At 39.5% G+C, this 288,358-nt stretch overlaps 1 protein-coding gene across 1 annotated transcript; it reads left to right on the forward strand.

The window, feature by feature from the left end:
• The first annotated feature begins 14,813 nt into the window (after positions 1-14,813).
• On the forward strand, positions 14,814-182,924 carry PKHD1 (PKHD1 ciliary IPT domain containing fibrocystin/polyductin). The gene is made up of 59 exons (XM_089499223.1): positions 14,814-14,817; positions 15,883-16,027; positions 16,863-16,947; positions 23,421-23,478; positions 23,840-23,918; positions 24,574-24,648; positions 24,741-24,805; positions 24,961-25,000; positions 25,585-25,655; positions 25,957-26,058; positions 26,468-26,557; positions 27,153-27,291; positions 27,602-27,716; positions 29,272-29,547; positions 29,854-29,943; positions 31,696-31,826; positions 32,256-32,434; positions 32,542-32,680; positions 32,775-32,935; positions 33,144-33,328; positions 34,027-34,149; positions 35,152-35,257; positions 35,701-35,979; positions 36,913-37,037; positions 37,734-37,872; positions 38,392-38,587; positions 40,864-40,931; positions 41,236-42,840; positions 42,960-43,106; positions 43,666-43,786; positions 46,742-46,813; positions 53,888-54,038; positions 78,172-78,328; positions 88,929-89,141; positions 97,367-97,574; positions 98,067-98,221; positions 99,063-99,257; positions 99,661-99,786; positions 100,255-100,388; positions 102,411-102,523; positions 102,999-103,098; positions 103,514-103,648; positions 106,457-106,592; positions 107,119-107,365; positions 109,926-110,103; positions 113,666-113,861; positions 131,292-131,420; positions 137,979-138,116; positions 142,678-142,791; positions 144,271-144,358; positions 144,842-144,996; positions 145,287-145,439; positions 146,194-147,072; positions 147,708-147,873; positions 148,056-148,204; positions 166,623-167,637; positions 174,583-174,718; positions 176,011-176,098; positions 182,863-182,924. Exons 1-59 carry the CDS (start codon positions 14,814-14,816, stop codon positions 182,922-182,924), a joined length of 10,926 nt encoding a protein of 3,641 aa, XP_089355349.1.
• The last annotated feature ends 105,434 nt before the right edge of the window (positions 182,925-288,358 follow it).

The raw sequence follows: 288,358 nt of genomic DNA on the forward strand, positions 1-288,358 counted from the left end.
TCTGGCCAGCCCATTTCTCTACCTTACTTCTTGGCCTTGTCTGAGCCGTAGATCTACCCCATGTAGCCTTAAAGTCCCTCGGTGAACGAATGTTATCTACTTCTGCTGGAAGGCTGTTCCACTTATCAACTACCTTCTGTAATGAAAGGAAAGGCATGACATGCAATGCAATGGATCCTGGCCTGGGTGAGAAGTCCAGATAATGGTAGATGGCGTAATATAGGTAATGAGCATAACCTGGGAACTTGACGGGGTGCAGATAAGTGGCTGCTTCTTCAGCGCCGATGGTTAACGTCTTCAGTCTCAGGGCTGGGGAGCAGCCTTCGGTCAGCAACTCCCCGGCTACTTTTGGCACATTAGGCAAACACTAATTGCGCCCTCTGATGTAATAAATCAAACGAACCTTGGCACATCTATCATTGTATTATTTCCACTGGAGGTTTAGTCACACAAAACCATTTAAGGAGGCGTTTTAGTTTCTATGGCATCGCCCCATTAGTGGCTGCCTTTGTGTCACATGACAATTAGGTGTTCCCAGCAAAATAGCAGCAGAATCACAACAATAATCACAACGATAACTTATAAAGCTTGTTTTAGGATATATATAATATAATTATTATTTATTTATTGTATATATATATATATATACAAAATAAAAATAAAAATATAACAAAAATTTAGGAAGCATGTTTGTGGATATGTATCATTATTAGTATTAGTAATTTATATGTATATATATAATAAAAAACGAAATATAGCAATAATTTGAAGTAAGTATAACAATCATTTAGGAAGCATGTTTGTGGATATATATATATTTTTAATATTATTATTAGTAGTAGTAGTGATAGTATATATATAATAATAATAAACTAAGTATATTAATCATTTAGGAGGCATGTTTGTGGATATATATATATATATATATATATTATAATTATTATTAGTTGTAGTAGTGATAGTATATATAATAATAATAAACTAAGTATATCAAACATTTAGGAGGCATGTTTGTGGATATATATTTATCTTTATTAGTAGTAGTAGTAGTAATATTATATATATATATATATATATATATATATATATAATAAACTAAATATACTAAGTATACAATCATTTAAGAGGCAGGTTTGTGGATATATTTATCATTATTAGTATTAGTAGTAGTAATAGTATATATATATATATATATATATATATATATATATAATAAAGTAAGTATAACAATTGTTTAGGAGGCATGTTTTCTGGTTGTACGAAAGCCGTCTTGATGGACGCAGTTCTGTCTGTTCCCAGTTGTTGCGCTGGAGGTTTAGACAGCTGTCAGTGAGTCAGGGGATGGGGGATGGGATGGAGTGAATAAAGCCCCACATCATAAGTAATAAATCCCAAGGGGGGTTCACTAGAAGGGGTCAGAGGTGAAAAAATTACAGCCTAGGAACAAAACAGGTGCAGAGACAGACAAAGGCAAAGAGTAACACTTTTCTTTACCCAACAAGCGAGTGTCAGCGGCATCTGACCCTGTCAATTGACAAAACAATCTGTATCTATTATATATATAATAATATATATTATATAATATAAACATGTTTTATGGCAATCTAATTTTTATTTGCGATCCAGGTTTGCTTACTAAGTGCATTGTATTCCCCCCAAAAAAGAGACAGCACTCATTAACCCATTAATGACATACCCCTACGCAAAGCTACTCTTAATGTAAACATCATACCTGGGAACTCTCTGGATTTTTGCCCCAATCTCCTGGTCTCAGGGTGAAGGGGCAGATTCTCGGGGTGACACAATCTGGATCTGACTCCTTTCTATTCTCCCCCGCTGTGATCATATATAAGACTCCCAACTGGTGCTTTTGCTCCCAGTGTATTATGGTCGACATCCCTGCTTGAATCCAGGTGACTTCATTGTGTATCTTTAATAATGACAAGTCAAGGTTTCCTTGAGGGCCGGTATTACAGCCATTTGGTTCACACATGTGGCAGGTCACTATATAGAATCATCACAATGGGCTGGTAAAGGGTTAATCTCAGGGCCCGCTCATTTAGAAAGTCCCAAGATTTGATAAAAGTGTCAATTATTTTATTTCGACACTTTCTTGTTGTATGGGAGGGATTAAGGATGAGACCAAAGGGTTATCTGATGTAAGAAGGACTCTCAACCATCCTTGGTTTCAAGTAAGTGTGTCCTGAGTGTTGCTATTGAGGGCTAGCCAGGGCTTCCATCTAGAAGACTGGGGCTAGAGCGGCAGGTCCAGGAGGGGCAATAGCCCTTGAATGGGCCAATTAAAAGGGAGATATCTGATCTTCCTAAATAGCCCATTCCCTCTAAAGGCCGGTACTTCCTCCATGCACTGTGTTAGAAGGCCTAGGGCTGCTCCTGGCTCCGGGCAGAATGCTAGACAATAGGGCCCCATACTTACTTGATCTGCCTCCCCGGCCACATGATGCATGAGTATAAAAACATAACTTGCGGTGTTGGGTATCCAGCTGGCGGCCGGAAATACATCATTTAGAGGCTGATGACCATATAGTTCCGGGGCGTCTCCAGCCCAGCCATGACCGTTTGGCCTTTCCGTTCTCTGCGAATTCCAGCAGAAATATATTCAAAAATAGCACTGTGCACCTAAGATTGTCTCAGGTTCAACCATCAGGGGGCCCTATGTATGAACCCAGCCTTTTTATTGAAATGTGAGGTGTGGGCTTCAAAGCCAATGAACCTTGAGGCCTTGCAATCGGTTCTCATTCCAGGTTTTAAACCTGAAGAGTTTTCAGATAGTTCTGTACAACTTACAATCTTTAGGTGTCAAGTTTTAAATGGCCTTCATCAGGATACTTCGTTGGTCAGGGAGATCTTGGGGACCCTTCACATAGTAGTAGAAATATCCCAGGAGAAATATCCCAGAAACCCGAACAACCAAAGAATTTACCAGATACCACAATATGTGAAAAAGTAAGGAGAAACGTTGTAATAATACATACTGTAATTCTATATAATTGTGTCTTTTATTTATTTTTAACCAAACACACAACCCAAACAGTATGAGGATTACAACTATGACATAAGTCAAGAAACGTTGGCTTATTCCATAAAGTGTTTACTGTGTACCGTGGACAACAGCTTGACGATATCATGTGATTAGTAAAGACAGGTTTGCTGACTGTTCTGCTTCGTCACGCGTCTGGTAGAAACCAAGAACAAACAATTAGAAGTCACTGTAGACTTTTCCATTCAAAAACAGATTTTTTTCCACCTGTTCTGTTGTTTGGCGCGTGGCTCGATGGAACGTGGGGACTGTGGTCATGGAATGTTGCCAGTGTTTACAGTCAGGGATTGTTCTGAAACAAATGGGGTGTGTGTGTTTTCCGAGGCGGAAAATTCAGATTGAATAAAAAATGGAAGTCTATTCAGTGTAGGGTGACCGTTTTAGAATTTCCACCCATTGCTGGTCAGTAACTGTAATGTCCTGCCCTGCAGTATGTATAAACTCAAGGAAGGGAATCATCGCCCAATACGACTCCATACAGGGGACAATGGACAGTGATCCAAGACTCACAGACGTGATGAGATGACCCAACCTTCTAGGAGACTGAGATCCTTGGCGATGTTAATGTGTGAAGACCATCAGTGACTCCAACTTTGTACTAGTCAAGATTTGATACCGGTTCAGAGACTTTATACTGACTTGAGCCTCAATACAGAGCCTTGGATATCTTCGAACCTTTGGATCACTATATGGAATCTAAAGGGGTTAGGTTTCGATGCCTCACATCTTTATGACTTTAAAAGCTCCATGGACTTACGTGATGTTCATTCAGGTGGTCGAATTGGGATTCGCTGAGGGCAGGGGGTGCTTTCAGTCATATTACTGGTTTGCTAAATGTGAGGCATTTGGTGCCAGACCTCAATAAAAAATGTTATTATAAATCAAAGGAAGGGAATCATTTACTCAGTTATACATCACACATAATGCAGGGAAGCACTCTTTAGAATGATGTTTGACCACTTGAACACAGACCTCAGATCTGACAATATTTCATGTGTGGATAATGCTATTTAGTGTTCTATAGAGGACACTCCATCCATCTTATACACTTTAATGCATATGATATCTGAGTATTCCCTATAGTTGACACATTCTACCCCTTGCAAATGCATGGAAGGATTCAGAAGGAGCCATTAAGCGTCAGCTCAGTGCGGTGTCTGAGCAGGAAAAGCCACCCAAAATATCACGTTTGACAACAATGGCGGCCTTCAGGTTTGCAGATAAAGAACCATGGGCGTAACTAGAATCCATGGGGCCCTGGTGCGAAAATTCCCCTGGGCCCCCCAACTTCAACAGCTAGTCTGTGCCATAATTGCCCCTTGCCCCCTCTTCCAACATATGTAAACATACAAATTACACACACTCATACTCACTAACACACACTCCTTCACACTTACACATCCATGCTCACACGCAAGTACACATCCATGTATATGTACCGTATTGGCCCGAATATAGGCTGCACTTTTCCCCCCACTTTAAGTCTTTAAAGTGGGGGTGCGGCCTATATTCGGGGTCTAGCGCCCGATGCCCGGAAAATGCAGGCAGCGGGGTTAGGATACAGATCCCCCGCAGCGGTGCAGGGGACCCGTATCCTACTCTCTGATACGCTCAGACAGCCTCCCCTGCCGGCACTTTCCACGGGGGAGTCCGGGCACGGGAGGTTGTCTAAGCGCATCGTGCAGACGTTCCGGAAGCGGATGTTGTTTACGCGCATCGCCGCAGCCGGTGAACGTCCGCACGATGCATTTTAACTCTGCCCCCAAGACTTACCAGAGCAGACTCCCGGGTGTCTTGCGGGGCCGGCGGGGGACATCTACGCAATACGCGTATACAACTTCCGGTGCCGGTACATCCGCTGAGTGCCGGCACCGGGAGTTGTATACGCGTATTGCATAGATGTCCCCCTCCAGCCCCGCAAGACACCCGGGAGTCTGCTCTGGTAAATCGGGGGGGCAGAGTGGCAGCATATCTCGGGGGGGACAGAGTGGCAGCCTATTGGGGGGGGACAGAGTGGCAGCATATCTATTAAAAAACTTTTTTTTTTAAAGCACCAAACTTTTAGGGTGTGGCCTATATCCGAGCCAATACGGTATATATATTTATGGGGTCAGAAGGGCCCTTTCTAAACAATTTTGAACCGGCAGGGGGAGACAGGAAGAAGACCCCTGTAGTTAACCAAGCGCTCAAGGAGCACATTACACTACAGGTGGGCTACATGGAGTTAGAGGTATAGTTAGTATTATTTATTATTATTGTTTATTGTTTTATATAGCACCATCACATTCAGTAGCGCTGTACAATGGCAATTTACCTTAAAGTTACATGTATCAGATGGGAGGTTGCATACAGCCAGCACGGTTACCCTCGGCCGGACACGTCAAGCGTTTTGTGGCGTTGAGTAGTTTGACTGGTGTAACCGAATAACCCTTAAACCTGTTTAAAGCAGCTGTGATGTGCAATAAATGTGACAATTAAGAGAATCTGTTTACCGCGTGATGGAGAATACGCAGCGAGTCCGTGATAGATTTCTGTGTGACGAAGCAGAGACGCAAACTCAACGTGTCGGAGTTTAGGTATAATCTCAAATTTGCTGTAAATTGGTAAAAATGGGCTATAAGGCGATCACTATGCACCTGTTGATAGCTGATGAAACTAATGAAGGAATTTAGAAGAATTATGTATTTTTAGTCACACAATTGAATTTATAAACATGCTGTGCCGTTTCTATACACCATATTGGGGCTTTTAGGGCTGTAGAACCCTGCGATACCCTCATACCCAGCAAACATTCTGACCTCCTAGAAAAGAGTGGGAACAGGGGAGGAAGGCGGGCTTTCGAAGAGGGACTGGCCTTCCTGAAGAGGGACACTTGGGTGGTGTACCAGAAGTAATCAGGCAGGTTCTGAGAGCAGGAACCCAAGATGGTGGCTTCCATTTTCATACATTTGACATTTGTTGATCATTGTCTTGGTTGCCGAACAATGTGTTTATGTATTAATATCAATTTTGGTGCAATGCAATAATATGGATGGAGCCGTTACCTTAGTAACCAATAGACCATACCGGCTTTTTGCACCACATTGCACGAGAATTGCCCCTTATATATTATTTCTAAGACCCCCCCCCCCGTTAATTTAAAATTGTGTATTGATATGAAGAGGATGGGGACCCTTAAAAGTAAGATTGATGCCCCCCATTTGTACAAATATTTCATTAACTTCCCGTTAGCTTTGTCAGGGGAACGGGATTGCGACTGTCAGCTTTTTAAATGTTTAATATCATCACAATTTATGGGCCGCTTCTTCCGGGACAGATATACTGTACATTTTCCATGTTTCAGATGAGTACATGCGAGGTGCTGTCCCCTGCAGTATCAGAGGGGCACCAGTTATTGTACTTGGTTATACATCATGCACACCAACTCGTATTTCTATAAAGGCCACGGCGGTCTTTTTGTTGACGCATCCCTTTCTGCTGGTTATAGTGGCCGATCCCGCATTCCTACGGACACCTGTGTGCATTGTATGTATCAGCTGTAGCCCGGCTTGCGGTAGAAAGGGATTAAACAGACTTACACCCTCCCCGTGTTACAATGTCACATATGTTCCAAACCTGGGTGTTCGATGACAGCGTATCTCAGCTGCTTTCTCTTCTGCTCCTCTATCGCTGCTCGAAACGTTCTGGGAAAGAATTCCAGATATTGAGATCTTGTCTCCTGGTTACATTATTTAATTGAGGGAAGTGGGGCAGCTAGGTGGGACAGTGCCCAAAAATCAGGAATGCCTGCCAAAAACTGGGACACTTGCGAGGTTTTATGCACCGAATTTATACACTTACACACATAAAGTGAAAGAAGGTGTTAGTAAAGCACACAATGCCCCCTTAATACAGCAAACTAGATCCAGAATGTCAATAATATAAGAGATCAATCCCCTTTTGATGTCATACAGCCTCTGTGATGTCATCACTGACATTTGGGGGAAAAGTTTCGGACTTAAAGTAAAAGCAGTGATTTACAGGATTTGTGGAAGTACCTGGGACAGAGGCCGTAGCTAAAAACCACAAACAGCCTGCTTCTGCCATCTTTGCCCCCAAACAGCCTGCCTCTGCCATCTTTGCCCCCAAACAGCCTACCTCATGATGTACACTGGATCAGAATACTTGAAGTAATAGCGATCACAATGGCGTTTTGTCAATTTGGCCACTAAATAATATATATCCACCCTCTCCGAAAAGGCCAGCCATGCACAAAACGATTCAGATAATGACATATTGCAGCTTATATATATAATTGTATATACATATAAATATAAACATTTTAAGAAGGCATTGACATGTGTTTATTACTTGGAGGAAGGACTGTCCACTAAGAATTATTTTCTATTTTATACCAAACAGTATATAGTATGTTCAATCAATGTACTGTGAGTGTGGTAGATAAGTGGAACAGCCTCCCAGCAGAAGTGGTAGAGGCTAATAGATTAAGGGAATTTAAGCATACATGGGATAGACATACGGCTCCTGAATCTAAGACGAGACCAACGACTGATTAAGGTTTAAGTCTTTAAAGCAGGAGAAATGGGGCCGATCTGCCGGCAGATTTCATGTTTTTGAGTTGAATCTGTCAATTATTAGTGAATAACATCGGGGTGAATTTAAAATCCATCATTACTGTTTTCTTAATATTAAGCTTTGTAACGTGGCCCGTGCTGTATATGATACATCACAGAATCCCGAGCATATGACATGATGTAGGTGGCAGAGGCCGTCCCGTGACCTTTCTCCTCGTGTGGCACAGTCGAGGGGGGAACATGAGACGGGGTAACGGAATCCGCAGTCCCTCCTCCAAGACAGTTGTTCCCGTTGGAAAAATCAGCACTTCTCCATCTGTGTGACTGTCAGTGTGAGGGAGCGAGCGTGAGGTCCTGCAGATGCCTTTCCCTCCGCGCTCTCCCCTCCGTCTATTATCAGCTCTCTCCTCTATGCCTGATGCAAACCATCCACCCAGCCGGGGATCCATGCAGAGAATATCCGAGATTAGTCAAGATTCCTCCTATAAATAAGCCGGCTTCACCAAAATGTACGTCCCGCGGGAAAAAACGTCATTTCATCTAACCGTTTCGGCCAAAACAAGCAAAAAAAAAAAGATATTGATTGTTTCGCAGGACTTTAAAAGTTTAAATGTCTTCACGTGTGAAGGTTTGAATGAAATGATATCAGTCGTTGGCAGGGCCGGCCCAAGACTTACTGCCGCCTGGGTCAAAGTTTAAAATAACGCCCCCCCCCCTGCCGACGCCGGGGGGGGCGTCATTTTAAACTTCGCCCACGCCATTATCTACCCTCCCTCCCTATTATCAACCCTACCCCCCCCCCCCTTTTACTTACCTTTAAACAGTCCAGCGGCGAGTCTCCCTGCTCTGCCACGGTGCCGGCTTGTAATGCTGAGCGCCGGAAATTGACGTCACTTCCGGCGCTCAGCATTACAAGCCGGCACCGAGACTGAGCTAGAGGGCTCACAGAGGAGAGAGAGGGGCGCCGAGCGGGTAAGCTAAAACCACTCGGCGCCCCACTCTCTCCTCCGCTTCCAAAAAAAAAAAGCGCTTGGGGCGGCAATTGCCCCACTCGACTCCATTGTAGGGCCGGCCCTGGTCGTTGGTCTCGTCTTAGATTCATGAACCGTATATCTATCCCATCCATGTTTAAATTCCCTTACTGTATTGGCCTCTACTACTCCTACTGGGAGGCTGTTCCACTTATCTACCACTCTCTCAGTGAAGAGAAACTTCATGGAAGCTTCTGACCCTGTAGTAGTCGGTAAAGGGCAGAACCTCTTCCTGCTACTCATGCCACTTGCCATACAACCCAGCACCCCGCGACGCTTTATTGTATTGTCTGCTTACCGTTCAGTCCTCGGAAAGACAAGCAATACAAGGGGAGGACAGCTGTAGAGCCAATGAAACGAAAGGCTCTGCGGTTATAAAGGAATCTGCCGTCTCTAATAATAAAACCAAACAAAGTTTTAAGCAGATCTGTAAAAAAAAATTTATAATAAAAAAACCAGAGTAATGGATTTCTTTTAACAGCGGAAAGGAAGACAGCGTGATGGTCAAGGAGGGGCAACGGTCCTAAAATAGAGGTTAATAGTCATTAAAACTCTCAGGGTTTCAGGAGTCTCTTGGTTTCGGGGGGATGGGGCAGATTCTCAGGGTGATGGGGCAGATTCTCAGGGGTATAGGGTAGATTCTAAGGGTCTCGGGGTGATGGGGCTGATTCTCAGGGTGATGAGGCAGATTCTCAGGGTCATGGGGCAGATTCTCAGGGGTATAGGGTAGATTCTAAGGGTCTTGGGGTGATGGGGCTGATTCTCAGGGTGATGGGGCAGATTCTCAGGGTCATGGGGCAGATTCTCAGGGTCATGGGGCAGATTCTCAGGGGTATAGGGTTGATTGTAATGGTCTCGGGGTGATGGGGCTGATTCTCGGGGTCACACAGTCTGGAACTGACTTCCTATTCTACCCCACTGTGATCATATATAAGGTGCTTTTGCTAGCAATATGTTATGGTTGGCATCCCTGCTTGAATGCAGGTGACCCAAATAAGTGTACCTTTTAATAGTGACAAGTGAAGGTCTCCATGAGGGCCGGTATTAGAGTCATTTGGGCAACACGTACGGTGAGTTACTATATAGAATCATCACAATGTGCTATTAACGGGTTAATATTTCAAGAATCTCAGGGTCTGCTCATTTAGAAAGTACTTAAAGAGTTATTTAAAGCAGATCCTTTATTTTACGGCTCTACGCAGTTAGTAAACGTACACATTAAATACAATTTATATATGTATGTATTACAGGTTGTATGATTTCCCTCGTATTAACCCCGTGTGATTCATTAAGCAGTTTAACATAGATTTGGAAAACAAACCAGACTTTTTGGGCTGCAGCACCTGTTTGTGACAACTGGTATGCTGATCAGCACGGATTCTGCCCTTTCCGTGAAAACAATCACAAAGGATGCTTTTCTGTGCTTTTCACCTGCTCCCGGACAACTGTTTAAAGGACACAATTAGCCCCAATTTTACCAAATGTTTCAGTTTGAAAACAAATCATCAGCGGGCAGCCTATCGCAGCAAACACTTATTAAACGTGACTGTCTCTTACAGCCATCACCGTCTCTCCAAAATACAGACGAATTACATACATTGTAAAGGGGATTATATATCTATATACAAAATATATATTACACCCACTCATACATACTTACACACACACATACATACTTACACACACACACATACTTACACACACACTCATACATACTTACACACACACACACACACATACATACTTACACACACACATACATACATACTTACACACACACATATATACATACTTACACATACATACATACATACTTACACACACCCGTTTAATAGTTTGGGGTCACTTTTTTTTCATGTAAAACAAGGGCATTTCTGGCTGCCACATAATTGTAAAAGGGGTTTCCTACGATCAATTAGCCTTTTAAACTTAAACTTGGATCAGAGAACACAACGTGCCATTGGAGCACAGGATTGATGGGAGTCATAAAGGAGTGATGGGAGTGATAAAGGGCCATTGGAACACAGGAGTGATGGGAGTAATAAAGGGCCATTGGACCACAGGAGTGATGGGAGTGATAAAGGAGTGATGGGAGTGATAAAGGAGTGATGGGAGTGATAAAGGGCCTCTGTACGCCTATGAAGAGATTCCATTAAAAATCAGCCGTTTTCAGCTACAATAGTCATTTACAGCATTAACTCCACCTGCGCTGGATTTTTTCCATATCATGTTATTTTAATGGACAAAATTTGCTCTTCTTTAAAAAAAAAAGAAAAAGGGACATTTCTAAGTGATCCCAAACTTTTGAACTGGAGAGTGTATATATATATATATATATATATATATATATATTATTCAGGCAGACCAAACACCACCGGTTTGTTTACTTGGGTAATTTAATTTAATGATTGAGCACTAAACTGCAGTATAGAAACCTAGAACCCGCCGGCAGATCGGCCCCATTCGGCCCCCCTCTAGTCTGACCGTTTCTCCTGCTGTAAAGACTCAAACCTTAGTCAGTCATTGGTCTCGTCTTAGATTCAGGAGCCGTATGCCTATTCAAATTCCCTTACTCAATTCAAGATCTCACCGCATCTCACTGTGTGCTTTCTCCACTTGGGCTTTCCTGGTGACCCTGCCGTCCCCCACCATCCCCCCAAACCTTTCCCCCCCAAACCTTTCCCCCCGCCATTTATTAATGGGGGAAAAAACCATGGACAGATGTAGATCAGTTGAAATATTTTTATTAAAATACAATCTAAAAACAGCTGAAGTTTTTATTTTTATATATAACACCGAGCGCCGTCCACTTTCCTGTCCACGGACAAATGGTGGCAGTTAATTATTAGCACATGGGGTATAAAAAGGAGCTAAGAATGAAATCCTGGGGTCATGTGAGGCAAGAAGAATGTTAAAACCGAGGCCGCATTTGTTTATATATCATATTACGAGGATTATGTATTCTTCAGACGTGTGCGGGATGGTGAACCCAACAGGGGGGTATCGCTCGGCTCTCGAGAATGACCAGGGTATAAGGTATAGAATGCTGAGGAATTCTAAAATACAGGAGAAAAAAAAACATTTTGTCTGATGGAAGCCGTTTTAAAAAATTTAAATATAGTAAAGTAAACATCTCAAAAAAGTTAATAAATAATAATAATAATAAAATCCGGCCTTGTCTATAAGATGTTTCTAAAATGTATAATAAAAGTCACACAAATGGTATTTTATTGTTTTGTTAAATACGATCCGGTTAACTTCTTAATAAAGTCTTTTTCCCCTCTCAACAAGGGCTGCCTGAACCAATCAACAACAGTCAGCAACTTCACAACAGGGGAGAGATACAACCTGAGAACGGCTTAAAGCGGATCCGTCCAAAAGAAAACACAATAATTTGTTCCCTGTCACCTTTCAAGCCAAGAGCAACGACCTAAAGAACAAAGCACAACAAACCCAAGACACACAGTAGGGAAACATCGGCAACTAGCTTCGATTCCGGAAGTTTCCCATGCCAGAAAGGCTCCTGTCTTCATCGCTTGAGTAACATTCGTCTCCCGATAAATTAGGGGGTAGGATAAATTGTAGGAGACGTTCCGGTACTTTGAGGACATGATAGTTCTGGATGATGGACCTGGGTTTTCTTATAGATAAACATTGAGTTAATAAACTTTGGTCTGTTTGTACCTGATCTCGTGTCGTTACTTTGTTCCAATGACCAGAGGGGCTACCCATCTGTAGCTGGTCGGAGTGTGAAGAAGGTGGTAGCAACGGCCAGGGTAGTCCTTCTAGACCCTCTGGTTCCCACTACAGTGGGGGTCGTTCCATGCAGCCTTTACTGGGTGGGCAGAGCGAAGACAGTAAGTAGAAAGCGGGCAGAGAATGAAGAAACCGACCCGGAGAGCCAGGGAAGCAGGGCTTCCTCTGGAGACTCTGCTGGGTCAATCATAGACAGATCCCAGGCGGGATAATGGAACATCTAAGGAACGTACAATAGGTTTTAATCTAGAACGTTTTAATTTGGTTTCCGTTCACAGGAATCCAGAAGTCTTGGATTATCACGGTGGTCTTGATAATCACTTATCTTTGTTGACTTGAATTTCTACATTTTTTTGTAAAAACCGTAGATAAAATACAAAAACTTTCTTGAAATGTTATTTAACATATCCTGGTCAATAAGTTTTAATAAAAAATGATCGTATCTGTAGTTATTTCCCCGGAGGGTTTTTTTTTTTTTTCTTTCTTTTCGCATATTTGACCACAAAGGTTTAAAACTTCTGTAAATCATTAAGCTCCTTTCGGTTGCAGGTAAGAGTTTGATTTCCTTTGGAACGTAACAGCCACACATTTCAGTGGCGAAGCAGCAAGGGGTCCAGAGAATTTAATGATCCGTTAAACAGAAACCGTAGCTAGATTTTTAATATATTATTTTCTTCCTTTATGATATGATTTTGCTTTTATTAACGTTCTGAAAAATGGCTGCGTGTTGGCAAAGCCGCTAACCTCACCCGGCTGGACTCGTGGACAATCGTATAGACGGAGTGGACGGAGTGAGATCTAATGCTGGGGTCAAGCATGGTTCTTTCTGGTATCCAAGCAGAAGACACTTGGACATCATGGGTATTGTGAGTATGGCACCTTTGTAAGTGTCTTGTGAGTATGGCACCTTTGTAAGTGTCTTGTGAGTATGGCACCTTTGTAAGTGTCTTGTGAGTATGGCACCTTTGTAAGTGTCTTGTGAGTATGGCACCTTTGTAAGTGTCTTGTGAGTATGGCACCTTTGTAAGACAAGTGTGATCCTTTTTGTAAAATGACAAAAGACAGAGATTTATATGTATTCCTGGCATTAAAGACATTCTGGATGCATTTGCAGAATTGTCTTCATCAATGGTCAGTGCTGTCCAGCTTTTCTGTAGAGGGGCTTCATGCCATTAGTCCTCATCTGCTGCTCCTCTGTGCCAATCGCTCCACTGGCTCCCCATACCCTCCAACTTAAATTCAAACCTTTGACCGTGACCTACAGAGCCCTCAACAACTCTGCACCCCTCTACATCTCTACCCTCCTATGCAAATACACCCCTAACCGCCCTCTTCGTTTCTCTCATGACCGTCGTCTCTCTTCTACTGTCATCCCCATCCAAGCTGTCCTCTCCTACTGTTTCACTTCACCCTCAACCACCGACTAGATTGTAAGCTCACAGAAGCAGCGCCATCTTCTCCTTTTGTACCAGGTTGTTTCCGTGGCTCTGTTGTGACACCACCAAGGATTGTTGAGGCGCTGTATAAATAAATGTAATGTAATGTCTGGTGAGGAACAAGAACACCGTTACGGAGTCTTTAAAGCAGTAGAACCAATTGGTTTTTAAGACTGGGACTGTAGGGAACTTCTGATTCATGGACCACCAGGTAGACCACCTAAAAGGCATAGGACTAACATGAGACTTGCAGAAGGTCCCTCGAGAGATGTCTCTTACTTGACCGTACGCAGACCACCTGGAGTCTTTAATACCTTCACTGCCAGGACTAAATAACTACCCTATAACAGAATTCATCCACAGCTTCCAGAAATGATGGTTTAAGGGTATTTATTGGGAAATACTATTTCAAATGATAAAAAAGTCAGTTAATAGTAAAGTAAATCTAAAATATTTTTTTATACATGAAAACTCTTGCAATCTTCCCAAATATTGCGTTCTATTCCACTCAAGAGTAACGGAAGCTTATTTTAGAAGCTTAGAAGTCAACAGAAATAGACTTAAGAGGTGAATTAACGTATGGGGCGTATGAAGAAAGACATTATTTTTCCTCTGTAACTAAGAATACATAGAAAGAATTACATATTGTATAATTAAATACATTTATATATTTTATAATGAAATAAAATTAGCTATAAAAATGATATATATTTATATATATATATATATATATATTGCAGAGGTCAGTATGTGGAGCATCTTGCATTTTTATGCAAATAACATTTATTTGATAAAATAAACTAAAACCGAGGTTTTAAGTATAAATGACTTCATTTTAGTACTTTCAGACAGATGGATTGTGAGGTAAAAGTATAAACGAACGAAGTCCCTGCAATCGGAACCAAAAATGATCCATTTACTATCAGCTCTTTGCGTTTGGCAGATATTAACGTCTATGGGTAAGTACATTTCTGTTAATTGCAGTTTATATAATTTAATAACTAATTTAATTTAGTGATTTATTGATGTCATTATTTAATAAATAAATATTTTACATTCATTTTCTTTTCATTTCAGCCTTTTGCATTAATTTCACCATAGAGCCAAGAGAGGGGAGCATTGCAGGGGGGAGCTGGATTACTATTTTATTTCATGGTAAGGAATGGATTTTTTTTCCCGGTGTAAATCTAGAAATAGAGATTTTTTTCTTTATTATAGTTCTTAACGCATCATGCTCTCGTTCTTCTCATGTTTGCTTTGTGTGTGTTTTGTTATACCTTAATGACGCATTTAATAATTAGAACAAACCATTCCAACTACAACTTTATTAATAAATAAAAAATCCCATTAACCTGGTCATTTATTATAATTTGCAACAAGGGCGGAGGAATAATAGGAACCCAAACTAGTCTAAGGCTTTTTTTCATTCTTGGTGCTGTTCCATATATTCTGTTGATTCTTAAATTATGTTTATTTTTTCAGGGAATGCTTAAATGACATGTGACACCTGCGGGGGCGCTGATTGGTTGTTGCCATAGAAAGACATGTTAAACATCTGTTTGGGATTATTATCTTAATGTTGGAATGTTGCTCCAATTATTATCCAGACAATATAGTAGTATGGCTATTTTTAGCATCCAAAGGCAAACATATGGGGTGCCCATATCGTAGATATTGAGGTATCGTACATCTTAAGTAGCAATAGTGAGGAGAGTCTACCATGTGAGTGGTAGATAAGGGGAACAGCCTCCCAGCAGAAGTGGTAGATGTTAATCCAGTGATTGGATTTAAACATGCATGGGACAGGCAAATGGCTAGAAGAGCCTTCTGCTGCCCCTAGTGGAATAACAGAGCTATAACAAAAGCGTCCACGATTAGTGATTTATATGGCACAAACATACAATCAGAGCATCACATAACGACATGGATTAGGCATTTATTGGTTTTGCGTGACACTATATTGTATACAGATTAATTTTCTAATTATTAAGGGTTTTTTGTATTTTTTATTTCTCAATCAACAGGATGCGACCAGAGCTGTAATAATTTTACATCTTTTGGAAAAAGATCCCAAATTGAGGTTTACATGACAAGTCCACGGCTGCCCCCACTGATGTGTGACGTTTGCCCCTTTTTGTCTGCTTCAGGAATCATAAAATGCAAAACAAGGTACGTTCCCTAAATGCTGATAAACAGACTTCAAACCCAGTCATTAGGGTGGGCTACCTGGAGCGCTCGATCTTCCAGGGCAGTTAATCCATGACGAGGCAGGGCTAGTCACAGGCAGGGACAGGGCTACCCCAAAGACTTCCTTCAGTAGGTGTGGAGTGGGATGGAAATGGGCACTCGGAACATCCCTCCCCTACCTAGAGAAAGAACAAAGCGTCCCGGAGACCCAGGGACACAGGGCTTTACTCGGAGACCCAGGAAAGCATGGCTTCACTCGGAGACTCAGGGAAACAGGGCTTCACCCAGAGACCCCAGGTCAAACCCACAGACCTCCCAGATATGCTGATATGGATAGCTATAGAAAGAACACTTACTTACATATACCACAAGGGGGCAGCATAGCAGCTGCACAGACCAAAGCCTCATATATACATTATTAAGACAGAAACAGCAAATTACCTGAAATTGTGGATTTCCGCAGACAGTATAATGAACCGTTTGCCGGAGCAAGCACAGCAAGTGAATCCCTCTTCTACGCGGCACGCGGTCTCCCTCACACAGTTAGCTTTCAAGATTGTGAAAATTAAATATTAAATCTATTTAAAAACCACGTAGAAGAGAGATTATAGCCTTATTTTATATATATATATATATATATATATATATATATATATGTGTTCATACCGGTGTATATATATATATATATATATATACATTTTATTCTATTTGGATTTACATCCAAATTCATAGTCAAATTCATGTCAAAAGTTCCAATTATAATTTTGCAACGGATACATTTTTTTTTCTCTATTTTTAAATCCTTTATTATTAACAGGAGTTCAAAGGAAGAAGCTGTTTACCAACTAGATGTATTTTTTGGAGGAGAGTCATTGAAGCAGCCAACTAATAATACATTTAAGGTAACTTGTTTAACAACAATATTTAAAGGGACGTTCCAGTCCCTGATTATCGATCGGTTTAAATCTCTATTGATGTAGAGGTGGGTGGTAGATAAGTGCAACAGCCTCCCAGCAGAAGTGGTAGAGGGTAATACAGTGAGGGGATTTAAACATGCATGGGATAGGCATACGGCTCCTAAATCTAAGACAAGACCAAAGACTGATTAAGATTAAAGTCTTTAAATCAGGTAAAAAAACCAGGCAGGCTAGATTCTATTTCTATGAAATTCTATGTTTCGATGATTATTTTCCATGTAGTTTCATTATGGAAACACAAACATCCATCTATTTTTAATTGTAGTTAGAAGATGAGACACCTGTCTCCTTATTCTTGCTCCACCTGCGCGTACATGTTTAAATTCCCTCACCGAGTTAGCCTCTACCACTTCCGCTGGGAGGCTGTTCCATATACCTACCATTCATTACCTTTCAGTAAAGTCTACGGCAGGAAAAACATTGCTTCTAACCTGATTAAAGGGATTGAACATTACTGCGACTTTGTTTTCGTTAATGGTATTGGCATGCCATAAATGTCTCATGAACGCTGATTAAATATCACCGGGGCATTAAGTTAATGAGTCACATTCCTAGCCGAACGAGCACAACGCGCGTCATTGTTTTCGGGCCGTGTTCCTGCCAGCTCTTTCCAGCTTGCTACAGGCACTGACAAGTTTAAACAGTAAAAGGTTTACCTGTCAGCTGGTGGTAATTCCCTAACGTTCTAATCTGCTTCTCGCCTCTGTCCCCCCCACCACCCCGTCGCGTATAATTAGCAGCATCGCCGGCAACTTGACGTCCGTTGCGAGTTTTGTTGGCCGGCTCTTCAGGGCTTCAAACTCTCAATGACTTCAGTACAGAATATAAACAGTTAAAAACCTGTCGGAGCCTCACGTGCTTCTAGAATGTCCAGAATAATGAAACCCGTCCCAGATTTTTTTTTAATTATGTAAAATTCTACTTTATCAATATTTTTAAATTGCTTAACTGTCATTTGACAAAAGGACAGGCACTAATAGGTGATTTCCACACTTAAAGACACACACTCACGCACACACGCACACTCATGCACACACATCACGCACGCACACACACTAACACCTTAAATGTTTCTTTGTGTGTTTTTAACCATCCAGAAGAAAGAATAAAGAGACAGATCTGTAAAGGTTTATTTGCTTAACACGACGGAACGGGGGTGCACGACTCCAGTCCCCAAGTGCCAGTTTTTTGGATTTCCCAGCTTGAGCACAGACATCCCGGCTCACAATGTGTTAAGATACCTATTTCATGAATTTATATATACATTTCTTGGCTGGTTTGCAACTAGACTTGGACACCAGGGGGCTCTTCGTGTTCGTCTTCGGCAAAAAAAAAATCTTCGTATTCCGCGAATATTCGCCCGTTCCCGTCTTCTCTTCGGCCGAATATTCGTGGACATTCTTCCTGTTCGTTTATTCTTAGTTTTTTCAGTTTTTATAAGGGGCTAATACGCAGCAGCTCTGGCGTCAGGAGTTTAAATGTCCGTATGAGCAACTCTATTGGTCGCCAGCAGGGGGCTCGTCTGACATCAACCAATGGGGTCTACCTCTAGGGGCTTGCCTGCAGCTTAATTTACAACAAAAATGGCCTGGCTGATGGGTACCTGGAAGAGATAGAACAGACTTTGCAGAGCGGCAGTTACATGCCAGCTATGGCTACTCCCAGCATCTCTGGGATTTATTTACTAAGGAGAGAATTGGCAGCTTTGTTTCCAGGAGAGCTGACATTTCAACCCACGAACTTCACGCATTATGAATGGCAATCCCAAGTGAGCTTCCACCGCAAGAAGGGGTGCCTGATTGAACTATACATTATGCAGGGCCAGCTCAGTCCTTCTTGTAGCAGAAACTTGTCAGTGTTGGACCTTCGCATTAGACATGAAGTTGGTTTCTTAATACAGCTCTTTGGTATCGTAAAGTAATTTCCTATCCTTCTCCATTTGGGCATGAGTGGCTATGGCTGGGAAAGGCTGTGGGGGCAGATGCCTTCACCTGGGTCAATCCTAGTTAATTTCTTGGACTAGTTTGATTTCACTGATTTGATAAACCTGTATAACTATGTAACATTCCATGTACTTATGAATTGTACAAATATATTTTGGATGTTTTGGCAGTAACTTTTATAGTTGATGTCATGGCAGCAGCAGGACCTCACCAGAAAATGGGAACAGGGCCGGACTGGCCCACCGGGATACCGGGAAATTTCCCGGTGGGCCGGAAGGTCCGTGGGCTGGGCGGCCGGCAGACTAACCATGAAGACAGCCGCTGAGCGGCTGCAAATGGCATTAAACGCCTCCCTCGGTGCCAGGGGCGGGCTGGGCAGGGGGGCAATTGCCCCCCAGGCTGCCCGAAATCTAATCAAAGCGGCCGCAGGGTGCTGACGCGGCCGGCCGGCATCAGCACCCAGCAGCCGTGTGCGATGGCCGTCTAGTGATGGGAGCAGTGTGAGGGGTGAAAGCTCCGCCCCCTCGCACTGACCTTTCACCCCTCACGCTGCTCCCATCACTATGCGGCCATCAGATTGCTGGGAATGTAATCTGAACGGCCGATGCGTGCTGATGCCGCCGGCCGCCTCTGCTTCAATACTTTTTTTTTACTTTATATGGCAAGCCGATCCAGCTTACCATATAAATAAAAAAAAAGTGTTAAAGTAGCTCCGGCCGGCGGCATCAGCACGCACCGGCCGTTTAGATTACATTCCCAGCAGTCTGATGGCTGCATAGTAGTGATGTCCGGATCATGAACGAATCGTTCATTTGATCCGGTTCTTTTTAGTGATCCGGATGAATCGGTTCACTAGACTGAACGATTCATTTGTAGCGGTTCAGTCTGTGAATCATGCAGCTGTAACCTGATCCTAGAGCTGTGAGTCATCTGCAGAGCACTCAGACACAGACCCTGGGGTCAGGTTACAGCTCATTAATTCACACAGGAACGATGACTCATAGAGTCAGAGAGTCGTTCAAAGAGTCGAATGATCCGAAGAGTCGAATGATCCGAAGAGTCGAATGATCCGAAGAGTCGAATGATCCGAAGAGTCGAATGATCCGAAGAGTCGAATGATTCGAATCTTAACAGGGATCCGGATCTTACAGAGATTCGAATCATTCAGAGAATATTACTGATACCATACTTTTATAAATAAATACATTAATAATGTTCACACTGTCCCCAGGATTTAGATTCCCCTGAGTTTGCCCCCCTTTACCTATAACTGCACCTACAGTTATTAAATTAATTAAATTAACCCTCAGTCATCAGCATAAAATTAACCCTTATACCCCATCAACCATAACTGCCCCTGAAATTAACCGTAAAGATCCCATTAACCATAACGGCCCCTGAAATTAACCCTAAAGACCCCATCAACCATAACTGCCCCTGAAATTAACCGTAAAGATCCCATTAACCATAACGGCCCCTGAAATTAACCCTAAATACTCATTAACCATAACTGCCCCTAAATTAATTGCATGTACTCCAGATAAATTACCTAATAAATTGGTATGGTTGATGGGGTCTTTAGTGTTAATTTAGGGGCAGTTATGCTTAATGGGGTGTTTAGGGATAATTTAGGGGCAGTTATGCTTAATGGGGTCTTTATTGTTAATTTAGGGGCAGTTATGCTTAATGAGGTGTTTAGGGTTAATTTGGGGGTAGTTATGCTTAATGAGGTGTTTAGGGTTAATTTAGGGGCAGTTATGCTTAATGAGGTGTTTAGGGTTAATTTGGGGGCAGTTATGCTTAATGGGGTCTTTAGTGTTAATTTAGGGGCATTTATGCTTAATGAGGTGTTTAGGGTTAATTTGGGGGCAGTTATGCTTAATGGGGTGTTTAGGGTTAATTTGGGGGCAGTTATGCTTAATGGGGTGTTTAGGGTTAATTTGGGGGCAGTTATGCTTAACGGGGTGTTTAGGGTTAATTTGGGGGCAGTTATGGTTAATGGGGTGTTAAGGGTTAATTTTAGGGGCAGTCATGGTTGATGGGGTGTTAAGGGTTAATTTTTTGGGGCAGTCATGGTTGATGGGGTGTTTAGGGTTCATTTAATGGTGAGGGTTAATTTAATTAATTTAATAAAGTTAGCTTAAGGTGCAGTTGCAGGTAAAGGGGAATGTAAATCCTGGGGGCAGTGATTATTAATGTATTATTTATAACAGTATGGTGATATTCTCTGAATGATTAGAATGCCAATGAAGGCAGAGAGTCGTTCAAAGATCCGGATCTTACAATGATCCGGATCTTACAGTGATCCGGATCACTGTAAGATTCGGATCCCTGTAAGATCCGAATCTTTGAACGACTCTCTGCCTTCATTGACATCACTGGAGGCAGGGGGGAGGATTCATAATGAAAGGGGCGGGGCCAATCGTTAGTGTGCCTGCACGGAGTTACTGGACAACAGTAACTCCGTGCAGGCACACTGAGTGATCCGAAGATCCGGATCATGAATCGGATCATTTCAGTGAACGAATCGAAATGATCCGATTCACTTTAATGATCCGAACTTCCCATCACTACTGCATAGTGTGGGAGCAGCGTGAGGTGGAAGCTCCGCCCCCTCGCACTCAGACTGCTGCAGCACCGGATGTCAGGTCAGTGGCATCCTGTCAGCATAGAGGAGAACAGTGTGCAGCTACCAGGAAGTCAAGAGAAGTAGAAGGTGAGTAAAATAATGTATTTTTTGTACTGTATAATGTTTTTTGTATTTGTTAAAAACAAAAAAAATCGGCATGTGTGTGTATGTAAGTGTGTCCCCCTATATGCTCCTCTGCCTCCAGAAATGCCTTATACCCCCCTATATGCCACTCTGTCCCATGATATGCCTTTTAACCCCCTATATGCCAGAGTGGCATATAGGGGTATAAGGCATTTCTGGATGCAGAGTGGCATAAAGGGGGTTAAAAGGTATATCATGGGGCAGAGGAGCATATAGGAGGGTATAAAGCATATCGGGGAGGCAGAGTGGCATATAGGGGACATAAGGCTTTTCTGGAGGCAGAGTGCCCCATGATATGCCTTTTAACCCCCTTCATGCCACTCTGCCTCCAGAAATGCCTTATACCCCCTATATGCCACTCTGTCCCATGATATGCCTTTTAACCCCCTATATGGCAGAGTGGCATATAGGGGGTTAGAAGGCATATCATGGGACAGAGTGGCATATATTATTTTTTATTTAATATGGCAAGCTGGATCGGCTTGCCATATAAAGTAAACAAAAATGTCCCATGATATGCCTTTTAACCTCCTATATGGCAGAGTGGCATATAGGGGGTTAGAAGGCATATCATGGGACAGAGTGGCATATAGGAGGGTTGAGGCATATCAGGGAGGCAGAGTGGCATATAGGGGGGTATAAGGCTTTTCTGGAGGCAGAGTGCCCATGATATGCCTTTTAACCCCCTTTATTCCACTCTGCCTCCTGAAATGCCTTATACCCCCCTATATGCCACTCTGTCCCATGATATGCCTTTTAACCCCCTATATGCCAGAGTGGCATATAGGGGTATAAGGCATTTCTGGATGCAGAGTGACAAATAATGAGATAAAAAGAATGGCGAATAGTGTGACGCGGGTATGTATAAGGGGTGCGTGTGGGTAGAAGAGCTTCACCGTGAGATAAACTATATGGGGCTGGTCTCCAAATTTTTCCAGGGCTGCTTTTCAGTCCCAGTCCGGCCCTGAATGGGAAGAAGATCAGTTTAGTAGTTGGAGAAAGGAGACGTTCCGCTATTTCTACATAATGTATTATATGAGAGAAACCCTACTACAGCCCAATGCTAGATCACTGCATATATTGCCCTTTCTTCAAGACACGGCACAGCCAGGATGGATGGCCGGGGCTTGTAGACATAATGACCATGGTTCATGGTTTGGAGTTTGGGGCTGCGTCCTCTCATGCGTAGAGGCAGTCCTAGTACTCCCTTAATGACACGACACATCCATGATGGACTGCTGGGCCTGTAGAGAACGTGACAGCCCATGTTTATGGCCTGCAGTGTGGGTCTGTGTCCTCTCATGGGTATAGACAGTCCCAATACTCTCTGGTGGATGTGAGGACTCAGTGCTGCCCTCACCTGGTGGTACGAGCAGAAGAATCAATGGAAGAACATGAGTGCGTAGTAGAGTTTCTTAAAATTAATTTTCTTCCATGTAAAGTGCTGGCAAGGTCCTATTATTTTATGTATTAGAAATAAATGCTGTGGCCATTATTACCCGCATTTTGTGTCCGAGTGGTCATGGCCATCATTGTCTCAAGTGAGTTTTGTGGGGAATATGGCCAAAGGGAAGTTGAGGGTTCCACTAGTCATGCAACCTTATCTTCAAACTCCCCTAGCATGCTGGGAATTGTAGTGATGTATATGTTGCTAATCTCTCTCTAATGTCATTTCTTCTCAGTTCTCTGCGGAACATACACCTGTCATTTATGGTGTCCACCCATCGGCCGGCACACCGGGTACGATTCATTTAAGTTTGTTACTGTTGAAGGCAGCTAAGGTTTATTTCAATACCCCCTAATTCAGGGGCGTCCAACCTGTTGCCCTCCAGGACTACATCTCCCATCCTCCTCAGCCAGCTCCTTAGCTGAAAGAGCATTATGGGAGATGTAGTCCTGCAGAAGCTGGAGGGCCGCAGGTTGGATGCCCCTGCCCTAATTGGAGCGTGTGTCATATGGGTATTCACTAAATTAGTTCCTCCAAATGGTTCTAAACATCTGAAATAACGCAATCAACGCGCCCTTATACCCTTATATAGTAGAGCTTTATTATTTTGGGTTGTTTTCATAACTTTTTTTAATTGATTAATTGATTGTATAGGAAGTATTATTGAAGTGTCTGGGTGGATCATGACGGATCAAATTGAAAGCTACGACTTTGACGGTGAATTCATTGACGGGTAGGTAGTCAAGTGAGTTTTTGCGATTTTTATAAATTATTGTATAAATCAGAATCAGAATAAAATGATGGTGGATTTTAATAACACAAATGGGTTTCGAGGTCTCTATTCCGTACGATTCTTTCACTATGGATATGATAGGTGGTGGCGCCACATCCAGGTTTAGGTTACAGGCACTTTCATTTTATTTATAATAAATATAATAAAATAAGTATAATATACATAAAAAAAAAGTTATGCGAACGTGTTTTGCCATTCGGCTTCATCAGAGGGGTAAATGTATGGAGTAACTGTATGTGGCGCTAACTTCTATCATATCAATCATATCAATTGCCACAATATCAATTTTTTTTTAAAAAAAATTCCCTTTCCTGTCCTTATCTGTCTATACCCTCTTATAATCTAAATACTCCTCCAGTCCTACCCCTGGGGCAGGCCGACACACGATATCTCATCGATTCCTACACTTTGACAGGAAAAAAACAACCTGAAACATCATTTCCTAAAACGTTGCGTGTGTTGCATCATAAAACACATGTGACATCATCAAGCTGGTAAAGCTGGAGTCTAACTCAGATTCTCGCTAAATATTGATATTTACTCAATCCAATAAATATTTTAATGCGCTTCTCGTCTTCCATGTTTTTATTGTTAGTCCAGTAATTATGAGGTCGGAGGGGGATGGATTCTTCACAGTGTGCTCGCTGGCTAACAAGGACACGCAGAGCATGTAAGTCCCGAACTAAAGCCACCTCAATGGCTCCGAGCTGACGTAGAAGCCATATTGAATGTTTTGTAATATGCCCCCGTTGCCCACCATAGTTACCCCGTACAACTGGAGCGTGGATACGGGAAGCTAGCGTGCAGAGTCGAAGGAAGCCATATTGGTGAGCCAAACGACTGATGGGATGGGGGGTAGTTCTCTGTTCGCCGCTTCAATATGAAGAGTATCAACATCGTGTTATATGCATTTGTGTTTGGTATCCATGGGAAAACTATGCTTACATAAAAAGAAACTCCTTGACTTATTTCTCCATTTCAGGTTCACAGAATATCAGCTTTTCCGTATTTAACAAAGGCATGTAAGTAAAAAAAGATCACGTAAAAAATCATTTTCTCCTCTAGATCTTTACCTGACCTTGTCGGTTTCTGACCCCAGATGATAACATATCGGCTTCAGGCTAGGAGGACCCCAGAGCTTTCACATCTACTCCATATTATGAGACCCAGTACACCGTCCCGTCTTCCATGGGCTACAAAGTCCTACTGAAGACTCATGAAGCCCACCCCTTAATATCAATAAGAATGAGTTATCATCGCTCTGACCCTGTTTAGGAGTGAAAGCCCCTCTTTAGTACCCACATCTCTTTGTTCTTTCCTCCTCTGATGCCCCTCTATTCTACCCAACGCTTGCTGGGTATGAGGGTATCGCAGGGTTCTACAGCCGTAAAAGCCCCAATAATGTGTCTAGAAATAGCAGGAAATGGGTTATAATAATTTATGTAAATAAAATGTATTCTTCTTTTAAATGTCTTGGTTACATAAATTGGTATGAATAGGTCACTGCTATTAGAAAAATGCCCCCTATGCCCATATGAAATGTCTGGTGGCATGATCATGGTGACGAGGGTCTTCACGGCCGCCCCTAACCCCCGTTGTTTTTTAGGTCTACGGAAAGCAAAGACTCCTGGCTTATAAGTGCAAAGCATGAATTATTCATGTTTCAGACACACTCAGGTATGCCTTCTTTGTAATTTTTCAATGGTGTTTATAGCCTCTTAGCATAATAATTTAGGTTTAAAAGTCGCTGTTCGAGTGTATATATTATAGTCGGGCTGATTCCAAATATCTCATAATTGTGCTGGGACATTCTAATCGTGGAAATCGCAAAATGTGTCCAGGTAGTAGCCTTTTAATTGTGGTTGAATTATGGCTCTATGATCATTACACAATATACTATATATATATATATATATATATATATATATATATATATATATAAATGTAATATTCACCTTGAGTATCTGTCCTATTGTAGAAATACTTTCAGTAACCCCCGATTTGGGAAGTCTTGCAGGAGGAACAGATATTACTATCTTTGGCAATTTTTTTGAGCGCCCGGCTAAAGTCAGCGTGGCAGGTAATGGAGAGTTACTGACAGCTTGATAACATACTTGAAAATACTATATAAGTTGGCCTGTGGTGTCCAACTCCAGTTGTTGTAGAGTTGTTGACTCTACAACAACAATGCCCTCCAACGCTCATTTATGGCGATAAGGCCCAATTTGCAGAGCTGTAAGTAGGGGCCCTTGGCACCTGGGGCCAGAGGTCCCATTTGGATACAGGGAACCTGTTCTGAGCCTCGGTAGCGTGTCATTGTTCTCTTGGTTGGCGGGAGTGGGTTTAGGCTTCACCCCTTTCCCCTCCTAGGGTGTCGAGCCACTAGGTAGGAAATCCCTCAGGTATGTCAGAAAGAACCATCTGATACTTTGTGAATTTTTTTGGACATTGATAGCTACGGACGTGTTTTCACTTGCAATTTGCCTCAGGTGAACCATGCGAGATTAAAGATATATCACCAAAAAGCATAATTTGCACAACTGGACCCAAGAGTGGAAGCCAGAAGTCTCCGCATCCAGGTACTGAGTTATATTATGTTTAAAATTATTTTTCAATGAACCTACCAAAAAAATTGAAGAAATTAGAAGTATGTTTCATGTCAAAAAGAGGATTTTATCCCCTACATTATATAAATTATTTTATACAAGTCTCTATTCCTAGTGCCTTCATGGGTTTGGGTTAAAGGCCTTCAGGCTGACAGAAGATACCATGGTTTGGGGTCTTCAATATCAGGGTGCCGCTTTTGCTGGCCGAGGGCAAGAACGAACGAATGAACGAAAGAACGAACGAATGAAAGGAGAAAAAATTGATGGGGAAGTTTGGAAATAAACTTGTCAACTGAAAAATAGAAAGAAACAGGAAAATCGAAAAGAAGAGCTGAAAATATTATTGGAGCTACTGGCACAGAAAAAGGAGACAGAAAGGGGGGAAGGATAAAAGGACAAAGGAGAAGGAAATAAACTTTTGCGAAAAGGAAAGGGACTGAAAGCAGATAAAGTTGGTATTTTAATACCAGGGGCTTCAGTAGAACTCACACAGGTGATCTAGACTAGAATCCAAGCACTCTTTATGCTTCCAATTGATAAATTATCTGTTTTTCTCCTTTAATCTCAGGTAATCGAGGACTGCTGTTTGAAATCTGGAATCGATCGAGGGAAATGCCTTTTCCAGACAAAATGACTCACAAAAGTCTGTTAACGGCCAACGCCAGCTCTCCGGTGGGAATCAGTCTAGAATTAGAGCAGAATTTTAGGTGATGATTGGAACTATTTTTTCTTTGCCTGACTCCTTAACTGCTCCTTTTCAAGCTCTGCGATCTTTACAAATAGCTATAATGATCGGTAATATCACTAAAACTTGAGTGGAGCATCTATACCCCGCAATTGGGTATACATTAACCCATGGAAGGGAAAAGAGCGGTTTCTTAATTATTGCAATTGAAAAGTTATCAAAAAAAAAACCATATTAAGGGGAAGGACAATTTTCATTTCATTGCTCATTCAAAATAGAACTATTTTTTCGGGACCGTATCATGCTTTATTAATATGAATATTCATACACAGAGCAAAACTGAGTGGCTTCTTTGTGGCACCAGAAACAAACAACTATACATTCTGGATCCAGGCGGATAATGCTGCGCAACTGTACTTTAGCCAATCAGAGGATGCAGGAAACAAGGTATAGAGAGCGTTCGCTAAATTGGATGCAAAATATACTGTTATCTCTAAAGAAAACAATAAAACTATCAAAAGGGTGTCATTAAAAAAATCTAAATAACAAAATAAAAATAACTATTTCACATTATCTTTGGTTTGGTCATTTTTTGTAGCTTTTAGTTTTCATGGAAAATATTTTGTCGGTGATATTCAAACAGGAATTTTCTCCAATTTTTTGGCCTCTCGTACGAGACTCTTTTAGTTTTTTTGTTTGCAGTAGTCACCTGGTAGTCTTAAAACTAAAGGACCTTTTTTTAATCTAAAAAAACTATGATCACTGGATTTTACAAAATAAAAGTGTCCTATAAAAAACATTTTTTACAAGTAATCTATTCTCCTAAAGGGGGGTAGTCATCTGCAGGGTATTTAGCATTCATAGACCATAATGGATTTGGAATGTAAAAAAATAAAATAATAAAAAATAAAATAAAAAACCTTAGAAAACTCTGAAAAAGGGAACCCCAAAAATATTTTAAAAACTATAAACAAAAGCTGAAACAAAATATAAAGAAGCGTTTTCTGTGTACCTTTTAGTATATGCCAAGGATAAAGTCCAAAGCATATTTGGTATTTCAGTACTCAAGTAAATTAATATATTTTGAGTTTTTTTGTTCATTTGCATCCGCTGTATAATATCTATATATTGGATTAAAACAAAATGGCAAAAAAGGGTGTTATTTTTTAATGTTTGCCCCCATTGTTAGATTTTAGTACTAACCTAAAATTAACCTGAGATCTATGCCTCATAAAAATGTCATACCTTTTAGGCGGCGGTCTGAACCTGTCTGAATCAGCAATTAGCAACTTAACACCAGGAGAGAGAGTTAACTTACTGTAGAGGTCCTGAGAATAGGCAGTAAAGAGACAAAAAACATTTTTTTTACATATATATTACTGATTTAAACTTGCATTATGTAAGGGGTTTTAGTCCAGAAATATGTAAGATTTGGTAAAAGTGAAAGATCCACTTTAAAAAAATAAAAAATAGAAAAAAAAATTAAATACACAAATTTAAAGATTTCTAATGTATAAAGCACAAAATAACAGTAATATATAGTTATTTATTTTCTTGTGCTTTTAACCATTGCAGTATTGATGAATTATTAGCTTGCTTGAACAAGGAATGCTACGTTTATTCAAATGTAGATGATAAGAAGAATAAAGAGGCCCTTAAACTCAAAAAAAAAAAAAAAAAAAAAAAAGTATGCATTATAGAAAAATGTTCTATAATGTTCTAAAGGAAGACAGGTAGAAAAAGATACATAGTATTTCAATTTAAGCATAATTCTATTGAAAAGTTATTAAATAAGCATAAAAGGGACACATGGAGTAATAACACCCTTTCAGGGTGCTTAATAAACTCAGCAGAACCACCCTATGGTGCATTACACCACCTGACGCGTTTTGCCTGTAATTATTCCCATGTCGATGCACAAGTTTAAATACTGGATCTTTTTTTATATAATATAGAAACTCATCAAGGATATTATTTTTTTCCCCATTGGTTTTTCCTGCAGGTCCAGATAGCTTCTATACCAGATGGCATTTCCGCTTGGTCTGATCACTGGGAGGTGAACTGGGGTTTCTGGTGGCAACAGAAATCTCCTAAAATTGAACTTGTCGAAGGAAAGAAATATTACATAGAAATGGTACAGCGTGGAAGAGGACCACGATACGACATGACAATAGGGGTGCAGATCCACAATACCTGGTTAAACCCAGATATAGTGAATAGCTACAGGAGAGAAAAACATCAAATAGAGGCAAAATCATCCCAGCTTCCAGATATCCAGGTGAGGAGCCTGTGTACTAAGATGCCCCCCGCAGGTCAAAAGGTGACGCTCTACCTCTACAAAGTATCAATTGAGCTTTCCAAGCTTGAGCTTGATGGAAATCGACCGTAACAAACAACATAAAAAAAACATAGCTGTTTAGGAGTACCCATTGAGTATGCAGACTATCGAGATTACCATCAAGAATATTATGTTCAGGAGTCACAGATACAGACGTGAAATCTGGACAGCCTATTTTGCATTATATTAGAGTTCCTCACCACGTTCTCCTAGCCTGATCATTTTAGCATCGTTTTCTTTCCCCAGATTCTGACTCTTTCTGGAGAAGGACAGATCCGGTTTTGTTGGGGCGATGCATCTAGTAATCCCGTCCCAGTCAACGCTACAGCCGACCAAGTGAGTACAGGAGCCTGCAACACAGTCTCAAAGTCAAATTACTCTTGGGTTGGAACGTCCACAACAAGATCAAACCCCATAATTAAGGCCACTAACCTTGCGGAATTCATTGACCTTGTTCCCGATACTCCTACAGCGTTCTAGAACAAAATATTTGGTTACATTACCACTCAAATATTAAGCATGGGTCATGCAATTGTTTGCCTTTTTTATAGAATATGTGGTTTTATGATAATTGCGCAATAATTTCCAGAATGCTTTGCTTAATAGAGACACCAAGAGCTTGATCAATAATTAAAATCCAACTCCCATGGCACAAATCCAAAAAATTATCCCTAATCGTTCACATTCACACAACTGGCAGGCTGATAATCGCAGCACAATGTGTGCCATTCCATGTCCGATGAGATCAGAAGATGACTTTTAATGATGTTGGCACAGGTTACTGCCACAGCTGAAGCTCATTACAGCCCATGTTGTTGAACCAGTGGTGTTATAACGTTTAAATATGATTATGTTTGCCCTTATCTCTCAGGCAGATGCCCAAATACATAATCTGGAGCCAACTCCTTTATATTTTACTCTGTATTAATGATATCAGAGCCTCCAAGTCCTACTGGCAAATCATAGCTGAAATCCCTGCTTGAATACAGATGACTTCATTACGATGTTAAAATTATTAAAATCTCCTAGACTCAGGGATGTTAAGTTTGATGTTTAAACATGGCCATATGATTCCGAGACGGTTCTCCTTTCCTCTAGATCCAAGCAGCCTTGGAGGACATGCTTTCTGTCCATTGCGCCAGAGAGGACTCCTCCGCAGATATATTTCTACACAATGGATTTGAAGAAGGTAACATGCAATATCATGGTATGAACACAATCCTAGAGGGAAGCATGTTAAGAGGTAACACAATGTTACTGGGCAGAATACCGAAGGGTATTGTGAGAAAAATCTGCTCTACAGAAGGGGTAGTAGATATGTAGAATATATTTTCGGTGGAAGTAATGTAGATGTGGTAAAAGAGTTAAGGAGGGCTTGGGATGTGCATAAAGCTATCCAAAAGGGTAACTGAAAAGGGACAGATTAGAGGGGGCAATAGTTTTTTCTACCATCACTATCTATATTATCAGAAGATCCATCTCCTTTTGCCCAGACACTTAAATGTACTTTGTCAATATCCCTTAGATGATGACAATGGGGTCTAAATGACTGGTAAGAAGGATTCTTTAATATCCTTGATTCTAGATAGTCCGCTGTTGGTTCAGGAGACAGCGCAGTCACCATTCATGATATGTACTTACAAAGCGCTTCCGTAGGCATTGTTTGTTTAGAGCGCCAACTACTGATCTCCTGGAAATTCCATGAGAACCTCAGGAGACCTCGCATGGTAGTCTCGGCAAGCTGATGAGATGGGACCACTGTTTGCCGTATCGCTTTGTTTCAGTATTAGTGGTCGCTTGTCTTTCAGGCTCGGCTGGACTAGGAGGAGATCGTGGCAAATGGACAGAACCTCACTGTGGCAGAGCCAGCACTTTCATGCCAAAGTATCTTTTTAATGGGTCTCACTCAACAGTCTATACGTTAAATAAATACAGTCACGTGAGTATGCACAGTTAGGATACCGCCTTTGAGATGATTGGGTGTATAATCAATATAAGAAATATATAAATACAAGCATTTGAACACATATATATATATATATGCAAGTCTAAGAAAATAAACAATATCTTTTTTTCTTTCTTTTTTAGTTGTGCTTTGCATACAAAGGATATGCGGAGATCACTCTGGTGGTCTCGTTTTCATACAATAATACCTTTCTAAACACAATAAAGAAAAACAATTCATGTGAATCAGGATTTGATATGAGAAACACGGACAGGTACGTTAAACCTTATTCAGGAGCCCGGTACGCGAACCAAAGTCTACTTTTATTTGTTTCCTATGCGTCCTACTTAAATTTGGAATTTTCTATACCAGTAGAGAGATAGCTACAGCTAAAATGCTAAATGGTTAAAAAAAAAAGCAAATTTTAGGTCTCTTCTATAATATAAGAAATGATATATATATATATATATATATATATATATCATCTTGTGTTTTGATTTATTATTTCGACCAAATATTTTGGGTTTTGGCAAATCCAGTTCTGAGTGGTTTTCTCAAAGTTTTTATGTAGAGTTCCCCAAACAGCACAACTTCATCTTCCATTTCATTGAATCGGAAGGTGAGAGCAGAAATAGAGTATCGCTGTTTAATACAATTTTCTGATACGAAAGTTTTCTTTGTGGATAATGAGACGCTTGTTCAGGTGGAAATTTGGCTGCGTCGATCTGTGGGATTGTCTACAAAGTTCGGGATCGTTGAAAGACGTACACACGGAGTCAGCGGTGTTGGTGGATCAGATTGCTCTGGGGTATGTGGAAAACGGAGAAGACGAGAGTTGGTTTTATGTCGATGACGTTATGGTGACAAACAGAAGCACGGAAGGTATCTGCCCCGCTAATTTCATTGACAGCATACAAAGTTGTGGTATGACATTGATAAGAAAACATATAAAAGAGCTCTAGAGAAAACATTATTCTGTTCTTGTATAGTTTTTCAAGTGGATCCAGAGCCAGCCCAACCTGGTGGACATTTTCCTGACGCCATTTTTATCGCTGGGAAATACCCAACATACAGCTTGACTTCATTGGTTGGGAATTGTGGCATCGGTCTTCCTCTAATAGAACTCTGGTACGGTTCTCGTGTTTTTTTTACAGGTTTAGTCTGTACTCACGTCGTTAATATCTGAGAAAGTGTCATGCTGTTGGTCTTTTGTTCAACACAGTAATGGTTCCACCGTGGCGGGGTCGGGAAGAAGCGATCAGCTCACACAGTCAATGAGATACGGAGATGGGACTATTGTTTTAACCGTCCAAAGGCTACAATCAGCCAGCCCGCCAATCGGAGGAACATTCTCAGTCCACGTGTCAGACGTGGTCATTAAAGGTAGAATCGACTTAGCTGTGTTTAGTAAATTAACGAAAGGGAGAAGTACCCAAATGGGGTGATATAAGATGAGACCTAGATGTCTCTGTATGTCTAAATGTGAGCAAAACTGTGCCATCTTGGAATATTTTGTCGATTTGGCATGCCCGGTGGCTGACCATCCCAGCTGGCTAATTGTGATTTCTGTTTAACTGCTTTTTATATATAGGTATACCTGTGAATATCTCTCCTTCCCGTCTCAGAAGGCTATTGATAGACAATTCAGACAATTACACTTCTCCTTATATCAATACAAGCGATTTTACTGTCACCAAGGACCTGGACACATGTTTCCACGTCATCTGGACATTATCGTGGACTAGCAGAACAGGGGACCTACCCAACCTCTTCACTGTAAGATTCTAATGCCAAGAATCTTATATATTTTAGAGAGTGTCTCACAATTGATAGGGGAATTCTAGCCTAGAAAATAGTTTTTTTTATGTGTTTAATGCATATTGGATTATATTTTGCATAGACTCCAATGCTTTTTTCCGCATTCAATATTTAGTTATTGAAGTTAGAAAATAAGATCTCTGTATCTTTCTGTAGATGTCTGTATTATTTCTCTCCTGTCCTGTTGCCTCAGAAAAGTGTAATCAAGAAGCATATTTAACTAGACTTACTGCAAATGGCCTGTAGGACCTCTGTTTAAGCCAATAGGGTGCTCCTATTAACATGATTGGGTGTAGCTACTGCCAAGTGGATGTCGAACATCAATGTTCAGCTAATGTACGTGGAATTGACTGCAGCTACTCCCATTGGCATCAGTAGGGGTTCAACAGAGCATGTGCAGAAAGCATACTTAAGTATGCTTCCTGCTTTCAGCAGGGGCAGCTGGAGGAGGAGGAAAATGAGGCAGAACTTTCATTTTCAAACTCTAAAAACTTAAGAATGCCTGCGTTAAATTACATTTAGGAAAATAGAGATTAAAATAGGGCTGGATTGATATTTTAAGAATAGACAATATATTATTGTTTTGGAAATTCTGCGGCCCACTAAGTTATAGGTTGACTGTAAATGGCTTACTGAGCCATACAATATCTTTCCAGGTATATCCTGAAAGTCTCACTGGTGTGGAGCCCTCTATCAGAACCCGAGTTATTTATGATGGGGGAGTTTTTATATGGCCCATACTTGGAGACATGCTGGCCACGGCTAACACGCTACCCCAGGTAGGTTACACAATAACATAGCTTTTCTCTTTGAACGGTTTTAAGTTGCTTCTTTTAAGATATGAACCACTACCATTTTCTAACCCGCCTGATCTGCATTAAGTCAGGAGAGTGATATATTTTTTCTTGAGCATCAAGGGTGGATGGTAGAGCCTTCTTAAAAAGCTTCTGGTCTGTTTATGATCCTACAGCTCCCCGAGACTGGCATCATGCTGGTGGCCGTCTCTGCTAGATAATCAAAGTAAACATAAGTGAAGTATCTCCAGCAGGAAAGAACTTTACATGGTGACATTGTAAATTGCCCCGCATGTTAAATTATAGAAATCTGCAAGCAATGAGTTAGGATATGAACTTCAAGAAAATCCAGGATTTTCTGTCTATATTACATCGGTTGTAATGAGCTTCATTTGTGGCAGTGAGATAGGTGTGTGGCCGTCTGCTGTATATATATGTCTACAATTCTACATCAACATAAAATAAAATGCTGTCACGTTTATCAGCAGCGGACCATATGCTACATTATTACACTGGCTGCCAGAGTGGTAATGAGAGGGGTTATTGTAATCCGGCTCACCGTGGCGGTCGGAGCCTGGGGCCGACGACCTGCATTAACAGCAATAAGGAGTTTTCCTTTGATTTTATCCGACACAGTGGTATAGATATGGAATCAGCGCATGCTGGGCTGCGATTCTGAGATCTGTGTATTTAGGTACAATTTTCAGATGCAGTCCTCATTTTCAGCAAAAGTCTGGATTTTAGATGGGCCATTGAATGGAGATCATGGTGTCCAAGTGTTCAATGTCCATACTGGCATTCCATATCACTTAACGTTTCCATGATTTTTATAAACCATGTTATCTAAGGACCTTTTTTAAACATTAAAATCATCCTGTAATCTCATCCAGCGAGTTATGACCTTGAACAGCTTGCACACGGTCTGTATCCATCCAGTGAACGGTAGAGTGGATTTGGTGACACGCATTTTTATATTACTATCCGTAGGTCGCTGTCCACGTGAATGACATTCCAGCCGGCTGCTCGGGGCGCTGTTCCTTTCAGCATCTTCCCGAAGTGACACCGCTCGTGATGGATGTTCAGTACACTGAAGGTATTACCTAACAACAGATAATACGAACGTTCAGTCTGATCCACGAAGCTTCATAGAAGACGCTGGGGTTTATTTAATGTTCTCCCTTGCCCCTGCCTAAGGGTGACCCTGATGCTCTCAACAAAAAAGGGTGGAAAGTAACTCTTTAGGGGGGACTCATGAGTTTCCAGAGCTCAAACAAGTTTTGTATACGTTTAAAATAACTCACATAACACATGCAACAGTTCCAACCACTTTGAATGGTGCGCTTTCGCCACTCCTCATGTCCTCACCTTAAATTCACAAAACATGTGATGATGATTAAAGAAAATAAACTCTTTGTTCAATGTAGGGAAATATATATATATATATATATATATTTTTTTTTTTATTTTAAAGTACCCACACTTGCTATTATATAAACATTAACCCACTGATGCTATGAATTCACATTTTGTTTTAAGGCAGTGGGTGTGAAAGGCAGGTCAGTATTACTGGATCTGGTTTTAGTGAAAAGATTGAAGACCTGACCATAGAGATCAACCAGATAATATGTAATGTTATGAATGCAACAAGATCACAGATCATATGCTGCGTGGAAACATCCGTACCCCTGGGACAGCATAGGGTTAAACTTCAAGTCAAACCCTATGGTTTTGCAGCCAATTCTACCGGCACCCACCTCTTGCTTCAAGTGGCACCCAGCCTTTTAGTTGCTACTCCTTCATCAGGTCCACAAACGGGTGAGTCTAAACATCTTTCTGCAGTCACAAAGCATTTTGCTTTCTCTCTAAAAGTTGATAACACTATCACAATATGGAAAGTGAAAATTAACAATTACTATACAATGGACAAATAACTTAATTGGCCATAACAGAAGAATAAGAAACCCTGAGCTCACAATCTATATCACTCAAATTGTTCTTAAAAAGTTCTTAAATTACTTTTGAAACATTGTATCACTCCCATCACTCCTGTGTTCCAATGGTCCTTTATCACTCCCATCACTCCTGTGTTCTAATGGCCCTTTATCACTCCCATCACTCCTGTGCTCCAGTGGCCCTTTATCACTCCCATCACTCATGTGCTCCAATGGCCCTTTATCACTCCCATCACTCCTGTGCTCCAATGGCCCTTTATGACTCCCATCACTCCTGTGTTCCAATGGCCCTTTATCACTCCCATCACTCCTGTGTTCCAATGGTCCTTTATCACTCCCATCACTCCTGTGTTCCAATGGCCCTTTATCACTCCCATCACTCCTGTGTTCCAATGGGCCTTTATCACTCCCATCACTCCTGTGTCCCAGTGGCCCTTTATCACTCCCATCACTCCTGTGTTCCAGTGGCCCTTTATCACTCCCATCACTCCTGTGTTCCAATGGCCCTTTATCACTCCCATCACTCATTGATGGTTAGAAAACCCTTTTGTAATTATGTTACAGCCAGAAATGCCCTTGTTTTACATGAAAACAGCTAAGAGACCCCAAACCTTTAAACTGTGGTGTTTTTAATCAATGTCAGTAATTATTTGGGGACTAATTAATCTTAAGGCATTTAATTTGATAAAAAAAATTTAAACTGATGCCCACCATGTTAAAATATTTTAAATGCACTACCTTGACACCCCATAAAACAGTTTTTCTATAAAACCATCTTTCAATGACTTCTGTGCAGGAGGACAGTTGGTGCGACTAAGAGGTTTTGGGTTTGGTAAATCGGTCCTGGTGTATTTTGGATCTCGACAATGCCCCCTCAATTCAAGTAACTCGGGCACAATTGTGTGTACCTCACCACCTCAGGTAAATACGTGTATAGAGTTATATATATATATATATATATATATATATATATATATATATATATATATAGAACCAACTGGTTTATAGGCATTCTAAAGAACAAAAATGGATATTGGCTTCAGAAAAGTTTGTGATACCAACATTCATAGAGTGAGATGTAGTTTTATGTAAACTTTTAAGACCACGGAGGTCCCTTCTTAATTACATCTGCAGAAGAGACGTCTGAGGCCTTGGAAGCTGATGGGGAAGGGGAAGCTCATTTGTAAAGGCAATAAAATAATCGCATCCGCTCGCAGCCATGAATTTAAGAAAGATTGCAAAAATATGATTTTTTTCTAATTTAGTATAGTTTTTTTTTTTTTTTTTTATTATTATTATCTCTAATAATTATGATGTTTTATGTATTTATATGATTCTAAAAGAAGAGACCTACTTCTCCTGAACAAAATGTTGTATAATTTGCGTGGATACATCAAATCTGGGAAAAAGAGGATTCATTAGTTTAACAAACATATGGTAAAACATGACAAAAAAATATTTTGGTCCTTCGGTTATGAGAACCCCCGGGACTGAAGGAGTTAAAGTGAGGTTTTTACTTGTCTGACGCGACTAAAGAGTTGTTTTTTTTTAATTTAGTTTAAACCATGAAGACTATTTTCCCTCGACTAAACAGAATTTCTGCGTCCTGTTGTGTAGGAGCCTGACACGAGCTCTGACGTGGACATAAACATGAAGATCGGAGAGCGGTGGGTCTCGTTCCCGGGAACCTTTAAATACGATCCTTCCTTAAATCCCGTGATATTATCCTTGAATCCCAACGCAAGCAGCCCTGCAGGTATTATGTCTATTTCTGATACAATAGATACATTTTAGCCGTCACATCTTATACGAGTCCCTGAATAAGTACGGTGGGAACTTCCCCAGCTCTTAACGTTATTCAGCTGAGGTTGTCCGTTGAGTCCAAGGCTTGAGGACCTTCTGTCGATATAAAGTGTTAGAGTGAGTGAGTGTGTGTGTGTCGGAGGCAGGCGCATCACTATGAATTATGGGTGTTGATTCACTTAGACAAACAACCTATCAGCACCTGCTTTTTTTTTGTCACATGACAATTAAGTGTTCCCGGAATTTTTACATGGATTAAGCTGTACTTTGGTTTAAAATACTGCATTTTGTTCTCAAAGTGTTTAATCCAGAGGCTTAGGTAGAACAACACCTAAAAAATAAAATAAAAAATTGGTTTTATTATCATCGGAATATTGTTGCATTACCTTTTTCCAGTTCAGTATCGAATATGCCTCTTACGTCCGGTGTATTTAATTTATATTCTCGTTGCTCTGCTGTATTCTTCATCAAGGTGACCAGGAACTTCTCATTACCATGTCATCCTTTGACGCCGAGGCGAACTGGGACGTAAAAGTCACGGTTCACAACAGCGTTGCTGAGATAAAAGGCATGACACCACATGGGGTGGAAGTGACGCTGCCTCCCTTACCCACCGGCGTCTACAACGTTACTGTCACAATTCATGGAATAGTTATCAAAAGCACTGGGTATGTATCCACGTTCTGATGGGAGTTGGGTTTTTTTATGTGTTCATGTAGCTGTCGTTTCTCCTTGGTGTTTCTTTCTTACCTTTCTCCTTGCTTTACTGGTTTCTTGGCACACGGACATAGTGGTACTGACATAGTATTTGTCATGGTGGGATCTTGGACCTCTGTCCATTTAGATGCCCCCACCACCACCACCTTCTATAGAGAGTATAAAAGGATCTGTGGCGCAGGTACAGATTGGAAGCGCTCCTGGAGAATCTGCGTGTTCACGACCAGCCGTTCTGTACTCTCGGTAGTGAGTGTTGGCTGATGCTGACACAGGCTTCCCCCACGTTGTTAAAGTAACCAAGCTAAGTAACTTCTTCTGACATAATAAATCACATTTAATTGGATGATCGTGTATCTGGTGTTATGTTATTTAGGAATCTGCTTTAGTTTGCTGACTTAAAGTCAAAAAAAGGCTATGAAAACAAACATGAGCAAAATATAGGGGCTCACTCTACTGTCTGTTCCAAATTGGCTGTAATGAGCTTCAGCTGTGGCAGCAAAAGTTTCCTCAGACGTCATCAGGTGCACAGTAGTTTAGGTGTGAATTCAGCACATACTGGGCTAAGATTATTAGACATTCACTAAATTAGTTTGTGCGTCTGAAAAGTTAGCAATTTTTTTCTAATCAAATTTTTTGGGGGGGAATTGCTTACCAGTGAGTCTGTTTTTAGTGAGTAATTCTCTTTTTTCATTAAATGTCCAGTTTTTCCAGGGGTTACTGAATCACGTCTATTATGTTTTATTGACATGTGCATGAGACACGATAAGCTGCTCATTTTTTTTAATCTTTATTATTATTTATTGATTTATATAGTGCCCTCATATTCCACAGCGCTGTACAGTGGTTTATAACACAGTCTTAAGTTTTTGCAACATGTTTTATCAAATAAGGAAAGGTTGGGTGAGCACCCTGCTAAGAAATACTTTTTTTTTTAGTTTAGTTTTTAGAAACGTATTGTACAGAAATATATGTAGGTAATAAAATTCTTTCTGTCTTTATTGATTTTATTTCAAGTCAAAGCAACTAAGACCCGGATATAATTTTTATCGACTCAAGCCAATGTTCACCGTTATTCCCATAGCTGTTTTTCTGTGGCTACAAAAAAAAATAAATCTTTCTTTTTTCTGGATAATTTTAAATTAACATATTTTGTATTGAAACTGCATTATAATCAGACAAGTGCTGTGGCCTTTCTGACAATCACATTATCCTAAGGAAAAGACAGGCACCACCACAACACAAGTTATACGTTTTTTTAAAGGTTATACATTAAAAATAAAAACATATGTGTTTTCCAGAAATCACGTAAAAAAATAATGAAATGGGTTTTTCATTTTTTAGGTGATAGATTACAATGGTCGAAATATGTTGCTTTTTGAAAAACGTATATACTCTTTATACTTATGTGCAACGCATTTTACATCTGTGTGTTGCTCAGAGGGTTAAATAAATAAATATATATATATATATATAGATATATATATATAGGTATATATATTTTTATGCAGTCTATCTATATATCTAGATTTATACATATATATATATATATAATTTATACAGTCTATCTATATATATAGATTTATATATATATATATATATATATATATATGTATCATTTATACAGTCTATCTATATACGTAGATTTATTTATTTATATATATATATAATGTATACAGTCTATATAACTAGATTTATATATGTATATATATATATATATATATATATAATGTATACAGTCTATATAACTAGATTTATTTATATATATATATATAATTTATACAGTTTATCTATATATCTAGATTTATTTATATTTATATAATTTATACAGTCTATATAACTAGATTTATTTATATATATATATATATATATATATATATATATATATGTACATAGTTATCTTTTGACTTTAACCGTTGAGACACTTTGATGTTTTAAATTATTCTTTCTAACTACATATTCACAATTAGTGGAATTAATCTGCTTTGAAAACCCTCTTTGACTTTGTTACAAAAGGACAATCCTGCGGAAAGCCACCGGCATCGTTGCTGTTGGCAAGGGCGCTACTTTCCCAGATCATTTCCTTTTCTAAACAGCAAAGGAAGGTGACCGGCTAAAAAATGACATCATTTTTTAAGATATTATTACTCGAGAAATGTTTGGTAAAGTCAGCCCGAAAAAGAATTCATGTTTTCCACTCATGCTTTACTTTCACTTACTTTTTTTCAAGTTCGGCGCCAGTTATTCGGTACGTGTTGAATACGTTTGTCGTGGATCCATGCTGTGGTTCATTCCTGGGTAATTATCAAGATTTTTTGTTATCTAGTAAGAAAAGTAATGTTTCTGAAGGCAGGTGAATGTAAAGTAAAACATCTTTACATTAAACCCAAGCATCTGACCCTACAGTTTTAAGTCCATCAAGTTCAACCGTTTTACCTAACCTTCCTATTCTTGATCCAAAAGAAGGGAAAACCCCCCCTAATTAAGCTACTTCCAATTCTGCCATCGGGGGGGAAAAAGTTCCTTCTTGACTCCAAGAGGCAATCGGATTTCTCCTTGGGTTATATTTTAAAGTTAGTATTTCCCTCATTTTCTCCTTTAGGTGGAACCATAATCACAATTTTCGGAAAGGGGTTCAGCACCAATACGTCCCTGATATCAGTCAGCATTGGAGGACAGCCGGGTAGTGTTATAACATCCACTAGAGAAACAATCACTTGTCAAACCCCTCCGTACTCCGGTCTAAGCCCAGAGCTGGACGGGATCCCTGCGGTTATAAACGTTTCCGTTTCAGGCTACGCGGCTACGTATATAAATACCGGACTGCCAAACACGACGGACCTTTTCTTCTTCTATCGAAAAGATTGCACCCCAGTGGTCTCTAATTTCTCCTGGTTCATAGAAGACAGAACCTTACAGTTACATTTATCGGGTTTGAATTTAACCCATCTCCTGATTCTGTTGGAGAACTCCCGTTACCAACCGAAATACAAAGAGAACTTCACAGAATGGCGGGAATCGAACATTCCGATTCCGTTACATGACTTTGAGGCAGGGAGATACCTTATGAAGTTCTACCACGAACCAATGGGGTACGCAAACACGACGTCACCGGGCCAAGTTCTTGAACTCTTGCCTCTCGTATATTCAGTATCCCCTGATCACGGACAGTTGTGTGGTGGAACTCTACTGACTATATCAGGCAGTTTCTTTATAACCCCCCAAAGTTACGTTACCGTGAATCTGTCACATGACTATAGTTGCCTTGTTCGAAGGTTTAACTTTAGTACGATCGAATGTGTCGTTCGGAATGATGGCATTCCCAGCGTATCATCTCCTGCGCATCTTAATGTATCGGTTATTGTGAACGGACTCACCGGGGTTTGCAAAGGGAGCTGTCGTGTCTACCTGAGTCCTGAACAGACCCCTGTAGTCAACGGATTTGTCCCAATATTTGAAGGAAGTCTATGGATTCTCCGATTTCATGGTTACGGGTTAATGAATGCGACGGAGACCCTTCATGTACATATGGACAATGACATACCATGTTACGTGACCCTGATCAATGATAAAGTGGCAGAATGTCATATCCATAACATAGCTGCTGGCAATCACACGGTTAATATTCTAAATGCGGCCAAAGAGGATATCTGTTTTCCACTCATTTCTTTTAACTTTTCCATAACTCCTAAAATAACGTCTTTCTCGCCGATTTATTATGGCACAAATGGCGGGGGTCTCCTGACAATAAGGGGCTCAGCTTTGCAGGGGAAGAACATCACACTTGTCTACATAGGAGCTGAGAGCTGTCATATCGTAGATATGAACTACACAGTGATCTCCTGCATTGTCCCATCCGGAAGCGGAACATTCTCCGTAATGATCAACGTTGACCGTTTTAACCATTCCATTGGGTCTATACGATGCCATGAACAATATACCCCAGTGGTGTATTCCTTACTGGAGAATAATAAGACCTTCAGCTTAACGGTATCAGGGATTACTATTCCGGAGAACGTGCAAGTTTTTGTCGGAGACTCAAGTTGCGCTCCAGTATCTGGAAACGCATCCACCCTGCAATGCCCGGTCCCCCGACTTCCAGCGGGGACTTATCAGGTCAGATGCCTCGATCGACAAAGAGGATGGGCATCTTCCAATACGACCTTCATATCTCCCCTCGGAGTAAGGGCAGTGAGAAATAACATTGGTGAGTTATCACACAGCAAGTTATCGACATAGTGAGGATTGTGGTGCTATCCTTACCGATCTCCCTTTTAACCGTATTTTTAACGTGCAGCTAAACTACTTTTTTTTTTTTACTTCCAGATTGCATTGAAAATGGGATTTTACATTTTTGCGGAGAGGGGTTTTCTCCGGGAAATACATTGATTACCATCTGTGGGACCCCGTGTGAAGTACTAGATCATCTCACATCAGTGACCGAAATCTATTGCTCTCATTGGCAGCTGAACGGTAAGTTACAATCTTAGAAATCGTGTTTAGGGAACATTTGTTATTTGAGGAAGTAAATGTATCTGGTCAACAAACCTTAGAACGGTGTGAGTTTGACCCGGCGTCTCTTGGCAAAGCCACTACCCCCGGAAAAGGGGAGAGCTCCCGGGGGCAATTCATATGTTTACCTCCCAACAAGACATGATTTTACTAGATTTGTGCATTTAAATTTGCATGAATGTTAACAAAATTGACCAATTTTGTTTATTTATTTGAATTTAGTTTTCCGCACTCACTCTCTGTCAGGCTGTTTCTCGCATGCTCTCTCAAAGTCTCCCTACCTTGTCTGTCTCCTTTCTTCTGCTTTCTTCTCTGGTGAGCCGAAGCATTGCCCTGACCTCCTCGATCACTTCCGCATCAGGGTGGAGGCTCGGCACGCGCCACTGGGACATCTCTTCCCTGATTGGAGGAATGATGGAGAGGTTGCCGTCATGGTGTTTGCCGAGGCTCTGCCCCAATGCAGAAATGCTCCAGGGGGCCAACATAATGCATACAGATCTGTGGGGATCTTTCTCTGCAGATCTGTCTACATTATTTTGGCCTAATGGAGACTCAGGAGCCTCGGCACACAACACAGTCACAACTTCCAATCGGGCAGAACCTTTCCCTGACATGATGAAGGTGTGCTCCAGGAAGCACAGGTAAGACAAGGGGATCACTGGGAGAATAAAGAAAAATGAAGATGAAGGAGAATAAATGGAGAACAGGAAGAGAAAAAGAAGGAGTGGAGAACAAAAAGGGGTGCTGTTGAAACATGCAGGGAGACAGCCCTCTGGATTTTGTCTGAACTGAAACAAAAATCATTGCCCGAAAACAAATGGACCAAAAACAAAACATTTGTCTGAATCATTTTTCGCCATTTCACTAAAGTAGAATCTTTGTGATGGGATTCTAGCGCGTTTGATGCGTCTCAGCAGAATCACTCATTTAGGTAAGCTTATGGAATATTTTAGTTTTCCAGGCATGTGGCAATCTGGGCAGAGAAAAATAGGATTGAAGTAGAACATTTACTTTTAATGGATAAATGGGTCCTTTAAACAGATTCCCATCTGTCCAACCAATTTCTTCTGAAAAAAAGAAAAAAACAAGGAATTTTATGATAGATGTATAGAATAATTTATTTCTTACACAAAAAAAAAGAGTCTAGTTTCAAAGCAATGATTCTGTATTTTAGAACCTGCACTGCGAAAGGCTTCAAACTTCCAGACAAAGCAACCCCCCCCCCCTCCTTGGGTTTCCATAATGTGGCAATGGGGCATTTAAACGTTGGGTTTAAGAAACTGGTACCCCTTGAACCAAACCTCAATGTTCAGCTGACTGCCCCTTAGCAGTTGAGCAATGAATACCCTAGGTAACTTTTCAAATTTAAGCCACATGGCCGATATCAGGGAGTTCTTTTAGTAATCTTAGGTTTTTTGGTATTCTTTGCTGGCGGATGGATGTTGAAAGTGGCTTTTAAGACCTTCTGTGTTTTTTTACAGATTGGGTTTTGATTGCTTATATGAATTTCCTTTTTATTCTATTGTATTTGTAGTTAACAATCTACACAGACTGTGTTTACTAGTAACTGCCACTAGGTGTCGCTAAAAGATTGTATATTCTTTTATAAAAGTTCCATACTGACCCATCCCCAGCCTGCTACGGATACCCATAGACCATCCATCACTGACATATCTACCATAACTACATTAAAGGAGTAGGTGCGATGATTGCTGATTAAAGTATTGAAAGTGAAATGGAGTTACACATACCTTACAAGTGTCCCTCTCTAGGCACCTGAGGACGTCTCCCTCTTTCCTCCCCTGATGCCCCTTTTTTGTAGGAGCTCAGAATGTTTGCTGGATATGAAGGTATCGCAGGGTTCTACAGCCATTAAAGACCCAATAACGTGTATATAAACAGAAATAAAAATATAAACTGAGAAAATTACATTTTTCTTTTAAATGAAACTTATGAAGAACCACGAGTAGCTACCAATCGCTTCTCGGCACTTTTGCTAAGATCAAGTGAATACATGGGAAAGCTTGGTCCTCTGGCCGAGTGGTCATTATGGTCCCTGAGGGTCGCAATGGAAGCACCATATGCACCCCAGACCTATGATTTTGCCCGTTCATTGCTCATGCCTCTCACTTTGTGCAAATTACCCCAGTCCGTGCCTGGAGGGAGAGGGGTTCTTTCTTAAATACCAGACATTGAGGGCACTTGAACCCAAACTAGCACTGGAAGGATCATCATCTGGGATCATTGTCATGATGGCTGGGGTGTCCCTGTAATTGAAGAAGACCCATTGTCTGGCAGGTGGATTCTGACCAGAAGAGGTCAGCGTTTCCCCTTCCTTAACTAAATGCCGTATCTTCACATGACGGTGCAGAGCAAGCTGACGAGCCGTCAGTGACAAGAGTGACTTGTAATCACATGCTAAGAAATAAAAACCGAGTGCTAAACGAAGCTTTAGCATTTTAAGCAGATCATAGGCACCCGACTGTCTTGCGACTAATGAAGCTAAATCATTACTCACGTTAAAGGAGATGCTTTTTATCAGCTGGTATTTTGGTTGCTTGCACGCGCTGGCAGGAATACGTAACACGCAATGCTGCCCTTTACATTACTGTATTTGCTCGATTATAAGACAAGCTTTTTTCTTAGAAAACAATAATCTGAAACAAAGTCCTTCTTTTAATCGCTGAATCAGCTCTTCTGCCGCCTGCCATAGCTGCCGGAACACATTATATGCATTCAAAGACTTGCCAGGCTCTGAACTGCAAGCCCAAAGTGCAGACACGTGTGGGCACAGGTCACGTGTGTTACTCACGTGACGCCACCACTAAGCAAGAATCTTCACAAAGTACATGCTGAATAATGCAGCCTGATCTCCCACTGCGCTGCCTCAGGTACAAGGGGGCATTTTGACAAATTAGACCTCTTGAAATCGTCTATAATTCTCACTTCTCCTTTACTTTTATCTAATTGATAGAGCTTTCCTAATACTACCTTATAGCTGGTAGTAAAAAAAAAGTTTGGGGTCACTGAGCTATTTTCAAGTAAAACAAGTTTCTGGCTGTAACAATAATTACAAAAGGGTTTTCTAACGATCAATCATCGTGTACCATTGGAACACAGGAGTGATGGGAGTGATAAAGGGCCATTGGAACACAGGAGTGATGGGAGTGATAAAGGGCCATTGGAACACAGGAGTGATGGGAGTGATAAAGGGCCTCTGTACTCCTATGAAGATATTCCATAAAAAATTAGCCATTTCCAGCTACAATAGTCATTTACAGCATTAACCCCGTCTGCTCTAGATTTCTGATTCAATTTCATGTTTTTTTATTAGACAAAATTTGCATTTGTTTCAAAAACAAGGGAATTTCTAAGTGACCCCAAACTTTTGAACAGTAACGTGTATGTATATCTTGAGAAACTAAAATGATTTTCTTTTTTGCTTCAACAGATTCCTTGTCCTTTCTGTGCGACTTGACGTACGCCGGAACTGATTGTTACACAAATTTAAACACATATCTCTGTTGTGATATAAACATACAAGTGGGGACCATCCAACTGACACAGCCCTTGGCGTACGTTCATGTCTGCAACAGGAGAAAATGTGCCTTACAATCCGCGGCAGACACAGAGGACACCGAGGTCCATTTATCGGGACTGTTCATAAGGTATTCCATTAACAGCAAAGACATGTTTCACGTTACACGTTAGCATCCTTGGGAATCCCTCGTTTGGCTTCTCGGAGCTCCCCATCTCCTGGAACGGAGTGTGGCTATGATAAAGGGGGTTGAGCTAGCCACACATAACGTCGGGCGGACCAAGTTCTAGCACCGGGCAGGGGCATATTCTTAGCAGTGGAAGTCTTCACTAGGTGAAGCTCACCCCATTGGCACCTTCCGTGCCTCTCTTTCCTCGCCTGACCTCAGAATGTTTGCTGCGTATGAAGATATCCCAGTATTCTACAGCCCCAGTCACAATAATGTTTCGATAACATGGCAAGGAAATGCAGAACAATTGTGTATAAACATAATGCTAAAAAACCATGGGGAGTACCAAAGAGTACTCCTTGCCTGGGGTGCCGTTTCGTCTATTACTGGCCCAGGTAGCCCCAGTTAGATGTTAAAGGGGGTCAAAGGTCACGATGTCGGGGTATCTTTTAAGTCTAGGGTGTATTAAATAGAAAGAGAAAACCAATATCTACCTCCAGTATGGGAGCCACAAGTGGACAGATGAAGTCCCTATTAAATTATACATATGAAGTGTAGGGGGTGGAACTGCCAAGACCACTTCCACCACTGGAGAAATAAGAGACGCTCCTGAGGACCAGAGTCAAGTTAAGAAGTATGGAGATGAATATTACTGCATTCTAATACCACATATTAGGAAAATATAAGGTGGTCAGACTATATCACAATTATCGTATCTCACTCTGGTTTAGGAAGCACCAATGAGCTCAATTAGCTCATCCTTCAAGAAGGAGAGTTAGCTATACATTATGCAGGGCCTACTTGGCCTTCTCATAGGACAACCCTACCGTTCATAATGCAAAGTATAGTGGGTAAGAAGAGTCTGTTAAAAAGATATAACATAACTAAATGCAAGGTGCACTAAGATAATAATACAAAAAAAAGATATTCCATAGTATCCACCATATAACTCCCAAACAACGTTAAAATAATTCAGTGATGTAAGCGAATGCCGTGAAAAAGATTTAAAAATAAAAATACTTCATTTTATATATATAAAGAGAAAAAAGAAGGTAAAGAGAAAAAGGATAGGTGAGATAAAGAGAAACGAGAGATAACGAGGGATAAGGGGAAAGGAGAAAGATAGGGAGAAAGAGGAGAGATAATGAGAAAAGGAGATAATGATCGCCCCTCCCAGCCACATATAAAGCACTCCAAGAAGTGCTTGCCTCCTTAAGTGTGGTTGGCTAAGTGGCATGCTGGATGTAATTTGTTCAGGGGCGTGGTTAGGGGTGTGGCTATGGCTTCTCCAAGACTTTTACGCAAATGTGTGACCTTTTAGTAGCCACATATGCAAATTAATAAGAACCATGCATCTTAGCTACACAATTTAATTTGTAAAGCAATCTCCTCTTGTTTCTATACACATTATTCTGGCCTTTAGGGCCGTAGAACCCCTGGGATACCCTCATGCCCAGCAAGCATTCTGAGCTCCTAGAAAAAAGGGGCATCATGGGAGGAAAGAGGGGCATCAGGGGAGAAGGGTGGGACATCAGGGGAGAAAAGAGGGACATCAGGGGGAGGAAAGAAGGACATCAGGGGAAAAGGGAGGGACATCAGGGGAGGAAAGAAGGACATCAGGGGAGAAGGGAGGCACAGAGGGACTTGGGTGCTAAAGAGTCACAGAAATAATTTGTCTTTTCCCAATTTTCTTAATCAGTTCCAATCATGATTAAATTCTGCATCTTCAGTGTAATTAATTAGCAGCTGTGTCATTACTCGGTGTTCTGCTATCCTGGTGGCACTGAAGGGGTTACGCCTCGCTCTCATTAAATAGTACAACTCTAATTAAATGCTTGCTAGCTCTAATTAGTAACAAGCAAAAGCTAATTAAAATCAATTAACCCCTTCATTTCCAGCTTGGGAGCTAATGAATGGCGCCAGGATTCTAACTAACAAAACAAATCACAAGTAGGTCCGTTAAGAGACGGATTTGTGAAGCATTATAATATATAATATAATTACTATTATTATTTAACAGGAGACAATATTTTTGTTTAATTTTGGACTTTTAAGGGGACATTCCCTTTTCCTCATTCTACTGATGCTGACAGGGTCGGTGATGTGTTCAGGCCTAGGGTCCGGGGGGCGGCAGTCCCCTGGCTGCAAAACCAGGGGGCAGATTATCTTCTTGGCAGTCATGCCCCCCCTTACGAAAAATTACTGCAGTTTTTTCTGAAGTAATACTGCAGTTTTTTGGACATGAAAAAACTGCAATACTGCACTTTTACTGCAGTATTACTGCAATTTTTTTTTTATATTGCAAACCTACAGTTGTACTTCAAAGTAGTGTAGCTTTATTGCATTCCGTACAAAAATAACTACAGTACAACTGCAGTACAGTGAAGTACAAATGCAGTAAAACTGCAGTAAATGTGCAGTAATACTGCAGTAAAAGTGCAGTATTGCAGTTTTTTCATGTCCAAAAAACTGCAGTATTACTTCAGAAAAACTGCAGTATTTTTTTTGTAAGGGCCCTGGTGTGCCACTGCTGAACGGACATGTTTTGGCCAAGTCTCGGCCTGGCACAGCCTCCATACACTTATCAAAAGGTCCGTTGCCAGGTCTCCAAAAGATCCGCGTCTGGAGCCCACAGCAGATTTGATAGCAGCGGAGTCCGCTTTGGGAGCAGTCGCTGCGCACACTGCTCATATACACGCACATACTTACAAAACATTTATAAATTAACAAAATTCTGATTTATTTCCAGCAACCTCCGTGAAATGAACAACCCAGTGTATCTGCTTTAGACATCCCAGTGTGCGAGTGGCCTCACTTTAGCCGTGGGGTTACGTGACCTCAGGTTACATGACCACGCTCTGTTCCTGCTTTCCTCAGCTTGGACTGGCCCTTTGTAAACAATTTTGCACTGGCCTGAGGGGGGCAATTGTGGGAACCCCTCACCTGGTGAGTATCACCCGGGGCAGGCTGCTCCCCCCTCACATATGCCACTGGTGCTCAGTGCCAATATATGGGGTCATATCCCAGCGCTCCGCATTAACTCGGGGCAGGTAAGAATAGCCCAATACGGGCTATAAAGTTGAGATTAAGGACTAACCCCCCTAGTAACCCCACTGGCATCGCCAATCCTGCCGGCTCCCGACTCCTTCATAAGGACAGCTATGGGTCAACAAGCCGGTCAAATTGCCTGATACAGCGGAATATTTATTCATTACATACTTTGTATGCGAAAAGGTTTGCATTTCTGGTTCAACGGGGTGTATTTTTGCTAGGTCGGGTGTTTTCGGATGAAATAAAAACCTTTCGGATGCCTGACATCGCCTCTCATTATCAAAGTCAGTGAGCTTCTCCTAGTGGCTTATTTTGTCTTGGTGCTACCCTAGGCCACCACATATGGCCGTGGCTGGTGGCTACCTCCAGGGCTGGACTGGTGATGAGGAGATGTCCCCATCACTTTAAGGCGTCTGATGACATAAGTGGGGCTGACGGCCAAATATGCGCGGCCGCACGCTATGGTTTTATGCCCACATAGTGTGCGGCTGTACATATACAGACAGAGCACAGATCGGGTTAGTATGCGGCGATTTTGGCCCATGGGGCATTTAAATGTCTCACTGTGCCAGCAATCTGCCCGCGGTTATATGGCTCCTCTTCCAAGATGGGCTTAGCTGGTGATGTGTAATTCATGATTTACCCTTCATGATATAAAATGTTTCATCTTCTAAAAATCACCGTTTAGTGAATAATTAATTAATTATATTATTATATATATTATTATATATTAATTATATAATAATTATATTATTATATTCCTCTCTCCGTGACTCCTTAAAACATTGATCAAATTATACTATTTGTTAATTGTTTCAAAAAAATCTTTATTTCTACACAAAAAAAAAAGCAGCAGGTTTGGTCCTGTCTGCCGCAATTTGATATTTATCTCCGTCTTCCACGGAAACATCTGGTGAATGCCAATGGGTGAAAAAACATTTTACAAGAATTGAGAGAGAATGCTTTAAAGACATTTATTTAAAAAGAAAGCTGTTGGAAATTCTCATTTCCATTGAGCGTTCAGCAGATAAGTAATATTGTGAATTATCAGTCGCAATCAATCATGGCTGCTACATTTTCATGGCTTCTCGAAAGAACTTCTGTACTATAGACTGCCTGGAACATTCAGAAATCACCAAAATAAGGCCCTCTCGGCATACCTGGTAACTCTAGGGGTTTGCTCGCCCCCCCCCTGAGCTTCAGTGTTTCCGCTCCGATCTCGGGGTGAAGCGGCAAATCTCAGGTTCATCAGATAACTCATTCACTGATTTAAGGCTACTGATTAGTGCTTTTGCCCCTTGTAAGTTATGGCTGATATCCCTGCTTGAATGCAGGTGACTCAATTAAGTGTAGCTTTAAATGATAAAAAGTCAAGGTTTCTCATGAAGATATAAGAGCCATTTGGTGAACACATTTGATGAGTCACTACGTAGAATCTTCACTATGGGCTACTAAGGGGTTAATATTGTGAGAGTCTAAGGGGGCAGCTCATATAGAAAGTTCCCAGGAATGCCTCTTGGGACTCCTACATTTACACGCACTTTTTTCTTGGGTCATGTAGCGTGAACCCACCTCCCAGCTACAGCAGCATGCGCAGTGTGGTTACTGCCCTTCGGCTGATGGTGGTGCGTCTATAGATTATCTACTAGAGAACTTCGGTTCCTCAGGGCTCGGAGGCTCCTAAGCACTTGCCTAGTGTGCCTAATAGATAACTCGCCACCGATTACCAAACAACCTTTGGTGCCCTCCACCAAGAAATGACCTGCCCGTACTTACCAGCACCTGGTAAACATCGTATGAGATGTCATGCGCAGGTGGCCACTATACCATACTTTGGCCATTCTCACTCCTCACACAGGTCCTTCCCACGTCCCACAAATCTGATTGACATTCCCATAAAGGGCATGAGAGGGAGAGGGGGACAACCATGGGGGTAACCCAGATATGCAATTACCCCCCACAGACACACATACATAGGATGGGCGGTGATGGGAAATCATGACATGATCTCCCCATGGAGAGCCTAATTTAGCCCCATGCAGACCCAGTATGGACACCACACATAACCGGCCGCCAGAATCTCTTAGGAATCAGAACATAGGTCTAGTTATAGTGCCGTCAAATTCTATATTTCTATGTTCTCTGGCCGCCCATTATTACTCTTGTGAGTGAATGTTGTCAGAGTTTACACTCACGGCTCTCCAAACAAACTCATCATTTGCAAGCTAAGAATAAAAATACAGATACATTTCAGAAAATGTCGTATTTTTTCAATGGCTTTACTAAAGATATGGGTATCCAAAAATATTTCGTTTAAAGGGCACTTTTTTTCATAACTTGAGAATAATGCTTAAAATTAATAAATGCTTAAAATGATTGATTTGAAAAAAATTGTATTTAAATGAGATTCCCATCTCTAGTCAATTTCACGAGACTTCAAATCTGAGCGCTTAAAATTATTGATTTGATTGATATTGATTTATTAATCAGAAAAATGTTTAAAAATACTGTTTTTTTTAAATAACAGTATTTAAATAATATTCCTATCCATAGTCGATTTCATGGGAATTCAGGTTAAACAACTAATATATTGTAGGCTGCCACTTTTAAGTAATTTTTTTTGCAAAATTTTCAATTCTCTTTATTGACCCGGAAACAAAAGTATCAGGGATCAAGCCCGAATTGGCCATCGGGCCCACCCGATGAATGTCAGGACGGCCACCGACATACTTGCCTGATCAGCAGCTCCAGTGGCACATTGGCCTACCCAGAATCTTTCAGGCTCTGGTTACCAAGACTGGTATGCGAGTGGACTGGTCAGTCAGCGTCAATGGGGGGGGGACCCAGTAATGGGAGTGGGCAGGGTCAATAACTTCGTGGGTGGGGGTAGCCCCATAAAATTGTATGGAGTAGGAGGGAAAATGGGTGGGGAATGGGGTGTGTCTAAACACAGGTCCTGTGATCAGCAGGTGAAACCAGGTACGCAGATTGGGTCACTGGCTGGAAATGCCCGGCCACAAGCTACGTGAGCATAAAACCAAAATGTATCCAGCAGCCGGCCACAAATTGCCAGGGCCGCCTCGTCATCACCAGTCTGGTGCCCTGCCAAGGACTATACGAAGTATCAATGGACTAAGGTCTTTAAAACACCCAACGACTGTGCCAACACAGAGCTAAAAAAAAAAGCACGGGGGGTTAACATTCCCGCTCCTTCATTTTTATTTTATTTTTTGCCTCTTTGCACGAAGAATACATTAAATTCAGACTCTGGCAATATAACTGGCACATATATCGAATCTGCTTATTCTGGGTTGTTAAGTAAGTTTAATTAAGTTAATGTTCCACGCTATCAACGGAGGATCGTATCGCAATAAACCGAGAGCCGGGGAATAAGGATCTTAAATTGGCTCATTTTTTTCACAGTTGGAATTGGGGAATTGGAGAGCCAATTGTAATAAAGGGTTTCCCTATTTCTCCGGCGCCCTGCAGAAATACAGGTTACTTAGCGGCAGGCGATAATACCGTTTAACTGTGAACAAAGTATCCGAAGATATTATAAACTTGCTAGTACATTTTTTTTTTGGGATATTAAGCTCATGGCTGTTTAATCTTGCAATAATTTAGTCCACGGACATTCTAATCAGAAAGAGCAGAATATAACACGCTTAAATCGTCGGCGTGTATGTGTGTGTGCGTGTGCGATGGCGGCTGGCATTTTAACAGATTTGCTAAACAGATAGAAATCGTGTAATATATTTAGCACATGTGTTGTTTTTTTTTCCCCCCGTGTTGAAGCTGCGAGACCGGAGAAAACAAATAACGCAATACAAGAACTGAAAACAAAATTAAAGAAATTTGCAAAGTTTGACAAATGGTAGCCCGGAGTTGCCACAAGCTAATTTCTTGCAATGATTAATAAGAGCAAAAATAATTGCATTTCATTAAGATTGATGACACCCCATTTGCCCTCCCTCCTCGTTTCAGCCCTAAAGTGGAAAGAGATGGCGTTCTCATCTATAATAGCTCCTGTAGCATCGCCATGGCAACAGAGGCAGAGATGGAGTGCGAGTTCCCTAATCAGCCAATTACCGCGAAGATTACTGAGATACGGAAGAATCGGGGCCAGAACACTCAGGTATAATCAAATTTCCTTTACAGACTCGTTCAAACAGTTTAAAATTAAATTTCTAATGGTGTGTACATTAAAAAAAAAACTATTTCGGCTTAGCTTTGGTAATATATAATGCTAAATGCCACGGAAGGTAGAGCACTCGTTTTAATGCAAGAAAAGTGAATTTATGGCTAATCAGAAGTGGCGGGAAAAAAAAAAGCCCAGTTACTCATCTAATTTGCGCTAAACAAATGAGGGTTTTTCCTTGCCGTTTTCGTGTTCTCGGCTAAGCTCATTATCGGCCTCTTCTGTTTAACTCTGTCTGTACCAACAGCGACGTTCATATTAAAAGTATCTAAAACGTGTGCAGATGAACAGAAATATTAATTATTATGAACTCATCGCCTGAAAAGATTGTAAAAAAAAAAATCTAAAAAATGATCTACAAATCCATATATGTTAAGTCCTGAACGAGGAAAATAACCTTTTTTTCTATACTTATATTAGCGGTTTGTTGGAATCGCCTTGTTGCATTTTTGTTGTTTATTGAAGTGATTTAGGTTAAAGATTGGACAATGAGCATTTGTGACTTTGACCATGTGCAATTTCCACCCAGGTTCCGCCCACTTCCTGTTCTAGTCCCTCCCATGCTCCACCCCCTTTGTTACAAATCAGCAAAGTTGAGTGGTCTGGAGTCCAATCCCATTGTTCTTTTCATGAGTGGAGTGTCAGTTGGCCAGTGCCATTGTGTTCCCCAGCGTTGTACGATGGGTAAACAGGACATAACAAGCTGAGTACCATGTAACAATTTGGACTTTTGGAAACTAAAGGGAAGGAGGGTCCTGGTCAAAAGAGCTTACAATCTAGAAGGAGTTGGCGGTATACCACACAGGCGGTATACAAGTCCCAGTGTTTGAGATGGACCAGCCACACAAGTGCATCTCATTGCACTGATTCAATACATAATAATACTGGTTTATGGAGTACAGGCTGATGGCAGGAGTGAGTCTAGGAGAGGTGAGGATGAGTTAGGTGGTGCCCTGTTACCCTGTAGTTTCACCCTGAAGAAGGAGACAAGGGAAGAGTTGGATAAGATGAAGGAGGGCACTCCAAAGGATTGTGAAACCCATGAGCAGTCTTATATTGGAGCAGGAGAGATACATATTAGAGCAGAGAACAGACAAAGACAATGTCATGAAACTCTAGAATGTGTAGACTTCTAGACTTCTGAAGTATTAACATAGAACCCCCCTTTTTATAGTTCTGTTTTGCTGTATGTGGAGGTTACTTTCTTGGTGCCTCACCATAAGGCTTTACAGGGGAGATGCGTTCAGCAATCTTTAGTGCTAGAGGCTCAGTCTCTGAAAACGATGGAGAGAGAGTCTAGAAAGCAGGTAACAATTTCCTAACTGGATTGACTGTAGGATTTTAATGCAGAGTTCACCAAGGGATCATGGGGAACAAAGTCACATTTGGCTTCATCTCAAGTGTGATTGTTCCTTTTAAGCATGTTGGCTTCAGTATCGAGTAAAAATGTAAAAACATAGGAACCTAGAAATTGATGGCAGATAAGAACCATTTGGCCCATCTATTCTGTCCACTTTTCCTGATATAGAGACTCAGAACATGCATGTTTAAATTTCCTTATCGCTTTAGCCTCGACCACTTCTGCTTTGAGGCTGTTCCACTCGCTACCACCCTCTCAGTAAAGTAAAACTTCCTTACGTTAAATTTAAGCCTCTGACCCTCTGGTTTTAGATTATGACCCTTTGTTCTCCTCCTTTGAGATATATCCTGCACAATGGTGATGTTTCTACAATTCTCAGCACGGTGATTATTTACTGTTTGTGACAATGAGAAATAGTGGATTTTACTCTTCATTAAATGGTCATCATGCTAGTTGTGGAACGATGTCCTTTTATGCTACGCATGCCCCAGTAACCAAAGCTAATCACTCTGTGTCGTCCATAGCTGAGGAGACCACCATTTTTCACAGAGGTCTTCATCTTTAACCTTGGTAATGTTCCTCGCTCTCTATCAATCAGAACAATAGCATTTGTTAACTGTCAGAGAACCTAAAACGTTACAAAATAGTTATGCACGGATCAATAATGCATTCCGAGCAATTGATTGTGGCATTCCACTTGTTTTATTAACAGTCTGGTCGTTTAACGTCCAAATTTATTATGGTGCGTCAATACATCATACAAAATAAAAACGACTTCCATATTTTATAATATACACGAGCCAATGGAATGATCAAGTAGACCAGATACAGAAAAGTTCTGGAGGGTACGTGGACTTGTTCCTCCCAGTTTTATGTTCTGATAAAATTTGCCATTATGCTTTGATATTCATAAAGCACTACAGGTAAAGCTATTTGTATCTGTAGACCATTTTAGAAAGGGATGGGAATTCAAGGAATCTCCTTACTACAATATTCTACTATACTAGAGATGGCAAGTTAACTCTTTATTAAACTCTGGGCTCCTCGTCTCCTGACAGACCTGACCTCTGACTTTTGAGAGTCAGCTGACTTAACAGACTGAATAATCAGGTCATATAGTTGAGTCTAACTCAACAGGAGCCTTGAGTGGGCAGCTGGACCATACTTGACTCAACTAAACCTTGCCAAAGGACAAATTGCAGTTATGTTAGTTCTTTACCCTGTCACACACTTCACACTGTTCCAAGGAGACCACTGGCCAGAAAATATTGTTTTCTTTATTTTTATAACCAATAACTATTCCAACCCAGAACAATGTTCATAAATCACAATGGGGTGAACGCGCAACTGTGTTACCCAAAGAGCCAGAACGCAAAGCAGATTTAGTATTCTTTATCTTTACAGTAGCATTTAAATGCAGTTTTTCATAATTCAGGTTTTGGCACATCATAATGCTGGAGGATTTAACCTATGATCTCTAAGTCCTCTGCCGTATTTTTAGTATGACTTGTGACTACTAATAAGCTACATTGTATTGTGAAAGAAACTTATCTCTGTTGTGTGACAATTGCCCTTCCGCAGATTCCGCTCGAGAATGTCAAGGTACCCGACTACCAGCTAGGGGGGCCACATAGTCCTGATTGCTTAGGACATTCCTTTGGATCCGAGGACGTTTCCCACGTCCTAGGCAAAACTGTACACTGTGCCAGAACCAAACATGTCTCCAGTGGTGTATTTAGGGCAATGTTCCCTACACTTACCTCCGTAGCGATGCCAGGATGGGACATCATATCATGGTGTTCTTCTCAGGAGGACACGCGGCACTGGGTACAGAGTGCCCTTCTAACTGGCCTTATCGAGTGGCGGTTTACTGGGGAACCTGACTGCCCAACAGCACAATCTACCCTGGGTTTTGCCTGAACGTATAAGGTCTCCTGGATGTATGCCCTGGGGTGGCCAGGGCCCTGCTTGGGCTAGGTTCAAGACAGTGACCCTGATTAATCCAGCACTGGTGATTCCCTGTACCAACTCAGTGCCCTAGTCTGCCACCGTTTGCCACCCAGGGCCAGTCCTGGGGCTTTAGGTACCCTATTTTGGTATCTACAAATCCGGAAATCCCTCCTAGCCAGCTTCTTATGTCAGGTTCCGAATATTCACAAAGAGAACAAAGAGTGGAGTATACATTTTATTTATTACCCCCCTCTCTCTACACATGGTTCATAGCAAGGCTATCACAATTAATCACAGGGTTTATTTATAACGCATCTGTTTCATCATCTTCCAACAGATTGCCTGCAAGTAGCATGATATTTTCAGAACAGTAGGGTTTACACAAATAAAAAAGGAGCAACCCTAATGCGCCTGACATTAAGTTTGGAATAAAAACCAATGATGCATCAAAAATCAGGAATGAAAAAAAAAACTACCCTAAAATATTCTGCATTGGCAGGGAAAACTTTAGCACTGGGGGATATAAAAAAAAAAAAAAAAATACCCATTACACAGTCTCATTAAAGTAGTTATTCTTTGTTCAAATGTGTTTGTTTTTACAATACATAGAAAAATGAAAATGATAACTAACCCAAATTAAATTATGAAATTATGGCAAGTATGGAATGTCTATCAAATCAATTAACTGGTTTATAGTTTTATTAAATTGCTAGCTTTTTAGCTATTTTTAATATATATATATATATTTTTTTTTTTTATATATATATATATATATACCTATCTATATATATTCTTTGAGCTCAAGCTAAGTTTATTAATGGGAAAGGATCTTAAAGAGTTTTACACTGCCACATTGTATCAGCCTGAAAAGTAATATAATTTAGCTTACTACCAAAAATGCACTGATTGTGTATACCCAAAGGACTTAATTAACTCAGAGCTATATGTCATAATACCAAGAGGGAAGGGGAGAAGAGCTACGCGTTACAGACTACCTGTCCGCGTCCATCTTCAATTTCTAATGAGATGTCATTGGGAGTGACAATGATGGGTAGTGTTAAAACATGCTGAGTTTGCAGGTTAAGTATATTTGTCGCTCTTTTTTTTATAGGAAGTTTTGGTCGGGATCAGTATCTCTGGTAAAGTTTTGTTACTTAGTTTCAGCATCTCTTTCCTGGACTACAGAAGCAAAACCATGTTTCGCGCATTCACAATTAACAAAGTTCTAAATACCGCGTGCGGGGATTTAATATAACAGCCCGCTGTAGCTGGGTGAGCTGGTGTAGACATTGTCTGGCTTGTCAAAAGAGGAGAACATGGGGATGATGTCCTTGACCAGCTTCCCGTATGGTAAGGTGACCACATCTGTATCGGTTCCTTACAGTAGGTACAATACCCACAGAAGTTGTGCTATCAAATTCAGTTGAGACCATTAAATATGGGGTGGGTGAAAAATATACAGGGTTCAATGACACAATTATTTATCATGTATCACTTGATTTAGTGAGAAATCAGAGGCCATTTTGGAGTCAACAATGATTTTTTCTGCTTTTGCAGCATAATTGGAAATCACTTAATTGTGGGTTTTCTGCCTTTTTTCTGGGTTAACACTGGTGTTGTACTAGATGGACCGCATCAACACTGGGGTTGGACTTGATGGACTGGGTCAACAATGGGGTTAGGCTTAATGACACTGCCAAGGACTCTGCAGTATGCGGGATGTATTGGTTCCCTTTTGAGTTGATATCTCATATTAGATGAGATGATATCTCATATATTGCATGGGGCAGAATTTTACCCGTGCTGATCAGCATCTGTGAGAATTATATGTGTCGTGGAAGACATGGCAAACCTACCCTTGGCTCATGTGAAGTTCTACCATGCTAAGGTCAAACAATCACAAGGTTGATATCAAGTACTGAATTCTAAGTCACTCTCCTCTTGAACTCAAATCCCTTATAAATGGACACATTTAATGTTCCTTTCACCAATATATCCTCAAAGAGAAATTATGTTGAAAATGTGAGTTGTTGTCTCTGCAATAAGCAGTGTGCCAGAGGCTCTGTTATATCTATCTCTGTAGTGTTATTTACTCTGGCACAGAAAATTGAAGGCTGTTTTGCTTGTCTGCAGGAGTCTACTTTGAACAATTTACTGTGCTTATGTATTACAAGGTAAATTCACAGACCTTGAAAGAGACATACCTCCAAGTTGACCATTGTTAGGAGGTAGAGTCCCTCTTTAGGATACAAATTCCTCTTTCCTCCTCTAATGACCATCGTTTTAAAGGAGCCACATCGCAGTGTTCTACAGCACTATAAGCCACATGAAAGTGTAAAGAAGCTGCAGAAAGCATCTTCAGAAAGTAAAAGTCTCAGTAATGCAACACAAAAGTGTTCCTCACTGGCTATTTGAAATGCTAGTGGGTATGAAGGGTGTTTGCAATGCATAGTCACGGAAAATGGTAATTGGTTTGATCTTAGTCTGAACAACTCAAAATCTAGGGTTTCTGTTGTGATTTGCCCAAAACGAGCCATTCCAACTGTTGGCTGTAGTGACTCTGTGGGCTCGATGGGTTGATTTGGGGTATTACATGGACAGAGCTCTTGATGAAACAATCCCCCCCACGTATAAAGATAGTGAGAGTAGAAGGGAACCAGCTGGCCCATTTGCCCTTTGTGAATCACATTTAGTTTTTAATTCTTTAGGATAGCTTTATTCACATCCCAAGCTTTCTTGAATTTCTTCACTATATTTGCCAGTACTACTTCCACTGGAAGTCGATCCCCACCATCGACTACCCTTTCTGTAAAATTGGTGGTGCTTAAAAAAAAAAAATGGTTGCGGTGGATGTCCTTGGAAACTTTGTGATCCCAACTAATTTTTTGCAATTAACAAATAAAGCTGGAACTTTGTACAGACAATTCAACGAGGTTCAGGAGAAAAGTCTGGGTCTTTTTCCGCACCAGTAAATGTGTAATGATAATACGGTACAGTCTGTGTGCTCTGCCAGTTGCTGCTTTCAAACATTGAGGCGCAGGCTTTAATTAATGGCGTTGAGAACTACTGCAAGACTTCAAGATGGATTTAGAGGCAATGAAATGGAACTATGAATCTAAGGAAAAAAAAGTCAAATAAACCCAGAGGCTACTGTTACCATTATTTGTTACAATTTGGCAGATGTTCAGAAGAATCCAGAATTTGATAAAGGTGACTAAAAAGTGAAAGCTTTAATGTGCTGTTTAAATGTGATAATAGACAAGAACTGAATCTCTGAATGCTTTTTTTATTTGTTCATAACAATTCCTGAAGCATCTGCTGTAACAAACTACAACTCCTATGATTTTTGAGTAGCCAAGACCTAATTCCACCCTTCTTACTAGCTGAGACCAGACCTTAACCAGATACCACGGTACAAAAATTTGCTCTGCCCCCCCCCCCCCCGGCGACTTCACCAAGCAACATTACCCACAGTCCTAATTTTGTCCCCCAAATAGTTTGTCAGTGCCAACCTTGTCTTCAAACTGCTTCTATGTGCCATCATCACCCCTAAACAGTCTGTCTGTGCCATCTTAGCACCCAAACAGCCTGTCTGTGCCATCTTAGCACCCAAACAGCCTGTCTGTGCCATCTTAGCACCCAAACAGCCTGTCTGTGCCATCTTTGTCCCCAAACTGCTTCCCTGTGTCTTTATCGCTTTGTGCAAACTGATCCAACATGCAGGATATGGATGTGATGTCCCTTCCTGAGTGTGAGAGATCATCCAATCTGTTACCTGCAGCTAGCACCTTTAAAGGGGCAGTTAGAGGGGCTGAATCACCCAATCAGTGGCAGGAAAGCCCTCCTAGTAATTGTCTCGTTAGACATCCCCACAAGTCTTACAGAGACGGTGCTGTAGCAGAGATCTCCTGGAAGCCAAAAAGGCTTGTGGGTGTGGAATGGGGCAAATGAATATGAGGAGATTCTTCAGATTCCTTCAATGCATTTGCAAGGGGGTCCATATGCTATTATAAACAAAGTGCATATGATGGCTAGAGCATCAATTTAAGCCAGACTAATCTCGGGGGATATTTGTGAGACTGCATTTGAGTCCCAGACAGGTATATCCAAAGAGATGTGGCTGCTATTATTGTGTAGAAGAGTATTTTCAACAACGTAAATCCCCAAGCTTAGTCGCACCTTATGTGCCCAGCGGCATCTTTTTTATTTATACAAAAAACTGGCTACACAAAGAGAATTTTCTTCAAAAAACTACATTTTTATTGAACGTCACATTTAGTAAGAACCAAAACAGAAAATTAAAAAATCCTTTAAAAACTAGGAGGTCTAATATATAGCAAAATAGAATCGAAGTGCACAGTAGAACCGTCTGTTCTGTTTTGAGTGTCAAATAATTTATATCAGAAAAAGAACAAATGTAATAAATAATAATAATTCCCATTTATATAAAAAATATATTAAACAGCAAAAGGAACTTAGTGTTAGTCTGCTACTTATTATTTGAGTACTTAAAAATTATAAAATAAGAATAAAGCATGATTTAGCGACAACTCTAAAAAAGTTTTAAAGATCACATGCCTTAAGGGTGCTATTCCATCTTCTCTGCTTAATTTAATGTTTTGTAACTCAGTACTACTGAATGCTTAAAGAAATAATTCTTTCATCATACAAAATTTTGCCTGATTTATAAGTTTTGCTGGGAACACTTAATTGTCATGTGATGCAAGAGCAGACACTGATAGGTTGTTGCCCTATATATTGAAAAAAGCTCCTGAAAATATTCGGTGTTATTTTTAATTCTTCGAAGCAATTAAGAAAATAATTTTTTTCTCAACTTTACGTAGTTAACATTTTTTGGATTAAATTAACCAATGGCCAGGGCTTGGCAAAAAGAGCAAATGCATATGGAGAGGGGGTTCTGGATTATTACATTTCAAGGGGGATTCCGCATACATTTTAAGGGACCTCTCAGCTATCATATGTATTAAAGTGCATATGACGGCTTGAGTGTCCATTTAAGTATGAAAGTTTAAAAAAGTGGCCCGATACACATGCATTAACTCCTATATTACTCTGGGGAGACCATCAAAATGCAACAAGGCAACCTCCTGCAGGAAGAACACTAATCCATATCAACCTTCTGCATAGAATGTTTGCACAGAAGGGATCCAGGGAGTAGCTTGTAGAAGATATAGGAGAGTTTCATCTGAAAAAGCTGTTAAAAAACATGCAGAGAGTCAGAATGGCTTCTGCACTAACCACAGGCAATGTGCAGAGATAAATGGTTGACCCCTCGCTCTGTCAGGTTGGGATTGATGCACCTATCAGACCTTTTGCCTTCCCAATGATTTTCTTAAAAATCTTTGATAGAGTGTATTATCTAGTTACTGGCATGAGGGCAAGGGACCCCCAGGCAAAAAAAAAAGAAAGAAAAAAAAGAAAATAGGTCATTTCACACGAGGACACTCGTTGTTGGACTAAATGAGAAAAGGGAGCTCGATTTGGAGAAGAAAAAATATATATAAATATAAATAAAATATAAATAAATAGCATGCTTAAAAAAATATCAATACTGCTTTTGCCCGGTGCATGGCATCGAATAAGATTTTTTTTCATTTTATTTATTTATTTTTTTATTTCTAATTTTTTAAGCTACAGTTTACAAACTATTTCATATTTTTAAGGTACATTTTTTTTTATAGAGATTAACTGTTTATTTATTTTTGTACTTTTTTATTTCTAATTTTTTTTTAGCTAGTTTACAGAGTGAAATTTTACTATTTCATATTTTTTAAGCTAAGATTATTTTTTCTAACTATTTCTCATTGGCAAAGAATAAAAAATCTAATCTCATTCAATTAACCCCAGAGAATGTCGATGCAATGAGAATATAGTTCATTTACGAAATGGGATTGCTTTAGGGACAAGGGATGAATATTTCTTAAGGAACAGAAAACTACGATTTTCACGTCAAGTGTGTCTGAATATTCAAAGTCTGCAAGAATATTGTAACTCGGAGCGCGCACAGCTTCCTTAAGGGCGATTCCAATGTATTTTCCTATTGCGACTCATTGCCTGCTTTAATTATGATAGAGATTCTCACTGACTCTATTAGCATCCAGGCAAAATAGAATAAAAAGAAATCTATAGCCATTTTCAAACATTTATACTGTAAATGCCTGATTACTTTGCTCTGGTTAATTTCATTTATTTAGTCAATAAGGCATCTGTCAGTCCAGGATTAAAAGTTTGAATATTTGGAACATTTGCAAGGATTCAGGGATAATGTTTCATTTTGTTGAAAGTTACAAGATCTGCTTATTTTATTTTTATCTTGAAGTAACAGTACAGGTTTACATACAATAAATGCATGACTGATCCTGGATCATCCAGAATATTTCCTATGAAATATTTGTCCTGGGGACAGCAGGTGCCACTGTAGATCTGACATTAGTAAAGGAATATAATAATACACCTTGTTTAAAGTAACACAGAATCTGATGGCAGATAAGAATCATTCAGGTCTGTCTATTTTCCCTGACTCAAACCATTATCAGTTGTTGGTCTTGTCTTAGATTCAGAAGCCATATGCCTATCCCTCACTGTGTTAGACTACGTCTGCTGGGAGCCAGACACAGATGAGGGTACACTATAACTCCTATCATTATATAGTGATCCAGACTCAGACAAGGTACATTATGACTCCCATCATTATTTAGTGAGTCAGACACAGACGAGGGTACACTGTAACTCCTGTCATTATACAGATAGTGGGACAGCATGACTCCTATCATTATATAGTGATTCAGACACAGACTATGGTATAGCATAACTCCAATCTTCCATCATCATCATTTTTGGTTTGGAGTCCTATTGCAAAAGTGCACCAAGAAGGCGGAGAAAGAGAAGTGTAGAAATACTTCTCTTTTTGTGTGCCAGTCTGCTAGATGGGAAAATCACATGCAGTTTGCAACAAGGTGACTGAAGGATCATTTGCCTGAACTGATGGGGTCAACACTTCCAAACTACAAAAGATAATTCCAAGCTACAAAACAATTAAAGAGGGAGCTCTACTTCCATCTAGGGCCCCAACAGTGAGTGCATCAACGTAACCCCACGGGACGGATTTTGGGATTATTAACATTTTTTTGGAAGCACCTGCGGGGAAGGGCAGATATTATGATTACATTGTTACCTATATATATTAATATATATATAATATATATATTACCATTTATATTGTGTTATGATTGTTCTTGGATATGTTTTCTCTGTTCCTTTTGATTCACTGTAATACGCATACCCAAAAATCATATAACTAAGGAATTGTGTATTGTTTTGCTTGCTCTGTATATCTACATACTAGTGTCCATGTACACTATAACCTGGTTTTCTGGAGTTTTACTAGGTGCAGGCGCTGCCTGCCATATAGAGTATACCCCCTAACTCTCAACTGTGTAGAGTCCAGGATCTCCTGAAAGTGCCAGCAAGGATGTAAACACCCTTAGGGATGGCAGGCCTAAGGAAAAGGGTTCTACATATGGTAATCTTTCTATGGTTCTTTTATTGCTTTTGTGCATATAACCGTGTGCTGAAACCCATTGGGCTGTTTCCTCTTCTGAATTGTATGTATTTCTTGGAAAGGTGTAACGTTGTTTTATTACTATCACTGTTGGTCTACTGATGATCCAAGGGGCTCTAGCTGCATGAAGTGCGGCAGATCTGGTAGAGGCGACCACCGGGTGCACCAGCATTCAGTGTCCTCCACCAGGACACATCCAGGTACTGTCACACACACAGTTTAGCAAAGAAGCCATAAAACTAGGATTATGATCATACCTGGGAATTCTCCAGATTTGAAGCCCTGCTTTCCTGGGTCAGTTTCTTCTCGGGAGTGGTGTTGGGCAATACTTCTCACCTAACAAAGTCTGTGTACTCTTGCTCCTACACATGGATAACCACCACAAGTGTGATTAGGAGTCATCCAGCCAGGAGGCAAAGAGGAGCAGGACCATTGGTGGGAGTGGTGAGGCTTAAGGCAGGGTCACCTGCCCACCTTACCTAAAGAGCCACCTTCTGGCTGCAGAGCATCACAAGGTGGCCACCTGGGAGCTGTGACGGAGGTATTTGCTGCAACACCACCACTTTTACAGCTCCTTGGGGTGGTCATGGGATCAGAGGATTTCCCCAACCATCTCATGATCCCTACTGTCTGAAAGCCCGAACTGTCCTGCTCTAAATGCGTCCCCTGGGAGGTATCGTATCAGGAAGAAACATGTCTACATAAAGAAGATAAAACATTTTTAGCTACTGTGGAAAATCAGATCGGTTCATAGTGTGGCGTCAGAGTGTAAGATAAGGCTTCACGATGGTGACATGAAATGGGATTATTGTCTGGCTTGGACACTGAGTGCAGTTTAGATCCTGCTATCTGATGATGCTACGCAGCTTCTGGACGTCAGAGAGCCCTGGTTACCGAGAGCCTGTTTGAGGACAGAAGACCTTGAAATATAGAGCAGATAAGTATGTCTAGCTGATCTAGCAGAGGGAAACGGGAGGTTAAGTAGGAAGTATGTATACATACCCCAGTGTCTGGGGTAATTTTCCTTTGCCTATCCTGCCACTTTAGGACACAAAGGATTAATCCTTCCGTTCTGGTTAAATCTTTTAATTCATTGCTCTGCAGATCGCATACTTAACAACTTTACCGGGTCCAACTTCTGCACACTGGAGCATGTTCTAGTCCGGACATAAGCTCAGTTCTCTGTATTGCCTTTGGAACTTGAGACAGTTGGCAGCTATCACTTCCCTTAAGTCATAAGCAAAAACCTTAATTGGCAGCCAACAGCAGCTCTGTGTGAGTTCAAGGTTAAGTATTTTGAGAGCGTTTAACAAACCTCTGCTAGGGATGTTGAATTTGTTGAGTTTGGGTTTAATAATAGAATATTTGATGTTTTGCATGCTGGCAGCTGATATATAACCAGATCAATTTATATATATATATATATATATATATTTATATATATATATTTTTATATATATATATATATATATAACTATATATATATATATATATATATATATATATATTTATTTATAAAATATAGTTATAGAACTAGCAAAAAGATCGCCCCTGTCTAGAAAGCAAGAAGAATAGAATTTTCCTCGAACCAGTCATTTTGTGTTCAAAGGAATTGGATAAGTTTTACCTCCTCATTCAATATGCAAAAACACAGATATCAACAGAATAATTTCTAGTTAATAAAATGTTTCCTCCTGCCCAGGCTCTGTTTCCTATGAACATTCTTCTCAACATATTTACGGTCACTGTCAACCTCCTGATATAATGCGGAGGACCACCTTGAAATTTCCTTGGGAGCGCTGGCCCCCAGACATCAGATTAATTACTGATGTCATGTCACAATTAAAGTGTCCTATGTATGTCTTTTATATTTTATAGAAAAATTTAAATCATATAGTTTTATGAAAAAAAAATAGTTTGAAAATGATCTTTTAAATTTTAAGTTTGTATTTAAAGGTGAATTTTATAATGCTAATTACATTTAATTAAAACACAAATTAACTTTAGTCCTGAAAAAAATCCTGAAATTAAATTATATTATTTCTCTTTTAAAATGATATTTTTGGCATTTGTGCCAAAACAACTACATGTGGGGTTTGACCTCTTAATTTGTAAAGTAATCTTTTTTTTTTTTTGGTTTAAACTACTTCGACCAGTTGAAAAATGGGTCTGGGGGGTGAATATTTCACTGTCTAAATTATTAATGCCATTGTACTTTTTTGGGGTCTTGGGTTACAAGCCCCTTAGCTCCAGGGTTTTTCTTACTACTAATTAATATAAGGTCATTTGTAGGATTGAAATGAATGAATAATTAAGTTGTTATGATGTCTTTGTGGCCAGCTAATGGTGATGCATGGCCAAATCCTTGGCATCAATGCTGCAATACTATACTTGGGGATTCTGATCCTTTTTATTCCAGATAACAATTGTTTTATGACTGGTTGGGTAAAGATATTTGGAGTATAATTTCCTGGTTATTGGTGGTTTGTAGAGAAAGCAGAAGAACTTCATTATTTTCCACTGTGAAGGAATGAAATGTCCTTTAAGGAAAGGATGGCCTCTCATCCCTTTAACAATGCGTTGTTCAAAGTAAATTCTTTTTATTTTTAAAAACCTTGTTGATACAAACTAACAGACTTTAAGGGAATTCAGGGTGAGACAAAGGATAGAATACCTTACTTCTTCAAACTACAAAAGACTTACTCATGGACCTATTCTATGGAACCTCTGTAATGCATTCCTGTTGATGACTGGACTCCATGTTCTATGGCTTCTTCTAGACTGTTCGGGGTGGGGGTCAAGGGGTTAATATTGCTGGTGATGTACTTACAGAGGGAGCTGCCTTTGGCCTGACCAAGGTCAGCACCCTTTGGTAAAGCAACCCCGATCTCTTATTCTGTTCCTCTTCACATAAAACAGGTGCCACTACTTGGCATCTCCCATTAAAGGGAGTGACATTTTGTACTCACTGCCACTGACATAATGTCATTGTACAAAGATCCATGATATATCGTCATATTGTGATGCTCAAACGATTGGAGGTGGTCTGACACCCCTCTCAGTGAACTGCCAAGAGCGAGTCCTCTGGTAGATACCTCTGGTTTCCTGTTGTCTGGTGGGGGTATACCTGTCATAGGCTATGCATTTGGCATTTTCCCAAAGTATTTATCATAGCAAATCGGTGACCTATAAACAAAACGATCAAAACTCAGTATTCTATAAAGAAGTGTCTTTGATGAAAAAATTCTGCCATTATCTAATTTGTAGTAGCATCCAGTCAAAAACTGTTGAGTTGAGCCAGGTGGGCTATTAAGTTCCTCTGGCCCAAGTTGGTTGAAGTACCTGAGTCACTCATCTCTTCGCTAAAGTGAACTTGACTGCAAACTCAACCACAGAAACGTGATGTTTTCAGTGCAACTCAACTGACTTCAAGGGGAACAGTAACAGCATTTGTATCATCTCGCCATGTTTTCTACTTTAAACATGGTCGGGTTGCCGTATATGTATAAGAAAACTCCAAGTAGGCCATCACTCTTGCACTTGGAGTTATCTGTACTGTGGACAGAAGTCACTCTACGAGAATAAAAGTCACGCTCAGGACAAAAATGAGTAATTGAGCTTCTCCTTGGACTTATGTATGAACATACCTGGGAACTGTCTGGGTTTTTATCTCGTGTCTGCAGATAGCCTTTTTTCACTCCGGTTTTCTACTTTCTCTGGGCAGGTTAGAGATATGTGGCCATGCGTACTCACCACCCATGTTCTACGTTCTTTCCTTGCCCAGTTCCTCTCAATAAAGGCTCTCTGGGGCTGGTCATGGCCACCACAGAAGGCTCTCACCCAGAAAAAAAAGAGAGGTCTCTGGGACGTTCCCATTTATGTGTATGAGACGCCCCCCAGATATGTTTATACATACAATACAGGCAAAAGGGCAAAAAAAGCAAACTCTGGGGAGAAAGATATGCCCAGATTCAGCCCTCTATTCAGCTAAGTCATGGATAACCCAACAGAGCTTGCGTAAAAAAACACATAAATACCCAGACATGTTAACTTAACAAAAAAAAAACAGAATGAAGCAGAACAAATATATAAATGCACTGCTGCCGCCTTTAACAGAGGGGTTTGTTTGGAGTGTTTAGTATCTATTTATCTCTGTTTTTGTACTGGATCGATTGTACTGTCCCTTCGGGTCGGCTTCAGAGCATCATATGTAAATGCTAGGTTTTGAAGGGGGATCTGGATGCGCCTTTTATTTTCTCCTATAATTTCAAACATTACTTTCAGCTAAGATCCAGTCTTGATGCGGTGATGCATGAAAAGTGAAATAATGGTGCTGCTTGGCAGGTGATATTGTCACAGCGAGGCGGCGCGGAGTAATTGAGAAGCTGTAGCAGGGTTGCCCGAAGGCTGAGTCTGCTCATTGATTTAGTATCAGCTGCACAATCCAAATCCTGTGTATTGTAACCAAGGGATTCTCACCGAGCCGGCTCATCTTTGATGTGTATGACTGCTGCTTGCCCAGTTTTTGCAAGAGCTGAGTGTTTTTAGCAATGCGTATCGCCGGCGCGGACAGAAGGCACACAAACCGATAGAATAAGCACCGGAGGTCACATTAAAATTATAATTTATTAGCAACAGATCAATATCTTTGTCGTGAAGGTCGTTGGTAACATTGAGGATGCAATTGTCTAGGTATTCGTTAAAGCTGAATATTATTCTTTTTGTTATGGTGTTGAATTTGGTACAATTGTATTCATTGGATCAATATATATATATATATAATATATATATATATATATGTATGTATCTATATATATATATATATATAATATATTATATATATATTATATATAATATAAATATATTATATATATATAAATATGATATACTATAAATATATTATATATAATATAAATATATATATTATATATAATATATATAATATAAATATATAATATAAATATGCTCCATTGATGTTTTTTCAATTTTAATTATAAACATCTGTACCAATGATGTTGTAAATACAAGCGGCAATGTGTATGAGACTCATAGCTGCGAACAGTTCCAGATAGTCCCAACAACCAGGCTTATGTCCCTGCTGTCATCTGGCCTGATGAGTACAGGTACTGTGTGCTAGAAGGGGAGAAGATGAGTTATTCTGTGGATGGAGCTTGAGGTGGCATCATGAAGCAGCCCTCTAAGTATGTGTAAACTTGAAATCTATCTATCTATCTATCTACATGCATGGAGCGTCTGCATGGAGCGTCTGCATGGAGCGTCTGCATGGAGTATATGGGCCGGTTGGGGAGATCTGTCCCTGGGAATTATTAGAACTTTAGTAACTCCCTGTACCCTGGATAAGTTGTCTTCTGGAACACAGAGATACAAAGAATTAGATGGGTGATCAAAGCCATTTGGTCCACCTAGTCTGACCATTTTTTTTTCTCTGCTGTCCTTGGTCTTAAGGATCCTCTTATGTATATCCCATGCCTCTTTGGGTCAACCTCCACCACTTCTGCTTGGGAAAAGGATGAGTGCGTCTGGGTGGGGCTTTTGGGTTGAAGGCCTAATGTATTTACCAATTGCACAGCTCTTTTGTAACTCGGAGAATCCACATATAGTTCACATTCTAATTGCCAAGATTTTGTCAAAGATGCAATGGGGTGAGCAGAGCATTAGCGCTAGTTAAATGGATACATTCTTACTTCCATGTTCCAGATCATAAAAACTTGTTCTAGAATCCACAATGCTTGTCTAATGAAATTTAACCGACCATAGAATGCTGTCATCAACACCCTGCACATATGCAGCTTAATGAATACCATTGACGGATAAACCGTTTCCATGTTCATCCATGGACTGTAGCATAAAAAATAAAGGCACTGAGCTACCCTCATGCTAAATTATGTGCCATTATTACTTATGACCTCATTCACAGGCACCTCCATCAGCTTAACACCCATGCATATAGTTTCATTTCTATCCCAATATCTAACACAAATATAATAATTTTACTATACTATACTATTAGCTGGGAACACACACAAAAAAAGTCGACAGAGTAAGCAGCGGCAATAATTTGAGCCTCTAAACTCATCCCGAGAGCATGGACAGTAATTGTAATAACATAAAACATTTGACGGCAGAAAAAAAACATTCGGTCCCATCTAGTCTGCCCATTTTTCCTGATGTAAAAAATCTCAATCACTCCTTGGACTGGTCCCATAGTGAGAATAGCATAATGTCAATGTCATGCATATTTAGATTCCCACGCTGTATTTGCCTCTACCACGTGTGCTGGAAGACTGTCCCAATTATCTACTACTCTCTCAGTAAGTAAGAACTCCCTAACATTACATGTAAGCCTTTAGCCCTCTAGTTTTAGATTATGACCTCTTGTTCTAGCATTTCTCCTTCATCCAAATAAATTTCCCTCCTGTACGTTATTAAATCCTTTTAACTATTTGAATGTTTCTATTGCACCCCCACCCTCTTCTTTCCTCCAAGCCGGACATATTAAGATCCTGTAGCCTTTCCTCATAATTTTTATGGTGCAAACCATTCACTATTTTAGATTCCGTCCTCTGAACTCTCTCCAGAGCGACAATATCGTTCTGATGACGGGGTCTCTAGAACTGTACGCAGCACTCTAGGTGAGGTCTGACTGTAAAGTATCAGAACCTCCTTCTTCCTGCTATTAATGCCGCTGGCCATACACACCAGCACCCCGCGACACTTTTTCTGACACTCTGATTGTCTGCTTACATTTAATCATTGGAAATGTAACTCTCTTCCGTGGTCCCCGACAGAATAGGGTCCCCAATGCTATATGCTGCTTTGGGATTTTTTGTGTGCCATTCTTGTTAACATAGAATATGTTATGGTGGAACTATTTGCCAATGAATGCGTATTCACAGAAAACACATAAAACTGTAGAATATGTATTAGTAATCAGCCAGAAAACTAAATCTTAGATTTAGGAGCCATATGCCTGTCCCATGCATGTTTAAATTCCCTCACTCTATTAACCTCTACCACTTCTGTTGGGAGGCTGTTCCACTTATCTACCACTTTCCTCCTTACATTCCATCTAAGCCTCTGACTCTCTAGTGTTAGATTATGACCTCCTATTCTAGCATTTCTGATCCTTTGAAATAAACTTCCCTCCTGTACTTTGTTAAATCAATTAAAGTATTTAAATGTTTCTATCCCATCCCCCTCTCTCTCCTCTCCTCCAAGCCGGACATATTGAGATCAGTTAGTCTTTCCTGATAAGTTTTATCCTTATCCTAATGTCATGGCACGTTGGCTGTAGCAGGTTAGATGATTGATCATGACAGGGTTAATTTAGCTAGGGGGAAGAGTGCACCGCCAGTGCCCCCTACTGCCTGTACATAATCATGGGCAGATGCCTTCTGACAGAACTCAGCCAGAATAAGACCATATAGGAAAAAAGTTTTACTAGTAAACATTAATTCACATGTAAACTTTTTTTTAAAATGTTATAAAAACTATGATTGAGAAAAATGCATTTATTTTTTATTTCCGAACCTGCCCCCTAGTTATGCACATCTGCCCCAGGCTTGCCGCTTTGCCCCCCAGATTTGCCTTATACCCCCTATATGCCACTTTGCCCTAGAAATGCCTTATACCCCCCTATATGCCACTCTGCCCTAGATATGCCACTCTGCCCCCCCTCAGAATTACCAATGCATCCCCAGACTTGTCTCCTGTGCTCCAGACTCCCTGGTGTCTAGTGGGGGCAGCCAGTGAACATCTGTAAGATGCGCGTAGACAACCTCTGGTTGTGCTTGATACTTCCGCCGGGGCCTCTATGGTGGAGCACAGGAAGGTCATGTCACGACGGGCAGCAGCGGAGGATGTCTACGCGCATCGCACAGACGTTCACCGGCTGCCAGGGAGGAAGATCCAGGTCCCCTGCAGCGCTGCGGGGGATCTGGATCTTAGTCTTATAGTCAGACCTCTATTTGAGGTGGGATTCTAAGACAACCTCGAATATAAGACCAGGGGGTCTTAAAACCCTGTCTTATATTCAAGCAAATACGGTATAATATGAAATCGGAATTTGAAAGTTTCTTGATTTTTTTTTTTTTTAAATTAGAAAAATAAGTGAAAAATTTGGAAATTCTATGAGTTTAATACACTGCTTCTAAAATACGCTACCATTCTAAAAGCAACAAAAAGTAATGCAGAAATCATCTCAAGAAATATTTTTTTTTACAATAAAAAGTCAAGAAAATCAGTTTTTTTAAAACTGTAAGTGATGCCCCTACCTAGCTAATTGCTTTGTTATTAGGAAGGTTGCTTGTTTCCCTGAGAGCAGAATGTAATTAACTTTTGTTTATCCCTGTATCTCTCTTTTTTTTTTTTATTTGCCCTCGAGGACGTAATTATTTTCATTGTTGTAAGAAGATGGTGGCCGAGCATTAGGAATAATTAGAGCAGATGGCAGGAAAAAACAAAAAAAAAATAATTCACAATGTATTTTGTTATAAAAATAAAAGGGCCCCTCTTTTCCTGATATTAATGTACATGTGAGGTTTGGAACAGAGCGCGAGACAGCTTAGACCACACATTCCATCACTGAAATGAAGTGTTTGGAGTCACAGGTCCTTAAGACGGGAGAAATATACATCGCATTCCATCACATGAAATGTTAACCTTGTCATACTTTGGGAATCCGAACAGAAACACTTATTTTGTATTAGCCGGTTAAATGGCAATCTGTCAACGGCGTATAAGTGCTACCTCGTGAGTGTTACCGTAGCGTTTTTTTTTGCTCGCGACGCAAACCCAGCTTGTTGCCAGTCAAGCAAAGAATGAATTCTCGTCGAGACAAGTTGCAGCCTTAATCATTATTACTTAACCTTTCCGAGGCAGGTGTACAGGGCCACTTCTGTAGGGGGGGGGCTCTCGTCATTTTCAATACACTGGAAATGTTCAGTTATATGGAAAGGAGTATTTTTATAAAAAAAAAAATATATATATATATATATTATTTTAATTAATCTCCATTGCATATTTAACTGCAAACAACTGTCATGTCAGCTGAAGTTCCCGAGATGGGCTGAATAATATTATTATTATTTGATTTATATAGTGCCAGCATATTCTCCAGCACTGTCCGATATGGAAAGAGAACATAAGAAGTAGGGCTTCACATTCACAGGTGGAGAGGTCCCTGCTTATAATCTAAACAGGGGGTACCTTACACGGGACAAACATAGCTCCCAGTAGTCCAAGTGGCCAAAGAGAGATAATTTTGTTTTAGTGGTAAAGCACGGTGGATAAACGCAGAAACTCTCTGGGTTTGACCTGGAGTCTTCGAGTGAAGTGCTGCTTTCACCAAACCTCCAGGTCACTCTCCTCTTTTTCCGGGGCTGGGGAACGGCGTTTCACCATGTCCACCACACGCTCGATTCTCCTCCCAATTCCAACCCATTCAACATCATATGGGGCTAGCCCCCCCTCATCCACACCCCTGGAGCAGTTCCAGGCAAATGGCTAGCCCTGATCCTTCACAAAGCCACTTCCTTGGAAGAGGAGACGCTCCAAGGTATGCTGATAACTCCAGGGCAGAGGCACCTGGAACATGAATTTAGCCAAGGTCTTCTCCTAATCATTTTGTTCTCCCATGAGAAACTAGCGTAACTGGAAACGTGTTGGGTTTGACATGGAGTCGTCGGATGAAGTGCTACTTATCCAGGTCAGTATGCTCAGTCTCAGTTCAGGAGAGCACTGTTTGGCCATGGCCGCTCCCTGTCCAGGTTGTCCCATCTACTCCTTGCCAACTTCATGCTCTTTAAAGGATAACTGGGGCTAAGACCCCATTAGCATCCACGACCCTGTGAAAGCAGGTATGAAAACTGCTTATGTGTATTTTTTTAGGTTGATCATCACATTAATATGTTTAAAAAGTTGCAATGTTTTGTTTTATGAGTTTGATACTTTGAACCAATAAAGAAGACAATCAAAGAATAATATCAAGCTTGGTTCGAGGAAGACACTTTAAAAGAGAAATTTCCCTATAAAAAGAGCATTTGGCAGATGTGCTGGTGAAAAATGATACCAATTACATTAAGCAAAATGCCACCTAACAGTTCATAATTTCTCGCTATTTCTGAGTCTTCTGTGCCGCTTCAGTACGCGCTTGTTCTTGTTCTTAAGAGTCTAAGATTTGTCTAGAAGTAACGTAAACACATTCACAGGTCCCCCCACCCCAACAAATTTACCCCACTTTTTAACTCTCTTGAGGAGGCCTGAAGTCCTCAATGGGATATGGGAGTCAAAAGGTCCACCATGGCTATCCACCATCTGATGTGAAGAGAATGAACCAGGTGCTCCAAAAGGTAGGGCCACACTGGAATGGAAACTTCTTCTTCTTCTGGGACCCCTTCCTTTCCTCCCTATCTGGTGAAAACCAAAGGAGAGCTGGATGTTCTGGTGGAAATCTTCAAGGGCAGTGTCCAAAAAGCACAAACCAACCCCACCCCACCCCACCCCAAAAAGGCCTTCTGTGGCAGTTTCACAGCGGCAGCGCATGCAGTTTTGCAAATATACTGGCTATAGCTATCTCACTAAGAGAATATTGGGTGTTTGTGGAAGCCGTTGACTGCATAGTGAAGGAGACCGATTCAATATGCTTATTGTGGGTCAAAAGTGATAGAAGCCCCCCCACTGCACAGAGCTCGGCTGGAGTTGTTCCTATCCGGTGATGAATAGTTCTGAGATAAGAACACTCAGCTCATGCACTATGTTATGCTTGAATCTAAAACAGCAGGTATGATAGAGACCGACGTGTCCATATTGACATAAGTGTATTTTATTTTGCAGAAAATGTGTTTCTGCAAAATATAGAATTTAGAATATAAATTCTATATGGAAAATACAGGATTCTTGTAAATCCGATCAGTTGACACTTAATTGATTTATTTACAGAACTATAACTACTTTATTACATTAATAATCAGTGTATTTTATTACACTGAACATGTAGCACATCATCAATGGCGCCATCTGCTGGCCAAGCGGGTGATGTACACAGCACTTACCACAATGCAAAAAAAATGCAAAAAAAATCACTTCATGGCATTTTTTATTCACTAGTCTCAGCCTTTTTTTAAGCTTATTGACTGATTTTTTTTATGATGCAAACCAAAAAAAGGGTGTTTTTTTTGTCTGTTTCGGCATTGTGCGCATGCGACCATTATGTTTTTATTGAAATATTTTATTCAGATTTTTGAATGATCAAAATGATCATGGTGGAGTCGGATCTCTGTGAGATTTGGCATTGTTGGCGGGGGATAATGTGGTCCCCTTTGGATGCCCCCCCCTTCCCCAGACAACTCCAGTCTGCATAGAAGGACCAAGAAGATCCAACCCTCTTGCAGACCAGGGAGAGAAGGACTTTGGGGAGTCCGACCTCTGACTCGGAGAACCGGTGCTCATCAGGAACCTCAATTGACACTTTGTTACTGTTCGCCTTTTGTTTTCTTTGTTTACACCGAAGCACTGAACCTTGGGGCTTCTAAAATATTTGCTTTTTTGCATTGGCTACCCCCCTGAATGTTGAAAAGAATAAGTAAATGAAGTCGGCCCTGTCAGAGGCCGTGCACCTTGGTGATGTGTGAGACTGACATTTCATGTGAGCTCCCCTTTGAGAGATCAGTGCTGGCCAAAAATAGTAATTATTTCCCCAGGACTTCATAAAAATGCCAGTATTGCACAGTTTTACAAACTTGGAAAGTATGAGGAATACTGTTGGAGGTCATTGTGTTTTAAGAACATAGTGGGCATTCATAGTGGGTCGGGTTGGAGAAGTGGATCATGTTTTTTGTTTTTTTATATATAACTATAGTATTTACACATTTTCCCCATTATTTCATATGATCGCATGGAATGAGACTGCTGTGCTGCTGTACTACATCCTGCTACCTGGGTTTTGGGACACTACAATAAAGACTAAAATTGTACCAGATGAGTAAAGAGCGGCCTTGGTGGCTACATACCTCCCAAGTGTCCCTCTTCACAAGGTACAGTCCTTCTTTTGGCCCTGATGCCCCTCTTTCCTCCCCTAATGTCCCTCTTTTTCTAGGCACTTTTTATAAATAATCATCAATAGGTCCCAACAGTATATAAAAAGTCTTGATAAAGCCCTGCCCCTAGCCACGCCTCTAACCACGCCCATTAAAACAAAAGCATCCGTCTTTGGCCCCTTGAAATGTTAGGAGGTATGAATTTGCGATACAGGCAGCCTCTTGCGCATGGAGAGGCTCCTTGTGTGCTATTCCCAGTCTCATTCCATCATGATCGCACCTATACTGTGTATAATATCTAAAATATACATATATTAGATCGCCCATTCTTCATCAATCTGGAATATGTTTGTGCTTCATTATGTAAACCAAAGATAATAGTTATAGAAATTATATTTAATGGGGGGGGGGGGGCAGGAAGCATGCCCGTTCATAATCTCTGGATTAGCAGTTACAAGACAATGTTGTAAATATGGTCATTCATCCTAATTTATATATATGCTAAGCATTAAAAAGAATAGAAAATCTAAAAGTTTTGGTTAAGATGATGTTTTGGTTTTAAAAAAAAAATAAATAGCAAAAAACATCGAATGATATCTCTTCTGACACAAGGTGCTTTATGATGTCATATCCCGGCGCTCTGCAGCAAGGATGGCGCTCGTGGAGGGGACCAAATCCATAATCATTTGGATAAAACACTTTGCTTCTATGTATTATTGTTATTATTATGATAATTATTAATTCACGCAGCACCTCTTACAGTACCTATACAGAGTCTATACTAAAGAGGGTCCTGCTCGATAGCTGCGCATGATCGCTTTCCTTAATAAATCAAGGAACAAAGGGTTAAATTATAATTACTAAATACTCATTCCAAAGCAGAGGTCAGTCTTCAATCAGCCCATCACAGAAGGTTGCTAACTTTTTTTCCGGTTAAATATCAGTATTAAAACTTCCAACTATATTGAATATACTGTGAGTTTTTCATTGATATGTTTTTATTATTTAGTGTATGATTTATGCCCCTTATAATTAAAGGGTTCTTTTCTTTCCTGTGAGATACGACTGCATTAAAACATTTATTACGTTCCTTTTGTCTGTTTTTTTCTTTTTTTTTTCCAGGGAATAATCGGGTTATGTTTCTGCAGTCTGTGGTCCGAGAATTCCAGCTGGCCTTCTGGTCATCCACCATTAGATGGCGACAAAGTCACAGTGGATACCGGTCATACGCTACTTCTAGATACTAAGACCAGTCTACTCACGCTGCTGCACGTTAAAGGTTCGGCTTCGATTGCTTTCCTTTAAAATCTACAGATAAATATACCGTATTTGCTCGATTATAAGACAACCCTGATTATAAGTCGACCCCCCAAATCTGAATATTAATTTAGGAAAAAAAGAAAAAGCCTGAATATAAGACGACCCTATAGGAAAAAAGTTTTACCAGTAAATGTTAATTCATCTAAACTATTTTTTTTTTTAATAAAAGCTATGATTGAGAAAAATATTTTGGTTTTATTTCCTTCTATTTTCCAACCTGCCCCCCCAGTTATGCACATCTGCCCCAGAAATGCCTTATACCCCCTATATGCCACTGTGCCCCATGATATGCCTTTTAACCCTCTAAATGCCACTGTGCCCCATGATATGCCTTTTAACCCTATATGCCACTGTGCCCCATGATATGCCTTTTGACCCCTATGTGCCACTCTGCCTCCAGAAATGCCTTATACCCCTATATGCCACTCTGGCATTTAGAGGGTTAAAAGGCATATTATGGGGAAGAGTGGCATATAGGGAGGTTTAAGGCATTCAGGAGGCAGAGTGGCGTATAGAGGGTTAAAAAGGCATTTCTGGAGGCAGAGTGGCATTAAGGGGGTTAAAAGGCATTTCACAGAGCACTCTGCCTCCAGAAATTCCTTATGCCCCCCATTTAACACGCCCCCCCCCAAACTTACCGGTGTTTCTGACTTCCCTGTCATGTACCCGGGGCAGCGTGTAGATCCTACGCACTTACGCTGCAGCCGGAAGGAGGCGTGGCTAGCAATGGGGGTTGTCTGCGTCCATCGCGCAGACCTTCCCCGACTGATCTGATCTCTGATAGCTGGAGAAGATGGACGCAGACAACCCCCGCTTCTAGCCACGCCTCCTTCCTGCTGCAGCGGAAGTTGTCTACGCGAATCGCGTAGACATCTACACGCTGCCCCAGCTACACACCGGGGACTCAGAAGTACCGGTAAGTGGGGCGGGGTAGTGGAGACAGGAGGATCCAGGTCCCCTGCAGCTGCGGGGGATCTGGATCTTAGTCATCTCGTAGTCAGACCTATTTGAGCATTTGCTCTGAAAAAAACCTCTTCTTATAATCGAGCAAATACGGTAATTGTTGGGATGTTATTAAAGGTTCCGTCCCACTAAGGCATGGCAATAACTGAACCTCCTACCATGTAAGCAAATAAACCGTAGCAGGTCGGACTTATTCTTTTTTCCCCCCGGAATGTTCAAATGCCTAAAACAGAACATTTTTAAGAAGCTTCTTTGGTTCCTGTGGTAAAAACATATCGCTGATTGTTTGTGTTTCACATGACAATTATGTGTTCCCAGGAAAAAAAAAAGATGTATTTGGCCTTTTACTTGAGTAAAGAATTATTTCTAGGAAGGGTTTCTATGTATTGTAAAAAAATATATTTTTTCACATATTTTGCAATAGTGTAGCCCTTTCAGTGGCACATAAGAAATATTATAACGATAAAAAAGTAAAAAAAAAAAAAATTAATTTACTTTAGAGTGTTAAAGACATCACACCCTGTCATATACCGTCCCTTGTGTGAAAGAATAAACTTCCTAATATCCAGTATCCAGAAATCTCTTAGGGTCTAATATATTAACATGAATGACCCCCAGAGAAAGAGAAATAAAAACGCATTTACATATATGCAAAATAAATAATCAAAGTAAAGAAATAGAACCAACATTTCAATCACATAATTTCAAATCATTACTACTAGAAAGAAAAATTGTATTTTGTATTAAAAATGGTATTGTGCAAAACTTTGGGATCACTCAGCTGTTTTCATGGAAAACAAGGAAATTTCTAGCTGTAACATAAGTGCAACAGAGTTTTCTAACGATCAATTATCCTTTTAAACTTAAACTTGGATCTGTGAACACAACGTGCCATTGGAACACAGGAGTGATGGGAGTGATAAAGGAATAATGGGAGTGATAAAGGAATAATGGGAGTGATAAAGGGGCTCCGTGCGCCTATGAAGATATTATATATAAAAAATCAGCAAAAAAAAAAAAAAGCTTTTGGCCCATAGGGCAAGTCCAGCCTAGCCAGCCTAATGGCCCAATGCTTACTCTGCTCACATTTATACCAAACGGATACACGGTAAACGCATAAAAAGAGCACAGAAAGGAACCAGTTATGATGTAATGCTTCCCGATGTCTTTGTTACTTTCCATCCCTCCTGGCTCTTTGTGGAACTGCATGTAAAACACATATGAAAACATTAAGGTGGTGGCCCAAAATAAAGAAATCAAAGCAACCCATGGGATACCCCCCCATGCTTGCCTTGCCAGCCCTCCCCTGGTTACTGTTATTTATCCATCACGTTGTCCCATTGTTTCTGCGGATTGCAACAGTGAGAAAAATCTTGGAACATTTTTAAAAGGAATAAAAAATCACCTGCTGCTTGGAAAGTGCAAAGCGTGTCTTATGGATCTGTCTGTGTGAGGATCTATAATAACAATAATAATAAAATAATAATAATAATAAAAATAAATAATACCAACAAAAATAATAATAAAATAATAATAAATAAATAATAATACCAACAAAAATAATAACAGAAATAATAATACTAATACTAAAAACAACAAAAATAATAACAATAATAATAATAAAATAATAATAAAAATAAAAATAAATAATACCAACAAAAATAATAACAGAAATAATAATAATAAATAAATAATAATACCAACAAAAATAATAACAGAAATAATAAAAATAATAATACTAATACTAAAAACAACAACAACAACAAAAAAAATAATAATAAAATAATAACAATAATAATACTAATACTAAAACAACAAAAATAATAATAACAATAATAAAAATACAAATAACAACAAACATAATAGTAATAATAATAACAAAATAATAAAAATAATAATAATAATTCAGACATCTTACTACATCTTCACTGAGGACTCATCTTGCTAGTAGGGTTCTCTTCTCGTTTAAAAGAAGATATAATTGCTGAGAAAACATTTTTTCTGAGCTACATATCATTATGAGCAGCTGCAGACATACCCACCATGTACCCTGTTTCCCGTGGGGAAGTCACGATTTACCACCATGTGCTGGTTGGGAAAGCAGCTTATAATTTCCGAAGCACAGGCTGCTTTCTCGGTATTCCGTGGGAATTGCTAATGTTTTTAACATCAGGAGAAACCAAAGGTGTTTAAAATGTCAGCGGCACTTTAATGATAGAGTCACATAATACTATACAACACTCATAAATAATTACATTAATAAACGTTTAACTCTTCCGATCCCAGAAGTTAGTCGTTCCCCTCGAAGGTTTCATAATTAAACCCACAGAATGTCACGTTGAATGAAAGACTTATTTATATACAATACACTAATATACTTGCCCTGCAGTTTAATTAATAGGGCTTTAACCCTTTCAGTCCTTAAAGTTCCACACTACTTTTAAGCTTAAGTGGATACGGCCATAGAATATTTTTTTTTATCAATTGATCAACAGTTAAAGTGATTCTGTCTTTTAAAAAAATCTTATTGTCTACACTAGCATTGACATAATAAACCTTTAACCCCATATTAACCAAGTGTTCAATGGGCTCCACTTTCATCAAACCGTTCTCTGCAAATTGGGCCTTTGTTATTTTACTTTTTCTTTATATCTAAACAATCCACACTTAAGTGACACATATCCAATCCTGCTAGGTACCTCACCCCTTGTTTCATAAAGGCATTTGCTATTATATACAGGCACATGAGACCTTATCCCTTATACAGGGGAATGTTATACATACAGTATATATATATATCTGAGAACTCTGCAGGTTTGACCTGGAGTCTCTGGGTCACTTTGCTCTTTCTCTGGGCAAAGTGGAATATATATACGGTATATATAGGGCCATGATCAGAAGTCTTGGAGCCCAGCACAGACTTAAAGTCTAGGCCCCCATGTTGGTGTGGAAGAACTTGACCTCAACCCCATTGAACACCTTTGGGATGAACCGGAACGGAGATTGCGAGCCGGGCGTCTCATTCAACACCAGTGCCGGACCTCACAAACGCTCTACTGGATGAATGGGGAAGAATTCCCACAGAAAATCTCCCAAATCTTGTGGAAATCCTTCCCAGAAGAGTGGAAGCTGTTATATCGGCAAAGGGGGGACCAACTGCATATTAATGTCTATGTATTCAGCATGTGATGTCATCAAAGTCCCTGTTGGTGGAATGGTCAGGTGTCCCAATACTTTTGTCCATATAGTCTATATGTAACAGTGTAACTAATCTCTTCGCTCTATAATTTGAATCAATTAGCTAAAGAAACGCTCCAGAAACGGGTTCGTCACACGGGGCATCCGTATTTTCACAATTACAGGCAGTTCTCACTAACGTTCTATTTATTGATATACGGAGAACAATCGCTTGTTTATTGTGGGAAGAGATCATCTCGGCCCCGTTTTCGATGCCAATTCCCAGCTTCATTTTTTATTTTTTTTTTACAAGCTTCTCCCTCTCCTAATTAGCACGCATTATGAAACATATTCCAATGTTTACTAAAGCATTTTGTGTCATAACTAACGATTCATGAAGAAATCTAATTTAGCAAGATGTACTGGAGTGGTGATACAGTGACACATTTGCTTAACTGGCTCCGGCTCTCTCCGTTATTTAATCATTGTTTCCTCCATTTAAAATATGTTAAGCAGGTTTCCAATTTGCTGCGGAAATCCATAATCTAGTTAACGCCATTCCAATAATGTACAAAGATCGCAAAGACAATCCCGTGTTATCGCTGATTTTAATTGATGAGCATATCATTCATTTGTTTTTTTAACGCATAATCAGTAATTGTTATATAGTATGCTGTCAAAATATACAATAAAAGGGAGAATTAAAAAAAGAATTAACCCCATCCATTTTTTATATTTCTTTTGTGGCGTGATGCACATACTATAATTTATATAAATATATTTAATTATTTAATATATTATCATATTAATATATTATTATATTAATATATTATTATATTTATATGTTATATATTATTATATTACATATTGTTATATTTATATATTACATATTATTATATTTATATATTATATTATATATTATTATGATATAATATATAGATTATTATTATATATATTATATTCATTATAAACTGTTGGGAATAATGAGGAGAACTACTTGACTACTTTTTTAGTTGACTATTCATTTTAGAGGGGGCACTATTTGCTTTTAGTGGGGGGAGGTGCGGGTCACATGCAGGCTTTTCGATTCTTGAGATATCTGATGCCTTTTAAAAAACTAATAAAAATTAAATAAAACCTATGTAATTTTATTGTGGGTTGATACTAGATGGTCAGAAACTTTAGGATGCAGGAGGTGGTAAATAAGTGGAACAACTTCCCAGCAGAAGTGGTAGAAGCTAATTGACTTAATGGGATTTAATATAGAGGATCAGACCCTTTTGGCCCATCTAGTCTGCCCGTTTTACCTGTTGTATAGAGTCAGACCTTGCTTAGTCCTTGGTGTCATTCAGGAGCCTTATGCCTATTCCCATGCATGCATTAGCCTCTACCACATTGGCAGGGAGGCTCTTCCATGTATCTGCAACCATTTCGGTAAAGTAAAAGTCTAAGAGAAGACCAAAGTCTTTAAAGCAGGAGTAGCAGGTAGACTAAATGGCTGAACGGTTCTCATCGGCCGTCAAATTCAACGTTTCTGTGGAGTAGGAATCGCGGATTGTGGCTCCGTTCCACGGAATTAGCCGTGTTTATTTTCTTGTAGGAAGCTGACGATAACAATAGCTGATTGATTTTTTTATAAAATTATCTGAGGTTGCTTGTAGGACATCGCTTGATTTCTCACAAAGCCACGGCAAACAATTCAGGGGTCACCGACAAACGCTCCGGGCGTGTTTGGTTTTTGGCTTTTAGAAAAGGGTCAAGTCCTTCTAGAAGAGGAAGGATATGTCTTTTTGTAACGTTTCAGCCCTGTATATTTATTTTAAACGCAAGGATTATATCTTCAGAACGCAAACGCTTAGACATCTTACGTTACCCTTTGTGTTGTTTTGTGAAAAATGATACGTTAATTTAGATATGAATACCCGAAGCTAATGCAATCTGTCATTCCGCTCAGCCACGTCTTGGCAAAAGCATCTTGTTCGGTTTCCCTGTCAAAATTATTTGTATGGTTGATGCGACTTATTTATTAATCTTGGTTTTTAGGATTTAAATATGTGAAGAATTTGAGAATGCGTTCTACACACGGCCGTTAAAATGATTGTTAACCGTTTATGATCGTCTGCGCTACTGCGATCTCCTTAACAATTGAGAAAGACATTTCATCAAAGTACTTGTCTGCCTTTTAATTTTCAGTGTTTGATCCTGGGGACGTAATGGGTTAATATATATAAACTACCGTTCAAAAGTTTGGGGTCACTTAGCTTTTTTTTCATGGAAAACAAGGAAATTTCTGGCTGTAACATAATTGCAAAAAGGGTTTCTAACGATCAATGAGCCTTTTAAACTTAATCTTGGATCAGCGAACGCAACGTGCCATTGGAACACAGGAGTGATGGGAGTGATAAAGGGCCATTGTAACACAGGAGTGATGGGAGTGATAAAGGGCCTTTGGAACACAGGAGTGATGGGAGTGATAAAGGAGTGATGGGAGTGATAAAGGGCCATTGGAACACAGGAGTGATGGGCGTGATAAAGGGCCATTGGAACACAGGAGTGATGGGAGTGGTAAAGGAGTGATGAGAATGATGGGAGTGATAAACGGCCTCTGTATGCCTATAAAGAGATTTCCAGCTACAAAAGTCATTTACAACATTAACCCCGCCTGCGCTGGATTCCTGATCCATTTCCTGTTATTTTAATGGATAAAATTTGCTTTCTAAGCAACCCCATGGTAGTGTATATGTTTATAAGTATATATATATATATATATTCCAACTCATTCTCGATCCTAATTTGTATACTTTTACCGTACTGAGTTTTAAAACTAAATTAGCATTTTTATTACAGATTACAGAATTGTTATGTGGTCTTCAAAGTACTTAACCGTACCGTTTTTCTGTTACTTGTTACTAATACTGCTAACGTTTCTCTCTATCTCTTCTCAAAATAAACTAAAATATTAACATTTAATTTCCAAGGACCTGCGCAAAGTAGAGAACAGTATTGTCCGCTGGCAATTTTCTCTTCTCATATTAATATTAATTTATATTACGGCGCCTTAACTTAAAATAGCACACACATGCCCTTTTGTGAGTATAATCTATGATGTTAGCGTGCGTCACTGTGTTCTAAGCTCCTGTAACATTCGTAAACTGTGCAATATTGTGTATTTAGTGTATTTTTACGTTCATTAATAGCAGAAAATAATACTGTTTCATCAGCGGCAGACAAGCCTTTTACAGCCTAGGGCATAAGCCCAAACAGGGGCCCGTTTATCCCAAAAATATATCTCACATGTAGGTTAGACCTTCCCGATAAACTAGGCCCGTGCATCACACATTAGCCGTCATGAAACAAACTGCCTATAAAGCCAATGGCAGAAACATAATAAAACAAACAAACAAAAACAAGTCAACATAAAACAAAAAATATATATAATTTGCTTAGAAATCCTTTCTAAAGACTCAATATTTTATGCTATTCTCCTGTGCTCAGATTAGTGCCTTTTAGGGGTTAATTGTCCCCCAAATTGAAGCCCTATCCTCAAGTTTCTTGCCTTGGTTGGAGAACTTATGGCAGGGAAACAATGGTGATTAGAGCTCCTATGGACGAAGATCCTTGTTTTGGGAGCTAAAATTACGGTGAACCTGAGTGCAGCTTTGGTTCATTGGAGCCCAACTGGTGAATTCAACGAGGGAAAAACTGTTCTGAACTCTCTGTACAACGGAGTTTGGTTCAAAATGATACTATCCATGAATCGATTTACTGCAGCTGTCAAGCATAATTCTTGGGTTACATTTGGAAATTAAGAGGGTCCAAGGTTTTGGTGGCAAGTTCTGGTTCAACTAGTTTGCCGTAGTGTCTTACTAGCTACATGAAAATGATCACTGCAGAGTGGGTGGAATTGGAAAAAACTCAGAAGACTATAATAACTATAGACAATGTTTAATGCTCTGCCGACCTGGAGTCGAGAGACTGCCACGGTGGTCTTCTCTTATAATATATACAGTTCCCTAAGGTTCACCCCATGGGTATTACCGGTATTCTGCAACTTAGCTTCAACACTAAATGAATATTAAAATTGTTGGGGACCCGTAATGAGACACAACCAAATGGTAAAGGCCAACAGTAATCACAGGAACAGGCTGACTTCGGACAAGAGCGGGGATCTATCTTTGGTGACCCAAGAGAATTTCTGTAGGACTTCCTTCCACCAGGAAGTTTGCCATGTTCTCCATGATGGAGTAGAGTTATGATGCCTTCTACTCCCCACCAGGACTGAGCTCCAAAAGTAATTCGCATATAATTGGCATGTGTAGGAACCTCAACATCATAGATGGTTCAGTGAGTATGACAGGACCCCCCCCCCCCAATAACCACAAACACTTTATGGAAGGTAGGCAGGAGGTTCATGAGATTTGTTAATTAAAAATATTTTCTTTTTGAAAGCGCCAATATGCTGTTAGTCTTTCCCGTTAACGTGTTTGTGGATTTTTCTTCCTCGCTAGTATAACTAGCAGGCATCCTTGTAAATGCTTGTTTCGTGGAAATGCTTTATTGATTATAAAACACAAATGTTTTCATAACTTGATTGCCCATCGAGTGTCAATAAATCACTCATCGGTTCACCCAGAATGAGTTTCTCCTGTAACAGGAACTGGCAATATTATTTATGAGATATTTTATAAGCTGCTGGAAAAAGTCCCGTCTGCAGAACAACATGCGGTTTCATGGTTTCGGCTACACAGTCAAGCCATAACTGTATGAAACAAAATTAATCTTAGGCTATCCTCAAAAGCACAAATATATATAATATAAAATACAATAACATCATATATTTACTGAACTATAGATTTTTTTTATTATTGCACTCTAAATGTCAACATATGTAAGAATATTTAATATGTAAATATATACTTTCCAAATATCCATTAGGTAGAATGAGCATTGGGAACCTCCAAGCCTTCAAAATAAATAAAATAACCAAACAAAATCTGTTGTTATAGCTGGGATTGGTGGAGTGTTTGGAAGTGGACATCTGGCCCAGTGTAGGTCCATTCTGTATCTTGACACTAACATTCCAAAGCAGAATGTTGGTCTTGCAAAGCTCACCACCTATTGGTTGAACACAGGGACGTCTCAGCCAATAGCTTGTTCTGCATCTCAACATCCACTGTCGAGAACGCTTAGGAGGAAGCTCTCTGCTTCCCCGTCAGCCAACAATTTCTCTGGTCCACCGTCAAACCACCATCTCTTAGCTGCCCTGTAACCCCATTCATTGCCTATTTAAGAACAGTGCTCCTCAGCCCTCTCTTCAAGGCAGTCCAGGATTTAGGTGTTACTCAGGTGTGTTTAAGGTGTTTTTGTTTTTTAATTTGGCCAACACCTTAGACACACACCTGAGTAATACCTAAATCCTGGACTGTTAGGTGTGCCTTGAGTAGAGGGTTGAGGAGCACTGCTTTAGATGTCCAAAAATCCCTGATAGTATTGTAATTGACACATATAACACATGGTAGAGGCTACACACTTGGGCTTCATTAACAAGACCCCACACTTTAGTGACTTGCAATTGCCCAGGCTGGGACATGGGATGTAATATTTGGGTCTTCTGAGAAGAGTTCAGCTGTTTTCTTCAGCTCAAAAAACCCTACCATGGAGTGTGTCTGGGTCTAAGCTGAAGTTCAGCACCCCCCTATAACTGTACCAAGGGTTCAGTTTGGAGAATGTCTGAGATTACCATTTTTAGAATACAATTGCAGTTCTATAGAACAGGTCTACTTATTTAAATGAATTACCCATTTTGAAAAAATCTCAAATATAATATTCAAAATACAATAAGAATGTCTTATATATGTAAACAAAATGGCCTGTATATATGTTTTTTCTAAAAAAACCAACAATATTCCACAGTATTTATTTATAGATTATTTAAAAGCAATTATATAATTACAATAAATGCAGTATAAATGAATGATTAGTGTATAATATAAACAAGATTGTAAATAGTGGCTCCCATATCAGTACATGTTATAATAAAGAAAAAAAATGTTAAATGTAAATATATATGTAAAGCTTGTATCGGTTCATCATATCCGTCAATCTGTCAATTCTAATTCTGCCTTACCCTTTAAGTACATGCATTTTGCAGCATAAATTCTTGGTACTATAAAAATAAAACAGAATAGTACTATTTTTTTAAAAAACTTTCAAGCCATTTTCTTTCAGGTATAATAAAGCAATACCTATTATTGATATACTTGTTATATGTTGTGTGTTAAAAACTATAATAAAAAATATTTTCATTAACTTAGTGGCATAAAATTAATTAAAACCATCTTGTTTTAGCATATATTTGCAGTATACAAAGCACACGAGTTCATATAAATTGTAAAAGTATTATTTATCTTCTCTTTCAGGTGGAAAATTAATATTTGTAGGGTCAGAACCAGTGCACCTCCGCGCTCACTATATTATTATATCACACGGTGGATTAATTCAAGCGGGGACACAGACTGAACCATTTACTGGCAAAGCTCAAATTACTCTGTATGGAAGCTCATTTTCCCCTCCGTTATATCCTTATGGGGTTAAATTTCTTGCAGTCCGGAATGGAACACTTTCATTACATGGTAAGTACACGCAACGGGGGTTAACAGAACCGGTCAGTACGAGAATCTCTACATGTCAATCAATACATAGCCTCACATATCTATCTATAAGCAACACATAATTCTTATGATAATATATAAATATTAATGCAATATTAATGTTAACAATAAGAATGTTAACTGGACATTAATCACTGAATATATGTATATCAGTAGGCTTCTCCAGATATGATGTGCTCCAGCTATCCCAGTTCACAAACAGTGATATATTCTGACCTAAGTTGACTAGTTCTAGGGACACCAGATCTATGGGTGGGCAGCCCCAAGACCACTTTACCATTGACCAATCACGTTTATGGGTAATTGGCCTCCTTAGTGCACCATAGCTCTTTATGGCTTCCTTGGGATAATCCAAAATTTCCCCCAAAAACATTCAAAAGTGTACTACGGAGGTTCATGTGGTCTAAACGGTCTAAACGAGGACTGGGTAGGTCTGGTGGGGGCGGATGGCTGCATCGCGATAGGTCTTGCTCAAGAGAATGGTCAGGGTTCTAATGGATTCCCCTAGCGTAAACTCCTTGGGTCATCAGTAAGCAACCAATGCGCTGGTTCCTTACCGACTAGATTCATTCATTGAACCCATGTGCCAATACCAAACAGGAACATCTTTCATGAGTAAAGCAAACTAGGGCTGCAACTAACGATTATTTTCATAAAAATGAATGTAAATTTTTCATTTATTTAAAATAATTTAATAAACAAATGATGTTAAATACAAATAGCAGAATAAAAAAACTTTGATAAAATGCATTTCTTGTCTTTATTTCCCAACCAGCCCCCCCAATTAATGCACATTTGAGCCCAGACATGCCACGCTGCCTCCCAGACATGCCACTCCACGCTGCCTCCCACATATGCCACTGTGCCTGATACGCCTTATACCCCCTGATACACCACTCCATCCTCCCCAGACATGCCACACTGCCTCCCAGACATGCCACACTGCCCTCCCCACATATGCCACTCCACTTTACCTCCAGATATGCCAATGTGGCCCCAGATATGCTTATACACCACTCCGTCCTCCCCAGACATGCCACACTGTCCTCCCCACATATGCCTTATATACCGTATATGCCTTATACCCCCAGATATGTCTCTCCATCCTCCCCAGATATGCCTTATACCCCCCAGATATCTCATAGTGCCCTCGTAGATTCACAGACCCATTCGCAGCTGACACCATACTTTTATAAATAAGCAAAGGGTTAATCTTCACTGCCCCCAGGATTTAGATTCCCCTTAGTTTGCCCCCCTTTATCTCTAACTGCACCTTAAGTTAACTTTATTAAATTAATTAAATTAACCCTCAATCCTCATCATTAAATTAACCCTAAACACCCCATTAACCATAACTACCCCTAAATTAACTCTAAATACCCCATCAACCACAGCATCCCCTAAATTAACCCTAAAGACCCCATCAACAACAGCCCCTAAATTAACCCTAAACACAGCATTAACCACAACTGCCTCAAATTAACCCCAAACACCCCATTAACCATAGCTGCCCCTAAATTAACCCTAAACACTCCATTAACCATAGCTGCCCCTAAATTAACCCTAAACACCCCATTAACCATAACTGCCCCTAAATTAACCCTATACACCCCATTAACTATAACTTCCCCTAAATTAACCCCCACCTCCCCTAACTTTCAGCAGCCCAATGTCACACGCGCCGCGGCTCCTACCTCTGACGCCAGGGCTGCCTCGCCTGGTCCCGACTCCTCCGTCGCTGCGGTACCCGCCGTGCGCACACGGCAGTGTCGCGGTCCCGCCTCGTCCACCTCGGCCGGGATCGCGCCTCCATGCCGTGGACGCGCTGGCACGTCCCCCGACGGGAACGCGGTTATGACGCGACGACGGTCCGCGTCGAATGTACCGCAGCGTACGCAATTTACGCAGCGTACGCAACGTACGCAACGTACGCAACACAGCTGTCTGTAATTAAATCACCTATTTAAACCCCATTCTTTTCTCCAGTCTTCACCCGTTCAAAGTGTTATGCTTTTTGGGTGTGTTGGTTTCTCTATATTATCTCGATTTCCTTGTGTACCGACCTTTGCCTGTTTTTGACCACGATTCTTGCTGCCTGCCTACGACCTCAGACCTGTTTACCCCGTTTTGCTCCTATTCTGCCTGCCTCGACCTCGGATACGTTTGACCTCGCTGCCTGCCTTTGCAATTTTGATTACGGACTGTATACTGGACTTCTCCACGGTGCATATCTGCATAGTAGGATCCTTCCTCTCTCTCCCTGACCCCCTGACACCCAAATATTAATTTTATACTTACAGTTAGATGAGTGGCACAGCCATGTGGTTCTGGAGAAGGAAGGGGCGGGGCCAGTTGTCACAGTGATTACAGGGAGGGGCTGGTAAGTAGGAGCCGCTGCTGTGAGTCACTGAAACGGATTATGTAATGAGGGGTATTTTTCAGAGCGTTTGCTCTGAAAAAACCCTCATTTTATAATCGATAAAAATCGATTCAACTAATCGATAATGAAATTCATTGACAATGATTTTCATTATCGATTATTATCGATTTTATCGATTAGTTGTTGCAGCCCTATTCACAGTCCTGTAAATTTCCACTCCTCTGCTTGCAAATCATTTCCAGTAACCTTTTCTACATCCTAGCAAACCTTGATGTTTTCTCTAGGCCATCTTCAACATAGACCGTAACTAGTTAGACTAATACATGCACTCCAATGCACTCTTCTTTAGTAGATATCTCACAATTGCTTGACATGGGTGTCTTTCCAAAGTCACGAGATTCACACTCAAGAATTATGTCATTTGTGATACCATCAGTGATGTCATATCTGCAATAATCCCGCCTTAAATGGTATCCATGATGATGATATTATGAAGCCTCTGATGTGTACAAAAAGGACTTTAAGGTCCACATGTATTTTATGTATTTTCAGCCTTAATTCAATACTTTTAATAAAATAATACAGTAATGGAAATATCCTTTATAACTTGGCTTTCAATACATGTACTTTTTTTTTAGAAACAAATTGAAAAAGCAATCCATCCCATTAGTCCTAGATTGGACTCCCGGGTTCCGGCACTAGCAGCTTCAAAGCTGTTAATTGGACCCAGTTCATGTTATATTTTCTCCTGGTCTCTGTGGAACAACATCATGGCCAGATGTTACTGGTTTAGAGAGTTTTTTTGGTGGGTCTACATCTCATTGAAGAAATTTGTACCAGCTCTCCATGTTTCTGAAATAGATTACCACACCTATAAAAACATTAAGTCTTATCATTATCAAGAGGATTCCGTTTTCTAAACAATAGATTATCCTAAGAGATACCACATTACAGTGGTAATGTTGATGGCGTGTTGGTGGGGGAAAAAAAAAGGTCTAATTTGGTCTTGCGAGATGGAAACAAGAATCAGCTGGTTCTCCGTCTGAAACAGAGGAGCCAAACTATGCAGCGTTTCCGTGCTTTGCGGAATTCAACCTCCCACCGCATGGCTACAATTAGTTATCATTGAAACCATTCGCGCAATCCATAATTTAATGCTGAGGTAGTGAGGACCCTAGCCACTAAAATCAGCTTACGCTGCCTCAATTTGACGGAGCTGTAAGGCTCACATCAAACGGAACACGGCGTGATGGTTCTAATTTAATACCATTTTGGTCTACGGCACAGAACAAATTGTGGAGCATGTCGATGTTATTTTTTTATAGTGATATCACAGTTCACAATCATTAAACAAACAGACTTTGAAATTCTCAGCCAGCTCACGGAAGACGAAGCCGAGTGCAGTTGAATTTTTCTTTTCTGTTCGTATATTGGAAAATAGGCCGCAGCCGTGGCTAATTCCAAACAGTTTTCTTTTGATATGTTAATGTGACAAAGCAAAATCCCAGAATTCTCGGTGAGTGGCAGATTGGTTCTCGGGTGGCCAAAAACACGTCGGGAGAACTCATTGTTGCCCCTGGCAAAAGGCTGCTCTCCTGCCAATCAGGGCGCACCACCCATACACTGGCTGCCAATCAGGTGTCAGTTTAAACTGATGTCACACAGAGAGTGGTAGAGCGGAATATTTGACAGTTTAATCATGGCCCTTGACACCGTAGAGCCACTCTATGCTGGAGTGAAAGGGTGTTATTGATTGCTCAGTGAAGAAATTTATCACTGTCGTCATTCCAACTCCGTGTTTCCCGTGACAGGACAATACGCTCTAAAACCACCGTTCTCAGTTCCATAACCTTCCATTTCCAGTAAAATAACTTAGAATTCTAAAACAGCGAAACTTTAGAATTCTGAGATGATGGAAGGAAACATTCCTAAGAATACCGAATACCGGTTCTTTGATTTCATTGGCTGTTACGGCCAACTTCCTGTTTGAAGTTACTGTAGAAGCTTCTGTCCCTTAAGAGGTTCTGTAATGAGAAGGCATCCAGATGTTTTACATTGATACGGACGAAATGTTACATTTCACGGTTCCGAGGGCTAAGAGACTCAAGGATCAGTGCAAATGTCTGAAGAAATCAGAATCTACAACATATTTGTAGATTTAGTTGAACAAAAAGTTGGTTTTGTTTTTTGTTACATGCCATATTGGGACTTGGCTCACAAAATCGGTGGTAGGCTAACGATGATGATAGCTTTTTGAGTGTGTGTGCGGGGGATTATTGATCAACATTCTACCCTCAGTAGAACGAGTGCTTGTATGAGCTTGTGCTGTGCCAGGACTTTCTTGGATACCTTGGATACCTTAATGGGGAGGAATATTCATGGAGATTAAGAAGTGAAGATACAATTTACTTTATATAAGCACATGTGTTCTGTTCATATACACATGGGGTCGATTGGCCAAAGACGGTGCTTATAGGACAGTTGGACAAATCAGGTACCTAATATCACTATATATTATGAAGGGCCAACCCTAGTGAGCTTCTGCTGCCGGAAGTTAAGTTCCACATTACTAATGCATTATGTAGGGCCAACTCGGACCTCTCTGCAGGAGAAGGTCTTCTCTTCTCAGCTCTACAGTTCTACAATTGCAGGGTCTATTCACTAAATAAATAGTTTGAATAAGATCTAGAGTAGACATTGATCATACATGAGCAGTTTCAACTTCAAATGTATCATATACCTGAAGAAGAGACCTAGATAGTCTCAAAAGCTTGCAATCTATTATAATTTAGTTAGCCAATAAAGGTCTCATCAAATTTGTTTTTTCTCTTTCTACGGCTAACATGGTACAACTCTATGCATAACCACGGGCAAACCTCAGGGGGTATTATTTAATTAAGCTGATCCTAAAAAATAAAGTTTAGGACTTCTGAAGTCATCCTCCGGTCCTCATAAAATAATAATTTGTCAATTAATATCGAAGAACAGTAATGCCAGAAGCAGCGCGTTTCTAGAGCACAAGGTGTGTATTAAAGAACCCTAAATATCCAAACCATCTTACAGATTATACAAATTTCCGCTCATAAATAAATAATTCACTTGGCGTAAAGTTCGCAAACTTTCTTGGAAAGGTTTTAAATTCTTACTTCCTCGGGGGTCATATCTTTCTTAGGCAAAACGTCAAAGATTTGGTTATAATGGGGCACATGTTCAGTGTTGTGTAACATACAACACCCATTAACAATAATGTGTAATTCAATTGACAGCGATGAAAATTTACCTAGCAATATGTTGCCGTTATCCCCAACTGCTTTTAGCATTTAAACGATCATTTCAGCTTGCTTTCTGATTCCTGCAGGCGAATATTCCTTGTCTCGTTCAATAGCACCATAGATTAAGTGGCTATAATGCAAAAATGGTACCAGCTGTATACAGACAATACACAGTATAAAGTGGATGTCACGTGACAATCGGAAATGAGCCCCTAACACAGGTAGCGATCATTAAGAGCTTTGTTTCTGTCTTGGTAAAGATTTTTAAGCTATATGCACTTGGGTCAAATGCAGGTCCGGACTAGGGATGAAAAGCGACCCAATGGCCAGACACACACGGCTGTGCACTACGTTGTTACAATGTGGCCGTGTCTATCAGCTGACAGAAGAGGTGAGCGTGGGTCGCCATTAGCCCTGGCCCACCGGCATTTGCCCAGTTTGCTTGATGGCCAATCCTGGCATGACCACAGCTATGTATAGGATGGTGATGTAATTTAGAGGGAATGTGTTGTCAACGTAGGAAGAATAATTACGGTAATTTGGTCAAAAGATGGAACCTCCCAGCAATTTTACATAAAAATAAGTTTTCTTTTTAAAAACAAAAACAAAAAAACAGTTGTACTATTTGCCCCATAATAATAATGTTATCATAATAATGTTTTCAGGCAGCTGCATATTAGCTATTAGTATGAGTTCTCATTCTGTTATCTGATCCCCAATCTACTAGACAAACACCCCGATTCCTTATCATACTGCCTGTGGGAAACAATAGAACGGCTCAGTTTTAATCACTCAGTCTGACACGCTGAATAAGGAAAGCCTATGGAGGAACGGACTTCATTAGCATTGCCATTAAGCATTAGCTCAGTGTGGTTATTGACAGGGATAGTTACCCAAAATATCACATGACTGACACCAATGGCGGCCTCCAGGTCTGCAGATAAAGGGAGTTTATTGGAGCAAAATGTGTGCATGTGTGACCATAGATGTGTAATTGTGTGTGTGTGTGTGATTATGTGTACTTTTCTGTGTGTGTTTGTGTGTGTGTGCGTGCATATATGTGTAATTGTGTGTGTGTGAGCATGGATGTGTAGGTGTGTGTGAGCATGGATGTGTAGGTGTGTGTGTGAGCATGCATGTGTAAGTGGGTGAGATGGAGTGTGTATTAGTAACGCCCCTGTGTGAAAGAACAGCGAAGACGTGTTTGGTCGGCTCTGATTCATGCTTCGATCCTGGCTCTTCGCCAGAAAGAAAATTCAGAGCCTGGGTTATACCTCATTTGGCTAACCTGGAATCTCTGATCAGGAATACGAAAATAAAGTACCTTTTCCCGTAAGCGCTGCTCAGGGTATTCCAATTCAAGTTGCACATTTCATTATATTCATAACGCAAACAAAAACATCACTAAAGAGATTCATTTTCCCGTTATGAGCGACGATGTTATTACAGAAGAAACGTGCGCAAATTAAATAATGCGATTGTTTGCACTGGAGAGCTGAGGTTTCAGCCGACAAGGTGCTAATCTAATTAAGTCATTTAAGTCTAGAATACATAGGGGTATATTAATCAAATGGGTGATATTATCTCCTCTATGATGTTATGGGTAAATGATTTATCACAGGAGCCTGGTTTAGGGAGCGTGATATCGTGTTTTCACGTCCTATTGATTTTTTTATCTGATTAGCACAGAGGTGTTAACCCTATGTATACCCAGTGGCCAAGAAACACCCAGAAAAAAAATTTGGTATGATCCATACAGCGATGGTTAGATTGTTCCAGGGGCAAACCCACTAAACTGGCCACGTGGTCACAAAACATTGTGTCAAACGTGTTGTTCCACCTTTTCTGTTAAATATAACAAATTGTTTAGCTAACTAGAGCAATGGAACTACAGTTCTAATTGGTTTTGAATTGCGCAAGATTATGGTTTTTCCAGGGAATGCTTAATTCTGAGATGTTTCTATAGTGACTGACAGGGACAAGGTTTTCTGAAAAGTATCTCTGTCCGTTAAACAGATATAACCTCACATTGAAGGACCACACAAAGAACTAATGCATTGGTTTCATTGGGAGCAAATCATGAACGATTCTTTATTGGCCCACTTGCAAAAGTATGAGGAGGACAGTGACTACCCCTGGGAGCTCTCAGGGTTCGACCCAATCTCAGGGTAAAGGAGTAGATTCTAAGGGTTCCGGGGTCACATAATCTGGAACTGACTCCTTCCTATTCTACTCTACTGTGATCATGTATAAGACAGATGGTGCCTCCAGTACATTATGGTTCATGTCCCTGATTGAACGTAAGCGACTCAAGTCAAGGTTTCCATGAGGACCGGTAGTAGAGCCATTTGGTTAACACAGTTGGCGAGTCACTACATAGAATATTTACGGTGCTCTATGAAAAGGTTAATATTTGAAGTCTCTGGATCAGCTCATTTAGAAAGTTCCTAGGTATCTTTCTCTTACAAGAAGAACAAAGTTGAATCTCTTGCCTTAATGTTAAAAAAAATCCGTACATATTTTTTTATTCTTAGGTTGGGTACCAAAGTTGATTTTTACACATCTGGCATTGGAAGCCTTTGCCTACGATACCCGAATGATATTAAAGGAGCCTGTAGACTGGAGCGTTGGGGATGAAGTTGTCATATGTGGAGTCGGTTTTGAAGGCAACAGAATGCAAGAGGAGGTTTTTACAATTGAAAAAATCAACGCCACAGAGATTACCATAAATCCTCCTCTTAGGTAACCCAGTGGACCAGAAAAGTAATGTTTTATAATATTTTTAACGTATATTCTTTTTATTTTCTCGCTTCCTTATCAAAGCTGCTTCATTTCATGTAGGAATCTATTCCCTTAATCTGATGCCACCAAAGAGTCATATTTTTAGGAAAAAATCTCATGGCGTCTGAGACAAAACCAGAATTCTTATTCAATAAGTTAGACCAAGCTTAATAATGTGGGGCTTGCTACCAGCAGATACAGATATGTTATAGACATAACCCACTAAACATTTAATATGCCCAAAATAGCATGTGAAACATACAAAATATAATTAACAGCTAAAAAAAGACTAATACTTTTCGACCCATACTGAATTTATTAGAAAATAAGACAAGGTATTCCTTCTTATCTCGCTTTTTACTTCAAGAGTTTTGAAGACTTTTCTTGAATGCGCGCCCATTATGGATTGTAAATGTCATCAATGTGAGAGACAACATCTTTCTCCTATTTCAGGAACTCCTATAAGGTTATAGAACAGTTTGTAGATGGGCGCATGGTTTACCTAAGGCCTGTTGTAGCACTTCTCAATCGAAATGTTGTGGTGGAAGGAAACCTAACTGAACCCTACATGACTCATTACTGGCAATGTCTTCAAGCTGGCATTACAGGTGAGATGTCAAGGAGATGCGCAATGGGGGAAGGGTGCAAAGCTTAGCCTTCAAAGGCCATAATATACCTTACCACTGCGTCTTAAACCAAGGGTATGACACAGGCTCCTGCAGTCCCAGTGGTCCAAGGGGACCCCAGATCCTAAGGTATCGCCAAAGGTTTCACATGGTACACATGTGGATTCTTAGATGTTGGTGCTAATGACTTCTGCTTCTAATGAATATTGTAATTATGTATTAACATGGATTTGCAGTGTCCTTGCTATCATATCTAATTTATGTGTCAGGAGAACCTCAACAAGTTCTGCTGGCTGCTTGACACACCGCTAGCAATCTGGCAACTAAGGCCTGCGCGGCCGTCCCCTGCGCCCCGCCATATTGTAATACTCCTCTGAAGGCATGTCCTTAAGGACCACCATTCTCCAGCTTAATCTATATCCTCACGGGAATGCTGTTGAGTAATTACTAAAGCCAGGACTGTTTGTGTGGTCCTTGTGGAGATATACATGGAGCTCTGCACGTGGGGGCCAGGGCTAGCCCTAAAAAAGTCTTTAGTGGGAGGAAACTGGGTTGGGAGCAGGCATAATGTGGACAGGGAATGGATGAGATATCGGTCAGGAGTAGGTATGGTCACACGTCTCCTCTGCCTGGAGAACCTGACCTGGAGACCTAGCAGACCAGGACTTCACCCAGAGTTCCTGGGTATGCATATTTCTACTGAAAGAACAAATTCATGAATGTCATGAGATTCCAGAAACCATTTTATCATGTTTTAGTATTTATATATATATGTATTGTTCTGAAACTGGCTACTCATATTTTTATTTCATATTTTCCTTAGATATTTCCAGATGTCTGTATTACAGAAGTGAAAGGAGGCTAGGATCTCAAGATCTGGGAGCAGCGTTGATTGTACAATCCTTACAAAATGAACCAAGTCGATTTCAGGTTTCAGGGGTCCGGTTTGAACACATGGGAAAAGGCTTCCAAAAACACCTCAGTGGTCTGAATATCATCGGCAACGGCAATATGTCTGGTAAGAATTCTTCAAATTATGCTGTAGAAGAAGACGAGGTCAATTTATTGAATTTATGGGTTTAGTAGGAGTCACGAAGGGTACAACCACACTATGATCATGCTAAAACTCAACATTTTAGTTAAAAAAGTAATTAAAAAAAGCATTATACTTATAAATAACTGAATATTGGATAGTTCAAGAGGAAGTACTTCTGTTTCTGATCTTTGCATGATGGAGAAAAGGCCCTAATACGTTAAACTAACTTCATATGAGAACCCATATTATTTATAATGGAGAAAAAATAAACTTTTCACATCTCTGCTGACTATTCGGGCTGTGCGGTTATTGAACAGGGTTTTCTTTTCCATAACAAAGTAACCAAATATGTAAACTATAAATTATTTGACTTCTTTTCTGCCAGGATCTTACATACGCAGATGTACTATTCTAAATTCTTTTGCAAGAGGTCTCAGCATTTCTGGAGTTTCTCATTTTAAGGTGGAAGAGAATGTACTCTACAATATAAAGGGTCATGGTATTCTTTTGGGTGAGTTTTATAATGTATAGCTCCTTTTTTCAGTAATTATCATTTAGCACTAGTCAATTTAAGTAAATAGTATTGTATTTGAACAACGTTCTTAATTTAAGTCTAAAAAAATGTGTTCTAATTTATAGTTTTTCCACAACAGTCTAATTCAGGGAATTTTCATTACCTGGTGTCAATATTTCTAAGAAACAAATTAGATTAATCTAGCCCCAACCTATCATTGACTAACAAATGGCGTACTATTGGATACCCAGATTGGCCACCTCGCACTCCGGGCAAATGGCCAGCAGCACTATGGCAGATAGCACCCCATACTTACCCATTCTGCTGGTTGGCACATTCTGCTCCAGGCATAGTATTAAGTGTGAAAATGGGGGTTCGAGCAGAGTTTGAAAGTTTGCTTCGCAACAATATTACAAGAAGAGAACTACAGTGTTTCTCTTAATATGGATTTTTTTTCTAAATTAGCCGACCCTTTCGTCCACGATATCGAGATTAGACACAATCTGATGATACGGATATCAAGCACAGATACCCTGTCCAATACTGAAATGATAGCCCCGGCAGCCATGTACATCAGGGCACCCTTCAACACCATAGAGGTGAGTTTACATTTATCCTTTCTAATTTATCATTGAGATCATTATGTAGCTCATTAAAAGAAAATGCCCTGCCTATTTATTTATTTTTTATTTATATGGGTTTTTTTTCCATAAAAAATGGAATTCATTTTTAAGACGGAGAGAATAGGGTACTAGGCTACAACAAATTTAGCAAATCATCTTAGCTTTCAAAACGTATTTTTTTGTATGGTAAATTAGACAAAAAATGGAAAAAAAATGGTAGAGGGTTAGATGTTAGCGGTGAAGGGTAGGTCACACCTGGAATAGTAGTTTTCAGTAAAATATTCATGCTTTCCTAAGATGTATCTAAAATATTTACTCAAAGGTAAGCCTAATGTTACGTATGTTCTGTAGGAAAACTATAACTTAAATTTGAATTTAATTAAAATTAAATCTGGTACATATGCAAAACAAAAAAAGGGTAAAAAAAAACTGGGGCATAGACACATACTAATACATTTGCCAAAAATGAGAATATTTAACTCCTTGTTTATAAAAATCAATAAAACAAGCTTCGAAGACCTTCGGTGTGGACGTTTTGGAGACCTTTCTGGCTTTGGCCCTTGATATATACCCTGTAATAACAGGCCAAATTTAAGAAAAGTCAAATCTCATTCCTTTGGTATACATAATTGAGTTTCTTTTGCTGTGCTTATGTGGTTTAACCCCTTAAGTACAACGGGTTGTCCGTAAACCCATTAATGACAATGCATTGTGAGCCCATACGTGTAAAGGCTTTGCCGAGAAGGGGTTAAAAAATCATTCACGTTAAGACTTTGTGTCCCCATTGACTCTCAGCTTATTGTGACCTCATGGCTCTTCCTGAAAGGGTTAAGGCTAGAAATATTTCTATCCACATTTTAAAAAGATCTGTATAGTTGCGACTGGTTCTGAGAATGTCTTCGCTCAATGCTCCATTTTACTTCCAGGTGAGATTTGATGTTCTTGCCAAGTTTTCCCCAAGGCATTTATAGATTAGTAATTTTTACCTAAAATTTAACTGGAATAAAGGCTTATAATGCATTGACTTCGGAACCAAATTGATTTCTACACAAATTCTCTGCTTGCCTAAACCTCTATCGATAGGAAGGTGTGTGCCTCCATGAATGAGCTTATTTAATGATGAGCCATGCACAAAGTACATTCCACAAGTAGAAATGCAATTTGGAAAATGGCATTAGGTAATTTTGGAGAGCGAAAACGCCTGGAGCATAGGAGATGATGTGGAAATACACCATGTAACTCACAAAGTTTGGGGGAGCTTATATATTCAATCCATGCAGTGTTTCGAGAGAGTCTACAAGCCAAGGAGTCAAGCGCTAAGAACATGGTCTGGCCAACAAGATCACTTGGTATTCTACAACGAAAATAGTCTCTTTTTTTTATTTCTTAGGAAAGGCTATAATACACATACCCCGGCCATGAAAGCTGAAGGTTGTGGAACTCTAGTCCTCAAGGGCCACCATTTTTGGATTTGGCCCTTGAGGACTAGAGTTACTAGGGATACATGGAATTGGGGATTGGGACTGGAGATGTGCAGCCCGGGGTTGGACAGAGCCAACCACTCCCCTCCACGGGGTGGATAAAGCCTGAAAGCTGTGAGACATGGAGCCTCTGTGTCAAAACCAGAGAGCTTCCATATATGATCATACAGTATGATACAGTATGATATAGTATGATATAGTATGATATTTAAATAATAGCTAAGATGGGGAAGGTACCATAGTAGATGCAATATGGATGGATTAGGAAAGCAAAGAATAAATTACCACATAGCGGTATCAGAGTTAACCATGCCTGCTGGACTGAGACATCAACCCTGGGTGCACCTTCTGACTTTGCCCTAGGGACCAAGATCCATATTTACTGCTCTACCAGACTTTAGGATCAAACATTTCCTGAAAAAAAAAGAACAGATTCATGAAGAACGTAACATGAATAGTCCTTAAGTCGTTAGTGTATATATATATATATATATGGTTTCTTCATGATTCTTTCTAGGAGAACATTGCATGTAATGCCGGTTATGGCTTCTTCTACCACCTTTCAGATGATGGACCTTCTCAGGCACCCTTGCAATCCTTCAAGAAAAACACAGCTGTATCATGTCTGAGGTGGGACCACAACCGGTGTTTTTTTATCGTTCAATGGCAATATAATTGCATAAAAATGAATAAAAAAAAAAATCAAATGTGTTTAAAAAAAGATTTAAAAAAAATGGAGGGTGGTGGAGATTTAAAAGATGTAAAAAAATAAGAAAAACAAATGAAAGGGAACATTATATATAGCAGATACATATTTGCTCTCAAACCAAATATCTGCAACCTTTTTATCAGACCCCTTGAATAGATGTATTGTATTCAGCGCTGCGTAAACTGTTGGCGCTATATAAATAAAAGATAATAATAATTTTAATGCTTAAAATTTGCCTTAATTTTTTTTTCATATACTTTTACATATCACAAAGTAATAAAGGGGATATACATAGAGTTGGACATATTTATAGACTCCCTATTTATATAATTATTTGCATTTATATATTTATATGAACATGTAAATGTAATGAAAATAGTCTTTTCTTTAATGTAGATTTGGATTCTGGCTATACCCGGATTACAACCCTTCACGCGACGGGTCTATGGCCACGTTCCAGGGCTTCAGCGCTTGGAGCTGTGGCGGCGGAGCTCAGGTATTGAAGAACGGAAAAGTCTCTAATAATCGCGTTCAATTAGAGGCGTCTTCTATTGCCGCTGGTTGGCACTCGCCTTGCAAACTGCTCATGTTTACTGCAAATCTCCAAATGTCTTCAACAAATTGGCAGATAAAAACGCGAATAAAAAAAATAAATAAATAAATAAAGCCGTTTTACAGAAAACCCCCGAAAAAAAGAAATTAAGAAAATGGCATCCTTCCTAAATGGCGAAGATTAAGATACTTTAGCATTGCAAACAATCTGGTTAAATGATTCAAATTCTCATTTCTGGCTACGCACGCAGTTTAAACAAAAGAGTGATTGGCTACAGTTCAAAGCGGCATTAGGAAAGATTAGTAGCGACTGACGACGGCAGAACAAATTAACCATTTGATGTCCTCCCGCCGTTTAGATCGCTAGATGTGGAAACGTCCGCTTTCGAGAGTTCAACATTTATTCTTGCGGAGACTTTGGTATTAATATCATCGAAAGCACGGGAAACGCGGAAATTTCCGATAGTTTATTGCTTGGCCGCTTCGATGGGAAGGTAAGTGGGGAAAAATTTAATCTTTTCATTCTAACTTGTAAGACGTAAAATAACCTTTGACAATTTCTATAGCATCAAACACTCCGGTGCGTTGTTGCCGTATATATAATATATATATATATATATATATATATATATATATATATATATAAAAAATAGGCGCTGGCGTGATCGCTGTAAGCTATAGCAGCAAATTTGATAAAGTTAGATTCCGAGGTTCCATTAGACTTATGTCTCAATCTCTCAGCATGTTTAATAACTGGGGAAAAAAGGTACTTTATTGGCTTTACTAATAATAACACTGTGTTTTCTGTCCCGGAGCATATAGGTGATGACTGGAAGTATATTTCATTATTTTGAATTCTCCGGAGGATTGTACAATATACAAACTCTTGGGATAAGCATGGAATACTGAATATAGACCATGTGTATTCTGAGGACCCTTCGTCGAATTTTGTGAAATTTAGCATATAGACAGGCCTGGACACGGAGGTAAATGCCAGATGGGCCGCTGGTCAGTAGTTCCTCATACCTGCCCAATCTGGCAGATCAGGTCCTGCATTGCGCGACCACTGCCTGGGTCCGCTCAGCTACATGCAGGTCTTCTGCCGGCTCCGCATGTATGTCATTTGGCGGCCAATGGCCTTAAAGTGCCAGGGTCCCTTCGATATCCCCATTATTTAAGTATGTTTTAGAAAAATACTTTCATGCCAAATGTTGCAGTCTCATTATCATTGATTATGCAAAGAAATAGTTGTTTTCTTCTGACTTCACGTTAGACTGGTTTATTTGGCCCAAGTTGTTGTAGACCACTATTGGCCACTTAAATGCACTCGGACGGATAGTGGGCGAGGACTGTTCTTGGCCAAACGCCGCTTTGCAGGGGAAACTGAGGTGGATCCCAGGGGAAGCAGCATTTCTCCAGGAGACTCTGGGTACAACCCAGTTATGGTTGTGATCTCGTGTGGCCCCTCAAGCTGAATTCAGAAGTTGATGACTGAATTCTACCCTACAGTAGGCTCTGATTGTTGTCTAACAGCCACACAGTCTTTGAGGGTTTGAACCATGGATGAGAGAGGATGTTTAGCTTCACTAAAACCCCATTTGTCTCCTGCAACGCTTACCTTTGACCAGCAAGTCGATCTCCTTGACATTACTCACTGATCTGAAGATAAATATGAGGCCTCAGTGTTAAGGTTTTGAGAAGTGATAAAATGTAAGGAACATAGAATGTGATGGCAGATCAGACCCATTCGGCCCCGTCTAGTCAGCCCATTGTTCCTGCTGTAAAGACTCGAACCTTAATCAGTAGTTGGTCTTAGATTCAGGTGCATTATACCTATCCCGTGCCTGTTTAATTTCGCCCTGTGTAGTAGCCTCTTCTACTTCTGCTGTGAGGCGGTTCCACTTATCTACCACTCTCTCAGTAAAGTAGAGCTTCCTTACATTACATTTAAGCCTCAGAACAAAAGTTTCAATAATTGATGCGAGCATCACCGATATTGTTTCTTTTTACTGAAGTATTCTACTAAGTGCTGTGTAGACCAGAATAGGCTGAATAATATCCAGCGGTTGTTTCTTGGGATCTGAATGAAACAGCTCGCAGATTGCACGTTCTACACCTTGGGGAAATGAGACATTTTGCTTCTAGTTTTGCCAGGGGTTCAATTATAATTGTTATTATCTTTGTTATCACATAATAACATCCCTTGTGCCATAATTTGCATCTTAATTTATGTAACATTCCCATTAATAAGGTTGTCTAGTTTGCATCAATTAGATACCGGTGACATTCATTCTTTTTTTTTTTATTTTGCGAAAGTTAACCTGAGTTTTTGCCTCCAGATGAACATTTAGAGGTAAAGGTTCTGCTCAGGAATATTATATTTTTGGCATATTCGTTTAGGTCACCAAATTATAAAAATATTACGTGATAGGATTGGAAATCGAAGAAAGAAAGCCACTAAACCGAATGTAAATATCATAGGGAAAGAGGGGACATAAAGGGTGATATCATCACCATGTCCAAGTGCGTTCAAGTTCATAAGTGACATCTACACCACCACGGACAGGGCAAATAACAAGAGACCATCTCATGTGGCTAAAGATACCAACTAAACAGAGAGGAACATTCTTCACAGTAAGGGCTGTAAAGCTCCGGAATGCACTGTCTATGGAGGTGGCTGATCACTGGTGCTCTGGAGACTTAAGAACTGGATTAGGTCTTGGCAAGCAAGGATTACTCCTAATGTAATGAGAGGCAAGGCGTGAACATAATATTCTGCCCGCAGAGTCACAAAAGGCGTTTTTCCCCCTTTGGACTTGGGCTGGCATGTGCTTTTTTTCCCGCCTTCACCTAGAGGGCGTTTAGGTATACAGTATATTGGATATGTTGAACGTATATATTCTTTTGTTTATTTTACTAAGTAACTTTGTGTTATACTAGGTATCAATAATGATGATTTAATCTCCAAGAATGTTTAAGCAGAACCGTCATTCTACATCTTAAATGACACCCATCTCTGAAAAACGGATAGAAGGTGGCACTTTCCGACCCAGGGATACTGCCACAGAAAATACCCTCTATCCACATCTGATTATATCGATATGAAAACATTTAAACCATAAAGATCAGTCTATTGACGTAAATATCGACCCTTGTTGAAACTTGGCCAGGAGTCTCTAGTAGGGTTACCATCTGTAGCGTTAAGCTCGAACATGGATTTCTTTGAAACCCGTACCTAAAATATCAGAGAGCATTATTCACACAGAACGCGCGTGACTCAATGTTTTATCTTCTCTTGACAGGACACGGGTTGTATGACAGCTGGTATTAAAACTCCTAAGAGGTTTCAGGCTTTCCTTTCCAACATAACCTTCATGAATTTTGACCATACCCTGTGTAGCTCCATCAGAACCTGCTCCGGGTGCTCAAGGGGACAAGGTAAGCTAGACAGATGCGTTGGGAAACAGTTGAGTGTCCAAAGTACTCTGATTTATACCTTTCATAAAACCTTATTTGGTCCTTGACCTCTTATCACTAGATAAGCCTTTTGCCAGTAACGGCAAGTTTATCCAGATGCTGTAGTCTGAAGCCTATTGCCCATAATGAGACAGTATGCATAGTTGGGCCGTTGGAGCTGTATGCTCGTTCATACTCCTGTTATTAATTTCCACCACTTCTGCTGGAATAATGATCTACTATCATTTTAACTGTGTTGGATTCTTTCCTTTGGAAATTTTCAAAGCAACTACATGGATCAAAAAAAAAACCCCCAAAGCACTTTCCCCTTAAATGTTGGAATGATAACACGCATTAAAGGAGTATAATCACATTGCAGGTTGCATATGAAGTTTCATAATCCAAATAAAAAGTGAAATGCCTCATGTCTTAATTTAAAAAAAATTATAATACTGAATGCATTATGACATCATCATGTGTATTGTCTGACATTAAAAATTTTTTTTAGGTGGATTTACCGTGAAAACTCTGCGGCTAAAGTTCCTGAATTCTCCCAGTCGGCCTGTTTTCCCTTTCCCTCATTCTGCTATAGTTGACGACCTTGATGGTTCATTCTTTGGAATGAAGGGCAGCCATCTTGTGGCATCAACGGACATCCTTCCCGATTCATGCACGGAATACGCCGGCATCAATGGGACTGTCCCCGGCAGCGTTTGCGGAGAAGACGTAGTTTTTCATCGTATGTCCATCGGCCTGTAAGTACCAATAACACATGGAAAAAATAATTTGTTAGAAAACACATTTTTTCATAAAAATTCAAGTTGCGATAGAATGTGCTGATCCTAACAACAGTACCATATGCTTACTTTAAGTCACAGAAGATGGGTAGATAACACATGGAATAACTGTTTAGCCTTCACTGAACTGCTAAGAGTTAAAGTAACATTTCAGATATAAATCATGTGTTAACCGATGTGTCTCAGGAAAGTGAGAGTTTGTGATAAATACTAAGTTCTCTTTAAGCAGTTGAACAATTAGAAATGATCGATTATGGTTGCGTTTCAAATAATGTGTTATTCATTTCTTCAAGTTTACAAAATATTTTTAAGAAGGAAAAAAAATCTAAACTGTTTTGGTAATGGACCATGTCAGCTCCCGACTGTGTTTTCCGATGAGCGTTACAGTGAGGTAGACTGTTGGTTTTCTCTAACTTCTACTCTAAAAATATAATAAATGGATTTTCATAGAAAAATACCATTTGTAGAGTTTCTAAAATATACGAAGTTCCATTAATTTCTACCCATAGGACAGGGGTGTCCAACCTGCGGCCCTCCAGCTGCTGCAGGACTACATCTCCCATACTCCTCAGCCAGCCCCTTAGCTGAAAGAGCATGATGTAGTCCTGCAGCAGCTGGAGGGCCGCAGGTTGGACACCCCTGCCGTAGGAGAAGTGATTAGACCATCTGAGCTTAATACTTTATTTGAGGGGACTTATATGAGACCCCAATGATGGACAAGACCTTTCCGTGAAACACTAAAACCTCAAACAAGGAGGAAATGCTACCCAAGTTGTGAGACTGCCTACAGAACCTGGGCTTTTGAACCTTAGATGGGGCTTTATCTTTATTTAAGATGGGCTCAGGGGAGGATTTAGAAGAAGAAGAAAAAAAACTCTTCTTCCCAGGTGCCAAAAAAGGCTCGTCCTCCGTTTTTGGAACTTGGTCTGGAGAGCAAGCCAGAGCCAATAGCAACGATTGAGACCTTATCCTCCATTAACAAACACTGAACCTGCCAGCATCTTAAGGAAGACAAACTGCCCCAAGAAGCCCGCTTACCCCACAGTATTTAATGCTAGGTGGCAAGCCTCACGGAGAACAAAATGTTATAAGTAGCACTTTAGACAACTTGAAGGTATCTCAACTGGTTAAGAGTTTTAGCTAAGTAATTAAAACCCCTTTTTAGTATTTGGCACCACCTTATCTTGTGGTCATTTCCAAAAAAACATGCAAGATCCTTCCAAAAGACGGCAGATAGAATGCCTTCCCTAAGAAACTAAGCCCTGCTGGAGTTTTAGTTCAGCATGACACTTCACTAGTCATTTGTGGCAAGTACAATTACTCTCAATCGCACGGTAATCCGATCTCATGACATATTTGGAACATACATAAAAAATTAACACAAATTACTATCCAACTATGCTAAAAAAAAAAACCAGTTTCAAGACATAATTTTTCTCTTGTTCATAATGTATGGGATAATGGGATTTATACAGCCGTTTATGTTGCAATTGACTTTTATATCAGATAGATTCTGAATGTTTTAATTTAAACAGAATTAAATTTGTTTTTTTTAAACGAGTGTTCCATGTATATATATCACATGGAGGATGTGATCAGATGGTACATTACATAGTTATAAGTGTATTGCATAGAGAAGAATGCTAATTCAGTTTAGGATGAATTGCCCCACAATTACTGTGGTCTATTGATGTTATGTCACACTTTGCCCCTTTCCTACATACATAGTACCCAATTTGGTATTTACGCCCGAGCATTAGGCACAAGTCCCAATAATGAGGGCTCTGGCCAGGGAAGCCACTACATAAAGTAAATACAGACTATGACTGCAAATTTTGCACTGTTATCAGCTATGACAAAGCATGGCTTTGGCAATGGGGCAAACGGTTGGGTTAGTACAAATACACCTACTTACGGACTGGTATGATAAAGGGTTGGTGGCCCAAGACTCCATCTGCCACACGATATACAACAATAAAGAAGCCATAGTGACTTCACAAACCAAACGAAGGTTGACCTACTGGAGCAAAATTGAAAAGGGCTGGTCCTCAGGGTAAATAGGACCCAGTGGTAGCCTTAGGGATTCTAATCTGAAGAAATTGTCAAATTTTAATATTTTGTAATATCTTTCTTGTAATCCTTAATTTGGCCACAGGGGGAAATAGGTCCTTATGGATGGTAGACATTAGGAAGAGCCTCCCAGCAGAGGTGTTAGGTTAATACTGTAAGGGAATTGAAACAAGCAGGGGATAGGCATATGGCTCCTGAATCTAAGACGAGACCAACGACTGAGTACTATCTGAGTCTTTACAGCAGGCAAAATGGGGAGACTAGACGGGCTGTATCTAGCATGCATCTGTCATCAAATTCTATATAGCGTTTATCAAACTTGCTGAATTCTCTATGGACTTTATTTTGCGCATGTCCTATAATTTATAAAAGTTCTTGACGTTTAGAAATATTTGATTGTATTTTAGATGCATTTTGTGACACTATCGCTTATTATACCCCCTATCAGGGACAGAGACCCTGAAAGCAGCTACAAAGTGATTGTTACCAACCGTATGAATAAATCTATCTCGCTGGACTATGTTCAGGACACTTTGTCAAACCAATATGGATGGCTCGCTTTACTGGTGGATAAAGAGACTTACACAGTTATATTCGACTCCCCCGAAGTAGTCAATACTTTTGAGGTAGGTAATGTTCATATTTGAGCCTTTTTTCCGGGTTGGTATTCTAGAGCTGCCGTGCTGCTCCTCGTGGGAGTGATTTCTTTGACATGCTTTGTAAAAAAAATTTAAATACAATACGAAATAGCACTTAAAATATGAGATAGAGAGATAATACACAAATGTCGGGGTGCAAAGCTTGAAATCTATGTCTCTTAATACAGCAGATAACTGGATATGTTAAAGGTAATCCAAACTGTACATCAAATGTATATGCGACTAATATTATCTAGTAAAAAAAAGTATCCAGTAAAAGTCATCCATACCAGCAGAACATCAAATACCAAACAAAATGGGTTAGTTTGAGGCTACCAAATGCTGCCTTTTGTTAAGGTCGTTATGGCTTTTTACGGTTTGGATACGTTAAGTTATATGTGACTAATATTGAAGAATAACGAGCGGCCGTGCATATCCTGCCATTGGCCATACTTACGTCATCATGCGGCCACTGGCCTTAAAGAGCAAGGGCTGCCCAGTCTGGTCCTGTTTACAAAATGTAACCTAAAAAGAGTGAAATGTTTCTGCAGGTTGCCCCTAGACAGACATTCATTCACTTATCAAATTGTAAAAACGTAAAGTGTCTAGACCTTTGTAACAGAAGCCATGTTTTTCCCTTTAAAAAAAATATCAAATGAATTAATTAGCGGGAAGGAATATTCATTAAGATACTGTGACAGTCTCAGAGGATTTGTTACAAGGTCTCACGCATAAAACTACATTTCCCAGCAGGCAACACAACAGGACAGGCAGTGCTAATGAACCACACCCAAAGCTCATTAAAGAAATGGGTTTCATTTCATACCTATCCTGATTGGCCTGTAAATGCATATTTTTGGCTTGCTAATAAATCTGGAGACCCATAAGACCATAAATCTGAACATTATCACAGCTGGTGGAATAAGTGAACAGAAGATGTCAAATGCTCCAAACAAGGGGTGCAAGTCCTGGCTGATAATCTCAAAGGAACCCAGCTAGAGATCCCCTAATGACGGGATCAAAGCTAGCTTCCTCCAGAAGTTGACTGAGGTTGTAAAACTTGCCTTATGACGTTAAGAGGAATGCTCAGAGATAGCTGGCTGTGTGAACAATGTGCTGGTCTTCTGGCACCGTTCCTGAGTGGAGAGCCCCTGAAAGCATTTTGATCTGGAGCCCAATGATTTTGCCAGATTGAAGTCAGAAGTACTAAATCCCTTGGGTGTTACTGTAGCTCTGAGGTTCTGTGCTTGGACATTCCATCAAGATAAAGCGCTACAGTCACAGATCTATGACCCAATTCACCCGGCACGAGTATATCGTAGACAGTGGAACACTTGGTGATCGTTTCATATGGAGCCTACAGTCATCTCCTCGCAGATGGATCATCCAAAGAACCCCCCCACACATACACACACACACACACTGCTGACCAGTTGACTGCCCTTAGACGTATGGTGGCTGCTGATGTGCTGGAGTTTAAAGCGCTAACATGGAACAGAATTCCAGAATGTAACCAAGCCGGTAAGACTGTTCCCAGCTTTAATTGTGTGGGTAAGGAAAAAGTCCCGTGAGGAACTCTGAAATGAATGATAGTTTCAAGGAGCTGGCAGTGATATTGGGCCTTGTGTGAATGTCTGCCCCCTGTTTACCAAACAAATGCAATGAAGGAGATACTTATGTGTTTACAGTGTTTCCTGGTACAGTTCCCCCCCCCCCCCAGTAACTGTTCAGGTGCCACAATTCTAATTAATTACAGTAGAGGACAGAAAGGCTTGGGCAGTATGGTCACTCTTGTTTAGAAACACAATCTCTACGAATCTCAATGAAACAAAAGTAAACGAAGCAAAGAGCTCTGAATTTTCGTTTGAGTTTCATTCTTTCGCTCGCGCTCACTCACGCACTCTCAAAGTTGAGGTGGCTGCCCACATGCTACACACAACTTGGTTTAATACATACGTCTCCCTCATTTTTATTTTGGTCAGTAAGCACTATTTCGTGGGTTTATTTAATGTGTAGATCTATAAAATGTAGGTTTTGGTAAAAGTGAATGATCAGCAGTAATTCATATTATGGTAAACACAGAATCTGACGGCAGATCGGACCTGTTTCCCCGTCTGTTCTGCCCGTTTATCCTGCTTTAAATGCCCAGACCCAAAGTCATTGGTCTGGTCTTAGATTTAATAGTCATATGCCTGACCCATGCCTGTTTTAATTCCCTCAATTACCATCTACCGCTTCTGCTGGGAGGCTGTTCCACGTATCTACCACCCTCTCTGCAAGATACACACAGACGTGTTTTGTATTTTTATGGACAGATTGCTATACAGTAGAAGCCTCGGATCTAGGCTGAAGCCCTCGTCAATGCCACTCATGACGGCTGACAAGGACACTTAGTTCAAGGCATGACAGTTTTTTATTGAAATTAACACAAAATGTCAGCAGCGAGCATCGCTTGGGCAGAGCGGGCAAAGTCTTGCAGCGAGTTTTGTTTTATGAAATGACTTTTAACTTCAGTAATATTTTTGAAGAACAAAGACGCACTTGACTAGACATGGAGCGTTCCAACGTAGCGATATTGAGAGAGATCAAACGGATGCGTATTAAAATAACTCGCGACGACAAATTAACTGCCCATCAGACGGATACAAATGTAAAAAAAATGGCATCTGACCAAAAATATGCATTTTTTTTTTGCCTAAAAGATAGAGATCGATGGGACAGCATGCCTGCTGCCACTAAACATTACCCATTTTATAATGTCCGTACATTCCCTTCATGTTTACGTACGGACCCCGTATTAATGGTCCATTTCTGGTGCTACTATGTCTGTTCTCAGTATCTGCGTGATTATTCCTCCCCGTTATGTTTTCTCTCCCATGTTAAGTTGCTGATTGAGTCAGGCAAACGTTGTATGGGTTGGGGGAGAAGATGCGTAAACGTTTATACTAAATACCCCCAAAAGATTACATTGCCAAACATAAAGCATACACTATATATTTAATACATGGGGGGGTAGCAGCTGCCTGAGGTCTTCATGTACATGTTTTTCTGTATATTTATAACGTGGTCCCTGTTCTATACGTACATAAGCCGTTGCAAACACAAAATAGTAAGTAACGTATTCATCCCAAAAAAGTTTTATTAAATCCTCAGCATTCAATCATCATGATGGGAGGTTTCACCCAAGGGAAAGCCCTGCCCATCCTGAAACATTGGGGGTTATATATATAAAAAAAGTTTAGAAATGGCGACCGACAGAATGTTCTTTGATTGGAACAGATTCTATGATAAAACCAGTTTTGCACCACAAGCATTTTAAGACATAACCGCCATTGTGTTATAGTGCTTGACCACTGGTGGTGATGTAATGAAAGATTGATATTATGATGTAAGCCTTTTTTTTTGTCAAACCAATATATTTTGGGCAGTGCTCCATAAATCGTCACTATATAAAACGATTGTAATAAGACAGGGCGGTATGTATTAATATACGCACAGATGGATTGATTGATAATGTTCTGTATAATTACTTGGATTTCATCTCCAACAGTACTCTGCCACCTTTGACAATTTCAAAATTGGGCGTTTTATATTAATGCATCATCCAAACCTGCCAGACTTCTATAACGTCACCGTAACGTGTGGATCCAGGATCGGTCGCCCCCTTCCGTCCCATCCCGTACCTGGAGAAAGTGGGGCTTGCGACTGGTTCTTTGACCATAGCCTGGAGTCTCTAACCTACCTGGGTAAGATGAGTAAAACCTACTTGAGTCGCACAACCTTTTACTATAAACATACCTTAAAATATATTAACCTCAGGGGGCTAGGGGTGCCATCATGAGGTTGTTTAAGGTGCTATAAGTGCAACACCACTAGATGGCAGTCATGTCTCCGAGCCCTGCATATCCAGGCCGTGGCCAATGCAAGGGAGCACTTGGGATCTTTGGCATAGATCTTTCCCCATCGAGTGGTGGGGTGCCGCTCAACTTTTAATTGGCGTACCCTCTTATTTTCAGCTGTTGCTGGTTTATTGCTATACTTTCATTCCACTGATCTGAAACACGTTGCTTTAGCTGTTGCTGAGCACACTTAGCCAGTAGGGGGCACTAGCGGTGCTATATATACTTCCCTGTCTTGCAACGCTATAGCGGTTTCAGTATTGGTAGACTATCGAGGGATGAGGGAATCTTATCAGTTATAACAGAGATCCATAAGAACTCCACCAAACCCAATGTATCTGTTCTACATATAGACATTCCATCTGTAGACAAGAAGTAGATGCTGTAGATCCACCAACGAAGCTCAATTGTTGGGTCTTGGTGACAAAAAAACAGCAAATAAATAAAACCTCTACAAGCCTCAATGGCAGAACCAGACCCAGAGTTTTAAATCCACAAGCAGACTTCTTAGAACTTCTCCAGTAAAACATACAAGACAATGGGGGGGGGAGTTGCCACCAGGAGCCCCAAACTCTCTACAAACCACTAAAATCTTCAAAACATGCATTGCTAGGTCATAAACCATATTAAGGCCTTTGTACAGTTTGCATGAAACACACATGTTTTTATGAGAAGTCCCGCTGCCGGATGTTAGTGTGTAGATCTAAGTTGAAGGTCTCCAGTTCCTTATCGGCAATTGCTGGCTTAGATGTTTTGTTTTTGTTTTTCTCTTTGCTACCAATTTTTTTTTTTATAAATTTATATTTGTATTACTTTTGTGTGAGTGTCCAAGTCTACATATCTTCTGGGGAATAGCAGAACGTGTCTTTCTAATGTCGTGTTGCCTTCAGAAACCTAATGCTGACAAGTCGTACCGGGGCAGCCGTCATCGTAGCAGAAAGTGTGGGGTCTCCCGTCCTACCTCCGCGTGAATAAACGGCACCTATTGCGTGTTATATGCCCTCCAGGGCCCGCTATTTAACAACCTTTTGTGTAGCTTGTGTTGGTTTAATAGGTTAAGGGTGTGGAGGTTATCTTATCTACTGGTCGCAGAATGACTGGAACCACCTCGTTTGTGATCCGAGTAGCGATCCGGAAAGTATTGCCGATCTGTTAGCGCTGCTAACGCCCCTTTGCGATTAAAACATTCCTGTACCATCTGCTTTCAATAGTTCCTTTTATTCATGGGTAATAATAACAAACCCTTAGGGTAAATAAAGGAGACCGGGGAGGACTAGGAGGAGGAATATTAGACTCGCTGTTGTAGAGGAGTTGGGTCTGGCATCCTTCGCTGGCTCTGGGTTATAAAAAAGGTTTCTAGGGGCGTCTCCATGCCGTATCTGATTAATTTTACACCAACCAGACATATGTTCAGTTTTTGTTTTTAAATAATTTTGGCTAAACGTGCCACCCCTGCCTGCACCAGCCAATAGGAATTGTTTGATGTGCGTTTTTTTATGTAGAATTTTTCTGGCGCTTTAAAATTGTCCTGGACACCCAATTGTCTCCTAAGTCATAATGTTTGGCTGTATGCCCCCATTATCTTTTTTTATTGCTTGGTTTCAGGTCCATCTGGTGTTTTGTCACGCTGTAGTTAATACACTCCGTCAAAAGGAACATTCAGACCTTTGTTTCTAATTACGCACCCCCCCCCCTGCCTTGTCTTCCAAGGGTTAATTTTACCCAAATGTATACAGCAACAAAATAGTCAAAGGGGTACGTTTTTATTTATAGAGGCTCCAAAAGGCTCTGTAGCGCTAAATCACACTGGGTGGATCCAAAATTGCCTATAAAATGAAAATTATAATAATCATTAAAAAGGAATAAAAGTAAAAACAAAACAAAAAAACATGAAGATGTATAATATATACCGGCACAAATGGACAAGCTTACAATCTATTAGGACCTGAGTCACCTGCATTCAAGCAGGGATATCAACCATGACATACTGGTAGTAAAAGCACTAACTGGGAGGCTCTGGTATGATCAGATCATTATGGAGTCACCTCCAAGCTGTGTGACCCTGAGATTTTGAGAGTAACATTGGAGAAAAGGTTAGTATGTATGTGTGTATGAAAAAGAAAAAACAATTTGTTACGTTTGCCACGATTTCCTGTTTTCTGTCACAATTTCTGTTTTACTTTTGATGTAGCAACACTTTATGGTTTGTTTCAAGCTTTTTTTTATTGATATTATATGTATAGTTCGGCTTGATCCATACATTAACTCTACTGAAGAGCTGCGATGCACCGTAAAGGCGGCCAGTTCCCTCCACCCCATCCCAGTTAGGCAAACAGAGTGAGATGATTTGTAAAGAGGTTATTCATGTGAACGCACACTCGGCTCACGTAGCGTTTCTCTGTTCGTGACATTTACCTAATTGTTAAACTCAAGAGCAACCCCAGGGACCATAAATGCTACATGACAATAGAAATAGGGGAGGGTGGTCTGAGAAGCAGAAGGGCTGAAAGCGGTACTCGGGCGTCTTTTAAGGGGTCATTATGTTCTCCTAATGAGATCATTCCCCACTTTGCACACAGCCCTGTCATTTAATTCAGTGTCATGTGTTTTTAAGGTGACACTTTTCCCTCTAACGATCTATATTCTTCAGGGATGAAACACTCGTTCTGGAATGGGCTTTAATCCACTTAATAAAACAGAGTATCGTTTATCTGTGCCTTGTTACACATGTTTTGCTTTGTAATAAAAATATATCCTAGAAACGTGGGCCTTTTTGTGTATTTTTCACCAAAAACCCTATTTTGGCTTACCAACGAGTGGAGTTAAATATATTTTTATATGTTAACAAGTATCATGAAATGGGTAGTTGATGATGCTTGGACTACCATTTGTACTGGAAGGCAGTCCCAAGTATCCACTTCCCATGGCTAAGGTATTGTTGATGTTGACCCCCTCCCCTCCCCATCCCAATAAAATACACAATACCCAAATTAGTCTTTAAATTCATCTTTTTGGGCCGCGGTGCAGTTAGCTTCACCCTCCGCACCAAGACACTTACACAAACACTCATTTTATTTATTTTAATTACATAAAAATGACATAATAAACACATGTTACAAACATGACAAAACACGTGACAATAAAGCCAACACCTTGTTGGTCAACACAACTGTTTGTAAACTAACATCACCAACGTTTAGTTAACCACTTATTTAAACGTTAATTACAACAACCCGGCTGGCACAGGCGTAACACCGTATCCCTGTTGCGACCATTGGCGTCCCATGGGCACAAGCCCGAGGAGTGTCCTGCACCTACCCCTAGGGCTTGTGCACCACGAGTTCAAGCGCACCTTTAGGCGAGTTAACCCTTGCAGCAGCCCACCAAACAACCACAACAAACAAGGAATGGGAGGGAGGGCGCGCTGTGCCCAACAAGGCTATCTTGTAGGTCTCTAGAAAAGAGGAGCGGTGGGTCACGATATACATTTTTTTAATTATTTTCTACTTTATTTTGCTTATGGTGAGCAAAAAAAGTGTTGGAGCCCTCCACCATACAGAATACAGCAAGCAAAATAAACCAAACATGTTAATATGGGCATGCTTATGCTTGAATATTCAAGTTTCCCCAAATACTGTAGGCACAGACATGCAGATAAGGATACCTGGTATGCAAATTAGGAAGCCCATCTAAACGCCCATGTGGGTAATGTACTTTGTGTCCTCGGCTATATTTTTCTGCCTATGGTTATTGCACATGGGAACAAATTCTGGAAACAAGGGGCTGAATTGTGGCTGGTCTTCTATTTTTGAATATTTGTCATTGACGTCGATCAGTCTGGAAAGGGTTTCAAAGCCATTTCTAAGGTTCTAGGACTCCAGCCAAGATGAGATCCATTAACTACAAATAGAGAAAACTAGGAATGGTGGTGAACGAGTGGCCAACTGACCCAACTATCTCCAGGAGCGTATCGACACATCTTGATGACCCCCTAGACTGCTGGGACAATACGTGGACCGAGTGAAAAGGAGAACTTTTTTGGAAGACCTGGGTCCTGTTACGTTTGGCGTTAAGCTAGCACAGCATTCCATAATAAGAACGTTAGTGTGATGTTCTGGGGCTGCTTCAGGACCCTCGGCCGCTTGGGCTAATTGATGGAACCATAAATTCTTCTCTACCAGAACATTCTAAAGGAGAATTTCCAGCCTTCAGTTTGTGACCTCAAGCGCGGCTGGGATATGCCGCAGGACAATGATCCGACGCTGGTGGGTCTGCTCTTGGTTTGGCCTAGGGCAGCTCCATAGAAATACACCATTAGCGGTAACATGTTTAGTTTCAGAAATTGTCCAGCAAAAAAACATTAAAGGGTGTTCTGTACCTAAATAAGTTACTGTATTTCAAATATATACTTTTTAAGGTCTGTTTCTATCACATCTCCTCTCTCCATTCTTGCATGGCATGCATACCAAATGGGAATGTTCTATAACCAACAAAATAAATTCTTCATACGAAAATGTGCATTTTTGTCTAAATGCACTTTATCTGTTCACTTGGAGCTTCCAGTTACCGCATTCCACATTAGAATAACCCTCTCGTAAAGCTTTCTGTCATGAGTATATAGTCCTCATTCCATAATTTCCCCCTAAACCTTATTTATTCGAATGACCCAAAACTTATTGCCATATTAGGTCCATATAGCTCAAAAAAAAAAAAATCCCCAAAAATCATGTTTTAACATTTAAAGGTCTGTGGTGTAGACTGTCAGAGATGTCTTGTTTGCTAATCTCCTGGCGGAAAGGTAACACTGCAGCGCTGCAGGTGCATGGAAGGTATTTTAAATATTCCCCACGGGCAATGACGCGCTCATTTATTCATTCTTCCAGAAATGTTACTACTAGAGTTTTTCTAGCGGCTTCACTGCTGTATTTGGCTTTGCAAATGTGTTGTTCCTCATAAAAATGCCACATTTTGTTTATTTACTTAACTTTTAATGATCAAAAATGTATTTTACTGGTTAAAAAAAAAAAAAAGACAAAATAATGACCCTATTTCAAATATCAAGTAAATGTTTTTTGGGGTTTTTTTTTTTTTGCGAAAAGGTGGAAATCCTAGTTAAGTACATAAAGTTGGCCATTTTATTTTTTTTCTGGGTAACAAAAAAATGCATTTATGGGGTTATTACTGACGATTGTAATTTGTTTTCTACTGCCAAAAAATCTATATATATATATATCGGTATATAGAAATCTAATAGCCATACAATGTCCTGGAGTGTAGATCCTTGGGCGTGTGTGGTAGAAATGGTATACATATTTTTGAATGTCGTTCAAATTTTTGAATCTTACAAAGCAGTTTTATAAAGGGAAAAAATATTAGCTGGTGCATTTTTTAATTCATTAATATTGGCTTTGCTTTTTCTTTTTTTTTTTTCTTTTCATTCAATTTTCCATCCTTATTTGTTAGTTACGTTAATTGTATGATATAATTAGTCAACCAAGTAATCCAGTTTACAAGCTTTGTAGGATTCTATAGCTGCCACTCAAGGAGAAGCCTGAGGCCTAAGTTACAAGTTTCCTCCATTCGTGTGACGGTCTCCATGGCTACTGGCTACATCTGCGGATAGGCCCGTCCTCCATTTACTGCTTAATTAAGAATTTCACGCTTGGTCCTTATCTGCCTCCGAGAACAAGAACTTTACTGTTTTAAAGAAATTCCTTGTTTGGGATGCTACACAAGGAACGTCTTTTTGTAGACATGACAGAATGGAGGGTTTTTTTATTCTTCTTCTTCTTTAAATACCCTCGTGGCAAGCGAGATGCCACCCTTCCATCAAAAATCATTAAATGGGGCAGAAATAACGAGCATGTAGCATATCAAAAGAAGAGATGTTTGCTCGAGCTAAGACGAGGGGGGGGGGGGGGAAGAAGTTATAAGGGCCTACGAGCTGCCGACACTTCAAAGGGAGATGGTCCGCCATGTCAGCAGACTGATAACGAATTATTTGTTCCCATTTGACTTATGCAAAAGGTCTGGTATGTTAGAATTCTCCGTCTCGCAGACGCAAGTACCCTCTCTCCTTGTTCATGCGTCAGCAGTTAGGCAGCTGGGCCCGAACTACATCAGTCAAAGCGGATAATCACTCGACTCTGCGTTAACAAAGGACACTTGTAGGGGGGTGGCCGGTAGGAGGTCTTCATTACAATAGGAACACAATTATTGCAGCTGCTAGGAGGGCTATAACTCTTCGTATAAAAAGCATGAGACCCTACGAACGAGGGGAAGTGGGAGTTTATTATTTATATTCTGACTTTTGGAAGCCCTGCTCCATGCCAGCGGGGGACCCCGGCAGCTGCCTGCGTGTCGGCTCCCTTCCAATAATTGTACATTCTGCCACGGGGTTAACTCACTTTTGACCCTGCTCTTTTTGCCGTCGGTGAATGGCTTGAAGAGGGGGCACTGTTAAATAGTGGCAGGGGTGCATTAAAAGCACTAACGAATGGTTATAAATTCAAATCAGATGCTCCGCCATAGAAAAGCGTGTCTCTCAATTCACACAGCCTTCACTCGGATGGGCCTGTCGGGGCACGAGGGTGTTATTCAGAAGCCGAGCAGCTGAAAACAAGGTCATCAATGACACTTTTTGTTGAGCATCAGATGCTCAACCAAGGGTCTTCGATCGCAGGGAAAGCTGTGCACCGAATAACCACATGAGAAAATAACGTGTGTTTTCTTTCTCCAGAAAGTGAAACTGAATAAATATAGAACAGCTGCTGCTTGCAATATAATGCCCATACATTTCCAGGTCGTAATTAAAAATAATAACTTAAAAAAAAAAATTAAAAATAAAAATAAAAAAATAAATAAATAAATATATATATATATAGTTAGAATATAATATACTTATGGCATTTGCAACTGATATTAAGCTTAATGTACACCTGAAATAAAAACAATTACTGGAGCATACTTTAAATACACCTTAAACGGTCTGTCAAATTACCGTATTTGCTCGATTATAAGACGACCCTGATTATAAGACGACCCCCCAAAATCTGAATATTAACTTAGGAAAAAAAGAAAAAGCCTGAATATAAGACGACCCTAAAGGAAAAAAGTTTTACCAGTAAATGTTAATTCATGTAAACTATTTTTTTTAATAAAAGCTATGATTGAGAAAAAAATTTTTTGTTTTTATTTCTTGTATTTTCCAACCTGTCCCCCAGTTACGCACATCTGCCCCCAGGCTTGCCACTCCAATATGGCACTGTGGCCCATGATATGCCTTTTAACCCTCTATATGCCACTGTGCCCCATGGTATGCCTTTTGACCCCCTATGTGCCACTCTGCCTCCAGAAATGCCTTATACCCCTATATGCCACTCTGCCTCCAGAAATGCCTTATACCCCTATATCCCATTCTGGCATTTAGGGGGTTAAAATGCATATTATGGGGCAGAGTGGCATATAGGTGTATAAGGCATTTCAGGAGGCAGAGTGCTCTATTAAATGCCCCCTTAACGCCACTCCAGAAATGCCCTATGCCCCCATTTAACACACACACACACACACACACACACACACACACACCCTATACCCCCATTTAACTAACACACACACACACACACTCTCCCCTCCCCTCCCCTCTCAGCCCTCTCTTACCGGTGCTTCCAGCCGGGGCAGCGGGTTGACGTCGCCTTCTGCTGCAGCCGGAAGGAGGTGGAGTTGGCAGCGGGGGTTTGTATCCGTCCGTCGCGTATACTTTCCCCGGCTGTCAGAGATCAGAGTTCCCCGCACCGGTGCGGGGAACTCTGATCTCTGACAGTCGGGGAAGGTTTGCGCGACGGACGCAGACAACCCCCGCTGCTAGCCACACCTCCTTCCGGCTGCAGCGGACGTTGTCTACGCGGATCGCGTAGACGTCAACCCGCTGCCCCGGCAATACAGCAGGAAGCACCGGTAAGTGTGTGTATGATGGGGGGGGGGGGTGAGACAGGAGGATCCAGGTCCCCTGCAGCGGTGCGGGGGATCTGGATCTTAGTCTCCTAATCAGACTCTATTTGAGGTCTGATTAGAAGACGACCCCGATTAGAAGACGAGGGGTATTTTTCAGAGCATTTGCTCTGAAAAAAACCTCGTCTTATAATCGAGCAAATACGGTATAATCCAGAGGCTGAATATTGTAAGTAATATTTTGTATAAATTAATCTTGAATAATGGTTAAGGACTGCGAAGGAAGAGACGTAAACATTGATATCCACTATTTTACATAGTAAAGAATTTAACACCAGTGGGAACACTCCTGTGCTGTAATATCAAACCAAAATGTTATTTTTCATTCTAATTTGTTATTATGATTTATTTTTATCGCATTAGCAGTATATGTAGGGCTTTTTCCTGTTAAAGTCTTAGATATTAGTGGAAAACATTTGATGTTTTTAGGTGCAGGAACTACACCCTAAAAGGTTCATTTTGAACAAACCCTATATTTAGGGATGTTAATGACATTTTTTTTTTTATCGTGGAGGCTGATGCGATACCTATACTAAATAATGGGTGCTTACAATACAGGTGTAGTTTTATTGGCCTTTCATGTCTACTTCAGTATTTTATTGTACATTTATTAAAAAAAATTTGCTTGTTTTTAAAGAATCTATTTTAGAAGTATTTCATTAAATCCCTATAGAATTAGAAGTAACGGCACAACTTGTTTACGCGATCAAAATGTATAACTGTTTGCTTTTTTAATTGTAAAAAAAAAAAAGTGTTAAATGGAAATATAAAAAAATATTAAAACTTGAGACCGGCTTTCTAATATATATATATTGAAGCTGGAATAACAAAACAAATACTGAAATGTTCCTTTTACCAAACCGGTGGAAATATTTGATACCATGCAATCACTATTTCTGTTCTTCATTAAAAAAAAAAAAACACTTGTATTAACAAAATATATAAATGGGGGATAGTTGGTTTTTGCTTCTACTGGAATTAAAAATGACACGAAAAAGCTGCTAAAAATTGGAACATGACAGCCATTGTCCACGTTTTTTGATTGTATGGCAAATTTTGATTAGAATCAGATTTTTAATTTACCTTTTCTTGTCTCCTGTTCCCCTGAATTTGCTTATCCTGATCGGCTTTTCAACTTGTATTTAAAGTCTTGTTTAAGTCTTTGTAGAATATTAACAACTAGCATGGAAAACAGAAAATACAAGTGAATAGTCGACTGCCCCAAATGGCCATAACATAATTGAAAGTAAACTTCAGTTTTTAATAAGTTTTCTGCTGTATTAAAGCATTTTTTGCAGATAAGTTCACATTGACCTTTAACAAAACGAAAACCTTTTAATATTTGTCTATATATATATTTTTTTATTTTCCAACATTAGAAATATTAAATTGATAAACGCTACTTTTTTTTTTTTATAAATTGAGAATTATTTTCTTTTAAATGTACTCGCATAAATAAAAATTAGTAGATCACAAAATTGCATGAAAAGTCTTAGTAAAGTCCATCCTCTAGCCATGCCCCTTTAAAAAAAAATAAAAAAAAAAAAAAACCCAAAAAACTTTTTGGCCATTTCAAATGTTGACAGGTATGCTCTCTCATCATTCTTGGGCTCCTAAATGATGTCATACTCAACTTTATCACAAGAGGGCGCTAAAGTGTGACTATTGCACAGTCTTTAGGCGTTCAATTGCCTGGAGCAAACATATGTTTGCCTGGGGCTAAAACAAAACGAACTCATTTTCGCTTTATTCCCCAGTAGCCAAGCCTGCCCCGCCTGTAAATTCCGTACTGGGACCACGGGGCTGACCCCGCACTGTATTACTTTGAAATATTTAAGGACGTTCCATCTATATAGAAGGATGTGTAGAGAAGACAGTTTGTCTGGATAAGAAGTAACGTTGAGTTATCTATTTTTGTAAGAAGTATGATTTACTGTTTGAAGGTGTTCATTGTCATAGGACGGTTTGTTTTTTTAATGTTGCAATTGCACCTCCCATTCGATATTCTGATTTAAGATATTCTTCGCATGCAATATTCTCAAAGAATGTCTGTTAGCTGTTAATGCTTGGAATCATTCAGTCCAGCGAGTCTTGATGTCAACCGTAGGTCCTTTCCACCACTGCAGCTCGTCGACTGCGTTTTTTGTTGATCTCAGATGCTTTGGAGGTATATAGGAGGACAACTAAAGGTCTCGCAGCCATAGTCTGAAAGACCACAACGCTCTTTCATGGCATATGGTACCCGCGGCTTGTGAATTCACTTTAGGACCTACATCTGTGAAGCCAATTCTTACCAATCCATTGCTTCAGTTGCTCGTTCTGTTTGTGGAGGTTCTCTTTTATTGTTTTCCTTCTATGTTATACTTTTTTTTTTTCTTGGGAGAACTATTTATTGATCTGTTAAAAAGAAGAATGGACAAATGTTTGTGTCAGAAAAAAGCAAAGGATGACTATGTAGAGAAAACAGCGGTGTAAATAGGAAAGCCATCAGGATTCTCTTTCATAGGCCCTGGAAATCTTCTGAAAAGTTCCACTTCAGTTTATTTGGGCATGAAAATGAAAAAGCACACAATCCTAGATCATTCTCCCATTTTATCAGATTCAATCTGTATATATCCGTTTCATTCCATAGTTGCGTCCATTGAATTACCGAATCTGAATTATCAAAAAAAAAAATTTACAAAATTCTACTAACAGCTTTGTGAAGCATTATATCAGTAACACAAAGGATAACCGAATAAATATGTATTTTTCATGATTACATTATGCATATGAGATTCAACAAAGGGTCCCAAAACTAAATCCCCATCCCGATTTCGTCCCCAGAAGAATTTTGGTCTCAACAAATGCCTTTCGAGCCTCCAAGAAATTTGACCCTCATCCATCCATGTTTGATAGCATAGTGCTTACAGAAAATAATGCATATGCAGTCATCTATCTTCACCATAAAAAAACAAAAACTTCATACTCCCTGGGATAGGTTTTTATTAACTTCCCACTTGTATTGTTCTCCATTAGTTTATAAAGTGAAATTTTGATAAGATCCTTATTTCTGTGGAGTGTTTTTTTCCTGACAGAATCTGATGATTGTCAAGAAGAAACTTAAATATCCCATTGGTGAAGAATTAAATTGGTCGCATTGTGAGGTTTGGATATGGTATGGAATATTGCATGTTCTAGATCCTACACTTCCAGAATTACATGGCGAGAACATTTAGGAATCTTCTGTGTGCCGTAGATTCAGTAAACTGTGGCCTGTCTATTCGAAGGTGTTTTGGTATTGGATTTGTCAGAAGGAACCTCATGGACATCTATCGAAGTACTCTTCCCCCCCCCACACATATTAGTTCAGTTGACCCTCCATGTTGCTGAGTTTTTAATTGGAGCCATCAGGGTGCCTGGAATAACTAAATACATTTTTTTAAATGATCTATTTCTTTTTTTTATTCATTAACGTAACATGGGAAATCATGGGATATTTAGCTTAAAAGTTTAACTCGGGGAAGCTGAGATCTGTGGCATAAGGTGACGCCTTTCGAGTCAAGTACTCAATCTCCCAGGCATTGACATGGCAAGCTCCCAGTATCCATCAAGTGGCAGAGAGGTAACAATAGGGAGGAATAATCATGCAGATCACAAGAACAAGATTTAAAGATTGCGGCTCCTATGGTATACACATATGGTGGGTTTCTAATACATATATTTAGTTGAATTTGGATACACATACTGCAGAGAGAGGACGCATTAGTAGAGAGCTCTGTGCCATCAATAACTCAGACCTCCGTATTATGTTGGCTATTAGAAGACCCTATGGGCCGCTGACATAAGCCTTCATGGTAAGCCTTGGCCCAGGACAACTAGCCCTTATGCCCTGCGTTAAAGCCAGCCCTGAATATAGGGATATTTTGTGAAAGCGGTCCCTTTGATTTAAATGTTAACGATCGACTACATTGGTGCAGAAGTGAGAGATGGAACTAGATTATAACCAAAAGCCACCAGGTATGGAAGCGCTTACCGAATCCATCACGCGTTTGTGCATAACACAAGCAGACCTCCAGCTTTTAACCATATATCTTATTCCTATAACCCCCCCCCCACCGTGCGCCCACCTTCCTCCGGCAAACAATTGCATCGTGCAGCTCACCTCTTGAGATATTTTATTTGTAACCACGGGGGTAACACTTTATATAAACTAAGCATCAATCAATGTTAAGATATAATGGGATTTTACAACAACATTAACAGAAATGATAAATACGCCGGCATGTTCCAGGGCAATCGCGGTTTGGAAACTATTCCGTTCGAGCTTCAGGGTACAAAGTCAAACAAAACAATGGGTATCGTGAGGCATATTCTAAAGATTGCTCTTTTGAAACAGACCTTTGGGCAAAATCTGTATGAATTGGAGGATTAGTAATGCTGGGGCACAGAGACACCTTTCAGGATATGGATGGCCATGCGCCACTACCAATATAATCCTCTTGGTCATCATCGGAACATATTAGTAACAAGTGATGTAATTTATTTAGTGTTCTATCTTGGTAATGCATTCTGGGCTTTGTGTTTTAGCCCGGTAGATGGCTGTAAGCTCTATAAGTGCTCAACAAAATAGCTACTGGCATGTAATACATTAGAAATCTCTAGTTTTCCCTTATTTATCATTATGCAGTATTCTTCATTACACTTTAACGCATGGAATGGTAATTCAATAGGAATTTATACATCTGGGATACATTAGAGCAGCAGTGGTCTCCTGGACGCTGCAGCATACCCTTCAGGTGTCCAAATCGGTGAGGAGGAGCAGAACCGGCTCCACATGTGGGTGGGAGCACCAAGAAAAGTGGGTCTGTGTGGCTACTGCCCACCATTTCGGAATAACCACAGGAACCTGGGACTGTGCCATGAAAACCCAGACTGTCGGAAGATATGCTGTAGAGTGTATATGTTCACATATATATAATCCACGAAACTAAAAGAAATTGAATATAACTTTTATTTACTCTTCATTATAACCATGAAATCCCGACCACTCAGTCATTCTTACAAATTATGAAGGGAATGCGGTTGATAAAACTGTGTAACTAGCCTAGATTTTGCATTTTCAAGATCATTAATAAAAACACAAGCCTTGGCTAAAAAATATATATATAATAATTACTCGCGATCTCCATACAGTTTACCTCTTCTTTATCACTGGGGTGGGAAAGATGGTATAGAAAATTCCTGTTCTAAACCCACCGATTATTATAATAAACCCAATGGGAATAGCGCATGCTGGCTTCATCAGAAGAATTGTATTTGAGTATGAGTATGTGTATGTGTGTGCGTATGTATGTAATATATATTGTTCTCATTCTTATGTAGATTGGTGGAGTTAAGCAGTATGTGATACTTTATAATGTTACGCTATACATTATTTTACACGAGCCGATAGATCATTTAAAAAGCTTTCAAATATACTGCCTATATTGCCGAAAATATTAGTTAAAAATGGAACTTTTTTCTTTCGAGGGGAATTAATGGTGCAACATTTTATGGATTTTCTCCCTCCACCCCCAGGTAATTAAATATAAACTTTGTATTTTAATGATTTGTAGTCATTTGATAAATGGGGACATATATTTTTTAAAAAACCTTATACGCAATTCTCATAGTAAGCTCCTGGGCAATCTTTATTTCGGGGGGTGGGGGGAGCAAGCAACTGAATGAAGAAATGCTACTTATATCACAATGTAATTTGATTATGATCAGTATATGAGTTTTAGGAATGTGTCCAAAATTCCGTGTGTTCTAGATCTAGAATACATGATATTTGTTTGTTGAGGTAGTTTTCAGATGAGAGTGTAATTTGTAAGAGTTTAATTTGAATAGTTTTCCATGAATTTAAAAAAAAAAAAAAAGAACAAATAGGGCAATGCGGCAGATTCAGGATTTGAAGTCAAATGGGTTGATTGGATGGTCCAGCATCTACTGTCAACATCTAGGATGGCTATTAATAATACAATGAATTGATAGATATGAATCGTATGCTTTACCTGTTCCATATTCCATACATTTGAGCAGTTATGGCGATCCTAAGCATTCAGTGGCCCTTACAATTAGTAAACACGTGTGAAGGTGACCATCTCACGATGGTGTTTGGATCTTCTGTCCATCCACCACAACCTGTCCCAGCAGTCTTTTAAAGATACACTCCAGCCACCGTATGCACTTTAAAGCAAGTGTTACCTTGCAATTAGTTTTTTTGTTTTCTCATGCAAATGTATAGGGGGGATGACGGGAACCCTCGCTATACATTTTGGATGTTTACCTCTCTGCCCAGCTCTAGTACCCCGCAGGAGATACGTTTTGGCTGAATCCATCTCCTGCTCGGGACGGAGCAAGTGAGAAGTACCAGCGCCCGGTTGGCTTCTGTGATCGGACATGGGAGATTTCTATGGGGGTCTACTGAGACCCTCAATGCACATGGGCATTTGGCAAGTGGCCAGAATAATCATGTCTGGGGAGTTCCCAGTGCTGCTCTCTCTCCTACCAATATATGAGGCAGGAAGAAGTTGCCGTAAAAATATTATAGGTATATATAGGTGTTGGCGCATAAACTTCAAGTCATTTTTATATGTGCATGGTTTCTATGGGAACTATGGGGGAAAATTAAACCAAAAAAAGATTGATGTGAAGCAAATGGCTCCTAAATTATGCAGAGTATTTTAACAGAGAAAGTGACTCCAATATTCCCAGCGTTCAAAATGATGGAAAATCAGAAAAAAAATTACTGATTCCCAAGGACTCGATACGTGTTTCATTTTTATAAAATTTTATTTTGATTTTATTAAAAAATCCATATAACAGGTTTTAATAATTATACATAACTGCATTTGATATTTAAGTTGATTTTTACTTAAACATATAAATTGTGCAAGGAAACATCATTCTTAAGCTGGAAAATGTTTAGCTTGTTCAGAATTTGCCGGCAGATCAGACGTAGTTTGGCCAAAATACAGTAACGTTCCCTTACTTTCTGCTCATGGGATGCTCTATGTTTTACTCTTTATTGCTTGATTCTGGAGGTTTTTAATATGCTTGCGAGAAATGCGGTGAATTTAGATGTTTTTGCAGAATTTCCTGCAGGAAGAATGTCTTTTTTTTTTTTTTATTCTTTTTTTTTTATATATATATATATAAAAAAAGTATCAGTAATTTAAAGTGGATATTTGTGAATAATACTGAATCATACCCCCACCCCAACACCTCACTCTACGCAAAGGGCCAGCTTCGGAGCGCCATACCTCCCCGATCTCCCCAACCGGCCGGTGATCTCCCGTGGCTGCAAAAGTAGGACAATGGGACTGTTTTACAGAAAATTATACAGTTGGGAGGTATGCTGGGTATCTTCACACACTTAGCAAGTCTTTTTAAGGTGAAGTCAGAAGCCGTTTACTTAAATCTTGCGGAGCTTGGCCGTGGCTGTTGTGTCTTTTAATTTCCGGGCCTGACGGATCATCTTGAAGCCTCGCTTATTCCCTTATATGTGATATCCTCTTGTATTTTGTAACCATTTGACTACAAAGCATAATTAATAATTTCAGAGACCCCTAAAATAATAGCGCTTGACATTTAGCGGATATAGATATCTGCAGATTGTTTCCATTTGTCTTTGATGTTGTTCGCCGTTTCCGAATAAATCAGATTTTTTAAAGAAATATATTAAAGCAGGATTGCAGGAGCCAGACCGAGCAAATTATCTGCAGATGGTCAGAACGCCGGAGAAACGCAGAATTATTAATAGACACCGAGATTATCTGATAGCGAGCGTTCTTGGCGATCCTTTCCAACCGTTTCCGGAATCGTTCCCGGCAGATGTGTGATATGTGTTTGTTTTTTTCTATATTTAAGTCGCAGGTGAAGGGCTTGTACGAGTGACGCTTTCCGCGGAGGGACGCGGGCCGGCGACCCCAGCAGCAGGTGCGGAATTGTCTGTTTTCACTGAATAAATGCATATTATCTTGTAAAATAAAAAATATATATTTCCTACCCAACCCCCCCCTTGTACTGGAAGTGGATGAGTCCACCCACCGCCATATTCAAATTGCCACCTCGCTTCACAATTTTGCCACTCTAGCCTATAACCTAAGGACCGCAATCACATGGTCCCAATTTCATTCTCAGGTGTCTGGGACAATACATACTGTGCATGTGCAGAGCTGTGTTCATGTGCAGAGCTGTGTGCATGTGCAGAGCTGTGTGCATGTGCAGAGGCTCTACCTACCATGCTCCGCCCCCTGACATTCACCGGGGGAGGGGGTATGCTCCACCCATGTTACAAATCCCTTGGATGGTCAAGGAGAGATCTCCCCAACCACCCCATAACCTTACTGCCCAGAAAAGCGCTGCCCGTAACATCGGCACAGTGCAGAGAAATCAGGACTTCCTTGGGAAAACTAGGACTGTTGGAAGGAGCGTAATTCCATATGACCCAACATTTAAAACACTGAAGAGGGCGTTGTGGTCATAAGCATGGCTGCATATACAAACGGCAGATCGTTTATATATCAACAATGTCTAAACGGCAAAGGATTTATGTATCAGTATTATTATTGGTACTAGTATTTAGTAGTAGGATTAACCAAACCACGCTCCCCAGCCCAGAGTCTAAACGCACTCAGCCACGGGACGCATAATCACCTCCGATTTAACCGTAATTCTCCTTCCTTGAATTGTTTAGTAACTTAAGGTTTAAATATTATGAAATGTCATCAAATGTCTGCGTTAAATGTCTCAATCTTGTCAGAAACGTGTTTATTTAATCGCGCCGCTTCTTCATATTCTTATTTTTGGAAAAGGGTTTTATTTTGACACCAACTTGAAATAACATCCCTCGCATGGGTAGGGCTGCCGTGAAATCATACCACAAATTATTGCTCGTCTATGTCAATCATGAAATAACTGAAATAACGTCTTTTCACAACTACAATATTTATTTTATAGTCATTAGATTCTAAATTATATATATATATATATATATATATATATATATATTTATACATATAATTTGAGTAGATAGGTGTAGCCAGATATAGATAAAGAAGGTAGATTATAGGTAGATCAGTATATGGGTACATATAGATATAGAACATATACATTTTAGGTAGACACAGATACCTAAAGACAGACTATAGATAGATATCCGAGCTCTCACAACATAGGCAGATGGATGGAATTACCCCGCTAATACCTCCAATTAGTTTTCTATGAATTTCTATTTTCCAGCGCCAAGCCCGTTACCTCATCCGGCTTTAAAGTGGTCCCTTCCGCAGTCTTGGGACGGAGTCGGGGAAGGGTGGGGAGGATTTGGAGCGAGGATCCCACAGACTGGAGATGATGTCATCATCTTACCAAGTGAGTCAATTTAAAACAAGCTTACATGAGCTCACCGCCTTGACCGTAAGATCGCTTATTGGAGGTGGTTGTTTTATATTTTGACTACAATTATTTTGCTTTGGGCTTGCAAATATTTTTATTATTTTTTTTGAAATGTAATTTAATTTTTTATTTTTTTATTTTTTTTACAAACCACCCAGTCTCTGCTGGAACGAGCGAGTCTCTTTGCCCGTAATATGTTATCTCTTGCAGATGTAAGGGACTTTTTTTTTTTTTTTTAAGGTGGAAAATGAGCAGTAAATGTGCGGGATATTAATCATTCCATTACCGAGGTACTTGGCAAATCACTACAACCTCCCTCTGGCTTAAAAGGAATAAAAAGTGTATTATCTGATATGTCATTTTGATTGATCTAAGAAAATAGGGATTTTACAATCTTTACTTCGGTTTCGCTGTCCCCTTTTTTTTTTTTTTTGTTCCCTTTTTATGATTTAGTTTTGCTAGAATTATGCGTTCATTACAGACAGGAAGTCAAAATATTTTACTCTCTCGGCAAAAAGACAAAGGATGGTACAATATAAACTACCAAATTAACCCTTTGGGGCCTGGCTGGAAACACTATATTCTCATTAGAGCTGGCGACTGTAAAAAAAAATTTGATATATATATATTTATTTATTTATTTAATTTAAAAAATAAAATACAGAATTAAAAGAGCTTTCATAGCCCACAGCTGTTTGTAAATGAATCCAGGATATAAAATGTACATTTTAAAAATATATGAGCTTTGCAAAAAAAAATCTTTCACATAAATATAAGAAAATTAATAGCCATCAAATACCATTCAAAAAACACGTATCTGTGGCATAGGAGTTTTTATTTTAAATATTGGGGATAACGTCACTATATATGGCCATATATTGCTTTGCCCGCCACTAATTTTTCACAGCTATATTGCTTTACTAGGGAGCTGAATCGGTGGGACTGAACCACATTTTAACCCTTTGATACTCTAAAGCCGTCTCTGGACTCCATTAATGAGGCACCTGTGCGGCAGGTGGGCTGCTCAGTAGTGGCAGGTTAAGCTATATACGGCCATACAGTGTGACGGAATCACCAATATTTATGCTTCGGGTGTTTTTTGAATGGTATTCGCTGGGGATGCGCTGATTTCTTGCTCTTTCTACTTATTGGTCATTATTATTTTTAGGGAATCTGAATGTGAATTTGCCTTTTATGCTCTTCAGGCTGTGCTCCCCTTTCTGTACATATCTTTTACATAAATATGAGTTTTGTTTCTTTGATAAAAAAATTGCACTGCATAGTTTCGATTCTAAACATTGATTGGGTTGCGGGTGTAAACATACCTAGGAACTTTCTAAAAGAGCTGTCCCTGAGACCCTTGACATATTAAGCCTGTAATAGCCCATCATTAATATTCTACGCAGTGACTCGCCAAACATGTTACCCAAATGGCTGTAATACCGGTCCTCATGGAAACCTTGACTTCTCATTATTAAAGATACACAATTGAGTCACCTGCATTCAATCAGAGATATTGACCATGGCATACTGGGAGCAAAAGCACCTCTTGGGAGTCTTGTATATAATCACAGTGGGGTAGAACGGGGAAGGAGTTGGTTCCAGAATGTGTTCCCAGGTATGGTAGTAAGGTACACAGTCCTTTTTGAGACCCAGGTTCCTCTCTCCCTCCTTCCTCCCCTGATGTCCCTTTTTTCTAGGAGCTTAGAATGTTTGCTGGGTTTGGGTGTATCACCGTGTACCCTTAACCCCTTCCCTTTCATACACCTCATGTGACCAGTAAATCTTCAGTTGAGGGGTTTTCTGCAGGGAGCAAATCGGAAATCTTGCGGCCCAGCAGGGGCTAAATGCCTTGGCCCCATGTCCATCCCACAGTCTCACTCATTGCTCCATCCATCACTCTGCCTTAAGATCTTCCCATAAGCACACCTTGTGAGAACTGGGGCAAGCCTATGGGTAGGGGCATCTGGGTTAATTTCTTTATGGCCCCCCTATAACTAGCACACATGCATACTGACACACAAAATCTCTTAAACACCCACTCACTCTACCACCGTACACTTACATGCACACGCTTTCTCCTGCTGCTCCTCTCCCCCTCCCAAGCATGACCAACCCTAGGCTCACCAACACTATACACGGACAAACTCACGATAACATTATACGCTGACACCCACACACACTCATGCTAACACCATACACTTGGTGTTACACCATACTGACATAACACAAACTCACTAACATCACATGCTAACCCCATACACCAATACACACATGCAAATGCCATACAGTAACACACACAACACACTATGCACACATGCCAACACTACACTCTTATATACATTCACATGTACATGATGGCATAATGTAGGAAACTTAGAATGGTCTACAGCAGGGGTGGGCAATTAATTTTCCCATGGGGCCACATGAGAAATTGGAATGGTTTTAGAGGGCCAGACCTCTACAAACTACAAACTCCGAAGCCTTGTCCATTTTGTTAACTTATGTGCTGTTTAATAAAGTTATTCAAGCCTACGTCATTGGTAGAGGTGCTTGAATAAGTAAGGCCTGAATAACTATTAGCACAGCACAGAAGTGAACAAAATGAACAAGGCTTCGGAGTGCATACCGTATTTTTCGCTCTATAAGACGCACCTGCTGATAAGACGCACCTAGATTTTAGAGGAGAAAAAAAAGGAAAAAATATTTTGAGCTAAAAAATGGGCTAAAATATTTATTACAATAACTGAATAAGCTATGAACACAGTAAGACACACACAGACACAGTAAGACACACACAGACACAGTGAGACACACACAGACACAGTGAGACACACACAGACACAGTGAGACACACACAGACACAGTGAGACACACACAGACACACACAGACACAGTAAGACACACACAGACACAGTGAGACACACACAGACACAGTAAGACACACACAGACACAGTGAGACACACACAGACACAGTGAGACACACACAGACACAGTGAGACACACACAGACACAGTGAGACACACACAGACACAGTAAGACACACACAGACACAGTGAGACACACACAGACACAGTGAGACACACACAGACACAGTGAGACACACACAGACACAGTGAGACACACACAGACACAGTGAGACACACACAGACACAGTGAGACACACACAGACACAGTGAGACACACACAGACACAGTAAGACACAGTAAGACAGACACAGTAAGATACACACACACACACAGTAAGACACACACACACAGTAAGACCTCCCTCCCTAACCCCCCTTCTCAGTATCTCCCCTCTAACTCCCTAACCCCCCCTTCTCAGTATCTCCCCCCCCCCGCCCCGGTCACTTACCTTAAACTCCTGTGTTGGAAGCGTGAGGCGTTTGTCTCGGGTGCCGGCGCTTCACTGCTGATCGCCGGCGTCTGACGTCATATGCCGGCGCCCAGCGTAAAGCGCCGGCACCCGAGACAAACGCTTCCAACACAGGAGTTTAAGGTAAGTGACCGGGGCGGGGGGGGGACACCGGACTCATTGGTGAGTCACCAGGACACTCTTTGCGGGCCGGTCCGAGCTATTCAGCGGGCCGGATGTGGCCCGCGGGCCGTGCTTTGCCCAGGTCTGGTCTACAGTGTGGGGTGCTATGCTGTCAGAGAAAGAGGTTGTGGTTCTTCCATCTTCAGAAGGATATCAACATTTTTTGGGAGAGTGTAGGGAGGGCGTCTACAATGTTGATTAGTTTACGGGATTAAAATTATCAAGACATATTAAGCAAAATGTTTGCATTGCGCAATGACGAGGGTAGATAAAAAGTGCCACCACAGACACGTGGTTGACCTACTAGAACCATTTAACCGTACGTGGCTGGCATTCGGATAAGGGGAAACCTCATGGACTGCTTGTGGAATATAAGTATTATCCAATAGCAATAAAGGCACGCCTGAAACCACTCATCTTTATTATTTATTCAATATGTAACTGGACCATACACAGAATCCTATAAAATCCTACTTTTGATATTTAGTAATGTTCCCATTTTTTTTTTTTTTTTTTTTTTTTTTTTATATATATATATTTTTTTTGCAGTTTTAGATTTATTTATTTATTTTTTCATTCACCGGGAAAATAGCCGGGCGATCGTTTGCATAAACTATCCCTTATCGCTGACAGTTGTGCGTCCGGATATCTCTTCCTTTTGTTCTGGAGCCGCGCTGGTTAGCTGCCATCCCAACTCCAGATAATGAAAAATATTACTGAAGCTACCTTAAAACCCCAAATTGAAGAGATATGCCTCCAGATTTTCAATATGACACATTTCTGACACAAGACATATCGGCACAAATGAAAATATGTTCTAATTCCGAGTTATGGAATGTTGTTTTGAAGGGTATAGATATGATATCACGTAGCCTCGGGCACTTTTTTTTTTTTTTTTTTTTTTTTTTTTAGTAGTGGAATCCACTCTGTTATTCATTTTGTATTTTTCTTTGAACTTTCTCTGTTTGAAGAGATGAATGCCAAAGTACTGTTTCTTACATAATAGTTCTTCTGTTAGACCTGATTTCCATTGAATAGCGTGCTATGATTTTCTTTATATCGAAATAAGACTGATCAAAGGCATTTGATGTTCGTGCCGGAGTCATTAGTGAGTTCTCAAAATTGTAGACTTAGCATTCATCATATACCTGCGAATTACCATATTAAAACCGAATTTTGTAGCCCTACTTTTAGTGATTTTTTTTTTTTCCCTTCAATGGTTGCTACTCGTATTAAGACAATTGTTTTAAAGTGCCGTTGATGTGAGTTTTATTAGAGATTCTTGAAACAATACATTTATTGTTTTTCTCATTTTTCTTTTTTTGTTTTGTTTTGTGCAACAGCTGCCCAACCCAGTTTGTCATTTTTAACATCCAAAAATCCAATACTTTTTCAGGGGAATATTTTCCATACTTGCTTTTAGCTTAACTAAAAATGTGTTCAAAATATCAAGAAGTGTCATTTTTGGAAATTTTTTGCGCCTTTATAAAATGACGCTCCTAATGAGTTTGTCCTGCAAGAAGTGCTTGGTAGGCCCCATATAATGCATAATTAAATCAGCGAGATGAACTGTGCATTATCCAGGGCTGCCTTCAGGGAATAAACCCCTTTATGGTAAACACCATGGGTTTATTCACTGCATAGAATGATGTGGGATTTAGTTAACGAGAATGCTCGTTATAGACGCAGTGAAGTTGCCCCCCTCGGATCAGGACTAGTTGCACATAGGGGTAGGGCTAGCTCCGAATAGACTTGAATGGCCAGCGAGTGGACTTTCCCGAGCCTCCCCTATGAAATCTTAAGCAATTAGCATAACCAATTTTGAATATCAAACAGCACAGGGTTCAGATGTTTTAAATCAAGGTGCGTGATAGGTTAATAAACTGGGGCAGATGATGAATTAGCCCTTGTCCTGATGTTTTACATGGTCCTGGGTCTGTTACCTTATGCTAAATATATGGGGTTAGATCCACCCCCAGTCAACTTTCTGACAGTTACAGCTTCCCATATTATTCAAATACCTTTGATACAGAACTCCCAAGTGTCCTGGTTTTTGGGGCAACTTACCTGCGTAGCTATCCCACCGCTTTAGTGGACAGTGGGGATCATTGGCTGGTTGGGGAGATTCAGGTCTATGTGATGTGGGCTCCTTACCCACGGCCAATGACTGTTGGTAAACACCATCTTATTTTCTATACAATAATAGTACTGTGCTCGAACTACAATAACCCAACTGTGTGCTTCAGGATAAGTCTTATAGAAGATATAAGATGGAAGACCCACTTAATAAGAAGATACTATGAGGCTCTAGACAGGTACCAGACACTGTATTAGAAGATGTATCTGTTGAGATTACAGCTAGTTTTTCTGTAGCTAGCCATCATCAGTACACCTCTCTACAGAGACCAGATACCGAACAGTGATCTTTCTGGGTGAGGGCCACTTGATTTACTCTACTTGTTCTACCATTCTTGGCTAAAAAAATTAGCGACTGTTGGGGACCGGATCAAGCTGTCAGCACCGGTTGTCCTGAGAAAGCAGCATGCAGCTTAAAAACTATGGACTGCTTTCTCCAAACTCTGTAGGGAATGGAAAAATATTTGGCTTTGGATTGGGGGGTTTTTTGGGAGGGGGTTCCAGGCACTGTTAATATGAAACTGGTATACCAAACAGCATTCCTGTAAGTCCTCCCTGTTAGCACCCATATGTAAATCTCTACTAACCACATGAAATGTTCTTTTCCTCTGCAATCAAAATGAGTTACTTATTAAGATGTTAAGTACGGGTTATACAGTCATCAAATGACAGCTACTGTATGTAACTGGAGGCCTATTCCAAAACACTGTATGTGCTAGTTTTATTTATTAATACCTTTTTAGATAAAAACGTATTAATTAAATAGAAGGATTTAAACAAGTCTTCTGTTTTATGCCTTTGAGCTACTTTCTAAAAAAAAAAAAAACGCCATTTTCTTTTTTCTGTCTCTGTTTCAGATAGAACCGTTGTGGTGGACACAGTGCTTCCTCGGATGGGGGGCCTCTATGTTCTTGGAACCTTGGAATTTCCTTCAGAATTCAGCAATCTACTGAGTGTTGCCTGCATCCTCATAGCAGGAGGGGAACTCAAAGTCGGTGAGTAACAAACATTAATTTCACTCATTTGTTTTCTCTTACACCGTATTAAACATTTTATCCAAGTTCTGAAATATTACATACGTGTTCAGCCCTCAGTATGACGCAGTATGAGATGGATCCTAACACATCTTCAGAGCTCTGTCCTCTACCAACAGCCTGAGTAAAGGGCATCCAAATCAACATAAAAAAGACATGTTCGCCACATTGGCCAAAAGGTGAAGTTAATTACCTAATCAAGGAAGCACAAGGGACTTCTCCGGTGTCTTCAAACTTGCATTCTGTCCAAAGCCAAATGGACTCCATCGCGCTTCTTCAAAGGTTCTTCTTAGGCAACCATTCCATGATAGCCACAACACATATAAAATTATTAGCTTTTGAAAGTAATCCAGTAAAATCATTATGTGAATTATTTAGTTGGTTTGTTAAAAGAATAATAATAAATAAATAAAATGGCACTTTATTAGTTTAGCCCATGTGATCAAGGCCTCTAGTTAACACTTGGTCACTGCGTGTCCTTCACTACGCATTTATGACCGAAGGGGATGTGATTTTTAATCCATCTGAAGAAGATAATGAGATTTTGGTAAACAATGATAATAAAAATTGACATCTATATTGGTGAATCCGCACTGAAGCCTCATGGCCCTCCTTTTGCTCGTTCCTCTATGGCTAAATTTACCACTCAAGTTCGGCAGAAAAATGACTTAATAATTTAGCATCACCGCTGTCAGGGTCCATTCTGTTGAGGTCGTCAATCACATTTGTTGACATGAAAGGCCACTGGGTATATGAACTGGTTCTCCTCTGCTTTTAGGGACAAGTCAACAGTTTTAACTGTTGATTTTGTTAGTTGTGGATAGTTTGCTTTACTTACCGCAAACTTCAAAAAAAGACAGGAAGGTAACAATGTAGTGTGTACTCGTAGGAATATGAGTATACTGGCACGAATAATTTTAAAGACCCGGTTAAATTATTTTCTATAGATCTCTCTAGTTAAATTTTTTTTTTTAGTAGAAAATATAGAAAATAATTGAATCCCTTTGAATGGAATGCCAGAAATTGAAATCAGAAAATTAGCTTGATTCAGTTACATTTCCCTATAAAATTCTGACATGGGGAGGGTAACAATAAGGCCCATTAGTTGGATATGAGAAATGCAATTACTTTTCAGTTATTTATAGACTCTGTAAGCTTTTAGATATGTAAAGTCCACGTGTTGGAGATTATTTGTTATTGAGATATAAGGTTAACAAAAAAGTAGGGGATCCAACGCCATAACTGAGCCACCTCTAAGGGCCTTTTCTATGTTGGCTCAATAAAAAGCATCTAAATGCTGCTGTTTCTGGAGTTGACGTTAAAGTTCTTTGTGCTAACCGTCCAATAAGTATTCTTTTCCCTTATATTCTTGCCTAGGATGACTAGGCCTAAGGTGGCAGCCCCTCTGATGGAGAGCCAATGGCAGATTGCCTTAAAGGGCAGTCAATGTCCTCTTTGCAAATAAAAATTCAATAGTGTTGCGCAGAAATATTTGTGCCAATTTAAAAGGAAAAATATAAAGTGATTATATATAATACAGACAATATATATAAAAAATGTCAATTTTTCAGTTGTGATTTTTCTCCCAGTGTTTTAACATATGTAAGAAAAAAAGAGTAACATAGTGTTTTCCGTAAAAGCAGTAAATCTGTATCAGATATTTTAAATGGATGAGAGCATTATAGTTTGCTCTGACTTTCTGGACATGAATTGAACGGTTCCACCCGCCAAAAGGATTGTGTATGGGCTTCCAAAACTCCTTCCCGAAGAAAACAAATATTGGTCCACACGATAACGCCGCAAAACGAAAGCCAATTATCGGTCCACACGATAACACCACGGAATGAAGCAAAGAGGCAGAAGGTAAAGTATACAAATATTTAATTCGTTTACAAACAAAAGTGCGGTATGCTCACATTTAGGATTTCTTTCTCGGATCTCTCTCTCCAAGCGGACAACTTCCGGGTGTAGCAAAATAATGCAAACGGCACGCAGACGCTTTTCGCCTTAATCAGGCTTTCTCAATGTCCTCTTTGCCCCTGCTTGTTGGGCTGGTTACGAGGAGCTCTCTAATATGTCCAGCCCCCATGGCACCCTGTACCCAGCATAGTGTCTTTCTGGGTGGTGTCTTTTCTGGTGCTCTGGAAGCCATGGATGGTGGCTTTGGTGGTAGATGCTCCTCTATAAATAAAGCCACTCTGTCCTGCGCTTTGCGAGTTGGCCCCACTCTTGGGCGCACTTTCATTACGCGATCAGATGCTCTGCTAGGCCGGCCGATGTTACCGACTCCTAGGACGTACTGACCTCAATTAACCCATTTTTTGTTACGGTGCCATATTACCCATTCATGAACTTGCCGACCTCCAGCTAGTCCCTATCAACCATTTCTTTGCCGTGCTGGTGTCTGATTTCTGCATTCAGGTTCCTTCGCGACATAAGTGTGACGCTTAGACTCTTTGCTTACATTTTTTCTATCAAAACAACAAAACAGCATTTTATTCCATTCCATATTAAATGTTTTTTTTTGTTTAACGTTAAATTATACATTAAAATTTATATATGTATATATATATATATAATATATATGTGCGCCACATGTGTTGTATAAATTTAAGAGTCTTACGAGTCTTACGTCGGACGTTAAATTCCCTCAGGGCGAACGCTGTCCTACTTTTTCCTCGGCTGCAATATCTGTTTAGAGCAGGGGCATGTTAATAAGTCTGTGTAAACTAACATCATTCAGATTAAGGAAGTCATAATAATTTTACTGTCAAGGCCGGCAAAACTAAAACAAAGTTATTAGTTGAGTGAATTACCAAACACGCCAGATTATATGATCTGTTCTCCGTTTTCTCACGTAATATATGGAACGATAATTAGTCATTTTTATTCATATGGAAATTGCGATACCCTTTCCTAATGTTCCAAGCCGTAGACAAAAGGCTACTGTGTTAATATGAATTTGACGTGTTGTGAGTATTAACGGAAAAATTTGTGCTAATTTATTTAAAGATACACATTTGTCTGGCCTTTCATTTCTTCATGGTACGATTTGTTTACATTTTCGTACGATAATTCACTGGAAATATCGGCTTTGATACGTGCCAGCTGTTAACCGCTTATTTAGAAAAGTATATTGTTTTATTCCCATAGAATTTAAACCATAAAATATGAATGGCTAAGTGTTTACCTTACGGTGTCACAAAAAAGATGTGAAGTAACACGAGTCAGAGGAAACATGTTTTGTTATGAGTTTTAACTCTGTATTTTAAAAGTTTAGAGAACATACTGACATATGTGTATAAATAAACTAGTGCACAAAAATGTGCACTTTTCCTTTCTTCATTTTCCCCTTTCTTCTGTTCCACTCTTTTCTCTTTATTCTTTCCACCTTCTTTCATCCCTCTCCTTTCCCTTTCTACTTTCTTCATGTCTTCTTCTCTCCCTCTTATTTTTCTTCTTAGTGCTCTCTTTTCTGATTTTTCTCTGCCTTCATCTTGGTTCTCTTACTATCTTTCTTTAACTTTTTCTTTTCTCCCCTCCCTCCCTATACACTATGAATGACTGTGATTAACACAGCACATCCTCCATAGCAAGCTTATTTGGTGCTGTGCATCCTCCAAATGCAGCCCGCTTGTATATTCAGCATAGAGGTTAGTGGGTGTAAGTGGTGGCTGGGGCATTGCCCTGGGTCAGACCTAGGCCAACAACCCGCAAAAATAAATTTCTTCTGACTTAGCATATTTCAGAAATTACAGCTAAAAGACAGATTATGCTGTGCCGACCTGGAGCATTCTCATGACCTCTCCTCATATGCAGCAAATGGGTGACCATTCTTTACAAGCAGGACCAGCTTCCTTCAGCTATTAGTCTAATACATATGAGACTTATGAAATGCGGCATTATACTCACAGATGAAATCTTCATACACAAACGTTTTTGGCCCAACATGCCCCATGGTGCCCGTGGCCACCTTCTCAAGTCGAAAGCCCTCTAATGCTACATCACAAATGACACCAGCTAAAGAGGCACCAAGTTATTTGTAAATCCATTACCCATTGTAGCCTGGGTTATGCTTCTCTCAACAATATTGAGGTATTAGAAGTTAAGGTTCACGACGCTTGCTTACATGAACAGACTCCAAGTGTAGGAGATCAAATGTGGATCTTTAGGGCTTAGAAGACACATTTGCTCAAGGACAGTAGTGACAAGCCTTTAGAAGGTCCTTGGGGCATTTAGTGACATGTCTATCACAAATCCCGTTGCCCAATACCGCTTCCAGCTTCTAAAGACAGTGAGGTATGTATTCTTAGTTTGAAAGTGAGGGATTATCAACCTGATAAACCTATTCTTTTAAGCGGAAAGACCACCATTTTGTACACAAAAATACGCAATTACCGAGAAGGTCCATAAAGTCTGCCAAAATAGGCACGGAATGTCATCCTGTCTAAATCTTTGTCTTATGCGTCTTTATGATATTTCTGTTGGATGTATTTTTAATCTCCTTTTATCCTTCAAACAGGCAGCGCCCGGCATCCTCTCGAACGAGACCGCAGACTACAGATCACCCTCCGTACATCAGAAGGAATTCGCTGTGACCGCCTGAAAGGATTGAATATATCCTCAGGAACATTAGGTGAAGGAAAATAAAGAAGCAAAAAAAAAAATTAAGTCCTAATAGACAAGTTGGTTGACAAAGCCAATATGGTCGAACTCAAAAAAACTAAAATTACTGTTACCCTGATGCCTCTTGAGTATATTATATAGTCCATGCATGTACCGTTTCTCTTATTATTTTCATGAGAAGATAAAGTGTGTGTTTGAAAACCTATGCGTATGTTTTATTTAATTTTTTTCTTTATTGTACCTAGACGTTTTTCTAACTGCATTTTTTTTTTTTAATTTGCATAATTATTGCATTAGGAGGCAAATAGGATATTGGCTGAAAATAGCCCTAAAGCAGTTTCTCTATTTTAGACTTCTCCTCTTTGCCCCCGATGCATGTTTCCAGCTCTGCCGATATGCAAATAACATCGTATTATCAGTTTTATGTGTTTGCTTAAAGGGTCCTGCGTACGTCGGCTAACATCACATTATTCAAATGTTCTTAATTGCTTTAATGTTTGACATACACAATTTTCCTTTAATAATTCTGTCAATGGTCGGTAACTAAAATGCAATCTTTTAAGGCATTAAGATTCAGACACTGCTGTTCGTATGTCTTGACGCAAGGTTTTTACCGTTTCCTTCCACTTTTATGTTTAAGTATTTTATTTTTCTTATTAAATAATACGCTTAATGGTTATACCCAAAGATAACCTAGCCAAAGGTAGCTACCTCTGTAATGAAACAAACACATCCCACAGTGACTATGATGGCAGTGTAGGTGTTCTTCATAGTATTTCAGGCTTTCATGATATACGTCAAGATCCTGTGTCTTTTTATTGGCTCGTCTAGGACAATTTATCAGGAGAAAGTCCAGTGTTGATGTCCCTACCACCTGTTGTAAGCCGTTAAAACCTCAAATAATTGGGTGTTGGGTACATACCTCCACTAGGGAGCTAGACATCCCAAGGAGGAGATCATGAAACCGCTCTTTAGAGGGTTATGAAGTTCTGGGTTCTAGCCAAACTCTGTGTTCTTCACAATCTGGTTCATCCTGATTTCCTTCGATGGCTTACCAATTAAGATCTGCTGAATAATTTATTACCGCTAGATACTCCATTTTTGAAGAGCGGCCTTGTCTTCTATGCATTAGAGAAAGCTTGGGTGCTTCCAATCTGGTTAATCTATTACGGTTTCACAGTTTAAGCGGGAATGTATCTTGGCCAGTCTTTGGGTTATGATGGAGAGGGTGGTACAGAGCCAAATATTATTCACTTTCTACAATTTCTAAAAATAGTAATTAATAAGTTATCATAAAAAAACATAAATGTAAAACAAACGCAAGTACGAATAACATAAATGAAAAATAGTAAGCGGTTTTCAGAGGTTTTTGTTGAATTGAACAGTCCTTGTTGAATTTATGCTTGATGCACAAAGTATGATTTTGGAAATATTTACAATGCTTACACAGGCGCGTTTAAATTTTGTTCTTTGTCCCTGCCTGCTCCAGGAGTTTATGGAAAATTAAGGATTCACAGTGCTTATTCTAGAAAGCCGTGGACACATCTTGGGGCTGATGTTGCACCTGGAAATGAAATGTAAGTTTTTTTTATAATTGTAAAAAATATAGTATATTTACAAACAATGTAAAAAAAAAAAAAAAAAAAAGTCTACCTAGAACTGAACTACTGAGAGGGTGGCAGATAAATGGAACAGCCGCCCAGAAGTAGTTGTGGAGGCCCGTGAATCTAACGGAAAATGGGAAGACGAAATGTAGAATTCCAACTGAAAATGAGACCCGAGATGCTGAAATGTAGCTTTCTTTTTCTTTCTTGACCTGATAAAAGTATCAATTTTGGCGAAATGCTCAATTTTCACTTGGAAAAAATCATATTTTCTTATTGACAAATATTACTTTTTAGAGTTTAGAGAAGCTACACTTTTTATTTCTTTTGTTTTCTTGTCTTTTAGAAGTTGTTTTTTTTTAAATTAATTAAAAAAAAATGAAAATGAAGTGGGTTTTTTTCGGTGTAAATTTGGTAGTGTTTGTATTATTATTAAACGTTTTATTGCCTCTGTAGGATCGTGCTCCAAGACCCTGTCGACTGGAAAGCCGAAGATCATATTGTTATCAGTTCGTCCTCCTATGAACCCCGCCAAGCAGAATTTGTAAGGATAAGAGAAACGCATGGCCATGCCGTTAGGATTTATGGCAATCTCCTTTACAGACACACTGGTAAGATATCAACTCTACATGATATGTTTACATATTATATGATTGTCACCATTACTAAAACCGTAAAAGTACAAAATAATGGAAAATTTTTGGAATTTTAGAATTTTTTGTATTTTATATATATATATATTATAGCTATTTATAACTAGCACTGTGGTGGTTAGGTTTTATGTAGCCCTGTTTTCTTTTTCAATCTGTCACTTTGCCAGATCCTTAGCAAACAGATGATCGTACCTAAAGAAATGAAAATATTAGTACACTGCTTGACGGTTTATTTATTTTTTTCTCAGGTGCTGTTCATAGTATTGACGATACCTGGAGTGTTCCACTGTCAGCGGAAGTCGGGCTGTTAACCCGTAATGTACGGATCAAGCCCGACGTACCATGCTCTGGGAGAATTCAAGTTGGAGAATACAAAAATGGCAAAGGGCAGAAATATTCAGGTGCAACTTGTTTTAGAATCACGCTTGATTTCCTTGTAACAGTGTTGGTTCGGTTATTGTTTATTATATTTTGTTCATGTTTTTTGATAGTGCTTCACAGCTTATTTTTGTATGTTCCAGGTGTATCAACTCTTTTCAACAACCTAGTGTAATTTGAACTCATATATATATATTTATTTATTTATTTTTTTAATTTTTATTTGTAGACTATCCCCTATACCATTTTTTTTTTCTCTGACCAATTGTCAAGGGTCAGGCCGTCCCTAGTGGTAATTGGGCCGGGGCAACTTGATTCTTGAAGGCCCTGGATCCCAATTTGTGTCCATCAGCAAACACCAAGAGGAGCTTTCTCAATTTCAGCTAACCCTGTTGACATATGTTAACTGTCCCACCTCAGCCTAGCAGAGGGACAACTTGATGAAGGTCCGCTAGCAATTTAAGGATGTCTCCATTAGGTGAACCTGGACTGGGGGTCCGAAAGAATAAAAAAGATATACTATCTCAAAACTATCATAAAAACCTATAAAACTCTGAGGCATGTTGAGGCTTATTGAGAAACACAATATGCACAAAAGGAACAAAATAACTAAAGTCTCTTATGTCTCTTGCTACTTGACATCTCTCAACGTTCTTCTGTATATACTTATACTCTATTTTGTATTGTTTCAAAGAGAATGATTATTTTACTCTGTTAGCGAACCGGGGTTTTATTGCAAAATCCAATCATGAACAATGACAGCCTTTCTCTTTGCAGGCACGCTGGAGCTAACGAATGTGGAAATTTCTGAATTTGGTTCCTCTTTGTTTCCGACGATCCATTTTGAGAACACATCGCTCCCGTCTTCTATAATCTCATCGAGCGTTCACCACGGTTGTGGCGCTGGAGTCCAAGCGGTGGCCAGCGCGAATATTCTGCTACGTGAAAACGTGATCTTCGACCATGTCGGAAACGGGATGCACCTCGATGGAGAAAAATTCACCCTTACCGACAACCTTCTTGTTTTGATTAAGCAACCCAACGGCGAATTGGAATGGGTGGCCGGAATCAAAATGAATTTGGTCGGTGATTACGTTATGTCCGGAAATTCAGTAGCGGGAACGGAGCGTATAGGTTTCCATGTGAAAGGTCAAAGGTGCGATCAAGATGGGGGCGTTTCAGCTCTAAATGTAGCCCATTCAAATCTCCACGGTGTTCACTTTTACTGGGGGGATGGTGTTCAGAATTGTACAAAAATAGTCGGCTTTCTCGCCTACAAGAATTATGACTACGGCCTCGTTTTCCATCTTGAAAGCAGCGTGATGATCGAAAATATAGTCCTCCTAGACAATTACGTCGGTATATTACCTGTTGTCTCTCAAGTATCGACGGGCTCCTCAAAGTACCCGAAGAAATACATATCCATCCGCAGCTCTGTAATAGTCGCAACCAGTCCGGGCTTTGATTGTATCATGGACAGAATAAAACCTTTGTCTGCCAATGCAACCGCGAGAGACAGAGCGCCGCTGTCACCACTGAGAGGTCGCGTCGGTATCCTCTGGCCGGTGTTCACCTCGAAACCCCGACACTGGCCAGATTACCCCTGGCACATGTTAGCAAGTGAAGGAGCAGTGTCGGGATTAATGAAACTGCAAGGTTCGTTCAGATATTCGTCACGAATACTACATATTTTGATAAACTTTTCCCACTCGTTAAACTTCCACATCCATGTAAAAATGCCGTTCATCATATACATGTGCGTGCTCAAGACAACCTTTATCGTTAAATCATATAAGCCCCATTTCTAATAGTTAAGCATTTAGGATATAACATTGTTTTAATTGTTTCTAAGGGTTCATTATAACTATTCTACCTTTTTTCATCCAAGATGACCCATATTGTAAGACCTTGAAATTCCTCATATTAGTCTGAATATAAAAATCTGAAGCCCGTTTCAGATCCATTAATAATTTTTATTATTTTTTTATCCCTGTGTGTATAATATTATGCATAAATACCAAAAATAACCTTACTAGTCTCATCTGTAGCATTCTAATTTCGGACGGATTAAAAAAATAACTAAAAACAAATAATGTGTTCGTGTTATGGTATTTATTATACATAGAGCATTTTAATCATGTATTTTTCTGTATAACTCTTATGGTTATAATATTTATGGTAGAAATTATCCATTGTTGCCTATGGGTCCCAATAAACTGATACTAACTACATGTATTAACTACATGTATTCTGGTTTGACCTGACTGTAATGTGTTCTGTCTTTTGAACAGATGTTACATTTTCAGCTTTTACGAGGAGCTGTTACAGTGATGATATAGATGTCTGCATAACGTCCAGCCCTCAAAATATTGAAATAATGTGTCCGATTATAGCAGAAAGAACCAAGATGTTGCATATGAAATATCAGAACATGTTCTACTTCCATCAAGCAAAAAGGTAGGAATGAGGGCAAATGGGTTTATCAGTGGTATCTTTATTCTAAATGGTGCTGTTCACAGAACTGCTTGGATACCATCAACTAAATCCACTAGACTTGGCAGTGCACTTCACATCTTAACTGCCCTGACTGTAAAAATTTATGCCATATAGTATATGATCCATGTCTGTGGTATTGACAGAGCTCCTGATTGCCCTTTAAGCATGGAATGCTATGGCGCACAGAAAGTCCTGTTCAAGGATATAGACGGCAGTTCCATGGGTCTCGTTCCGCCGGTCACTGTGTTTCCAGAAGCAGGCAGTCCCATTTTACAGCCCTGTCTCAACTTCGGTAAGACATTTTGTTTTACATTTTTGATCAAGGACATATTTTATTCAGAGCTGGTTATAAGCTACAAACTAAGGTCAGTCCACATTTGCTCATGTGATGTAATTGTTGTGGTTGGTGGAGCTATGACCACCCCCCCCCGATGTCCAGAAAGCCTGAGGAAAATTAATGGCCAGGTGGATTAGCATGGATATTGGTTCATGTAACAGCACATGCCTCTTTTTAGTGCTTTTGGTTACGATGTATCTCATCTGGGACCCAGAGTCTTCATGGGTGGACCAACAAGGAGCCAGAAAAGAGGGACATGTGCTCCCCCTGCTTCCTCACATAGACCAACAAGGTTACTCATCTTTGTTATCTAAACGTGAAAGCGGAGGGGTCAAACGCCTAATGCAGTCATAGATGAAACATCAAAGACCAGAAGGATGCCTCTAAATATGTCACAAAACCTTGTGCCATATCTATCAAAATGGACTCTTAAGGGGTTTAGCTTGATGTGTGGCTATGACATGGAGTTTTATGAAGACCTTTTATCTGAGCTTAGGTACTTGGAGAAGAAATGTGTTTAATTTACACAATTTATTTTATAAAGCCATTTTCCTGCTGTTTCTATAGACATTATTGTGACATTTTGGTCTGTAGAACTCCGTGATGGCCTCATACCCAGCAAACATTCTGAGCACCAAGTGAGAAAGAGGGGGCGTCATGGATTTGGGTCCTAAAGAGGGGGTCTGTTCCTTCTAAAATGCACACCCGGCAGGTGTCACCTGGCTCCACGAAAGTTTGAGAGATGCAAAAAGCGGCTGGGCCGGAGGTGATCGCATTTCCAGCATTAAATTGAGAGATTTGAAATTACACAGGGAGTTATTATTTTGTGCTGTGTAAGGTATAAAATGCAGAAAGAGAGGGATGTTGAATATCTAATTTGAAAAGTACATTTTAATGCCTTCATTGCATAAAATGAGACAATTCATTGTCCATTGGTACAAGAACTTCAAACATAATCTTCTTTTTTTGAGCTTCTCAAATATTCAGAACTGTCACGAAACTGATGGTAGAAACATCATTTGGAAGGCTGACAGAACCTTTGTCTGCCTGTATCTTAGCTTGAATATGCCGTTCCCCTCTAGCTAGAGGGAATATCTCATTCTCTTTCCTAAGCGATTAAAGGCCTCAAAGACTGAAACTAGGTATATGGCTCTTTAATCTCTGCTGGTATTTCCCTTCAACTGTTAAGACGAGTAATATTCTGAACATAACGGTTCTCAAAGCATGAAATACTAAATAAGAGAAAAAGAATTTGAAATTATAGCAAAAGAAATAAAAGCAGTCTAAAAAAAAAAGTTTAATGTGCATTCTTTTTGTTGGGTCAAGGAGTACATTTCTCATCTATGGTGCTCTGCTTGTAACCATATGATCTGGCTAAAATGTCCCTCTCTAAGTATAGATAGATATATTGATGAGCTATTACTATATGTAAATGGCTCATCTTGCCTATACATTCCATACCATGAATGATCAAACTAAAGAGGGAATTTGAGTTCAACTGCGTGCTATCGCTATGCATTATTAAAGGGACATCCCAGCCACCATGTCCACTTTTATGCATATGATAGCCGAGTGGTCCCTTTAAATTGCCATGTAGTCCCTATTGCAAATACCTGTAGAGATTCTGCAGACATCACCCCCACCACCACAGACGTTTGGGTTGCAGAAGATGTGTTTGGTCTGCTCCCACATGGTGTCCTCACCGCCTGTCTACTCCAGAACCGTCTGGGCAAGTGTTCCTGGTGGTTCTAATGAGGCCGTCGTTGTGCATGCATAAGAAGAGCTCCATTGATTTCAGTAGGAAACCTCTCCTGCCACTGATTGGCTGCTTCAAGCTCAAACAGGATCACCATGGGGGAAGCTGAGCTGGACCTCCTTAATATGCATTCCTCATTGATGAGCCTGTATAGGACACTGGAGTGTCCCTTTAAGGGCCAACCCAACTGAGCATCTCCTGCAAGAAGAGATACCTTGGTATAATACATAGATAACGTGGGGAGTTCATCTCTCTGAATTAACTATCCGTTACACTAGACCCTTCTTGAAGTGGATTCCCACTCTGGCCAACTCAAAATGCAGAATGAAGTCCTTGAGTTTAGAACATTTGACTCCATAAATTCTTTGGTGAGTTAGTGATCACTCAACAGCCTTTTTTTGCATGATAAATAGATATGTGTCAAAGTCACATTGTATATATTGGCTTCGTTTTCACTTTAATGCGAACGTTACTGACTGACTATAAGATCTGTATTTAGACGCCGAAATGGGTATTTACAAGACTTGGTCAATTTGCTTCCTAATGCGGTAATGACCTGCGTAATGAAACATGTTCTAGACAATCCTCTTCTTTCATACATCATTAAACCATGCTTATTGCCACTCTGTTTTGGGAAACTCTTTCATACGATGCTTGCTCTTTAATTCTCATTGTAAATGTTTTCCCTCTGCAAGTTTATTCTTCTGACTTATTTTTTTTACCCTTTATAACGCTCTTTAAAGAGATAGTAATGCCTTAGCTGGAAATGTTGATTTTTAGAGAATTTGGCACAGAGAACCAAAGAAGGAAAACACTGATTGTTACACTTGAGCTCTCTTTTGTATTCCGATTGGCTTCTCCTTTTTGCCAATTGGAAGAATTCTGATCAAAGTTCCCGACCACAAAATGAGCCAAAGAAAATAAATGAATAGCAAGTAATTTGACCGTCGTATATAGAACAATAAAACTAAAATATGAGAAGATACATAACATTTAAATATAGCTGTTAATGTCTCTAAATCAAATTAAAATTTGATTAAAAGTATACAATCGGATTATTCATTTGTGACAATTATCCAAATAATTCAATATAAACTATTAATTTAAAAAAGATAAAATTCTCTTTTTAAATTTATATATGGTTTTGTTGACATTGTTAAAAATATATTCAGTAAAAATGAAATTTCTAATATTTTAATACAAAAAACTATATATATATATATTTTATATTAAGAGAGTTAATATTAGAATATTTACTATTGTACAAATATGTACTATTGAAATATTTATTAAAATATAATAAGTTATTGGTACTGGAATGTTAGCGGTTCAATAAATTTAAAGATTATCTATACTCTGTGTTAAACACATTTCCCTTTTAAACTGAATCCGCGATTTACTATTAATCTACGATCTCAAAATCCTTTTTTTATCTCCTTTCCCACAAGAGGAAGCTCTTCAAAGATACCAAAATTAGACCCACGAAAAGCTCTGCAAATTATTTTCAGTATCCTGGAAGAAGAATTTGGAAGCATTTCATCATTTTTTTCCCCCCTTGCGTTCCAAATATTAGCATTTAATGAAATACACATTGGCTTCATTTATTTTGAGAATCTTCCAAGCCCTTCAAATACCAGAAACTCCAATGTTATGATAGGCTAGAACCTTTATTGGTTTGTTTTCTTTTCATTCTTTCTGTTTTGATTCTGACTTTTTTTTTTTTTTTGGAAATCCTCATGTTTTAAACTCAGGGAGTCTCGCTAATAAGATAGACTTCCAGAGGAGGTAAGAATATTGGACAATATGTCTACAGATCTTTAAGAGATAGACAGCTGCTTCTCAAACAGGAAATTGAAGAAGCCAGATTCACGAAAAGGAACAGGATTTCATTCATGAATGTTTTAGATAAAGTCTTGTAATAGTACACAGTTGAAATATAGATATTTTGCGGTGGGGTCAACATTCATGAGGATTTGGTGACTCAACAATTGGATGTTTTTTTGGGGGGGGGTTCCCATAACTGTTTGAGAATTGATTGAAAAAGAAAATCCTTTCTTCTATAAACATGTTGCCTCATGAGCAATATAGAGTATGTGTATTTGTTGTGTGATGGCGTGGATGTGTAAGAAGGGGGACAAATATGGCGCAGACAGGCTGTTTGGGGTAAAAGATGGCAAGTCCTATACGTGGAATCTAGGTGCTAGGCAGGTCCTGTGTATGCCAGGGCTGGCCTTTGGGGTGTGTGACCTGAGATCTTGGTCTGCAATTTAGGGTTCCAATGCATAGTTTATTTGATCTATACCTTTAATGTGACGTTTACATGTAGTTTTTCATTGATCTGTACCTGCAAGGCTATGTTTCCATGTGTTTAATCATTACTTGCAAATACCATGTCTGATCATCTTATTCAGTTGATCTATACCTGCAATGTTTCTATGTGTTCATTTGATCTATGCCTGAACTACATGAGGGAGGAAACAAGAGGGGACAAAAAGGTCACTCGCCAGACTGGCACCATTAGTTTGCTATGTGATCGGCGCAGTATTGTGCTCCTCCTCTGAGTGTGGCATGAGGACCTCAGCGCAGAAAGTATTTTTTGTTTGGAGTTGGAGTAGAGTGTGTGTGGTTGCATCCTAGTGGGCCCCAAGCTTATGCTTACCCCGAGTCCAATCAATATTAATGGCAACCCTGGGATAAGGTTGGATCCTAGACATGTTATGCAATTAAGGTTCCTTATGTTTAAAACACTAGACACTTGTTGGGCCTCAATTATGTTCAATTATGTAACGCATGCTATACCCACTGGCATAGATCATGGGTTAGTGTCATAGGGGCCATGGGCAGTATCCTGATTTACCACAATACATTAAACTTTGCTATACATTTTCTGCTTTATTTTATACTTAAATTGTTATAAGTAAATATTGAGTTCTGTTTAACGGTAATATCTAATTGCACCCATGAGAATGACATCACATTTGAATTAAGAACCAGAGATATTAATGGCTTATGTGCAACTGATGAGCTTGCTTTTTCTTCTATATCTGCCCAAGACAAATGATACATAATACCCAATGGGCTTGGAGATTAAGGCTTTTACGATAATAGTAACATAACACAGAACCGTTTTTTGTTTTCCAGGTATTTGACATATTTGCACAATAATTGTCTGAGAAAGACCTAGCTAAGATACAAAACGTTGGCTGTTTTTGTGGTGGAAGTAAGTGATACTTCCGGAGCTGCAGGTGTATCCAACTAAATCCCTGATTAATTTTTTTTTTTTTGGGGGGGGGGTGGATTGGGACTTAAACTTGTGAAACCTTCTGGCCTTCTTAATCTTGGGGGGGTGATTTAGCTCCAAAGATTTCCCATTGCCAGCACCGATGCACGGCTTTGTTTTTTGTAGATCCGTGACAATCTTCTAACCTGTCTGCTCTTTCAATGCAAATTTTATAGAATCTTATTACTGATATAAACTTATATATGTTATCATAATATTGAGGTTAATCGTAAAAAAAGTTACAAGTCTACAGGAGTTAGTTTGACTTCTGTATTTATCAAGAATTCTTAAAAGTATAACATTTTCGATACGTTTTTGAAGGTTCCGAGATGCCCCGCAGATCTTAGCCTCATCTGTCATTCATCCTGACAAGCACTTTGTCAAGTGTCAAAAGTTATCAGGTTAATTCTTTGTTTCTTTTGCCAGTGTTCCTACAAATATATTTTTCTTTCCATAAGTTGACATTATGTCCCGTTTGCTGTTAAAAGTTAAAAATTGTATTAAATAGCCATGCCAATGTTGGCAAAGTTGAGTGTTCAAGAAGCCACAATCTAAAACTAGAGGCTCAGAGGCTTAGATGTAATATAACGACGATTTACTTTGAGTGTGGTAGATAAATGGAATAGCCTCCCATCAGAAGAGGACATATTATTAGACAAGAGCCAGGTTATCCGTAACGTACAGGGGACGGCTACTGAAGAAGCTTCATAGCGGGGCTGAAATCCCTGTGACATGTGACAGAGAGAAAAGGTCGCGTTGCCCTGCGTCAGCCTCTGCCAAAGTCAAGTTAATTAATGTTTTATTTTTTTTCTAATTCAAATGGATGGACCTTCAGGCAAAGTGCTGTTTATAACTGCGTGGCAATCCAGCATAGCGCAGCCTGACAGACTGCATGCTTCTTCACGCCAAGGGACATAAAAGAGGCTTTTCTTTTTTTTTTCTCTGAAAGCAAAACTCTTTGGGTTTTAAGTAATATTGTGTTATTTTGAGTGCTGTTTTTTTTTTCTTATGAAACATATATTTTGGCATGCGTGTATGTGTAATTATACCTCTTTCATGACAACACGTGAAACGATCTCTCTGGCATCTGTTACTAGCAATCGACCTGATTCAATGGGCCCTAAAAAAAGAAAAATAGAAAAATCAATGTAAAAAAAAATAAGAAAAAAAAAATATATATATATATTTAATTTTTTGGGGTATTTAACATCTAAAAAAATTACTAATAGTAGTAGATGCTACTAAAAAGCATTTCCATAGAAATGCATAGGAAATAGGACTGATTTAATGACCTTTGCTACATTGTGTCTAGAAAACGACACATTATTGCTCATGCTTTTCAGACCAATATATCTTATTTCTAAAGAGATGTAGACGGGTCTAAACTAGAGATTAGACCAAAATACATCACTGGAACATTTTTCCTACACCAACAAAATGCTACAACTGCTGAAATAATAAAGAAATTCCCACATCAACGCCAGATAAGCTAGCCGTCTTCACCCCATTCCTCAAAGGTTTACTGGGATTCCATATCGCAAGTAGGAATGAAGAAATGGTTACAGCCATTCATACAACCTTTCAACAGTCTTAAACACGTTCATTCTTCGTTTTCCTGATTTATGCCCCATCCCTCTAATACACGAACACTCCAATCCCCAGATAGTTCTTACAGACTTGTTTATAAACGTTCAAGTTGCAATGAGTGAACTCATTGGAATAAGACTTCCAAACTCAACATGTATCTCTTCCTCCGACTCTTTGGGGCTTATTCATAACTATCCACGTTGCGTTGTGTCGACTCATTAGAATTTGACTTGAGTAAAATTGGCAGTCAATCTGAAAAAAACAGGTTTACCATCACAAAATCAAATCAACTCCTCAGGAGGAGGTGAGTTCATCCAGAATTCCATCAAACTCAATAGGACTTCCAAACTCAAACCTCAACCTCAATATACACCTCTGACTCTTAGGGACTTGTTCATAAATGTCCAAGCTGTGTTGAGTCAACTCATTGGTATTTGACCAGGTTCATCATCATCAGGAGAGGTGAGTTGACTCAGAGTTGATAAACTTGATAAATAACTCTGGCCCGATTGACAGGTTTCCAATATGAGTTGATGGGTAAGCTCACTACAGCAGTTGAGATGAACTCAACAGCAATTTCTTGGCAACTCGACCCAATTCATCAGGAGACATGTACAAGTGTACCTCTACAGAAACTCAACTTTGTAGACCTGGAGTTGAGTTTGGTATAACTTAGAAGTAGTTGACCACTTGTGTTACAAAAGATGCAGAGAACTCTGAATTTAGTGAATGGCATTTCCCATTCCTCTTTTGAATAGAAATTTAGTTTTTATTCTTCCTAAACACAACTTTCAGGACACAGAGGATCAAGTATAAATAACTACAATGAACTCCTCACCGAAACAACAATGACATTCCCTGTTGGCAATGACATGCTTAAGACATGCTTATTTAAAGTTGTTTATCACAATGGGACTGTCTGTTTGGATATTCTAGAGTGGATGTGACCAAGAATGCTCTCTCGTGATTCATTTTGATCAATAGCTTTTGTCTTTCAAATAACACGATGACTTTCACACATCCGTATTGACGGTAATCATGTTTGACCAACAGATTTCCTTTTGCACTTCGAACAAAAATATATTACAGACGAGATGGTTATGTGATATACAATGTTCATAAACGTATAGTGCTGAAAACACAAATGTTTTCTTGGTTCATAGTTTGTCTGTGAAGGCGATTGAGAGACGGCTTTAACCCCTTAAGGACAATGGGTTGTCCTTAAACCCATTAAAAACACTGTATTGTGAGCCTGTACATGTACAGGCTTTGTCATTAAAGGGTTAACGTGCCATACAGAAAAGTAGTATGATGGCAGATAACAACCATTCGGCGCGTCTAGTTTCTCCTGCTGTAAAGATTCAAAACCTTCAAATCAAGATTCAGCAGCCATATGCCTAGCCCGTGCATGTTTTAGATTCCCTCACTGTATTAGCCTTTACCACATCTGCTGGGAGGCTGTTCCACTTGTTTATCGTATAGTCGGTTGAAAAATGACTTTAGTCCAAGTTCAACCTTTTACACCTTTTACACCTTTTACACATACCTAGTTCTACAGTTGATCCAAAATTATCAATTATGCCACAACAGGGGGAAAAAAAAAATTCCTTCTTGATTCCATGGCGGCAATCAGATTACTCCCTGGATCAACTTTCTAATACAACTGTCTTTTTAGCCGTTGTAGCCCTTTATTTAGGAAAATGTTAGGAGTCAGATATAAGAATCCAGAGGTCATCGAACCCTGAAAATGCAGAATGTCGCCGTCTACTGTGTTCTTTAAATGATGAGGTCTACGTATTATTTAACCAACGAGGGAAGGGCCCGCTTAATATCTTGTATAACGGTGTAAGAAGAATGTCCTTTAACTTCAGCTGATAACAGAACTAAAAATGAACTGGCCGGGGCCACACAGTTGTCATTATGTAGAAACATAGAATTTGACGGCCGATAAGAACCATTCGGCCCGTCTAGTCTCCCCGTTTTATCTGCTTAGCTTGTTTGGAGTATGTGTTTAGAATAAAACCTTAATTAATAATATATTAAAACAGGGACACCTGCATTAAATTTAACATAGAAACACGGAATCCTAGAACTTCAGATAAACCCCGTCTAGTCTGCCCATTTTAACTCATGTACAGACTCAAACCTTGGTCAAAGCAGTCATTGGTCTCGTCTTAGATTCAGGGGCCGTATGTCTATCCCATGCATGTTTAATACCCTCACTGTATTAGCCTCTACCACTTCTGCTGGGAGGCTGTTCCGCTAATCTACCACCCTCAAAAGTAAAAATTCCTTACTTTCCTTACATAATATTTGAGAAATTATATTGACATAAAGCCCTTTTTTTTTTTTTTTTTTGAGTGGGGTGATTGTAAATGGTGCAATTCAATTATTGTTTTCTACATGTTGTAGAAAATATTCCAGTTAGAATTATAACTCACTGAATTACCCTGTTATTTTTTTTAGTAAGTGGTTATAAGCCACATCTTACATTATTGATCTCCATATAAAACCTTCAAAGAAGCAAAGTCGTCCAAAAAAAACCCAAAAACCTATAGTTTTTATCAGAGATGAAAAGCAGATCATGTAATTGGTTTGCAGGTAAAAAAAAATGTCATAGTTTTATTTTTTACTAATTTAATTTAACTAGCTGGCTTTCACTAAATTCTTTATCTAATAGAGCTAATCATTATATATTAATATATATTATAATTATAAGTATTATATATATAATTTTTCTAGCGATTAATACTATTGCTACAAAAATATTTAAAATGTATTGATATGGTATTCAATTCTAACTGTTTTTGTTAAAGTAAACTTTTTTGTGAAATATTTATAATTTCTATTGCTGTGTGACGGCAGATTTGGGTTACAAAGGTTGATTTGTGAGATACTTCACCTTTTACTCTCACGAGTTGAAGACTGACCAAAGATCATGTGACTTGTTTCTTTTTGTAGTTTATTATAATAGCTCCTACGTACGAGTTCCACCATGTGATTTAACAGTGACCAAAAAAAGAACGTTTAACGGCTGAAAATTTGTCACGGTATTCCATTGACATCTTGCTTATTCATTGTACATCTCATGATTTGCCCATGACTTAAAAATAATAATAAAAAAAGATTCCATCTCAAAGCTTCTCAAGATATTCCTCTGATGTATTCAGTGATTCTAACAACGCCTGTTTCACATACACAGAACAATTGGATTCTGTGTATTTTAACTGAAATGTATATATTTTAGGGTAATTTTCTCCATAAAAAAGAAAATGAATAGTGGTGGGTCAGGGCTGTCCGTCAACTGATTTAAAAAAAAAAATAAAATAAAAAAAAAACACACAAACCAAGCAACATTTTAACATGGTTACTAGACAGTTGAGAACCAATAAAGATGTTTTATCTACATGTCTTTAATCCAAGTAGTTTAAGTGATCGGAAGATCCTTATTTTATTTTATTTATATATATATATGTATTTAGATATTGTCACTGCAATGTAGACATGCATAGAATTGTTACTTTGCTGAGCATACGATGTGTAGTTGAGAGCTTTGTCACATTTTTACCCATAATTCTGGGTGATCTTGACGTTCATGACGAGTTGTGTTCTAGACTCCTCTATGGAGAAGCTACAGGTTCTCTGAAAAGGCATTGGATGGGACGCTGGCAGGTGCAGTATGAGAAAAATCATTGGAGTGAAGTAATAACTGAAGAAAGATGTATAAACTGAGCAGATATACGATTGGGCCCAAAATTGGTGCCCTATGGAAGGGCCTGATCTGGTTTACAGGTTTGCAGCCTCTACCTGTGTCGTGAAGCCCCTCTAGAGGAGCGAGTTTAGCGCTTCTCAAATAGAGCCCAATGGAGTCCAGTTATGACATGTCACAGGACCCTCCACCATTACTTCCAGTAATTAAGTCCGTAATTCCACCATTACGTCCGGTCCTCAATCCTGGAGTGGAGACTGATTCCGTTGATGTAGAGCTGGAGGACAAACCCAGCTTGTGACGTTCGGAGCTCAGTACCCAGTGGGTCGTATTCAAAGGTCACAGGTCACAGGTCATTGAATAGTGAGCCTTGTATGGATTGCCTTTGGGAAAAAAATAGATAAAAAGTAGTGATCTTTTTTTAAATAGCTAAATATCATAATTTGGATTGAAAAAAAACAAACATATACATGTCCATCTTTGTTTTTGGTCCAAAAGAAAACAAAACCCCCCCAAAAAAGGGGGAACATTGCTTCCTTACTCCAAAATGGCATCTGATTTTTTACTAATGGCTTCTAACAGTAAATTAGAACTAATGAGTACTGAAGCCATCATATGTACATGTAGCCATAGCTTAGTGAGCCCCTTAACTTACTGTTTCTACAGAAGCCCCCTATATGCATCTGCCCCTTTCCCCCACCCCCAGCTATAGGCATTGTGGGTGGCTGACACGTGATATACACCAGATCTGAGTGTCTCTCTGGGGCACTGGAGTGTCCCTTAAACATGTCATTATAACCAGTTATATCCCTGTATATTAGTCTTTGCTGATTAAAACTTCCAGCCCGTGGTTAGACATCTATAAACTTCAGGTAGTGAATTCCACATATTTACTGTCCTTACTGTAAAGAGCCATTTTCTCTACTTTACGTTCAGTATATTCCTTTTTATCTATCGTTTTCGTTGCGATCGGCGAATAAGTATTTTCAGTCCTAAACCTAAATAATGATTCAGAGCCTTAGATTTCCATTCCGCTGCTGGTTTAACACTTTCATTGCTATGAAAATATATTGACGCACTCGAAAGGGGGCCACGGAAAACAATGAGTCTTTTAACCCCCGTGCTTGTGACTTTACTGCGGATTTAAATGGATCCTTTTCTTGTCTTGCTAAAAATAAACATCAGCATGACTGCCTTATACAATGCCGCATTCATCCGTGATGAACTTTGAGTCCCAGAAATATTTAAGTTACATTTCTATAGTTGGCGTGTACCAGATTTTATGTATCCCATCATTCGTTTTTAACTTTTTTTTTTCTCTGTAAACGTTTCTTCATTACTGCAGACACAATAAACATTTCCTGCGTCTCGGCGTGAAGGCTCCATAATGAGCGCCTCCAAAGCTGAGCGCCACGAGGTGGCCACGCCTCTGACCACACCCACTTTCAGAGACCAGTACCACCCACCTTCTGGTGCCCAAAGCCGTGTAGTTTAACACCTTAAGGATGCATTATTATGCACTTGCCAAACTGGCAATTAAGACTAATTGCAGTCACGGTCGGCAGCAGGACTCTTGTTGCTGGCCGCCCATAATGAATGATGATTTATGTATCTTTATGTATGTATGGTTATGTATTATAATATAAAAATAATAAAAAAAAAAATATATATATATATATATATATTGTAACAAGGTGCGGGGTGTTGTCGTGGAAGGGGTATACATTCCCCCTCGATTTTGCATGGTTTTATACGACATATAGGGCAGGCTGGTACTCCACCCCGCAGTTTACATGCACCTGGACTGACGCGGGTTCCAGGCCGGGAGTTTAAGCTGACTCCAATGCACTGGTCAGCTGCAGGTAATTAGCTGCACTGACTGCAATATACCCTGACCTGTTGGACAGAGGGGGAGAGAGAGTTTGTTTGGAAGCAGCAGAGCTTGCTATGCCCAAAAGAGACCATCAAAGAGGTTGGTGGGATTACGTTTTGTTTTAGTTTAGACCCTTAGTAGTGAGGGAGTTATATGTTAGTAAGCGCTCAGACGAGCTAGGCTTTTGTTTGTAGGGAATTTGTGTTCTATGTAATCCTGTAAATAACTTCATACGTGGACTACAAATAAATCGTGGGTGATTACCTAACTGAGATGTGGCGTTACTTAATACCCTAGAGGACCGTGCTGTTTGGTACCCTGTGTGGGTGCAGGATCACAATATATATATATATATATATATATATACTTAAACTAAATGAGTAATGGTAAAATTATTCTTGAAAAAAGATAGCAAAAGTGCTAAAAAAAAAAAAAAAAAAGTATAAAAAAAAATCTTTAATCCTTATGGGGTTAAAAAATAAAATCCACTTGGGCATTCTATTTAATTACTTTTTATTATGGGCTTGTGCAGTCTTAAATATATAAGAAATAACAGAGGACAGATATCTGTGCCGCACACAGGACCATTATTACAAGGCATCAGTCATATAAAATAAACATTATTTGTGTGATTATACAGGGATTACCAATGTGAGCTTCTTTAAGTACACAGAAAAAATAAACCTTACTTTATTGGATTAAAATCTCTTTTATCCTACAGAACTAATATGGCATAATTTAAAATATTAAGGCGATGCTTAGCTTCATGTATGTAATTCTTTTAACTTTAGAACAAATCATAATACAAAGATGCAATGGCATATGATTCAAATTTATTTTCTTAAACCTGCCTAATCCTCTTTAGAAAAAGAAAAAACAAAAAAAAATCTTTTTGCACTGGTAGCTAAAAAAAGGTTTAATTAAAAATAAACGTTAGGCCTGTTTTACTGGTTAATAGCGTACATTAAAGGATTGCATGACATTCATTTTCAGTTACTGTACAAGAGAAACTACGGATAGAAAATACCGTCGTATGGGCTAGAAGGTATATTACATATATTTATATTATATGCAACAAAAAGACAGAAAATACAAATGAAAAGTTTGAAAGTGGAAGTCCCATGGAAAAATATATATGTATACGTTAATACCTCCCCCAGCATTGGATAAGGTATACCCCCTCCCCCTGGGTCCTGTATACGGTAATCTCGGTCGGCATTGACAAAAACCTGGTTTTATCTAATTTTGTTCTAATAAACTCCCTCGATCTGCAGACGGCCATTGTTGTCGGTCATGTGATGTTTTGGGTGACTTTGCCGGGTCAGACACCACACTGAGCTGAACCTTTACGGCCATGCTAATGAAATCTGTTTCTCCATAGACTTTCATTAGTCAGAAAGTCAGACTGTGTGATTAAGACTGAGCTATTCTATTGTTTACCACAGGAAGTATGTTAAGGAGTTAGAAGTTTGTCTAGCAGATTGGGCAAAACTAACAGGGAGGGAGAACTCAAATGGCTCATACGCAACTGTCATTTTGGTCAATATGACACACACGTGGTTCAATATGTTCTAATACTATTTCTAATGAATCCTAGCAGCTTTAAAAAGAGAACACAGCCGATGTTGAGAGCTCGGGACAAAAGAACGAATAATCAAAATAAACACAGCTTCCTTATTTAGGTCAATATGTGACCAGTGGTTCAAAGCCATTGCCATCAAATGGCTGATGGTGGGCAATATAATCCCCCCGAAGAGTCTAATACCCCATAGTTTCACACACGAAAGTAAGAAGATTACAGCCGTATTGTTGCTGCTTTAGCATTTATTAACCCCTTAATGACAAAGTCCGTACATGTACGGACTCAAAATGCATTGTTTTCAATGGGTTTAGGGACCGCCCATTGTCCTTAAGGGGTTTAAACTGCCCGTAGCTTAGGCTGTTTGTTGGAGAGTCCATGTTTTGGAAATATTTAACGGCCCGCCTCATGTATGCTGCTTTTATATAAGAAATAACTCATATTCTATATAAAGTCCTTAAAATAAAGATTTTATATATATCTAAAAAATGGTTCCTCTGTGCTGTTGCCGTATTGTTAGCGTTCGGCCTTATTCTGTATACAGCGACCTTCAGAGTCGGAGGGGTCAAGCTGGTGCTTGGAACTTCTGTAACATGAGAATTTTTTTTTTTTTCCACGGTGGTCTTCGAGAAAGACCGTCCATTTATCAAACAGGAATGAAACATTATGAAGTTCTAACCTTCTAACAGATGGTTTGCTTGGCTACAAAACAAAAAAAAAAAAAGAAACCATTCCCATAAGGTCAATATCTATACCCCAGGGATCCGAGCGCCATTCACAAAAACCTTAATAAGCATAATACAGAATCCTGGCTCGTATTTTTTTGTTCTCTTGATATATATACCAGCTTCAGTACAATAGAGACAACTTAAAGGTGACCTCTGTATGTCTTACATAGAGCTCTATTTATCTCGCATTAGTAGAGTTTTCAATATTCCATTCGGCGTGTTCTATATTGTACGATATGTGTTGGAAATTGGAAAAAAGAGTATTTTTTTAATATTTTTAATCCCTGTGATAATAGAAAACATTTTCTTTAATCTTCAAACGCTTCCTCTCTGCCATCGATTTTATTAGCCTGTAAAAATGAACACGAGTGGTTTGTGTTAGAGGAGCTCCGATGATACACGCGGCGTGTTGCGTTATATTGTATCCGTGTACGGAACGTATAAAGCAGCTCTGAAGCATTATATATCGCGTTACATTAGGTCCGACTGGCATTGATTTCTAGTCTGCTACCTGTTTTGTTTTTTTGGATCTATTAAATCATCTCTGGATAAAATCACATTTGAACTTGAATGTGACAGGACCTACCGGGGGATTCAGAAACATAAAAGCGTACAATTTGCCAGCAGACGGGACCCATTTGGCCCATCAAGTCTTCCCGATTTTCCTGATGTAGACTCAAACCTTTAATGGGTTCTTCAGGACAGCCGCACACCGACCCCATGCATGGTTTCAAAATCCCTCGCTGTATTCTTGGGTATTAAAAACACTTGTAGCAATAAAGGGCTGACTTATGATTTTTTTTTATATCAAACAGCCTTCTATTACCGTTTTCAGACAAGATGGCGGCATTATTTGTGATTTATATTAACCTAAATGTTCCATGGATGTCCACAGATCCTCCACCCAAGGATAATTTCCCAAACTTTTTCAAACCTTTTTTTTCCCCCCATCAAATTCTGATGAATTTGTGCAAAAACGTCAAGTATGGGATGATTGGACCTGTGCTGGGAATGCCTTCAAACGTAGACTTCAAAAAAAGAGCATTATTGGGTCCTCTGGAATCTACTTAATTAGTTATTAGCTTCACAAAGTTGTACAAAGAAGTTTCCCCCCCCCCCCCCCTAATTGGAAAATCTCATTTGGAAATGTTATGACAAATAAATCGATTGAATTCCTACGTTTGCCCAACTCGCTCGCCCATCATCGAAGCGCGCTGTACAAATTTAGGAGATATTTATTTAACGACGATTAACATACGATCTGTCATCCCGCCAGCTGCGGAGATCTTATGAGTCCTTAAGGGAAATGTTTTTTTTTTTTTTTTCCCATGAAGTTAAAATAATCCTAATTAAAAGGTGAAAACAAACCGAGCCAGACACGTCATCCCAAAAAGAATCTTTCATGTAACTTCCTATACGCGAAGAAAGAAACGGGCCATTTCTCTTTCATTGGGGCCGAGAGTCGGAAAATGTATCATTTGGCTATTTTAGTCGTAAGATATTTCACATTTATTTGACTTAATTCTTTCACTACTTGTCAGAGAACATTCTTTTTCTTAAGTGTTAACAAAATAATCCTTTTTTTTTTTTTTTTCCTTTCTCCTTCTTTTTTCCCCCCCTTATTCCATCTCTCCAGTGTGCTGTAGAACCACTTGCGGTGAACACGCATTACTTCTAACTGTTATGATGTTTGCTGTCAAAGGAATTTATTTATGCAACCGCTGTGGAAAAGCCCGAGGCCCGTAAGCAGCCATGAAAGATTTTGGAGTCATGGTGTGGGGTCATGAAAAGAAGGGGAAAGGAAAAAAGAAAAAAAAAAAAAGCCCTCTTCGCTGGTTATGAGAAAGGAACTGACACAGGAAATGGTCACATATGGTATAGATTTATTACGCCCTGGACTTCCCTTTCAAATTTCATTATAGGAACGGCTCGGAGCCGTGCGTGGTACCAACCGCGTTGGTTTTTTGGGATCTGGCATCCAGTGAATTTACCGTCTCTCCTGAAACAGATGGCAGAGAGGTGTGATGGCTTTATCAGTTTACGGAGAAAGAGAGAGAGAGACAGAAATTGAATTAGGGCATTAGGTGCGTCCGAGCCGACGTTCTGAATACGGAGAGTCGGAAACGACCATAAGACCAAAAAGCTTTCCTGTTTTCTGATGCTGTAGTCAATATATATAAAGAGAAAATTTTTTGTTTGTTTTTGTGTCCTGGTAGCTTCACAATACTTAAGGTAGCCAAGCCTAAATAAATATATATATATATATATATATATATATATGTAATATGATTCTTATTATTTTTAATGGAGGGTTCTGGGAATTGTAGTCTGTATGTATATATATATGTATGTGTGTATGTGTATGTGTATGTATATATATATATATATATATATATATATATATATATATATATATGTATATATATATATATGTGTGTGTGTGTGTATATATATATGATATAGATATATAGATATAGATATATAGATATAGATATATATTTTATTATATATATATTATGATTACTTTTAATGGAGGATTCTGGGAATTATAGTTCCACATCAGATAGGCAGGTCAACCTGTAATACCGTCTTCAAATTGCAATGTTTCAAAATTTTAAATAGGGATAAAAAAATTTTTTTTATGAAATTCAGCTTTGTCTGGGCTTCGTCATTCAGCTGAATATGTAACCAGGGATCTAAAGCCATTGGCGTCTGACAAGGTGGTAGATTAGAGGAACAGCCTTCCAGTAGAAGTGGTTGAGGTTTATTCAGGGAAGGGGTTTAAACACGCACGGGATAGACATACGGCTCCTGAATCTAAGACGAGACCACCGATTTCCGTTTGAGACTTTACAGCAGATACATCGGGCAGCCGAGACGGGTAGGTGTGCTGAACGGGTCTGAGCTGGTGACAAATTCTATGTTTCCATCTATTTAAATCTCGCCTAAGAGTCTGATATCCTATTGTTTCCCAGAGTGTGGCAATAAAAAGTTGAAAGGAGTCACTGATATGTCACTGCTTTTAGCGTCTATTGTATTTATTAAAGCTACCTATAGCCTGTGATCTTTGATGGTCTGGAAGTCTGATGTGTATTAGTAGCCCTTTATCACTCCTGTGTTCCAATGGCACATAATGTTCGCTGATCCAAGTTTAAGTTTAAAAGTCTAGTTGATCATTAGAAAACTAGTAGCGTATATATAGAGGTCTCTAGTATTATTGGCGTGAAGTCATATCCTGTTTGTTTTTTTTGGTCTACAGATAGGTTTCCCTGGGTAAACCGTTTATATTGATGTCACCTAAATCTAACTTTAGCAAAGCTACAAAAATTGTAACTCCCAGGAGGAGCTGGTGTACCGACCCCCTGGCACTTAAATGGTTAATCTGTCTTCCAAATAATCACACAGATAGTGTGGTGGTGGCTTTACACCACTCGATCCGATAATTCCCATTGCACATAGGGACCTTGGGCTTCCAGAGACGGTTTGGATCTCTTTAGCGAGTGATGCTACGGAACTGCGGCAGAGCAGAAATTTCATGGAGTGACTTGTGGTAAGGTGGCAACCTATGACAGTGGCCATATTTAAAGTCACCGAGGTCTTCAGTAGGACCCATTCTACTGCCAATGTCTATCTATAGAGAAGGCTCGATTGTATACACCTGTCGGCAATGAGTGCGGCTGTAACGCCTAAACTCTAATATTAGGAGGGGTGTCGACATACTTTGGTCATATAGGGCATGTGAGATGCTTTAAACAACTTTTTATTAAGTACCTACTTGCTTGCACAATATGAAAAGTGTCTGGTAATTATACGCACCCCAGAGCCAAATGGTACAATTGACAAAATGTTTCTTTTGTTTAGGTATTTACAGGAAGGAGAAGACTTGCAGATACAAACCCGAGCTACACGGACATGTATGTCACCAGATTGACCATGCTGTTGTTGTCCTGGAAAATATTGGCCATAAGCTCGAAAACGTGGCTCCCGTAATATCAATAACCGATAGATTTAATGATGTCTTTGTCAATGGCAACGTCTCCCAAGACCACTGCTGTTCCTCGAATCCACATTCAGTCTTTTACTCCATATTACCAGCAAATAAAATCACGAAAGTATGTTTTAGTGGCCCAACTCCAAAAGCTATGAGACTACAACTCAACGGAGTTCAGAACACAACCAAGCTTATATTAGCATTATTTTACGATAGTCCCCAAAGCTTCTCCATTTTCTCCAGGGGGAAAATGACATCATCGTTGTTGACCGACGCAGAGCCTGATTTTTTTCATGAAAAGCAGGGTGCCAATATCTTTAATTTCAGGAAAAATCTCCTTTACGTCCTCCTTCAAGGGGATGAACCAGTGGAAATATGGGCCAATCCTTCCATATATTTGGCTTTGTACATAGCACAAGGGACTAGCATTGGGATCCAATATCTAGTCCCATTGAAGGTAGCACATGTTCTTGGTATCGACCCCACTCAGATTACAATACTGAAGACTTTTCAAGGAGATGTCGGGAATTTACGGGCTATGACGGACAATCGCGCCAAAAGAAAGTTACAATGTCCTTCCTTAGATGCCACCAATAAAAACAATGTGGAAGTCGGACGTGACATTAAAAGGAACATTCTTCACGTAGATGGTCATTTGAATCATGAACAACCAAGCAATGTAGAAGTGATTCTAGTGGAAATAGGCAACACAGACATATTAAGTACCAAACACTTGCCATTTTTGTCGTACGATAAACTTCATGATTTAGCCAACAGCATTATTAGCAGCCTTCAGACTGGAGAACTAGAGAAAGTATTACCATTGCAGATCAATACTTTAATGGTAATTGACCCGTATCCGTCCTCATTTGGAGGCACCACTAGGTAAGTGTCTTTTTTTTATTTTTTTTATTAATTTTTTTGTATAAGCTTGTTTTTGGGCAAGACTGTTACAATGGATACCCACCAATATAATTGAATATACTGTATAAATACATACACCCCAGTGTAGTGCATGAGCGAGCCCTTGGCTGCTCATCAGTATAATTATATTTAGCTTTTACAATTCTGGATTTCTTTTTCGCAGCACAATTCACTAAAAAATTCAAAAGTTTGCACATTCTATGTGCAAAATAAAATGTTATCAAAAGATCCCATCCCTGCAAAAAAAAAAAAAATGTCTATCAAAAATCAAACATGGTTCAGTTATAATTTGAAATACAATATAGTGTTTTTTTGTTTTTTTTTAAAATAAAACCACAAAAAATTTAATTTCAGCAATAATTTTATAAAAAAATTCCTAGAAGCGCATGTGAAGAAATTCTACAACATTTCTGTATTTCTCCATTTTATTTTGTGCTTTTTGAATCTAAATGCGGCTCTGTGCAGGCGCTCGGATACAGGGCGTTCAGCGTTACTCTCTGCAATGCCTGAAATAAAAAACTTAACTATTGCTAATGGCTGATAACACGCAGCGTCAAATCTGTTACAATAAGACAGCTCAGCTGGCGGCAGCACATTAAGCCAAATTGTGGGACTTTATTGACTTACCCGCGTTCACGGTGCAGAGAGGATGGTTTCCTTTCAGATATGATGAACCAGGTTCCACCACGGCTATCCATTAAAAATCCTATATGTAACCTGAACGTCATGTATCAAACATACCCATGGCCAGCAAAAACAACAAACTGATCGGTGGAAATGTATTTATCAACAGCAGGATGGCCTTACAGTATTGTCTGATTATAGGCCGCAACGTTAGTTTGGTGCTATTTATAGTTTTTTAGGTTTTTTTTTTAAGTACATATTAGAAAAAGGGTAAAAGTGTTTTTTCGCTTTCACACTCTCACACTTGCTCACGCTCTCATTCAATGTCTCCTTGCCTTCTCTGCTCACCACTTCCGTGTCCTCTGTCTCATTTTCTGCATCCCTGCTTCTTCTCTTGCATCTCCTTGTTCTTATTTCTTCTGTCTTCGTCTGCTTCTCCCCGTGTCTTCTGTCTTCGCCCCTCTCTCCGTGAACAGGCCTCCCGTGCACTTCCGAGAAAAGTTTGGAGCCTCCCGGCATACCCTCTCCCCTTCTGGAGAAAGGGGAGGCTGTCCCTGTGACTCCGCTCTTTTCCTTAAGTACTCTGATAGGCCAGAATAACGCAGACAGATTTGCGGGGAAAGAAGACAGAAGAACAAGGAACGGTAAGAGAAGAAACGGAGCTGCAGGAGACGGGGACACTGAAGAGGTCGGCCTAGAACAGGGGTGTCCAACCTGCGGCCCTCCAGCTGCTGCAGGACTACATCTCCCATAATGCTCTTTCAGCTAAGGACCTGGCAGAGGAGTATGGGAGATGTAGTCCTGGAGGGCTGCAGGTTGGACACCCCTGGCCTAAAGGTTAGGGAGACACCAAGAATATATAAATTTAGATTATAAAGATTTAAATTAGGAGAAGTGTGGCCTATAATTGGGACAATACGGTGTATACTCTAGATTGTAAGCTTCTTCCTCCTTGCCGCTTGTCTCTTTAAGGAAAACTGTATTCAGGTGCCTAAATTGGAACGCATGTGTGGTGGGGTGTGGTTAGAGGTAAGAAGGGGTGGGGTCAGAAGGGAGAGTGGGTGGGACTAGGGCAAGAGTGAGGTGTGTTCACCCACCCACTTTAACCAAAGAGCCACCTTAGGGAGCTCAGCTTCAGAGAATTGTGATATGACTGTGTGGGAGCAGCAATGGTGCTGTTACACCACCGACCTCCTTTATTTTTACAGCTAACCGGGGACACAGAAACAGCCTCGTTCCCCATCTAGTCTGCCCCCTCTTCCAATCAGTCGTTGGTCTCATCTTCCATTCAGGACTCGTATGCCTGTACCATGCATGTTTTTAAATCCTCTCACTGTAATACCCTCAACCACTTATCTTCTACCACCAGAGGATCTCCTCAATTAGCCCATGATCCCCACTGCGAGACAGGGACCAAACATCAGGACTGTCCTGCAAAAAGGGGACACCTAGGAGGTAAATCTTGGTTCAGTGATGGGACTGACCCCTGCAAACTTTGGTGAGGGATCCACTTGTCCCATGTTTGTCATCTGGAGCATGTCATTGCACACGTGTGTGCGCAGCGCATGCAATCTGGTGTAAAATGACATGCATACAACATGTGACTATTGCAGCATCACACAGTACACAAAAAAGCCAGTGATTAGTTGACAAATGTTATGTGCATGTCTAGTAATAAATAATTACAGAAGTAATTAGAGACAATGCCACAGCGTGAAGCAAGCTGGCCTGATATTTCAAAATCTACTTGATATTTTTTTTAAAGCTTTTTTAAAATAGTTATTTGAAAATCTACACGCTAAATTTTTTTTTTAAGTGTCGTAGACATAATTTTGACTTATCTTGTTTTTTTAACATTCAAGGGCAGTAATGTGTGACTTAACGGTGAAGTTAAACAGGGGAAAACTTTTTTTTGGCATAATATTTTCAAGGAAATTGTGTTCAATCATTTATATGGCAGCTTTTAGGCAGATTTGCGAACCTCTAGCATTGGACTTGTTAAGATGACCGTGCGGCCAATAGAAAGACCTAAAGCAATCCTGTCTGAGAGAAGCTACAATATATACAAAAAATTACAAATCTAGAATATATATATTTTTTTTTATCCATTACCTTTCTTCTTATGCTTTGGCAATGATCAGAACAACCGATTATGAATATGTAATATTGTGTTGGAATGTTTAATTTGTTTGATATATTATTTTAGAGCGAAAAATCCGAAAGTGTAAGAATGGTGTTACCTAGTTGCAGTTTTCACTTATCTGTCTCTGTATGTTAATTAATATTGTCGACTATACCTATGTAATATTACAGACTGCCAGTGTTTTAATAATGGCAGCTTTAAGGATGTCATATATATACATTCATACACACACACACATTCGTACACACACACACACACACACACTGCCTTTTTCAATAGGGGTGAAAAGTGTTAACATTTAGCTGTAGGTCATTCTGATAGCTGGCCCCGGTCACATTAGAGGCTTTAAATTGGATAATGATAGAGCCATGACGAATCTGCGTTACTTGCAATAAGGTGTTAATCTCTTTGGAGCTTTGAGTAACAACGTTTAGAGATCGCTGTGAAACAAGGGAACGGTACAAGTGGCTCGTGTAACCACGGCAACGTGCAGGAAAATCCAATTTCGCCCTAATCCTTAACAAGACCCAATAAGGCTTACACTGTGAAAGTGTCCCAACATGGCGCGGTAACTCATATCAATTAGCGCTAATTCTTACAATGCGGTGATATATATCGTGATCACTTCCAGGGAAAGAGGGGGAGGGGGTGCGTGCTATAATTCACCCAAAATGAGGTTAGCTAAGCTGCAGCGGTATTAATTGGGTGTCCATATTAAATGGAAATACATCAGGTGAGTGAAGGAAAAAGGCGATGTGTGACTCTCTTGGCTGTTGTTGACCTATCGGAAGAAGAGTGTGCCCTTTACTTTTGCTCTTATCTATTATAGTTTTTGCTGTCACGTGTCAAGTTGACGTATTATAAAAAATTCATCGCGTGCCCTTTCACCTCCACTGTAGATTAAACAATTTCAGTTTGATGGGATCATTAAGAGAGCACTGCATTTAATGATGATTTCTCTAAAAGGCCACAGAGATTCGATTTTAAGCTAACAGATTTATTGCACTATTATAACATATCGTAAAAAATCCAGTTACACCCACGGTACGGGGTCTTTTAAGGGCAGAAGCCGCTTCACCGCGGCGGTTAAAGAGAAATTGTTTTTGGGGTGTTAATTAAATTTAGAACCAATTATGCCTTTTTTAGAAATAATAATAAATATATATATATATATATATATTTGTTACTACTTTAACTGGACTTTTTCAACAGGATAAAAATTATAACAAAGTTAAACAATTATATTGCAAATTAAAAAAAAAATATTTTTTATTAATAATCATATTCTAATTATTTATTTTTTTACTTATTTGTACAGTATCTCTAAAGCTTGGGAAGCTCCTTGCATTCAGTAAAAAGTCTGTTAAAAAGAACAAAAAAATTAAATAATAAAAAAAAAAAATGTAGGAGAAAATTTCCATCATTCTGATTATGCATCCAGTAGCACTTTGTATGATGGAATTCATTTTAACTTTTCTACAATCTATTCGTTTTTAAAAGGCCAGCTGCAATTGATGGGATGGAAATGGGATGCTGTACCTTAATGCTATAGAGGAAAAAGTTACCTGAATGAATCATTGTGGGTTCTGCTCGTTCTGTAGTTTCTTTATTGGCTAATTGACTCTCATAATTCTCATTTTCATTACATCACAAATGACATCAATGTTCTTTAATCTCTTCCGAGATACGGTGTGAAGCTATTTATCCGATGCCCAGTGTGCTAGACTCTTTAATTTCCTTATCCGTACTGATTACTTTAGTGAGAAAAAAAACTAAACTTGCCAATTTATAAAGAAGCTACGCTGCTGAACGTAACACTTTTACAACTAAATATCAGTGGAAACATTATTACTGCCGATCGCTCAAATGCTTCCAATTATTTCTTTAATATTACATAAGAATAATTAATATTTTTGTTTGTCACGGGACAAAAGCAGGCACTGATAGGCTGTTGCCATAACAGCTGAAATAGAAAAAATAATCTAAAACGTTTTTTAAACCTCTGGGGAAAAAATTATTAAAAATGACAGATCTCGTGGGGTTTATTTATCCTTACTAGAGGGTGAAATGAATGTTTTGTGTAACTGGAACAGCAGCTTTAAATCCATATAAACGTAACAAACAATGACTTGATTATTTACGTTTATTTTACTCTAGTCGTGGAAAAAAGACAATTCCTTTGGATTTCATATTAGCATGTGGTTATTACCTATTTGAGATTCGGCCATCGTCCACTTTCTGGTATAAGGCATTTGCTTAGTGTACTTTCTTCTACGGAGTTAATGGTTGCTAAGGATAGGATCCCATAACCTGAATCTGTTTGTTATGCTTGGTAACGTTAAACTGGAACGAAACAAAGCCAAGGATTAATTATTGAATGTGTCACAAACCATGCATGGTATCCATAGGGGGCACCGGGCCCTTGGCAAATTAACATCACCCCAAGGAAAGCTCCGTCCAGCGATTTCGTCGGGCTGTTGGGATATTCTACTGGGATTGTCACTGGTGTTGGTCCTCCAAAGCCGAGGACCCAAGATGACAGCCCTCGTTCTGCCTTGGCTGGGACTGTTCCACCAAAGACCTTTTTATTTCGCCCAATGTGCGGAGACGAGATTGCGATAAAGATGGGGCGACTGGTCTGGATAACCATCACCCTAATGTTAACATGGAGTCTATTGTCAGGGTTAACCCATCTAGTGATACTCAAACGCCTGCTGATAAGTATATGTAGCAATTGCCCTCAATAACCCACAACCAATGAATGCGAGGGATAACACATGGAGCGTGGCATCTCTAGTAAATGTCTTCTGCTGGAAGATGTCTGGCCTGTACCCATAACTCAATGAAATAATATTATTTGGTCAACAATACACTTATTGTTCTCATGGCGTGGACATGACTTAGTGTAAACATGGAGATTGACCTGCTTAGCTTTTAGGAAAACGCTGTTTCCCCATATTGAAATGAAGTTCTCCAGAAGGAAAAATTAGGATTACTTAAATAGAGCATGTAATGTGTATGGGAGGCATAGGAAACATGTTGGTTTGTCGTAGTCTAATAACCATTCTCCCTGGGTGTGTAGGAGGTATGTGGCTTTTAGAGGGAAATGGCTTTGGCCACCTGTGAAGTGATGTCATTAAACAGCAATGCCTGACGCCAGGGGTTAGGTGATAGTCATTCATTTACAGAGTTGTGATGTGGAAAAGAAAAGCACGTGGAACAATGACACACATACTCATTTTCTGTTTGTGAGCCGATTTACATTAGATTCCTATAAACATGGCTTACAGTTTGCTTTCAAAGGTCTACGGGTGGTTGAGAAATGGTTGGATCGACCAGTGGTCAGGCGGACCCTTAATAAAACCATTTCAGGTTCTGTTTTGTGGACGTTTCTGACTTTTCGTAGTCCTGGAACAGCCAATGGAACAGAAATCATGGTTTGGGTCGCAGGCAGGTTGGGGTTCTCGGTAATGTTGCCTGTGCAATAACACATTTTATAGAAAGCACAGTGCTATTGAATGTTTTTCAATAGTGTCATCAAGAGGTAACCCATGGGTGCAGAACTGCCAATCTACCTATGTGTGCGTCAACATTATATTTACAAAATATAATAATCATTTGTTAAAAGGGACACTGTTGCTTCAAACAACCTCACCAAAGATCAACGCCCATTCAAGTACTTAGTAGGTACTTTATTATGTCACTCCCTGCGTAATCAAAGCATGAGTAGACCTCTACTGCTAGTGTCACATTTGGAGAGGTGGTGTCATGGTGAGATGGTTCCTGGTTTGCTGGAGATGGCAGATGTGTACCTCTGTCGGTGCAGATTTTTCTTCTGCAACGTTCCACCAGTCTTCAATGTTGGGTCCACCAAGGAGAAGGAAAAGAGAGCCCTGATGGGTGAATGGCTTGGCCTCCCAACAATTAGAGGCTCAACCCCAGCTGCAACGTTTGCGAATATACAGTTACACCATGTACGCAACAAAGTGATCAATCTGTTGAGCCTCGTGCAAGCTTTACACGCCACCATTTAAAGTAGAAAGCGCTATAGCTGTACAGAGTGTTCATGACTTGTGTATGTGTGTTCTTTAATTACCTGTAATTACTGGACGCCAATATTCTATATTTTTTTCCACAAGGAACTGGACTGGATCAGAAAATGATGCCATTGTGTATGTGCGCCCATACAGCGTCTTTATTCAACAGCAGCCGATGGATGGGATTGTTGGAAAACCCCTTTCCGTGCAGCCTAAAGTTACATTTTTAGACGTAAAGGTACAGTTGCACCTTAGAATATTCCTATTTTTCTGTCCCCGTCCTTTGCGATCAATACTTCCAAAGCCCGCTTCCCTGTACAAATAGCAATGCTCTTAGAGCTGATTCCAGAGTGCTTTCCTGACACTGATTGGACGCTTCAAGCAGCCAATCAGCGGCGAGAACCATCTGACCACAGAAAAGGTGAGTAGCTACAGCTCCAGAGCTGCAGCTTCTACCTCAGGTAAGCATTTTTATTATTTTTTGAAGAATGCATATTAAGGTACTCGCAAAGTACTTTAATGAGCATCTGTCGTTAGTGGGGCGGTCGGGAAGTAAATTGTCCCTTCAAATGCGTTTACAATGTAGAAGGAGGTAGCGGTATAGAACATAAGTGTAAGACTCCTAATTATTGTTGTAGCTACAATAAGCAATTTAATTATAGCAAATATCGATTATACAGAGAAATATTACCTTATAATTACAATTTTAAGATCCGGTCCAATTATGCCCCAAAGTGAACTTCGTGATTTAATTACGGGATCTACAGAAAGCTTCTCCTTGCCTGAGTGGGGGGACCCTGCTGTGGAAAGAGAGTAGAATGTTCATCCATTGCCGAAGAACCCCGCCAAGATCACTCACAACTTACCGGATACTTGTAGGACCCCCTTTTTGTGCCACACTTACCAGCCCCTTCCATGATTACCGCCTTGGTGCTCAAAGGGTGACCCTGAGCATCAAGAGACTGGGGTTCTTTAACTATTGGCAGTGCCTCCACCTGCCTAGAAGCCGGGGATATAGATAATATATACCTCTTCTGCCGCTTCACCCTGAGACTGGGCCAAAAACCCTAAGAATTCCCAGTTATGGTTACTTCCTAAAATATGTATATATAAAGTGCACATGTTCTGACATAACCCTAATATATACAGTTTATACGCAAATAATTCTTCCATTTTTTATTCGGAAACAATCTGATTATGTTTTGTGCTCCATCATAACAATATGTCCTTTCTGTTTGCTGATTGCTTTCAGATCTATTTACAACGCAGGATAGCTGCATATGCGTGATTGTTAACAATTTCCCAAGGTAGATACGAAAGGCCATTTGGCTGTCTCCGCCGTACACGACTTCCCGCAGTAACGTCATCAGGCAAACAATTACCGACCTTATCTACAGCTTTTCTGTTTACTGTTTTATGTCGGCGAGTAGCAAAGAAGCGACGCGTAATTTTTTGTTACCGTCAATTTGTTGTAAATGTGTGTGATTGTAATTGATTTATATTTATTTTTATTTTTTTTTCCAACTGCAGGGAAATCGGGTTCAGAATTTAGGATCCCCGTCAAATCCCTGGTACTTATCAGCCTACCTTAAAGATTCTTCAAATACTCCTCTGAAAGGTAAGTTTTACTCAAAAACGTCATGATGATGATGTCGTCACGTGTTGATGTGACACACTGACTGCTCGACTAGATTGTAAACTCACAAGATCAGGGCCCGCTTCTCCTTTTGTACCAGTTTTGGCACCGACTCTGAAGTCCTATGGAGTCTGCTGGCGCTATGTTAATAAATGTAATGTAACGCATTTTGTGTTCTGCAAGGAACTGCCATTTTTTCTCTTTCCCATTAGGTTGTTGCAATCTATCGGTGTGGCAATGCAATTATGATGTAATTTTTGGCTGGTAAAAATAATTAACGCCTATTAGATAATATACATTTATGATTACTTCTTTTATATAGCGCCATCATATTCCATAGTGCTGTGCATAATACTATATAACATAATGCCAGGTAAGGGATGTATAGCATATATGCAATATAACATGATCAGGACAGGTTCCAAGTAAGCGTGAGTTAGTGTGTGTGTAGGTGCAAGTTGGGCAGGGTGCCAACCCACCCCTGCCTGTTTGTTAAATCTTTTTTTTCCCCTAATTGTATTATATTTTTTTATGTATTCTACTGGAACCTGTATACCAAAGACTGTATGTATTTATCCCCCCTCCCCCCCTGCTCGGCTGCACCTCTGGGTTATTTACTTTAGTATCTGTTTTACTCTCGCTATCTCGTAACAAAATTCAATGCATAAAATATAGACTTCGCACAAACTCGACAAACAATTAACGCGAGCAAACGTAAAATATGTTTTGCATTTCGCGGATGTTTCATACACGCAGAAATTACAGCCGACAAACCCTTCCTCGACTATAAAGTGCACCGTACAGCTGTCGGCAGTGCTTCGCACCCGTTTTATGGAGAAAAGAGTATATTGTTCTCATGTTTAAAGAACAGAAACCCGCGTTTAATCAGAATTAGTTAAGTCAAAAGCCATCTTTTCCTCCCGACGAAGCCGAGTAACGCGACGGAGCTCGGTTTTGGTTCTATATTAAAAACTATAGTGGATAAAATAAAAAAAAAATAAAAAAATAAAAAGTCATTATATAAATGTTAAACTGAGATTCGGAGGCATGTTTTCCAAAAAGCCAAAACGATGTCGGAGAAACACATCCGACGCCTTCTGGCTCCTGTGCTTGGAATGACGATTTACAATGTATTTCAACGCAACGGTCCTGATCTATAAACCGTGCGCTCGCGAGAGATCTGAGAGAAGCAGAACACGTACATCAGGATTCCATCAACCATGTCCATAGCTTATCGCGCCGGGACGCGTTTTTTTAACCAGCCCTCGGTTAATAAATTTTTAACCCATGTTTTAGAATTCCTGTTGATCTTAAAAGCTGTAATTAACCCCTACTTTACTGAGGGTGGCTTGTGCCCCCCCAAAATGATTTTTTTTCCAGCGTTTTTACGCTCTGTTATCTTAACTGTGATTCTCCTTTTTAAGAAAAACAAGTTGTTTTTTTCATGGACGGAAAAGGCTTTCTTTTTATACCAGTTTAAGATGTATAGTTCAACGTTTAGTATGAATGACACATTAAAATAAAGAACATTTTGGAGAAAAAAAACAAAACTATTTTTTTGTAATATTTCACTATTAAAATGGTTCGGCTGATAAAATCGCCACAAAATAGATTAAGTGTCTTAATTTTGAAAAAACCCAACATGCATAGGGTTTTTTTAATTTTTTTTTTGTTTTGTTTTTTTCGAATTTACGGGTCACAAAATAGAACACGGATTCCTTTGAAACTTGAAATTTTCTAATTTTGTTTTGTGACGCCTATGTCTCATTTGGGACACAAGCTCAAAATACCCCTACCAAAGTATATAATTTTGGAGAGAAAACAACCCAGAGTATTTCACTAGGAGCATTTGCACACTTATCATGCTGTCAGTTGGGCATCAATCCTTGCATTTTTTATCAAACTTTCCATGTTTCTTGGGATTGTTGGCACACATTAAATGTTACTGCAGGGGATCCCACAAAAAAGTATTTAGCAGCATATCCAGGTTACAGAAGTACCCTGTAGTACCCCACGTGCATAAGATTTTTTTTTTTTTTTTCATTTACATTTCAAGGCATGGTAGGCAGCAAATAAAGGGTTAAGTTATAATACACTGTACAAACAGTTTACATAATTTTTTTTTTTTACATTTTTACAAGTATGCCAGCCTTGTAAACCACAACTCCCAGTGCCCTTATCACCAGCTTGGCTGATGGGAGTTGTAATCCAGAGAGTCATCAGCCCATTTCTAAAAAAAAAAATAAAAAAAAAATGTGGATGTCGGGTATTTTTTCTTATTTGTATTTTATTTGATGCATTTTATTGATTTTATTTGTGGGGTGAGTGGCTTTTGCTGTGCCATCACATCTGATCTCTTGCATAGATCAGCTGGCAACCTGTCGGCACACTTTTTTACATTTTTATATTATCATTTAAAAAAAATAACTTTTTCGAGTCTCTCTTAATCGCTCGAGACTTCTGAATAGCGGTTCCCGGGGACTGCACCAGGAACTGGCAGATAGCGACATAAGCAAGAGCGCACACTGCTACTTTCTTCATGATGTTTCACGCCATCATGATAGATTTTTTTCATGACAACATGGAACGTTGTGAAGGTTTTAAGAGGTTTTAATTGTAAGTTGGAACCCTAAACTTCCTGGCCAACATAGAAGAAGATGGGGACCTTAGACCTGAAGAAGAGACCTCCTGTAGCTTTACATGTCTTTCTGCGTTACCCAATTCCCGTTACCCAACTTCAATTTAAGATTCCGTACCGATAGACTAATGCGACTTGTGCAATCTCTGGTTTTGCCCTACATCTGCCCAAATCTACCCCTCACAGCCCCCTTATTGGAGCAGGAGGGGGGAGAGCTCCTTCTCAGCTGACCTGGGTAGTGGCTGAGTTTGCTTTTGATGCTGGCTGACAACCTTAAACCTAGGAGAAGGCACACATTAGTGGATAATGCCCGTCACACAAACTTTTGCAAGAGAGTTGAACAATCCGTTACCGCTATAGGATGGTGCAAATGTAAGAAATTATTTCTTCCCTGTGAGCGCAGTGGATAAGTGGAAAAACCTTCTAGCAGAGGTGGTAGAACTCAAGTAAGGTTTGATGTTTTTACGGCAGGTGGGCTGAATTGCTATTATCTGCCATCAAACTCTATATTTCTGATCTGGTCTGATTATATCAGCATTTCGAGCACCTTCTTTAAAGCGAATTAAAGCCCTAAGTGTTGCCAGGACATTGGGGGAAAAAGAGCTATAATCATTATTCCCTGGACGCTGAAAAACCCCATAATCTATATTCCCAGAAAGAAAACTGTGCTTATAAAACAATTATCGCATCCATCACATACGCTGAGACTTTGCAAACGTCTCCCATGTAAAGCGTATTTAGTGATTAAATTCACAGTTCGGCTTTATTCCCGTAACTGAACATATGGGAATATAAAAAGCAAAAAAAAAAAATGCTCTGTAATTTGCATAAATCCAGAATCCGCTGCCTGGCACAAAGTATATAATAATAATAATGAAATCTTATATTTTTGGTACTTGACATATGTTTAAGGAGAAGCCTAAACACGGCAAAATCTCTGTGTTCAGCCTTCAGGTTCTAATACATCAGAGAACTACAGCAAGAGCAAGTTATATCTCCACTTGGCTCAGAAAAGTTCAAAATGGTACCCATGACTTGCCCCAACCCCTGTCGGCCTTTCTAGCCTTTTGGATAAGATTAAGCGAGTACCTGTGAGAGGGGGAAAGCTCGGTCCTCTGGCCTTAAGTCTCAGTAATGCCCATGGTCTGATTTTAGAACCCCCTGGTACCGGGAAGTTTAAGAGCACAAGAATCACCTGCTTTTTTTATTTTTTTATTTTATTTTTTTCACTAAACTATGCCCTGGCCTATGGCTATCGGTGTGAAGAGAGAAACGGGGCCAGATCTGGCACTTGTACACATAGATACATTAATAATAAAGTACTCCATCAAACCCACCCTACTGTTAGAAAGTCAATTAGAAATTAGAAAAGCAGATTTTGTCCATTAAAAGAACATGAAATCACTCTCATCACTCCTATGTTCCAGTGACCCTTTTTCACTCCCATCACTCCTGTGTTGCAATGGCCCTTTATCACTCCCATCACTCCTGTGTTCCAATGGCCCTTTCACTCCCATGACTCCTGTGTTCCAATGGCCCTTTCACTCCCATGACTCCTGTGTTCCAATGGCCCTTTATCACTCCCATCACTCCTGTCTTCCAATGGCCCTTTATCACTCCCATCACTCCTGTGTTCCAATGGCCCTTTATCACTCCCATCACTCCTGTGTTCCAATGGCCCTTTATCACTCCTGTGTTCCAATGGCCCTTTCACTCCCATGACTCCTGTGTTCCAATGGCCCTTTCACTCCCATGACTCCTGTGTTCCAATGGCCCTTTATCACTCCCATCACTCCTGTCTTCCAATGGCCCTTTATCACTCCCATCACTCCTGTGTTCCAATGGCCCTTTATCACTCCCATCACTCCTGTGATCCAAGTTTGAGTTTAAAAGCCTAATTGATCTTTGGAATTATGTTACAGCCAGAAATGTCCTTGTTTTCCATGAAAAACTTCTGAAAAGTGGTGTATATTTATCAATGGTATTCAATATTAAAATCTCGGGTGACTTATCATTAATTGTTAGCAGCAAGCACAGAAAAGAATCGGAAACAGAGCCCAATTATAGCACTAACTAGTTTGGAATTTTTTAGGGAACACGACGGTGGTTATTCATCATGGATGGGGAAATTTCACTAACCTGGCCATCTCAAGGTCTGGGTCAAGCTGGTGCCTCATATTCCATGTTACTTCTCCTCCAGGTAATTATTCCCGCTTTCATTTTTTAATTAATTAAAACATATTCATTACTTATTTATTAATTCCTTTTTATTAATTTCTATATAGAAACTAGACCGAATCCTGAGATTTTAATTTAAAGTCCTTATTTTATTTATTTGTTTTACATTATCAAATACATTTGGGGTATATATTCAGTTCTCATTTTTTTTATGTTAAGCGTTAATTACTTTTTTCGTTTGTGTTGCGGATTTCATGTTTTTAAATAAAACTTAATATGTAATACATATTTGGCATTCATTTTGCGTTCTGGTTTAGCGGTTTTAATAGGACATATTTATGAGGTAAAGCACTGATTTTTGTAATACTTATAATTGCATTTTTTTATTTTTTATTTATGAATGCGGTGTTACAAATTCCTCTGGAAATGAAATTACACAATTTATACGTGTTTTTATTAGTATCATGTTTCATTCAAAGCATTCATAAATCATTGTTCTATTTCCAGTTTCCGACTTCCTAAAATGTTGGTTAAATGGTTTTTCGAGGGCACTTGGTACCGGTGTCTTTTAAAGGACAGTACCGGCAATAAAAAATATATATTTTTTAATGATTTGTAATTTTGCCTTAAAATGTGTGATTATTTTTATGCATTTTTTTTATATACATAAATAAAAATGGATATTAACGTACTCTGTGAGTAACACTAAACCTCGCGAGTACTTATAAATGGGGGGGGGGGACACTTATCTGATAGAGCAGTTGCAGCCCTGCCGCTGCAGCTGCCTTCTGTCTCTGTGGTCCAACAATTCTAGTCTTTGATTGGCTGTATGAAGCATATGCAGCATCAACTGAGCCGGTGCTAGAGCTGACTGTAGGTGAGTATATCGCGCGCCAACACATCTCCCGCTTGGAAATAGCTAGGGATAGGAGATGGGCAAATGCATATGGGATCATTCTGCAGGATCCAATCATCTGTTTCCAAAAGGGACACCATGAAATTTGCATATGATGGTCTCCTTGGGGTCATTAATTGCACACCCCAAACATGACGGTACAGCTCTTCGTGCTTACCCTGAGTCTCTCGTGTCTATTGATTAATATAGCCCAGTGGAACCTTGAGACTCATGATAAACCCCTCTGGGATTCTCTCTACACAATGTGTATTTAATTAGATGAGATTTTTAAACCGTAAGCAGAGTTCTGGAACCCTGAAGTGGAGACTGGACCAGATGCAGGTCCACAAGAACCAAGGAAACCAGAGCTTCAGAACCAAAGCAGAAGACAAACGCAGAGGCCGAGCTGAGTAGGAACCAAACCGGGTTCATCAAAACCAAATCGTGGAGCGAGGGTAATCATGGAACAGACCAGGTCAGGATTCCAAGATGACCAAACTCGATCAAGAACCCACACCAGATTCAAAGGAACAGCCGGGGCAAATACTAGGATGTCTACACTAACCAAGGGCAGTAAGTGAAATAAAGAACCAGGGTTTTTTACGGCACTTCTGGGTTCATCTGAGGTCAGTTAGGGGTCACGATAGTATAATACGCCCTGTGATGTTATCCTTGCACACGATCACCAGCCTAGTCAAGCGTTGGATCCAACGGTGCCTAGTGGGACCTCACAGGCGAGTCCTAACAGGAACTCATCCACAGATGGACTCTTCATTAACTATACCTTTATGACAATTGTGCCTTGGAATAAAATTCCATAGACCCCGGACATTCGGCTTCTAAAATGCTCTATAAACCCTCTATGAATTGAGGATAAAAAGGTCTTTTTCTACACAGTACACAAAAAAAATGCAAATTCCATTCCCAGATCTCATCGTCTAATTTTAGAAATAACAAAAAATACATTAAAGCGCTCCACTGTTAGAATCATTTTTTTTTTTGCAATTTTTTTTTATTATTTTTATTTTTTTTAAGGATTTGGTGACTCGGTTGTTACAACTTTGTATAGCAAGCCTCCCTTTGATTTTGTTCCATAGCTAATTCTGTTTCTCGAGATGCATCGTATAGCCTGGTCCCCGGCTTTAAAAAAAAAAAAAAAAAAAAAAAGAGAGATAAAAAAAAGTTTGCAACCCAGCAATTCTAGCTGTGCACATGAGTCTAATTTTCCAATTATGTTCGTGTTACTTTGAAAACGGGTTTATTTCAACAAGTTCAATTTTATGGTTTCCTTGCCAAATTATAGAGTGCAGGATCCACAATGCGACGGCGAAGTTTTCTCGTAAAACTGTAACATACTATAAACAATGCCCATAAATTCCACAGTTTGCCTCTTTATTAACATCCTTTTTCCTGATGATAAAACAGTGAGCTGGGGCTTGTGCTCTTTTGCCCGCAAGGAGTGTAAAAATTAAGATTTAGGGGGTTTTCGAACAGAAGCTGCAAAGCGAAGGTGTCTGCAATGCTTTTAAACCGCCAGACACACTTTTTACGATCGCTGTAAACATTATCAGGTCTTACAAAGCGCACAATCCTACCTGACACAGTCGCGCAATTATTTGCTGCGGTCCCGTTTTTGTTTCGAAGAGGGCGGGGGTAGAAATTTAACACCAAAACACGCTATTCTGATTTAGAAGAAATATCTTATTTTTTGTGTACTAGTTTCTGTTTAGCGACTCAATTTCCACCTTTCTCAGTTCTAATGGTAACTATTATTTCTTTTATTATTTCATTTATATAGCGCCATCATGTTCTGCAGCGATGTACAATGGGTAAATAAAACATTAAAAGTAGTATGACATACAGTATAATGATTCCAATTTAAAGAAAGGAAAGTTTAGGAAGACCCATTTAACCCCTTAAGGGTTGTCCTTAAACCCATTAAAAACAATGAATTGTGAGCCCGTACGTGTACAGGCTTTGTCATGAAGGGGTTAAACCCGATATCGGCATTACTATGTATATAAAAGAGTCATTAAATGTTAATTTTTATTATTATTTTTTTATATATATATATATTCTGCATGCTATATGACTGTTTGTGTTTATGTGCCACGAATATAGCTAAACCTTTGACCTCCTGGGCATGGTCACGGGGTACAGATCCTCCTTGAATATTTTACAGAGTGACCCAGCGCATGGAGTTAATGAGCCCTTGCCTTTCAGAAAAGTTCTTTGATTTCTAGTAATGGAAGTACCCCCGGTACCTTCGTTGTCTGCCAAGGGGGTCCAAGGAGTCAGTAGGAACATGAGATTTATGAGGATGGATCTCCAGCACCATACAACTTGCCCAACACAAGCTCTTCATAAATTCTACTCGATGTCGATGGAATTTAAATAGAATAGAGTTCTGCCAAAAAAATCTGTAAAACAAAAGTGTGGCTTCTAATCTTTTATATCTCTCAATATCAAGGTTACAGAATATTTTTCTTACAGTGTGTGCCGTGATATAGGTTTACCCCAAACCTATTCCCAAAACCAAGTGTTTGCACTTCGGCTGAATGTTTCGTATTGTTGGCTTCACATTATGAAGGAAGACCTCAACGAGCTTCTCCTGTTGGAAGGGTCGAGCTGACCCTCTATAAGTTGTGGCGAGAGAGGTCTTGCAATTATGTTATACAGGGACAGACCAGCCCATATGCATTCATTATCTCTAGCTGTCTAGTTTATTTTCATTAAGAGTGCTTCTACCATTTATTTGTAGCTTAAAAAAAGTTTTCAGAAATATTGTGCGGTTTAAAAAAAAAATAAAAAAATAACCAGTTGTAGTTTTAATATAATATAATGTGTTTAGGCAGCTGCATATCAGCCATTTGTATGATTCTCGCTCTGTTATCTGACCCCCAATCTACTAAACACCCCGACTCCTTATCATACTGCCTTGTGGTAAATAATAGAATGGCTTAGTCTTATTACCAAACCAGCCACTCTCACTGTCGAGAGAGAGGGGGGTTTTATCAGATACAATAGATGCCTTCAAAAATGGCCAGGACGTTCTTTTAAAAAGCAGAACAGAAGGCAGTAGGTAGAAGAGTTGACCAGGACTTTTCAACCTAAATGACTGTTACTACGACTAATGAAAGTCTGCGCAGGAACGGACTTCGTTGGCATTGGTTATTACTGTATACAGCGCTGGGGGTTATATTACTGTATACAGCGCTGGGGGTTATATTACTGTATACAGCGCTGGGGGTTATATTACTGTATACAGCGCTGGGGGTTATATTACTGTATACAGCGCTGGGGGTTATATTACTGTATACAGCTCTGCGGGTTATATTACTGTATACAGTGCTGGGGGTTATATTACTGTATACAGCTCTGCGGGTTATATTACTGTATACAGCGCTGGGGGGTTATATTACTGTATACAGCGCTGGGGGGGTTATATTACTGTATACAGCGCTGGGGGTTATATTACTGTATACAGCGCTGGGGGTTATATTACTGTATACAGCGCTGGGGGAGGTTATATTACTGTATACAGTGCTGGGGGAGGTTATATTACTGTATACAGTGCTGGCGGGTTATATTACTGTATACAGCGCTGGGGGGTTATATTACTGTATACAGCGCTGGGGGGGGTTATATTACTGTATAGAGCGCTGGGGGTTATATTACTGTATACAGCGCTTTGGGTTATATTACTGTATACAGTGCTGGGGGGTTATATTACTCTATACAGCGCTGCGGGGTTATATTACTGTATACATCGCTGGGGGGGTTATATTACTGTATACAGCGCTGGGGGTTATATTACTGTATACAGCGCTGGGGGTTATATTACTGTATACAGCGCTGCGGGGTTATATTACTGTATACAGCGCTGGGGGGGTTATATTACTGTATACAGTGCTGGGGGGTTATATTACTGTATACAGCACTTGTTATGCTCAAGGGGAAGGATATTATTTTTCCATGGGACTTCCCTAAATGTTTTATGTGATTTTTTTCATCTGGTGAAGCACAGATCAAATTTGTTTTCACACCTTATTTCATCAGTATTGAAGAATGGTAAAGCTCCATCCGCGCCCCTATAACGCATTATACACGTCCTCTTCCTCGGTACCGTCGCTGCCAGCCGATGTCTTCCTGCGGTTGATCTGGCCCCGTGTTGTTAAATTAATTGCTGTAACAGGGCAGACATATTAATTAACAGGAAGGATCTGATAACCTTGGTAAAAATCCTTATATCTGAGGGGTTTTTTTTTTTGTTTTTTTTTACAAACTGTTAATACAAACCCCCACCAAAAAAACAAACAAACAAAAAAAACAAAAAAAAAGCAGGCACTGCAGGTAATTACTTTTATTCCCTAGCTTAAATAAAAAGCACATGTCGAAGTGAACGGCAGTAGACTGACTCCCGACGACTCTTCCCAACCCAACCTTTCTAATAGTATTATTTAAATGTATTAATTGATTTATATATAACGCCATCATATTCCCCACATGATATATGTAGGGGAGTTGACCTGACCGTAAACTATCAAGGCCAAGCAGAGGTCTGGTACATAGGTCATTATTCCATTGCAACAGAACAGTAGGATAACATAACTGGAAACTGGCGCAGGACTCAGGACAGTGCAATAACAAGAAAAACCCAGAAATGAAATATTCTTATATAGCTCTTGCATGCGCAATGGCTACAAGGAGATTGAGGGTATATATTGGTAAGGAGAAGGAAGTGAACACCCAGCAATTAAAAACTGTGTCTGTTCCTCTTTAAATCTTTGAGTATCGCTCACATGCAGCCGCTGCAAGAGAAGATAATTCTCCTCCGTATAGCCGCAAGAGAGGAGGACAAGGAAAGAAGAACAACTTGCTGTGCACCCCCCCCCCATGGTACCCGCCATTAGTACTCCAGCAAGCGGGACCACCGGGGGCGGCCATGACGGCCTAAACCAGATTGGTGTTGCGGTGATCACCAAATACATCCCTTCAACAAACATATAAATGATAGAATAAACATAAATATTTTAGAGCTTCTCGATCCAAGGAGACACCTGATTGCCTAATGGAGTCGAGAAGGATTATTTTCCTCCTAAGTGGCAAAACCCCCCCAAATTTGCTTAATTGTGGTTATATTTGCCTTCTTTTTGCATCAAAAGCAAGCAGGGTCCGTAGAAGGGGTGAACCCGGTGGACTTAGGTCTTTGTTCAACCTAAATGACTACGTTATAAAGTTACTATAAGTTATAATACAGTGAATGTAAACTCGGATGTATTACAAGACATCAGAAAACGTTGTTTTTAATGGTTAATTAGAGAAGTAATATACTCGGTACTTGGTAGTCCTGACATATCATTCCTATATTTTTTTGACCGTTTGGTTCTTTTATCTTCAAGGATTACATCGCGCTAAAAATTACCACTGAGGCTTTATAAAAGTATAGAAACGAGGGTTTTTTTTCCACCTTCAAGGTACCAGATAATTATACTTTTTTGTTTTGTTTTGTTTTGAAGGCTGTTGTGGATGGCTTTAAGTCATATCAATATTTGTGGATCCAACAGCAGTCTCTGCTTGAGGCCGACTTCTTATACTTTAGTAGATAAGAGCAAAAAAAAAAAAAAGCTTCTGTATTTGTATCTCTTCTAAGGTTCAAAAAATTCAGATTCTGAGGTGCAATATCATATGCTCAAAGACGAGGCGTTAGATGATTCTCCTGGATTCGGTATTTCCAGCTGGGAGAACAGGAGCACATTGGCTGTAAATGCCTGTGAGAGGGAACTACGAATTTACAAAGCGACGGCTCTCTGCAGCCTCAGAAACCAGAGTTCAGAACGCATACGAAATGATATTAAAATAAACAACGTTCTTTTGTTATGTCCGCCTCGTACGCGTAGCTCCATAGTCCGTACGGAATTCTAGGGGGGTATCGGAGAAGGGTAGCTATGGGTTCTCAAGATCAATCATGAGCCACCCTTATTGATCTCAATAGCATCTTCACGTGATATTTCCATAGCGTTGGGGTAAGTATCTATAATGAGATATGATATTTTATCGGCTGTGGTCATTTCACGGAGAAATGGACGACAAGTGGGCAACTTATAGAAAGTAAGGAAAAATGGGATGAAAGGAGAATGTCCTTAGAGTTGGAAAGTATAAAAAAAAAAATGTTTGTGAATGGTTTTGCTGGAAGTGCGAGTTGGAGGGAGGACTTGCGTAGTATTTGCCTAACCTGTTTGACCCCTTTCAGAGAGGGTTGCGGAGTCTCAAGTTTTAAAAAATGGGATTCAAGTAGAAGTTGGTAAGGGGTCCGGCAGGGAGACATTCCCAGAGTGTGAGAGAGTGTAAGCATGAATGAGAGAGTGGGTGAGTGAAAGCTCCAACAAAATTCGAACGAAAATTAAGATCTCTTTGCTTCTTTTCTGTTTGATCCTTTGGGGTCCCATCCTCGTTTTTTGGGATTCTTACAAATTGCCAGAATTGGCACAATTAAAGCATATGTCTAGTGCTTACTCATCATATTTTACTTCTTGTTATTTCTGAAAAAGTTACAGAGCTTCTTTCTTTATTTCAGGGGTCCTGTTTTCAGCACAATCCCAAAAATTTAAAGTTTTCCCATCGCCTGCTAGTGATAAAGAGAACATTTTCATGTTAGTAGTGCTGAGTTCTGCTGCCTCGGCCATCGCGCTGCTTCTGTTCTGTTGTTGCTTCTTCAAAAGGAAAACACTTGAAAGTGAGTATATCTTTTTTCTTTTTTAATATACTGTTCTTTCATTCCCAAGCTTTAACTTCTAGGGCACATGGGAAAGATAGATAAAAAGAAATGATAAAATTGGTCCAAATGCAAGAATTAAGGTGGAATGTGCAATACTGGCCCTTCAACCAAAAGCCCTAGCGCTTGAAGGCCAAAGTTCAAAAGTTTGGGGTCACTTAGAAATGTCCTTGTTTTTGAAATAAAAGAACATTTTGTGACAAAAAAAATAATTGGTAAGCGGTTGCTTTTTGTATTTTTCTTACAAACCTCGATCTGAGGAGATTGCCTCCTTCTCCAGGAATAGCGAAGTTGGGGATCTTAATTCACTCATTTAAAGCAGGTGGTAACTTGGTTTGTAGTTTTGTTGGAATTGATTGAGAGACACGAACAAGATGTTTTATCTTCTTACCTCAACTAGTGTTTTATCCAAAAAAAAAAAAAGCACAAAGAAAGGAAATTCTACAATTTCTATGTTTTGATACTTGCCATGCCACTCCTAAGACGGAGTTCAGCCGCGTGAGCCCGAGGACATCTATCTGCTATAAATTCATTTTTATCTAATTTGTCTGAGATCTAAGCTTCCTGTGGAGGTCTTGTGATCAAAGAAGCTGATTCCGTCTGATGTTGCCTCTGACACATAATGTGTGCTGACTTAGTTCTGTCTATAAACTCACAGTGGGAGGCTGACGTGGCCCCTTTGGCACCTTTACACAGTCAACTTTTTGTTTTACCCGGGGATGTTAACAGGTACGGTTCGTATTGGCATGATGCAGTAAATAATAAGCCAACACTAATAATATGTTTTTATTAGACTTACATGAGTACCATTATTTACATCATTTAGTTATAAAGCCCCAAACTCCCCTCTTTCCTGCCACATTGTAATAACTCATATAGTTGCAGAAGTACGGTCTAATCAGTATGTGCAGATAGAAATAACAGATATTGCAGAGTCTTCACGGCCTTCGAGGAGGATGATATTCCAAACAGTTAATCGTTGTGTAGTTTTCAGCCCAAAACAGAGAATTTAACCCCTTAAGGACAATGGGCGGTCCCTAAACCCATTGAAAACAATGTACTTTGAGCCCGTATGGGCTTTGTCATTAAGGGGTTAAGAGCAGGTAGAAGCCATTCAGCCCGTGACCCCGTAGGAGTACACTGGGAAGAAGGGCAGGGGACGGGGGGGGGCTACTTTGTCTCATGGGCCAAAAGGTGGCAGCCCTCACCTGGGAAGCGCTGGCTGAGTGTCATCAGGATCTCAGAAATGTCACTCCAAAGCTGTTTGCGATAACTTTCAGTGGACTTTCATATAAAAAGATGTAGAGTAACAGATTATGTAAGATCTTTCTCATTACGTGTTCGGGGCACAAGAAGGCATCGCTAACGTTTTTGGACTATATTCTCCCGGTCCTTTTCATTTTTTGCTATATTTGTTATTTGGACCGATATTTATAAACAGCTGGACGTATGTTCCAGTGTTCGGCCTTTTCAACCAGTCTCCCAGTAGTATATGACATTGTGTACTAGTTTTTGAGTAACAAAAATTAGCCCCTTAAGAACAATGGGCGGTCCCTAAACATGTACGGGCTTTGTCATTAAGGGGTTAAAAAAAAAATCCCATATGGTAATATTTGAATCAGTGTTCCAATCTAGGATTATTGTTCACGTTGAATTAAGTAGATTCTGAAATATTAACCTTTAAAGAACACAATTCAGAGTGAAATTTTAATCATTCTAAAGTAAAAAATATTCATCGTTGTTGACCATTCATGAAGCATATTTTAGGTTTCCTACATTATGAAGAGCTGGAGGTCTTTGGCTATTATCTCTGCTTCAGATAATGAAACTTTTCCCTCCAAAAGCATATTATATAAATATGGTTTTCTTTGTTTATTTTTACAGGACTGAAAAATGGAAAAAAATGAATTAAGAAAGCAGACTTGGCAAAGGGTGGCAAACTTCTAAATCCGCTACTCATTTGTAATCTGCGTGCATGTGAATATCTTAATGCCTTAAATGATCAGATTGATGATAAACTTATAATAATAAAATCAGCCCACTTTTATCTGAACACAATTACTCTCTAAAAAAAAAAAAATATTAAATAAGAAAACTAAGTGTAAGAAATAAAATGATTTTGCTTTTGCTTAATTTCCATCACGTATAACCCTGTCTAATGCCTATATATATATATATATATATATATATATATATATATATATATATAATATACACCGATGAGCCATAACATTATGCCCACCTGCCTAATATTGTGTAGGTCCCCCTTTTGCCGCCAAAACAGCCCTGACCTGTCGAGGAATGGACTCCACGGACCTCTGAAGCTGCGCTGTGGTATCTCCACCGAGACATTAGCAGCAGGTCCTTTAAGTCCTGTAAGTTGCGAGGTGCGGCCTCCATTGATGCGTCCCGGTGCCGCGTGTTCTCCAGGTAAGTGACGCACACGGCCATCCACGTGATGTAAAAGAAAACGTGATTCATCAGACCGGCCACCTTCTTCCATCGCGCCATGGTCCAGTTTTTATACTCATGCGCCCATTGTAGGCACATTCGGCAGTGGACAGGAGTCAGCATGGGCACCCTGACCGGTCTGTGGCCGAACCGGCAGTATCTTCACCGCTTTTCCTTACTCGGATCACTGCAGACCGGGAACACCTCACGAGGGCTGCAGTGTTGGAAATCTTCTTACCCAGTCGTCTCATTATAATTTGGCCCTCGTCAAAATCGCTCAGATTCTTACACTGCCTATTTTTTCTGCTTCTAACGTAAACTGAGGAAATCAGTAGAGTCTGACCTATTAACCTTTAATAGTTTCAGAGAAAACCTTTTATAGTGATAATTTTACAGTAGTAGCTATAGTATTCTAACAATAGATTCCTAGAACCCAATGCTTTGTTTGGGACGGAATCATCAATTAATGATCCTCACAAATGGGGATTGGAGGATTGTTAAAACAAAACAATGTAATTGGGTTGAATTTAGCCATGTTTTCCTATAATTAGTGTGTTGGGATTTTAATGTTGGCTTTATTAAGTTTTGTTGTTTATTATATTAAATCCTAAGTGTGACGCTACAAGGCTGCCTTGGCATGACTCAGAGAAAGGAAAATCTCATGTTTAGCCTCACGTTTCCACATATAAATGTCAGAAACCGGGTGTGCCAATGCCATCGTGTTCTAGAGCCGTGTAAACGACTTCCACCGATGCAAGGACGGTGAGGTAATTCGGAGAACTTCGTCATATGATTTTCTGTACACATTAACTGTCTTTCGACGTCCTTGTTCAGTTCCTTACACCTCACGACCCCAATTGCTTCAGTGACAATTACCTAGAAGAAAGTACAGCCGTGTGAGACCGTGATTTACAGCTCTGTAACTGAAGACACCGCGACCGTCCCCTAACCCTAAAACGATAAACCGTCTGCTGCTTAATGAACTGCTCCCTAGGCTGTTTTAGCGGAGGAATCTTTGCATGTCCCCCGTGAGAATGTTTCTGCCCTTGGTGAAAGTATTGTTATAACTGTGACATTGTTCCACCGATATAGACAAGGTCTTCTTTACCTGCCTGACTAACCACTATTTAAATGCATCGCTGACCTTCATGGCCCATAAATGTGTTTTTTTTTGTTTTTTTTCAGTGAATAGAACTTATTCATATTGGTTCGCTGCATCACCTGGGGAATCGAACATATTCACATATTGAAGTAGGGATGGAATGTTGGGTTGTTCTGGTCAACACCAGACACTTGGCTATCTTAAGCCGTCTTTTGTCAGCTGGGTCCACATTGGATGTGGTGCAAGGTTAAAAGTGAACAGTGCCCTTAGTGATCATTGTTGAGCAAGTTGTCTCGAGGGTCAACATAATGGAACATTACAGGGAGAAGCCATTGGTAACAATGGAGGCCTTCAATATATTGAAGTATATTTACTCCTGGCTAGAATAGGGTAGGGGGTGGTTGGTAAAATAAGCCTTGAGGTGTCATACTTCAAGCCTTTGGGGCAAATCATCCCAAATGTTCTTATGAAGCTCTTAATGTCATACCCTACCATAAATTCGACAAAAAGGCCAGAGGAAAAATTAACATATTTGAACTATGCCATTAATTCATGACTCTTGCCAGTGAAATCTTGTGCATGGTCTCAAACCTACGGAATACAACACAAAAACAATTATATTTTGTTCTAGATGGGCCGTTTTTAGCGTTCCAAAACATTGACCTTCATAAGGATGACATTATTGCCCACATTGTAACACCTGGCCGTCACAAGGTAGGGCGTGGTATTGAATGTTCAACGGGATTTCATTTTTGAACTTCGCTTCCCATGACAATGCTTTCCAACAATCTTTTGGCTTTTAATTTTTAATTGTGTCAGAAGTTAAAACCACAAAACATTCCATGGGGCCTCTTTTCCTATCACTGGGATTAATTTCTTTGAAACGTTTTTGTTTGACAGGCAGAGTAAGAGGACCTCCCTGGAGTGGCCAAGCTCCAAGTCCAGAATGGACGTTTTAATTCTTCCATTTTTTTTTATTGAGTCCTCCCAGTGGAATATTTGACCCACCAATTAATACTAATTCAAGTGGGTCATAGATTATAACCGTGCTTAACACATTTGCTTAAAGGCTTAAAGGGGAAACTTAATACTAAACATCCATCACATTGTGATTGGCTATACCCAGGTTAAACAAAATGTGAAAAATATTGCAGTCTATTTAAGACTCGGGTAAAAAGTTATCAAGTCGTGTACCGATATTAGTTCTGTGAATGCTCTGTTTCAGCCCAGGTGTAAAGGTGAGTCCAGACATGGACCGCCTTCCTCTCTTGTGCCTAGAGGGATACCAACCGTACCCAACTGACGAGGCCAATGAAGGCTGAAATGTACGTCTGGGGTTGTTGGTTACCTCATGCGGAGGAAATTTGCCCTAATTTCTTGGTGAGCATCTCATATTGTTTTTTCGATGGGAATGCTCTTTTTTTAAACAAAATTTTTTATTTTTTATACACTCTATATATTTCCACCGCCAGGGCTATATTGCACCCACGCCGCCTCTTTGGGCTTCATCAAGTAACATGTCACTCACTTTCCACAGTGCCAGCTCTGTCCCCAAACAGCTTGTCAGTACCACCTTTGCCCCCACACAACTTATCAGAGCCATCTTTGCCTCCTAACAGCTTGTCACCGTCATCTTTGTCCCCAGTTTGTCAATGCCATCTTTGAGCCACAAACAGCTTGTCAGTGCCGTCTTTGTCCCTAAATAGCTTATCAGTGGCTTTTTTGTCCCTAAACAGTTGTCTGTGCCACATTTGTACCCAAACAGCTCATCTGTGCCATATTTGTGCCCAAACAGCTTGTCAGTAACATATTTGCCCCCTGACTTTAAAGAGGACGCCGAGAATGAAAGACAGAGCCGTAGCTAGCTTCTTTTGTACCCTACCCAAGAAAAGAAAATTGGGCCCCCTCCACTATATTTTCAGAGGTTATTTTGAGAATAGTGTCAAACACAGCATAGCAGGGTAGGACAGTGTGTCCCCACAGGAGGAAGCCTGACAGCCTCAGAAGAGTTCTTCGCCTTCCAACTGGTTCCCCCTCGTGTGTAGCCTTTTGAGTCCGAGTCGCTGTGGGACTTGATCTTCCAAGACCTGGGACAAACTCCAGGGGTGCACACAGGTAGCACTTGGGCTGCGAGGCGGGAACCAGGGAAGCCGTATAACAACCCGAGATCAGGAGGACCCCATGAAACACCTAGGTGCTGCCCTGTCCACCATAACGGTATATATTTGTTCACCTTCTAAACATCTTTACACTTCATTTTGGTTACTCAGATTTTTCCCTCTTCCCAATTTCTATATGTAATCTGTTGTTTTGTGTGTGTGTATATAATATATATATATATATTCTCGCTTTTGTTAGTTTTTAAGTGTGTTTACAAATTACCTGTATAATTTTAAATGTACCTTCCAGCGGTTTTCCAGGTTTTTCGAGCTCACATCTCCTAAAGAAACCTCTCTTTGTGACAATCTTTATTTTGTTGAATGGTTGCTTTGCATCTTAAAAGTACAAAAGAACGTTGCACACCACAATTTATGCAGATTGTATGCAAAAGTAATATCATGTAGCTGCATACAAATGAGAGCAAATCATTATGCAACAAAACCTTCTCTAAAGAAATTATGGGGAGAAAAAAGAATCATTCATATCAATATCTGTCAAGATTTTTAATTAATCCTTTAATATAAAATTCTTACGTTATTATACATTTTGTTTGTGGAATACATTAAAACCATGTTTTTTCCCCCTAAGATTATGGAAAACCGGTAAATTGGATTATTAGCTCAAGAGCTTTTAAGTAGATTCCCAGAATTTGGTTAAAATGCACTGTAGTAGTATTTTCTTGGTACAAGTTATGTTATCATTGCGAATATTTTAATAATGTATTTGTCGTGGGGTAAATGGGCTGAGGAGGCCAAAAAGAAAGATGGCCGGGTGCTTAGTATTAAAGTGAGAGACAACCTTGTGGTCAATCAGACACGCGAAGGTCATGGTGGTCAACCCACTGCTTTTAGGGACATAAGGGCAAGGTCCGACAAATTAATGACATCAACGTCTTTCCTTAGAGCTTGGCCCTAAATTCATCTTGGTTCCTCTAACACAGAATTCTTCTGTGAGTTCTTTGTCACATTTTTTTTTAATTGTCTATGGACTTTAGCTTTTATTTTTCAAATAGATGTGCATGAACTATTATTAATTCACACTAAAAGTGGATTCAATCAAATCGATGCAATGATTGTTTAGTATCGGGTTTTTTTGGTAATATTTTGCACTGTTTACACAAATAACTTGGCTCATGAGTAAGCGCCATCCAAGGCGTGAAACACATTAAGCTCTTATGCTTCTTTCCTATACGTCTATAATGGAAGGCGCGAAGCCTGTGTTTACATTTGCTTGGGTTGGGATTGGGATTTTGGTTTTACACCCCCCCCCCCGGGCAGATCAGTGGGTGTGCGACTACCGGCGGGGAGTATTGGTGGATTACCGACACGCTGCCCATCGATACATTTTTTGCTTTTGATTGTATACTCATTATTTTTTTTGTATATTAAACATATAACACATATACGATTTTTGCATTTTACCAATATCATTAATAACATAAATCTGAAAACTTTGTTGGAATATACTTTTTTAATACATCATTTCTCATATATTGCTGTGCATTTTTCAATGTATATAATGTATTTTGTGATGTGTGTGATATTGTAGCACTTGAAGTTTATTCCATGATCCTTCTGACCGTTGTTTGGCTGTTATGAGCCGCCATAATTAGTTAGGCACCACCGTAGTAAGGTATTTAATCTACCCTGTGAAAGGGACAAAACTTATTTCGTATTTTTTTTTTAAAGTTATGAATAATTGTGACTTTTTAAAATTATTTTTGAGTATGCAGGGTTCATGCATTTTTTTTTGCTTGACTTGAGGGTTTTCTGGCAGGTTTTTCCCAACCAGTAGCACCATACTGGTTTTTAGATAGTTTGTTTGTTTTTTGGGCTTTTTTGGTTTGGTGTGCTATTGATTTTTTTCCCTCAGAACCTGGGACCTTAGTACGCAAAGGACTTCAATGAGCATGCGCAAAACCTAGCCTACTGAAAGCCTGATGACTCCAAAAACCTTGGATGTTAGGAAATGAACTATGTAAGTTCAAGTGGAAGATCTCATTGGGTATACCTTGAAATACCCCAATGATTGTATATTTTTGTCTTCAGAAGTATACCAAACATCACCAAGATCTACCCTTGTCAAGAGCCATTCAGCCCATCTTTCCTGTTCAAATCTTAATCAGTCCTTGGTCTCATCTTACCATCAACCTCAATCAACCAGATCTCAAAAACATCCCTTACGAAAAAATTACTGCAGTTTTTCTGAAGTAATACTGCAGTTTTTTGGACATGAAAAAACTGCAATACTTCAATATTACTGCACATTTACTGCAGTTTTACTGCATTTGTACCTCACTGTACTGCAGTTGTACTGCAGTTATTTTTGTACGGAAGTACAAATGCAATAAAGCTGCAGTACATTGAAGTACAACTGTAGGTTTGCAATAGAAAAAAAAAAAAGTGCAGTAAATGCAGTAATACTGCAGTAAAAGTGCAGTATTGCAGTTTTTTCATGTCCAAAAAACTGCAGTATTACTTCAGAAAAACTGCAGTAATTTTTTCATAAGGGATACCTTGTTGGGTTGAGGTTATATCCTAGATTTATTAAGCTAATTGATCTAAAGATCCTTAAGCTAAAGGTCAAAATAGGACTACAAATATGGACCACCTCAACAGTGTTATAAATGTTTGTAAATTCCTAAAAATTAGGTTGTTTCCTTTAAAAATAAAAAAAGGAACATTCCGTGGTTCCTTTGATAATAACGCCGTTATTCTGTTTAATTCTATTGTTCTTCTCCGATCTATATTGTCGTTATCGTCACCATATATAAAAAGAGAAAGATAATGCATTCACCATTTGACTGATGAGAAAACTCTAACACCGGTAGTATATTAGGTCTACCTCATTATCTGTGCTCCGTTATAGCCGGCACAGGACATCGAAGAAAATTATAGCATTCTTCCTCAAAAAAAAAAAAAAAAAAAAGCTGTTTTTTCTTAGGTGTACTTTTCTCTGGATTAGAAAACAGTTTGCATTTTCAATTTCCATTTACTAAACAGGAAAATATTTTACTGGGAAGAAATGGTATTAAGAGGAAACGATTCTCGGTTAGCCCCGAGGCCCAGTAAGCACTGGATTTGATTTGCTATGTTAGGCTGCAATCTGGATTGATACAGAGAGATGAGAGGGTCTTTAATAAAATTTACATTTCATTTTCTTACTTGACACCAGTCTCTTGTCACTCACGGAGGGGCGGAAGGGGACAGCGTTGCTTCAGATGCCTTTTTTTCTTTTTTTTTGTTATTATTAGAAATTAAAGCGACGATGACTTAAAATTATTCGTCGTTAGTGAATTGTTAATGTAGAATTGATGCACCGCTGCGTCCCTGTTAGCATTACATTTATAAAAAAAAAAAGGAGTATTAATATAAAGACTTCTCTCTCTCTCTCCATGGTTTAAGGTTAAACCCTTCCTTCGTCTAGTTCGTTTCTGTCTTGGCACCAAATGTTATCAGTTTTATGGAGTTGGGCCATTTGGTTAGGGTTTAATCCCGTTTCATCTCAGTCTTGGAGTGAATGGGAAGATTCTTAGGGTCACAGAATCTGGTGCTGACTCCTTCATACTCTACTCAAGGTTAATGACATCTGAGCATCCCAGTTGGTGGTTTTCTCATATCGGCGACAAAGTCCCTGCTTGAATACAGATGACATAGCAGAATATTACTAGACCCACTTGGTTGATTCCCTGAGTGAGTCTCTACAATAGAATCTTTCCCATGGGCTAATGTTTGGAGGAGTCTCAAGGTTGACTCTCTTAAGAAGTCCCCAAGCACATTCAAAACTGTTGAATGCCAAGAGATACCCAAAGTTGTAAGTCCACATGCACCCTTTTCAATAACCTACTAAAAAATTATTAAAAAAAAAATAAGTAAAAAGGGGCATAGATAACTGGGCGTGGCATGAACATATGGATAGATTATGGTCCAATTGGGTTTTGATGAATGGGGAAGGCTAGCATTAGTCCATGTCCACTAACCTTCTATGGGGTTGCCTCTAGACAAGTGTCCTTCCAAGGCACTGAAACTCCAGCTCCAAGAAAAAAGAACCGATTTACTCTTTAAAGGGACTGGCTAATGCCCTCTACAGCCCTACCAATGAAGAAGCATGCAAAACTACTTTGGAAATACCTTAACATGTCTTTTTATACCCATAGAAAGAAAACCCTGATGAAAACACTGCAATTTTGTTTTATCTATACGCATTATAGATCAGATTTGGCCGTTTAAAGCAGCCAATCGGTGGCAGGAAAGCCATCCCGAGTCTCGTTAGACCCCCTGCGGCTTCTATAGAATTGGAATGTTTCAAATGGCTTGAGGGTGCCTACACGGCTAGGAGTGCCTTAACACAGCTTACAGGAATCGGTTCAATCTTTTGTGATCTTTGTTAAAACTAGAACTTCTTAGATATGTCGTATTTAATAATTAAGTGTTCAACACTCCGTACAAATGAACGAAAAAGCTGGCTACTTTTGGTAAATTATACTATATGACAAATGCAGATAAAATGAGAAGTTTTACAAATAATTTTTTTTTTTTTTATAGGCATTTCAGACATGAATATCAAATAAAAAGTTTAGAAATGATTTTTCTTCTTGGTCTTGCAGTAAATTTATGGAACTATAAGCTTGATAGATTTCTGACACAGTAAGACATCGTCTGGAAGCAAACCGTTTTCTCCGACCAAATTCCGGGCTGTTACCTGCTCAACAGGGAGCAGCCAAATGGCTTACAGTTATGTGACATCCTACTTGTGGTTAATGATAAATATTCCTTACACGCCAGAAAACACTATATTCTGGGCACTTCTGTAAAAGAAGATCAATAGATTTCGGTTTATTCAGCTTGAAAACATAAATTAATACATTATTGGCATTTTTGTTGAAGTACAAATATTTTGCCACGCCAGCAGGTTTCATAGCACTGAAAATTAACAATTATTACTGTCAATTTTGTATATTGCAAATTTAAGTATAATGGTTAAATGTACCCGTAGAGCAGGAAGAGAGGGCCTTGCTCATGTAGGCTTACAATCTATGTGAAGGCTGGGGGGGGTTGAGAAAGAAAGTAAGGATATTTTTCCAAATTTTGGGGCTTTTTAAGAGAAAACAAATATTTTACATTGGCATAAAGAATTTTTAAAAGCTTGACACGTTTGCCAGTATAACCAGATTCCGGTTTATTTTTGGTCCTTAGTTACTTGCCTTAGAACAGTGGTAATTTGTGAAATATGGAGTGTATAATAAGATGGTCAGTTCCTGACGTGGACCATGACGTTCAAATTCTAAAGTTGTGTTTTTACACAACAGTCATAATGTATTCTTTTTATTGTTGTGTATGTTAAGATGTACATTGTTTCCTTACTCTTACAAAAGCTATTTGAACCAATAAACAACAAACCGCATAGCAATAAAGATGAAAGCCTCATATTTAGAGGTCAAAATGATGAAAGTGTACAATGAAAGATGGAATGCTGCTGATCAGATTCATTGGCAGCTTCTCTAAGTATTAAATGTAAAATGGTAACATAAACTGAGTTAAATCCATTGTGAGATCAGCTGCTTAGCATGCGGGAAAATGTGGCTGATCCCTGCGAACGTGGAGGGATCCGTTACTGTGATGTCACAGGTGCCACCGCATCTTTAAGTAAGTATATTTTTTGGATTAAAATGAGTTGATGAGATTATTTGGGTAATTTCCATCACCTCAGTGGTGATGATGGTATAAATGAGCTACTGTTGAAAAGTTTGGGGTCACTTAGCCATTGGGACACAGGAGTGATGGGAGTGAGAAAGGACCATTAGAACACAGGAGTGATGGGAGTGATAAAGGGCCATTGGAACACAGGAGTGATGGGAGTGATAAAGGGCCGTTGGAACACAGGAGTGATGGGAGTGAGAAAGGACCATTGGAACACAGGAGTGATGGGAGTGATAAAGGGCCATTGGCACACAGGAGCGATGGGAGTGAGAAAGGGCCATTGGAACACAGGAGCGATGGGAGTGATAAAGGCCCTCTTTACGCCTATGAAGAGATTCCATTAAATATCAGCTGTTTCCAGGGAGAAGTCATTTACAACATTAACTCTGTCTGCGCTGGATTTCTGATCCATTTTATGTTATTTTAATGGAAAAAAAATTAAGTGACCCCAAACTTTTAGATGGTAGTACATATACACATGTACACTATATGGGCAAAAGTATTGGGACACCTGGCCATTATACCAACAGGGGCTTTGATGACATCACATTCTAAATACATAGACATTAATATGTAGTTGGTCCCACTTTGCAGCTATAACGGCTTCAACTCTTCTGGGAAGGATTTCCACAAGTTTTCCAGTAGAGCGTTTGTGAGGTCCGGCACTGATGTTGGACCGGGTGCCCGTCTCGCAAGCTCCGTTGCGGTTCATCCCAAAGGTGTTCGATGGGGTTGAGGTCGGGGCTCTGTACCACTGGTTAGTTTCTTCCACCCCAAACTCATCCAAACAAGTTTCTTTATTCATGTTTTGTATAGTTATGCATGTTTTCCTGTACATGTACCGAATATGTATTATGGAAACATTGTTTCGTTTTTGGTCAAAGCTTGGTATTTACCTATTTGTATATTCCTTTGTCCAGATCTCTTCCACCTGGCATCCTAACTCCTTTCCTTTCTAACTTTAAACTTTCTCTCTCTTAATTTCTCTCTTTCTCCTCTTGTATCTTACTGCAACATAACAAACAGCGTGCCACTGTTCACCACCATCTCAAGCCAAGCTGTAAGCATCTGCAATGTCGTAAAAGTCCCTGTAGGAGTAACGGGCAGGCGTCCCAATACTTTTGTCCCCATAGTATGTGTGTGTGTGTGTATGTGTATATATAATATATAAAATTAAATCCTTAAACATGATTACGTTTATTCACTTATAGAACTGTAAAATGTTGGCTTTGGGGAAAGTGATATTTAATGCAATCATTTCAGACTTTGTTCTTAAAACTAAAGTTTATCCAACAATGGTCAATAAATGATGGAAGGCTTAGTGTTTTGGGTTTTTTTTAAACTCCCGAAATCTTATTCTTTCACATGGACACTTAGAAGAAGAAGAAGAATTAGTGCTAAATAAATGCTTCTCTTTGCTGTGGCTAGATGAATCGTAAATCAATGCATTAAAACGTGAAACAAGCCTATCTGCTTTTTTTTTTTTAAATGACTAGGAGATGAAAGAGGGGACTCTCGTTTAAGAAGGCCCAGCGGAACATTTCTGCATTTATATAGCTGTTATCAAAAGCAATTCATTTGGAGATCAAATAGACTGACAGATAGGACAAACCAGGGGATCACTGCTGCCTTCAGGCATTTGAAGGCAAAAAAAAATGGTTTTCCACTTCCTTCGCTAATATTGGGTCTAGTCAATGCTCATGTCATGTGTCTGCAGACAGAATGATAATATGTATCTTTTCTTTAAAAATAAATTTTTTTTCCCAAGCTCCGGAAAACACGAAACAATCATTTGTAACCAGGGAGTTAATAGATCGACGATGTGAGATATTTTCGGTAATGTTATCTAGTACGCGTGACATGAATTCCGCGCTTCCCTAACAAAACTAATCACGTTGTGATGCAGAATTGATAATTCGACACTTAGGGACAGTAGAATGGTCCCAGCACGACAGTTATCAGGTCTAACATATGCAAATAGGCAAGGCTGTCAGAAGGCTTGTATCTCCTTAAAGGAAAAACATTATGTATCGTGGACGTTATCCTGAAAAATTCCGAGCGCTATCTACATCAATTGTCGTTGGAAGAGACGGAAAAGCTCCGGAACGTAGAACATTGAATAAGCTGGTGGAGATTAGATTTTTATTTTTTTTTTATGTTTTCTCATGGATATTATTAAATTAAATTTGGACGGTTATGGAACATAACTTACTTTGAATGTAATGCAGCACAGAAATATGGTTTTGGAATGGGTATCCATTATCTCAATGCAAATTTCAATGAAAAAATTGCTCTTTTGCACCAAAATTATCTCTGATGTGTCTCAACTGGCAAGGACAGTATGATATATCTCACTAGGAGACCTGTTTTAAAGTTACCTAGAATCCCAAGGGGTCATTTTTTAACAGCCACAGTCACTCGAGATCTAATGACACGAGTAGTCAACATATAGATTTTGTGAGGCGATCCTCATAGTGAGTCCCATGATAAGTCTAAAGCCATCCTTCACATGGTGGTCTAGTGGAGGATCAAGGAGACCATGGTCTCTGTTCTGGTGTCTTATCCATGCTAATTGGGACAAAAAGGTCTAGGTTATGACATCAAAGCTCACCACCTTGAGACTCCTTGCGTTGAGTTTGCAGAAGAGACATCTGTATCAACAAAATAATGGACAAAACTGCTCCTCTACAAGACCTCAAGACATATCCAACTATTCGAGTACACAAAAAGGCGATCATGGCTGATAATGGAGCCCTAAAGCATTTGCCTTCTGAAGACGTACATGATTCATGCATTGGGACATGAATTTCGAAAAATGTTCTCCAGGCGTTCCACTACCGGGTCCTTCAGGAATAAAACACGTCCATCATCTTTTCTCATCACCACTATCTGTGGCTTGGCAACATTTATATATCTTTATGTATATATCCATATATTAATTGAGAAAATTATCTTGTTGAGATTGTTTGAGTCTATTGACCCCGAAACGTGGCATTGGTGTAGACCAGCCAGCTCTGCGTATATCCTTTATCCTCAAGGTGCGCTTAAGTTCTCTGGTGGGAAACGTTCCTGAGACGTTGGGACATCACCAAATTAGATGAAATACTAATTATGGCAAGATAAAAAAAAAAAAAAAAGCCAATCTTCGGCTCTTCCTACAGTTACCTTGGGACATATAAAGCCTGCAAGGCTGTCTCATGCATGACAAGAGTGAGCTGTCAGATTTGAATAATATCCCAAGCCGAGATAAACCTTTCCATTCCTTCTCATTTCACAAAAAAAAAGGGGAAATGATAACTAGGAGCTATTTTAATGCATGGCTTTGCAAATGAAGCAAGAGATTTAAATATTGTGGCAGAGCTGCAGACGGGAACAGATTTAAAGTGAAATTGTGTTATTTACTTAAATAAACCGCTGGCAAATTTATAAGAATTGTAAACATTATTTTTAAATCATCTTTTTTTGTATTTAAATGTGCCGAGTGCCACGACTTACATCAAGGAGTGTATTTTATGCCCCTTAAGATGATTTAAAACAAGTGAAGACATTGAGTTGCATTTAAAGGAAAGCTGGAAGGGCTGATTATAAATATAAAATATATGGGGTTTTTTGCAACTTTTGCAAGATTTTAATGACCAAATAAATAATTATCATGAACTAATAATGAACAATTAAATTTTAAATAATAACAATTAATACATTGAGCAAAATTCATTTTTTGGAAATGTATCTGACAAATTGTAAAATTTTTAATTTATCATAATACTAGTAATAATGGTTCCTTAGGGGCTTTTTGTTGGCTTTTTGTATGTAGTAGTTCCTTTATGGTGACCGTTAATCCGATAATGCATGAGTTTAGCCCTTCTATATTACTGGTTAGGGTTAGCTAGGGTTGTCCTCTGGGTTAGAACTTACCAGGGTAGATCAGAAAAAAAAAAACATTTTAAGAAGCCACTGTCCGCCCAATGGAAATGTTCACATAAAAACTCAACCCCCCCTAAATTTTTTACGGCCAGTTATGTCGTCACGGTCCTTAAGGTCCCACAAAAAGTAGAGGAGTTTACAAATACTATCGAGAGAAGGAAATTTGATGTTTTTGCCCAGCTGTAGTCACCGGCCCCCCATGCTCAGCATTCACAGTTACTGTAGATGTGAAAACCCCCGCCCTAGTGTTAAAGCCAGGCAACTGAAGGTCACACCAGAACAGCCCGGTTTGTAGAACCATCTGGTTAGATGCTCCAAGACCAAAGACTACCATCAATTTCTAGAAAGTATTAACAATTTTAGGTGTCTGTTACTTATTTGTACCAAAGTAGTTGAAGGAAAACAAATATTCCACGGGAGGGGGGAACGCTTACTGACTCTATACAGAAAATAATCATTTTTTACACTAATGTTGGATTCATTATCCAACACAAAGGGTGTTATGTATAAAATGTGATTCTTCCTCAAATTATGAGTAGTGATCTCATCAACTTAGCAACCAACAGAATTTTCCTACTGATTGGACAATTCCATTGGTTGGTGTGGTGATGACATCACTTGCGCTAGGGTTACATCATAAATTAATTTCAATAACTTTTGCCCATTTGTACTCCTAGTCTCCGCTGGAACGTAGACATGGTCTATTTTATCATTTTCTTTAGTCATATTTTACGTTAAACTGCACAGACTAAAATATGGAGATTTCATAATAACTTCAACGCAGGAAATGAAACAATTGTGTATCGTTTCCCAGTATTTTTTATTATTATAATTTTCTTTTTACTCGTTTATTGTCAGGTGTTGCTAAGTGAGGGATTTCAATAAAAAGTGACTAGAAAGAAAAAAAAAAAGGAAGAAATGATTTATTGAACATTTTATGGTCTCTGTCATCTCATACTTCAAGGCGACCGAATCCTTGTGGCAAAAAACTTCTGATAAAATGTAAAATGTTTATTTGACAATGTAGCCAATCAACTATTGTTAGCTATTTGACTTGTATCTTCAGGGGTAGAGAGCTATTTTTTTACCGCATTTCCCCGTGTATCTCATATTAAAATCTTGTTGTTCTGACCATTATCGCTGCCACCGAAGTCTGGTTTATTTACTTGAAAATCTGATTTGTTTCTTTTTATTACTGTGTTGTGGAGTAAAATGATATCAGATTCTACAGGCAAGAGCTGCTTTTACCGGTAGGCCACGATGGCTCTGATTTGGTCTACAGACCCATTCACGGCCCTCCGTGCCCTCAGGCAACCGAAAAAATAAAATTACAGACAATAACTGCTTCAACTGCTTTGAATAACATACACAACTCAGAAAGCATAAAATTAGCATAAACACAGCAAGCGCTTCCCGCAGCCGACGCGGAACAGACTGAAAGCTGGGCTTAAACGGGTCAGGCAAGCGGTAGATGCAAGCAGTAGATCTCCATGTTCGTGCGTATTTAATGATAACATACTGTATATCCTAATAATCTTGTATTTCTTGGGGTGTAAGTATGCATTCTCAGTGTTAGCATGTTGATTTTTCTTTTTTCTTTTTGATAACTAAGTCCATTTTATCTATCCTATCTCTCTCTCTCTCTCTCTCTCTATATATATATATATATAAATATATACCACCAAATGATCAGCTAGGCTTTTAAACTTAAACTAGGATTAGTGAACATAACGTGCCATTGGAACCCAGGAGTGATGGGAGTGATAAAGGGCCATTAGAACACAGGAGTGATGGGAGTGATAATGGGCCATTAGAACACAGGAGTGATGGAAGAGATAAAGGGCCATTGGAACACAGGAGTGATGGAAGAGATAAAGGGCCATTGGAACACAGGAGTGATGGGAGTGATAAAGGGCCTCTGTACTCCTATGAAGATATTCCATTAAAAATCATCCATTTCCAGCTACAATAGTCATTTACAACATTAACCCCGTCTGCGCTGGATTTCATGTTATTTTAATGGATGAAATTTGCTTTTCTTTTAAACATAAGGAAATTTCTAAGTGGCCTCAAACGTTTAATCGGTAGGGTGTACATATATATATATATATATATATATATATATATATATATACACACACATACCTGGGAACTTATGGGCCCAGAACATAGCCTTGCTGGATGTGGCCAGGACTGCCCCCTGATGTCAGTGGGCATTCCCTCAATGTCAGTGGGTGTACCCGCTGACATCACTGCAAACACCCCTATTTAAAGAGGAAATGGGTGGGGCGTGTCAGGGTCTCGTCACCCGGAGGATTCAGGTGTTGACCCGGGGAACGGGATTTCCCTGGGCCAAAACCAAAGAGTTCCCAGGTATGTATATATGTCAGACAAACCTCATGGCATTTTGTGTTTTAATCTTTGAAATAGCCTAATGGTTTTGCAAATTTTTTATCATTCCAAACTAGTTTTGCAGAACTCCCCAATGGACAGAAAGGGGCAGTTTAATTTTAAGGGATTGGTTAGAGGTGTGGCTAAGGTGCGGGAGAGCATGTGCAGGAAGCATACTGAAGTACACTTCCTGCTCCCAGCGGAGGCAGCCGTGGGAGGAGAGAAATGAGACATTAACTAAAGAATACAAGCGCAGATTTATATGCAGCGAGGTGTATTTGAGGACATGGAAAACTCAAATGTGCCGACACAGAATAAAAACTGAATTTCAACTAAACTGTCACTTCAATATAACTTTTCTAACTTAACAGTTCCGGGCAAATTGTCTAACCCATCGCAGATCAGATTATATATCATACAAAGTGCAACTCTTTGCTTTTATATGATATTTATATTAATATTTAATATAAGCAGAAGCAACAATGGGCTGATTTATAAAGATGTATCAAGTGTCCGCACCAATCGTGTTTTAGTGAAATCTAAATGTTTGGCTCTGGCAAGAATCCCGATTAGCTCTGTGTTTGAGTCATGGTAAGAATATCAGGGTATTCTGGAAGGGGAATGTGGTATCGTAATGTTTTGATTTGTATTCGGTATATGAGATTGTATGATATGAGGCTAATGTATAGAGAAAACCTTTTTTCATATTCCTTTCGCTGTTTGCTGCCATCAGCAGGCTAATCAGTGGTATAACATTAGACATTATCCAGTACATATTATCCAATACATATGTTAGTAAATCACTCGAATGTTTAATTTTAGCCCTGCTGGCTTGCAGTCATGTGACCTGTCATCCCAAACTCGATAAATGCCCGCCATGCTGACTGGGTTTACTAGGGCTACTTCTGGAATGTATTATAGCTGGTCCAACCCCATTGGCTAGAGCCCAACATAGGGTTTTGTCTGTTAAAGGGACAGGTTAGTCAAAATTAATGGTTTTTTCTTTTCTTTAATTTTTCATCTTCTTAAATGCATTTTATTGCATGTAAATCTGTGAATGTGCTCTTTAGTTAATTTAGATCTACAATTAGGCTTTTTTCTCATTTTTTCTCCTCCCCTTGCTACCTCTGCTGAAAGCAGGAAGTGTACCTAAGTATGCTTCCAGCACATTGAAACCTTAAAACCTTGAATCCTGAAAATTAATATGACCCTTAAAACTAAAACAAGAAAAGAGTACAAGACAGCATCAATGCAGCTAGAATTCCTCGTCTTGGGGAAGATATTGGTTTTCTGCATTATGAGCAAAGCTGGCTTGGCTCGCATGCGGCTCTCCAAGCCTGGGGTCAGGGTCGGGGTCATGCTCATATTTGTAATGTATACAGTTTGGAAGAGGTGACTTTCTTTAACTTGAAATTAGAGTTGGATAGCAGAGCTTATATAATTTAATAACAATAATAATTGACAAAAATAGCTGATAATTAGATATGGTTATCAGATTATTATTACTATTATTATTATTATTATTATTTTACAAACATGACATCTCAATTGTGACTTTCCAGTCCTACAGATTGGGTAAACCATGATTAACAAACAAACCCTTGCCATTGACATGACCTACAAATTTTGGGAAAGCTTTTTTAACCATTTATTATACATGTAGCCAGTGATGACCAACCCATAGGCAGATGCCCCAGCGTATAAGAAAAAGCTCTTGTGCATCAGCACCTGCCAGAACTCGGGTCCCTTAGGCATTTTCTAATTGACTAGGACAATCGATGGGCCTTTAAGGTTCTCCTCTGTACTACGTCTTGTGCATCTTAATGTACAAACAAAGGCATTTACTATGTGATTTTGGTAACCGTCCGATACTTAATTTGCTGGTCCCTTCACTGGCCCTTTAAGACTTGTTCCAAAGACGATTTTATTCTGCTCCGGTCTGGACGTCTGCTTTGTGTCGCCGTGTTGATTCAGTGGCACATACTCTTAAGTGATTAGATTAACACTTCCTAAACCAATATGAAAACCCATACAGATTACCACTGCCAAACCCCAGTAATTACATTTATTTGTTTCCACTTAACCAAGTTTTTACAAGACGAGCAAAGGGCCAAATAAGCAATAAACACAGAGGCAAGAAATTAAAATGCTGATCCGTTTGCTGCGAAAACAATCAAAGCATCATCTCTGCTCTGGTGCTTCATTCATCATCGGACGCGGCCACACAGCTATGATATGGAAACCGGGGACATAATGCTATTACATGTAAATCACTAACATGAAATTACTGCCGCTGATGCAATTTTACTAATAAATTAGTTCATTTTCCACCGTTTTATAAAAGAATATCCGTGCCATAGCGGACCTGGTGAAATACCCGCTAGTGTGTGTGTTTTCTGCCCTCAGCCTTGAGTTACCATCATTAATTCCAACTGTATAATGCTGCGTATTAGACAACGGGATACATACTTAGCAGATAGAACCCTTTTTGTGCTTTTGCTTCCTAATCATTACCTCTTATCAGCACATTTTTACAGGACAATATGATACAATCTGTATTCTTTATATTGTAAAAAGAATGTGTTGATTTTTTTATATTTCTGAATATATAAAATGTAATTTTTAAAAATATATTTTATAAGATGATTTTTTTAAGTGAAAACCTAATTTTTTTTATTTGTAAATAATTTGAAAAAGTTGATTTCAAATCAGTTTATTAACTTTTTTCTTTTACTAATACATTAAAAAGTAAATAGTAAATGGGCTCTGGGATATTTTCAAGTCCAACCTATTCATTATTAATCGGCTGGGCTTTACCTGTTCTTTGGACTTCAACCAATGTATTTTACAGTGGTAGTGGTGGACACAGGGGGCAATAATATTAATGTGAAATTGTGAATTCATTAATTCCCCCCCCACACTATAAAAATACATTTAAAAACATTCAGAAATGTTTGCAGGCCGGAAAAAAGAACTGCCAGAGAAGTCTCAAGCTACATCAAAAGCGCCAAAGACTAGTTGCTTGTGAGCACCCAAAGTTGCCAGCGCACACCTTCTACAGTTCATTTCGAGCCACCTGGTCACCGACTCTGTGTAACAAAATCACTAAAATGTATCACAATTATCTACAAAAGCCATCTCTATCACCCATATAATGACGATCATTTCAAAATATCAAATGTAAATACGTAGAAGAGGAAATGGGGCGTAGCGAACCGAGGGACAAAGCCTAAATTAACCCCTTAATGACAAAGCCTGTACATGTACGTGCTCAAAATGCATTGTTTTCAATGGGTTTAGGGAAACGCCCCCTTGTCCTTAAGGGGTTAAATCTAAGATCGCCATTACTTTTGCTACCAAATTCTGGTACTTGATGGTTTAAACCAAAAATGATGCATTTTTTTTGTGTGATGTACAATGTTTTAGATCATCCAAACAAACAGCGACAATCAGACTTGTGAGATACACAATAAAATACATTACACCAGACTGTATCTGAAATATCTTTTACATTATCCTGCTAGCAAATCCCTAGACACAGAAGCGTAATTACTGACAAGATCTTCAGAATGGTTCAACTCAGTTTGTTGTCTATTTCACAAACATTACTGAATGACATTGCCAGGATGGTAACGTTTAAAGAAGTTTCATATCAGAGGATTTGTGGCTAGGACAACTAGAAGAAAACAAGATCAATCTTTAGACAGGGCTGAAAATATTATTAATTTATTACCTTTAAATAAGAAACAGCCTATTTTGGTGAAAACTTTTTTAAAGGAGCTGCTCTACTTCGGAATGTATAATCTTTAAAAAAAAAAAACAAAACACACAAAAAAACCCGGGAAATATTGAAGACTTTTTTTTTAAATTCTATTGCAAAAAGCTATTGGTGCATAGTTTTGTGTCACGTGACAATTAACCATTTCCAGCAAAATTTCAGTTGGTTTAATACTGTAATTATTTCTGGAAATGGTATGGACCGTCAACAATACTAAGACTGATACTTCTGATGCAGTATAATTACAAAAATTCATCTCATTTAACATACTTTATAGTGGCATTCAGAACTTGTATAAGGCTTGAGCAACAGGGGAAAATTCATATATTTTTGGAGGAAAAAATGCCTTCGTATTTAACAAAATTCGTCTGTCCCCGTGTTTGGACAAAATTCGTCCAACATTTTTGTCAAAATTAGCTGAGTGCTATAGGGTTAAGGATAGTAGCGGACTGGTTAAATATTTTAATAGGTGTTATTAATTAAATAAAATCAATTCTTTACAAATCAAAACTTTAGAGAGTGTGAGAAATGGCAGGCTGAGGCTCACCAAGTCTAGAATCTCACTCTGTAAAATGCTCAGATGCAGCACAGCCGTGTCACATAAAGCAGCCGCAGTGAAATGAACGGATCCCCGGCCTGCTCTGCTCTTATATAGGCTCTCTTCATTACTAGCCATTGGACAAGCCCTCAGCATAATATGACAGGAGTGAGCTGATTGGACAAATGAAGATCAGCTCACTCAATAGCCCTCCTTCTAGTGCAGGCACAATCATATTGCGCACATTCGTTTTTCGTTTCTTTCTTCCAATGTTGCATTTGTTTGTTCGTTATTCAGACGAATGAACAAAACTGCAACATTTGGCACGAAAACCCATTTGTCTGAAACCTCTTATTAGTAATTTATGAACCTAAAAGAATAACACTGATCAGATTTACTTTTCAAGGTAAATTATACTAAGCCTGGGTTGACCGACATCAATGATACCAGGTTTGGCACAGAGCTTTATGTCACAGGGCTCAAAAACAGGTTGGATCAGGGCAAAGCTTTTTGTTACTGTTAGAATCCACAGATTCTTCTTGGAGGCTTCGAGTATCAAGTATGACTGTTTACCATGCGTCGGGTCTTTGATCCCTAAGTTTGCCCATCCTGTCTCCCTTTTGGAAAGGAACGGAAAAGCTCCTTGGTGAATTCCTAGCTATGGACATGATTTGAAGTTAAGCTGTGTTTGATTTGTATGACGTATCTAGAACTAGTTTCCAATTTAGAAAAACAGCAATTACCCTGAATATTAAAATTACTCATACTGGGGGGAAAAAATTAAGCAGTTATCATATATTGCCGAGAAGCACCATTGTATAGGTCTGCAGTGCATATGAGGCAATTTAAAACTTCCTACGGCTCCACCAAGCTAAAGAGCGTCCATCTGGCAGCTGAAAGGGAAAGGCTAAAACTTAATTTTAAAGCAATATATTATTTTATATTGGACAGTTAATGGCCTTCTAGATTGTAAGCTCACAGGGCTCTACGCTCCTTCTATTTCTGTCCAAATTATTGTGTGATGTGCTACTGTCCTGTTAACCCATTGTCAGACCTGGTCTGGCCATCAAGCGCTTCTGGCCAATGCAGGGTGCCCAATGGAGCCTCCAGTGTATTTTTATTGCCTGACATGCTGTCAAAGCGTAGCTTGTGGACAGCCTAATTTTCCTATGTAGGGCCTTTCTGGGCGTGCACAACCTCCATAGTGTGCAGCAAAAGGTGCCATGCATATCCAAGACATACAGCAGTGAGGAGGGCATGCAGGGGGGCAGCTAGGGGTACTTCCCTTGGTCTGGTGTATTCTTCCCTGTTTGTAACGCACATGTTTTGTGTTTCTGTGTACAATCAATGACATATTAATATATAGTATATATTTAAAGAACCGTTTTACAAATAGGGTCTTGCACTGCAAAGCTCTCTTTAATAATTGACTATGCTGGATATACTGATTGAGTATATCTGGCGTATATACGTGTAATATGTATGATTTGGGAAATTACAGATCCACTTTAAATATGCACACATTTTGTTAACACCCTTTAAATGAACCATGGACTTTTCTTTATTGTTACTGTGTAACGCTTCCCTGTAAGTGGCTTCTCAATATGTCCAAAGGACACGGTTAGGAAGGAGAAATGAGTTACATGTGAACAGGAATCTGCTTATACTACTTACTCTCAATGCGTTACTGCTTCTGATTTGGATCAGGATTGGGAGATGGACGGGTTTTAACCATTTACCCAGTAAGACCCATTAATATAGTTATTATTAATTATTATTATTAAACATATAACATACATTCTTCTTATTATTATTATTATTATACAAGAGCCTATCACGTTTCCCCCTATTTATTCATAAACTGATGATTTTTTTTTGTTCCATGATCCATTTAATTTTTTTTTTTTATTAGAATTTTTAGAATTCTCTTGTAGTTGTATAATAATCATTAAAAATAATAAATTATATTAAGCTTCGAAAAAAGTAGATCTTCAAGAGCTTCAAGGCGCTGGCCTGGATTCTGTTTATAAGTAAATGTCCTTTAGTTATTACTTTGTAAACGATGTCACAGATATTTGTATTTGATAACATGATGTATTAGGTTCCATAAACAGAGCGAAAGGGAGGACTATAAGCTGTCAATAAAAATCTCTAAGGTCTCCCAATTATACCAAGTCAATTATATCACTTAGAGATCACACCGGACCCCTGCAGTATGTTAAATACAACTAAATGGGGCCATGCGAGCCAAATTGTGTTACAAATGCATCACCGTGGGCAGCTGCGAGAGATAATCATTGCTGTCATTGATAAAGGGGGATGCTTTATTAGAAAGCTGAATGTTGCCTGGAGGGAAGCTGCTGGCTATTGCGACAAAGACACAATAGCAAGACGCTGGCAATTGGTCTGAGAAGCCGGGAGAAGGAAATGAGGACATCTATCCTAATGTCTGCAATAAAAAAAAAAACAGTTTTTAACCCCAGTTGTCCCATTGTCACCAGCTTTGTGATGGGGACAGCTATCTCTGATGACATTATATGTAACGTCCGTAATTCAATGAATGTTCATAAAAGCTAAATTATTGGGCCTGTTTCTAACAATTGCTACAGAAATTAATAGCCATTAATTACCCGGGGGTTGCCAGGCTAACCTGTCGTAAATAGTACATTTTAGGGGGTTTATTCACTAAAGAGGGTGCTTGAAGGACAGTTTGCAGGACAATTAGGCTCTCAATTCACTGAGTTGATTTTGCGTTTCCCCTGCAGGAAGACCTAAGCCGGCCCTGTATAATGTATAGTTCAATCAGTGATTTGACTTTCTGGAAACCTCGCTGATTTCAATATGCTTTATACAGGGCCGACCAAGGGCAAACCAGCAGATCTGGATCTGGAGTTATCATATCAATAGTGTATCAGTGAGTTTGACGACCCTGGTCTCCTGCAAACTCTTCACTTTAGTGAATAAACCCCCTGAAGGGCTATTATGTATGGACTTTTAATGTTGCTGGATGACACACCTGAAACATGTGATCACTTGGCAGCCTATTTGTTAAGCTTTGAACGTCATTACATCCCTGTTAATATCAGAGATGTGTCGACCCTTCAGAGGAACTCTGACTGTTATAAATACATCTTAGGTGGCACTGAGCTGTTTATTTCAGCTACTGATGGACCTTCCATTGTCCTCTTTCCCCAATTTGCTACCGATCGGGCTGATTGTCCATCTACTGTTACACATAAGAACGGCCTGAAATTGTTATGCTACTTATTCATGTGTTGGAATTCCGGCTGGAGTTTTTTCAAAAAAATATAAAAAGGCTAAAAGCTAAAATTTTTAATCAGTCTATATTAGGCAATTCTTTTTTAGTGTATTAATGCTTTAAACATTTTCAGGGAGCTAAGAATGCTACAATGCTGAGATTTACATTTGCATAGTTATTTTGGGGGGTTTTGTCTTGATTTTTTATTAAAAATATCTTCAATAGGTTTTGTTATGAAAAAAAAATCTAATTTTTAATGATTGTTTGTCTTGCCCTGTGTTGAGCCTCCCAGCCCCCTTTTTCCTACAAGAAAAATCCATTAATCACGTGAAAATGTTGACATAAAACGGTGTCTAAAGTGGTAATGAGTTTAAAATTGAGTTTCTTGCTTTAAAACTTTTTGAACTTAGGTGACCCCACTTAGCAAAAAAAATCTAATTTTCAAATTAGGGTTACGACCTTATTGTAACAAAAAAAAAAAGTCATTCAAAATGTATTCAACTTGTTTACTCTTTAAGATGAACTCACACATTTATGCTAATCTGTGCGGAGGTTTTATAAGGGATGAGCCTAGGGTCATTGGTGCCTGGGTGGGCACGACTATAATATTGGGCCTGCACTTGTAACATTGCGCAACCACTTCTATATAAATCTATATAAATAAAATGTGGTGACATGAAGCGGACACCTTCTGACTTGGGGGCAAGTAAACCTAAGTGGCCCATGCGTGCCTGCCCCCTGTAACTAACACACACTCACTCTAATACCCACACACTCCAGCACTCTAGTGTCATATACTAACACACATTAAGTCACACATTATCTCGCTTTTGTGCAAGGCCTATCTACAGCATCCGCAAATTCACATAAAGTGGCCCTATGCTACCACCGCTAAGCTCCTTGGGTATAAGAGCCTCGGGGTTTGGTGCATCCACTGCCTTCCTCTGTATGTTCCTGAGCTTTCTATGTTTTTTTTTACCAAATTAGATGTTTTATGGTGTTTGTATCCCTTTTCTCTCCTCCTTCTTGCTTGAGACCAATTCAGTTGATACATTTAGGTCCCTTCGCCAGGATTTGGCCAGAACTTTGATGTGGAGAGGGTAATAATGTAACCAGTGGCTACATGTCCAACACCTCATGCTTTAGGCCTTGGTCGGTCTAATTGTAACAGGTTCTGAACACTAAATCTCCCTTACTATTTCCTATTGGTCAGCTTAAAATTCAACCAATCAGGAAGCCTACATTTTTATAACAATGCACATGGATTTAAATACCCCTATGGATCCATCAGCCATCATACTTCGGAGACTTTTCTAGCAAAGATGTATTTTTGGGGCCTTACTGGAGGATTCTAGGATATCAACTGTCAACAAGGGGCTTCAAGTAACGATAACCGGCTTCCTAGAGGGTCAATAATCTGAGGAGCAATTAGGGGCCTTTTTTGTGTTAGCGCAATGTTTAATGAATCAAATCAGCCCTGTTACCCAGAATCTGTATCTGTGATGCAATCTTATTAAAATGTTATTACAAAATAGCCCATTGAACGTGCGACTCCATGGCTTCTCTCTTAGGAATCAAACCATTAAATAGATCTTACAAAGCATTGATTACCTACATTTATAAATCTCTTTTAACACCATTTTTCAACACTTTGGTTCATAGTGGGTTACAGTTGGAATTCTTAATGTACAAATACGTATATTACGGTCGAAAACAGATTCTCATTTAGAACACTGTCAGGCCTCAGTAAGTTAAATTAACTATAGTAGTTAAGGTTTATAAATGTGTTCTTGCATAGCTATCCATGAATTTCTGACGGAAACATTAGCTCAAGGATACATCTATCATGGTGTAATTGATACACTGACTATTTACGCAAAGTCCTGGAGACCTTAAATAAACCTGTATTATGAGTCCTGCCGTCTAAAGGCTATAATCTGATAGTTATTATGATTTTTAATAGCTATTTTCTCCAATAGCTGTTAACGGACGATAAAGGTTTCATTGGATACATTGTACCATTTCTTATGTAATGGTTCTTGTAGAAGCTTCTGTAGAGGGATTATGTCCCACTGTTTAAAGCCCCCCGGACACCGAGGGGACTCTACCTGTCCGCATGGAACTGTAATATCTTTAAGGGCAAATTTTTTAATTGCTTTTATTTTTATTATTTCTTAGAAATAACCGAGCTTCCAGAATAGACCGATTACAGTTGTTTAAGTAACTCATCGACTCATTAAATATTTCCAGGGGTAAAAAAAATTATCAGTTGTTTTTTCTTACCATGTTCACCATTTTTAACCCCTTAATGACAAAGCCCGTACATGTACAGGCTCAAAACACATTGTTTTCAATGGGTTTAGGGACCGCCCATTGTCCTTAAGGGGTTAAAAAAATATATTTCTCACCAAATCATTTGATGGGACTGCCAAGACTGGTAGATTAATACTAATTTTTTTCCCCCCATGTTTAAATATTTCTTTTTTTTTTTTAGTGCATGCCATAACTTACATTTAATAATCGGAATATATGTATGAACATTTGCCTTAATATAGTTTTTTTTCCCCCCATAGCCAAGCATTAAGTGGTGTGTGTACCCCATGGCGGGTAAGACTATGTCAGACTATTGGATACACTGCTGGAGAGAATTTATTTAGAGAGTTAAAGTTTAGCTCACGCGAGGTTAGAGAGCTGTACAGATGCTTGCAGTCAGATCAATTTCAAGCCCCACTGATAAACACAGTTGGTTTCATTGTCCATAGGGATCTAAAAAAAACCAAAAAACAAAAAAACCCAAAACTCTTTGGATTCGCATATCAAATACAGGTTGGTGATACTACAGACCAACGCCCTCCCCGTGAGACACCGACGCTGTGAAATGATATTAACGGGGCTTAATGATCTGTAACTGTGTCAAGACAATGCCACATAGCGCCATCGATGACTGTGTCTTTGTATAAAGTCTAAGCGATTGAACCACAGCAAGCTAAATTATAATTACTGCTAATGCGGCCGGGATTTTTTGTTTGTTTGTTTCTTTCAGAAAACATAGAAGTCAAATGGCTTCCTCAATAATGGTATTTGGAGCAATCCTCTATTTCTATATTAGACTGTTTTTTTTTTTTTTTTACTGGGACTTTAAATATTTCACTATTTTTGTGCCAGAGATTTGTTCAAATACCTGTTGCTGCTAGGTCTTTTTAAAAAAAATTTTTTTTAATAAGGTCAAAAGTTATAATCTGAACCCGTTTTAATTTGATATTTGTATAATTAAGCCTGTTTGGTAAACTTTTTAACATGTTTATTATGATCTTGAGGATTTTCCCAGGTATACCGCCTTGGAGCTGCCCCGCAAATAAGAGAGAGCGTTGTGAGGCTAAACTTTACTACCCCACCGTGAGGTCAAAACGCTGCCCCAAAAGTATTACAAACAGCCCTCGTTCCTGGAGCCCCCGCGGCATATCTAGAAGCCATTATTCTTCTGAATTTGGCATGTTTAAAGAAAAAGATAGCTATCGATGGAGGGGCTTCCCTTTTGGCTCCATATGGGAGCGCGGAGAGGGATGAGTAACATTCTCAAAGTACATGAATGATTTACTCTGTGGGGTAGATTCAGACTTCCCGAGTGTCATACGTAAAAGAAATAATGGCGTATCTTAGATAGCTTCCTGACGCTCCATGCTTTTGAAGATGTAGCATAATAGACCCGTCTACTCGCGCTTACTCTGCCCATTTTTGGATCCGGTCTTCCAAATTCGCATTTATCCCCCGCTTACATTTGTTTTTAACTAGCGTGTTAACAAAATGCACCAGAAGGTTTGTGCCTGGAGGTATGTCAATGAAATATAAAGTTAGCCCTGGCTACTGCCTAATCTCTTCATTCCGGGAGCCATCTTCATTTGGGCCGGGAGCACTTGGCTGTTTAGAAATGGCGGACATTGGCTTGGTAAGATTTGGAACCTTAAATAATTTCCACCGTGTCTACCCTCTAGTTAGCGACACAGGTATCATATTGCGTCCCCGACCTTTCTTCTGGGTACAGACCTCGTGGACATCATCTGCGGGTGACCACCATCAGACTAGGCTTACTATGCCACTGCAAACACATGAACCAATTAAAACAATTTATTTCATGAAATATACACATACTGGAATCTAATAGATAATATATTTACATAGTTACATAGTAACCGGAAGCTAATAGATAATATCTCGCTTTTGACGTTGGCTTCCACCCAGCCCTGCCAATATTTAATAAAATAAACCGGCTCTGATGTCACAATGGCATTCATTTGCCCGAAATACCTCTGTAAGCTGATTTTCCAAATTGCATTGTAATTTGCTTTCATTTGTTGGGTTTAATTTTAAAAGTAACAGCCCCAAAGAGATAAAAATCAATTTGCTGCATGTTCCCAAATTACGTTAAAAGCATCAGATTGCTTCATATCCTCGCCACCGCTGTTTCATGAATAATGAAAGCATGCATGTCCTATCGTAGGTAATCTCCCATTATTTAAACCTAGTTATCGCATTAGGCATTCTGCAATGCCAGAAAAAATCATATTATCTCCTTTTTTTTTTTGCCCTCTTTCTCTCAAATAATAGAAACAATCCCGTCATTTTATTAATAAATATCACTGGTGAAAAATACCTTAAAATCAAAGTTCTGGAATTCTTTTCTGCAACATCAAAAAAGTAAGTTACTACTAGCTAATAAACTCTAGAAACTGGAGAAAAAGAGAGCGAGAGAGAGAGAAAAAAAACTTGTGATTATTGGTAAAGCCATTAAAAACATGCTTTCCCCCATACCGTGAGGTGCTGAAGTTTTAGGAACGAACCCGTTGACAAGCCTGAAGGTTCAGATGTGCAGTGTGGATAAATGTAGTATAGAGCATTGTATTAAACTAGATTGAGACGCTAGAGGCGATTCTCCCTAGTGTTCTTGTATCCTACTGCTATTCAAAGTTTGTCAGTTACACATTTGGATCGATCTAATTATTTGGTGATCCCCCCCCCCCCCCATTCCCTGCAATTGCATTTCCAAAAAAAAAAAAAGCGATTTTAATGTGTTTAGTCATTTTGTTGTTTAATAAGGGCTGCTAGACACACACAGTGAGCGAGGAGTTCACGGGTGAGGTCGTAAAGAAGTCCATTAGTACATTTTAAATATGTTTTAGATCCTAAAACATTCTAAATTTTACAATCGGTGTCCTCGCCAAAAAAAGAATGCATATTAAAGTACGGAGAAAGATCAGACCCATTCGGCCCGTCTGGTCTGCCCATTTTCATGATGTAAAGTCTCAAACCTTAATCAGTCCTTGGACTCGTCTTAGATTCTCTATAGCTTTACACCTATTCCACGCATGTTTAAATTCCCTCACTGTATTAGCCTCTACTGCTTAGGATAGGAGGCTGTTCCATTTTTCTAACACCCTCCCCCTGCTAAAGGATATAGCGGGTTCTTTGGGAGAAGCTGTAGCTCCAGAATGGGCATCGGCACGGTGGGTTAGACCTCCCCTGAACTCCAGCCGAGACAGTGCTTGAACTGACCGGCGGTGAGTGCGCCATGCGTTTGGTCAAAGACATCTCCTGCAAGCCAAGTAGAGGGGGGATGAGGAGAGCAAAAAACAAGGTCATGATGGGAAACATTTTGTCCTGAGCTCAAGGGCCCTCTTGTAAAGCCATAAGGTACAATATGTGGGCCTGATTGTCCATAGTCCTAAGTTTCTCATGGATGTGATGGCTATATTATTGGATCCATTGCTGGGAGGACAGACGTTCCGCTTTTAAAAATGATGCCAAACTAATGCATCATCCAAATGGATATGGACAAAACAAGAGTAATAGTGTAAATGCAGATTCACCCTGATTACAATTCTGTATATGTAGAAGACCTGCTGCCCACCTACGAATATCATAAAAATTCTACGTGTGCGAATAGGATGGAGAAAGACCAACCCAGCTTCCAAAGAACAGTTTCGACATCGGACGCAATGTAAGAAAAGTTATATCTTGGTAGACATTCCAAATTGAGATTCGAGAAAGTATGCAAACATTTTATATGCTCCAAAGTAAGTCGGACCAAAAAGAAGGGTTGAAGCTTGTTGCCACCCATAGATTTGGACAGAATTTCAGAAGAGCTGATCAGATCAGCCAAATCGAAGTGTAATAAAGATGGAAAGCTATCCTGACAGACTCCTGCGCCTTAGAAGGTGAAGAATTATACATTTATGTTAATGAAGATTCTAAAATGCTCCCAACTCGTGAAACCTTGAATAGGTCTCTTCACACCTCTCCTCGCCCCGCTTACGCGGTGAGTCTGTCAACACCACCAACCAGTTTAGAACTGTTCTGCAGATAACGCTAAACCCGAGCCTGGAATATTCCTGGGAATTATTCGAAAATACATGCTGTCGGTTTTTACAGCTGTAACGTCGTAACATGTTCTGGCATTTTTTTCTGTTTTGCTGAAGGCATCGGCTTCATGCTGCCTTATTGAAGTTAATTTATGAACACCATGTCACACATATATATATATATATATATATTAAAGGAATAGCTCTTATGAGACCAGCCCAGCTAAATATTTAAGGAAACTAGATTCCTATAACATTATAAACCCCGTAACTTTAGAATATTATTAGCAGACATCATGTCCTGTCCATGTTAGATTTAACACCTTAATTACTCTTTCTAGCTTTGGTTTAAACCATTGGAAACGCAAGAATAATTTTACTTGACTCTGATCGTATCCACTGAATTACCCCAGTTAATGTAACTATTATTATTATTATCATCATCATTATTATTATTATTATTATCATTAATTTCACATCCATTCTTAACAGTTTAAGAAAGAAGATTCCAAATCTCCCAAGGAGATTAATTTGACCAATTTTGTTACAGTTTGTATGCTTAAGGGGCAAAACCACCTTTCTTACACTTATTTGTTTCTATAACACATGGTAGTCAATACAAATGCAAAGTTAAACCCGGGATGTAAGTCTTGTCAATCAAAGGCTATGACATCATCGGAGACTCTAAATTTCTATAATTAACAGGCACTTAACATAATCGATTATAAGCTCACAAAAAAGCAGGACCCTCTTCTCCTTCTCTTCTAGTCTGTTTTAACGTGTTGTTAATGTTATTGTCAATTTTGTATCTTGTCAATTTTAATGTTATCGTCAATTTTCACTGTCCCTTTGTTATAATGGCGCTGCCGAATCTGCTGGCAATCTGTTAATAAATTCTACTGTAATTAAAGATAATTGCCATTTGGTATCACTAGCAGTATGTTTTGAGTGATAATCCCAATTATATTATTACATTTTTATTGTGGAGTACCAGTAGATTCCGTAGTGTTATTACCGTAAGAGCAGAATGCAAAATTAACATGAATCTAAAATAGACAATATACAAGATGAAAAATAACATGAAAAACGAACATGTGACATACGGGTACAGAAGGTGAAGATGGCCTTGCTTTGACGAATTTACTAGGGGCTTGAGGGGAAATAAGAAGAAAAGAGACAATACCGTAGGCCTGATCCCGGCTGCCCCCTGCTTGGCCTATCCCCTCATTAAGGAACGCTAAGATATGATGTCATATCTTGGCACTCTGTGTCGTAATGGCGCACAGCGCCTTGTAATTCGACTTGACAAAGCTCTCCGTGGTATAAATGGGCTGGATGGAGAGATCTCCCTTATAACCAGTGGCACAGCAGAGGGGCAGATCACCAAGAGGGGCATCTGCCCCCTAGGCCTTGTTGGTCTAAACCTGACTAGGTCAGGGATTCCAGGGATTAGTCACACCATTTGGTAAACTCTTAGAGACCCGAGTGGGAAGAAGAGAAAATGATTAAGGAGGGAAGGTTGAGGGGAGAGAGAAGAGGGTGGTTCCGAAATAGAAATATAGGGGGCGCATTGTTGTTAAAGGCTTTGTAAGTAAGGGTCGGGATTTTCAATATGGAGGGCTTGACACAGTATTGCAGCAGAAAAATTATATTTCAGTAATTGTTAGAGAAAGAATTAAGAATTTTACTCCAGATACAATATTTCATGAAACAAACACATTTCCAGCGTACCTTTAAAAAATACATTTGTCTTTTAACTATCTCCGAGAGATATTTTGGCAAGTGTGTTTCATCTAAAATGTCCAGTTTTAATCAGCTTGAACTATGGTCTGTCTTTTTGTGAACCGAAAATCCATCAATCAATGTTATTTTATCTTTTTTTCTGGATTTTTTTGTGTTTTACCCAAGGCAATGCCTTTTGTTAAAAAAAAAACAAAGGGGTGTTTATTTTTTAATGGATTTTTTAATGAATTTTCACAGTCAAGCTATTAATAATTCCATTAATTATGGCCATCTTGTAATAAAGTGCACAGTGGCCTCTCTAATCCTCACCTACAGCTATTGGTTTGAAGCTAATCCAGACTGGTGCTTGGCACAAAAAAAAAAAAAAAAGAGAGAGAGACGGAGGCCTTAGCCAGTAACCGCTTGGAAAACGGATAGAACGGCACAAAAAGAGGATAAAAAAAAAATAATTGTATTTAGTATATGATTTGCCAGAGGGGGTTGAAGTTTAAAGCCAGATGATGTGCTAGTGTTGTGAGGATAATCCAAATGATGCAGAGCAAGCAATGAGCATATCCCAGAAGAAGGCTTTTGCGTTGCCTGGGAGGGCTGGTCTGTTTGATAAATCCACAGGACCATGACATTATATTAGCCGGAGGGCCGTTATGTGCGACTACCGCTCGACTTCCATCTACTTAAAGGATCTACATAAAATCCTACGAGCGAAGCTTCCAAAGACATTAAACTATGTCCCCTTCCCTAGCTTCTCATCACAGAGGGCTGGTACTTTATTAACCGTCTCAAACTTAATCAAACACTTCTAATATATGTGCAATGCTGAGAACGTGCTGAAATAAAATCAACAAAAAATTAAAAACATTAACAAAAATTCTAATTTATTTTTGGCTCCGGAGCAAATCAATTTGTGTCATACAAAAAAAAAAGAAAAATAGGAAAAAAGCTGAAATCAACCAAAAATTAAAATATTGAATTTTTTTTTTGCATTCTTTGTCACATACAAAATTTTTTTAAAAAATTTAATATTTGAAATTTTTTGTTGATTTCAGTTTTTTTCTTTTTTTTTTTGGACACAAATTGATTAGCTTCAGAGCGTTATCTCTTAAAAAAATATTTTTAAAGGGACACGCTTCTGATTTGTTGTATTCAGTTCTAAACATTGCATTTGTAAAAAAATAATAAAAAAAAAAATACAATAGTATTCCAGTTCAATGTCTCTAGTTTTCGCAGCATATTTTTTATGTTTTAAATTGTCGTCTCAATCATTTCTTACAGGTCTGCTGTTAAACAATAGAGCGCCCGGGCCTGTTCTCATACATCTGCAGTTACATTGTATTTCTAAGACCCCCCCTCCCCGGCCTATTGATCGCTTTAGAAAGGAACCGGCACAAACTGAGGTCAAATTGTATTACGGTTAGCAGACAGGCGCAGCGACATGACATGATTTGTTAGCAAGCAAGCAGAAAAAAATGTTATTTCTTTACAATATAACACTTTGCTGCTGTATGCGATCCATACTAGCATATGGACTGTCACATTCCAGATAATGTGAGCCTAATTCATACACCCGTATACAATATTTTTATTAATACATTTTTATTTGGACATAGAAATTCACATTTATCCCAAAATAATTATATTTATAATAAATATACATATACAGCATGTATGACGTTTTTCTTGTTATTTAATTTAAGTTTTTTTTTTTTTAAACTTGCTTTTGTTGTTGCGAGAGAGCGTCCATCTTGCTAACACACAGCGTAAATGTAAACAATCTTTAGCGCTAAATGCTGATGTATATTATAGACCAGGCCGGCTAAATCTAGGCCCGAGGTGGCTGTTTCTTGATGAAGAACTGGGAGGCAGACTGTCCAGATAAGGAAGCCATTAGACCTTCATTTTTTTTTCTTTCAAAGCCCGAGGTGCCGTGCTTCAATGTAAAGGAGAGGAACGTGACCCAAAGCTGCCAAATGGACCAGTTACAAGGAAGAACTCTGATCTCCTAAGTGGCCCATTTACAGTATGAAGCCTGTGCCCGCCATAAAATATTTTTCTCCTTGAGCATAAACCCCAGCGCTGTATACAGTAATATAACCCCCAGCGCTATATACAGTAATATAACCCCAGCGCTGTATACAGTGATATAACCCCCCCAGCGCTGTATACAGTAATATAACTCCCCAGCGCTGTATACAGTAATATAACCCTCCAGCGCTGTATACAGTAATATAACCCCCCAGCGCTGTATACAGTAATATAACCCCCCAGCGCTGTATACAGTAATATAACCCCCCAGCACTGTATACAGTAATATAACCCCAGCGCTGTATACAGTAATATAACCCCAGTGCTGTATACAGTAATATAACCCCCCAGCGCTGTATACAGTAATATAACCCCCCAGCGCTGTATACAGTAATATAACCCCCCAGCGCTCTATACAGTAATATAACCCCCAGCGCTGTATACAGTAATATAACCCCCAGCGCTATATACAGTAATATAACCCCAGCGCTGTATACAGTAATATAACCCCCCCAGCGCTGTATACAGTAATATAACCCTCCAGCGCTGTATACAGTAATATAACCCCCAGCGCTGTATACAGTAATATAACCCCCAGCGCTGTATACAGTAATATAACCCCAGCGCTGTATACAGTAATATAACCCCCAGCGCTGTATACAGTAATATAACCCCCAGCACTGTATACAGTAATATAACCCCCAGCGCTGTATACAGTAATATAACCCCCCAGCGCTTTATACAGTAATATAACCCACAGCGCTGTATACAGTAATAACCTCCCAGCGCTGTATACAGTAATAACCCCCAGCGCTGTATACAGTAATATAACCCCCAGCGCTGTATACAGTAATAACCTCCAGTGCTGTATACAGTAATATAACCCCCAGCGCTGTATACAGTAATATAACCCCCAGCGCTGTATACAGTAATATAACCCCAGCGCTGTATACAGTAATATAACCCCCAGCGCTGTATACAGTAATATAACCCCCAGCTCTGTATACAGTAATATAACCCCCAGCACTGTATACAGTAATATAACCCCCAGCACTGTATACAGTAATATAACCCCCAGCACTGTATACAGTTATAACCCCCAGCGCTGTATACAGTAATATACCCCCCAGCGCTGTATACAGTAATATAACCCCCAGCACTGTATACAGTAATATAACTCCCCAGCACTGTATTCAGTAATATAACCCTCCAGCGCTGTATACAGTAATATAACTCCCAGCGCTGTATACAGTAATATAACCCCCAGCGCTGTATACAGTTATAACCCCCAGCGCTGTATACAGTAATATACCCCCCAGCGCTGTATACAGTAATATAACCCCCAGCACTGTATACAGTAATATAACCCCCAGCACTGTATACAGTAATATAACCCCCAGCACTGTATACAGTTATAACCCCCCAGCGCTGTATACAGTAATATACCCCCCAGCGCTGTATACAGTAATATAACCCCCAGCACTGTATACAGTAATATAACTCCCCAGCACTGTATTCAGTAATATAACCCTCCAGCGCTGTATACAGTAATATAACTCCCAGCGCTGTATACAGTAATATAACCCCCAGTGCTGTATACAGTAATATAACCCCCAGCGCTGTATACAGTTATAACCCCCAGCGCTGTATACAGTAATATACCCCCCAGCGCTGTATACAGTAATATAACCCCCAGCACTGTATACAGTAATATAACCCCCAGCGCTGTATACAGTAATATAACTCCCAGCGCTGTATACAGTAATATAACCCCCAGTGCTGTATACAGTAATATAACCCCCAGCACTGTATACAGTAATATAACCCCCAGCACTGTATACAGTTATAACCCCCAGCGCTGTATACAGTAATATACCCCCCAGCGCTGTATACAGTAATATAACCCCCAGCACTGTATACAGTAATATAACCCCCAGCGCTGTATACAGTAATATAACTCCCAGCGCTGTATACAGTAATATAACCCCCAGCACTGTATACAGTAATATAACCCCCAGCACTGTATACAGTAATATAACCACAGCGCTGTATACAGTAATATAACCCCCCAGTGCTGTATACAGTAATATAACCCCCACCGCTGTATACAGTAATATAACCCCCCCAGCCCTGTATACAGTAATATAACACCCCAGCGCTGTATACAGTTATAACCCCCAGCGCTGTATACAGTAATATACCGCCCAGCGCTGTATACAGTTATAACCCCCAGCGCTGTATAGAGTAATAACCCCCAGCGCTGTATACAGTAATAACCCTCGAGCACTGTATAGAGTAAAACAAACCCTGAGCTGTATGTGGCAATAAACCCCAGCACTATATACACTAATAACCCCCGCACTGCATTAGGTAATAACCCCCAGTTCTGTATACAGCAATAACCCCCAGCACTGTATAAAGTAATAAAAACCCCAGCGCTGTATACAGTAATGTTGGTCATTATTGACAAAAACCTATTTTCTTCTCATTTTGTCCCAATAAACTCCCTTTATCTGCAGACCTGGAGCCGCCGTTGCTGTCAGTCATGTGATATTTTTCCCCCGCTCCAACACCACACTGAGCTGATGCTTTATGGCAATGCTAATGAAGTTGGTTCCTCAATAGACTTTCATTAGTCAGACAGTATGACTGGGTGATTAAGACTGAGCCATTCTATTGATTCCGACAGGCAGTATGATAAGGAGTCGGGAAATTTATCTAGTAGATTGGGGGCTCAGATAACAGAGTGAGAAATGGCTGATATGCAGCTGCCTGAACACATTATATTATGGGGCAAAAATTAGAATTGTTTAAAAAAAGAAAACACCCCAATATTTTTGAAAAATTCTTTTCAATCTGATAATTTCAATTAAAATGGTGGAAGCTCCCTTTATGTTCCCCCAAACGTCAACACACTAGCTGAACCGTAAAATTAAAACAAAATCTGCTAAATAATGGGAATATATAAAATAATTATTACAAAGCCCCATTAACAAATAGCTAATCCCAATAACACTTTTTGTTGATATAGTCCCTTTCTTTATAAATATTTCCCTTATTCCCTTATATTTCTTATTACAAAAGCACTTTAAGTTTCTTCTAAGTTAATACGTGTCCATTTATTTCTAAGATATTCTGATAAATAGAATTGTGATGATAAATAATATGGTGGGGCGGACAAGTTAACAAATTCCTTCCCTTACCAAAAGCAATTATGTTTATTTTACAACGGTTTCCAATACACTAGCACTAGTTGAATAAATAGGATTTTTTTTTTCCTCCCCAGTAATGAAGGAGGTGGTATATTGTGGAACTTACCTTGGAATATACATTTTAATTTTCTTCAAAATTCCGATGAAATAGAAAAATTTACATATATATAACATGATGCGAACGGCACAATACAAATTGCATTATGAAAGATAGTACAGTGAAGCATTATGTGGCCCAAGTCCCTGGGGGACTGTAAGGGTTAATGAAGAGGTTCAAACGTACTGCGCTTCATTTATCATCTCAGTGAAAGTACCAAATTTGCTAATTTTTTATTTCTTTTCTTTACCAACGTTGTCATTGTCAAGATTTTTTTTTTTTTTTATAACTATAGTTTAACATATCCGCATTACTTTCTAATTTACCAAAAAAAAATCAGTATTCAGGGGAAATTTTTGTCCTATTTATATTTTTTTCCCAGGGTTTGACTAATCGTGTCTCTAATAGGCGGAAACGCTGTGTTGCCATAGCAGCAGAATTTTTTTTTTTTTGCGTTTTTATCAGTATTCAAAGAATCCAAACCGACAGCTTAATTATTGCTTTGGTTAATAATGCTTTAAAATTCAGCAAATATTTTGCCCAATTGAAACAATGCTTTTTTTAAACCGTAATGATGCCCCTCCAAGGGGTGATCGTAGGACAGTGGAATTTTTTTTTTTTATCTTGACAGCACCTTGTTTATGTTAGTTGGACAGCTCTGGAGGGCGCCTTTCCACCCTCAATTTTTATTATTATTATTTATTGTTTTATATAGCGCCATCATATTCCACAGCGCTGTACAATGAGAAGGATGCAGTATGCATGGGAACATGCTTATACATGTGAGCAGAGCAAACTACCCCACTCTGCTGTAAGAGAAAGGCCTGCACAGCGAGGATGTGCATGCGCAAAAGACATAGCAGTACTGACTGCCGTCGAAATAAAACTAATTGAAATTGTCTAGTGGATAGACATGGATGAGTGAAGCAAAAACAGTTTGCTTCACTGACGCCTAAAAAAAACCAACTGGATACTATTGCTTGAACTGTTTTTCCTCCCCTTCCCCATACTCACTGAGTTGAGCTTCCAGTGCATCGTTCTGGATTTGTAAGAGGCATGTGGAAAAGGAATAGAGGAAAACCAGAACGTCACCGGGCTGCCCTCGGAAAACAATAAAAAAAACTATTAATGGTCTTCTCGCGCCAAGAGACGCAGAGCATCGTTTGAAAGATGGCATTTCCATTAGCGCAAAACCAAATTGGGCTGGAACGGTCCAAATTTATTTATTTTCTCGCTGGTGAGCAGGAATTTAGCTCGGGGAGGAAGTCCGTCACCACATTTGACAAGCGCTTTTGGCATCGGTCGGTGTAAAGTTAAAAAAAACCCAAAACCTCGCCTCGTTATCGAACCTAAAATATGTCTGCCGAGGGGGAGCGGTGTTACCACGTTACAGATATGAGAAGGTGCCATCATTTTATGTATGAGTATTATTGAAATTTACTCAAACGTCTAAGGATTAACCCCTTCAGTTAATCACAGTGCTCAGAATGTTATGGCTGTTCATGTAATGAATGTAATGAACCATAAGATGTAAAACTCCACTTTAATATATTCGATATTTGCATTCAATATTATTTTAAAATTTGCATTAATAATGTATTTAGCTATTATTTATTTAATATTTTTAGTTTTCCAATGATATTTTTATTATTTACATCTTTATTTACACCCTCTGCATTCAGTGCGTGATACAACACTTCCCAAACAAGAATATTTTAACAGGCTGGGCCTCAAAGGTGTGCAGATTATCACACATATTCCTAAAGGAACTTGTGAAAACTTGTAAAAGTATCTAGATATATTATAACAACAGAGACATTTTATACACCCTACATTTATAGTTCCACACTAAATAAACTTTTGTGATGTCTCATTAAAAAAAAAAAAATACAATCCCATCCTTGCGTTCTGTATAATTATTCCTCCCCATTAAGCTATCTCTGCCCTATTGATAAGTTGATGATTGTTGGTTCAAGCTACTCTGCCGTATGCTGCCTTTGATCTAAGCTTTCATGAGGTGAGCCCGAAATGAATATTTCCACGACACTACGTAACAAGGAAAAACACAAGCTAAAGGCAATTCAGTAGAAAAATAGCTGTGGTAATAGGTTTGGGGGTCAAGGTCGAGGAACTGCATTCCTGATTAATTTTGTCCAATGAACCTGCAGGGTTAGTTTAAAAATGTGGCGAATCAATCACGGGAGATTTAAGGACAGGACGTAAAGGAACTAAATAGTCTTGATTCAAACAAAACTTGGAGTTGGGTTGTATATAAAAAGGTAGGCCTCGTAGCATCGTAGGGCAGGGCATTAAGTTTTGGTCCGTTCTCAGTTGAGTTGTCCTCATAACCTTTTGTATGCAAATTTTTTTATCTTGGGGTCCACCCCAGTTCCAAAAGTGTGTCCAGATGTTGCTCTCCTTTCTCACTTGTGCCCAGAGGGATATCAACTTCACCCCACTATACGATAAAAGTATGTGGACACCCCTTTCTAATTATTGAGTTCAGGTGTTTCAGCCGTGGTTATTGCTAACAGGCGTATAAAATCCAGCACATAGGCAGCCATCTCCATAGACAGACACTGGGAGTAGAACAGGTCGTACTGAAGAGCTCAGTGACAGCTCAATGGCGCTGTCATAGGATGCCACCTTTGCCACAAGTTAGTTTGTGAAATGTTGTCCTGCTAGATCTGCCCCGGTCCGCTGTAAGCGCTATTATTGGGATGTGGAAGCATCTAGGAGTAGCAGCTCAGCCACGAAGCAGTAGACCCCACGCACTTATAGAGTGGAGCTGTACAGTCTTACTAGTCTACAGAGTTACAAACTGCTTCCGGAAGCAACATCAGGACAAGCTCTGTCGGGAGCTTTATGAGATGGACTTCCATGGCTGAGCCAGGAGAAAGCTACCTACTGGGATGCATAGAGCCTACTGTAAAGATTGGTGGAGTAGGGATAATGGTCTGGGGCTTTTGTTCGGGTTTTGGGGCCATTAGTTCTAGTGAAGTGGCATCAGTTTGGGGAAGGTCTTTCTTGTTCCAGCATGACTGTTCCTCTGTGTGCAAAGCAAGGTCTAGAAAAACATGGTTTGACGAATTTGGTGTGGAGGAACTTGAGTGGTCTGCACAGAGCCCCGGCTTTAAGACCATTGAACACCTTCAGGATGAATTGGAACTCCGATTGTGAGCCTGGCCTTCTCGTTTTGGACTGAGTGAATGCTCTTTTTGGCTGCAATGGGACAACGACTCCATATTAATGCCCAATTTTTGGAATGGGATGTCCAACAAGCTCATATAGGTACGATGATCATATAGATATTGTAGCTCTGGGGTTCATGGTTCCCTCATGCAGAAGAAATTTGCAGCGCATTTTGGTTCTGAACTTGTGAGCAGGATCAGACATTTGTTGTTGAAGATGTTTCCTCTGTAATGGCACAAGCAAGCTTAAACTTAAGACGCTACTGAGCGGAGATGCACCCTAGGACGGGGTATTAAATCCCTGTCCATGACCCTTTGTATGCCAATGCTTACTTTTACTGCCATTCCAGTGGCATATCAGGTCCAGAAGTGGGCAGCCGCCAGCAACCACATGTCTGTCATTTGGAGGCTGCTGGCCTTAAAGTGGCAGGGTCATCTAGCCATCCCTAGTCTGGCCCTGGTCCCTTTGCTTTGCTACCCCTGGCTCCATTAAAAGGCGGACTTGACACATCTGTCTATAATTCCTTCACTGACATTTAAAGACCTCCTGTTACCCGAGTACTATTTAACGCTCCATTGGATTTACCAGTTTTTCCGATAAAGCATCAACCCGTGTTGTTACAACTTTTGGCAAGCAATATGTTTTTACAGAAATGTTCACAAATTTATACTTCTGAGGAGAAAGCTCCACAAGGATTTAGGTTTCCATAGAGCTATCTAGAAGTATAAACTGAAAAGTCACACAGTTTAATAAGAAGTCGCATTTGCGCAGCCAAAGAAAATACTTAAATGAGCTCCATATTCAGAAAATTAAAAAAAATAAATTATAATAATAAAAATAAAGGCAAGCGTCTTAAGTATGCGTGAGACAGAAAAAGAAAAAGTTGGAATTCCTTCAATTTAGATGTAGAAACGTTATTCTCGGCTTTCTTGAAGAACAGAATGATATTTTTCCCATACTTTACTGGAGGTCGTAGGATTAAATTATATTTCCGCCTCTTTTAAATAAGATTATCTGTTCCTAGCACTTGACTTTAGGTTGGTTTCATGTTGCATGTAATATACGCGAAGCACACCGCAACTTAAAAGCAGAAGCCGGTGTCCTTACTTACTTTTCTTCTGTTTCAATGACTTTCCATTGATCTTTAATCTTTTCCATATGAACAATTTTTTGTATTGTCTTTTTTTTTTCCTGCCTGCTTTCGGGTCACATGACATTTAAGCATAAATTATAAAATGTAACAAAAATTCATGAAGTTTTTTTTTTGCATTCAGCAGCACGGCAAATGCTATAGTAGAAGGTGCTCCACACCGTTTGGGGTGTGGCCTTTAGTGGGGCGGGGCTAGACCCCCAAAAATTAAGTCCGTATGGTGGCGGGAGGGGAATAGGGCAGGACGTGGGAGTACAGAAACACAGCTTCCTCGACCCGGAGAACTTGTCCTTCATTTGGAGTTTCTGGGGGCGAAACGCGTCGAGTTCGTTAAAAAAAAAAAAGAACCCCGATGAGCTCATCATTGCAAGACAGCAAAAATGATTTGCCCTCTGCTACAATCTACACGATTATATGATCTATTATAATTTATAATTTTGCTGGAGGTTATGTAAGAGCTAAAATTAACATTTTTGGTTTTTTTTTTATTGTGGAAATGTATCATATTCTCTAAGAAAAAAAATAACATATTATCTATTAATTTGTAAATTTTTTCATGGGGGGTTGAAATAAAAGATAAAATATCTAGGTGTTAAGAAAAAAAAAAACTATAAACTTTATCAGTTTTTTCCCCTTTTCGACAAATCCCGGTTAATGGTTTTTTTTTTAGCCATGAAACTGTTCATTAATGCTGAGGAATTACGTGTAAGACTCGGGCTAATTAATTAATGTTTGATCGTTTTGACATCTCTAAATGACTCAGCCACATACCTTGAAGGTTTGTCAACTCAATTGCATCTTTATGATTTTTTATTTTTTTTTGCCGTTAACCAACGATGAAAACTAATGCCACTCTTTCTAGTTTTCAATCACCTCTACAGAAGTGCTCCCCTGGCAATGTACAAGGACAGACCTAATTAATCGCTCATCTGCCCCGCGTTGTGTCTATACATCACGGTGGCAGCTGGAACTGCTGCTTGTTCTAAGGCTATTTCTTGAAAGAAACACTCATCTGTTTTTCAATAATTTCACCACAGGTGGTGATTTGTAATTAGGGACGGCAATGAATCCAATTTTTTTATTTATTTATTTTTTATTATTTTATTTTTTTTTTTTACCTTGTTTACGACAGAGGTTGATTTAAAAAAAAATATATAAAAAAAAATTATACAGGATTTTAAATGCTGTTGCCATGGTTGATTATTACATGACATATGATGGCGTTGGTGTGCATTACTCACACACACAGTTCTATTTTAATACCTGTGTAGGTAGCAGGGATTGTTTTTAAAAAAAAAAAAAGTTTCAGGCAAAAATTATGAATACATTTTGAGAAAGGAAAAAAAAAAATGACAGAAGAATTCTTTTTTGGAAGGGTTTTTGGTCATCCAACAGAAACCTTGCAAATCCCCTGATCCTTAGCTGACCCCTGATTTCCTCTACTGAAAGCAGGAAATATACTTAAGTACAATTCCTGCACTTCCTGTGTAGGACGTCCTCTGAAATCAATGGGAAAATCAGCCACAAAATTGCATATATCATATTTTAACGTCAATATGATTGCTTAATTAAACTTCTACCTTTGTAGTCATCCCATTATAGTCACTGTCATGTATTGTTTATGTTGGCATCTCAGATAAATGACGTTTGGCTGCGTACAGTATGTTAATTTATCATCTGATGAGTCAAACACCGATGAATGATGTCAAATGAGCACTAAATATTAGAGGCACATACTATTTCAGAAGCTAATGATGGAAGGATGGGTACTATAAAATGTTCTTTGTGATAAAATAGAATGTTGTTTTTTTTTAATGGTGCTGTTCCACTCATGACCCGGAGTTTTCCTCCCTTAGTAACTTGAGCTTTTTTTTTTTGCCATATCTTTGTTCAACCGCGACTCCCCTAGTTCATTTTAATGTATCTATACAATTTATATATTGCTTTTCCTCAATGACAGATACGGCTTTCTTTTGGGACCAAAAGGCTCCCATATGTACTATACTATTTTTTTGTTAATTTTGTGGTTTGTAGTTCAGGGGAAGGGTTTTTTTAAATTGTATATTTCTAGTGGGCGGGGTACAAGATGTTTGACATTTTTTAAAAACTTCTTTTGCATTTTTTTTTCTATTTTTTAAACTTGTTTGACCCAAAATCCCTTTGGGATCTTTAAAGACCATTAAGAAGGAAATTGTACCTTCTATGATGTCATGATGACATCACTGGGGTCTTTGATTATGTATTCATTTTTTTTATTTACTTTTATTTTCCTTTTTTAAACTATTTTCAAATATGTTTTGCTTTTCTCAAGAGGAAGAAACAATGTTTCCCTATTTCCCGCGAGGGTCTGGATACTTTTACTTTAATCATTGTTTCTGGTGGTGTAAGCCTTGACACCTCAAGTAGAAAAAGCTAAATGTCCATTACTTGAACGGTTAGACTTAATCTAGCAGCCTGGAGACAATGATTCTGGCTCTTGGTCTTCCATAAAACATCTCTACAGGTGCAAAAACCAAATTATGTACTATTATGTCCTATGATCATCTAGACCGGTGGTTCTCAACTCATGGGTCGCAACCCAAAAGTGGGTCGCGACCCTGTCTTCAGTGGGTCGCGGAGGGTCAGGGCCGGACTGGAGGCATATCGGGAAAATTTCCTAGGGGTGCCTTACACATTCTAGTGGCAATCCACGAGCAGCAGGCTGTTAGGACCGTGGCTGCAACAATCGGGGCCATCAGGCAGCCTCCGGTCCGGCATGTACTTTAGTATTACTCCCCGACCGCAAAGCAAGTTGCTTGATTGGTTTGCGGTCGCTGTCTGCTCCCAGTGGGAGCTGAATAAAGTTTTTCTCTGATTGCTCCTCCCCTCTTCCTGCTGCAGCCCGCGGACAGCCTTTCCACTTCCACTTTTCTGAGGTTATTTTTGGGTCGCGACTTAATGACTAAAGACAAATGTGGGTCCTGAGGATACACGGGTTGAGAACCACCGATCTAGAGCACCTTCTATAGGACATCATCATACATCCTAAGGTCTCGGAGGGGTTAATTTAATTTAAATGTGTATATAGTATGTTATGTTAGGAGAGCTGCTGTTTTTAGTTATGTCTTCTTTAATCACATAAAAGCAACGCACAAACTCTTTCACTTTCTTTGGCAACAAACCTTCCGGTGCTTTTGTGTCACATGACAGGGACCTCTAGAATCCATGGGGCCCCAGCTGGAAAACCCTTACTAAATAAATCCCAAATAACTGGCAGATAAAAGTATTAGAGAAAGTAACAGTGCTTCTTAAAACATTTATTTTGATTTATATATATATATACCATATTTTTCTTTGTTGGCTACAGCAAGATAATTGAATTGGATACATCAAATTGGAGAAAATTGTAATGCACATATATTTGAATAAATTATTTGATATCACAACGCTGGCCTTCATCATGCGTGTGCCTGAAGGCATGGCAAGGGTTATTATTGAAAAGTAAGAGTGCTTGGATGGTAGTCTCATCTCCTCTGTTGTGGTTTTTCTCTTGGGTCTCATCCTTGGCGCCTTGGCCTGTTATCGACGTCTCGGTCTGACTGAACCAGGGATGTTGTAGATATTTTAGGGGGTAATTCCCAAATATGACAAAAAAAGTGCAAAAAAGTTTTCCTGTGATAATTTTCCAGAATCCCATCTCATTCAAAATGGCCGACTTATATCTTCAACAGAAGTGTCTTTTAAGGCTGAGGTTGGAGTATTAGGATGAGACCCAAATTAATTCTACTAATTGCTAAGTGCTTGAACTAGGAGAAGTTTTATATGCATCGGAAGCTCCATCCCAACTCAGAGACCATCCACCCCATATACTACCATGTGCATTCTATTTGTTGATTCTAATTGATGCATGGGGAGCCACTGGCGAGATCCGCGCAGCCACACATTATGATTTTATACTTACGCAGCAAGTGGACTGCCTAATATCCAACCGGCTTCCGCACACTGGCAGACCCTACCTGCCACTGGAGCGGCAGTAAGGGTAAGTTTGCTGCACTATTTGCCGAGGGTGGTAGACGGTCAGTCCGTGCCTGGCTCATTTGATTAACATGCAGTGGAAAAGCACCCTTTTGTCTATGCCTTCAAGAGCTTGGGTTGGAGGACTTCCCGTGGGTCAGTTCTTCTTCCTATGAGACTTTGCTAGGTTTACCACCGGCTCACAGCCATAAATCCTACATTTTGAGTACGACCTGTCCCAGTTTGGTCTTCGACCGGCCCTTGATCATTTTTTCCTTTGGGTTTCCTGGGTAATGGATAGCTGTATTGTGGCGTTAAACATAAGGGCTCTTCATTCTGTATATATAATACAAGGTGTAATATATAGATACATTTCAAAACATACAATTCTACAAATTAATTATTATTATTTTAATGAGTTCATAATAAGATAACTCCGGGGACATTTCTTTATTCCCTGGCATCATTTTGACCATGGTGCATCTTTTATTTGCCTAAAGATAATTAAGCCAAGCAGAAAATATTGCACCGGAGGCAGTAGCGATAGATACGTCGTGTTACCCAAGCTGGCAACTGTTATACAATAATATTTACATTACAGCAATGGTAACAGAACTGGATCATGGCAAAAAAAATATGTAAAAAAAAATAATAAATAAATACTACATTTCCCCCAACAGTCCCGGTTTTCACGGGACAGGTCCAATTTTCGGCAGTGTCCTGCTGCTTTAGGGAGGTGATACATCTATGGAGATCTGTGCTGCTGTAGCAAAGATCTCGATTGCCGCTTCCAAATGCCCCCTCGCCACACTAGCTGTTTGGGCAAAGCGGGTGGGTGGCCAGCTCTCCCTTCCCGCTCCCACTCCTGGGGCCGGCTTCGCCTCTTTCCATCCCAACACAGGTGTTTTCCGATTTGGGCACCTGAAATGTTGGAGACAATGTTGTAAACGGTTACATGAATCCGGTGATTAAAGCTGCTGTTCCACCAACTCTGCTGGATGTAACACTTCTGTGACTCAACAGTCGATTCAGACACATCATTCCTAGAAATGTTGAATAGTGAAACCTTTTTTTTCAGAAATTATTCTATAATCAGGTAAAATATTACCTTATTCATAATTGACGGGAACGCATATTTGCCATGTGATACAAAAGCAGACGCTGATAGGCTGTTACCTTGGAGACCAAAATCACAGACCTGTTATGGTTTATGTGCTTAGCGTACTTGAGACCGCTATTGATATTTCGTCTAAGTAGCACAGCACCTTTAAAATTTCCCGCCGTCTCAAACGGTTTCGAGGACATGGTCATCCCTCAATGTCAATCGTACTGTTAAAAGGAGTCACAATGTGGCCCGAGTGCGACGAGCCCCCCCCCCCCCCCGACAGATTCTGTCAGGCGGCCGCTGTGTCGGCTTGCAGGTGTAAGGCTGACCTATTATTCTGAATGGAAGCTGACAAAAGGAATTTGCGCATCACGGAAGGGAAAGAGCTCGCAGGAGAAGCGTGACGTCCGCGGGACCGAACTGGCGCACACAGATCTGTCACATGAGATCTCCGGATAAAGTAACATGATTCGCACAATGTCAATAGAATCTTCATCCAAGAAGGACATTTGTCAAGATTGTTATTATTAACAACATTCTTAATTCTCCCGGATTAGAAGATTTATTAGTTTTGCTTTCCGACGTAAAACGGGGAATATATATATATTTTTTTATATATATATATATATATTTTAAGGCAAAAATATACATCGAATTGCTGAATTTCACCAGTTTCTGGCATTTAATATTACGAAAGGTTTCGTCTGGAGACGGGGGGGGGGAGCTTCTGTGGTTAATTTGATTTAATTTGTTTAGGACAATGGATTAGAAGAAGGGATTGTATGGAATGGTGTGAATAATCCTAGGTTTTGTCACGCTGCCGCCGATGAGAATAAGAATTTGTGTTTTGGGTTTATAATGAATTGATTTGCAAAAAAAATGAAAGGAGAGTTGACAGGAGAGCGTGCTGGAGAGCGCCACGACATCCATTATGAAGAGACAACCCCAGTAAATGTCTGCTGCAGGAAGAGCCTGGCTGGCCCTGTATAATGTATAGCTAGATCGTTGAGATGCCTTCAAAGTCTCCTTCCCTATTGAATTATTCATTATACAGGGTTCTCGCAGGAGCTTCTTGCCCGTGTTGGACTATTCGTGAAGAGAGACACTTAAAACCACAACTCTCCTGCAAACTCTCTCAAATTAACCTCAAAAACATATTTTTATAGATTATTAGAGCCTAGATTTATTAATTAAGGAGCAAATCTAGAAATATTTTTTACTCTTTAGTGAGCTGCTGTTTCCTCATTGGCTCAACCCAACTAGTGCCAAGAAATCGGGACTGTCCCTGCAAAAGCATGACTGCCAGGAGGTATGATGTATTGTTTATTGAAGTCTGGGTTATGTTACGATCGCCTGTAAACTGGCACATTCCATTTTTTTAAGACCTTAACCAGAAAAAAAAATGCTTTAGCCTTCTAGTTTTTCTCGGGAAGAATTTATTGTCATGTGACACAAAGGTGTGCGCCGATATATATATATATATATTTTTTAATTTGAGTAAACATTTAGAGGAAAGAATGAAAATCACGTGCAAATGTTTCGTGATACCTTTAAATACTTGGTAGCCCGTGATCCTATTTATGCTTCTTAGGGCAGCCTTTCCGAAATCCAAGGGCCCAATATAAACCTTAAGACAGGGCCACCTGACCAGTCCCATCCCGTGCTCGCCATAGAGCCTCTAGGCTCCAAAGTCCTGAAAGGAGCCACTAGGCCTCATTCCACATAAGGGGGCCATTTGGGCTCCCAAAGCCTGCAAGGACCCAGGTACAGGTTGCAGGCCCAGTACTATATAGCCGGCTGTGGGGGCCAATGAGCCTGGGCCCTGTACACAGGGTTGTAAAGCCCCTGATGGCCGCCTTGGTGTTTTATTCTGTATTTAACAATAATGCTGCCCCCGACATAATCCCCAGTCCCTAAAAAAAAAGGTCTCATGGTTAGTATGCACTCATCTCCATCTTTACCCACCTCAAAAATGAATCTGCGGTTAGAAATATAGATAACTCTTTCACTGTGTAAAATAAAAAAGCTGCTCATCCGTGTCTTCGGTTTTATTTAGCGTCTGTTCAGCCGAAGACTCTTTGATCTAAACATGGCGATCGCTAATTACTCGCTGTGGAAACTGATCCCGCCAGATTTTCATGCGGGCCGAATAACTGCATCGAAACTTGTGGAATTTATTTCCGTTTGACGTTTTCTAAGATCCTTTGAAGTGCCGACAGTGGCGACTCTTTTGTAGCTGTTTTGGTAACCGTTATCCGCACCAAAAAAAAAAAATGCGAGGCTTAATTTTGGCAGACGATATTGTTAAAAAATGTCAACCGAAATGTCGGTGGACTCGCTCCAAACATTATAGCAAGTGACACATAAATAATTGCATGTGGATAAAACATGCTGAATGATTGGCAGCCATGTTTTCCAGTTTCACGCTGTCAGGACTTCATATAATTTCATTGAAATACAGCTTTTGCCATGGTAGTATTTGGAATTTATTAAACCTACCAACCTATATTATACCCCCAACATTTCTGGTGTCAAAATTGGGACACCTCGGTTGGGGAGTGCGGTTGAGGCAGGATGGGACTGCAGGTGGGGCAAAGACTGGATTACCTCTACCCGTTTAACCACCATGCAGTGTTCATCTGAACTGTACCATGAGGTGTCCATGTGGATCCTAGACTATATGTGTATGTAATTGGTGTCAGTATGTGTTGTGGGTGTTAGCGTGAGTGTTAGTGTATGATATTAGAGTGTCAGGGGTGAGCCTAGGGTTAGTGGTGAAAGAGAGAGATAGTACGAGTGTATGTATGTGTAAATGTATGATGTTGGGCTTTAGCGTGTGCATGCACTTTAGCTACAGGGGGTGGGCAATGAAATACTGCACCCATGTGCCACTCTAGGCTCACCCCTGGGGCTTAATATTTTGCCACATAGAGGAGACTGGACATTTTTTTTTCTTACAGGATAATTTAATACTAACATATATTTTTGAACATTGCAACACACCAATGTGATTCTAACGTGTACATTAACAAACCCCTTCCTACCACATATTAATTTAGCAATACTTTATAGAAGAAAAACCCTTAGATTCAGAGCCCATCATAGGGTATAATTAAACCTGGTTTTTTTTTTTCAATAAAATAAAAATATACATTACGGTTTATAAATATTTGCAAGCTTTTGGGACGGAGTAGCCAATACTTCAATGATTTTTGGCAGGTAGAGTATACACTTTGTTCATTCTGGAAGTCTGCAGAATCCTGTCGGAGAAGGACCATCCATCCGCTTCTTTTTGTAATGTGAAAATATCAGTAAATCGCTGTATGTGACGCAGAGGTTACAGGATGTGTTTGGGGAATTTCTTGACACTTGATGACTGGGAGTTACATGTCGTTGCCTTACTACCGTGTATGTGTAATACTTTTAGACAGCTGTCAATCAGAATTATTTTTGCTGTTGCAGAAAAATTGTTATATGGTTAAACCAAACCCTCCCGTCCCCTGAGAAATCATATTTTGAGTAATAAAAAATTACTTTTAACCACAAGAACATTTACTTTTACTTTTAGTAATATAGTTTTGTTAGAGATTTGTACATAATGTTTGAAATGCTGTAGTTCATCTGCTTATTTTTATGACCCAATTTTAGGCATCTCGTTCCCAAAGAGTAAAACATTCAATTTGTTGAATGATATGGTACACATTTTACAAAAAAAAAAACAAAAAACAATTAAAATACTCTCTAGTAGAAGCCAAAGAATAACAAAACATTAGAAACATGACGGCAGATCAGACCCAAATGTCACAACGCCCAATGGAAATGGAACACGATTACGTGCAGCTTGTGGGTCAAGCTCTAGTCTGGTTATTGTGATAGACAAATGGAACAGCCTTCAACCAGAAGTGGTAGAGGCTGATACAGTAAGGGCATTTAAAAATATAGAGTTATCCGGAAATTAAGAGCCGAGTCCGAAAAATGGGCCGGCCATCTGCCTTCAAATTCTGTGTTTCTATGTTAATCCCAAAGGCACCCCTTACACAAAGGAAGTGATTCGAAACCACCCAATTGGGAGAATAATTAAGTGCTGGTTAGAATTTTCTAAAAATGACCCTATTTTCAAGGTCTGTGAAATTTTCTTGTTCCAACGATGTTCTAGATCAGGGGTGTCCAAGTTTTTTCTGCAGTGGGCCACTTCATCAGAATTGTATACATGCGAGGGCCGCACTCATTTTTCACTGAGAGAAAATATGGCCTTTAATAAGATATGCAGATTAAAATAAAGTAAATGACACAAAACCTTTACTTTTCTCTCACGGATTTCTGGGCCTACAAATTCAGGATTCTGGATAAGTAAAAATAAAATAGTTCTATTTATTTTAGGGATGCACTAAAATGAAAATTCTGGACCAAAACCAAAAATTCAGGGTTCACTTAGCCGAAACTGAAAATGACCCCCCACACACTTTTAATAAAAGTAAGTTACACACCAAAATTGTACAAAAAAATTATATATTATGATTGTTAACAGCAATCTCAGGCATACCCAGATTCCAGCATGTACTGGTTGGCTGGGCATTGTATTTGTTGTCCAATTTTAGTGTGTAACCACACTTTTATTAAAAGTAACACACCAAAATTGGACAAAAAAAATCAACAATATGACTTGGCATGATAGGAGTGTGATTGCTAACAGCAAACACACTCTTTTTATACCCAGGCAACCAGTGAATGCTGGAACCTAGGCATGATGGGACTGTGATTGCTGTTAGCAGATTGCTGTTAGCAATCACACTCCTATCATCCCAAGTCAGCCAATACATGCTGGTACATGGTGGCTGTGAGTGCAGACCCCATACTGCTGGCAGCCTCAATACACAAGGGGGGCAGCTAGCCAGGTTTCAGCATGTACTGGCTGACTTGGCATGATAGGAGTGTGATTTCTAACAGCAAACACACTCTTTTTATACCCAGGCAACCAGTAAATGCTGGAACCTAGGCATGATGGGACTGTGATTGCTGTTAGCAGATTGCTGTTAGCAATCACACGCCTATCATCCCAAGTCAGCCAATACATGCTGGTACAGGGTGGCTGTAAGTGCAGACCCCATACTACTGGCAGCATCAATACACAAGGGGGGCAGCTAGCCAGGTTTCAGCATGTACTGGCTGACTTGGCATGATAGGAGTGTGATTGCTAAAAGCAATCATAGTCCCATCATGCCTAGGTTCCAGCACTTACACATCCATGCTATCACACACACACCAATTATTCATTCACAGATTCATTCCCTCAATCAGACATACTCATTCACACAACCTACCCCATCCCCTTACCTGCTCTACAGCTCTCGATGCCGCTCACAGACTTCAGCAGGGGGCGCGGCCTCCCTCGTTCTCCCCACAGAGGAGGCAGGACTGGAGCAGAGAATGGACCCTCCCACAAGTAAGCAGCAGGGCTCTTATGATCCTGGCTGCCGATCTCACGCGGGCCGCACCTCGAGGTGCATGTTGGATGCCCCTGTTCTAGATCATCTGGAGTCCTCCATACCCGTTATTTATACTTCTATGACAAAATATGAACCGAAGGTTCTAGGTGCCCAGAACAAACAAAGATTTTTTTTCACCCTTGTCTCAACTATTTTATTGAATTCCCTTATATTTGAAAATTGCAACAATCAGGAAAATACCCTCTACTGCTTAATGTCCCTCCTAGCTATACCTTTAAGGCTGGGCCACCAAATCTGAAGAAGTTGGACCCTCCAATGTTTCAGGTGTTCAAAACTGGACTTCTCTGTTGGGGGGGGTGTTGGAAGAGGCAGAGAGGAGCTGATACCAGAAGTGGACAAGGTTGGAGATGTGACCACCTGCCCACGTTACCCGAGGGACCTTGTCACGGTGCTGAGCTTCAGAGTCTCACTAGGAGTCCACCTGGGAGTTGCAATGGTGGCCTGTGCTGCGACAACACAGACCTCCATTTATTTTACAGATCCCTGGTCAAGTCAGGGAAGATCAAAGGATCTCCTCAACCTGCCCATGATCCCTACTGCCTTCAAAAACTGGAGGTTGGGGCAACTTTGTGAGACAGTGCCCAAAAATCATATGAGATCACACAATCTTTAAAATACTGATGTTGACATTAGATACTAAGCATAGTCTTCTCTTGTGACTTTTACATGTGTTTTTGCCTCGAATATGTTTCTTTCTCTGAATTAAGGGACAATCATTGGAATGAGAGTTTTATAGATTAATTTACTAATGGTAGAATTAATCTATTCTATATTAATCTATTCATGTGTTTCTCCAACCCCATCAATCTATGGCATACATATTATTCCTTTCAAAGGACAGCTGCGTGGAGACAACCGGTTCCCACGCAACGAAACAATATAACTAACAAAAGATTATTAACAACAAATCTTACTAACTGTCCTATTTGGGATGTTTGATATTTATAGCAGGAAGCTCCAAGTCAATTACCAGTTATTCAGAAAAGTACGAGGATGAAGGACCACTTTGTATGTGATCAGAAATCTCAAAGAAAATAATTTATTGAGCCTGAATAATTTCCATACGAATTCTAGAGCCAGCAGACAGTCGGCGCTTGCTGGTAGCTTTTTTTGGGCCAAAAGCTCTTTTTATGTGGCCCTTTTTTTGTCTTCAAAGAAATAAAAAAAATTGTATGACAGAGAAAAATGTACTTGTCTATTTAGTATCTATTATCTAAGAGTTTTATGAGACTTGGTAAATCTCTAACTAACTGTCAAAGATCTCTAAACGGCTATCTTTGGCTATGCTGTGTGCCCGAGATTGTTCCTTGAACCTAAAAGTAATTGAAAATTTAAAAAAAAAACTACTTTTTTTGTTTCTTACATTCCATTATCAGTATTTACTATAGTCAATGTAATTCTAAAAATTCCCACTGGTCCAGTTTATCGTGTTGAATCCTTCCCTTAGAAATAATATTAATTATATTGAATGTTGTGAAAATGATTTGTTTAAGTTATAGGAAATATATGCCCCTGCCACCAGCCTGCACCACCAAAACCACTGCCTGGGGTGTCACTCCCAGATGTTAACTTATTAAGCGACAGTAAGGATGAGCATGCAGCTTGGTGGCATTAACTCGCTGTGCCAGATGACCAGTCTGGAACTGGTGATAGACCAACACTGTTGCAAGACTTTTTGATTGTCTATATTTATGTGTGTGTGGTTATAGTAGCGGTGGTAGTAGCAGCGTGATCACTGGGCAGTACGCAGGGCTTTGTATTGTGGAACAGAACCCACATTATACTAACACTGCTAATACTACTATACCTATGCCAATGAAGGACATTTAAACAGGACCTACTAAAGTATGTTTGGAAATTGCTTGTAGGGGGTTGCTGAAGCAAAGAAAATATGTACATTCCTTGAATGTGTTAGAATTTTGTAATTTATTGCAGAAATTGCTATTTTTTGTTTCTAGGAATGTCAACAGAAGGACAATGATGGACCTACAATGTTGCTAGTCTTTTTTTGATTCTCTTGTATTTGTTTTACTATTTCTTTTTTTTTTGTGTGGTGCGATGACCAACTTTAAATTTGAAAAAGCAATAATTTTACATGGAGCAAAGCACATGTCTATTATAAAAGTACATTATTTTAAAAAACACGCAGGCAGCAACACGCAGGTAGTGTAGGACACAGGACTACAAAATAATATTATTGTTCACAAACCTTTTACTAAGTTGTCATCCTCAACTTTTTTTTATTCCTTTTATTTTTCTCAGTTTTAACAGATATGGTGCAGCTAAGTCAAACACATGCTTTGTTCAAACGTTACTAAAAATATGACCTTTTTATTGCCCCCAGGAAAAGAAAAGTAGGACACGCTAACATGGAGTTTTACAAAATAAATGCAATTACAGAGAGAATAAAAAGCTAAAAATTCAGGAACTATGACAGTATTGTTCTATTTTGGGGGGGATATGGTTACATTTAAAAATTTTAAACTGAAGAAATACATTTTTTTAAACTAATTATAAATTCCTTTAGAAGAAAAGATAATTAGAGGAGGTCATAACAAAGCTTGTTTTGTCTTTATTTTTCAATAAATATTTTTTGTGGGAGTGTGGGAGACACTGAAGTCAGGTAGAACCCCAAGGTTTATCAAATCGTGGTCATAACGAACCAAGGTCAGGGTACCAGGAATCAGGATCAGGGGATAACTAGTCAGTAAGGATACCGGAGAATCGGCATCAACGAAAAACAAGCCAAGGTCAAACACGTAAGGACTAAGAGAGGATGAACGCATACTGAGGACAAGCACTAAAGAACAGAGGTGACCATCAGAGGGCAAGGTCCACTGGTAACTGAAGTGTTTGAGAAGGAACCAGTAGGCTTGAGCGTGACATTCAAATTTGTTGCCAAAATCCAGTCCAGAATGCCACTTCTGATTGTCAGGACCCGCTGCCATCTTGTGTGTGGCGTGATCATCCATTATAAAGGTCTGCAGTTCCGGAGTCAACCACTAGAGGCACAGAAACCTCCGCTGTCGCTACTCGGCTGCTGCTGTTGTGGTGGTTGCGGAGTGGATGGGGGTCTCCTGCTTCTCTGAAGCGACTGCTGCTGTGAGGTGGAGGGGGTCTTCCCCTCCTCGCAGGGGCTGCTGTAGCGTTTGCGAAGTGGAGGGGGTCTCTTTCTTCTCCACGGCGGTTGCTGCTACGGGGGCTGTCAGGAGGAGGGGGGTCTCCCCCTTCTTCGACAAGAGGCCGCAGATTTGGAGTTCTGCACTTGCAGGTACGTAACAATATATATGTTTCAAAAATCTTATTTCAGAAAAGATATCAAGTCTTAACTTTGTCCTAGTAAATAATACAAAATCATTTTAATCACATTTACATTATAAAATCATACTGACCAATATTCACAAAGATGAAGGCCACATAGGTGACCTTACACAACATATCACAGGGTAAGCACACATATGATGGGGTTTGGTTCTATATTATGCTAAAGAAACAAATTATAAGCAAAAAATAACATTACAATACGCTTTTTGCTTTGCATATACATTATAGATGGAGAGTAACGTCATTTCCATATCTCGGAATTCTCAGGGTCATTTAGTCTGGAGTTGACTACTTCCTATTCTACACTGCTGGGACCGTATACCAGTACATTATGGTTCATATTCCTGCTTGAATTCAGGTGAATCATGCGTATCTTTAAATAAGGACAAGTCAAGGTTTCCATGTATTTCCAGGTATTAGAGCCACTTGGTTAACATGGTTGATGAGTCTGACCATTAAAGGGTTAATATTGAAAGCATCTCAGAGTCAGCTCATTTATAAAGTTTCCAGGTTTCCAGGTATGTCTATGTCAGAATGGTCAGAATGAAGCAGTAAATACGCTACTGACCGTGTGCATGCGCTTATAGGAAGACATATATATTCCTGTTATTGATACTTTACATGTCACAGTTAATGTTTTTTGTTTTGTTAAGGAAAAGAGCGTCAAAGTGACATTTATTGGACAACTGTGTTATTCTTCTAGATTATTTATACACCACCCTTCAAACCTTTGGGGTCACTCAGCTGTTTTCATGGAAAACAAGAACATTTCTAGGTGCAACATAATTGCAAAAAGGGTTTTCTAACCATCAATTAGCCTTTTAAACTTAAACTTGGATCAGCGAACACAACGTGCCATTGGAACACAGGAGTGATGGGAGTGATAAAGGAGTGATGGGAGTGATAAAGGAGTGATGGGAGTGATAAAGGAGTGATGTGAGTGATAAAGGGCCTCTGTGCGCCTATGAAGAGATTCCATTAAAAATCAGCCGTTTCCAGCTACAATAGTCATTTACAACATTAACCCCGTCTGCACTGGATTTCTGATCCATTTCATGTTATCATTCAACAACAAGGTCATTTGTAAGTGACCCCAAACTTTTAAACGGTAACGTAGAAGAAGATAAATGGACAGTGAGAAAGCCGGTGCTTATCAGACAGCTTCAATCCCCCTCTGAACCTACAAAGCTGTTTTTTTCCCCCAGAAATCGATATATTGTATATTGATGTATATATTGCAATGACCTGACATATACAGTAATGTCAGTTTTATCGTTCCTCTTAATATTTCAGAATGTTCCAACTATAACCCCGATCGCTAAAGCCAATTAACGTAATTATAATGAAAACAAAGAAAATATCAAAAATATCCAAAAATAATCAACAAAAGTTTTTGTGTAAACAACGTCTGTATCATTTGCCGAGCTTTGTTTCCGTTCCTCCTCCTGGGTTAATAAATCGTAGAAGACTCTTGTTGTCTCGCAGAACATTATATTATGTTCTGCTGTTTATTCATGGGTAACGTTATTGTCACCGCTCTTCAAAAATCACTATTTCCAACCGGCCGCCGTATAGATTTGAGACCATCGGGGATCAAAGTGATCCGAGGACAACAGGGGTTTCATTAAAATGTTCAGCTATCAGCCTCGGGATAAAGCGGCGTGTTCGGGGTGAAAATATCATCTGGCCCGAGCAAGTTTAACTAAAAAATAGGCAAGTGAGCCACCTGTGGTCTCCTTGGAAACCAGCAACTACCCCCTCCAGCAACCTTTTAATGAAACCCAAGTGCCCCTTATTAATTTATAAAAGAATCTATTTTCAGAAGATTCATAAAATGCGCATCATATGTATTCCTAACATGGCTTCACTATGCTAATAGCACACATGTTGATGAATAATTAACTATTTAATTAACAATCATTTTTAAAGTTCTTTTTTTTTTTTTTCTTTTTCTTCTTTTTGGATTGAAGGTTAAAGCCATCGGACGTTGTGAACCGCGTGATTGAGTTATGGAAGTTTAGGGGGAAATGTAATCGTTCGTAGCAATGATAATTTAATCCGTGTGGATTTGTGTAACAGATCGGGCTGAGAAAAAGAAACCAGAAGACACAGCAATTCCATTGTTTGCCCCCTCAAAAGAGGCAAGTGTGATTTCTGTGTATTAATACGAAGCCGGTTGTCAGTGTGGGTCTTAGGACTTGAGGGCTTTGGAGGTGGGATCTGAATAACCCTTTCCAAGTGCTCGTTAGTGTCGATACTGGATAGGGACAAAGTATCAGTCCTGTTGGGCTGACTTTTAGTACTTACCGGGTAAAATTTCTGTTTGTACTCGATACATACATAGTGTATTTCCAGAGGATAGCGGGTATGGAAAGATGAATTCTAGAATTCTCTATTTAGAAGATAATGCAGATCATACAGTATACCAATAACAAAAGTTATGGTGGGTAAAGGTGATGGAAAACCCTTCCGGTTAAAATTAAGGGAGTAGTAGAGGCATTATCAAAGACTCATCTACAGACACCAGACAAGCCAGAAGGCTTGTTTTTCCCTCAGAAATCTCATGGTGCTGCCACAACCACAAGGGATTCTGGGTAGGCACATGCAAATAAGGTCAACAATTATCACCTTTTGCCTCTATATCCACTTTATACATGGATCCCTTGAAAGTAATTGCCGAGTTTTGTCTAAAGGCTGTCTTGCACAGCGGGCAATTACTTTCAAGGGATCCATGTATAAAGTGGATATAGAGGCAAAAGGTGATCATTGTTGACCTGATGATCATACAGTATAACATTAAACTGGTGAAATGTAGACAACACAGGGCAGCACGAAGACAGAACTAGACATAAAGTCTTTTGACCACATTTTGCAAGAAGGAACAGGCCGCATTAGCAAGTGCCCCATAGAATGACCCCATTCCAAAAGCTCTTCACCAGAACTGGTCTCTCTTCTCTTGCTCTCGCACTGAATTTCTCATTAAAAGCTCTATATTGGTAAATTCATTGGTAAGTAAGTTTTATACACAGGTCACCGGCATGAAAGAGATGGCAGAGCTAATATGGTGTGTTTCATATCTCCAACTGATACTTCTTGTCTTCTAGCTTCAGCCCCGATTTGATATTTCCAGGTATTTTGCTAAAACTGGCGTTTTCTTACTTTGAATTTTCCACAAAAAGAAATTGTCTTTAAATAGAATTATTGACAATCGGTTTCGTTCGTTCTCTGCAAGATTGTGGTACAAATAAATTGTATCTAATCAAATTGCATGATGTTAATGTCAACGTTTTCTTTATTGAGTCTACGGCATCCGTGTCAATATGACATCTCACTATGACACACGATGTCATGTCTCCGCTTTCTTACAGATTCTATAGAGTAGGTCCTCGAAAACAGCAAATGTTGATTTCTCATTGTAATAGTAGTATGAAAATGTCTGTCTCGAGCAAGAGGCAGGTATATCTAGCAACTATATGATTTTACAGACATTACATTTTATGTATAGAGCGCCAGCAGATGCCATAGAGCTATTATACAAATGACCAATATTATGAACATATAATATGAACACACGTAAGACATACTGGCACAGAAAGAGGAAAGAGATCGGCTCTTGTGAGCCAAACTTGAGGCGACCCTGGCACTTTAAGGCCAGTTGCCGTCTGGTAACGTAGGTGCGGCTGACGGCTGGATATGTGCAGCCATGTTTTTATGCATGTATGGCCGGGCATATCCAGCAGCATTTGCTCGGTGTGCCAGGTGGCCAATACAGGCCTGCTTGCGAGCTTATCGTTTATTAGGAAGTTGAGGAGAAATGAGATGGAAGGTGAGGAACCGAGACGAGGGAGTAAAGACGATTTGATGTCACGTGGAGAAGTCAGCGATCTGGAGATCTCAAAGGTAGCAGAAAGTGATTATTTATTGCAGGTATTAAGAAGATAGATTGTATGCTCCTGGGAATAGGTTTTTTTAGTGAGTGTTTAGCGAGTGTTCTGTCTAGAACATTAGTTCCCAAATGTTTCCTTATCCAATGGCGTGATCATGGGATATTTGCCAGACAGAGAAAGAGATGATCCTGAAATACATGTTGGAAAGCCTCGGAAGAACGAAATAAAACAAAGAAAATGGGTTCGTTGTATTCTAGAAAAATAGAGTCCAGGCTGTGCCTTCACAGTAACATTAATTTTGTTAGATGTTGAAAATATTTATTTTCCACTGGCATTATTTGAATACTTAAACACACTTTACTATAGGTGTATGTATGTATTATGGTCTATAGTATAATAAATGGGAGATACAATAAGTGCTGTCATAGACATAGACCTTTTGATTGGGGTACAATATGTGGCAATAGGTTCGGAAAAGGGGGGTCCTTTCCCCATGGAGCTTACAGTCTAGATAAGGTTTAGGAACTTTGGCTTCACGGCAATGAGGCATGGACTCTTCTCATAGAATATGGATCACATATACACTGTATGTACCGTGCCAATTACCTAAGTCAGGGTAAATCCACTAAAAAGGTTTCATAAACTTCAATTACTCAAAAGATTATTATTATTATTACTCAGAGATCAGTGTCTCCAAATATCATTTTATTTCTCTCTTAATATCCATTATAGGATAAAACTGTATGATATATCTGACAATAAAGCCAAATACTTGGAGGTTTACCAAGAACAGCCCTGGAAGGCATGTGCATCGTTAGTGAACCCTTTGACTGTGAGTAGAGCAGACTTTTCGCCCACAACACAGGAAGAGAAGGGGAAAATGTTGAAAGACAGGTCATGAAAGTTGGGTTTCTGCACCGGAACTGTGGGATCCAGAAGCTGTATGGTTGGGCACGGCTTCTTAACAAACACAACATTTGATTCACCAAGAAACACCTTACAGATATGAACAGGTAGGGCTCGCCATGTGTCTACATGTGTACCATTCCAGTGATCCCTGTGCAATTATTTCTAATCCTAAATAATCTTTGGCGAATTAATAACCTTGATCTTCTCTCCAGAACCCTTTACTCATACTCATATCCACTTACCGCAGTTCATAAACGTCCCGCGCTAATAGTGAGCGTTCCAGCCTTCATACATCTAGGATATGAAGACCATCAAAATGTGCCAATCTTTCTAGCAACGGGCAGAAGATCTAAATCAGGTATAAATACTATAAAGTCCAGGCTGTGCAGACATGTCTGAAAAAAACCCCAAAAATTAAAAGTAATTGAGTCCCGTTCATAGCGTCTAATGGCGTTAAAAATATTTGTTTATTTTTTGGGTTTTTAGAGATTTTTAGAGACCTGTCATCTTCTAGAAAAGCTGAGGGGTCACTTACTGAGGATAAATAATAATTCTAAAAGAACACTTGTGGTACAAAATAGGAACATCCATCAAAACTAACTAGAATGGTTAATTTAGATGGATTTCTTGACATTACTGTCACAGATCTAACTATATAATAGAGGACTCGGGTCAGATCCTTCACACAAGAGAAACTCATGGGGTATGGCCCTTCATAATGCACAGGGAACTGTATGCTCCATAACAAGATAGCTCTTTATGTAACCAGGGAAGGCATTTAAGAGAAGAACACATTCTCTATGGCTTCTATTTGCTCATACTCGTCAAACACTCTGAACTCCTACAAAAAAAGCGACATCGAGGGAGGAAAGGAGGACAGAAGAGCTTAGATCTTAAAGATGGACTGCTCTTTCTGGATAAACTCTTGGGTTGGGTGGTGAATGGGAATTATAGTCAAACTAAGTCACTTTATATCACCACATTATATTAAAGCGCCAAACTATTGGACATACTTTAGACACACTTAAAAAGACTTAGTGCAGGCAAGACTTAGACACATTGTTATGCTTCGGTCTGTCCACTGAGGATATTTATTAGACATATTTAACGTTCGGCTCACTTGCAGCTGCTAGGATACCACCTCAACTCATCCCACGCTAACCAAGATGTGACCTTACTTGCGGATTTAAATTTATAGGGGAGTATATGTATTTGAAATGTATTCTTGGAGCTCAGGTACAAAAATACATAAGCCCTCCTCTGAGGAACGTTAACCGACCTTTGATTCCAAAGCAAAAGAAAAAATGATGTAGCTCTGACACCATGTTATATCTTCACATGCTGTCAGGATAGCGTACAGGCTATGTAAGACAAAACCAAGGACTGATTATGGGCAGACTAGAGTGAGGAGAAGGGAGAGAACTTAGGGCGGACTGGATGGGCCTAATGGTTCTTATCTGCCGTCATTTTCTATGTTTCTATGTAACTTCAGGACAGGAGATTGATATGGGATTTTTGCCACTTTTTGCCATGGATCTTAGCTTCTTTGAGTCAAAAGACAAAAAGAATAAAAACTAAACAAGCGTAGTAAAGAAAAGACCAAATTTTGGTATTTTCAATAAATTAATTTATTCATGCTCAGTTGTAAAGGTGAAAATAAACATGTAATATTTATTTAAATAAATATGTAATATGTAATATCTGTAACATTTTTTTCTTTGTACAGCGCTGCGGAATCTGTCGGCGCTTTATAAATAAAGTATAATAATAATAATAATAATAATACGTAATGTTACTTAGATTTATCAGTTTTGTGATGTTTGGTAGGAGTGAGTTAAATTCAGATTACGGACATTTTTATGTGTAAAGTGCTGACACTCCTTCTGACCTTTCCATAAGTGGATAATCGCAAATAGGATGCAAATTTAGGATTATGTTAATTCTGTTTACGTTCTTTTGAGCAAACATTTAAAATGGAGATGCCGAAAAAACTCCCACAAACACTTCGCCTTATCTTCAGCCTTTTATCTACGACTTCAAAGCAAAGCTCATTAGTTCTGGTGACTTTGGGGCTTCGCAGAAGAATTAATTTCATTGTGAAGCAGCAATTAGGAAATTCTGACTAATAAATGATTTGGCAAATCATTTACAAATAAATTAAGTATGAGCGCGTATGAATAATGTTTGTCGGTCCGACGTGGTTTGGCACTGGAAATCTGGTATTTAATTACTTAAGATGATGCCTATGATTAAAACCGGGAAACATTTATTTTTGAAGAACATTAATAACACGGAATATATACGGAATATATACGGAATGTATACATTATTTAAATAAACAAATACGGGCGAACAATCTTAGATTCTTAGAGGGGATATGATAACATTATACAAATATATGCGGGGCCGTTATAAAGAGCTCTTCAGTGACCTGTTCATTAACAGAAATGTACAAAGAACAAGAGGTCACCCTCTGAGACTGGAAGAGCGCAGGTTTCATAGACGACAAAGGAAGGGATTCTTTACAGTGAGGACAATAAAGGTATGGAATCCACTGCCAAGGGAGGTGGTGTTATCCAATACATTAGATGCCTTCAAAAGGGGCCTGGATATTTTCTTAGAAAGGCATGACATACAGGGATATAAATAAAATTAATATTTTAGAGCTTCTTGATCCGAGGAGAAATCCGATTGCCTTTTGCAGTCGAGAAGGAATTTTCCCCCCATATTTTGAAGTAGCTTAATTAGGGTTTTTTTGCCTTCTTTTGGATCAAGAATAGGGAGGTTAGGTAGAAGGGTTGAACTTGATGGACGTAGGTCTTTTTTCAAGCTTATGTAACTATGTAACTTTGTGAACAAAGAACAGACATACCTGTGGGAGGCCATTAAGGAACTGAGAGGCACCGTATCAAAGGCATAATCCAGACCTTTAGGAGAAGCCACAGCTCCAGAGCTGCAGAACAACGTCCACTCTATAGTCTTAAATTTCGAACAAATACTGATTGGCCGCTTGTAATCAATGAGGGCTATTTCTGCATGAATGCACATGGGCGGCCCATTGCACCCCCACCGGAAACCTTATCGCGCCATAGATGGAGCTCACTAGTGGTAAAATTGGTTCATTTTTGGCCCATTTGTTTGCAGTCACCAGATGCGCCACCATATTGCCCTCAGTTCACTTTAGGGCAAAATGGTGAAGCTTTCGGTGATGTCATCTCCCCCATTCTTCCAATTTGCCTGAAAATGGGCCAAAAAAACGAACCAAAAAATTCCCGAGTGCTGCCATTTTGGCGGAAGTTCCTGCCGGGTTATGTCTGCAGAGATACGAACAAAGATATAAGATAGCACATTGAAGATAGAAGAGAAGGGAGAAGACAGAAGAAGAAGTGGTCGGCAGAGAAGGCAGGGAAACATTTAGAGAGATCTTGAGAGAGATAATGTGAGAGACTGAGTGAGAGTGAATGTGGGATAGGGTTACCACGAATTGAGAAGTCCGAGTGAAGGAGGTCTCAGCCAATCAGGAGAGCCCGAGAGATTTTTTTGCCCATTCGCACATGTCTAGTAATTATAGTTATGCTGTAACGGTGGATTCATATAATTCACAGTAGTTGTAAGTCTCCTGTGAGGTTCTGATTTTTATTAAAACCTTAACTATTTTAAACATTTTCAAATCCTTCTTTCTCTGTCGCTCTGTCATCTACGAATTTCCAAATCCTTCTTTTGTGTACGTGGCACGACACGGAATCTAAGTAATCATTTCGAAAACCCAACCCGATACGGTTAATTCCGGAGCGTTTACAAGGCGTCCCATGAATTATCCATACGCGTTTGTCAGAACAATAAAAACACTATTTGCGTGTCTGTTTTTAACACGTAGCGTCTCACCTTGTTTCATGTCAGCGCTAAATACCGTATCTAACCGCAGATAATAAATATTGATACGACAGAGGAGAATGAACCCATGTGTCTTCGCTGATATGTCGGCTGTTGCAAATCTTAAGATGTATCCTCTATCTTGGAGTGAAAGGGCGTGAGAAGCTTGTTATCTTCCCTCTGGCTTTACTAAGACTGCTGACATCACATTCAGGAGTCTTCAGCTGAAAATAATCACCCGAGAAGATAAAATTTCAGGTTTGAATTTCGCCCTTAATGTAAGGCAGAGGCGCTTGTGACAATACAGAACGGTGTTTTTTGTCTGTTGCCTGTTATTCTGTTACTAATCACAGCTTCCCCAGGTGTATCCCCTCTGGCTAGGGCGGAAAGCCCTAACAAATACCAGAGTTTTTTTGTTTTTTTTCTTTTTTCTATTTTTGTATATTATCTTGTTAGCTAAACTGTCATGAATGTAACCATTAGAGGTGTTGAATCCGATAATTAACCCTATGAAGGTCTGACTACAATTAGAACTCATGAAAGTGAAAATAAATTACGAAAGTGATCACCGGGTCTGAAATTAGTGCTTACTTGGAATTAGCATACATCCCAACTGTCCCATGTTAAGCAGGACAGTCCTGATTTTTAGGCACTATCCCTACCACAGTTTTGGAGGCAATGGAGGATAACGGCCAGTTGGGGAAATCAAAAGATCGGCCCACTGAGCTGTAGAATTCGTTGAAGTCTGTCCTTTTTGCGAGTCAGCAAACACGCCATAGTTTACTCCCGCCTGCCGTGGCACATCCTTAAAAAGCGGATTGCCCAAATATCCTGATTGTCAGATGAAGAAAGGCAGCCCAGAGGGGGACAACTGATGAGGCTGCCCTGCGTGACACCTAAAGTAGCTCTGAAGACTAAACAACACTGCTCACCTATTGAAATGGAGTGCCGGGATGGGGCAACAAAACCCATTGCCCATTGCTAACAGCTCCCCACTCCTCCAGTTGGGCCGGGTAGAATGTTGGGAAGTTTGAACAAGGTAGCCATAAAGTTTGGATGAATTAATAACATATAAAATAATATACGTCTGGTGAATTGATCTGCGTGTATATGATACTGACAAAATATGGAAATCAGGCATTGTCAGGCTTACTGCTCAAGGCAAAGTAAGAAAATTGAAAATTTTTCAGACTTTTCCTTCGCATTGTACAGAATAGCTAATGGGGAACGTAAAGAATGAAAGGGGGGACATCGTTAATGGAGCACGGGACAAAAGTTTATCAAACAAGTAAACATAGAAGATGTTAATATAGATAACATTATCTAGATTTTAGCGGCAGGTTGTGAATGAGACAAAATGTGGATTTCTCTCTTATTTTTATTTTATTTTGCTAGAGTTAAGGTGGGCGACGTGAACTCGGAACCAGGCACATCCAACATTTCCCATTGTCTGAAAAGGCAATGACCACAAGACAAAATATAACAACGAAAGTTCTTTTTGGATTTTTTTTTTTCAAGAGAAGGGAGAACATTAGATGTACAGGTTCCAAAAAAACATATAAAGTTTAAAATTTTGATCAAGAAATAGTAATCTTTAATGATTTTGTCACACTGAAAATGTTATAGCTTTTACAGACCAAAGCAGCCACATTCTGTTGAATTGTAACATTCATTTTTTAATTATTTCATGGAGTAGTTAAGATCGTCGTAATAAATATGGATTTTGTGATTGAACTTCTGCCATTTGTGACTAGTTTGGGGTCCAAAGACATCTTAGGCCTTGAGGTCTCACAGTAGGTCTCGTTACAAGACCCACCAGTCGTGGTCATTTCTTGTTCGAATGGTCCATGGTCTCTCTAGAATGCCATTGTTATCCTTGAGTTAGTTAGGGCTCAGGGAATTGTCAATGTCTTTAACAAATGTTTCTCTTGGACACCTCCTTTGAATGCTATACCGGCATTTGATACATTGTAGATTGTCTGGTTCAGTGCCCATAACATTCTCTTTATTAGAATGTTGGTGGGCCAAATAGGTCTGATCTTCTGTCTGATTCTATGTTTCTAGAAACCAAGAGAACAAGGTAGTAATAGAGCACATGAACATTTGTCTGCTATTACTATAGTAAGAGATAACATAAAGAAATGACTCCAACCCCCCGCCAAAAAAAAAAAATCACTCTTCCTAATATATACGGAAATATAATTATAAAAATATGCGGCACAAAATGTCAGTTTGGCAAAACGTATCTAGGAACTAAAACAGCAAATATTCTCTGAATGTATACAGTCAGATATTGACACAGATGGTAAATTTTACTGATATATTTGTCCACGGCGGAAAGCAAACAGCACAATTCGTTATGACAGACTGCATTCTAGACTGAAACATCGGAAGAAGACGCAGCAAAGTAATCATGAGAGATATCACTTTAAATCTCCGCTGAAGCTTCGCCTTGCATATTTCATCCGAAGGAAAATGTACACTAAGTAGTCAGTACGTCGGAGACGTTTGATCTTTGAAAAGTTCCCACCGCTTGCACATGTGAGTGATCTTCCTACGAACCTTCCAGTGTCGGTTAATCTGGATTAGTTTGAGGACAGTCTAGAAGCTTTCCCGACACAACGAATTAGGATGATGCGTGTTAAAGAAGGGTTTTTCTTTTTTTAACGCAAGTCTATAAAGTCCATGGGATTCGAGTATTAAAATATTTGCAGTTCTTACATCGCGTGCAACTTTTTGAAGAAGGCCTAGTACAGTTTTGAATCAAATATTGAAAAAAAAAATTCTGTTTGGTCTAAGGAAAGAAATTTCAAGAAAAGTGAAATTCGACACGTATTATTGCCCAAAAAATTTGTCTGCGTCAACAGGGCAGTTCTATTGCTGAAGAGCTGTAATAGATTCAGTTTATATTTCGGAAAATTCTGTCATTCGTAAAAAAAACAAAGCAAACAGCTCCAAATTTCCATCCGAAATTCCCGGGTCCTTCGACTCATACTTTCATGCTCTTCATCTTCATCTGCAGAAATTATGCTTTGGATGCACCCAACAGCTATAGTAATAGATGGGCTAGATGGGTACACTAGGTGGCCCGAATGGTAGATGAGCACCCCTCTCCTCTAAACAAAACCAGATTAACAAACTGGGACCCATTGGCAATCTCACTGATATCACTCCAGCATCATGGGACCAAATCTCCTCTTTGTGGGACAGGAGCACATAAATTGGTCCAATGGTGGTATGACAAGCATACCAGGCCAACTACATTGACTTGTTTCCTTTGTTATGTAGTGATATACCTACCTGGGGGCTTCCCAGGGTTGACTACCTGGAGCTGATCCACTCATGGGGCTTTGGATGAGATATGGTGGTGGGGATATCCCCAGATAAGACTTTAAAGGGACAGAAAGTGGGTGGATAGTAAGTGGGAGTGGGACAGTAGAGTAGTCATTAGTGGATGGGAGATGGGCGTCCCTGCCCGAAGAATAAAGACACCAACACAGAGCTCTTGGGGAAGCAGCACTTCAGCAGAAGACTCCTGGTGAAACTTGGCAAGTTCAAGGGCGGCATGCGTGTGCACAGATACATTTTACATGTTTAGTGCATGTAATGGCCATTATGTTGAATGTATAAACTCACAGAACAAGATGACCAGATTTCTAAAATAATCGATGGCCATTCTTTTAATATTATGTATACGATACCCGCAGGCATGTTATAGGCAAAGGACGTGTACGCTGTATTCAAAGAAAGGAAAAATAAATGTATCCATAATAAAGTAATTATTATCAGTAAATCCCATTTTATCTGAGAGATTGATTATCTCTGGTGTTATTTTTAAGGGTATTACTTAACACGATACATGGATGGCGGGGATTTTTATGATGTGGTTGACTGTGGACATTGAATGGAATTTACAACAATAAGAAAAATTGCCTTTCAAATCTAACTTTATTTTATTATTTTCAGATTGTTTTACATTAAAACTAACGGGAAGTTGTTAGGATTCCAGCTCTTTGACTTCTTTGGCCAACCCTAGTAAGTTAGTCTTCCAAGAAGGACCAAGCACCTAGACCATTCATTATTCATCCAACGGTCCAAAGATCCACCAGGCACAGTCATTTCATGATCTGTCTTTCATTTCCACCGGTTTGGTGCTCAACGAGCTCGTGAACCAGTAAAAAGAAATCTTCCCCTTTAGTAGATACACTTGTCCGCAAGCTTTGTTCCCAAACATTTCTTTCCAAAAATGTGATTCTTATTGTTCTGGAGGCGCGTTGATATCAGATACCGTCCCGATTCGACACGCAAGAAAGTATACGCACAAAAGCCATTTTAAGCTCATTGTCCGTTGTGACAGTAGACTCTTGTATTACCGTCACCTGATACATAGTACGTTCCTTCCTCAATGTTACAAAAGCTTTTGTGTGGATCTGTCACATCGGATAGCTGCATTCCACTAACGTGTGATATTATGGAATTACACGTTAATGTTCCTCCTAAGATACCTTTCAATCAACATTATCTTTGAAACTTTTCTTTTTGTTGATTTGTCAGGATGAGATACGTGTTTTAGTATTTGGTTTTTGTGTGGTGCTCATTAGAGCTCGGCCCAAAAAAGCTTCCCATTCTCCACAAAAGTGTGGAAAGTAGCACTTTCCATCCCAGGAAACTCTCTCAACGTGAAAAATGGTGGTTTCCATCCATTTTTGTGCTCATCATACTATTATTATTTTCTGAAGGACATTCCCAGCAACTTCTTAAACTGACTACATGTTTCCATAAAGCTGAGATAAAGTAACAATTCGAATGAGTATCCCGGGGATGTAGATTTTATTGATTTGGATTGTAAGCTCTATGGAACGGTTTTTAATACCCACTCAATATTAACACTTCAGACCTCTGGGGTGGCCTATACACCTGGAAAACGCCCTCACGGATACCCACGGCACCTTGTTCCTTGCCCTGCGTGAGGTTAAGAGATACATTTTAAGAAACCTGAAGAGTCAAAACTAGAGAGAGGAGTCGTAACAGCTTGGCGAATATGTCTTTCCTTTATCGTGTTGCTTCTTTTCCAGATCTCTAATTGGTTAAAATGCATGAAAAATCCTCAAAGTAACGAGTCATGAGCGATCTTTTTTTTTTCCTAATTCCACTGCTTTCTCTTCATTTCAGAGCGCATTATTCCCAATAATAACTTATCTTTAGAAGAAGCTGCAGTTCCAGAGTTGCAGTGGAATTTAGTGGGAGGGCATTCTGCACATGTGCACAGAGGGTCTCATTAGACCCCCCTAGAACACTTGCCTAGGCAGCACTAGAGCTGACTGGTGGTAAGTATACCACATGTTTGGACAAACACATCTCCTGCGCTGGAACTAGCTGGGGGGGGAGGGGCAAATGTATATGCGGGGATTCTGCAGAACCCCCCATGCATGTGTACGGGGGCACCACGAAAATATAAAGGGACCACACAGCAGAAACATTTAAAATTGCAGAGGTTCTAATATTATATTAAATCAGAGTTTTATAGAGAAACAAAATCAAGTTATTTCCACCCGAAAAATATAAAAATATCAAGAGGTCCCAACATTCTTTGTATTTTCCTGTAATATAGAAAGTCGCCAGAATGTGTCAAATTAACAAACAAAAAATAGACAATTAGTCAAAATAATTAGTGCAAACAAAAGCAATTATGCTTGCAGTGTTCTGCGGATTGATTATCAATACTCATGATAATACCCGCCGTATATCCGCCGAGAACAAGAGCTTTAAATTGCCCTAGATTTGGGGCTCGATTCAGATTTGCAGTAAGGGGAATTTTAATTTCATACCAAAATGAGTAAATAGCTCTCAGGTACGGAATTTCAGCTACAAAGAAAATGGCTGTTTACTAAAACATCCTAGCGTTAACCCTTTGGTCACAGGGGATATAAACAGCCCATCTGGTGCTTAAAAGATTAAAAGAAGCAGGTGATACGTTTGGATTGCGGCTCCTCTGCTGCATCTTACACACAGAAACATAGAATCGGACCACTCGGTCCCGTCTAGTCGCCCGTTTTTCCTGCTGTAAAGACTTAAACCTTAATCAGTCGTTGGTCTCGATCGCCTTAGATTCAGGAGCCGTATGCCCTTCCCATGCATGTTTAAATCCCCTCACTGTATTGGCTTCTACCACTTCTGTTGGGAGGCTGTTCCACTTATCCACCACCCTCTCTGTAAAGTAAAAAAAGGAGAATGGTGGTGGTTTTAAAATAATAATAATATTAATAATAAAAACTTTTTTTTTTATTTCTAATTCAGCTTATGAGCTGTGGCAGGGACCATAAATGGAGACTAAGCAGCAGCCTAGTAGTTCGTAGGGGGCACCACCATGATGTTCCTTCCCATGTTAAATTTATGCCGGAGGCTGGTACCGGAGACATTGTTTTGCCTAGAGCGGGCCTAGAGCGATGACGTATCATGCGTCCGATCGTTCGTCGGAATCCACGCCTGTCTAAATGTTCATATAATATCTTTAGTATACATGTCTCAACAGCTATTGCAAAATAGCACCTTGGGAGAGCTAGAGATAATAATAAATAAGATCAGTACATGTTCACTGCGTTTTAAAATAGTAATATAAAAATCATATTTCCCATTTAATAATATCACATATAAATTATAATAATTAATAATATAGACGTACGGCATTCAATACCGAGATATGGAAGGTCTACGTTGACTGCACCAAGGGAAAAGAATGGCCTGGTTACATAGTTACATCGTCTTTGAGTAAGAGGCCTAAACTAATCGCATTCCTCCTTTGTTGTGGGTCCGGTCTTTATGTTTAAGCTTCTTCTTCTCACCGCTGAGGTCTCCTTCCACAATGACTTGGTATTTTTTTTCCTTGGTCTTGTCCTACACAGAGATTTCTCTTTTCTTGCTCACATTGCTTGGCACTGAACCGGTGACAATGAATTCATTGGCATTACGCCAATGGAAATGAATTGCTAAAGATTAAAGAGGGATCTTGATAATACTGGGGAACCCTTGGGTGATTACCATATGTTCTAGGTGCCCTAATTATCTCGCTTCTCATTGACTATTTCCCGTATTAATTATACATTTTCTGATTGCGACAACATTTCGGTTTGCTGATATTGTTCTTCTATTGGCATGTGCTTAATTAATTAATAAACATTGTCAAGTGGTCAACCCCTAGTGGTCAACTTAAAGGTCAAATGAACACGACTGTGGACTTCTTTCTTTTTGATAGATAATAAATTGATCCCTATGTAGGTATCCTCTATAGATACCAATATACTCACCAACCCCTTCAATACACTATACCTTTGGTTGGTTGTTCCTTCTCATTCAGGGATATCTTTGCTCACAACCAAGATCCAAACATGGCCGTCTTTTTCACTACCAGGTCTCATTGTGGGCAAGCCGACCAATATCACCATTGGAACCATTAACACTAAATAATAAACTATAATAATTAAATTAATATTGTGCTCTTCTTTTACATCACTGTGTAGAAAGGAAACCTGTTACCTCCTTTAAGTAATATGCTTCCACGTCTTAATATCAGAATTTTTAATTAACTTACTTTCTGATACATTGTCTACTAACTGACAATTTATAAAGAGGTGCATAAACAACATTCTAAAAAAACCCGCTTCTAATAAGGATTCATAAAATATGGTTTATGGTTTTATTTAAATAAAATAAAAACTGAGTTATCTCGCCGAGCACAGGAACTCCAAACGGCAAAATATTTTTATTCCTTATATTTCCCTGTTGTAAATTTCAGACTTAAAGATATAATATATAAATACAAATAATTTTAAGCTCGTTTGCAGCTTAGAGTACTCTAAAGCTTTATCTGTTTGTGTCCCTGAGGAGCCCATAACTATTCTAGCCAAGAGCTGTTTTTGAAACACTTTTAACAGGCTTGTTCCCTGTTCACTCAGAGATAGTGCGTGTATGTGCAAGAGTTACTAATTTCAGACTTCACGTACATGCCGTTTATGGGTTGTGATGAGATTATTCCAAGAATTATCTGTCGAAATAGGGTAACACTTGTGAAACATGAAGATGTTCTAAGGACAGAGTTTGTCTTTCTATTATGTTACCATTATTTTTGAACTTGTCACACTGTTTGATACAATGTATCAAGTCTTAAGGTGCTCATATGGATGTTCTCCTCCCCAACCACTTGCCCCCCTAAATATTCAGCCTCTATGTTTAGAAGGCAATAGAAAGTCTTCATGACCCCAGGTTCAGATGAGGAACCAGCAGGGAATTGTTGTAGTAGAAATATGTAAAAAAATTAAGTCAGAAGCGGAGTCAAGGTTAGTACACGGGAGAAACTACAAGCCAAAAGGTCAGGGCAGGCAGCAGCCAAGGCAAGGTTAGGGGCAATATGGGTCGTTAAGATGAGCAGATCAATAATCAAAGTGATGGTAATGAAAGTCATGCAAGAGTGTATGTAGGTCTGGTGGTAGTCTAAATAAATAATAGGCTAAGGTATAGCATAGAACCAATTTGGTTTCTGGAAGGCCAATCTGATAAACCTACACATGAAATTATGACACTAAGGCTTAAAGCCCTGGGATTCTCATTTTAATATGCAAATTTACATAAAATAAATACAGTTATTATGTGGTGTTGACCCAAAGAAATCTTCTAGCCAACTCATATAAATGTACGTTATTTTTATTTAGGGTTTTTATAAAATCCTTTGCTGTGGTTAATGGTAGAAAATGACATAATTTATGTCTCATCTATCGGATGAGTGAAGAAAGAGATGGGTTATATTATTAAGTCAAACAAAGTTTGAACAATTCATTGTTAGGGCTTGTGTAGGAGGAACGGAACAAGTAAGAGGGTATTTGCCAACGTGGATATATCAATGACCACCTTTGTAAGCCTATTACATCTTAATACAATCCAGACAAACTTATAATGAACTATGCTGAAGACTTCAACTTCACACATTAAGAAAGGTCAACGTGCTGACCAATATGGTTTTTCTAGAAATCTCCCATATAAACTATGCATTATACAGCGCTAGCTTAGTCCTTTTTGCTGGAAAAGGTCATTGGCGTTGGACCTTCATAATACATATTGATATCAGTGACCATGCATCAGTGGCCCAAGATTTTTGGGGAATTTTCTCTTGTGTTCCCCAAAAGGTAACACATAGAGATGAACGTACTTGAGTTCCAGATCAGGAATGTTGATCCTGAGGACTGTGCTCCCAGATCCAGAGCTCTCGGAATCACGAGATTCCGGCGTTTTGATACACTAGTGTTATTTTGCTTTAGAAACATTTCTAGAAATCTTCCAAATGGTTTCTCAAATTGAACACTAAATGTTTAATAATTCCACCTTAGCAAAACTGGGAACATTTCATTTTTATTTTATTAAATACTCTAGTTTGAAGCCGAACATCGCAAGCCCCCGAGCACTCAGTGGGATAAAAAACTTTAAAGTGCTAATTTACTTTGGTGCTTTTTTTTTTTTTTTACTCTATTGGAATAAACAAAACCTACTACATTTCATGTAGCCCAAAAAAGTTTCATACATTGGAGAACCGATAATATATATATACAAAGCAATACTGAAGAGCAGAGGTAAGCGGAGGTCAGTGTCAATGGTCGTTCCTTTAATATTTGACGTGGTTCAAATCAGATGGACCCAATGTCTTCAGCCGATAAGTCAGGATTCTAAATGTTTACTCAAGAATAATCTACTTGTGGCCGTGTTTGGGTCACCTTTGTGTTTTATTAATTGTTCTGGATAGCTTTCTGTTCCAGGGATGACCGTCAAAGGGAACACTGGATTAATTATATTGACTGGCCACACCGAGGACAATAAAATGCCTCCAGAGGTCTTTGAAGATCTTCTTGCAATGGCACCTATGGTTACTAGCAACTTAAAAATGCTACTTTTTATACAATATGTTATGCTGTTTTCATTATGTTATATGGGTCATGAGCTTGTTATGTATAGCACTCAGGTCAAGGACAGATACGAGCCTCTGAAATTTGTTAGAAACCAGCACAGTCTGGGCTGCGGAAACTCCCAACGTGATTGTTTTGATGGCTGAGAGTTTCATCATTTCAGGAAACTCCTCGAGGAGTTACTATAGAGTCAGGTGGAAAAAAAGGCGAGTTTCGTCCGGAAAGTCTCCGTCCAGAAATGTTTGAATTTTTTTTGCCCTGTATTGGGCAGAAGCTTTTGCCCTCAAGTTCAGCTGCTGGTAAAACTGAAATTTGTCTGATTAGGGCAAAACTATTGTGTACAGTTCTGGGGACCCCATCTCCAGAAGGATGTTGACATTCTAGAGAGAGTCTAGAAGAGTCCGACTCAAATAGTGAAGTGTTTCCAGGATAAAAATGGCCAGCAAAGACTAAGAGATATCAATATATATATTGGAGGAAAGAAGAAATTGGATGTGATGGAAACACTTAAATAAATAAAGAGATTTAACAAAGTACAGGAGGGAAGTTTATTTCAAAGGAGGAAAAATGTTAGAAAAATAGACCATAATCTAAAACTAGAGGGTCTGAGACTTAGATAGAATGTAAGCAAGTTTTACTTTACTGAAAAGGTGGTAGATAAGTGGAACTGAATCCCAGCATGCTAACACAGCGAGGGATAGACACATGGCTCCTGAATCTAAGATGACCAAAGGTTGAATAAGGTTTATATCAAGAAAAACAGGCAGACGAGATGGGCCGAATTGGTCTTTCTTGTAACACCTGAAAACTAAGGAAGAAGCGTCTTAAACAAAGGGTGTGGGAAAGGATGGTATATCAGGACAATTTTACATCTGTGTCAACAAGTTCACCATAACCAGGTGCCCACGATATAAAAGGCCTTCTCACTAAAACCTCATAATGATTCATATTAAAGTGCCTTACCCCAAATCCTTTCATTCTCCTGCCAACGACGGTTAAATAAATGGAATTTCTTAAATAAGCAACAATTGTGCTTAAAACTTCTTAACGGTAACAACGTGTCAGTCTTGTAAAATAAAATACTGAAATTCAGCGGCTGACAGGTCTTCATTAATAAAAAAAAACAAAAAAAACAGGGTTCTATCGCACATAAAATGCAAATCCTTACTTTACCGAGACCTTCACTGTTATTAAACTGATGGGGAAATTATATACTATCATTCAAGTGTCAGGAGATAGATTTCACCTTAGATGGCCTGAACATTTATATTACATTTATATTACGCCCTAGAATTTACCGTAATCCATATAATGACTATATTCTGCTTTGTGATCATTGAGTCTCGTATTTTCATACATGGCTAACCCAACGGCTTCCAGCAGAAAAGTTGTGATAATCATGTCTATTATTGGTTTGTGGATATGCCGTTGGGTTAGTTCGTATTGTGTTATGTTCCATTTTGGTTTTAACCCCTTAATGACAATGCATTGTTTTAGGGACCGCACATTGTCCTTAAGGGTATATTTTTTTTAATCTGTTTTCAGACATATTGTGTTGCTTCAGCTTTGGACACCAACATCTTGAAGACATCTTGTCCACCTCTGGTAGTCCACTTTTGGAAGCCGATATATTCTCCTAATGTTCCCCCCTAGACTAGTAATCAATTAGCCATTGCCCTTCTGAGATTCATCACTCCTAACACTTACATATAAGACCGCCATGGACCCATTTTTTTTGCATGAAACCCATGCCAACTCGATTTAGAATTCAGCAGGAAAATATCTAGCAATCGGATGGTCTCCTATTCCAATAATTTCCTCGCGATTCCCATAGCGAAGCAATTATTGCTGGAGACGAAGCTTAATTAATCTACCTCCTTTATATCATTCATCTGTGGAGGTTTTTACAGCCGTCGTGTTGCATGTAATTTCCAGTAACTTATGGCGAAGAATGAAAGAATTCCTCTCCTAAGGTTTTTATAAGTGTCCTTAAAGACCAATTGAGATTTGCAGTACTAAATATTCTTGTAGAGCCAACACCTTCTTAATTATCAATCTATGAATATTGTTAAAGACTAATACAAATCACAGATGGGAAATTAATCCTAATTACGCTAGTTAATTAGGACAGCGCTGGGATTTAAATGTGTCATTTCTACAATATACAACTGACATATTAATACGGGCGCTGCGCAATATCTCCAACTATTTCCAAAGGTATATCTTAATAATGTGTTTTAACCTACGATGGGGTGTTTATGGAAAGCGCAGACTTAGCTCAGTAACTGGATGAAGCAAAGGGATACTGGAGGAAAATAATGGGACTGTGAAGTTCTGGGCAATACCCAATCTAGAGCTGTCAAAAATATATAAATATATATATATATATATATATATATCTCCCTCCTCACCTGTTGTCTCTGTTAGTCAATTTGTTATGTTACATACTACTTGTTATGTCCTGTCTACCCATTGTACAGCGCTACGGAATTTGATGGCGCTATATCAAATAATAATAATAATATATAATAAATCTCTTAAAGAGACAGTCCAGCCATCATATGCACGTTAATGCATGCGACAGCTGAGAGGTCCCTTTAAGTTTTTGTGGTGATGGGGATTTTGCAGAATTGCCCTATATGCCACATATGCATTTGCCCCATCCCTCAGGTATTTTTCGTGCTGAAGATGGGCTTGTCTGAAGTCATCTTTAGGCATGTGATATCCTTACTGTGTTAGTTCACAGATTAGACATGGCTCTGCAGCTCTGAAGCTGCAGCTTCTCCTAAAGGTTAGTTATTATTTAATCCATTTGTTTGACAGGTTTCATGAATGCATATTAAAACACTTCCAAAGCACTTTAATATTCATTCTTTGTTTAAGAGGCTTTATTGATGTTGGAAAGTGTATGTAATTGTATGGTTGTTCAGTGAGTGTGCCTTACTGTATGGTGTTAGCGTGTACGTTTGTCAGTACATGGTGCCAGCATGTGTTAGTGACCGTGTGGTGTTAGCACGTGTGAGCGGATGCTGTGTGCATGTTACTGAGTGTGTGTTAATGTATGGTATCAATGTGAGTAAGTGTCAGCATATGGTGTTAGGGAGTGTGTGTGTTAGTAGAAAGTGTCAGCGAGACTGTGTGTGTGTGTCAGTATTTGGTGTTAACATGGGTGGGTGTTAGTTTATGATATTATAATGAATGTGTGTGGCAGTGTATGGTACTAGTCATGAGAAGGAGATGTATGTTATGTATGCATTAGGCTTACATTTGGGTATTATAGCAGGAAGGAAACATGGGGACAGCTGGACTTCAATGTCATTTTCACTGAGGGGAAAATAAAAGGGAAATTGCCATGAAATGCCCTGAAATACCTTCAGTGGATGCAATAAAGAGAGATCTCATTAACAAAAAAAACCCATAATTTAAATGCATCGCTGTATATGTCTCTGTCCTTAATGTGGGTTGTGGATCCAGGACACTCCTCATAATAAACACTCAGGAGGGAGCAATGAGCGGTAGAGGAAGAGTTCAAATACAATTATTTCTTGGGGCTTTCTTGGCTTTGTTTAGTTACATCTAACTAGTTTAGTTACATTCCACCTTCCAGGAAGGGAGTAGGCAGAACGTCTTCGCCCTTCATTGTCAGTTTGGCCCTGGTGGCCAGTTAACTGTAGCGATCAAATATTGCGTTCTTTATAGTGTACCGAATTATACTTTGCTTGATATTCCATATAAAAAAAGATGATTTTATCTGCAAATTGTAAGAAATATTCAGTAAGAAAAAAAAAAAATACTTTAAATGAAACGTAATCATTCTTAACCCATATAACGTATATATATAAATATATAAATATAATGTATCCCTGAGTCTGTCCAGGATTGAAACATTGATAGGTGAAAAACTAGAGGAATGTACATCGTTTCCTTGAAATTTTCTGAATGAGATTTTTCTTGGCAAATCCTTAGTGCTGTGGAACAACGAGATGATAGAAATGAATGCGGAGACTTTTCTTTGGTAGCCAGACACTGTGCTATTTATTCATAGCTAGTCACCGGGGGCTACTTTATTTTCGCATTATCAGATCTGTCTTCCTAATGTTCTGTTCTGTAGCACAATAAACGGCTGGATTCTTAGCACATACGAGTCTTCCCAGCATCACATAGCCATTTCCCCCAAACCGCCTGTTGATGTCGGATATAAACAGTGCGAACGATACACTGAGAGCCGACATTAAATGGAATAACTCTGTTTCTCAGCAGCCTCTTTATAAAGTTCACGTTACATACTTTGGTTGAAATGTTTAATTGCTTCTGGTGTTTTTTAATCAGACCGATTCCGTCGTCTTCCATTAAGAATAATTTCCGAAGGGGGGAAAAGTCTTTCGACACTCGGCATATCGTTCAATCTATCTGATGTCCAACAGTAGCAAGAATGTGCGCTTATATAACATGGCAACGACATATGTCTTACACATGTATATATATATCACTGATGAAAGATCGGGCAAGATTTAACCTGATACATCAATGTTCTACATTCTAGAGTTCTTATTCTTAATAATCCGAGGTAATGGTGTTTAAGATTAAAATAAACAAAATATATTTCTTAGAAACCCGACTTATGTGTATGACATGAGAGCAGCCATTGTTAACTTCCAGCTATACTATTTAAGTGTTATATATGTAACATTTAAGAAGCTTATTCGCTAAATTGGACATAGATATGTGGCACGACCCTAAAAAGCCTCAGTCATTTTATGATGATAACCATAGCGTAGACATCGTTGACATCATTGTCAAAAATGGCTCCAACATTGGCTGGCACTACCGTAATACTAAGCCGGCAGTTATGTTTGGAAGAAGATCTAAAATATCACAATAAGTAGGGTGCACAGGGTTCCGTGACATTGATAACAATTTCATCGGGGGAAGATGTTTATAATCAGAAGAGGTCGTTGGGGCAGACCTCACTGAACACTCACGCAAAGTCATACCGCTCAGACCCGAGGCTAGGTAGGAACAATGTTGGAGGACAGAAAGGGTTTAAAGAAATGACCGGAAACTTTGGTGTAGAGGCCTGCATCGGGATACGGGTCCCATGGGACCCGTCAAAAAACTTGCGTTTGCGGGCGTTCAGACAATGTAACTGCGGGTCCCAGTAATCCCGCAGGGCTGCCTTCGCGTTGCTCGCACACAGTGCCTCTTCTCTTGTTCCGCCCAGGAACCCAGCAGAGTCACGTGAATTTACGTCACATCACATGACTTTGCTCAGTTCCTGCTTTCCCTAGGCAGGACAAGAGAAGAGACGCTGTGTGCGAGCAAAGCGAAGGCAGCCTTGCGGGAGTGCACGGGAAATCTGCAGCTCAGGTAAGGGAGTGGGGGAGTTTGTATGAACGAGTATGCGTGATTGAGGGATTGAATGAGTTTCTGTGAATGATTAGTATCTGTGAATGAGGGAATGAATGAATATCTGTGAATGTAAAAGCTGTGACAGAATGTTTGCAGGAGCGGGCGGGATTGGACACATATGTTGCGGGAGGGGGCGGTAGTGGAACACACACGTTGCAGGAGCGGGCGATAATGGTCAGAAATTCAGCGGGAGGGAGATTATGAAAACAGTCCCACGCGGGGCTCTACTTTGGTGCTCTACCACGTTTTACAGAACCTTAAAAAGGACTGTTGAGACAACTCTATAAAGATTTTTCTGGTTTGATTTCAGTGTTGCTGTAACATTTCTCGCCTTCTTTTACAATTTATGGAAGATCAAGAATTTTTTAGGTATCGCTCATGTACAACTTGTGTTTCAATATAAAACATAAATATTCAAAAATAAAGCAAAAAAGGGCACCAAATTCAAAATTGGGCTAAATTCTAAATTAAGTGGCGTCACTCTGTTCACGTTGCTCCACTGCGGCCATCTTGTGTGTGGCACGGCTGCCTACGAGGCTGCTTGACGGAATGCACAAGATGAGGATATGCTAGACGTCAACGCAAGAGACCTGCTGTGTGGAGCCAGCCGGAGGCCTTCCCCGTCGGCACGGGTGAGTAACACAAACTTTATCAAAGAGTTAACTTTAACAAGACATCAAGATGCATTTACTGAGGATTTTTCATATTATTATTATTATAGGGATGGTGGGGAGGAACATAATGGTGGGAGGTATGAACATTAAACACATGCGCGGCGAGAAAAATGGAAATGAAATTTTCGTTTAGTTTTGGCTGCGTTCGTTTTAAGGCAACAAATTTTGTTCACCAGCCATTTGGCTCGGTGGAAATTCGGGGGCCTTTTTTTCTTCAGGATGACATTTGGGGGGCGTTCCTAGAGGAGGAACTAAGGACAGCCAAAGAGGTGCAGCAGTAGTAGTAGGAGGTAGGGCACTGGGGCTGGGCAAGCAGACACTGGCAGATAATAGAAACAGGGAGCCCCGTGGAGCAGGACTGAATTTCCCCGATATTATATATTATACATATTACATTGTCACCAATATTTGTTTATCAATGAAGAATAATAGATGATATGAAAGACAGATAATACAAAAAATAACTTGTCCACAATTAGAGGTTTTGCTGGTGGTATAAATGGGCAACTGTCCTAATCAAATAAACAAATAAACAGGGAAAATGTCTGCCGCAGTCCCTGAAATACACTACAGTCGTCACTACAGCTTCTCCAATCCGCCCCACAACAGCACATTTTCTGCACGAAAATAGAGTATTAATTAACTTGCAGTATTGTATATGAGTAATGAGCACCAATCTCAGCCTCTGCTAAGCTAACTGTCACTGTCTCACTCTCCAACTCCCATCAGTCTGTAACTGCTGCTACTGACAAGTTAAAATGGCGTCAGCACACTTATATATCTAATGCTTGTCCCTCCCCTTGTAAGTGCTGATTGGCCAAGGTGAAAAAAAAGAAAAAAAACCCACAGGTTGGACCCATCAATCACAGCCTTAACAATCAACCAGACCACCCCCTTTTTTCTTGGCTACTTCTACCTGTCAGTCATTGATATATACCCTCCCACACGCAGCCCCTCCCACTTTACTGCATTTGTTTTGTGTTGATTATGTATCAAGAACACTGGTAGGCTTTCCTTGTGTGGATAAACATTTAGAACACAGGAGTTACTAGAAACAGCAGCCAGCACAGAGAGAAGGTAAAAGAGGACGGACAGGACTTCCTTCCTGTGGATGTACCAACAAGTTCACAGGCATATACAAACAGTAATCAGAACTGCACAGCGCCATCTACAGCTCAAGTGCTATTCATACATATATATTCATATTATACTGTACTTGCTGTTGTATTTCCCAACACTTTGTTGTATATAATTGTCTCATTTCTATAACCAATTCTGCTTGGAAAAAAACAAAAGACAGGGAAACCTCCTAAAATACCCCTGGCATAAAAATGTAGCTCTCCGTGTTGTGATGGAGTGGCTTTGAGAAACAGCAGACCTAGCTGTGCATGATGGCAGGGCTAGCCCCAGGCAGCCTTAGTTAGACAGGAAGCAGAAGGGGAAGTGACAGGAAGTGGGCTTGGTCAACCACAACGCCCCTGCACGGGGAATGAGACAACTGACCCGGAGACCCGGCGGATGCAGGGCTTTACCTGGAGACTCCAGATCATTCCCGAAGAATATTCATATATCTGAGTGTTCTCCTTGTTTAAAACTGACTGGGTTCTCCTGTCTGTGGAAGCACACATTGAGCATTTCTTCAGAGACTGGCTCTTCATATATTACACCCCTTGATACAAAAACTCAAATATACTATACTTTCTAACATACTTCCTGGTACATGTTCCAACGTCTCCATGGTTGGAACCATATGACATGGCTACGTCTAAAATACTGACGGGGCTAAAACCATGAAACATGAGACCACTTTGTCACTAGCTATCCACTGGGGACTGTGTAGCGAGTCTAGGACCACAGGGGCGTCCAACCCGGGCCCTCCAGCTGCTGCAGGACTACATCTCCCATAATGCTCTTTCAGCTAAGGGGCTGGCTGAGGAGCATGGGAGATGTAGTCCTACAGCAGCTGGAGGGCCACAGGTTGGACGCCCCTGGCCTATAACATTATGGGCATATCGGCAGCGACAGACTTAGTGCATGAGCAAGACCGTTTGGCCTGACGTTACAGTATATCAAAAATGCTTATATAGATTTAACATAAAAGTGATGTTAATGATATAAAAATTGTTATTTAATAATATTTTATATAAAAATATATACTTTTGTAGATCTGTTGTTCCTTTGCCAACAGTGGCATTTATCCATCACATGACAATTAAATGTTCCCTGAAAAATGATAAATGAGGCAATAAATTACTTCTGAGTAGCCATTCAAGTAGTACCATCATTTATTTTAACCATTTAATATAATATATAATTTGTCAGTCACGCAAAATGGCAAATTTGATATTGTCACAAAATATGATACTTTCAAAAACAATGAATTAACAAAATAATTAACAGACAATACCCTGTTAAAAAATATGAATACATATTTTTTTTCCTTTATTTTTATTTAGAGATCATATTTTTAGTTACTTTTGTTTGTGAAAATAACCAAGATAGCCTCTTTATAAATATAATACCAAAAAAAAAATTACTTTTACAGCAGAAAAAAAAACTAATAATTGCTAAGGAGCCAATTAAATTCTGAAAGCGAGATGAAACCTTTCTTATTTCCCCTGGTGATTTTATGCTTTTAAACTGCTTTCCGTGTGAAAAAAAAAAAGAAAAAAAAAGAGAGAGAGAGAGAGAGAAAAGGGAGCGAGAGAGAAAATATAATTTCAGAAGCTGACAGAACTCATTGTTCGAGAAATTTTAAATTCAAAAAAGTTAATAAAGCCAAAGTATAAGATGAAGGGAATTTGCATTTCACAGATTAACAACATGTACAGCAAGAAAGGAGATCTGCCTTGCCTCAGGTGATAATTTAAGAAACCTTTTGCATATATTATTTAAAACTGCGCCCAGTTTGGCTGGGTAATAAAACAGACAGATAATGATTAGAAGGTCAGAGCTCCGGGGCACACAGCTTGGGCCCGAGCAAATACTAAACAATGATCCCACAAGCCTGGCTTGCTGAAGATTAGTCTAATTGCCCGCTGATGTTTTATATTTTGTTTTTTTCAGATTTTTATTTTTTATTTTTTTTTCTATTCTCTGGAACGCTAAGCAGGGTGGCGGTTGGAACGATTTGCTTTTTTTCCACAGCATCTTCGATAAGGAGGAAGTTAGTTTTAATACTCATTCTCATGCTAAAACTTTTTGAATTTCCTATGAAATTAGGATTTTTTTCTTTTTTCTTAAAAAAGTATTATTGCGTATAAAAAGTTCCGCCGTGCAATGATCATGCGTGCACGATTCTAATTGCTATCATGTGCATGCCCATTATACAGCGCTGCAGAATATGATGGCGCTATATTTATGAATTATTTTTATCTAAGGATGCCGTTATGCTAAGGAAAAATAATTCAAATAAAATTAGATTTTTTTTATTAAGAAGAAATAGAATGATTTTGCAATGAAAAAAGATGGATAATTAAGATTAAAATCTGAAACCTTAAATTGTGATCAGGGGCAGCCTGGGCTGGGAGGTGGAGGGGGGGCAATTGCCCTCTAGGCCACACATACCACTGGGCCGGTGAGCCGGTGTCTCATTGATCAGTCACAGTAACTGCACGGAGGGTCAGACATGAGCGCAGCCGCATGAACTTTGAGTCTGAGCGCCAGGATATGGCGTTGTTTCCCAGCGCTCAGACCCCGGCGATGTTTGAGGACCGCGAGGGAGCACCACAACACACCACTTACTGCTGGATAAGCCTACAAAGATAGCCAAGAGTGTGTGTGTGTGTGTGTGTGTGTACGTGTGAATACATGTGACTGCATATTTCAGTGTGTTTTAAGTGTGTGTATATAAATATGTATTGAAAAAAATATGGTAATGGTGCAGCCACTGGAAAAGATACTATTAATAAAACGGCAAAACTAAACGCTTATTCAGATTAGAAAATAAAAATTATATTAATATATATAGTAACATAGTAACATAGTAACATAGTTCATAAGGTTGAAAAAAGACCAAAGTCCATCAAGTTCAACCTATATACATATTGTGTCCCTACTGTGTTGATCCAGAGGAAGGCAAAAAACCCTTATGAAGCAGATGCCAATTGCCCCATACCAGGGGGAAAATTCCTTCCCGACTCCAAATATGGCAATCAGAATAAATCCCTGGATCAACGTTCTGTCCCTATTAATCTAATATCCATAACTTGTAATATTATTGCTTTCAAGAAACACGTCCAGGCTCCTTTTGAACTCTTTTATTGAGTTTACCATCACCACTTCCTCTGGCAGAGAGTTCCATAATCTCACCGCTCTTACTGTAAAGAACCCCCGTCTGTGCTGGTGTAGAAACCTTCTTTCCTCCAGCCGTAGAGGATGTCCCCTTGTTATAGATACAGTCCTGGGTATAAATAGGTCCTGGGAGTGATCTCTGTACTGTCCCCTTATATATTTATACATAGTTATTAAGTCCCCCCTAAGCCGTCTTTTTTCCAAACTAAATAACCCCAATTCTGATAATCTTTCTGGGTACTGTAGTCCTCCCATTCCCCTTATTACTCTGGTTGCCCGTCTTTGAACCCTCTCCAGCTCCACTATATCTTTCTTGTACACTGGTGCCCAGTACTGTACACAGTATTCCATGTGTGGTCTGACTAGTGACTTGTACAGGGGTAGAATTATTTCCTTGTCGTGGGCATCTATGCCCCTTTTGATGCACCCCATGATTTTATTTGCCTTAGCAGCAGCTGCCTGACACTGGTCGCTACAGGTAAATTTACTGTTAACTAAAACTCCTAAGTCCTTTTCCATGTCAGTCGTCCCCAGTGTTTTCCCATTTAATACATATTCCCAGCCTGGATTTTTCTTCCCCATGTGCATAACCTTACATTTATCTGTGTTGAACCTCATCTGCCACATCCCAGCCCAAGCCTCCAACCTATGCAGATCCATTTGTAATCGTGCGCTGTCCTCTATTGTGTTAACCACGTTACAGAGCTTAGTATCGTCTGCAAAGATTGATACTTTACTATGCAATCCCTCTACAAGGTCATTAATAAATATATTAAAAAGAATAGGACCCAAAACTGACCCCTGTGGTACCCCACTAGCAACAGTCACCCACTCAGAGTATGTACCATTAATAACCACCCTCTGTTTCCTATCACTGAGCCAGTTACTTACCCACATACACACATTCTCCCCCAGCCCAAGCATTCTCATTTTATGTACGAGCCTTTTATGTGGCACCGTATCAAATGCTTTGGAAAAATCAAGATATACGACATCCAGCGATTCACCCCGATCCAGTCTTGAGCTCACCTCCTCATAAAAGCTGATCAGGTTAGTTTGACAGGACCGATCCCTTGTAAACCCATGCTGATATGGAGTCATACACTTATTTTCATTGAGATTCTCCAAAATAGCATCTCTTAGGAAACCCTCAAACAGTTTACACACAACAGAAGTTAAACTAACAGGCCTATAATTCCCCGGGTCACTTTTTGTCCCCTTTTTGAATATTGGCACAACATTTGCTATGCGCCAGTCCTGGGGAACAGACTCTGTCACTATAGAGTCCTTGAATCTTAGAAATAGGGGTCTGTCTATTACATTACTTAACTCCCTTAGAACGCGGGGGTGAATGCCATCTGGACCTGGTGATTTGTCTATTTTGATTTTTTTTAGGCGGCACTGCACTTCTTCCTGGGTTAGACAGGCGACATGTACTGGGGCATTTATCTCATCCTGCTGTATATTACCTGGCATTTCATTTTCCTCTGTGAATACAGCAGAGAAGAATATATTTAATAGATTAGCTTTTTCCTGATCCCCGTCTATAACTTCTCCCTCATTACTTTTTAAGGGGCCAACGCTTTCATTGTTAACCTTTTTACTATTTATATAGTTAAAGAACATTTTGGGGTTTGTTTTACTCTCTTTGGCAATGAGTCTTTCTGTCTCCAATTTTGCTGCTTTTATCTGATTTTTACATATTTTATTTTTTTCCCGATAGCTTTTTAGTGCTTCCTCACTGCCTTCCTGTTTTAGTAGCTTAAATGCCTTTTTTTTGCCATTTATTGCCCCCTTTACATTTTTATTTATCCACATTGGTTTTCTCTTGTTCCTGACTCTTTTATTCCCATACGGTATGTACCTTTCACAGTGAGAATTTAAGATATTCTTAAAAATCTCCCATTGAGCGTCTGTACTCTTGTTTTTGAGGACATTTTCCCAATTTACAGTGTTAAGGGCTTCTCTTAGTTGATCAAACTTTGCCCTCCTAAAGTGCATAGTTCTTGTGGCTCCTCTAAGAGTTCCCTTATTGAAGGACAAGTTATAATGCATCATATTGTGATCACTATTTCCTAGATGTCCCCTGACCTGCACATTAGTTACTCTGTCAGGTCTGTTGGTTAATATTAAGTCCAGTAGGGCGCCCCCTCTGGTCGGGTCCTGTACCATTTGGGACAGATAATTATCCTTACTTATAGTCAGAAACCGGTTTCCTCTATGAGATTCACAGGTCTCTGTTTCCCAGTTTATGTCGGGATAGTTAAAGTCCCCCATAATAACCACCTCATCGTGATTAGCTGCCTTGTTTATTTGCTTTAATAATTGATCTTCTGCTGCTTCCATTATATTTGGTGGCTTATAGCAAACCCCGATCAGTATTTTATTATTTTTCTTTCCATATATTTCTACCCATAATGACTCCACATTATCATTTCCCTCACATATATTCTCCCGCAGTGTGGCCTTTAGGCTGGACTTTACATAAAGGCAAACTCCTCCCCCTTTTCGTTTTTTCCGATCCTTCCTGAATAGACTATACCCCTGTATGTTAACCGCCCAGTCATAGCTATCATCCAACCATGTCTCTGTTATACCCACTATGTCATAATTTTCTTCAGAAATTATTAACTCCAGTTCGTCAGTTTTATTGGTCAGACTTCTGGCATTAGTAAGCATACAATTTAGAGGTGTATGGTTTTTTTCCCTATGAAGCCTATCCCTATTAACTATTCTAACCCCTCCCTCTGCTCCACCCCCAGGTACATTTATAAGCCCCAGCTCTCTATCTACACTATCTTCCCCTTCTATATTGTAGTTTCCCTCCCCCCCTTTCCCTAGTTTAAACACTCCTCCACCCTTCTGACCATCTTCTCCCCAAGCACAGCTGCACCCTCCCCATTGAGGTGCAGCCCGTCCCTACCGTAGAGCCTGTATCCGACAGAGAAGTCGGCCCAGTTCTCCATGAACCCAAACCCCTCCTTCCTACACCAGCTTCTGAGCCACTTGTTTAGCTCCCTAATCTCCCGCTGCCTCTCTGGTGTGGCACGTGGTACAGGTAATATTTCAGAAAATACTACCTTGGAGGTCCTTGCCTTAAGCTTGCTACCTAAGTCCCTGAAATCATTTTTAAGGACACTCCGCCTCCCTCTCACTTTGTCATTGGTGCCAATGTGCACCATGACTGCTGGGTCTTCTCCAGCCCCTCCCAGTAATCTGTCAACCCGATCCGCGATGTGCCGAACTCGAGCGCCAGGCAGACAACACACTGTTCGGCGATCCCGGTCTTTGTGACAGATCGCCCTGTCTGTCCCCCTAATAATTGAGTCCCCCACTACCAGCACCTGTCTGGCCTGCCCTGCGCTCCTCCTTCCCTCCTTACTGGAGCAGACACCCCTCTGGTGGTCAGAGGCAGTGACTTGCTGCAGTACTGCTAACTCTGAACTAACATCCCCCTCATCTGCCAACCGGGCAAACTTGTTGGGGTGTGCTAGATCAGGACTAGCCTCCCTGGCGCTTTTCCCCCTACCCCGCCTTCTAACTGTAACCCAGCTAGCTGCCTGACTGTCCTGTACCTCCATCCCACTATCCTCCACCACCTCTACCTGCGAGAGAGCTTGCTCAGTGAGCAGCAGACTCCTCTCCAAGTTGTCAATAGATCTCAGTGTTGCCAGTTGCTCCTCCAGACTCAGGATTTGTGCTTCCAAATGAGCAACCCGCACACATCTCGCACAGCAATATGCACCCTCGAAGCGCTGCTCAAGGATTGCATACATTGAGCAAGATGTACACCTGACCGCATTGTCAAACATGGAGGACATCTTGGCAATGGGGATAGCTCCAATAACTGGCAAAAACAGACAGTAAGGCGCAAAATATATATAAATATATTATATGCAATCACAAGGATTTATACTTTACCCTCCTTCTTGCTTTTTAACTCCTTTTTGCTTTTTAACTCCTTCTTTGCTTGTAACTCCTCACTTAGAGATGTCACTTAGGAGATTCGCCCCAGCTCAGGATTCGCTTGTGTGTCCAAGCTAAATGCAACTGCAAAAGCCAAGCAGAACTCACAGAGGCCAAGCAGAACTCACATATAGTTCATCATTTATAGCTATAATTTTAATTTTCCATTCTGGAATTTCGAGTTTTGAGGGTACAGACTGCAGATTTCCATTTAAAAGTAATATCCTAATGCCCATACCTGGGAACTTCTGGGCTCCAGCTACCCGAAGCCTACTTGCGGGACCCAGCCAGGACTAGATATCACTACCTTGCTGTAAAAGGTGAGGATGACACTATTACCCTGTGGCAGATACTGGTTATAATCCACACAAAGGTTCCGGATCAGTTCTCGAAAGGGTGGAGGTCTTTTCTAACGGCTGACAGCTTGTGCTGATATCTTATCAAGACGTTGAAACCGGATCAGCTCCCACAACCTCTTCTTCAAACTGAGCTCCTCTTGCCCAGGAGGACTCTTCTACGCTTTGGAAACAAACATTCCCCGGGTCTGTCTTAGACTCTCCAGAGTGTCATCACTTTTTCTCCGCTTCCTCAAGATGTTGTGGAACAGTCTCTATAACACAGGCTGATCAGGATAAGGCAGTCCTGTGATACTCGGGACTGAATAGTCCATCAATAGTCCATCTAGTGACAGGGTTACACTGCCATGACAAGTGTAAAAAAAAAAAGTAAATTAGGCAACATGCTGCCAACTGAATACCTGGCCAGCATGCTGAAAAAGCCTTATCCTTGCTAAAACATGGAGGGATCTGTGTTTGTAACCATGGGTGTAAAATTACCGTGGCCCCCAACAGCTGGTCTTTGCCATCGTTGCCCCCAAACAACTTGTCTGTGCCTTTTTTGCCCGTGCCCTTCCCGTTCCAACATACAGTCTGGCAGACATATGTAAACATACACAAATGACACACTCCATCTTGCCCCACTTACACATACATGCTCACCCACAAACACCTACACATCCGTGGTCTCACACACACACACAATTACACATTCATGCTCACACACAATTACACATCCATGCTCACATACACAAGTTTTGTTTAGTTTAAACTATTCTGAGTTGGTATAAGAAGGGAAGAACAAGGGATCGCAGGGGTCACACCAGGGCCTCTAGAGGCATGGGCCCCGCAGCAAATACATAGATGCAAAGATTTATATCAATACATTTGTTACATAAAAATGGACAGAGTAGCTTTTGTGGACTTTGGACATCATAACCCCCAGTCAGAATGATGTGAGATTTAGAGATGTAGCCCTCAAAAAAAGGTGCGCTAGAGGAGCGAAAAAGTTCACATTTGTGGAAATGTAAATTTTCTACCCAGGTTTTGTTTCTTTTGCATAACTATAGAATTTCACCCCTTCTTATTTATGTCTACCCTGTACTATATTATATTATTAACCATCATAGGCTGCATGTGCAATCTGCATGTATATATCACTAGATTGATATGAAAAAAATGAAGGGCTTTGAGGAAAATTGATTTGTTTGTATACGGGGAAGTAATGGGGATTACTTCCGAATACCCATGAAACTTTCTATGCTCTTGGAAAACAGGGATATCAAAGGAGGATAGACATGGGTCTCAAACATGGAATAGTCCTCCTAAACAATGTCATAAGGTATGTTCTCCTTGTAATTTTTCTAGACGCACAACAAGAACCCAATGTCACATGGGGGAGGCATTCAGACTCAAAACTACGCTTCTTCCTTTTTTCCTCTTGAACAATCTGGACTAAGCCAGAGCCACCTATAAAGTCCGCTTTCTTAAACTCTCTAAATCTATATTTTGTATGCATTTCACAAACAAAAATTGTGTATTTGTTTCGATTTACAGTTCAAATAGTTACTTTTCCTACATATTAACTTTCCTGGACTTTTTTTTATTTTCTTTTTCATTTTTCTTAAATAAAAGGTCCATCGATTTATATTCCTTTGCCTGTTTACCCAATATGGTATCTGTATATTCCAAACTTTAAGTTACATGTATTTAATTATTCTCCTTATTCTGTATATTACATATTCATTTTCAGGTTGTCCCAAGCATGAGTAGCATCTTCAAATAAACATTTTCAGGCGGAATCTTTTGATTTGGTTTACATTCCTTTGACTATTGCCTCTAAACTTTTCGAGATGTCTTCTGGTCCCTTACGGGCTTCTCTTTTAATAATCCCTGAGGATACACTGAGCAAAATAGTTCTGTTCAACAAAGTGAAGTTCAAAAGAATTATCAGAGCCAATCATCTATCCTCGAGCGGTGCAACAATCTCTTGAGATAAGAAACTTGTGAATTTATATATATATATTTATTTTTTATTTTTTGGGGGGGGGGTTAGAACACTAGAAATCAAAACACTTCTCCAACATTCAATATTTTTGTTGTTATTAGTTTCGATTTCTCATAGGATCCGTACTTTGGAACTAAATTTCAGCACAACAAATAATTACTAAGAGAACGGCAACCACAGATAAACAAGAGATTCTGTCTGATGATAAGCAGAGAAACATAGTGTAGACTTGGGGAAAAAAAACTAAGAAAAACTTCAAACTTTTTTTCTCCAGACAGACTAGACTTTAAAGACACAGATATTATATTTCAAAAGAACGGGTCTATTAGAAAAGTGAAGCATTAATCACTTGATCATCAATTAAAATTCTGTAGCCATCTCACCCAGTGTCCCATCAGACAAATCTTGTTCAACCTTCTTCTCTATAGTACAATTTGTTAGCCCATTAAATAAATTATTTGTCCATGCTTCTTCTGGTACAACAGTTTTTTGAAGGTTTTTATTTTTTCGTAAGATTATTTATATTTTATATTTTTATCCTTTTACATAAATTTTTTTATTTCATTTTAATTTGGGTTTTTTTCATGTTACTACAACCATATGAAGTCAATCTTTAAATTTATTTAATTTATTTTATTTTTACTTAATTATTAGTATTAGTTTAATGCTTAGTTAACAATTCTTTTTTAAATAAAAATTTTCTCCTCGGCTATACTGAGAGGATATATTTTGTAATATTGTTAAAAATGTTATCGCAGTTTCAACATGTTCTCAGATCAACAGGGATCATGGGCAAGAACGTTTTTGAGGCTTCGGCAAGATCTTCTTATATAACTGTGCCTACCTACATAGATGGTATCAGGTCTAAAACGCAAGGCATCTCAATTGGTGTCATAGTGTATTTGTGGCTGTAAATGGGTGTTTGGTGGTTATTATTTATCTACACATGGTTCCACTGTAGAAGAATAGTAGCTTCTTTTTTTTGGAATCTCTTTACTGCTCTTTGATCAATAGAAGGGATTATTGAGTTGCCTTAGATGTATTTTGCCTGCCTACGTGGTGCCATCCACAATGTTTTTTGCAGTTTTCCTTTAGTCAATTATAGGTCATATGCCACACAAGGTGGAAACTATTGTGCTCTCAACAAAGATCCACAGTTCCAGTCCAGCAAAACCAACTTTTTCGTAACACTGTTGGCAATGTCATCAGTAACGTCCAGCTCTTTGTTAAGTTATCCGATCAGTCTATGTTTATTACTAAGAAGTGTATTATCAGGGAAGGAGGTCCAATGTCAAGTTCCATAACCTTCAAACCTGGGTGATTTGGTAATTACCAAAAACCTTTGGCAAAAGTTGTGGCAGTAGCTCAAACCAAGCTAAAGCTGACTAGTTTCTTGGCTTGTGATGTGCTTACCTCATGTGGTACGTATGCCAAGCATAGGATATTTAGAATATGCCAGTATAGCATAGGAAATAGAATAGTAGATGTTAAGGTTTTTTGGTGGAAACATCACTGGAATTATCTCTGCCTAGTGGTCTTAATTGGAAAGAGGTTGAGAAACAATGATACAAAGCAACACAACAGAAATATGTAAAAAATTATATGAGAGATTATTTTTGCCATATTTAGCGTCACTTTTCCTAGTGTTCATCTTCATAAAATATTACATGACGTGTATATGTTAAATTGTTTCATATATGTTGACTTCATGAGTACCAGGGTCAAGATGGCATCACTCTAATGTTGGTGGAAAGTTACAATTTCATACTTTTTCAAGTACTTTTATTGCATTCTTCTTTTGAGGCAATAAATTGCATTTTTGCATTTTTTCCCATTACGGGAGGTTAAGATGGCTGCCCCCATGATGTACACATAATGTGGTTTTATAATAGGTATATAATGTTTATTTTAATTTGGAAACAATGTTACATACATTTATTTAGTGCAAAGTTTTGTCAAATGTAGGATTTGGGAAAGAACAAATCCACTTTAAGTCCCGGGATAAATGAGAGATTAATAATAATAATAATAATACCTTGCTGGTACTGGAATACTTTCCCACTTGAAAACAATATTTGATTAGAATTTAGAATGCCCAACATGAAAATAACCTTTGCACGTGTTTCATTGAACTGGTTCTTTAACTATCATTTCTCTATGTGTCTGATGGAAAAGTGTCACATCTGCCATTTGGTGCGTGATGGGTCCAGCTTGATGGATACAAGAATTGGCACAGCATTGGAGTGTATTCAGAGCCATCACCCTACAGCTACCGAGCCGAGGCTGCTCAGACCTTTGCCAGCTCGACATTAGTTTGTTTCAGGGTGTATCGTCTCTAATCCAGAGGAATATCTGGGAATACTGAAAAAAAAGCAAAGGACTGACACAGATGTAAAACTCTCAGACCGAGGCCAGGATTTAATACTCATTGTCATACTCTTTTCTTTGAGCGCCATTACTTGGAGCTTAGCGTTTAATTAGCAAGTCATGAGTCATTCAGCTTATTATAATGATCCGAATTATTAAAATGAATTACATAGTTGGATAAACAAAAAGAGAGAAGGAATAAGATAGATAAACATGAGCTTTCAAACAGATGGATGTATGAGCATGTAGAAAGACAGACAGGGAGATAGAAAAGGAGGAATAAAGTTAAGGCCCAGGTTCACCATTGTAAATAAAGTGGTAATTGTCTGACTGTAACCAGTGGCTGACCTTCAGAGACCAGACTAACTGAAGGGAGCATGAGAATGTATGTGAAACTGTTTGTGTGTGAGCATGAATGTGTATGATGTGAGGATGAATGTGTATGTGTCAGTGCGTGTAAGTATGAGGGTGTAAGTGCGTGCTAGTGAGTAAGTGTGTGTATTGCCAAGATTGTGTAAGTCTGTTAAAATGTGAGAGCGTGTGTAAAAATGTGTGCCAGTGCATATGCTCCTCTTCTGGAGGAGTGTTTTTTTGAGAATTGGGGCTAGCTACACATAGAGCCAGTCTAGCCACTGAAGGGACATGGCTAGCACTGCGAGGGATGGAGTTAGCCATAGACTAGTAGCATTAAATCGGTTGTAAGAGGGAGGGAAAATAGGTGGGGCAGGGCCATGGCTAAATGCCATGGCCCTGCCCAGAAGAAGTATCAGAGTGACCTGGAGACCCAGGCAGATGGAGACTCCGGGTCAAACCAGGTAAGATGACAACCCTTTTGTCCTTTGTAGAATACATCCCCTGGACATCTGGCAGCCCCTAGAAGCTTTTTCTTTTGCTCGTTGTTGCCTCTTAATGTGAGGATTAAGGGCCCTATTGTCCCCTGAGGTGCCTGAGTTTGGCCAACCCCAACTATTTTTCAGGAATGTCATGGTAATTCTATTCCTGATGATAGTTTCATGACTTGGTCTTGGGTCCTTAACTTTTATAACTCAGAGTTACTAAATAATGAAGAGTCTAAATATTAACAGACAGTTGTAAACTAGTCGTATGAATGACACATTTGAGTAGTGTTGGTTCAAACAAAACTGGGGGGACTCCCTTGGGAGTCAAACAAATGTTTCTATGGCTAAACATCTGCATTTGCGTAAGTCACGCACGTTGTGTTCCTGGAGAACCATGATTTCTTCTACCCCTTCGGTATTAGCTCCTGTGGGAAGCGCCTTAAAAGTACCTTTCCGAGCCTTAGAAACCGTGTGACCGCATATTACTTTTACTTGCGCAACAATACAAGGTAGATTCTTTAATATGAAAGCAAAGTATCTCCCGTTCTAAAGAGAAAAAAAATGTCACAAGAGATTATCTTAAAATGTATGAAAAACTGTGCAACTGTGCAATTAGATAACCTAATTTAACCGCTTTGAGCAAAGATGACAACAGAAATAAATCAGTAATTAATCCTTTCCCTTCCTTTAAGGCCCACAGCACATTGCAGAGACTCGGCAAATAATTAGCACGGTTTGAGAAACAATTCTTATTGCCGTTATAAAGTAACATTTATGTTTCAGGGACCGGCGGAACGGACACGGTTCCCCCGGCAGTCTCGTGACATGGGTTTGGGTAGAGACTGTCCATAACTACTTGATGCTATGGCATTTATGAGGTTAAAATGGGTTCTCCACCCTGAGGAACACTCCAGTCCCATAACTTCTGCACCCCTCTTCCATAGGCCTACCTACTCTGCCTTACTTGGTTATTGACCTCGTTTAGGATAGACTTAGACCTTTCCCAAACCAGCTTAAATTCCTTTACTGTAGAAACCCCAACAACTTCTGCTGGAAGGTCATTCAATGTATCCACCATCATCGTTTTGTACAGAAATCCTTGCAGAATGAACACAAACCAGTTCCTTGAGGTCCGTAGCTCAGTCATTATATATCAAAACTGCTTATTCTGTGGATCAAATCTCCTTCTTTCAGTTTTCAGCTTTCTTTTTAGCCCGAGTGAGGATTACCATATGCCATTGAACTTTTAGTGATGGAGCTGACATGGCAACTTACTTTAAAGACAGGAGGGGTTGTGTTACACATGAGATACAATAATTAAGTGTTAAGTGGATATCCAACTCCTTTATTCTTGACTCATCTGTCAACGCGAAGAAACCACAACTGTCGAAGTGTCCAAGGTCCGATCTGCGAGGTACGAGTCTCAGTTCAATGAAAGTAAATAGAGGCTTTGCAATGGATGAGCTAAATTTACCACATGAATACGAATCAGCGTAGTCTGAGTGTTCCATGTGGTTTTTTTTTTCTCTTCTTCTTTTTCTTTTTTCAAAAGGAATTTTCTACCCCGGGCCAGAAGCCTTTGTGTCAGGGAGACTGTCTCTTCTCCAGGCTCAAAGGCTGTCAGAAATGACTGAGAATTGAAACACTTTCTGATGTTGATGAGGTCAAAAGAAGCAGAACTGCAAATTATCATTCGCGTTCGTCAGCACCGAGCAATGGACATATATACGCGAGACCAGAAGTTTAAAAATGTGGAGCACATATTTCGCTGCCGCGCTTAGAAATATAGAAGCATCGAATCTGACGGCGAGGAAGAACCATTCGGCCCTTCTGAGTCTTTACAGCAGGAAAAACTGGGGACTAAACCCTTAATCAGTCGTTGGTCTCGACTTAGACTCGGGAGCCATATGCCTGTCCCATGTATGCTTTAATGTCCTTACTGTATTAGCCTATACCACATCTAACGGGAGGCTCTTCCACTTGTCTATCAACCAGAGGTAAAACGTCCTGTCATCTAACATACATAAAAGCACCTAAAATGGAAACATAGCGATATGCAACACAAGTGGTCATCTAACAGAGTCTGTAGTAAGTGGACGTTTATTACGACTTAGTTGTGTAAGCCTTTGGGACCGAACAGATCTCCTTTTCAGCTAAATCGTATCTTAAATCTTTTTTCTGCATTGGCCCAATAACATGTCATTTTGGACTCAAGACGCAATGTATAGATGGCATCAGTTTTCATCATTGGTGTCTACTTCTGGGACTCCTCTTTCTTCTTGGACTTGATTTTAATTCCTTCCTATGAATGAAGACCATACACAATTTAAGTGGCCCGTCTTTGAATTACTTCTAATTTATTTTTCGTCTTTCCGATGCCGTGGTCTCCAGGACTGGTCACCGTCTACTAAACAGTGATCTAAGTCGCATTCTTACAACTTTTTTCCTGCTATTTACCTCTTTTTATACAACCTAACATCCTAATGGCTTCTCCTACTGCTTTCCGCCAGTGCCTTCTCCCAGCTCCTTCTTCTGATATAATTATCAGCATTAAGCCTTTAATCAGGAGTGGGTACTATTTCAATAGATCAACAGGTTTTAATAGGTTTTATTATTATTTTTACTGTAATTATTAGTGTTAGCATTATTTTGTGCGAATTTACTTGACGTGTCCAAATGAGAGGGATTAACAAAATTGTGACGCATTTGAAACATTCCATTTACATTTTTGAAAGGTCTACCATGTCCTCTCCTCAAAGGAACTTTTGTTCATGAATTTTTGTCATGTCCAAAACCCATGTGACAAATTCCTTTTTTTCGGAGACTGACGTCAGACTAGCGACAGTAGATTTTAGTTTGTGAAAGATTGAAAATTTGCAGAATTTTTGAGGACTCATTGAAGAACGTTTTAGAATCTTAGTAGAAAGTGAAGTATTTTTTTTTATTTAGTATTAGAAAAGTTAGCACAAGCTACAATGTAGAATTCCATTTTAATTCACGGTGTTAGTGAGTTGGTAAAAATTTTTTATTTCCAAAAGTAAAGTTGGAGTGGATGTTTATTGATCGTGGATTTGGCCACCACTCATAGCTCATAACTCATAACGTGAGATACAGGAAATTTTAAGAAGAAATGGTGTGTGATTTGGGGTTGGGGTCCAGCACCTTGGACAATCTTCATGTTAAGTAAATAAAATCTCCTTGGATATTGCCGTATGGGGGACTCGACTGGGCTTAGAAGACAGGCACATATAAGAGCATCCTTGGTGGCTGAGCTCTTACCCGTTGGGCGATATTTAGGGACACAAGGTCACCCTCCTGATTTTGTGAGGGCATTTTTTAATAATTCCTCTATGTTGTATGAGCCCTTTTTACCTAATGTATCAATTTTGTGAGACTCTTTGACTTTATGGACTGTAAGAAGCGCTGCGGGGATCGTTGGTGCTATATAAATAAAAACATAACAACAATAATAATAATAATAATTTTTCATAATATAAATGCGTACTATGTTAGATTACCCAGTTATATCTCTGTTTGGACAACATTACAGAAACTATATCAATTCATCATAAGGCTAGTTCCTTGCAGCCAATCACAACTAAGCCTAGTTTTATACACATATCATAGGATAGCTAGAATTCTACAATTTTTATAAGCAACATAAAAACATTTGTTGTCATTATTACTTTAAATGAAAAGTATTTGCTTGAGTCTGCTAAGATGTTACTTATGTCTACTTATTACGTATTTTTTATAATACATCATTTAAAATAATGTGCAATCTGATCAGCACCCAAAATTATAAAAAGAAAGCTAGCAGAGGACGGTTTCAATCCATCGATCTCTGGGTTATGGGCCCATAAACAAGTAATTAGAAAACAAAGGAAGTGTTTTAAATAACATGATAGAAAATAATAATAATTATAATAATAATAATATGTATTATTATTTAATAATAATTATTATTAGATTTTAACATATATATATATGTTAAAAATAATATTATTATTATTAGTAGTAGTAGTAGTAGTATCATATTTTATATATATATATAACTTTATATAAATATATATATTTTTTGACGAATTATATCATTATTAATAAAATAGATTATCTTTCCCACCTAGTAGTGATTATTGTTGATCTATCCCGTGTAGCACAATGGATAGTGTAACAATTTGTCTCCCTTTTTGACACAGAACAGAAGCTTCTTCCAAGATCAAAAGAAAGTGTGATCTCATACTTA

Source organism: Sceloporus occidentalis, unplaced genomic scaffold, assembly GCF_023333645.1.
Source record: "Sceloporus occidentalis isolate IW3139 unplaced genomic scaffold, rSceOcc1.0.p SCAF_131, whole genome shotgun sequence".
Lineage (NCBI taxonomy): Eukaryota > Metazoa > Chordata > Lepidosauria > Squamata > Phrynosomatidae > Sceloporus > Sceloporus occidentalis.

What these genes read in the sequence shown, in the direction of transcription:
- PKHD1 (XM_089499223.1), top strand. An exon ending in GTCAGACGTGGTCATTAAAG is followed by an intron (nt 32,936 to 33,143) that starts GTAGAATCGACT and finishes TTTTATATATAG; the next exon opens with GTATACCTGTGAATATCTCT. An exon ending in GCTGTGGCGGCGGAGCTCAG is followed by an intron (nt 103,099 to 103,513) that starts GTATTGAAGAAC and finishes CCCGCCGTTTAG; the next exon opens with ATCGCTAGATGTGGAAACGT.